Below are 285,888 nucleotides of genomic sequence, written 5' to 3' on the forward strand. Positions count from 1 at the left end.
CTTTATTTCAGAGCAGAAATAAGTCATTTCCTAACAATAAATATAAAAAAATAATAATAAATTAAGGTTCGAAGAAAAATATGCAACAGAACAAAATCATTAATACTGACAGAGTAGAAAATGTCGTCTAAAGGGGTGAGAGGCCGGATGGGCCAGCCCCCAGCCTGGGAGTGTCTGACACAGGCCGTTGTCTGCCCCCAGTCCTAGCCGGGCCCCTGTCGCACACACATTCTCTCCACAAAGTACAAAATATATATTAAAAAAAAAAAAAACCCTCCACACAACCAAGCATCCTGTGAGGGCCCCGAGGAAGCAAGTGTTTGGCCCGTGGGGGCTGAGGATGGGGCCTGGGGGGCTGAGGAAGGCACTAGAGGGACGGGAGAACCGCTGTGGGTCTTGCCCAGCTGACTCCGCTGTTTGTCCTCTTCTCGTGAGGTACCCTGCTCCTGTGACTGCTGCAGGCTGACCGCCCCACCTCCTGAGACGGCGAAGGGGAGGTCAGTTTAGCAATGTCCCACGTGTGTGTCCAAAGGCCTTGGCGGGGCTCCTGCCCCCGGGGATGCTGGGAACACGATGGTGACTGCTAAGTGCTTAGCTGTCTGTCCTTGGTAGATGAAGAGGCCCCCCTGCCCAAGGTCCCTGAGCATCTCCTCAGCTCAGGCCAAGGTATCGTCCAAGACCCCCCAGCAGAGCCCTCAGGGTGGCATCAATAAAGAAGGACTAGAAATAAATAAGGTCCCTGGTGGCCCAGCATGGAGCTGGCAGGAAAGCCAGTCTGTTTCTTCAAGTATTCTTAGCTGAGGGGGTCACGAGGTCTGTCAGGGCTCAGATGGGGATCCCCACTGTGTTCACCTGGTCCTTGAGGCCCAGCAGGCTGTAGGCAATGCGCTTCTGGTGGCCGGGCAGCCGCACCCCGATCCTCTTGATGTCGCTGTGCGGGGGAGGGAGAGAGGGAGAGTGAGGGGCCTGCTCTGGAGAGGTGGGCAGCCACGGCAGGGAGGTGAGGGGAGAGAAGAGGGAGCGGGGAGGGGGCCCTGGGTGCCTGGGGGGCAGAGCTCGTAAGGCAGAGGTCTGATGAGTGGATGCATATCCGGAAAGCCTGCCGACACCGACAAAATTCGGAAAGTGATTGAAGCGCTGAATGCGAGCAGCTTTGTTTTTTTTAAATCAAATCTGCACAAAATCTATGGTAGGTGCTGTTTTTGCCCCCATTTTGCAGACTAGAAAACTGAGGCTCAAAGAGGTGAAGTGACTTGCCCAAAGTGACCCAGGCTAAGAGGTGGGGGAGCTGAATCAAGCCAGCTGTGAACAAAGGCTGCCCTCCCCCACCCTGGGGTCTGTCCCCAGGTAAGGCTCCTCCCCAGGCAGCACTGATGCCATCACCAGATGCCAGGGACCCTCTGGGGGTGTCGCTCAAAGCTCTCTGCCCAAGGTCTCGTCACAGCCATCACCTTGTTTCACCTCCACTCCCTCCAAGTTCTCATAACGGAGGAAGGACTCAGGAGATCCTTGCTGAGGGACCATCAGAGGTTAAAGTTCTGCTGGTCTCTAATGGGAGGGCCTTTCAGGTGACCAGATCCAGTGACTAGGTTACCCTGAGGTAGGGGTTTTCCCTTTAGGGACCTCAATTTCCTCACCTGTAAAATGGGATAACAGTGCCTAACTGGAGAGTGGGAGATCCCGGATACTGGTGGCAGAGGGGTAAGGCGGCATTAGTACCAGACAGAAAGACGCGCCCAGGAGCCCATAGCCCTTCCCTGCCCCTCCTTTCCATGCCCCTCCATCCCCTTGTAAAACCACTTATACTCCAAGAGCCCTGGAGCGGACCTTACTGCTTACTCTGGGAGTTTGCTCCTTCACCATCCTCGTCCACCAGCCCAAACCCATGAAAACACCCAGGTTTTTACGGGCCCTCTCCTGGCTGTAAAGGGAGCTAACTATATGGTGTAAGCTCCTATTTGCAGTTCCGGAGACATGACTTTCAGGTGTGTGGGAGGGCGGCTCAGGGACTGAAGCAGGAAGGCCAGGAGTCAGACATCTGGGAGAACTTCCTAACCCAACACTACAGCGCCATTTCTAACCTATACAGTTGAGGGTGATGGAAAAGAAGCACTGTTTCCCCCATACCTGTAGGTGTCTAAGTGTGGCTCCCAGGTAAGTATTCGGACCAGCAGGGAAGGAGGCACTTACTGAAAAGGCAGGATCCTGGGCCCAACTCCAGACTCACTGACTTTGAAGTTCTGAAGGCGGGGCAGGGAGTCTGCATTTGATCAGATCCCAAAGACCCTGATGTATGGTTTAAGGACCAGTGGGTTATGTTAGCTATAGCAGAGCAACGGTAGGGCCTAGTGCCCCAGGCTCATCCCCTCACTCCCAGCCCCTCCCAAGGTCCAGGATAGGCCTGGTAAACAGTAGGCCCTCAAGGAGTGCCTGCCAAATGAATGAATGAATGCTTTAGTGGCGACTGAGCCATTGCCCAGGCTGCCTGGGGCCCCTCTCCCAGGTTGGTGAAGTTAACCTGACAGGGCGGGAGCTGAGGGTGCTTCTGAGGTCCGTGTAGGAGGAGGAGTCCTGGGCTGGGAGGCAGGAGGCCGAATTCTAGTCCTGGATTCCACCAGAGCCTCGGGTGGGTCCTGTCCTGTCTTTGGGCCACAGTTTCTTTATACGTAAAATAGGAGGCTCTGATTAGATGCTTCTAAGCCACCTGCCCCAGCCCCAGTCTCTTCCAACACAAAGCCCCCCAAACCTTCCCTGCCTCATTTCCTAACTATAAACAGGGACACACACAGGATGAGGCTCCCAGACCGGCCAATGCCTGCGGCCTCTTGCAAGTCTGTTCCTGCCCCCGCCTCAGTTCCCCACTCTGACACCCAAGGCAGTCACTTCCTTGGATCAACTCCCATCACAGGGGTGGGGAAGCACATGCCTGAGGCCACCTTCTTCCTGAGCACTCACAAGGCCAGCCCCGGCCTCAGGGAATTCAAAGGCCACAATCTCCCCGGTGAGCACCGACTGTGCTCTGGCCCTTGGTGCAAGGAGAGTGGAGGGAGAGGTGGCCTGATCTTTCATGCTCTCAGCAAACATCCCATCAGCGCCACGCCTGGGCTGAGGGCACTCGGAGACCAGAAGACCCATCAGCCAGTGTCCCCACGCCCTCTCGGGACGCTGTATCCACAGCCTCGCACACTGGATGGGCCTTTTGTTGGACTGGGTATTTTTCTGGGGTGTAACATCCACTGCTTTCATTAGCTCCTCGAAACACATTTAGAACCACTCACTACTCCAGCTAGAAACTCAAGTGAGTCCAAAATAACACGGTGAATGCTCAAGACGAGAAAAGGTGGCCACTGTGGGACCACAGGGAACCGAGCGGCCAGCCCCCTGGAAGGGGCCAAAGGAAGCAGGGAGGCAAAGGCGGGGGTAAGGGCATTGAAGCCGAAATCCAGACCCCATCCCAGAAGGGCTGAATTCTGAGAGCGGCTCAGAGCCTCGCACTGGGATCCACAGCATGTGTAGACAGAGCTTTCGGGGTGAGAAAGCACTTTGAGACCCCCCTTTCTTTCATTTAATTGAAGTACTGAAGGAGGCAGTGGTGTGAGTCACACAGGCCCCAGATCTGAGCACCAGTGGAGCTGATGGGAGGAGAAGCAGCGTGGAATGACTTCCTGCCTTTATGCAGGCCTTTTCAAAACACAGCACACACACCCTCCACCGATCCAAGACAGCCCCGTCCCTGCTCCTTCCTGCTCGTGGGAAAGGAATTGGCCGAGGAGCACCCCGGGCTATTTCGGGAAGCTTCTACGAACATGTGTTTCCTGTATGCACTTCTCCGTGCCCTCAGCTCTGCTCACCCAGAAGAGAAACTTCACTGTCCTCAGTGGGAGCTCCTGGAGGGGCAAAGGGGGCCGTTCCAGGTTCCCAGGTTGGAGGAGGGAGCCGAGAAACCCTGGTATTTGCCCGCAGGCTATGGGTGGAAAGCAAGGGCATGGAGGAAAAGGGAAGAGTGACATGGGTTAAGCCCTCACTGCGTACCAGGCATATCATCTGTATTGCACCCATGCAATCCCCACAACGGGGAAACAGAAACCAAGGTTCAAAGATGAAACCTAATTTGACCAAAACCACCAGCTAGGGAGTGGCCAGTGTGGGCTCGAACCCAGGTGTGACTGCAGAGCCCAAGCTTTGGACCCTGCAGTTGGCTGGAAACAAAAGATATCCTGGGGCCCGTCTCTTCTCTCCACATTTCCGTGCCGCCCTCTGGTCAGCTCTGTCCCTGCCTGACTTTCATCCCAGCCTTCCCCTGGGGCAGGCCGGGGCCTAGTCTGAGAGGCCTTGAGCAGCAGGTCAGAAGCCCAGTTGAGCAGTTTTCAGAGGCCTTGGAGAATGTTCAGACACAGGCCCAAATCCCAGAACTGTGACCCAGAACTGTGGGACGCCTGGGTCGTCCCTTCCCATGTGATTCCCAAAACCTCTCAGCCCCAAGGCTCATTCCCACCATGACCTTGGACCTTACACAAGCTGGGCTATTGGGAACTAACAGTATTTTTAGAAGCACAAAAAGCTAAGAGGGTAATGTCTTCTCCCTCCTGGGGTGGGAGGAGGTGTCCATGCCAAGTCCATGCCGGGAAGGGTCCCTGATGCTGGAGCTGGGAGGAGAGAAGAGCTCCCATAGGGCAGCCTGACAAAAGGCAGAACACAGGGCCAGGGTAAGGGGTAACTGCCACTTCTTGCCAAGCTGGACCGCAGAGCTGAGAGTCAACCACACGGGGAGAGGTGCCTGGGATGGGCTGGCCTGGTGCCCTCTCTCCTCGGCATCAGCCAGGGAAGTCCAAGGGCTCTGCCCATTTCTTCTCAGCGTCCTGGAGAGGAACGCTGCCCCTAACTGGCTGCGTGACCTCGGGCAACCTACGTAACCTCTCAGCCTCAGTTTTCCTACTTAAATAGGGAAGTAATAATAGCATCTATTCACAAGGCAAATAGGGAATTCAACCAGGTGATGGCTGTGAAGTGAAGCCTTTCTTTTCTCAGCTACAAACTGTGTGACCTGGAGTAAGCCGTGTAACCTCTCTGAGCCTCAGCTTCTCCACTAATGACCTCCATGGTCCCTGAGCTCTGGACCCTGACTGACCAGGGCTGGAATCCCCCAAATGGCCATGGACCCTGGGCTGTACTGTTTCTGACCTGCCCAGTGGGACTACTGACGGGAACCACCTGCCAAGTTATCATGAGGGCTGATTCAAAGCGCTCAGGCATGGAGCTGGCACAGCCCACGATAAATGCTACGGTTATGATCACAATTACTATTATTTTCTCGCTGTGGAAAAAAGATGTAGGAAGAGGACGGAGCCACGAGTAAGCGACCAGAATTGCTGGCTGCCAGCCTGGTTCTGCCCTTCCTGCAAAGCCACCCTCCCCAAAAGAGAAGGAGAGAGAAAGAGAAGAGAGGGGAGCGTTGGGAAGGTAGAGAGAAGAGCAGATGGGTGGTGGAGCCAGAGGCAGCCTGGGGAGGCGGGAGGCGGGAGAGGGCAGGCACGGGCGGGGCCGAGCGCAGACTCACTCGTTGGTCATCTGCACCACCTTCTCGATGGCCGTGTAGCCGGCCGCCAGGAAGTGCTCAGTGTACTGCTGCATCTTGATGGATTCCAGCCACTCGGACACCGTGCGGAAGGGCACACCCTCTGAGCCGCTGGTGCTGGGCAGCCGGATGGACACCCTGCAACAGGAGATACCGGCCCGCGAGTGAGGGGCTGCGGGGTCCAGCCCATGATGCTGCTCCCTAACCCCGGCAATTTGCTCAGCTGCCCTGTGCCTCGGTTCCCTCATCTGGACAACGGGGCAGCCAAGTCAGGTAGGCTTCCGGGAGTCTGCCTGATGTGTCGGGAGCAGTCAGTGTTTAAAGCTCCTGCCACCCCTCTGCTTCTACTGATGGCACCACCACCAGTTACTACAAAATAACCAAATGTTAAGACAGTCAGGTTTTCAGAGTCACAGTCCCAGCCCGGCCACTTGCCAGCACATAAGACACTTAATTGCCCTACGTCTGTTTCCTCATCTACAAAAGGGGGGTGATTACAGGACCCAGCTCCTAAGTTGTTTAAATGAGTTAAAACACGTTAAGCGCTGAGTGCCGCGCTGGCACATTTACTGTATGTGCTGATTGGTTCCGTTAGTGCCACCTGAGCCAACCCGGTCCAGTCTAAGTAAAGCCCACGCGTAACTTCTGAGCCCCTTGCCCACCGCCCCTGGCTGCCCATTACGCTGAAGTGGCTCAGGAGTAAAACCGGGGGCCCCCTGGACAGAGGGTATGGAACCCACCGGGGGTCAAAGTCAGCCAGGGTCTTGAGGGATTCGGGGGCTCGGATGAGCTTGTCCAAGATGCTGACAATGTCGGCGAACTTGGGGCGGCGGGCGCGCTCCTGCTGCCAGCACTGCATCATGAGCTGGTAGATGGCGGAGGGGCAGTCCATGGGCGTGGGAAGCCGGAAGCCATCATTAATGGCCTTCATCACCTGGGGGAGGGGGCGAGCAGGATGGTCGGGGTGCCTTCACAGCCCCCAAACTGCCCCATACACAGGGGCTGCTAGAGGAGAGAAGGGGTGCCCCCGAAACAGCAGGATTGGCCTCCTTCCTTAGGCACGACACACAACCTTCAGCGCTACACAAAGGACAGGTGCTAAGAGGATGTCTCCAGAGGAGGAAGGGTCTCCTGACTTTGTTCCCTCCAGGGTACCCCGGGCAGCAGCCATGCTGTGTGCCCTGCAGCCAGCCTCCCCGCGGTCTCTGGGCGCCTATACACTCTGCTCCCTCACAGGGTACCCCGGGCAGCAGCCATGCTGTGTGCCCTGCAGCCAGCCTCCCCGCGGTCTCTGGGCGCCTATACTCTCTGCTCCCTTCAGCCAGGGCACTCTTCCCCTCTGTGTTCTCACCCGGCTGCTGCTGCTTTATCGTGCCTTAGTCCTAGCTGAGACGTGACCCCCTCTGGGAAGCCTTCTAGGCCTCTAGGCTGCATGAGGCACCAGGCACTTACACACACACACACAGATACACACATGCGTGCACGCACACACTTCCCCCACACCCGCTACTTCTCTCCTCGTCCTTCTGCTGAGTGCAAGCAGGGACTGGGTCTGGAGCTCAGCACAAGGCCTGACACATGGTAGGCCCCCAAGAAACATTCACTGAACGAACCAATGAAGGGGTGTACCAGATGAAGATTAGCCCCCAAAACTCTTCTCTGCCCAGCCCCTGGGGTTCGAGGATGAGTAAAGGGTTTCAGTTCAGATCCGGATGGGGCTGGGCAGGGCGAGGGGGCCTACCTCGTGGTTCGACAGCTCCCAGTAGGGCCGCTCGCCGTACGTCATCACTTCCCACATGACGATGCCATAGCTCCACACGTCGCTGGCGGAGGTGAACTTGCGGTAGGAGATGGCCTCCGGAGCCGTCCAGCGGATCGGGATCTTGCCACCCTGTGGGGATCTGGCCAATCACTATTGTCCCCTAGGCCACCCCCAGGACGATCGCAGTCAGGGCCCTTCCTCCATGCTCCCCAGAGGCGTTCTTGCCTCCTGAGGCCCACGCCCCAGGTGGGCAGGGGACAGGACCCCGGAGCAGAGCGAGGGCTGCTTCACCTCATTGAGGCCCCCATCCCAGGAGACAGCCGCCCCAGCCCTTACACTGGTGGTGTAGGTGGCCTCGGGGTCGTCCTCCAGCACACGGGACAGGCCGAAGTCAGACACCTTGCAGACCAGGTTGCTGTTGACGAGGATGTTGCGGGCAGCCAGGTCGCGGTGGACGTAGTTCATGTTGGCCAGGTACTTCATGCCGGCCGCGATGCCCCGCAGCATGCCCACCAGCTGCAGCACGCTGAACTCGCCATCCTTCTCCTGCCAGAGCACAGGCCCTCAGCTGCCAGCCAGCCAGCCCCGCGCCCACCAGGGCCCCTAAGCGCCAGCCACAGATCCCGCCCCGCCCCGGCCCACGTCCTTACCCGAAGGAACTTGTCCAGAGCCCCGTTCTCCATGTATTCGGCGATGATCATCATGGGCTTGTCTGCAGGGGTGAGCGCAGGTGTGAGGGGATGGCCACAGGTGGAGGGAAGAGGCCCAGGCGGGGCTGGGCACAGCTCTGAACAGAGACCCTATCAGAGGCCCGGGGGGCAGCCCCTCCCCCACCCCCCACGTGGGTCTCCCACAGCCCACTCTGAAGCCGGGCCTCACATTTGGAGACAACGCCCTCCAGGCGGATGATGTTGTGGTGGCTGAACTGGCCCATGATGCTGGCCTCGCTGAGAAAGTCCACCCGCTGCTTCTCTGTGTAGCCGGCTTTCAGCGTCTTGATGGCCACGGGGACCTCCTTCTTGCCCGACACCTTCAGCGTGCCCTTGTACACCTCCCCAAACTCTCCTGCAGGCAGGCGATGTGGGAGACGTCCCAGTCAGGCCGGGCGTCGGCTGCTCCCAACCCGTACCAGGCCCCTCGGCAAGCGCTTAACCTCACCTGCTCCGATCACCTTCTGCCGTGTGACACAGGACGGATGGATCTCGGTGGTGAACTTGAGCACAGCCTGGTTGGGGTCCTCGTATGTGTGTGGGTCCACGTACGTCTTCAGGGGCTTCAGTTGTTCTGGGAGGGGAAGGAAGGGCAGGGTCACAGACAGTTTGGGGAGGGGAGGGGTCCCTACGAGGGGCTGCCTTGGGGGAGGGGGAGGGGGAATAGGCAACAGTCCGGGCACCTCAGGAGCCTCTGGCTCAGCCCTCTGAGCTGCCCAAGGACGCCCGGGGAGTGCTCTGGCTGCCCCCATCTCTACCACAGAGCTGGGGAGGCCCGTAGGGACAGCAGGCCAGGCGTGGAGGCGGCGCTGCATCTCACCTGACTTGGAAAAGTAAACGTCTTCGGAGGACTGGCGCGTCCGCAGGCTCTTCCTCCTGAGAGACCCCATGGGAAACCAAACACGCAGGGAGGTCAGTGCCCGGCCCCAGCCGGGGAGCCTCCTGACCCTGCTCTGGTCCAGGTTGCGGGCTGGTGTGCTCAGCCCTCTGCTCAGTCAGGCAGGGGGAGAGGAAGTGAGCAAGCCGGGCTCACTCCTTGGGATCTACACCCCGTGACGGCCCCTTAAGTGGCTGTAATGAAGGCTCTCCTCATTAGAGCTCCCCAGAGCTTCCTGCCCGCGTGTCCCGAGGAAGTGTGGACGTACTGTCATAATGACCACCATGCCCTGAGCCTCACAGGTGCTGTGCTGAGCCCTTTACAGGTCATTACATCTTTACAGCCCCCCGGGAAGCAGGGACTAGATTCCTATCAGCCCCAGTTTCCATACAGGTGTCCCACCTAAGCCCCCGGGGCGTAGGCTCCAACGAACCTGCGGTGGATGAAGAAGCCAATTCCTGCCAGCACCAGAAGCAAGACCACACCAACGGCCAAACCACCAATCACTGCCATGTTGCTAGATCCTTCCATGGCTGCCAGGGAGAGACCAGCAGATGACAAGGGAGCCCCCCCGCCCCCGCCTTCAAATCATGGTAATACCCCCGGTTGTACTTTAGGGCCCCAAGACACCTGCCAGGTGCCTTTACTAGTGACGGTCCATGAGGATATTTATTCCCATTTCACAGATGGCAAATGAGAGGGCTTCCCCAGGGAATAGAGCAGGTAGTCTCAGGTGTGTGGGACTCTCTCCACGATGCAGGATTTGAACTGGGCCCGCCAATGCCACAGCCCACATCCTTCCTTCTCACAACACTGCCCTGGATACACAGCTGGTTCCCACACCCCCAGCCCTCAATTCTGCCCCCTCCGCAGACTTGGGGCTGACCCACACTGGACTGTCCTAGGCCCTGGCCGACCAGGAAGGGGACACTTCTAAGTTCTTTGATCCATTCCCTCCGCCCACGATGTCCCAGTTGTTTCAGGACTCTGGCCTGGCCCACACCCTGGTCCCTGACTCACACAGCGTCTGGAACTCGTGCACCTTGCTGCCAGCACCCTGGCCCTCCTGCGTCAGCGCCTGCACCTGGACCAGGTAGATGGTGTCCGGAGCCAGGTCATCCAGGGTCACGGAGAAGCCTTCAGTGCGGCGCACGTTGTAGCTGTTGGAGTCCCCCTGTGGGTGTTTGGCGGGTGGAGGGACAGACGGTGAGGGCAGGGCCATCAGCTGAGCCCACCAGGGAGCAGCCCCAGCTTAGCAAGGTGACAAGCTATGTTAGCAACCTCGATGCTCACCTCACAGAGGAGGAAGCTGAGGCTCAGAGAAGTGAAGCGACTCACTCCAGGTCATAACCAGCAAATGCGTGACCCGGGACTCAAACCCAGGTCTGCCTGATCCCCAAGACCTGGCTCCCCACCACCCAAGACTATCTCTTCTGGGGATTCCAGAACACTATGTCTTCTTTCCCACAAATCTCTGCTGGGCTGGCCTGGGAGAGGCAACTCTCAGGAAGATCCCAGACCCCACTTTCCTCATCTGCAGAACAGCGCTTCTTCAGATGACTGTGCTGTGCAGTGAGCGTCTATGTGACCAGCTGGTCCTCTGTTCGAAGCCCAGCGGGGACAGCCCCAACCCTCTGAGAGTTACCTTCTTGCGGTAGGTGACCTCGTACTTCCACACGCGGCTCTGCTGCGGTGGCGGAATGCTCCAAGACACGCTCAGCGAGGTGGTGCTGCGGTCCTCCAGCTTCACCTTGGGGGGCTCTGGGCAGGACGGTGGGGGGAGGGGAGGGGTGTGAAAAGCCACACAGGGGAAGGGGAGTAGTGGGGATGCACCCAGACGCATTCCCATCCACAGCCCAGGCTCCTTAGATCCCGACCTGGGATTCTCAACTCCTAGCTCCAGAGCACAAAGTCCCAGGCTGGGCCCCACCACAGGCTGGCACATCGGGGGTACCCTGTGAGTACTTATGAGTGCATAAATCATAAAACCAAAACAATATCTGACTCTTGCTATAACCTCTTTATGGACCAGGCACTGTTCTAAGAGCCTTATATACAAGAGTTTATTAAATCCTCTCAAAAGCCCTAGAACGCCCATTTTACAGGTGAGGAAACTGGGGCTCAGAGAGGTTAAGTAACCTGCCCACAGTCACAGAGCTTGGAAGTGATTACAGGGACTGTGTCTTTAACCACTTGCTGCTGTCTCTCTCTGAACCCAGCCGAACCCTGAGTGGCCATCCTCATGAAGCCCCACCTGGGCGGGCCCCAAGGGCACAGCTGCCACCCCTGGGCCCTCACCTGTCTGGTTGATGCTGACGCTGGCAGTGAGGAAGCTGCGGCTGGTCACCAGGTCCGAGACGCCGTTGCGGGCCTCTACGGTGAAGGTGTAGTTCATATGGGGCTCCAGGTCGCTGACTGTCACGCTGGTGCGGGTCAGCCCGTGCGGTGGCTCCGAGTAGCGCACGCTGGCCTCGCAGGGACCGCACTCGCCCGACTCGGGCCAGCACTGCTCGCAGGTGACACTGTAGGTGATGTCCTCGCGGCCCCCGTTGTCCTGGGGGGGCGTCCAGCGCAGCTCCACTTTGGCGCCCATGCCCACCGCCGTGAGGTAGTGCGGGGCGGAGGGCGGGCCTGTGCAGAGGGCAGAGGTCAGAGCTCGGATCCAGGTAGGCCTGGACATGTCAATATCACCACGCCCAGCTCTGTCACCCCTCCCTGACCCGCTGTGAGACTCACGCGTGCAGAGCAGTGAAAGTGGGTCCTGCGGGGCTCGGAAATAGCCTTCCTCACACTCGCAGGCGGTGGCCCCCTCGGAGGACGGCAGGGTGTGTGGGGGGCACTCCAGACAGGGGCTCTCGGATGCCTCGGACTTGAAGAATCCCGGCGAGCAGGCTGGCAGGCACAGGGACAGACATCAGCTCAGCCTGTTCTCACCCCGAGCGACTTTTCCCTCCCTGGCCCTGGGACCCCTGGCAAGTCACTAAACCTCTATGGGCCCGTTTTGTCATTGGTAAAATGTCTTGTGATGAGAAAATGCGTGGTAAGCACCTAGCTCGGGCCAGACACCCAGGAAGTGCCTTGCCCTCCCGCTCCAAAGCTTTGCAGCCCTCCCCAGTGGCTCTTGCAAGAAGCGCCATGCCCCTGAGCCTGGCATTCAAGGCCCACATCTCACCTTCCAGCTTCCTAAGAATCCTATCTCACAGCTGGCTCAGCCTTGGACAGAGCACGCTGCCCACCTGGAGATATCCTTTAATCCGTGTGGACCAGCCTGGCAGGTCCCCACCTGGACTGAGAGCTGCCCAGGGCAGTGGCTGCTTCTTCTTCGCCATTTGTGTTTGCTGACTAACAGATTAGACAGGGGCATCAGGATGCTACCTCTGCAGGTGCGCCCCCCGCCCTGGGACCCGACCGCTTTCCTGTGCCGGGGCTGGCTGACCAGGAAGCAGGAAAGGCCAGGCCCCCAGCATTTTCTCCGGACCTGCTTTCAGGGACCCAGTCATTTCCGCCACTCACAAGGGCAGCCAGAAAGCAGCTCTCCCTCCCCCGGTGGCAGGTCCTGTCCTGGCCAAGCCGGGGGAGCTCAGACACCTGATTCCAGAGGCTCCTTCCTCCCACCACTCTATCCTGCCCCTGCCTGCCCCTGCCCCAAGCCCTTTCCTGGTCCCACAGACAGGAAGCTACCCAGACACTGTGCGGGGCTGTCCAGGGACTGGGCATCTGCTGAAGTGGCCGAGATGGGGTGGGGTCACCCAGGGACCTCTTACCCAACCCTACAGTTATCGTTCCCGCCCTCAGCTTACTCTGGAGAGGGTCCTGAGATACCTCCAGCCTCAGTGTCACGTTCATCAGACACTGATCCTCAACTCTGCAGCCCAGTGCATGGACCTCGAGATGAGACAAAGCCCCTGACCTCTGGGAGCTGGAGCACGTGACAATGTCCACCATACAGGGGTGGGCAGCAAGGACCTACTGCACAGCACAGGGGACTCTGCTCGATGTTATGTGGCAGCCTGGATGGGAGGGGAGTCTGGGGGAGAATGGATACACGTATACGTATGGCTGAGTCGCTTTGCTATGTACCTGAAACTATCACAACATTGTTAACAGGCTATACTCCAATATAAAATAAAAAGTTAAAATAAATAAATAAGGGGTGGGCAAAGGGCTAAGTGGGTAGAGACAATCTTGGCTGGAGGTTTGTGGAGTCATAGAGGAGATATTTCAGCTGGGGTTTAGAGGCTGAGTAGGAGTTCAGCAAGGCAGGAATACTGGGAGGAGGAGTTAGGGGAGACAAACAGCAAGGCTGACACAGAAAGTATGAGTGCCTTTGTGGTCCGAAATCAGGGAAGCAGCAGGCAATAAGGCTGAGTGATCTCCAGGGACCAGATTGAGAAAGGCCTTTAAGGCCAGGTCAAGGACTTTATCCTGGGGGCAGTGAGAGCCATCGAAGGTTTGATGTAGAGAATAATGGCACAGTCAGATCTACGTTATCAAGAAAAATCTGTGGGCAGTCTCCCTCCTTTAGCCCTCTATGCGAGCAGAGAGAGGTGGGGAGTCAAGGGTCAGGACTCAAAGGACACCCAGTTCCTAAGGTCTTGGATAGTGACTTCCCGTTAATGACTGCTTGCTGGAGGCCCCAGGGGGACCATCCCAGAAGTCTCTCTCACCTCCTCTGCCTGTCCTGCCACTTCAGAATGTCAGCACAGGCCCTGAAAGAGCTCAGGCACACGCTGTAGGGAAGGGGGCTTGTCCAGGACAGAAGGGACCTGGGACCCGACTCCTGCTCTGTGCAGAGCCTGGAGCCCCAGTTACAAACAGCCACCACTGATTCAGCAGCCGCTGTGTGCAGTTCCTGGGCTACGTACTTGACATTCATTTAGTCCTCACAATAAGTCTGTTATACTAGGCGCTGTTATCATTCATTCCACTTTGGAGGTGAGGAAACTGATGCTCAGAGAGGAAAAAGAACTTGGCCAAAGGTCAACAAGCTCCTAAGACACGAACCCAAAACCCAAACCCAGGATGCCTGACCTCGAACCTCCCTCCTTTCTCACAAACATTTCAGTTTGGAGCAAAGAGAAATCAATACTCTGAAACAAGCCGGAAGAGAGAGGAGAGGAGGTCCGACCTGCTTCAACAGCCAGAAAATCCCCAAACTAATTTCAGAGCAGCTGGGGGGCGGGGCGAGGGGCTGTGCCTCCTCTTAACATACGTCTTCTCATACTGGGCACATTTATGTCCTATGGGGAGAAAAGACTAGAATCAAGCCCGGGGGGTGGGTGGGGGTTTGTTGGGGCCTCCAACACGGCCTCCTTCAAGGAAGGCCCAGAGGTCTTTCAAGTCTCCTATTGTATTTAAGAAATCCACGTGTATTTTGCAGTCCTCCTCATAACTTCTCTGTTACCATACAAAAATAGCTCTCTCCTCCCCCAAATCTTCAAGTAAAAATGAGACTTCAGAAAGCTGGGCTATGTTTATCCTGGGATCTCAATTCCCCCAAATGCCCTGACTTGTCCACCCGAGGGGCTTATACTCTGGGTAAGTGCTGGCTCCAGGTGGTCCAGGCCCCGCGGAGTAGGGGTGCTCAGGGGCCCCTAGAACACTATCGCATCTTCCCGGCTCAGGCTCTCAGGCTGGGGAGGGACCACGAGCCCCCACAAGGTTTTAGCCACCTGCAAAACCCACAATGTCCCCACTCTCCACCACGTGGTTGCTCCCCAGCCCCCAGCCCTATGCCAAGAGGCGGAAGTGGGGGAAGAGGCGGGTTCCATTCTTTGGTCCCAGAGCCCGGGGGTGGCCCAACTGCTGCCAGCAGGAAAGAGGGAATTTGGAGAGATTTCCGCTGCGGATGTGCCAGATATTACAGTGGAGAGGCAGCACCAACAAGGCATGTACTTGCCTGACGAGAATGTGGTGCCCCCTCCTCCAACCACAGAACTTCAAGGGGCCCTGCCAGAGTGTGCCCGTGCTCAGGGGCCCCAGAGTTCGTGTGTCTGACACCAGCAGGCCCCTGTGTCTTCCTGACTTTGCCTGGTTGGATTTCCTGGCGTGCAGGGCAGGCAAGTGGGGACAGGGGTCACACTTTTGGTGTTCACACATTCTCAAACATACTCACATACACAAACTACCCATGGTCCCTTCGCCAACCAGCAAACTCCTATGCATCCTTCAATACCCAGCTTGAGCTCTTCTACACAGCCCTCCCAGACTGCCCAATTTCTGGTCCCCTTCTGACCATTAGGGCATCTATTACTCAATCTTATGTTTACCAAATAGAAATTGAGCGTTTCCTACGTGTCTGGCACAGTGCTGGGTGCTGGGAGACCATGGCAAGATAAACACTGTTTCTGCTCCAGGGGAATTCACAGCCTGGCTTTCATGCTCCATTGGAAATGATTTCTGCACATATTAGGATCCTCTATGAGACTGGCAGCTCGTGGGGAGCAAGAATTATCTGTGTCCTGTGTTCCAGCACAGGGTCTGGCATGCAGTAGGTGCTCAGCTAGTGTTTGCTGACTGGATGGATGAATGAATATGTGAGTAAAGACAAAACCCACGTGCTCATTAAACACGAGCTCTAGGGCCACAGAAATGAGCGGCGTTTCAGTCCCCAGGGAGACCCTGCGGGGACAGTACACCGGGACACCACCTGCCTGGCACCGGAGGCTGACTCTGACACACCTGTGGAGAACTCCTCTGACGCCGGTCGCCTGGCAGGCCCGGGGCCACTCCGAGCAGGGGAACTAACTGGGGCATGGTGGCTGCACCCAGGGCTGCACCCCAGCTTTTCCAGTTCCCGATGCCCGCCCCTCAGATGGCAGCATGGGGTGTGACTCAGGGACATACACCCTCTGGCATGACGCAAATCCAGCCCCTGGCAGAGCCCCTCCCCCAAGGCCCAACAACCTCCCGGGCTGGTGGTGGTGGCAAGGTCACAGGGTCAATCACAGGGTCAAGAGGTCGCAGTGACAATTCCCTGCAGCCAGTCACCTCCCCAAGCCATGCCCAGCTGACGACCACGTGCACCCCCTCAGCCCAAGGATGCGAAGCCTGGACTTTGTCTGGTGCCCTGACGGGCAGCAAACGGCGACCCCGTAAGTTACTGACCCTGCAAATGAGGGGAACTGATAACTCCAGACCCCGGCAGCTTCTCAGTCCCCAGCAGGCCCTGTCGCCCCCATGGAAGCAGTTGCCCCAGTGGCCCAGTTGCTGCTAGCACCTTGCCCTTTTCCCACACACCCTGGGGAATTATCTGTGCGCATTCCTCCACCAAGCTGTGATAAGCACAGCCTCTGCTTCCCGCTGTCTCCCTACCACCAGCCTTTTATCTTCTGTTTGCTTTCCCTGCCTCCTTCCTTCCGTTCTGGGGACTCACTCACCTCAGCGAGGGAGGGAGGGGCCGCCCCATGGAGCTGCCAGCGTCTGAATTTGCCCCCAGTGTGAGCTGAGGGCAGGGTGAGCAGGGCACAGAGGTGGGAGCTGCCACCCCCAACCCCCCCATTCAGGCCAGAGGAAACTCCACAGAAATAAGGCCCGGTGGCACTCCCCAGGGAGGGGACAAGCCCAAGAGTCACAGCGCAGAGTTCCCCACCTGGGGATCAGCCCTGTCCTGACTGCCAACAGCCCCTGCCATGGCTCAGGGACACCCTGCCTAAGGACCACCTCAATCAGCTCCTCCCCTTCAACTCTGGACCCTGGGAGAGGCCTGGGCCACTCAGGATGCCAGCACTAGGACCCAGCTCCTTGCACACATGGTGAGGTCACCCAGTCTGCAGCTTGCCAGAGCAACCCAGGTTCTCAAAAGGAACCACGGCAGAAAGTCACAGGAGGTAGGCTCTGATCGCTAAGTCAGCAAGGCTCCAACCTACCCATTTTACAGGTGGGGAGAATGAGGCCCAGAGGGGACTCACCAAGGTCACACAGCTTGTGGGTAGAAAGATATATGCCAGGGGCACTTGGGGACAGCCCTCCCCATGCCAGGCCCCAGCTCTTTTGGTCACTGTTTCCTCTTTCTGGGCCTCAGTTTCCTCATCTGTAAAATGAGGATAAAGTCCTCAGGTTCTCTGGGTTGTTTGTGAAGACAGAAGGAAACCTCGCTTGGGAAATGCTCAGCATGGGATGAGGTGTCCATGAACTGGGGGACAGAGAAGCTGCAGGAGCAAGGGGCTGGGCCCCTGGAGGGAGCGGCAGCCTCCAAGGAGGGAATTCCTGACCTGCAGCCCCACCTCCAGCTCCGGCCTCCCAGCTGCTGGGCTGAGCCTCCGGCCAAAGCCGCTGGCCACCTGCTCACCTGGCCGGCAGTCCCCACGGCTGAGGCACTATCTGGGGCCCCACAAGCTCAGCTGCCGATGCCAGCACAGGAAGCAGAGACCAACAGGGAGACAAAGCCGCCCCGGGGGAGATGACGGTCAGCCTGAGTGACTCCACTGTCCCCTAGGCAGGCCTGGGGAGGGAGGGCGGGGAGTGGGGGAGCTGGAGGGAAGCTGGCTCATTCCTGACATAGCTCACAAGAGCTCTCTGGGCAGTGTGCCCACCTGTCCGCACAGCACCTGGGAGGTGCCTCTCTTGCGTTGTCCATTTAACTCTTTCTTGAGCTGAGAGCTTCCTGGGGAAAGAACTCAGGAGAAACAAACGCTGGGAATAACCTGGACCAGGTGCTGGGTGACCTTGGCCTGCCCAGCGCCCTCTCTGGGCTTGGTTTGTCATCAATAAAAGCCACAATGGGAGACTCTGGGTCCATGGCCCCGTGAAGGGTGAGGCGGTGTGGGGTGGGGGGGGGCAGGCAGACCCTGCATCTCTCTCCATTTCTCCCTTAACATGCTCAGTAAGAGCCCCTCAACTACCTCACATCCTGCACCAGGACCCACCATCCCGGGGCTGCCCTGAGAGTCTGTCCCAGGGCCAGGAGCTGAGTCAGGGATTCCAAAGGAACTGGTCATTTCCCGCCCCGTTTCCTGACCCATCCTCCAGCTTGGACGCTGCTGCATCACCTAGATTCAATCCTGATGCAACTAAATCTTAGCTCTGTGACTCCAGGCAAGTCTCTTCACCTCTCTGAGCCTCAGTTTCCTGTCTGTTAAGTGGGGCTGATAACAGTCCCTGCCTCTCACGAAAGGTGGTACAGATTCAGCAGGAACAACATAAAGCGCTCGCCGAGCTCATGCCTGCCCTGGAAGAGCACTTTTCTTTTCTTTCTTTTTTTTTTTGAAGAGCACTTTTCTACAGGAATTACTGTTATTATCTCTACTGGCATCCCGGTCAGGGGTGCTGGGGAAGGTCTGGAGGGATAAAGAGTAGCCGGGCCAGGGGTTCCCAACCACACAGAGGGTCCCTAAACCACGTTGAAGGGAATTTTGGGAGAGGGATCCTAAGGAGGAAAAACCAAGGCAACAGGTGGCCGGCAGTGGAGAGGGTCCCACAGGCAAAGTCAAAGATTTCGCTCCTGGAAACCAGTCCTCCCTACCCTGGGGTGGCTCAACTCTTCACAAACAAAGCTTGTGAGGCCCTGACCCCCACTTCCTGGGGAGGGAAGCCTGCCCACCTTCCTGGAGAGAGACACCCCTCCCCAACCTCAACTGTCCACTTATCTCTGCAGGGCCTGAATCACCAGCCTGTGGAAAGTTTTCAGCTGCCCCTCACCCCACACCCCTGCATTCTTGTGTGAGGATGTCATGTGGGAGGAGTCTGCTCAACCCACTGGGCTCCCTCGCAACCCCCCCAGTCATTGTCTGAAACTGGGAGTGTGCACTTGAGGTCACCTAAAGCAGAGGCCGCCTGAAGAGCAGAGGAGAGCTGGGAGGACGACAGGGTGGTGGGAAGGGCCAGAGCAGAGACTACACCACAGACACAGAAAGGCTCTGAGGGGACATCTCATTCAGGGGTTTGCAGACTGTGTTAAGCAGGGTTCTGAGGATTTGTTTTAAGAGGCAAGTGGAGCCCATGAGAAAGGGCTTCAGGCTCCTCCAATACCTGAAACCCTTTCATGGGTTGCAGGATCCATGGCTAAAAACCAAGTATACAGTCTGCTAGTATAGTTGAACTTCTTGTCTTACGGACAAGAAGCCTGAGGCCAGAGATGAAGAGAGATTTATTGAAGGTCACTTAGCCGGCATGTATAGCTGTAGGGCCTAACCCCCCAATTTCTCAACACCCTGCTTATCTCAGCAAAGAAGCTCCCAGAGAGAGGGGATGAGCTGGCCTTCCAAAGGTCAGCCTACATTCCACAAATGCCCTGCCCCACAGCCATTTCCAGAAAAAGTCACCCATTGAAAAAATCCACGTTGCTCTAGAGCTTTCCACTGTCACAGGTCCTGGCCGGGCCAAGCCACAGCCTCCCAGTGTGAGCTCACTAATGCCCAGGCCCTGTTCCCAGAGAGAGTCTGATTTAATTGGCCCCCTCTCTGGGCTCAATCTGTCATCAGTAGAAGCCCCGATGGGAGGATCTGAGTCTATGGCCCTGGGGAGGGTCAGGTGGGGAGGGCAGATCCTGAGTATCCCCCCCACGCAGGGATTTTTCAAAAAGCTCCCCAGGTAACTGTCATGTGTAGCCAGGGGATGCGAATCCTGGGTTCAATTCACTCACCTCCACGTACAAAAGAGGAGCCTGAGACCCAGAGAGGTTAAGCGACTTGCCTAAAGTCACAGGGAGTTAACAGAGATGGTACTAGCTCCTGGGACTGTGCTATGTGCCCACAGTGCCGGTATATAATAGATACTCAAGATATACTTGTGGGATGAATCAAAAATAACAATCACACTTAAAAACGCTTATGTGTCAGACGCTGACCTAAGAACTTTACAAGTATTAAGTCATTTGATTATCATAACAATCCTACAAGATGGGCACTGTGTTCATCTCCATTTTACAGATGAGGAAACCCGGGCACAGAGAGGTTAAGGAACTGGCTTAAAGTCACACAGCTAAATGTAAACCTGGGATTTGAACCCAGGTATTCTTTCCGAGAGTCTTCACTCGTAAATACTGTTTCTCAATGTATTCATTCTCGGTGAATGAGTGAATCCAATCATAAGGCCAGGAAGCCTCCGAGATTTTCACTAACAGAGCCACTGCATGTCTGAGCAGGGACAACCTTACCAAGATCCCCACATCCCAGAGCTGAGACCAGATCCTGGACCACAGCCTCCACCCCAGTACCCCCTTTCTCTGCCACCACAGCACCGTCACTCACCCTGGCAGGCGTCCTCCACCTTCTCGTAGCCTGCTTCGCACAGGCACTGGCCGATGAGCACCAACCACTCGCCATCCACTGCACAGTGCATGCGGGGCTCTTCACCCCCGGGCGGCACCACAGCGTGGTCCAGGCAGGTGCCATCCACGATGGCCAGGGAGGGCGCGTCGGAGCCCGCGATGGTCTCGGGGAAGCGGGCCAGTCCCTTCAGCAGCTTGGGACACTTCTTGTAGTAGACGCGGACAGAGAGCAGTGCCACGCAGGCACCAATGTCCTGAAAGGCCAGGTAGAAGCCCTTGCGGCTGAGCGGCCCCACGGAGCGTTCCTCCACGTTCAGCTTCACGTGGCGTGCTTCGAAGTCGCTGCTGACCGTGATCTCGTCGGGTGCGATAGTGTCGATCTTGGTGAACTGGCGCTTCTGGAAGTTGGTGCCATAGTCCACGTCAGACTCAGCGTAGTAGAGGTTGAAGGTTTCCTTGCAGGAGCTGGCACCCCCAGGGAAGCTATTGCAGTCACGCACGGTGAACTTGAGCTCGATAAAGATGCGCTCGGCCTCACCGCGGTATACCCAGTTGGTACGGAGCCAGTTGTCCTGGTCGCTGGCCACCACGTTGCACACGGAGTACATGTAGATGGGCATGTCGTCCATGATGTTCTGCATGAGGTCCCACTGCACGGGGCCGACAGGTTAGTGTGGGCAGGTGCCTGGGGGAAACTGAGGCCCAGAGGCATCGCCCAGGTGGCAAAGCTGGGCTTCAGGAAGCTGCTCTATAGTTCCTGCTGTCCTCATTCTACAGGGAAGGAAACTGAGGCCCAAGGAAGGGCTTCAAGTCACCGTCACACACTACAAGTGGCTGAGCTGGATCTGACCCCCTGGTGTCCCTGACCCCAGTGTTGCAGTGCTGAACCCGTATACTATACAGTGAGCTGAGGGTGGAGGCTGGGGGTCCCATGTGACCTCAGGCAGATCACTTAAACTCTCTGAGCCTCAAAGTCCCCATTGTACAATGGGGGCAAAAACTACCTCACAGAACTGCTGTGAAGATAAATGACAGAATGTCTGTCGAACGCAGAGCATATTGCCTGGTGTGGGTGACAGTCATACAAGGCAGCTGGTATCATTATCATCCCTATTATTATCATCATTATAATTCACTGTGTCGATGTGTGTGAGTGGCAGGGAAGAGGTTAAGTCAGAATCAATGGATAATCACCCATCACTCCTCAAAACATTGCTCAGCCTCCTCCAGGAAGACTTCCCAGGTTGGGCCAAGATTGGGGCAAGTGCTTCCCCCTGGCTCCCACAGTCTCTGTCACCTTAGCACCTAAGTGGTGACAACTAAACCTGGCTCCCACACGAGATTCTGAGCTCCTTAGGGCAGAGACTGCATCCAGTTCATTTCTGTATCCCCAGGGCCTACCTGAAATGGAGTAGGTACACAGCAAAGTATTTGTTGAATGAATGAGCAAATGAATGAAAAAACCAGAAGGGGCCAAGGAAAAAGACCTGGGCTGCATTTTGTGTCACAGGGGCCTCAGTTTCCCACTCTATATAATGACTGGGCTGCATTAGGTGATCTGTGTTCTCTCCCAGCTGAACATTGCAGGATCTTGGAAATCCACTAGAGTTAAACTCCAGGCCTCCTCGGAGCTAAGGTGACCAGGGACAAGTGCCTGACTCCGCAGATCTGGCCAGCAATAGAAACTGTCCCCAGCTATCCCCCTGGAGACACCGCTCTCCCCAGCTAAGGCCCCAGAACAAATTCAACAAGGGGAAAACTGAGGCCCAGAGGGCAGCAGTATCCTCCCCAAGGCCACACAGTCGTCACAGGCAAAGCCAGGGAGAGGACCCTGGGGTCTGGCCCACCGGCCCAGGTCACAGCAGGGCAGGGCAGAGGGAGGGGAGGGAGTGAACTTGGGTGGGAAGGAGGCAAAACAAACTCAACCCCGAGCAGGAAAGGGAAACAACAGCTGGAGGAGCGGGGAGAGGGCCCAGCAGGAAGGAACCTGATCCGGTTTCCCGGGACTGTGGGGACCTGGGAGCCCACATTCCCTGTCTCTTCCTCACCCCTCACTTCCTGGGCTGGGACCTCAAAGGCAGGGGGAGACTTTAACCCCTTCCCACCCAAGAGGGGAATGAAGGGAGCGAGAGGGGGTCCCTTTTGACCATCAGCCTTCTGGGGCATCCGAGGGTCCTGCTCTGCTACGGCCTTCAGCTGTCTCCCCAGCTCTTTCCACCTCTCGGGTCCCTTCCCCACCTTCCAACCCCAGCCTGCCCAGTTGCTGTGAGAAGCAGGAACCTGAGTTTGAACCCTGGCTGAGCTGTTTGATCTGGGCCAGGCCCCATCCTCCCTGGGTCTCAGCCTCCTCACGCCCACACCCGCACCCTGAAGGCTTACCCCTTTGCCATATGGGTGTGTGAGCCAGCCGAGTTCCCCTTTAGCTGCAGCAAAGTCCAACAGGACGACTGGAAGAGATGAGAGAGGGCGCTGGGTGAGCTTGGGGGTATCTTCAGGGGTCAGGCCGTGGTGGAAAAGGTGAGAGTCCCCCAGGAATCCCAAGAAGCCTTGAAGGCTTCCTCAGCCCTCGGAGAGAGACCCCACCACACAGGGTCACCGTGTCCAAGAGACCCGTCTCTCCAGAAACAGGGAAGCAGAGCTCCGGGCAAGGGATGGGACCTAGTCAAAGTCACAGAGCAGGTTGGGTGAGGCCTCACGTCTCCCAGCCCACGCCGCCCCCTCAGCAGCCCTCAGCTGGGCAGAGCAGGACAGAGCTCGGCCCAGCAGGGGAACAACAGCTGGGTAGAGAGCTGGGGCGAGCAGGGCTATTAAGTGACACCACGCTGCCCCATCTGCTTCCTGAAACAGGGCCCCTCCGCAGCACTTCACATGCACGTGGGCCTTGGAGGCACTCTTGTCTGCTCCTGCCACGTCCCCTCCATACACACACAGCACAAAACACCCTCAGCCCCACCCAGGCCACGTAGCACGTGTCTATGCGGCACACGTATGCACACACATGTCTCATGGCCTCCAAGAGGAGGGAGCTGTTCACAGGTGGGAACAGCTCCAGGGAGGGGAGCAGGATTGGTGGGGGGGTCTGGAAACCGATCTTCCCACCACAAAAGCCACAGAGCAGGCAGGATAAAGCCCTGAACCCATAGGGGCTTTTAGGAGGGACCCAAAGATACACACAGCTGGCGAGGTCCCCTCCCTGGGAAAATCGCTCCCGCTGCCCCCGTCCCTCACACCCTGGCCACTGCCCTGCCAGGGCTGCCTAGGGGACCAGGGATGGAAACCCTTAAAGAGGACTTCCAGGCCCAGAGGGACCAGGTGCCAGGACCACACTATCCCCAGAGAGGCATCTGGAGCCTGAGGGAAGGACATATTGCCAGGGGCTTCCCTAGATCCAGCCCCACCCCCGCTTGGGCACCTCCCACTGGTCCACCCCGGGTTCTGCCAGGCTCAGGGGCTACAGCCAAGACCCAAGACCCCAGTATGGCCCCCTCCTCCATTTCCAAGTAAGGTCCAGGTAGCTGCCAATAGAAGCTACCCTCCCTGGAGGATAACGAGATTGGAGAAACTGAGGCATGGACCCTATACAAGGTCCCTGGATTCCAAGAGTAAAGCCCTAAGGTGGAGGGGGTAAGGGACCAAGTGCTTACTTCCTTTGGAGTCTGGAGCATGAGGAATATGGCCTCAGAAGGTGCATTCCTCAAGGCCTAGGCCTGGAAGAATGACTCTAAGGGTGCAATCCCAGGCAGGCAGAGGTGGGCCTGATTTAGAGAGATGGGGAGGGAGGGGGAGAGGGGCCTGAGGAGAGTCTGAGAAACCCCTTCCTGAGGACAGACTGCCCTGCTTGCCTGGGCTGGAGGCCCCCAGGCCTAGGGATGAAGCACTGCCACCTGACCGCTGCTGACCCGGGCCAAGTCTCTCTAGGAAGGGCCTCACAGCCCAGACAGGGAGAGGAAATCCGATGTGGCACCGGCCCCAAGGCTGAGGGGACAGGGGAGGGTGGCTGGGGGGTGGGTAGGGGCAGGGATTTGTTCGGACATGCCCAAGGCTCAGGCTTGGAAAACTCACTAACCCCACTAGCAAATGGAATGTCCTGGCTACACAGGAAGGAATCTGGGGGCTCCAGCTGGGTGTGTAGGGCGGACAAAGGTGAGTGTCCCTCAAGGTCCTGCACACCCCCCTTCCTTAGAGGCGTGGGAAGCTGCAGTCTGCGCCCCTGGGGAAGGGGGCTCATGGCTCCTAGGCTCTGAAGGGTTAACCTGGCACGGAGGGACCCCCACCACCCCTGCCAGAGCTCGCTCCCCTTCCAGACCCAGGCCTGGCTCTAGAAATATCACAGGGCTCATCAGAGAAGAAAAGAAGCCTTCACACAGGAAGGAGCCCCCTCCCGGGGAAATTCCCTAGAACCAACCACCAGGAACAGGCGCCCAGCCCCAGTCCCTCCACCCTGCCGCACAGGTGCGGTCTCTCCCTGAGCTGCCTCCAGGGTCTGAGGCTCCTGGAAGGGGCAGGGGCCAACAGCCCCTCGGCTGGCCCCCGAAGGCTTCACTGGGAAGCCTGGGCTAAGCAGGGCTCATCCAGGAGCCCCCCCGGTCCCTCCTCCCACCCCCAGGAAAACCTCCTTCTCAGTCTGAAGTTCCATCATAAATGTCATCCTTCTGGGTCCATATTGTTTTAGGGCTCTTTACTCAAAGGCAGTACGACCACCCACTCCCCTAGTGTCACCTCCCTGCTCCCCCCATCCCCCCTGAACCGAGACCAGCTAATTGCTAAAGAAGCAGGGAGGCAGGGGACTGGGGGGCGGGGAGGGGGAAGAATGAAGAAGAAAAAGGGAAGGGGACAGAGAGCACACTGGGCTCTTACGGAATCAAGAAGCCAAGGACTTTCCAGGCCTCCTGAGCGCTCTCCAGCCCACCTCCCAGCTGCAAGTCAGCAAGCCCTGCACCCCTGCCCAGCTATTCTCCCTTCTCAGAAAAACCCAGCACACACCCGGGTGCGGGGGCCCTGGGCTCCGGCAGCCCAAGAAGCTACATGCTCAGACCTAACCCTCCCTGTACAGAGGGCCCCTAGTGAGGGAGGGCTCGGGCCTCCCTGTTTCCCCATTTGTAAAAGGAGGACAGACTCAGTGGCTGTTGAGAATTTAACAGGCTCCATCTGGGTCTCCCAAGGCAGCCTGGCTCCTCCACTCACGGGGAAGGAGAAGGGAAGCGAAAAGCAGCTTCGCTTGAAGAGTTGAAGGGACTCGTGTCTCTGCACCCCCAACCCAGCCCCAGGCAGATCCAGCACATCCAGCCAGCATCCCGGCAGCTGGGCCATCACTCCCCGCCTCCCCACTACAGGCACACCTCCTTAGGGAGTCCTTCACAGGGACTCTTGAAGCCTAAGGAAGAATGTTCCCCTGTCCTTTTCCTCCCCCTCCCCGTTCCATGGGGGGGCACTAGTCTTCTAGGCTGGGGAGGGCTCGGCAGAGGGGCACAAGGACAAGGCTGCAGCACAACAATCGCCCAGTAGCATCCCTCCTGCCTAATCCCCCCACACCCCATGGGCAGCCTTCAAGAAAGGCCTGTAGTGAATCCAGCTGTCTCTCCCATTCTCTCCAACCGCAATCCCCCGGGAAGGGGGAGGACGAAAAGCTGAGGGGGGGGGCGGGTATTGAGGATCACAGAAATCCCTGCCACCCACTCCTCCAGCACATTGGGACAAGAAACCCTGAGTGATTCAGGGACGGGGACAGGATGCCACCCCCGCCTCCACCTTCCAAGAGTTCCAGCTCTGGCCTCTTTGCCACCGAACTTGGAACAGCAAAACCTCCAACCCCAGTTTGGGAGGCGGAAAAGGAAGGCAAGGCTCAAGGAAACTTCTCACCGGGCCAGGGCTTCCTCCGCACTTCCCCCTGGTGGAGCCTGCGGAAACCTCCCTCGGCCCCGGCGAGCGGGCAAAACTCTTTCTCAGACGGAAACTGAAACCGGCCTCGGCTGGATGGACAGGAAGGTCCTCGGCCAAGGGCAAGAGCCCCCATCCTCTCTGCGACCCTAGCCGAGGGGCAACGTCCCCATCCACCACCCGCCCCGCCCAGGGCAAAGTCCGCGGCCCCTCGCGCAGTGCGGCAGCGGGAGCGCTGGGGCGGGGGTGGGTGATGCAGTCCCCACCCCCGGGCGCTCGGACACCCTGGTGGCCCTGGGGTGACGGCTCCACACCTTGGGCGGCCGCGCCCCCACCTGCCGCATTTCCTCGTTCTGAGTCACCCCTTGCTCAGAACGCTTGACTTTGGGACTTCCTGTCCGCTCTCGCGGCCCCGAGCCTTGCCCCCCCGAGCCTGGGAGTGCGGGGAGGGAAGGAGGGAAGGCTGTGCGTGGGCAGATTGGCCCGTAGCTCCCCGCAAGCTCTCCTCCCCGACTGGAGGCATAAGGGGGCGTGGAGAAAATCTCAGGGAGCTGGGGCTTCTGCAGGGGTCTGTCTCCTCGCCTGTCGAAGAGACCCCTCCTCAAAATGAGGGGCCTCCACAGAAACGCCTTCTCCACAAAATCGGCGCAAGCAGGTTAGCGAATTCACCGTGAAGCTGAGCCGGCGGAAAGGCCCCCAAGTAGCCCATTCTCCAAGGGACCCCGAGCCCCCGCCGGGACGCGTTCCTGAAACCGCCACCCTGGCTGCAACCGTGTGGCCGCCCTGAGTCCCCCTTTTCTTTCTTTCTTTCTTTTTTAAAATTCTTATTGGAGTACAGTTGCTTTACAATGTGTTAGTTTCTGCTGTACAGCAAAGTGAGTCGGCTATAGGTTCATATATACCCTCTTTTTTATATTTCCTTCCATTTAGGTCATCACAGAACATTGAGTAGAGTTCCGGGTCCCCTTCTCTGCGGCCTCTGAACCCCGCGCGCCCAGGCCCCAACCTCTTAGTCCCCGGAGCCCCTATAACCCCGGGTGGGGGAGTCCCAAATTCGTCCCGATCGCAGCCAGCAAGTCCTCCCGACCTCAGCACTCCGGGACTGGGCGGCGCCAGGTCAGTTTCCAAAGTTGCGCGCGTCCAGGCGCGCCTGGCTCTGGGAGGAGCTGGGGTCCGGGGGTCCGGCCGCCGCGGCTGGGTCGGGCCGGGTGGCCGTCGGAGCGCACACTCACCTTCCTTGCCCTGCGCCGCGGCAGCCGCGGCCAGCAGGCAGCCCCACAGCAGGGCGAGGCAGGCGCGGGGTGCCAGACGCTCCATGTCGCGCTCCTTGCTCTCAGCCCGGTTCTCCGTGCCCGGCTCCCGCACGCCCGCGCGCAGGCCTCGATGTCCTGCTCCCTCCTGCCGCCTGCGCGTAACTTCTGCCCCGAGCGCTTAATGGAAGTTGAGTGAGAGAACCGGCTCCTGTTCATTCATGTCCCGCGCTGACGTCAGCGAAGCCACACCCTCAGGAATGTCTTTAAAGGGGCCGGGCTGGCACCCAGCGAGAAGGGGAAGTCCCGAGGGGGTTGGAGGGGCTCTTTGGGCCCGCTGGATTCGCTGGCGCCCCCGAGGTCCTTCCAAGTTTGAGCGCCTCCAAGCGCCAGTGCACCCAGGATCTCTGAGCCGGGAATCCTCGGCCCAGACGTGGGGATGGTTTTGCGCTGAGCCATCCCCCACTCTCACCCTTTGCCCTCTGGGACCGAGCTCAACGTTGGCCCGGTGGCCTGAACTGAAATGGCCTGGAGGGTCAAGAAGCAGTTACCTGCTTAGCAGCTTGCCTGGAAAGAGAGCTCCAAAAGAGACCCAGATGCCCCTCTTCCTGGGATTTCTAAACTGTGCACCAAACCGTCGGAGGTCAGGGAGAGCTTCTCTGCTCAGGGGCCTCTAAGAATACAGTAATCTGAGAGCAACCTCATCTAAAAATGAGTCAGACATGCATGATCTCCTTTAATTCTCATCTGGGAGGTAGATGTCATTATCCCCATTTTACAGACGAGTAAACCGAGGCTCCAACAGCTTAAACAATATGCGCAAAGGTCGCACAGCTCAAAGGTAGTAGAGCCAGGATTTGAATCTGGGTAGTCTCTGCTTTAACCACTGCCCATATTGGGAAAGGTTGGGCAAGAGGCTGCTGGGTAGAGCACCCCTATGCCCCAACCCTGGCATGGTAGAATCAGTTGGTCTGTTTTGACACTTTGGAGGACAGGACACCTGCTTCCCACCTGCCCCTTCAAGGGGCCTCTCCCCAACGGTTCCTCAGACATGAGCTCATCTCCCCTCCTGACAGAAGTGGCTGGTGCTAGTGAAACAAAGGGGAAATGTCCTCTCTCCTGCCTGCCTGGCCACCCACGGTTGCCTGTTGCCCAATCGCCATTTGGCCAGTCCAGTCCAGGAGGAGCAGCTGTAGCAAGCCTGGCTTCCTGGGAGGCTACAACCCCCTCTGCCCACCTCCTTCTCTTTCACCCCATCCTCTTCTTGACTCTCCCGGACCTGCTCACCAGACAGCCACACTGACTTACTCTGGTACCCAGGTCCTCCCTGCCAGATGTGGACATCTTGACCCCTCGGCCTTGGCGCCAGCCCTTGGGAAGCGGGTCCAGACATCTCCCTTGGAAGGGGGTGGGAGGGTTAATTACAGGTGTTGGGATAGTATAATTAAAGCCTTTGACCAAGATGATGGGAGGAGAGCCTTGGCCTTCTGAGTGTGTGAGTGTGCAAATGTCCATGAGATTGAGTGTGTGGACGTGTGTGTGTGAGCATGTGTGGACATGAGAGGATCTGTGTGTGACTGTGAGTGTGCCGTACTTGGCAGTGGTCAAGACTGTAGGCTGTACAGTCAGCCTATGAGTTTTCGGGCATTTCACTTCTTGGAGGCTCGGTTTGCTCATCTGGAAGATGTAGAAACCTACTTCAGAGGGTTACTGTGAAGATCAAATTCGATCATGCATGTGAACTGCAGAAGCCAGGATGACGGAACGCGCTTGTTAAACCTCAGCTGTTATTATGGTCACACGTGGTGCAGCCAGAGGAAGCAGCATCCGTAGCGGGTGGGGTGGGCGGTGTGCACAGGGCGCTGCGCATGGCCGGTGAGGGGTGTGTGTGTGTGTGTGTGTGTGTGTGTGTAGTACATGGTATGGATAAGTGTTTTGCATTTTGTGTTGGACCCTCTGGGCTATGGACATTGTGTGGTGAGCGTAAGATTTCCTGTATGTTGTATGTAAGACTTTGTACATGTGTGTTACATACCATTGCAGCCTCTGAATGTTGGACGCGTCACTAGAAGACGCGATCCAAGAGGGCAGGGATGTTTGTGGAAAACAGGCAGCATCTGACACGTAGTGGGTATTCAGCAAACCTCTGCTGAATGTATGAACTGATGAGTGAATGAAGGTGTTGGCAAGTTCGACGTCATGTGAAAGTCGTCGCGTGGCACGTGTGGGTTTGCATGTGTGGCCCCGCAAGGTTGAACCCACATGCTGGGGTGCAGGCAGGCCCTGTTGGCTGTGGGCTGAGTGCCTGCAGGATGTGCCCAGCTGTGGGCTGAGAACCCAGAGCTAAGTGTGGCTCATCTATGACACAGGACATGAGCAGAGGCGTGTGGGAAGCGTGGTGTGTGAGAGGGCAGCAGGGCGTGGAGTGGGGGCAGCTCCTCGGTCTTTAGTCACTCACCTGGTGACAACGCCCTTCCCTCTCTTCCTGTCTCACCCTGAGTCCCTCCCGCTCTGGGTGACTGGATGCTGAGAAGGAAAGTTCTTCGGTGAGTCAGTGAGTCTTATAAAGCGGCACAGAAAAGTGGTATTTATAGTGACATAATAAACCCTAATGGAGATGGAATTACCCCATAAAGGCCCCAAAGAGCCCTCGGGGCCTGAGCAGCAAGTAAGCATTCTGGTACAGGCAGGTGGAGCCTGAGAGAGAGAGTGTGTGTGTATGTGTGTGTGTGTGTGTGTGTGTGTGTGTGTGTGTGTGTGTGTGTGGTTGCACGGACCTCACCTCCTAATCCCCACCTCCAGCCCACCAGCCTGCTCAGGTGCCCACCCTTTGCTAGGACTTGGCTAGGGGCTGGTGGCAACCAGATGACAAAGACAAACACTGAAACAGTCGTTTCACCCAGGACGTGAGCACTGTTACTGTGCCCTGTCGCAGAGGATCAGACTTGCTTGTAAAAGCTGGAAAACAACTAGCGTTCTAGCCCAGGCAGCCTGAATGCGGCACACCCCCTCCCAGGTACCTCTTTCCACTGCCTCTCAAAACACTGAATTCCACAGAACCCAACACGCCGCCCCAGCCCAGATGCCTGGACTTATGCCCTGCTGGAGTCTTCAAGGCCAGTCCAATGAGTACCTCCGCAGTGAGGTCCCCAGGGATCAGGCCCTCCCTTGAGCCTCTGGAGCCCCTGTACCACATGCCCTCCAGGACCCTGGCCTCAGCCAGCTCAACTCTTTCTTGTCTTCGGAGCCTCTGAACTGTCTCTCCACTAGTCTGTAAGCTCCCTGCGGCAAGGAACAAATCCAACACCCCTTTACAATCCTGGCATCAGCTAGAACAGTGCCCCGTACAAGGAGTCACTCAAGAGGTGCTCACAATTGATGGTGACCCTCTAAATCAGTTCTCTCCATTCTCTCAATTCATTTTCTCGAAGGCTTACTATGCGCCAAGCCACCTTTACCTATGCAAACTCATCTAATCCTCCCAGAAGCCCCGGAAGGATTAATATGGTCCCCATTTTTGCAGGTGAAGAAAGTGAGACTCAGAGAGAACTTGCTTGCCTAGAGTCATACAGCCAGGACATGGCACAGAGGTAGAACTAAAAAGTTAAGTGTGTTTCAGTCCAGAGCCTGGTCTAGCTGTGTTTCTTTGAACACACCATGTGTTTTCATGCCTGCATCCCGTTGTCCAAGCTATACCCTCTCCCTGGATGCCCTTTCCACCTTGGCAACTCCTATTCCTTCTTCAAGGCTTACCTTGGAGCAACACAGAAGAGACACTGGAGTCCCCAAATGGAGGCGGGCACCTGGCCTACAGCATGTGCTGAGAGAGATCTGGTGGGTGAATGAATGAGTGATGGGTCCAGTAGACCTGGACTCTGCCATTTAACCACCTGTGTGGCCTTGGGCAAGCCTTATCATCTCAACTGCCACGTCTGTAAAATGGGCATGATAATAATGGTTTCCACCCTCCAGGACTGCTGCTGGGATTAAACGAGATTATATGTTAAACCCTTAGCACGGTGTCTGGTACAGGGTGAGTGAGCGTTACATTTTAGCTACTGTTACCTTTACAATCCGAAGTCACTTCGAAAAGCCAGCTGGGCACTCCTAGGCAAATAAATCATCTCACCCTGGAACAGACCTCAGCTCTCACACTGTGTTATAATTGCTTCCTCGCCTTCCCTCCCCTTAAAGCAGGGGGCTCCTTGAGGGATAGAAGCCCAGTTTTATTCCGTCCTGCCATGCCCCATGGAGACTGGCATACAGTAGGTGCTCAGTAAATGTGCCTAGTACCACGCAGCTTCTAGGACTCCATCTTTTTCAAAGGAACACACTCCCCAGTTGCAACCACAGAGTGGGACTTGAAGTTCAGCTTTTCAGGCAAGGTTTTTGGAGTGAACTTGCCTGAGCAGTAGTGTTACTGAGCTCCCCTTCCCCAGTGAGACGGCCAGGGAAGGAGAACTTAAACGTGGGCTCCCTCATTTGGACAGGGGCAGCGTGGGAGGAAGGCCTCCCATAATTGTAGGGCTTCCCCCATCCCCAGAGTTGGGTCAGAGGCTGTGCCGCTTCCTTTGGGACTTGCTCAAGTTTCCTGGGATCCTTTGAAGTGGGTTCCCTGAAAATCCTGCCTGTGGGGCCTGGATAAGGGACAGAGCCTCTGGGTGGGGTGGGGCCTCAGTTGGGAGGAGGGGCGGGAGTGAGGTGCGTCCCTGATCAGTGTCGCTTGGGTGCCCATCTTATGCCTGCTTTGCACCTGGATTCAGAGCCCCCTTCCTCCTGTGCTTGGCTCCCGGACGACACCCCCCATTCCTCTTGGCCTTCTCTTCCCCATCTGGCCACATCCTCTTCCCCTTCCAAACTGAGCTTAGACCCCCCCCACCCCCCACCCCAGAAGCCTTCTCTGATCCCCGGACCACTGGCCTTTCTCCCTTCTCTGAGTGCCAGTCCTTAACCAGGTGTTTAAAAAAATCAAAGTAGGGACTTGGGTTAAGACTCCACGAACCCAATGCAGGGGGCCCGGGGGCCTGGGTTCGATCCCTGGTCAGGGAACTAGATCCTACGTGCCGCAACTAAGAGCCCACACATGGCAACGAATATCCCGCGTGCTGCAGCTAAGACCCAGTGCAGCCAAGTAAATAAACAAATAAATATTAAGAAAAATAAACTATTAAAAAATCTAAGTAAAAGCAGAGCCCATTTGTTGAGCCCCGATTATGTGCCAGGCCCTGATCTAAGAGCTTTGTAGCACCAGCTCATATATACACACAAGTACCCTGAGAAGCAGGGATTCTACCCCCATTCTACAGAGAACACTGAGTTTCAGAGAAGTCAGAGTCACTTGCTCAAGGTCAGGAGCCTGAGGGGACAAAAGTATCTCCAAAGCCCTTGCTGGGACCACCCCGCCTCCCCTGACCAAGTCATAGCATGGCCACTGAAAGGGAGTCTTAGGAGATCAAGTCCAATCTCTATATTTTACAAAGGAGGAAACTGAGGCCACAGAGGGGAAAGAACTTGCTGGAGGTCACAGAGACTGTGTGAAGACTACAGACCTGGCCTTCTGAGTCCTAGCTCGGTGTAATCACTTCTCTCTTTTTCTGGGGGGGGGGGGGGGGCGGCACAAGAGGCATGTGGGATCTTAGTTCCCCAACCTGGGATGGAGCCCGTGTCCCCTGCAGTGGAAGCGCGGAGTCCTAACCACTGGACCACCAGGGAAGTCCCACTAATCACTTCCCTTGACCTTCAAAGGCTATCAGCTGCAGGGAAGGTACCTCAGCAAGACCTCTGGCATAAGTGAATTTGGATACAGGAATAGGGCAGCCCTGCCTCAGGGCTTTTGCACCTACTTCTCCCTCTGCCTGGATCACTCCCTCCCCCCACTCAGTTTTCAGGGCCGGCTCCCTCACCTCCTTTAGCTGACCGCTCTATTTAAAATAAAACAGCAACACGGGCCCCACCCCTGGACTCCCTACTTCCCTTCCTTGCTGTTTTTCTCCATCTCGCTTACCACCCGCTGCCATGCTCTACATATTATCGTTTATTTGACTATTGTCTGTCTCCCTCCCCCACCCACCTCCATTAGTGTGTCAGCTCCCAGAGGGCTGGGCTGCCGCCTGCCTTCTTCATGGTGTACCTGCCCCGGCAGCCCGGCCTGGAGCTTTGTGGAATCAAGGAGCCCACAGTGTGGTAGCTTCACAGCACAGTGTGGTCTGGGCTAGCTATTTCTGTTCTCTTTCCCTCACTTTCCTCGTGGGTACCTTGGGGGGGAAACAGTGGCTCCCCCACTTAGAGAAGATGGCCCAGGCTACCACCTGGCGCTCAGCCACACCCAGAGGCCCAGGACGCATTCCAGAGACGGGACTAATGGGGGGGTTCCTGCTACTGCAGAAGGTGGGGTGTGTGACCAGGGGCCCCAGTGGAGTTACCTGAGTTCCAGGATCCTCTGCTGTGGCCCTGGGGTGCTCAGACCCGCCAGGTGCTGTTCCTACATTATCTCATTTCACCCTCACAACAGCTCCTGTGAGCGGCGTGTTCCCCATTTCACAGACAAGGAAATTGAGGCGTAGACTTAGACAGACGAAGTGACCTGCTCAAGTCACAAAGGCAGGATCCGAATCCAAGCCCGTCGGGCTCCGTGGCCCCCAGTGCTAACCAAGGGTCCGGAGGTCACTCCTGTCCCTGCTCCCTGCTCTGTGTTCTGAGGGTCCCCCTGCCAACCAGAGTCCCCTGTGCAGATGTGGCGAGGCGGATCCGGCCGTGGCTGGCAAGGGGCTGAGGGTACACTTCTGGCTTTCCACAGCCACCATCTCCTGTGAAGAGCATCACCTCTCGGGCTTCTGTTTTCTCCTTGGTCAACTGGAGATAAAAATAATACAATACCCACCTTGTGGGGGAGCCGTGCAAGTATAAGCAACTCTCTCGGCACAATGCCTGGCACATGGCAAGTCCTCCGCAAATGTCAGCAGTGATCATTTTTATTGTAGACACTGTATTTGGGGGCCCAGGTGCACAGTACCTGCCAGGCACCACCCGCCTGCCTGAGTCCTGTCTGTTTGGCCTCAGGCCTGGTGGAGGCTCAGAGGAGGAAGGGAGGAAGAGTAGGAAAGCTGCTCTGTTTGCTTTCTGAAAACCTCCAAGTCTGACCCCAAGCCCCTTTCCGCCCTGACACCACTGACAAGCACACAAGGCTTCATTCACCGGGAACCCTGCCCTAGGTCCCCTTCCCACCATGCCCTGGATAAACCCAGCAGGACCCTACTAGCCCCTGAGGGAAGGGCAGGGACCTCACACTCCAGGCCTCTATTCTCATGCCCATCACCAGGCATGTGTGCTCACAGGTCTACACACACACTGAGAAGTACTCTGAACACAGCCATGGCCCCAATACTGCATATGTCTGAACACACACACACACACGTCCAGGCACGCATGTCTAGGGGACTCGGTAGGGACAACCTTGGGACAAGACAGGAGCTCCTAACCCACCCCACCCTTGCCCCTGCTTCCTGTCCTGTCTCCCTCCATCTGTCTAGCCGTCTCCATCAACCAGTCCCAGCAGGGCCTTGGTCACTCCTCAGCTATCTTCCCCATCCATCTACCCATCCATCCACGAGTCCATCTGTCTGTCCACCTGTCTGTAGCCAGCCCAGCAGTGAGCATCCATCCTCACCCAGTCCTATGCATCATCTCTGGAACAACCTCCCCAGCAAGACCCTGTCCCCTCTCTCAGCAGGGTCTCTCATCACTCGTCCACCTCCCACCCACCCCTCCCCCACTCCTCATCTGTCTCCCTCATCTGTCAGTCTGTCTGTCCCTCTATCCATCCTTACTTCCTTCCTTCATTCCCCAATGGGCCCAGCCCCTCACAGCCCTCTCTGTGTCCCATCCATCACTTCCCAGACAGCCCTTCCCGGCCAGGTAGTCACCTCCTGGCAGCTCCTGTGTGTCTATCTTTCCATCAGCCCATCCATCCATCCATCTGTCTGCCATCCCATCCATCATGCCCCAGCCAGTTGTCCAAACTTGCCACCACTCACATATTCCCTGGTTGGACCCCCTGAGGTGCTCCCAGCGAGCCCTAGGTAGGGTGTGTGTGTGTGTGTGTACAGACACACACATGCTCACATCAGTAGATAGCTCTGTGACCTCTGACACGCATTGTGTCGAATCCCGTGCTGAGCATGAGGGGGGGACCAGAGACTTGGACACAGCCCTGCCTTGAGAAGCGTGTGTGTGTGTGTGTGTGTGTGTGTGGAAACTGGGAACTTTGGTGGGGACCCGGGGGGGGGCTATTTTACTGTGTATTCTTCCTGTTGCTGTTGACAATTTCACCATATGCATCAGTGACTTATTCAAAAATAAGTACATAATATGAAAAAAAATCCAACCTCTATTCTTACCTCTTGATTCCTTAAGAGGTACCTGACCAGTGCCCCAAAGATTGGGGGCCCAGGCACCCGCCATCCCTGGCGTCCCAGACTGGGGCCACCCATCCATCTCCATCCGAGGGCACTCCCCTTCCTCTCCAGCTTCCGAGAGACAGAGACTCGCTGAGACAGAGGTGGAAGCTGCGGGAGAGCCCGGAAAAGCCCGGAAGGAGCCCGGGCCACGTGGAGAGGAGAGAGCCGGAGAGTAGGCCGGAGAGAGGGAAAGGCGGAGCGAGACAATAGCCGGGGGCCGAGGGGGGCGGGGGTTGGACTCCGGTTCCCTGAGGGGCCGGCGCCCACCTGCCCGGGAGCGAGGCAGTGAATTAAGGGGCCCGGGGCAGGGAGCGGGGGTGGGGCGGGGGGCGGTGCGGCCCAGCATCCCCCACCCCCGCGCCCGTCTCGCACCCCGCCCGCCCGGGCTGCCAGCCCCGCAGGTGCAGCCTTTGAGGGTTGCCGCGTGCGCTTTACTGCCGGCCCGAGCCCATTCCCCGCTGCGAGGAACCGCCTCTGCGCCTCGTAAAGGGGTCGGGGGCCCGGGAGGGGCGGCCCCCGTCGCCATGGAAACAAGGGCGGCCCTGGGGACGGCGACAGGGGACGGAGCATCCGGGCCCACGCGCTCCGGTGCGGTGCGAGCTTTGCTTGTTCTTGCCTTCGAGTCCCAGGCGCTCCTCCTCCCCAAGCCTCATCACCCCAGCCTTTAAAAGTAGCCTAGGGCCTCACTGGTGCTTCACAACGATAATAATTAGTAATAAATCACAGCGAGATTCGCTGAGTTTTTCTCTCTGTGCCAGGCACTAGGTTAGTGCTGTACATCCGTTTCCTTTTGTCCTCACACCAGCCCTGTGCCTGAGGCAAAGGAGAAAACTAAGGCTGGCAGAGGTCTGCTCCAGGTCTCGCAGCCGGAAAACTACCTCCTGGTTCTGGTCTCAGTTTCCCCATCTGTAAAAAGGGAAGGTGGGATGGGGTTCACCAGCTGACCAGCCAAGGGCAGGAACTAGATCACAGACTCGTCTGGGGGTGGTGGGTCTGGAGGGCTGCCTGTAAAATCTTGACTTCGAAGGTCTTTAGAGGGCATGCAGGCTCCGGTTTGTCCCGGTGCCTACGAGACACGCCCACTCTCCGCACGTGCCCCACGTGAGTCGTGCCCCACGTGAGTCCCGCCCCTGTGATCCTGAGTGGGTCTCTCCAGGCCAAGCCCCTGGAGATTCGAGAGAGGTTTGAAGGAACCCCCCAGCTTCGACATTCCGAAGAGACTTAGGTCATCATGAGGGTGACTTGGTATACTGCCTCCCCCCCTCTGACTGGGTGTTGGGGGGAGGGAGGGTAGAGGGGGGTTCCTGCCTCTCCCATTAGACCAAGTGCTCCTAAGGTCCAGTACGCCTCTGCCACTTCCCCAGGTCTGTGGTCACGAGAAATGTGCAGACCCCAGTGGCTGAGTTGGTTGACTATGTCTGTCCATGGCCAAGCACATCCCAGGGGTCTGCCCCAGCCCCTCCCCATGCCCTGAGATCTGGGCTCCACAGGACTGGGTTCCTGGTGAGGAAAGTGCAGGCTCCACCATGGAAACAGACAGCCTCATCGGAGACCCCCAGACCCTTCCCCAGCACAGGCTTGGAAGGGGAGAAAGGGGCCCAGGGGCCGCCTCCCAGGTAGTAATCACCCCAGAATTATCATCCCTTCTGCTTCGTGCCCAGCGCGTAACCAACAGTGAGCCGGTTATTTTCACGCCCATTTTATGAGCGGGTAAACTGAGTTCAAAGAGGGACAGTCACTTGACTAAGGTCGCCCCCTGAAAAGTGGCACCCCTACTCTTTCCCCTCACACCCTGCTGCCTCTGTGTTTGTCTCCCAGCACACCTCATACTGACTTGGAACTGACCGTTGACACATCATCCGTCATCTGCAGTACTGGGTGAGCACCTTGAGGGAAGGAAGGGAACAAGGTCTGGTTTGGTTTTGCTTTGTTTTAAATCTGAGGCCCCAGTGCCCAGCTCAAAGCCTGGAACATAACAGGCTTGTGGATCACACCTGATCATATCTGTTCTCTTCCACATGCCACGTAGGTGCTGCTGCCCCAAGGCAACCCAACTAGGGTTTATTGAGCATCTGCTGTATCCTAGGCACCTTACACATGTCACACTTGGTATAGATCATCTCATGGCATGCACCTCCTGCCCTGTGGCCTCTCAATGACCATTTGCACTTCCCCACTTTACAGACGAGGAAGCCAAGGTTCGGGGCAGTTGACATTTGAAGCCAGATCTATGTGTCTCTCACACACAACCTCCCCCTGGCCAAATGGGCATTAACCCAGGAGAGAGAGCAGGGGGCACTGAGCCTGGGCACCCTGCCTGGGGCATGGCTGACTTAGGGGTCCACCCCAGAGACAGAATGCTGCTGGTGGGGGGTGAGGGTTCCCTCTGCGGTCCTGGAGACCCTGCCGCAGTCCCCCAACTGCTTGTACTTGTGAGAAGGTTCACAAGCAAGGGTGTGTGGGCACACTGCATGTGAGTTGGGGGGGTTCTGAGCAGGGCCGTGTGGGCTCATGTGGGTGCCCACGAGAGTGTGTAAGGACGCGTATGTGCCCACGTCTGTGTGTCCCAGAGTAAGGGAACGGGTGGGGGAGGGAGGTGCCAGGCATGTGAGCTGTTATGATCCACATTTCACAGCTGACGAAACTGAGGCTCAGGGAAGTGAAAGGACTTGCTCAAAAATCATACAACTAGCATGTCTGGCTGCGTGTGCGCACAGATGTGCGTGTCTGTGCCCGGGTGTGTGTGTGTGTGTGTGCCCGCTTGCGGTGGGCAGGGTGAGGTGGGATGAGGAGGGAGGGCTGCCTGCAGCTCCATCCCTGTAATAGAGCGTCCCTGTCTCACCGGGGCCTAGAGGAGCAGCGGTAATAACTGTTTTGCACAGCGGATCCACCTCATGTCACAGCCCGAACCTGTGCCCCGGGGCCAGTCTGGCAGAGACCCGCCCCCCCCCCCCCAGCCTGGGCCTGACCTCAGGCTGATCCCTGGTGCGGGTGGGGGTGTCTCTGGGCCCTGCCCTGACTTCCTCGCCTCCAAATTGGCCTGACCAGGCCCAGCAGGTGAAGGGGTTGGACTCCACGCAGGCCTGCTCGTTCGCAGCCGTGCCCGCCTGCCTCCCTCTGCCCTCAGACTGTGAATCCCCCAGGGGAAGGGCACAATAGGTCCTCCAGCAGTTGGCGGGATGCTTTTCCAGGAACGGCCTGTGTGCCCTCTCCCGAGATGAGGAGCTCCCTGAGGGCAGGGGCTGTGTCTCTTTCATTGGAGGAGAGATATTCCCAGGGCAGGGGCCAAGCCTTCCCCCATCAGACAGGGACCCCCGCAGCCCAGCCCATCAGCTCAGGGCGCACATGTCAGAGGAGGCCCCACAGACACGGCCTCTTTCAGCCCTGGGCCCCCAAATCATTGCCATCTGTTCGAGTCCCCTCCCCCCAAGCCTGAGAGGGGAGACAGGGCAGGGGGCAGCAGGTCCTCAGACCCAGGTTGAGGCCTCGGGCAGTGGGGCATAAACTGGCAGGCAGGCTGGGAATCAGACCCACTGCCCCTCTCCCACCCCACCATGTCTCCTGCCCCCACCCCGGCTCCCACGGACTTTGACCACCCCTTCCTTCTCTTATCAAACGCCACCAAAACCAGCCATGAAACTCCTGGCCTCCTGACCCCACCCCCCCACACGCCCCACCCGTCTGTCCCATCCTGTCTCCCATTGCCCACAACCCGCCGGTTCCGTTCCAAGGGAGACCCGGCGGGGAGCAGAGCTGGCACTGTGAGGCCAACGTCCGAGACGCTTCTACGTCCCGGCCCTTCTTGGCCCAGGCTCTTCCCACCACCACTCTTGTTTCTCCTGGGTGCGCCCCCCCTCTGCCCTCTGGGTGCCAGTGGGGGATGGGGGGAGTGAGGGTGGTGCCCAGGGGCATTGCCCATAAAGATAAAGGGAATCTGAAGGCAGGCACCGCCAGGAGATCAAAGGCTGGCCTGGAGGGTGAGGCCGGCCAGCGGAAGTGACTTGTCCCTAATCAAGAGCAAATAGCACTGAGGAGGACGTGGCGGGCCCCCGCTTTCCCTTCCCCATCAGGGCTTGGAGAGACCCTCGCTGATCCCAGCAGAGACGGGAAACTGAGGCCCCAGAGCGGGAGGGGCTGGTCCAGGGGCACAAGGCCAGGCCTGGGGGAACAGGGGATCCCTCCCGACCACCCTGCACAGTGAGCAAGGCTCTGAGTCACAGGCCTGGCCCTGCCCTTTGCTCACTAAGGACCTGGCTGCCCCTCAGTTTCCCCATATGAAAAATGGAGGATAAGGACAGTGAGTCACTTTTATTAGAGGAGATAAGAGACCTGGCAAAGCAGCCGGCATGGAGCCCAGCATATGGAAGGCGACACTGAAAGCCTAGATGCCCCCACTCGGGTCTGAAGTCCTCACTCTGGACCCTGAGCTCCACTGACCCAACTCCTTTGCAGGGAGCCTCTTAGCTCCCCACGCAGGACCCAGCCCGACTTCCGCCACTAAGGCATCTCCCCCCACCCCCCTCCCCCTGCAAGGGAAGCAGAGCTTCCTCCTCCCCTCCTGCCACCACCTTCCTGGTGATGGGGGTTTGCTGGGAGTGACAGGGCTGCGCGGCCTGCTGACTCAGCGCCTGGAGCTGGGACTTGCTTAACAGCCAGCACAGGCCTCGGGCAAACAGAGCCGCGGGCTGCCACACCCGCACCACAGGAATGCAGCGGCATTCCTGGGGGTGCCTGCAACTGGGGGCAGGTCAGCACCTTGCTCTGCCACCTTGGCACCGGGAGGGAGGAGGGGGCCTCAGACAGAGGCGCAGGGCCTTACAACTGCCCAGGCCCTGGGACCAGCCTGCTGGGATCCCAGCCCACAGCTTGGCATCTGAGACCGGGGGCCAAAGTGAGGTCGCGAGGCTCTGAAATCTTTATGAGCTGTGTGACCTTGGACAAGGCCTCTCTGAGCCTCAGTTTCCTCATCTGTCAAGCGGGGGGGAAATGATTCTGGTGCAACTGCTGTGAGGATGGGATGAAAGAACGCAGGTCCAGGCCTTAGCACAAGCCTGCCTCACCGAAGGATTCAGTGAAGGGGGCCCTCAGGCATCAAGCCCACATCGCCATGACAGAATGAGGAGGTCTTCTGGCTCTGGGGCCCTAGAAGGAGAATGAGGCCCAGAGAGGGATTTTTACCTCCCTGACGTCACACGGCAGGGCAGAACCTCAGGGTCCAACTGCTCCCCTCATCCTCTACACCCACCCAGAGCCCTCACTGTTGAGACCCGCACTCCCTTCTCTCCCGGGTGAGTCTGAGTCCCAGGTCAGTGAGGACCCCCAGGCCCCACTCCTCACACTGGCTGGGGGCAAACCTGGTACAGGAGGCTCTGGGTGGGGAAGCCCTGGGCTTTCATCTCCCCTCGTCCTGGCACTCCGCCCTCGTGGGGTCCCCTGTCCCTCCTCGGCTCTTCTACCAGACTGGGCACAGTCCAGGCGGCACTGCAGCCCTCGTTCCCCAGCGCCCCGCTCAGGCGCTCAGGAGGGGAAGCTTCCCCTAGGAGAGCCCCTCTCTCCTCCCTTCTGCCAGCTGGTGTGTCCTCTCTCTGCCTGCCTTTGCCCTTTTCTCTGTCTCTGGAAGAGGCCACAGGACAAGGGTGTCTTAAGCACAGAGGAAACTTGTTTCATGAAAAAAGCCCTGCGTGGGAGCTGGGTCACCTGGATTTGAAGGCCGGCTCTGCCTCCGACTTGCTGTGTGAACTTGGGCAAGTCCCTTCCCTCTCTGGCCTTCCAGTTCCCATCGTTACCTACACTGCCGCTGGCCATGAGGACTACGTGAGATCAGGGGGTGCCCAGCACATAGTACGGAGTCCCATGTGAGTGTCCCCAGCTCCTCCCCAGCACCCCCCGCCTCTCACTGCCTCCTTTAATCCCCCCAGATCTGCCTGCCTTTGATGCTCCTGTCGGTGGCTGAGCCAGGGTTCTGAATAGGAAGCTGAGAGCTCCCAGGCTGCGGGGAAGCAGGCAGGAGCAGAGCCTGCCAGGCCTGCCCACGGGAGGGGCTGCGGGCCCCTCGCCATTCACCACTAAGCCTGGGTCCGGATGCCTTTGTGCCAAGAACAAAACCCCAGGGATCAGTTGTTCTCAGACCTGCCTCTCTCAGCTCCGGAAGGGACAGGAGCCTGGGCCTGAGGGTGGAGGGTGCCCCCTCCACGGGCCCTGGGATGCCAGGGGGTGGCTCCACACCCCAGAAGCTCCCCACTGTCCCAGGGTGTGGGGCTGTGGGGAGTGAGCAAATCCGGGTTCAAATCCCACACTTTACTCATTAAGAGATTTGGGTAAGCGTGTTAACTCCTCTGAGCCTCGGTTTCGTGATCCATAAAGTGGACGGACGTTATAATGGCTCCAACCTCATGGGGTGTGAGGATTAAATGAGATGCTGCATGTAGCGCTTGGCAGCTTCTGGGGCCCCTTAGGTGCCCTACAAACGCTAGCTGCTCTCAGACTAGCTTCACTCCTGCCTGGGTCCCTGGGGCTTAGGCCAGACCAAACTTTGGGGTCTGAGTGCAAAATATGTGCGTGTGAGATGGAGGGGCTCTGAGCAAGCCTGGCCAGGTGTGCTGGGAGACAAGGCCCCCGACCCACCCCGCCTGCTCTTCCTCGCATAATACCCTCCATGGTCCCCATGGCACACGGGTCACTCCCAGCCAGGTGCCCTCGACCCAGGGCTGCAGGGACCCCTGCTGACCAGGCCCCAAGTTAATGCCGAGCCTGAACCTGTCCCTCCTCCTGGCCACACTGCCCCGCCTGGCCCCCGGACTCAGGCCTCACGGTGGTTGGTTGCTCCCAGCCCGGAATGACCGCGAAGCTCTGGCAGGGGCAGCCCCCTTGGGGGGATATCTGGGAGAAGCCTCAGGGGCCCCGCCTACTCTGGGGTCCCTCCTGGGCCCCTCAGGCCTGAGCGGTGCCAGGGGACGAGGCTCTGTGTCAGAGGTGGCTGAGAGCAGAGCCCCAGGCAGCTATGACTTGAGTTCCCAGGCAGGGGGCCAGGAGGCCCGTGGGTGCGCTCTGCCTAGGGCCTGGGCTCCAGCCAACCGTCAGCAGCAGAGACTGTTGGGTCGGTTTCATTTTAAACAAAAAAGAACTTTGAGTGGAAACATGTGTCTCTTCTTCTCCCCCTCCCCCTCTCTCCCTCTCCTTCTCTCTCCATTTCGTTCTCGAATATTTCTCTTTTGGGGGCCTCCCTTTCTCTGTTTTTCTCTGTCTTGCTCTATTTCACTCTGCCTCCCTGCCTCTGTTTCTGTCTCTGTCTATCTCTGTCTTTCTATCTCTTGACTTCTCTTTCTCCATCTCTTTCAGGGGTCGAGGGTGGTACCAGACTCCCTCCCTTGGGGTGTGGCCCAAGACCCAGCATCCCACCCCTCCCTACAGGTGCAATCCCCAGGGGGTGCCATGGAGGGCTGAGTCCCCTCCCCTGGTGTCTGAGTAGCTGAGGCTCCAGGACCCCAATCCTCCACCCTCCTGCTGTCGGCCCCTCTTCAAACCCCAGCTTCCCCAGCTCTGTCCCTCTTGTCTTGTGTCTGTTTTCTATACCAGGCACCTAGACAATCATTCTGCAGCTTAAAACAAGTTTTCAACCACTGGTCTGGTCCGAACCGCCAATTTTGCTGCCAGAGAGACTGGTGTCAAGGGTGGGGGGCAGGGAGGGACCATGAATTGCCCAAGGCCACACAGGGAATTAAGGGCAAAGCTGGGCAGACCCAGGTCCCCACCCGCAGGCAGCATCATCTACACCTCAGGAAGGGGAGTGTTCCACCCCCAGACTCACCTTCACTCCACTTCTCAGGGCCTGGGGCTTGTAGGAGGGTGGTCACCAGCAAGAGGGAAATTGTAGGCCTTGGCTGGTCACACTTTCCCCCCAGCACAGCCGTGTTCCTGCGCCACTACCTTCCAGCCCCTTCCACCACTCACCAGGTAGCAAAAAAGAGACTGTCCATCCAGGGACCGGGTCCAGGTCCCAGCTCAGCCTCTGAGTCCTTGTGCGACTATGAACATGACCCTTCCCCTCCCTGGCCTCAGTTTCCCCATCTTTGCAGCAGAAGGCTTGTCTTTGCCATAGGTCCCTTTGTGCCCTAATATTTTGTTGTGTTCTCCTATTCTTTACAAAGAATCTTTTAGAACACCTGGCCAGGAATGCAGTCTTCCCTCCCAAAGTGAGAAGGACCCTTCTCAACATGGTCAGCTCCCCTTAGCTGCCAGGCTCACTGCCCCTGGATGCAGGCGCCTTAGATGCCAAAACCAAGAGGAGAGATGCAGAGTGGGGCATGGCACCGTGATCTGGTACCCCATTGTCAAAGGAGGGCTCCCTTGGGTGCCCAGGGTCCTGCCGGCCCTCAGGTAGGGATAGGAGGGGCTGCATGGGTGGCAGAGGGGGATTCCTCCCCCCTCCCATGGTTCGGGAATTAAGCCAGGGTAAAAGGAGGGGATTAGCCAGACTCGGGCAGATGAGCCTGCCTTTCCAGGTTTGGGCAAACTCTGTTGTCACCACTGAGCTGCTCTGCCCACCCCCTTGCTCCACCCGCTTCCGGAAGTGGCCCAAACAGAAGGGCGGGGGGCTTCATGGTCACCTCCACTGGGCAACCCAGGAATCCTTGGGCCGCGAATCAGAAAGGAAGGATAGGCTGCCCAGGAGTCCAGGGGTGGGAAGGGGATGAGGTGCCGGTCTCCCACAGCTGAGGCTCCTGGCTGCCCTCTGGGCCCCCTCAACACGCCCCAGCCAGGGCTGGAAGGTGGGACCTTCCACGGTGCCCCCCTAGACTTGCTGATCTCCCAGCCTCTGGGTTGGAGCGTAGAAACAACCCATTTCATCCTCACGACAGCCCTGCAGGTAGGAGCCATCAGCACCTCCACTTTACAGCCGAGGAAGATGAGGCACGGGAAGGGGAAGAGCCTGGCCTGACGTGCTGGGGCTGTGGCTCCTCTGGCTCAGGGAGAGCGCGTTGTTAACATCTCATGAACTTTGTGAGCCAGCTTTCATTGGTACCTTGAAATAACCGTGAGTGGAAGCATCTACACCGTAGCAATCAGCAAATGAGGCAAACCAGAGCATTTTTTTTCTCCTTTGAGAGGGCCAGTTGGTAAACATTTACCAGCTCACCACTGGCTGGAGGCCACAGCTTTTATAATGTCTCAGGAGGGTCCGAAGCTTAGAAAGTTTGAGAGCTCAGCAAGACTGCTCCCTTGTCTCAAGATCTGTGACAGATCTGAGCCTGTCTGACTCCAAAACCAAAGAAATTCCTTCCTTCCTTCGTGATGCCAAGAGATAGCTTCTCTTTCTACTCCGCCATTATAACTTCCTGTCCAGATCAGCAGACTGTCCTGGCTGTCCCTTGGGGGCAGCGATTAAAGGTACTGCAGGGTTCAAGGTGCCTGGCCAGTATGCCCTGCCCTCTGACACTATGCGATCAATTCCATAAACATTTACCAAGCACCTCCCTTAACCTCCCTGAGCCTGTTTCTTCAGCTGCAGAACGAGGCCTATCCACCTGACAGCATTCATTCATTCATCCATCCATTCATTCAGTTAGTGGCTCCCATGTGCCAGTCAGGTAGTGTCTTGAAAAGATTGGGATCAGCATTCCTGCTCTGAGCCGTGGCTCTGCCGCTGCCTTCCTATGTGACCTTGGGCCTCAGCCTTCCCATCTGTACTTTGACATCGTCTGTAAGGGTTTATTCCAACTCCCCCCGCATTTCAGGGGATGTTGCAGGGTCCCAGGACAGCTGTTGGTGAAGCAGCTGGAAGTGACGGTCATCATGGTAGCTAGCCTGGCTGAGGACACAAAGGCAACAGCGGCTCACGCCCTGGAGACAAAAACACCCATGTCATTCACACCAACAGTGGTCCCTGTTTCTGTCTACTTGGATGGAGAGTTCAGAGAGCAGGGAGCTGTGGGATACTCAGGCAAGACTGCCCGATGGGGCAATAACACAGTAACAGCGAACATTTTTTTTTTTTTTTTTTTTTTGCGGTACGCAGGCCTCTCACTGTTGTGGCCTCTCCTGTTGCGGAGCACAGGCTCCGGATGCGCAGGCTCAGCGGCCATGGCTCACGGGCCCAGCCGCTCCGCGGCATGTGGGATCTTCCCGGACCGGGGCGCGAACCCACGTCCACTGCATCGGCAGGCGGACTCTCAACCACTGCGCCACCAGGGAAGCCCCAAAAGCGAACATTTAATGAGCACTTAGTCTGCGTCAGGGTCTGTGCTAAACACACGCTCTAGATCTCATTTAACCTTTACAGACTTGCAAGATGGGAACTCGTATGACACCCATTCTGCAGGTAAGGAAGCTGAAGCTCAGAGCAGGGAGGTGACCAAGATCACCCATTTATTAAAAAACTATTTAGGGACTTCCCTGGTGGCACAGTGGCTAAGAATCCACCTGCCAATGCAGGGGACATGGGTTCAAGCCCTGCTCCAGGAAGATCCCACATACCAAGGAGCAACTAAGCCCTAGTGCCACAACTATTGAGCCCGTGTGCCACAACTACTGAAACCAGTGTGCCTAGAGCCCGTGCTCCACAACAAGAGAAGCCTGCGCACCTCAACGAAGACTAGCCCCCGCTCGCCGCGACCTCGCATAACAGTGAGGAACTCGCGCGGCCAAAAATAAATAAATTAATTAAAAAAAAAAATTTATCGATAGCTATTTATTGTTTCATAGGGACAGAGTTTCAGTTGGGATGATGACAAAGTTCTGCAGACGAATAGTGGTGATGGTTGCACAGCGATGTGAATATACTTAATGCCACAGAGCTGAATAAAGATGGGTAAGATGGTCAATTTTTCATCATATGTGGTATATTTTAACACAATAAAAAATCAACTAAAAAAGTATTTATGGATCTCCAACTATGTTCCAGGCATTATGCTGTATATCTTGGACACCAGGGAACAAAGCAAATGATAATCTCTGCCCTCGTGGAGCTGACATTCTGTGACAGTGCCGTCCAAGAGAACTTTCTGTGGATGGAGTGATGGCTGGATGGCAGTGTTCTATATCTGCTCTGTGCCATACGGTGGCCACTAAGCCACACGGGGCTCCTGAGAACTGGAATTGTGGCCAATGTCCCCGAGGAACTGGCTTGAATTTTATTTCATCTCAATTAATTTAAATGTAAACAGCCACCTGTGGCTAGTGCCCACTGAACTGGAAGGTACAGTTCTCAAAGGTCAGTCGTAGGACAGGTAAATGGTAGAGCTGGGGTTAGAACCCATGGTTGTCTGTCTAACCTGGCTTTGTCTTCAAGCTTTTCACCACTGTGTGTCAGCAGTGTGGGCCTCCTGCGTCTGAATCACCAGGGAAGCATACTCCGATTCAGATCCCCGGGCTCTCCCTCAGATCCACTGAATCAGAAAGTCAGAGGATGGGGCCCGGGACTCTGCATTTTTGTCGAGGTTCCTGGGTGATTCTGAGGCACAAGAGTTCAGGTTTGAGACCCACCACACTACTTGTTCAAGACTCCCAGCTGGGGAGGGTTTGAATTAGGTCTGACCTGTGCTGGGCCTCCTCAGCCAGGCCTGCCCAACCTGACTGACCCAGTAACTTGTTCTGGCTACCAGCCTGTGATTCCCTGAAGAGCGAAAAGATTTGGCCTTTCCATACTCTCTGCGGAGGAGCTGGGGAGGGCTCCTGAGCTCCCTGTCTCATGCCCCAATCTCTGGGTTCCCCAGTCAGCCAGTTCAAGGCTCGGGCCCTAGCTGGTGGGCAGCAGGAGAGACAGGCTTGGCCCAGCTCCCCAGGGCAAACCAGCTTGGTCAAGTAAGGGGAGGAAGGAAGCAAAGCCAGGCCAGGGGCCAGTGGGGACAGGGGTGAGAGGTGATGCGGGCCTCAGGAATTTGAAAACAAACATTTAGCCAGCAAAGGAAGAGGCTGCTGTTGGTTGCTGAGCTAGGGCGGGCCCAGTTCCCTCCCTCCCGAGGCAGGGGTGAATCCCACCCCTGCTGATCATGGCCCCTGGCTGGAACCAGTGCCTGGGGAATTTCCACTCACCAGCAGGATGGGAAAGTCTTTTGGGGGGTGTGCCCAGACACTGGAGCATCCTGGCTGGAGTGAGGAGAGGAAGCGGCAGAGAGCAGGGTGCTGGCAGTACCCAGGAGGAGGCCCAGCAGCAACAAGTTGCTTCATCAAGCTTTTATTGAGCACCAATGGTATACCAAGAATTCAGAGACTAAAGCACTGCCCTACTAGAGAGGGAAGCAGGCGCAGGGGGAGGATAATACTGAGGGAAGCCCAGGAGCCTCTGCAGAGGAAATCAGAGAAGGCTTCCTGGAGGAGGTGGCACCTGAGCTGAGCCCTGAAGGACACATTTTGCCAGGGCAGAACAGAATCATAATTCTCACCCCTCCTTTTCCCAGAGCTAGCACTCAGTGAATGGATGAGTGAGTGAGTGAGTGGCCAGCAGATATGTGGAATGAATGAATGAACGACCTATGAAATAATGTGAAGTCTGAAGTCTCAAGGTCCAGACTGCAAAATCCAGCTTCCCACCACTCAGCTATGAACTCTCCTCCTAGTCCTGGGGCTGTGCTCCCATTTGGTATCGGGAGACTCTGGAGCCAGCCTGTATGGGTTCAATCCCAACTCAGCCACTTACCATCTGTATGACTTGGGGTAAGTTACTTCTCTGTGCCTCCATGAAATGGAGGTAGTAAGACAGCTTACTTTTGTGAAGACTGAGTTAGTACAGACAAGGAGAGGGCTTAGAACAACGCCAGCAGGTAGCGAGGGCGACATAAGTGTTTGCTAATACTGTTTAGGCATTAGCTTATTCATTAATTCACTCACTCATTCATTCACTGATTCACTCTATTCAATCCACCACTCCCTTCCCACTCCTCCCGCTTCACCGGTCATTTGTTGAGCAGTCCTGGTCCCCAGGCTCTCTCCCCTTCTTTCCCAGACCCCCTTGCGAGTCCTGGATGGTGCCCACCACACTGCTAATTACAGCACAACTTCACTAATTCCTCCCAAACCCCAGAAAAGAAAGAAGACGCTGTCTGGAGCAGGGGTGCCGTGCTACACCAGAACCAGGGTGTGGGCACTAAGCCTACAGCATGGGCTCCTTGGCCGGGGGCCATCACCTGGAGCTGCCCCGGAGAGGACCAGGCCTCCCCTCCGAATCCCCCCACAAGGCAGTCTTGTCTGCTCTCCTCTTGGACAGGCTGGATTCTTCCAAGTCCTGACCTCGCCCAGATGGTGGCCTCTGGCCGTGTCCATTCCCTGCCCACACCTCAGGCTCTGCTGATGCCAGGAACTCAGAGCCGGCTCAGGCGGGAGACTCAGGTGGGAAGCTCGAACCCACTTCACCAGTGAACCATGGAGCATGATTGATGCTGATGGACGTGAGGTGGGCGAGCAGAAGGTTCCACAGCTCCCTTCTCCCCCACAGGCCCTGGGAAAACAGGTCATGCTGGAGGAGAGTCTGTAAAAGCCATTAACTCCCTGAACACCTCTTGCCTGACGGCCCCCTCTGGGCCCCTTCTATCCCTTGAACAGTAAGGTCCAGTGGGGTGACAACCTACATCTCATCAGTGAGGAAACTGAGGCTCAGAGAGGTAAAAGGACTTGCCCGAGGTTACAGAGCCGGTAGGTTTGGTCCTGGAATTCAAACCCAGGTCTCCTGACACCCCCTCCTACTGCAGAGCCAGCAAGTCTGGCATCTGGGAAGTCGGAGAGAGGCTGGTTTGGGGCATGACGTGATGTTTGGGCTAGAGGTTGGGGCAGGAGAGAAGGAGAGCGAGAGAGGCAGGGCTGGTTGCCAGGTAGGAACAATGGTGCAGGGTGGGTAGCGGGAACCCGGCCAGGTCCGGGGATCCTGGGCAGGCCCTGTTGGGCCCTGGAAGCAACAGGTTCATCTCGTAGAGCTGCCAGGGTGATACCAGCCTCAATCCGTTGACTCAGCGATTGCATCGGCCTTTCCCTGGAAACCAGCAGACTCGGCGGGGGTGTCCAGGAGGGAGGCATCTGTTTGGGAAAAGGGGGTGTCCTTCCCTGTGCTCCTCCCCGAGCCCGTCCACATGTCCTCACCTCCAGGTGCACTGACTGCACGCTTGGACCCCAAAACCACCCCCAGCAGCCCGAGTGGCTGTAGGGCCGAATCCAGGGTGCCACTGGGGCCCTGAGTGACCAGTGCCACCAGCCACTACCTCAGCCGAGAAATACAGCCTTCCAGCACATGTCCACCCCTGCCTTCTCAAAGCCTTGCTTCACCCCACCCTGCGGGGGGCAGGTGTAGACAGGCATTGAGGCAAGGTGGATGTGACACCATTTGGTGTCACTCTTCTTTGGCGGGTCACAGCTTGAGGGATATCAAAGTCGGGTTCGAGGCATCTCACTGCCCGCTGGGCACAAGATTTACCTGGGGGGCCAGGAGCACCCCCAGTCCACAGGCAGGAGGAGGGAGGGGCAGGGGGCCCAGCAGGGCCAGTCACAGGCACTTGTCACGCCCTGGAGGGGATAATAGGATTGGGGCGCAGCCGCTGAAACTGCTTCATTCCCACACCCAGGCAGGATGTGGGCAAAGCGGGAGGGCAGAGGCTCCGGGGGAGCCAGGCAGAGGCGCTGAGGCCTGGCTGGGAAGCAGAGAGGGCCTGTGAGCATCTCAGTATCTTCACTCCTCTCTGAGGCTCGGTGGGCTCCTATTCATCCAGGGGTGTGCTGGTGAAGGATTAACAACAAGCTCTGACGTCGGGTGGTGACAGGGATGGGGGGCAGCTGGTTTCAGTAGTGTAAATACGCCCAGCATGGCTCATTTCCAGCACCAGCCTGACATCACTGAACGCAGAGCTGGGAAGGGCTGCTCCTGAGTGCCCGTCTGAGTGAACCGTGGTACGACACTGCCCCATGCTTCCCATCCCCATCTGCCCACCTTGCAGGGCTGCTGTGAGCACCGTGGTGACTGGTGGACATGCATGGGCTTCCTGAGTTGGGAACTGCTGCAGAGCTGGGAGAGGGTGGTTGTTAGAGCAAAGGCCCTGGGTCGGGTGGGTCTGGGTTCAAAGAGGCTCTGCTTCTTATTTGCTGTGTGACCTCACTTCCTCTCTCTGAGCCTCTGTTTCCTCCTTTGAAAGATCTGGAAGGCATACATAGAACCTGTTTGGAAGGTTGTCACAGGGGTTAAGGAGGTAAACAACGTGGATGAAATGACAAACAACATTTAGTACCTGGTGGTGGTGATTTTATTGTCACATTATGCAGCCAAGACTTTGGCATAAAGATTCAGACATCCCAGGGCCAAGTGGGTGGTCTCCAGAGCCTCTGGAGATAAGCATCTTTCAGTCTTAGGAATTCTCCCTTCCCCTTCACTCCACCTTCGGGGCAGTCTCAGAAGGAAGGGGCTCTGAACCCAGCTCAGACATCCGCTGCCCACATACCTGTATTCAATAAGCCTTAAGCACCCCTGAGTGCTCGGCCCATGCTGGGACCCCTGAAGGAGTCAGAGTGCACGGCCCTCAAGGTGCCGACCGTCCAAAGGGAGCATAGAGAAGGTGACATACCCTGTGATGCTGATGCCGTGGATTCCAGGGCTATGGGGGCAAGAAGAGGGCTCCTGACCCAGCCCGGGAGTCAGCGGGGAGCTTCCTGGAGGAGGGTGTCACGACCAACCGCCATCTTGCTTGTCAGACGTTTTCCTCTCAGAACTGAAGTCAGGACTGGGCATGTGCTCCTATTTCCCAAAGGCTGTGCCATCTCTTGCCCCCTGGCCAGCCCGCTGCTCTGTGCTCCTACCCTCCAGCACACAGCTAAGCATCAGGAGGGCTCAAGACCCAAGGATGTGAGAAGTGGGCAGGGCACCACCCTCAGGACCTCTGGGTCCCAGTCCAGGGCTCTGCTGCCCTCTAGTGGCAGGACTGAGAAGTACTCTGCTCCCTCTAGAGCAGCGGTCCTAAACCTTTTTTGGCACCAGGGACCGGTTATGCGGAAGACAGTTTTTCCACAGACGGAGGGGGTGGCGGGTGGCGGGAGATGGTTTCTGGATGATTCAAGCACACTACAGTTATTCTGCACTTTATTTCTATTATTATTACATCGTAATATATAATGAAATAATTATACAACTCACCATAATGCAGAATCAGTGGGAGCCCTGAGCTTGTTTTCCTGCAACTAGATGGTCCCATCTGGGGGTGATGCGATACAGTGACACCCGAAGTGTGTTGCTTATGTCCAGTCTACTAGGTAAGATGCAGCTTAATTGTCACTTGCCACTCACTGATAGGGTGTTTTGTTTTGTTTTTGTTTTTTAAATGTTGAGCCTTCTTTTAATTTATTTATTTTTATTTTTGGCTGTGTTGGGTCTTCGTTTCTGTGCAAGGGCTTTCTCGAGTTGTGGCAAGCGGGGGCCACTCTTCATCGCGGTGCGCGGGCCTCTCACTATCGCGGCCTCTCTTGTTGCGGAGCACAGGCTCCAGATGCGCAGGCTCAGTAGTTGTGGCTCACGGGCCTAGTTGCTCCGCGGCATGTGGGATCTTCCCAGACAAGGGCTCGAACCCGTGTCCCCTGCATTAGCAGGCGGACTCTCAACCACTGCGCCACCAGCGAAGCCCACTGATAGGGCTTTGATATGAGTCTGCAAGCAATTGATTTATTATGGTCTCTGTACAGTCAACCTCTCATCTAATGATAATCTGTATTTGCAGCCGCTCCCCAGCGCTAGCATCACTGCCTCAGCTCCACCTCGGATCATCAGGCGTTAGATTCTCATAAGGAGCGCACAACCTAGATCCCTCGTGTGCACAGTTCATAGTAGGGTTCGCGCTCCTATGAGAATCTAATGCCGCCGCTGATCTGACAGGAGGCGGAGCTCAGGCGGTAACACGAGCGATGCGGAGCGGCTGTAAATACAGATGAAGCTTCGCTCGCTGGCCTGCCACCCACCTCCTGCTGTGTGGCCCAGTTTCTAGGAGGCCACAGACCGGTACTAGTCCATGGCCCAGGGGTTGGGGACTCCTGCTCTAGAGGAAACTAGTTAATGAACAGCAATCACTTTTTTAAAAAAATGATGATGATGATATTCATCATTTTACAATTTGTAAAGTACCTTCTCAGTCAATCATAGGCAGCAGGGGGAGGGTGCAGGATACTGGACTGAAATCATATGGGATTTAAGTCCTGAGTCAGGTTCCAGCTGGTTATGTGACCTTGGACAAGTCATGTCACCACTCTGAGCCTCATTCACTCTGTAGAATGGGTGACAAAAATAGGGTTATTGTGGGAATTCCCCGGCGGTCCAGTGGTTAGGACTCCGCACTCTCACTGCCAAGGACCCGGGTTCACGGGACATGACGAAAAAAAAAAAAAAAAAAATTAGGGTTGTTGTTAGGATGAAATGACCTTATGCTTGGTGCATAATTTGAACTGGAAACAAAACCACCATAATTGTTATCATAATAAAACTTGCCCAGTCTGCCATATATCCTGCATATATCATAATGCTTTTTGTCAAGTCCTTTTTCAAACTGTCACCTCCTTTAATCGGCATTATCATTCCAATTTAACAGGGGAGGGAATTGATCAAAAATGGGAAGTAACTTGCCTAGAGCGTCATGGCTTATAAGTGGTAAAACCGGACTCAAAGCCAGGTCTGCCTGACTCCAGCTCCAGTGCTCACTTCCCCCACACCCTGCTTTGGAAACTCTAAAGCACCTTAAAATTTCCCGAGTCCTTATTGCCTGATTTAAATAAACAAGCACAGCCTCTGCCCGCTTCAGCCTCTTTCTCCACCTTCTCCCACCCACACCAATGCCGGGTGGGCCTAACATCTGACCCCTTCTCTCCTTCCTGACCAGGTCCCTGGCCCTCAAGGCAGCACATGAGCCAAGAGCTTGAGAGTGGCTTCCAAAATTCATCATGTCCGAACTCCGGCACCCCAGCCCAGCAGATGACTGTTCATCCTGTTCTTCATGCTGCTCAGGGGAGGAGATTCCATAACTCCACTTCCTCCACCCGCCCAGGTGTTTGTTACAGTTCCCACAGCTCGGAAGTTCTACTTTATGTCTAACCAGAGTCCTTCCTGCTGCAGTTTCGGCCCATTTCTTTTTGTTCTTCCTCTGAGGAGTGTCAGAAATATAATCTTGGGCGGACACTTGAGGCCCAGAGAGAAGGACCCTGGAATGGGGAAGGATCACTCAGGGACAGGAAGTGAGAGCTGAGCCCAGTTTCAAATCCAGGTCAGGGCAGCAACAGTGGCTGAGCTGGTCTCCTGGTGCCTAGGGCAGCCTCATCCTCAGCCCGAGGACACCTGTGCTCACCCCCTGCCCCACTGCCACCACGTGGCTCCTAGCAGGGGCGTGGTGTGGGAACCGAGGGGCGGAGCAGGTGCGAGGGGACACAGAGACCTCAGGCTCAGGAGTCACGTGGAGCTGGGTTCGAATCCCCTCAAGCCCCTCAACAAACATTTCCTGAGTGTCTCCTCTGTGCCAGACGCTGCATGGAGCACTGTGGCCACAGCCGGGGTCCCTGCCCTGGTGGAGCTCACAGTCCAATGGGGCAGTGACAGTCAACAGGTCAATAGATAACTAAACAAGGAATCCCAGAGTGGCAAGAGGGGAGGTGGGGAGACCACGTATGCCACGGTGATTATGGAAGGGCTCCTGAGGAGGTGGCATTTGAGCCAAGTTCTGAATAACAAGAAGGGGCCAGACCTGAATATCTGAAAGGAGAACATGCCAGAAGGAGTGAGCAGCCAGGGCAAAAGCCCCGAGGTTGGAATGAGCTTGTAGTCTAAAGACCAACTAGAAAGATGGACAGGGCAGTGAGACTGCATGGGATTCTCGTTTCTGGACTCACATGGTGCCTTTCTCTCTCCTTTTTTTTTAAAGGACTTTTTTTTTTTTTTTTTTTTGGCCACACCTCGCAGCATGTGGGATTTTTAGTTCCCTGACCAGGGATCAAACCCACGCCCCCTGCAGTGGAAGTGCGTAATCTTAGCCACTGGACCACCAGGGAAGTCCCCCGTGCCTTTCTCTTTGAGTGTCAGTCTTCTCTGTAAAATGGAATCAACAATACCCACTTAACATGAAGATGGACATACAGGCCTTATCCCAGGGCTTGGTAAGTGGTCAGTAAATGGTACCTGGTATATATATATTTTTTAATAAATTTATTTATTTATTTATTTTTGGCTGCGTTGGATCTTCATTGCTGTGCGAGGGCTTTCTCCAGTTGCGGCAAGCAGGGGCTACTGTTTCGTTGCGGTGTGCAGGCTTCTCATTGCGTGGCCTCTCGTGTTGTGGAGCTCGGGCTCTAGGTGTGCGGGCTTCGGTAGCTGTGGCACGCAGGCTCAGTAGCTGTGGCTCGTGGGCTCTAGAGTGCAGGTTCAGTAATTGTGGCGCACGGGCTTAGTTGCTCCGTGGCACGTGGGATCTTCCCAGACCAGGGCTTGAACCCGTGTGCCCCTGTATTGGCAGGCAGATTCTTAACCACTGCACCACCAGGGAAGCCCGGTACCTGGTATTTTATCATTGCTCTAATAACAGGTTCATGGGTGGCATCCTTCAGGTTTAATTTCAACACCATGCCCCAGCCCCAAACTATCCACACCATGCACACGGGCTGCTCAACCATTCAGTGAGGTGTTGAAGTGTTTTAGGTCTTGTCCAAGTGTACTGCACTTCACAGTTTATAAAGCATTTCCTCCCATCCTTCCATTGCCCTGCAGAGTTAGGTGGCTGTGGAAATCTTTGGAGTCACTGGATGGCAGAGTGTCTGTCTGTCCCGGGCCCACAGCAGGTGCTCAAAGGATTTCAGGTCCGGGTCCTGCCACTCCTGCCTCCATGATAAACTTTCAAATTCCAAAGGCCTTTCTTACCAAACTCCCTTCATCTGCAGAAGGGATCATTTTCCAGCCACATAGATTCCTAATCCTGGGAGGTTCTGAATCACAGCTAAGCTCTGTTGGAATCAGAAGCTGAGCCTCCGTGTAAACCCAGAAAAAATACTGGAGCAAGAATGATCCTTGGACCCTCTCACATGGAAGCAAATCAGGAGCAGGCCAAAGTCAAGGTCAGGTCAAGGACTCGAGCCACTGACTCCTTCTCTCTTCCTGACAGGAAACAGCTTCTCCTCAAGCCGCTGGTTCCCAGAGGAGGGCAAATCCTGGGTATCTCTTCTCTGCTGTGTCCTTGTCCTGCCACCTCCATTTCAGCTTTTCAAGTTGTAGCTTGGGTGACACCACCTCCAGGAAGCCTGACCTGATCCCTTGTAAGAGCTGGCTGCTCCCTTATTTGCCCACCTACAGCCCCAGGGTTCCTCCCACCAGGGTTAAGTTTCTGTTGAAGTTTACTCACAGGTATAAAGTACACAGATCTTGAGTGGTTAGCTGAATGGATTGTCCCCAAATGAACAGCCTGTATAAACAGCGTCATCAGACTCCTCCCCCATAAGTTACTAGTCCTGCCCCAGGGCATCCCCACCCTGACCTCTACCCCTCAATTAGTTTTGCCTGTTTCTGTACTTTATGCAAAAACAATTATCTAAGAAGTCCCCTTTTGCGTCTGGCCGCTCTCTCTCTTTACGCACAGTTGCCGATGGTTTATTCTCATTACCGTTCCAATGTGAACGGTAATACTCATAGCATTCCCATGTGTGACTAGACCAGAATTTATCCATTTCACCATTGATGAGCATTTGGGTAATTTCCAGTATTTTTGCCAGTTAATGAACAGTACTGCTAAGAACATTTTAAATAGTTTGTGTTTTGGGGGGCACGTGTGTACAGATTTCTGTGGGGCATATATGCAAAGAAAGAAGCAAGGGACTTCCCTGGTGGTCCAGTGGGTAAGACTCTGTGCTCCCAATGCAGGGGGCCCAGGTTTGATCCCTGGTCAGGGAACTAGATACCGCATGCCACAACTAAAAAAGATCCCGCACGCTGCAACTTAAAAAAAAAAGATCCCGCACACCGTAACGAAGATCCCACATGCCGCAACTAAGACCTGGCGCAGCCAAAATAAATAAATAAACAAACAAACATATATTTTTTTAAAAAAAAAAACAACAGCAACAACAAAGAAAGAAGTGAAATTACTGGGTCATAGGGTGGGCATGTACTCGGCGTTAGCGGATGCAGCCAAACTGTTTTCCAAAGTAGTTGTGCCAGTTTACACACTGCCAGCAGAGTAGGAGAGTTCCTGCTGCCCCACATCCTGCCCTACTCTCAAAACTGTCTGGTAGCCCCCGCACTGCATCTGTTCACTTGTCTGTCTCACCAATTAGGGTAAGAGGAGGCTGTCCGAGCCCACCTGGCCCACAGGAGACACAAATGAGAGAGAGGAGAATGAAGGGGATTAGAACGAAGCACAGAAGGGGACTTCCCTGGCAGTCCAGTGGTTAGGACTCTGCACTTCCACTACTGGGGGCCCGGGTTCGATCCCTGGTTGGGGAAATAAGATCCCACAAGCCACATGGTGTGGCCAAAAAATAAACTGTAACAAAATTAACTCTAAACAGACTGCAGTAGGGCTTCCCTGGTGGCGCAGTGGTTAAGAATCTGCCTGCTAATGCAGGGGACACGGGTTCAAGCCCTGGTCCGGGAAGATCTCACATGCCGCGGAGCAACTAAGCCCGTGCGCCACAACTACAGAGCCTGCGCTCTAGAGCCCGCGAGCCACAACTACTGAAGCCTGCGTGCCTAGAGCCTGTGCTCCACAACAAGAGAAACCACCACAATGAGAAGCCCGCACACTGCAATGAAGAGTAGCCTCCGCTCGTTACAACTGGAGAAAGCCCGCGCGCAGCAACGAAGACCCAATGCAGCCAAAAATAAATAAATAAAATAAACATATATATATATATATATATATATATATATATATTTTTTTTTTTTTTTTTTTTTTTTGCGGTACGCGGGCCTCTCACTGTTGTGGCCTCTCTCATTGCGGAGCACAGGCTCCAGACGCGCAGGCTCAGCGGCCATGGCTCACGGGCCCAGACGCTCTACGGCATGTGGGATCTTCCCGGAGCGGGGCACAAACCCGTGTCGCCTGCATCAGCAGGCGGACTCTCAACCACTGCGCCACCAGGGAAGCCCAAAATAAATAAAATTTAATAAAATAAATAGACCGCAATAAGTTAAACTATATTAAAAAAAAAAAAAAAGCACAAAGAGGGAGAGAGGGAGAGAGAGGAGGGAGGGAGAGAATGATCAAAGAAAGGTGAATATCTCTGTGCTGTGGGCTCCATGCTGGCTGCCCCGGAGGTAAGCGCCTGCTGGGGCTGAAGCTTGGCTCCTGGTTCACCCTGAAACCTTACTGTGCCCTAAAAATGAACAATTGAATAAGTTTCTTTCTCAGTTCATTTCAGGATAAAGTCTTCTAAACAATACGTTCAGAGTTTGGGAAATATTGGGGGGGGCGAAGAACAGCAGGATCCCCTCCGTCACTGCAGAAGGGGCTTGGCACTGGGCAGGAAACCTTTGAGATGAGCTCCTGGAAGCCCACGGCTTGGACACTGGCTGAGCAGACAGCCTCAGGGGCCAAAACCCCTGCCCCAGACATGCCCACCCATCTCCTGTCCTGCCCAATAGCACCCCCACCTCCCTCCGTCTCCTGCAGCAAGCAGGGGCAGGGCCCTGGGTCCTTGGCCAAGGCCAGATGCCAGGGCACAGCCTACTGGGCAGAGGTACCACTGAGAGAGGGGCTCCCCCAAGATGGCTTGCCTGGATATACTTCCTGAAGTAGACCCCACGGGACCCTGTGCAGCCTGCCTCTCTGCCCGGCAGCACGGCCCCAAAGAGAGCCACCCCCTGCCCCTGCCAGCTCCCAGCAGCCTAGCCCAGACTCCGGTGTCAGCCAGATGTGCCAGGGCAGGTTGAATGAGGAGAGCTTGTTTCCTCTGCTTTGCCGACCTGGTGCCAACCTTGGCTATCTCCGTGCAGATTCAGCACTGGAAGAAGCAGAGAGGCCATTTGGTCTTTACTCAGTGCAGGGAAGTCCCATTCCTGGACTTTCCGAGTTCCTTAAATCCTCAAGAAACAGAGGCCTCACCACCTCACAAGGGCTCCCGTGTTTTGGCTATGCAGCTCTCACAATAAAAGCCACCATTTTTTGCAATTTCTTATGGACCAGGCAGTGTGTCAACCTTACATACTTTATTTCACAGTGGCTCCGTGAAGTAGGTACTATTATCACCATCCCCATTTTGCAGAGGTGGAAACTGAGGTTTAGAGCCATTATGCATCTTGCCTAAAATCACATTTTGTGTGTGTGTGTGTATATATATATATATATATATATATATATATATATATATATTTTCCTACCTCTGTCTGATGAAAGGGCCTAGAAACAGTGACACCTCAATAGCAATGAGCACATCCAGTGCCCAGATCTTAGTTCCTAAACACCACCCTTCAGTAAAAGGAACCATGCTCCTTAGAGAAGTGGCTGATTCTGGTGCTGAGAAAAGGGAAAATACAACATGAACCTGGAGCATCGTGTGCCAGAAAGTAAGGAAATGCTCAAAAAGAAAAAAAAAAGGATGGGGGATATCACAGACACAGGAGCTCATCTGACAGAGTTCCCAATGGCCAAAGCTGGAACAATCTGAACAATAAAATATATAACTTAGTATTGAATTATAACCCAAAGAATAAGATAGATAAAGGCATGGGTCCATGCTGATAGAAATAAATGGGGGGAGGGGGAGGTGGGAGGAGGAAAAATCTTCCTAACAGAAGAATTCAAAAGAATATATGTAGATATAGCTTCCAGGAGGTGGAGTATGGCTTCCCCCCAACTTGAGTGTGGGCTCCACTTGCTTCAAATAACAGACTGTGAAAAGGAGAAAATGGTTACTTCACAGTGGAAAAGGCTGGCAGACACCAAACTCAACCATGTAATCAAGGTTAACACAACCAATAATAAGTCATGGGGACATTATGTGCCTCCTGGGATGATGTGACAAGAAGGGCGCTTCACCTCTGTGGTCTTCTTTCCCCAAACCCACAACTCCTGCCCAGTCACGAGCATCACACAAACCCAAACAGAGGGACAGTCTAACAAAATACTGACCCGAACTCCTCAAAATTGTCAAGGTCATGAAAAACAAGGAAAGACTAAGAAACGGTCACAGACTAGAGGTGTCTAAGGAGATGTGACAACTGCATGCAATGTGGGAACATGGACTGGCTCGTGGAACAAAAATAAGGACATTAGTGGAAAAACTGGTGAGATCGGAAGAAAATCTAGAGTTCAGTTAATAGTCATGTACCAGCGTTGGTTTCTTAGTTTTGACAACTGTTCCATGGTCACGTAAGATGTTACCGTTAGGGGAAACTGCATAAGGAGTATACAGAACTCTGCATAATCCTGCAACGTTTCTGTAAACCTAAAATTATTCCAAAGTAAAAGCTATATTTTAAAAACTCATACGGGGTGGGGGGGGCTTCCTTGGTGGCGCAGTGGTTAAGAATCTGCCTGCCAAGGCAGGGGACACGGGTTCAAGCCCTGGTCCAGGAAGATCCCACATGCCGCGGAGCAACTAAGTCCGTGCGCCACAGCTACTGAGCCTGCGCTCTAGAGCCTGCGAGCCACAACTACTGAGCCCACGTGCCACAACTACTGAAGTCCGTGTGCCTAGAGCCCATGCTCTGCAACAAGAGAAGCCGCCGCAATGAGAAGCCCGCGCACCGCAACGAAGAGTTGCCCCCGCTCACCGCAACTAGAGAAAGCCCACGCGCAGCAACGAAGACCCAACGCAGCCAAAAATTAATTAATTAATTAATTTAAAAAAAATCATACGGGGGACTTCCCCGGCAGTCCAGTGGTTAAGACTCTGCACTCCCAATGTGGCCCAAAAAATAAAAAAATCATACAGGATATAAATGTATGAACCAGCATTCAAATTCAAATATGTCTGTCCCCTTAGCCCATACATTCCACCTTCCCTGCACCATCTCATGTTAGAAAGTCATTCCCAAAGCCTTCTTCATGGGTCTGAGCTTCTTCCCGTCTGCCCATGTTTGCCCTCTCAGACCACCCTAACTCACTTGTTTCCTTTGCCCCATGACCTCCTCTTGAGAGAGGAAGGATGCTCCTATCCCCTCAGGTGTGTACACATCTCCAAGCTCATTATTCCCAGGTCCTTCCACTCTCTTGGGTGACTTGGGTTTCAGTGAATATTGGCCTCCCTAGCACCTACTCCTCCTTTGCAGCAGCCATCAGATGCCACTTGGGGATCCATTGGGGTTCCAGAGAATATAACCTGGTTCCAGAGATAAAGCACATGACTTAGGCTAGGTCTATTAGCACACACCATTCCTCGGCCACCGTGATCAGCCCAGAGGTAGCAATGTGACCCAAGCAGGTCTAAAACATCCCAGGACTTTGACAGGGAATGCTAGGACAAAGACAATTCTCTTCCTCCATTTTGGATGTAAATGAAGAAGCCCCTGGAAGCCTTAGGATGAAGCCAATTATAGGGACAACAGAGTAGAGAAATGGAAAAAGCTGGGTTGTCAGTGACATCAATGAGCCACTGGATCAAGCCTTGCCTGAAGCCCATCCTGCCACTACACTTCTCAGTTGGCTGAGAAATGCTCCCCCCCCAAAAGATATCCACATTCTAATCCCTGGAACCTGTGAATGTTATCTTATAGGACAAAGGCAGGGGAGGGGGGTTCTTTGCAGATGGGATTTAAATTAAGGATTATAGGATGGGGAGATTATCTGGGTGTGCCCCAAATGCAACCACATGTATTCTTTTTTTTTTTTTTAATTAATTTATTTTATTTTTGGCTGTGTTGGGTCTTTGCCGCTGCGCACAGGTTTTCTCCAGTTGCGGCGAGCAGGGGCTACTCTTTGTTGCAGTGACCAGGCTTCTCATTGCAGTGGCTTCTCTTGTTGCCAAGCATGGGCTCTAGGCTCATGGGCTTCAGTAGTTGTGGCTCGCAGGCTCTAGAGCACAGGCTCAGTAGTTGTGGCACACGGGCTTAGCTGCACGTGGGATCTTCCCGGACCAGGGCTCGAAGCCATGTCCCCTGCATTGGCAGGCAGATTCTTAACCACTGTGCCACCAGGGATGCCCCAACCATATGTATTCTTATAGGAGGGAGGCAGAGGGAGATTAGACAGACACACAAAGAAGGCAATGTGACCGCAGAGGCAGAGAGTAGAGTGATGCGGCCACAAGCCATAGAATGCTGGCAGCCACCAGAAGCTGGAAGAGGCCAGGAACAATTCTCCCCTAGAGGACATCTCCTCTACAAGACAGAGCACAGCCCGGCCGACACCCGGATTTTGGCTCAATGATACTGATTTCAGACTTCTGGTCAGAATTGCGATAGAATAAATTTCTGTTGTTTTAAGTCATCTAGTTTGTGATAATTTGTTAAAGAAGCTGTAAGAAAAAAATCCAAGAACTAATATATTCTCTTTAATATTTAAGACTGTTTGAATCTGATATTTTGTTAATTGCGGCCCAAAGCAGTCTAACTGATATAGAGTCCCTCTCTCACCCTCCTCTGGTTAAGAGGTAAACTCTACAGAAGGGCCAATGCCCAGTGGGAGGCAGCCAGAGACCCTCCTGATCTTTAGCTGGGGAAATAGGGCTGGGGTGGAGGCAGCACCAAAAGGCTCACAGACTCCAAGCAAAGGCATTATGGGACTTTATTTACAGACAGGTCACAGCAACCAGGGCCCACACAGGCTCAGGCCAGAAGACTCCAGATATATATACATGTACAGGTCCCAGCACCCAGCAGCACCAGAGCCATTGCCAGCCAGGTCCCTGCCAGAGGGACCAAGAGTCAGGCAGTGTCGAGGGCAGGAAAGGGAGAGGGCCCCAGCCCTTGCCAGATATCAGAGGTCACAAGTTGTGGCCCCCAAGCCAGAGGAAGAAACTACCCTCGTCCCTGAATTGTGGACACTGAGTAGTATGACAGGGGAGAGCCCCTCCTGTGTCCAGCCTGTACTCTCAACGCCAGGTCTCGGAACAGAAGTCCCAGTGCCAGCATCTTGGGGCATGGAGACACTGCAGGCCCCCTCCAGACCTGTCCAGGAGCCGGGCGTGGAGCAGGTGTCCCAGGCCATGGCTGCCCATCACACGGGGGGCTCCCCCAGTTTGCTGGTGGCACTTGTGATCCGCTTATTTTCCCGGAGGTTTCGGAGGCGGGCACTGAGGCTGCTGATCTCTTCCACGTAGGCCTGGGGCACCCACCCTTTCTCACCATCTGCCAGGCGGACCCCCTCCAGCCAGCCTAAGGGCACATAGGCCAGGAGTTGCATCAGTGGCATCGAAGGAACACCTGGGCTAGGTCTGCGAGGAAACACCTAGGCCCTGATACAAGCCTCAGCTGCAGCCCTGGGGCCGAGGTGACATCATCTCAGCATCCCCCAGCTCCAGGAAGGAGCATGCCTCTAGCAGACTTGTAGATGAGCTTCTGACCTGTTTTTCCTGACATCCTCTGAGAAGGGGTTTCCCACTCTCCCTCATCAGTTACTCTCAATCCTAATCTTTGCAAGCAGGAAGTTCCTCCTCTTGTCTAACTTGATTCTTTTTTTTAAAATTTATTTTATTTATTTATTTTTTAAACTTGATTCTTGAATGCTGTGGTTGATCAACACTTGCATAACCTTTTTCCTGTGCAGTCTTAGCTACCTAGCTACTTCCTGCCCACCGAAGCCCCATCAGGGCGGCCTTCCCAGGAGGCCCCTCTCACCATCACTGGTCCGGGTTCTCACTGCCAGGATGTCAGTCTTCTCCAAGGTCAGCTCGTCTGGCTGCAGTGCCTTGTATGTCCTGACACACTGAACCTGGGGGCGGTCTGAGAGCCCAAGGAAGAGTGAGGGAGTCCCCAGGGTAGGATGGGGCAGGGGGAGGCAGGGAGAGGCAGCAGGAGCAAATAAGGGCTGGGAGGGTAGTCTCTACTGCTGCTTTTCCTCTGTCCACCCTGGCCACTCTTTTCTCTGACCCTAAACACAAGTTCTAGGTGAATCCGGTCTCTCCCAGCTTCGATACTGCTTCTGTGCCTGGGCTCTCATCTTCCCAGCTCAATTCAATACTTTGTTCCTGACTTCCTGGTCTAACTGCCCCCAGAAAGCCCCCACAAAAGAGTAATGGTCCCTTTGTATGTCCCCTCATGCTACTCTGGTGTTCCCTCCAGTCCCTCCTTCTCAGCTGAGATTCAAGCCACATCACTCCCCCATTTATAATCCTCCAGGGCTTCCCGCTCCTCTTAGAATAAAATCCAAAGTCCTCCCCACAGCCTACAAAGCCCTACACAGTCTGGTGTGGCCCCCCCCTTGTTAACCTCCTCATCTCCCTCATCTTCCCCTCTCTCTTCGCTCATGAAGCTCAGCCACACTTGTCACCCTGCTGTTCCTCAAACACTCTAGGCTCCCTCCTCCTTCAGGGCCTTTGCACTGGCTGTTCCGCCTTCCAGGAATGATTTTCCCCAGATCTTTTCATGGCTGCCCCTCCCCATCCTTCAGGGGCCTTCCCTGACCACCTCTTTGGAGTGGGAAGTTTACCCTCCAACCCAAACAGGACCTCTAGCTCAAGTCAGAGAATCAGCTCCAGTCCAGGCCCTCAGCCGCTTCTACCACACTAGGTGGGCTGGGAGTATCGGGAAAACCACAGGCCTTGGGGCCAGACCAGCTTATTGGCTGTATGACCTTGCAGGTTACCTAACATTCCTGGGCCTCAGTTTTCTCAGAGAGGAAAAATGAATAGGATTTCTGACTAATGACTAATAGGATCGTCGTGAGGATTAAATAAAATAAAGGCGTATACAAAGCCCCTAGCACCCTGGCGCGTGGAAGGTACTGGGTGGAAAGGAGTCCCCTACCTTCCCCTTCATTAGCTTAGCCTTAACATCCTCTCTCAGAAACCTTCCAAAGCCACCTGGTACCCACTACCCAAGATGCCCTCTGACCGGGCGGCACCCTAGCTTACCAGCCTCATTTCACACCCAGAGAAGCCTCTGGCTCAACAGAGGAGATCCCCCATCCTACCACCCCCACCCCCACGCCCCAGCCACTCTGGTTTCCGTCCTCTTTGCAACTGATGCAACGCTAGAGACAGACCTGGGTTCCAGTCCCAGCTCTGCCACTTACTAGCTGAACTTGGACAAGTCATTTTACCTTTCTGAATCTGTTTTCTAACTTGTAAAATGGGGACGAAGTGGGAGGATGTAAAAGGCTATGTCATCTCCAGGGTGCTACCTGTGCACGTGGAGGTTGGTCTGTCCTATGTCAAGCCTACCCATCCTTCAAGCTTTCACAGAGCTGCCCCTGCCTGCCCCAGGCCAGTTGATCTCTCTTCGCACTAGCCCCGCTGGCGACAGGACACCCGGGGCTGGAGGAAAGGGGAGAGCAATGAGGTACCCAGCCCAGGGAATGTGGCTCCAGTGGGGGTAGGGGGCAGGCTGTTACCTTCCCCCTCACTGATGACCTCCCTGTCCTCCTGGGGGTTAGAGGGGCACATGGCTGAGATCCACCGCTGCTTCTCGCTTCTAGGGAAAGGGGGGTTGAGTTGTCACAATATGCAGAGTGCAGTCTCCCAGGGCCAGGGTGGTGAAACCGGAGGTGGGAGAACTGGGTACGATGTCCAGACCTGGGACCCAGGATCAGGTCTTCTCTACCCCAGGGCCCACCCATGGCCCTGTTCCCAAGCCGGTGCCCACCCAGCTCTGAGCATAAGAACAGAACAGGTGCAGGACACCCTGGATGCCAGCTCTGCCCATGTCCAGCCTTACGCCACCATCCTGAAGCCAGAGATAAAGGCCTTGTGCCTGCCGGGGGGTCCCCTCCCCACACCCAAGCCCACTCACTCTGTCCGGGCCCTCAGCAGGAACTGGTGCTTCGTGTGCTGCCCATGGAGGAGTTGAAGGAGGAACACATGGCCAGGGACGCCCTGGAGCTTCAGGCTCAGGTCCTTCACCTGCAGCTCAGCCATCCTGGCGTGTACAAAGACGGCGAATTTCCCCAGCCTGCAGGACCAGAGGAGGCGAGGTCAGCCTGGCCCCCACCCTCAGGACGAGGTGAGTTCTGATGGCAAGAGAGGAGAAGGGGTCACCTGTCCCTCTAGGACCCTCCTCAAAGAAACCTGGCTGCACAGGGCACCGCTGCCCTGGCAGCCAGAAAAGTCCCTAAAAGGAACGGGGGCTCCATTCGTGCTGGCTCACTGACAGAGGTGGAAGGTGATGGAGACCAGTCCCTGGCCCCCAGGCACACTTTCCACTTCTCTCTGAACCTCTTCCTGGAGGCTCTGCTCCAAAGAACCAACTGGGCAGCTCCCATGATGAGATCTATGGACTGTTTTCGTGTCTGACTCTCTAACTGGTAGAGAAGCTGAACTTTGTCTCGTTTGCCGCTGTATCCCAGCGCCCAACACTGCCAGGCCCACTGTTTGGGCCTGATAAACCCTTGTGGGAAGGATGCGTGGGTGGGTGGGTCAAGGATGTTCCATAAATTCCTTCATCTCAACCCATCTAAACAAAACCAGTATCTCCTACCCCAAACCAGGTCCCTTCACTGTTCCCCATTCCAGTGAAAGACGCCACCAAGTTGCCCAAAAGGAGACTCAGTCCTCATTCTCACCTCTTTCCTCCCTCTCCCCCGACACCCAACCAGTAGCTGTGTCCTATCTGTCTATCTCCTTATTGTCCCCAGAATCCAGTTATCCCCAAGCCCATTACCACTTCTGGAGCATCTACTCTCATTTGGGCAGTTACAAGAGCTTCTGCTCTCTGCCCTTCCAGCCCATTCTCCAAATTGGCCAGGAGTAAATATCACGCCTCTGCTTAACTCCCCATGTTCCCTACTGCCTTCAGAAAGTCTAGCCTCCCTGCCATGACTTTCAACATCCCAACTTCCTTCTCCTGCCCTTCCCCTCTATAAATCCAGCCATACTAGGTTTCATCGTCTCCCAAACATACCCTGCTCTTGTACCCTTCTGTGACTTGGCTATATCCCCCCAAATTCCTCTACCTGAAAAACTCCTACTTATCCTTCAAAACCCAACTCAGATGTTCCTTCCTCTGTGAAACTTTACTGATTCTCACCCCACACCAGGGGATACTACAATATACTACCCCCTTCCATCAAAACCCTGAACAGGTGGTTATCAGGATGTATTTTCACTGGTCTGAGAGCTCCTACACACTTTGGAGGGCCCAGTATAGAATAGGGATTCAGTGATGCTTCATTGAATGAATGAGTAAATCAGCAATGAACTCTTTTCATGGCATAGGATGTCTATCCTTTTCATGGCATAAGATGTCCCATCCAGCCTTAAGGCTTACTTCATTCCAGAAGTCTCTCCCTCATCCCAAACTTATAATAATCAAGGCTAATACTGAGTGAATGTTCATTATGTAGCAGGCACTCTGCTAAACTCTTCACATGTTATCACATTGAATCTCCCTTCTATTTTACATATGGAAGACAGGATAGTACAATAGTTAAGAGCCTGCGATCTGGCATCAGACAGACCTGGCCTCCTCCTGGCTCCTGCACTTACTAGCTCCATGATCTTGAGAAAAACAAGGGAGACTACTTCTCAGGAAGATGACTAGAGGATTGAAGGGAACAATCCACATAGCATGCCTGGAACAGAATACACGCTCAGTAAATGTTGATTATTATCATTATGACTCAGGGGAGACTGGGACTCTAGGGTTGTGCTTTTAATCTCTGCTCCAATTAGCTTAAGCTCAGAGCAGCTTCAAAGTTCTTGGCACACAGTTCAGCCCTTGATTCTCAGGTCCAGAAGACGGACTTGCCCTAGCTCTGCCTTTCCTAGGGGAACCTCCAAGGCTCAGGGAGCCCTGGGAGCACAGCCTGTCAGATGGACTGACTGTGAGCCCATTGGCGGGGAAGAAGAGAGCTCCACGCTCATCTACACCCACCCCCGCCCCGACTCACTCCTTCCTCCGGGAGAGCAGCAGGCAGTCGTTGAAGAGGTGCAGGTAGACCGCCTTGCTGGATAGCTTCAGCTTGGCAGGGGGTGCTGCGGGCAGCGGGGCCAGCTCCACCAGCTCCCCATGCCGAACCAGCCAGCGGGCCTGCGAGATCAGCGGGAAGATCTGGGAGGATAGAGGAGGCAAGCGGGAGCCCAGGTCAGGCCGGGGGCGGCGGGGCAGAGAGCACAGGGCAAGGGATGGGAGGGCTGGACAGTGATGAACTGGCTTGCAGCCCCCAGGGAAGGAGGAGACAGGGCTGCCCCTTCGCGTGCCCCATCCTATCGGCTGAGGTCACGCACCTTGCCCTCAAAGTGGATCTTCTTGCTCAGATGGATGAGCTCCTCCGTCCTCTTCATGGACTGCACACTGGCATTGCACTCTTGCACCAGCTGGGGAGACCAGAGGTGGGTCACCTGCAGCGCCCCCTACCCCGGCTCCCAGAGCCCAGCCTCAGGCTCCCACCTGGGGACCAGAGACTCTGAAGGCTGGGGCTCCTTTAGAGGCACACAGGGATTCCGGGGAGGCCCTTGGAAGCCAGACATCCCCGGCCCTGCCGAGCTCACCTCCTTGAGTGCATTGAAGGCCTTGGTGGCCATGTCTTCGTCTTCTGAACCCTGTGCTGTCCGTTTCAGGATGTTCTGGAGGGCGGGGTCAGCACAGTGAGGCAGGCTGTGACCTCTCCCAGTGACCCTGCCCAGCTGTGGGGGCCTGGAAGGGGCTGCGGAGGGCACAGCAGCATCTCCCCCACCCAGCCCTCCCCACAGCCTGGTGCCCTCTAGGTACCTCCACCAGCATCTTGAGGCGGGTGATCCTCTGAAACGGCAGGATGAGGAAGGAGGTGAGGGGCAGACGCTGGCACACGGGAGACTCCTCCAGGCGAGCCAGGATGCTGGGGAACTTGGGGTTCTCCAGGCTGGAAAATGGGGAGAGGGGAGGGTCTGCGATCACAGGTGACCCTGAACTCCTGGATCCACGACTCCAGCCACCCCATCTGTCCTTGAGGTGCGTTCTCAGGAGAGAGCCCTTCTCAGGTACCCCTCCCCTCCCAGGTCACCCTCCCTCACCCAGTCCTCTGCGCCTACTGCTGCCTGAGACTCCCCTATCCTCCCCCACCTCCCCTTTCAGAGCCCCCAGCCCTACAGCAGCCGCTGGTAGGTGCGCTCCTGATAGGCCTGGTTGGTGACATAGGGCAGGTAGACGCGGCGGAAGGCCGGACAGTGGTGCAACACAATATCGCACACGCTGAAGCGCAGGACATCGGCCTCCAACCGCTGCTCCAGGTCCTGTAGGAACCTGAAAGGTCAGAGAGGGGTCAGGGCCAGCACCAGGATGAGACCCCAGATATGGGAGCCCAGGCTCGGTCCCTGACTCCCGGCGAGGCCAGACCAGTCCCTCACCTCTCGCTGGTGCTCTTGACCTCGGGCAGTTTGGAGAACAGCCACTGCTTGTCCTGCACCCCCAGACACTCACTCAGCTCGGCCGAGCCTAAGAAGTGGCCCACGGCCACCGACAGGCTGTGGATGTATGAGGCCTCGGACGTAATCAGCTCAAATTTGGCCTGAGTGAGGGCGGACGCAGGATTGAAAAGGCGGAACCAGCCCACGCTGAATGCGACCGTTTCGCCCACCACGCACACCCCAAGTCCTGGACACCACCTCCTTAGACGTAGCTGCACTCGCGTGTCGCCTCCCCTTCTCTAGCCTCACCCAGGATCTGGCGCCAGATGGGGTTCGGAGACACGCCTCCTGCTTCTTGCGATTGTCCAAACCCTACTGCAGCCCTGGTTTGCGCCCCTAGCTCCGCCCATCCAGCCGGGCCCTAGTCTTCTGATGGCCCTGCCCCTCCCTGGTGCGCCCTCCCATTAGCCCCGCCCTCCCGCCGACCCCGCCCCTGCTCTTCTCGCTAGGTCCTGCGCGCACCTTGCGTTTTGCGCTCTGCATGGCTCCCCCATCCCAGTCCCCGCTTTCAGTGTTCCCTGTCATAAGGCCCAGCCAGATTCCGCCCTTCCTCTGGCCCTGCCCTATCCTAGGCCTTGCCCCGTTGACACCGCCCCTCCATCGAGCTTCCCCACTCGTCTTTGACTCCAGGGCTCCTGCGTCCTCGCTTGCATCCAGCCTCACCTTGTCGTGTTCTAGACCCATCTTCCCCATTGACAGCCCCTCTTTTGTGGCCCCTCTTTCCCCGCTGGATCCCATGCCCACCTCCTGCAGTTTGTAGTCCCGCTGGCCGGGTACCCCTGCCGCCCGCGTCGCCGCAGAGTCCGCGGACCACCTACTCCTGACCCCGCCCCTTATGTTGCCCCGGCCTCTTTGGGCCCCAGGACCGCCTCCCACGGCTGGCAGTCCCGCCGGCCCCGCCCGCCGGGTCCCGGCGCCCACCTCCTGCAGTTTACAGTCGCGCAGGCTCAGAGTAGCCAGGACGCCGCTGCCGCGCACGTCGGGGATGTCTTGCCACAGCGAGAAGGTGGAGCCTCGCGCCGAGCGCTGCGCCCGGAAGGAGCTGCTCGGGGAGAGGTTGGCGCGCGGCGGCCCGGGCCCCTCCTCCGCGCCCTCGGCCTCGTCCCCCGGACCCTCCTCCTCGCGCTGCTGCCGCCGCAGTTCGCGGGCGCTGGCCACGTCGCTATATTCCTGGTAGAGGACCGCTGGGCGGGGAGAGGGGCGGGGGAGGGCCGTGGGGCGCCCGCCAGCCCTGCCCGGCTCTTCCCAGGCTCCCCCGAGGGCCCGCCTCGCTTAACCAGCCTTTCCGATGGTTCGGATAGCGGGACTCAGTGAATTCATTAATTCACTCACGCATTCCACGAACACTACTTGAGCACCAATTGCGTGCTAGCCCCTGTGCTGGATACTGAGAGTTCAATTCTCTCCCTCTCACAAGAGCCCTACCTCTCAACTCTCCAAACCCCAGTTTCCCAGTACACCAAAGCCCCCAGACCCTTCCTCGGTGACCCCTCCCACGTACAGTTAAGGAGGAACCGTGACTGGCGCCGCTCGCTGGCGCTTCTGGAACCCGGAGCCGGCTCTTCCTGCGCATCTAGCCTAAGAAAGGGAGTGTCAGGGCCCTTCTTCACCTGTACCCCGCCTCGGACCCAAGGCCGCAGTGGGAGGTGGTACCTGGGCTCGGGCCAGCTGCCGTGGCCCCCGCTCAGGTCAACAAGAGCCGGCATCGCCATAGCGTCCACCCGCATCTCTACAGTGCGTGACTCTCTTCCAGACGCTTTCCCTGGAGGGGGCAAGAGCTGAGGGAGGGTGGCCCCAAGAATGGCGCTGGGCACCGGGGCACCACCACACTCCAGTTGACCAGGCCCCAGTCTCAGGTATCCAGTGAGCATGAGCTGTGCCCCACCCCGCGTCTGGCTCTTGGGCTGTTCTTAGGGCCCAGGGGAGGAGGCTGTACCTTCCCGGGCAGCAGCTCCAGGGCCTGACCCTGGGGTCAGTGCCCTGGCTGCCGAATTCCGTCCCAGGCGCAGGGAAGAGTGCAACCGGGTCATCAGCTCAGAGGCTGAGAAGCGCCTCCGCTCAGGCCCCTCGAGGCCCACTCGGGTGGGCCCAGGCAGCTCCAGCGGCCTAGGCTCTGCTGTGCTCAGGGCCTGTTCTGTCGCCTGGCTTGGCTCTAGGAAGACAGCATGGGCCTCAGGGCTGCCAAGGGCCTCTTCTTGCTGGTACACCCGCATCTTGCGCCCTGCAGGGGGAGGTGGGGTGAGAGAGAATAGGCTGGCATCCACTGGGGTCTCTCCTCTCCTCCCTGCCACCGCTCTGTGGCCCTGAGCATCAGCGGGATGTGCCTATGAGAAAGGCCAATGTTTTTGCCGGGTACTTTCCCCAGGGTAATGGGATCAACGAGGGGCAGAGAGGAAGCAAAGTGCCTGACTGCAGTCGGCAACGGGTGGGCAAAGGACCAGGGAGGCCAGGCCAGCCACTCACTGTGTAGCCTCAGACAAGTCACTTGCCTCCCCTGAGCCCCAGTTCCCTTATCACTAAAATCTATCACTTGTCCCACCTATTTGGGGAATTTGGGGGCTTACGGGTCCTAAAGGAGCCACCCAACCTCTTCCCCGTCCTCCCCACCAGGCCACCACCCCCCCACCCTGAGTGACTCACAGGCTGACTTCTTCTCCGAGCCGTGGCTGGCCCGGCGCTGTGGCTGTAGGTGCTGGGAACTCCAGGGTCCCTCCAGAGCTGGGGACTGGGCACTAGGACAGTGTGGCCAGCTGCCAGCCCTGCTGGGCCGCATTCCCCCACCGGTAGAGATCTCGGTGTCTGGGCCTCCTGGGGATGGTGGCCATAGCAGCCCTTGGAGAGGAGCAGGGGTCCCCAGAGACCAGCGGCTGCCAGGTGCCTGCAGCTCCTCTGGAGCGACGGGGAAGAGATCCAGACACACAGGGCTCGGGGGCTGCAGGGTGGGCAACTCCGCAAAGGACAGACTCTCCTGCTGGCACACAGCTACTGGGCAGTGGGCGGTGCCAGGTGGCCCAGCCAGATGGGACTGGAGGGCGGGAGGTGGCCCACAGTCCATTCCTCCTTTGCTCTGCCACCCACCTGGGCCTGCAGGGGAGAAGGCATCAGAGCGAGACACAGGACAGCAGGGCTGGCCAGTAAGCACCATGTCCTGGAGACCTGGACAAAGCCTTGTGTACACACATCTGTACAAGCACACACACACCTTATTATATAGTAATAGCTAATGCTTACTTGGCACGTACTGAATGACAGGCCAAGTACTTTACACATCTTATTTCATTTAATCCTCACAACAACCCCGAGTTGATACTATTATTAGCCCCTTTTTATAGGTGACGGAAGTGAGGCACAGAAGTTGTTATTTGGTAAATAATGGAGCCAGGATTCAAACCCAGGCAGTCTAGCTTCTGAGTCTGTGCTTTTAAGCACCTTGCACATTTCCTAACTTTCATTGACATGCAATCAGACATACAGATACACACATTGTCACACAAACCCATGTCTGTTCCATGTACATCCACACACGTTTTCTTCCAAGTGTACACATTGACATACATACTTTCACAGATATACTCAGACATTTCTAATTCGCAGGCTCACACATTCACACACATTTTTATACAAGTACATATATTCACTCAGACTTTCACAAACACATGATGACCCATCAGATATTTCCATATCCACTCAAGTTTTCTCACACTCCTGTTCCATTCACACTCACACACCATGATGCAGATACAAACACACAGGCCCAGAAATCCTTGCTTTGGTGTTACCCAACCTCCCCTCCCGCGCCCAGAGTTGTAGCCTTTAGCGCTGAGTGGTGCCCACACCCATGCCAAGCTGGCTGGGAGGGTCACACACGGGCAGGCGGGCCACCACGCAGATCAGACTGGGCCCTCCCAAGAGACGGGCAGGGAAGTGCCCCAGCCCCTCAGCTTGGGGTGAGGGAGGGGTTCTTCCCTACCCCAGCTCCCCGCCCCAGGATCGGGCCAGGCTGAATGGGTCCTCTCTGGGCAGGACGTCATCCCGAGGGAGGCTGCCGGAGCCTCAGGACAGGTCTACTGATCAAGGGGTCTGAGCCCCCCAGCCCTTGCCCCGTGGCCCTTTGCTGGCTGCCCTCCTGCAGCCCCTCACCTCTCCAGCCAAGGCCCACTGCTGATGTCGCTCGGTTGCTCCGGCAGGGGAAGCCCTCTCTCTGCCCAGCTGGCTGGGGGAGATCCCACCCAGACAGAGAGTTTGATTCATCAAACCCTGTGGTAAGGCAAGCGGGTAGGGAGGGAGGGAACAGGCAGCGGGCTGGGCGGGGGCCTACCCTAGCCTGGCCTCGCTGTGGGCAGGCTGGGCAGCGAGGACCCCCCCAGAGGCCCCTTCAGGCCAAAGGGGCAGTGCCCAGCCTCGCAGGGCCAGGAGACCCAGGAGACAGAGACTGAGAGACCGAGGGACTGAGACCTGGAAAACTGAGACCCTTTAGACAGCAACCCAGAAACCAAGACCCCAAAGCACTCAAAACCAGAAAACCACAGACGCTGAGACATTCAGGGACCCAGAGATGGAGACACAGAGACAGAGACACTGAAAATTTCAGACAGACCAGATATTCAGAGACAGATGTGAAGCCCGGAAAAACTCGGGGAGACACATGGGCAAATGTTTCATGCCCCGCAGGATTGCCAGTCTCGTGCGGAAGCCAGAAATGAAAACAGTTACAATCCAGGTTGGCAAGAGCCAACCCAGAGGAACCGTCAGATTAGGGTGCTGGGCTCTGCTCAACCCGGGCATTCCAGGAAGGCATCCTGGAGGAAGTGAGAGTGAACTGTTCTGGCTGAAATACCCAAGGACCCAGGTCCACAGAGATAGGGAGAAAGCCTCGGCATGAGAGAAACAGTGACAGTGTCAGTGACCCTGGGAGAGAGGGAAAGAGGGGAGGACCCAGTGGAGGACAGCTGGATCTGTGACTGGGTCCCACTCTCTGCAGTCCCTCAACCTGCTTCCCCCTGCTTTCTCATCCCCTGCCTGGAGTACAGGTAGGGTGGCTGCTCCTGAGGGACAGTTACTCCTCCAGACCCTCCCCACAGGGAGCAAGTCTCTTCTTATCTGGTAAATGGGACAGTCATGCTTCAAAACGCAAATAGGAGAATTAAGAATAATGCAGGGGGCGCTTCCCTGGTGGTGCAGTGGTTGAGAGTCTGCCTGCCAACGCGGGGGACACAGGTTCATGCCCCGGTCCAGGAAGATCCCACATGCCGTGGAGCGGCTGGGCCCGTGAGCCACGGCCGCTGAGCCTGCGCGTCCGGAGCCTGTGCTCCGCAACGGGAGAGGCCACAACAGTGAGAGGCCCGCGTACCGCAAAAAAAAAAAAAAAAAAGAATAATGCAGGGGTACTTCCCTGGCAGTCCAATGGTTAAGACTCCTCGCTCCCACACAGGGGACCACTGCCCACCAGACAGGTCTCTTTCTCTGCTGGAATCAGAAGTCCTTAACACAGAAGTCCCACTTGCTTCTGTGGGTACACATGTGCAAGAATACACACTCTGCTCCCTTGTATTCTGGGTGATTCTCTCCACTTGGGTTCTGGAAGCCCCTAGAGGGCAGGGAGGAACCCCCTGCCCTTGTCAGTTGCAGGGATAAATGAGCAAAACATGGAACCCTTGGGGCAGGAGCACCCCCAATTTTTTTTTTTTTTTTTCAGTACGCGGGCCTCTCACTGTTGTGGCCTCTCCCGTTGCGGAGCACAGGCTCTGGACGCGCAGGCTCAGCGGCCATGGCTCACGGGCCCAGCCGCTCCGCGGCATGTGGGATCTTCCCGGACCGGGGCACGAACCTGTGTCCCCCGCATCGGCAGGCAGACTCTCAACCACTGCGCCACCAGGGAAGCCCGCACCCCCAATTTTTTTAAAAATTTCTTTTTTTGGCCATGCCACGTGGCATGCGAGATCTTAGTTCCCTGACCAGGGATCGAACCTGTGCCCCCTGCCGTGGAAGCTCAGAGTCCTAACCACTGGACCACCAGGGGATTCCAAGGAGCACTCCCTACTAAAGCCTCAGAGGAGAAGGCTGGGTAAATGGAGGGGGGCGTGTAAGGCTTCCTCAGGGGCCACAAGGCTGGAGGCAGGTCCCTAGGGAGGAAGTCAGGAGTGGGTCAGCCTCCACCTCCGTCCAGGCCAAGGGACAATGAGAATGACCCATCTAGCCAGGATGCCAGCCCTGTGGCCTTCCATGGATGTTGTCCACTCAGCCTCAATGCTGGGGACCAAGGAGGGGCAGAACTATGTCCATAGTGTTTATAGCTTATCTCTGCTAGAAGAAAAAAAAACCTCAGGAAGAGACTGGCCCCAGGTAACAGAGGGCCATTACCTGCCCAAGACATTGTCACAGGATACTCTAGTGCCCACTAGGCAAGGGTCATTCTGGAACCCACAGGGGAAAACCCCTGCCAGCGTTCAAGGCCCTGCATTGACACTGGCCTTAGGCAAATCATAGCCTGGGCCTGGGCCTGAGTGTGCCCATCTGTAGAGCAGCCCCTAGGGCCCCTCTCAGCCACCCCATCTAGGAAACTGGTCATTGTGAGTATCTCTGCAGGCTGAGAAGGGTGGGCAGGGCCAGAAAGGGTCCTATCCAGTGGGCACTGCTAATCACATGGACAATGGGCCCACTTGGTAAGGCTGGCAGGGAAGGGTCCCTGGACACTACTATGGTCCGGAGAAAGCATCTCTGACCTCCTGTGTCCAGCTTTTCCCTTCCCCCTCCCTGGTGCCCCCTGCCCTGCTGCCTGAGGAGTAGGGCCCTGCCAGGGCCCCTCTTCTCCTTAAGGAACAAGGCCAAGTGGGAGGTCATGACTGGAAAGGGAATCCAGGCCAAGCAGGCTGTGGAGCCCCAAGAGGCCTTAAGTGTGTGGGAGCCAGGATCAGAGGCCAGGCAGGCTGCACAAAGGACTCACTTGGGAAGACTGGCGGGAGGAGGATGGGGTTGCTGGCAGCCAGGTGGGGCCCTACCTCAGCCAGGGAGCTCCGTCCAGCCTCCAGCACGGTCCAGGGCTCCAGGACACCCTGGGAGCTCTGGGGATGCAGCCGGGTCCTCAGGGGGCGATGTCAGCATGGCCCCTGAGCCAGGCAATGCAAGCTCCCGGGTATTGTGTGGGGCAGGGAGAAGGGGAGGCAAGGGCGGAGGGAACCTCGCGGGCGGGCAGGCGGCTGTCTCAACGTGCCTGCTCCCCGCCCCCCTTTCCCAGAACCGGTTTGGCCAGTCTGAGGTACAAGAGGGGGGCTGGAACAATGGGAGTCCTATGCCCAGGAGAGACTCTGAAGGACCCCAGACCGACATCCTAAAGATGGGGGAGGCACTGCTTTTCCTCCCAGGGGACAGACAGGTCACCCCTCTTCTGGAGCTTCCCAAATGTGAGATGTGCTCGGGGGGCTTCTTGGGGCTGGGGAGCATCCTGGGAGTTTTGCAGAGAAACTCCCAAGCCTTGGTCTCCTCAGGGATCCTGAGAACTCTGCAGTGTGTTGATCCTCTCTGAGCCTGCTACAGCATCTATAAAGGGATCACTCATCTCTATGGTTGGGAGACGGAAATCGTGAAAGCCAGTGACGTGACACACCTGGCACCATCCTGGCCATCCTCCCAGCATCGCAGCTCCTCAAGAATGATCTATCCTCCCCTGCTACCTGTAATGACCCACCCTCACCATCTCCAACAGCCTCCTCCACCAGACTTCCCAGACTCTAGTCCACACTGAATGAGCCCTCAAAAAACCAATTCAATGTCCCGAATGGATAAAGAAAATGTGGCACATATATACAATGGAATATTACTCAGCCATAAAAAGAAACAAAATTGAGTTATTTGTAGTGAGGTGGATGGACTTAGAGTCTGTCATACAGAGTGAAGTAAGTCAGAAAGAGAAAAATAAATACCGTATGCTAACACATATATATGGAATCTTAAAAAAAAAAAAAAAGAGGTTCTGAAAAACCTAGGGGCAGGTCAGGAATAAAGACACAGATGTAGAGAATGGACTTGAGGACACGGGAAGGGGGAAGGGTAAACTGGGACGAAGTGAGAGCGGCATGGACATATATACACTACCAAATGTAAAATTGCTAGTGGGAAGCAGCCGCATAGCACAGGGAGATCAGCTCTGTGCTTTGTGACCACTTAGAGGGGTGAGATAGGGAGGGTGGGAGGGAGACGCAAGAGGGCGGGGATAGGGGAATATATGTATACATATAGCTGATTCACTTTGTGATACAGCAGAAACTAATACACCATTGTAATGCAATTATACTCCAATAAAGATGTTAAAAAAAAAATTCAAATAGCCCAGTGGTATGCAATCTTCGCATGCCTTCTTTTTTTTTTTTGGCCACGCGGTGAGGCTTGTGGAATCTTAGTTCCCCCACCAGCAATCGAACCCCCCCGCACTGGCAGTGAAAGCTGCCGGAGTCCTAATGGACCACAGGGAATCCCCTTCACATGCCATTTATTTGAGCAATTGGTAATTGCCAGACACTTAATATGAAGATGTATACAAATACTAATACTCACGTTGCTTAACTATTGTACACTCACTGTGTTCCAGGCACTGTTCTGAGCACTTCACATAAACAATCATTTACTATCCACCACAACCCAGATAGATAGTTACTGCTCCTACTTACCAGATGAGGACATGAGACTTGTACACGTTAAGTACATTATCCCATTTAAATCTCTCATCAGTTCTATGAAGTCCCTATCTTACAAATGATGAAATTGAACTTGCCCAAGGTCACACAGCAAATAAAAGTCAGAATTCATATTCAGACCCAGGTCTGTGACTCCACCACCAATCTGTGCCCTTAACTACTGCCCAGTACTGCCTCACCAGGCTTTGGGGAGGATCTGGTGAAGAGTGTGTGGAAGTCCATTGGGAGGTGTCTCAGCTGACCTAACTACAGACACTTTCATTACTATTGACACACTACAGGTCTTGATGAGCATACAGGGCAGCAGGTCCACGCCCAGACCCTAATGAGCTCTCCCTTACCAACTGCTGACCATTCAGTTCAGAAAGGTTAGGTCCCTTCACTCCTTCATATCCACTTCGCCCCCCAGAGCACAGTCACATAATGAGGAGACACTGCACAGAGCGGTTGGGGACCAGATGTCCATGGAGAGGTGGCACGCTGGGGCGCAGAGAGGATTATTGTCAGCGTTGCACATAGAGCAGGACACTGGAAACATGAAGAGGGAGGCAATGCAGGACTAGGGGTCTTCAGAGAACCCCAGCCCTCTCAGCCCAACTCCAGGGCCGACCTTGGGGCCGCTGGCCAAGGTACTGCCCAGACCCCTAGCTGGAAGCAGAGGACCCCAAAGGAGGGAGGATCCTGGGGGAACTAGGGTCTTGGAAGGGCAGTCTCTCCTCACTCGACCCTACGTCCTGGGCTCTGGGAACAGCGCCCTTGTTGCAGTGGACGGAAAGCAAGGCTAGGTCAGGCTGAGCAGGAGGGCCCTCCAGAGCAGAAGCGACAGTGGTGGAAACAGTGTAAAAGAAGGGGCGTGGCGTGCGCGGAGCTGGATGAAGAGGGCGGCCAGGCGAAAATTTGAGGACAATCGGCCAATCCTCCCCCTGGGCGAGGCCAAACAAGAGGGCGGGGCAAGAAAGCAGAGCATAGGCCTGGGGGCAGGCAGAGGGGCGTGGTCAGAGGGTGGGGCCAGGGTCCGTGGGCGGTGCTAACCGAAAGTAGCGCCTCCCTGTCGTCCTCCAGCGCCTGCTTGGCCAGGTAACGCTCGCGCTTTATCTTGGTAGCCAGGGCGGCTGGCACGTCGGGCACGAGCCAGGCGATGAGGCCCAGGAAGAACACCACGTGCTGGGGAGAAGGAGGGGCCAAAGAGAAGGACTGCTTTAGCAATCTTAATCTGCCGAGCGTTTACTAAGTGCAAGGCACTATTCTGAGGGTTTCCGGGTATTCGTTCAGTTAATCCTCACAACTCTAGGAGGTGAGTAAATTACTTCCCCTGTTTTACCTGTAAAGAAACCGAAGCATAAAGAGGTCCTCATTTGCCCAAAGACACAGAGGTATAATTCGAACCCCTTAACACTAGGGACCCTGTTAGAATCAGAGCTAGAGAAAGAGGATCTTGAGCAAAGCTGGAAGGAGCTCCAGGGCTGTTGCCAAGAGACAATAATAGTAGTAGTCGTGACATTAATTCACTGAGCACCCACTATGCTGTGCAAGTACTTGCCACTGAATCTTCATAGCGATCCTATGAAGTAGATCCTATTCTGTAACATACCCCGTTTACAGCCAGTCAGCCGCACAGCCTGAACTTGGACCCGGGTCTGTCCGACGCACAGACATTTTTGAGCCTACCTCGAAGGCGATGATGAAGCCCAGACGCACAGCCAGCAGCTTCCAGTAGAAGAGGGTGAGATTCCTCTGAGCGTCGCGAAAACCCTTGTACCTGGGTTGAGGAGGGCGCGGGGTCCCGCGAGGTTCTCGACTCCGCGACCGCACTCCCACCCCTCCCCACCCTAGAGCCTGGCCCTGCCAGGTTAGCAGTACCCTCAGCCAGCTCTGCCCTCTAGCCCGCCCCCTAGACTCAGCTTCCTGCCCTCCCAGTTAGGCCCCGCCCCACCCCTCCCACAAGCTCACTGCCCCGCCTCCAGATTCAGCACCCCGCCCCCAGCCAGGCCCAGCGGGTCCGCAGACTCAGGACCCCGCCCCTCCCAAGCAGGCCCCGCCCCTCCCAAGCAGGCCCCGCCCCACCGCGTTCAGCCCCGGCCGGTGGTTCTCCCACCTGCAGGGCGTGTGGTTGCCCTAGGCAAGGTAAGCAGGGGGTGCGGGCGCCAGCATGAAGTTGACGTAGCCGCACAGCTGGCTGTGGTGTTACTGGTACAGGAGACGTGGCAGGAAGTCCGAGGTGAAGGCCATGAGGAAAGCCTGCAAGGGGGCTTCACAGGAAGGCCGTCCCGCCTTTCAGGGCCCAGTCTCCTAACTCATCCCCGCCCAGGTCCGGCCCCACTCCCGCAGGCAGGAGCCTGTGCCCGAGGATCCTAGCCTTCTGCCCCTATTTCCCAGTCTCTCACCCTGATTTCCACCCTCAGCCCCCATTTCCCTATTCCCGAGCCTCCTCCCAGTCTCTGATCTTCATTTCCCCCTCTGACCCTGTATTTCCCTCCTTACCCCCCTCTCCTCACATTCACGATGACAGAAAGGTAGGCAATGGCTTCAAGCAGGAGCAGCCGGGTCCGCTCAGCCACCAGCCGCCAGTACTCGCACAGAACTTCTGGGTGTCCGGTCGGATCTCCACCCAGTTGTTGAGCAGAGCAAATAGGGGTGCCGGTGGGAAGGCTGCCACGAAGATGGTGATGAACCTAGACTGCAGCACTGGAGTTGGGGAGTGTCAGGCCTGGGGTCACCTCCCCTGCTGGGCCAGGCCCCCAGGAACCCTGCTGGGCCACTGCTCACCCATCTCCAGGTATTCATCACACTGGCCCTTGAACTCAATGAGCTCACAGTCCTCTTCCCAGCGCCGCTGCTCCTGCCTGATCTGGGTGTCCTGCAGCCCGGCCAGGTGTCTCTTCTGCTGCCAGGTCTTCAGCTTCCTGGGACAAGACAATGCCATTTCTATCCTCCCACTCCCTTAAAGATAGGCACCATGATTATTTACACTTTACAGAGGAGGAAATGGAGACTCAGAGACCTGGCCCAAGGCTCCCCAAGTTGTAAATGGTGCAACCAGAGCTCAAGTCCTGTTTGTTAGACTCCAGAGTCCAGGGCTCTTAAACTCTGTGCTTCCTACATGGCCATTCTCAGTCTCTGAAAGCCCTTCCCCAATCTAAAATGCTAATAGAAAGCCCTCCTCTTTCCTGTTCAGCATATCATTTAATCCACTCAACTCTCTTGGAGAGGTATTATTGTCCCCATTGTACAAGTGAGCAAACTGAGGCTTAGAGAGAAGCAAAGCCAGAGCTTACAGGAGGCAGAACTGGGACTTATGTTCCAAGGTCCTGACCCCCATGGTGGGGGGCGGTTTCTGCTTTGCTCTCATAAAGGCCCCCTGCCCCAGCCTGACTAGGCCCAACCCCCAGATCATCCCCTGCGCTCACAGCACAACGAACTCCTGCACGTTGCTGACCAGCTGTTTGCCCACTGTGATGATGAAGAGCTGTTGAGCAAGCTCGAGAAGTCAGCCTCCAGGCTCGCTGTGATTGGCAGACACACAGCACCTTACTCAGGGCTTAGGGGCTGGCCCCCTACTCCTTGGAGGCCCCAGAGGCAGATCCTGCCCTGCCAGACCTGAGGGTGTGATGCCCCCCCCCACCGTCCCTCAAGAGCTGGCTCTCTAAGGATACTCACGTCCTCGTTCCACATGCCAAGCAGCCTGCCATGCTCACCAGGGTATCCCACAAACCTGTAGACCCACCGCATCTGTTGGCAATGTGCCCACCCCTTCTGGAGCCAGGCCACAGCTAAACTCCATGCTGAGGCTGACCTCTCTCCCTGCCCACCCACTGAGAGATAACTCTGGTGACCGGGCTGCTGGGAGGCCTTGTCCCACCGCCCCCAACTAGGCTATGTTCCCAAGGCCTGTTGGGACCATGGCCCATATCTACTGCTCAACCCATGAGAAGTCAATTGGGTATTTCTGGCCCAGGAAGAGGGAGTCATGCTGCTGGTGGGGGGAGGGGTGGTTCTTTTGGTGATTCTCCCTCCCATTCCTGCCAAATGACAATGGCAATTACACAGTAACACCACCTCCTGGGAGTCTAGCCCTTGAGGACTCCTGACCCATCCTTGTTAAAAACTGGAAGCTCCTACAGGGAAGGCCCAGCTCTGGTTCATTTCTGTGTCCCCAGCATCCAGTCCAGACTGCTCAGTGGAAAGGCGACCACAAAGATGGTGATGAAGCCAAATGTCAGCAATGGGAGGTTGAGTGAATGAATGAATGCAGGTGTTCGAGTTTCACATTTACCCAGTGATGCACTGGAATATTAGAGTTGAGAAAATTGAAGCCCAGGGATTTCCTTGGGGCAGCGGTTCAGACTTCATGCTCCCAATGCAGAGGGCCCAGGTTCGATCCCTGGTCAGGGAACTAGATCCCACGTGCATGCCACAACTAAGAGTTCGCATGCTACAACTAAGGAGCCTGCCTGCCGCAACTAAGACCCAGCACAACCAAAATAAATAAATAAATAGATATTTTTTTTTAAAAATTGAAGTCCAGGGAAATCAAGGACCAACTTCAAGGTCAAGACCTTGGTAGAGACAAATCTAGAGGCTCAAGGATGCTGCCACTCTGCTGGCAAATCATCTGAGAGTCGACAGCCTTGGTGGGGGTGAGTGGAGGAGTCCTCACCTGCCTTTGAAGAATGCCACAAAGAAGGGAGAGGAGTAGATGGACTCCCCTGGCGGTCCAGTGGTTAAGGCTCTGCACTCCCAATGCAGAGGACATGGGTTCTATCCCTGGTTGGGGAAGATCCAGCATGCTGTGTGGCGTGGCCAAGAAAAACAAAAAAAGAAAGGAGAGGAGTAGAAATTGACAAACTGGAAGATGAAGACTTTAAAAATGAAGGCATCTTCATGGAGGGTCTGGGCTCTGTGCATCTCTGGGAAAAAGGCAGAGCTGGTCAGAGTTTTATTGAGTGTAAGGGGGCAGGCCCAGCCCATTGGGTCAGCTCATATGCTTCTGTCCCCAATCCACCTTCCCCTAAGGCCAACCATGCCCCCCTGGCCACCTTCATCTGAGGTTGGCTGAGCAGGCTGGGGACACCAAGGTGGGAGCTGCAGGCTCTGAGATGCAGGGAGCCCTGCCTCAGGGCTCACAGTTCCCAAGTGATGCCAGGACACCCCTGCGATCTCCTGCCCTTACTCATCCCACCTGGTGAGTTGCTCAGCCAGTGAGGTGTAGATCTGGCCCAGGAGGAGGATCAGTACCAGGTAGGGCACAGTGCTGCCGATGTTGGCAACATTACCAGCCGAGGCAGGGTGATGGCCATCACCTTGAGCCCAGCCACGTGGAGAGGCAGAAGGAACTTGAGGATGCCCCCGTTGTGCCCAGAGTCTGGAACAGTGGTCCCACCCTCCATTGCTCCAAGGGGCACTCACTTGGGTCATGAGCAGAGTTGGCCGTGTGGAACATTGCAATGCTGACGATGCCACAGTAAATGATGACAGACACCAGGAAAATCATCACCACACAGAGCTGGGGGCCAGCAGGGAGAGCTGTCAGAGCTGGAAGGCAGGTCCGCCAGGGCACCAGCGCATCCTGGAGGGCACAGTCCTTCCAGAGCAAGGGCCCGATGCCCCCTCACCATGATGAGGATGGCTGCAGAGCTGGTAAGTAGGCGGGGAAGATGGGTGTGGGGTGGGAAGTAGGGCTCCTTCAGGCCTGTCACTGGGTTCTGGGCCATCTGTGGGGCCAGGGCAGCAAACTCTGGATGTGGGCACTCCTATCAGAGGGGGCAACAGAAATGTACATCCCAGGGCCCAAGGGTCTGGGTGTCATGACCCTGGGGTGGGGGAAGCCTCCTGCCTTTTCCTGTTTGCACAGGGAGGTCTGGAAATGCAGGAATGAGGTCTGATTCATTTTTGTTTCTGCAGGGCCTTTTTTCCCTAAGGCCTGGCTAAGAGCCTGTGGATGGATGGATGGATGGATGGATGGGTGGATGGGTGGGTGAGTAGACAGAGAAGTAAACAACAAATGGATGCACATGTAGGAGAGGGCTGGATAGTCTGAAGGACGGGTGGCAGTAGGTGGACAGGTGGGTGGGCAAACTAGACAGGCAAATCTCTGTAAGTGAATGCACAAATGTGTGGGTAGATGGGCAGATGGATGTATGTATGGATGGATGTCTCGGTGGAGGAGGACATGAAGGTGTGGTTGGATGGATGTTGGACATGAGGATGGATGGGTAGATGGACGGATGTGTGGATGAATAGATAATGTATTAGTTATTCAATAACTATTAACCGACCACATACACTCTGCAGTAGATACTGGATATGACATGATGAACAAACTGGACAAAATCTAAGTCCTAACAGAGTTTACAGTGTAGCTGGGGAGACAGACATTAGATAAATGAACACAAATATGTACTTGTGAATAACTCATATGAAGGAAAACTGGTCTTCAGGGATGGTCACTCAGAGGAAATGACATTTTAGCTAGGACCTAAAAGACAAACAGGTGCTAAGTAATGGGAAAATGAAGGGGAAGCACGGCAGGGGTTGGGGAGGAGACTGTGTGCAGAGGCAGGGCCACTCTTTGAGTCACATGAGTTGTATAATTCACTGCTCTAAGAGGTGCCGGGGGCTTCCCTGGTGGTGCAGTGGTTGAGAATCTGCCTGCTAATGCAGGGGACACGGGTTCGAGCCCTGGTCTGGGAGGGTCCCACATGTCGCAGAGCAACTAGACCCGTGAGCCACAACTACTGAGCCTGCGTGTCTGGAGTCTGTGCTCTGCAACAAGAGAGGCCACGATAGTGAGAGGCCCGCGCACCGCGATGAAGAGTGGCCCCCTCTTGCTGCAACTAGAGAAAGCTCTCACACAGAAACGAAGACCCAACACAGCCAAAAATAAATAAATTAATAAACTCCTACCCCCAACATCTTCTTAAAAAAAAATAAATAAAAGAGGTGCCATTCACAATGACTTTGTTACTTCAGTTTTTCCTTCCTACTTTTTCAGTCCTCCAGAACCTGTTTAACCAATCAATACCTCATATTAAATCCTCTCTGTTGAAATAACTAGTCTCGTTTCTATCTTCTTGTCAACCCTAACTGTTGGATGGATTACATTATGGATATCTGGACAGATGGATAGGTGGAGAGATAGATTTGTGATTCACAGATTCACCCATCAAATGTTTAATGAGCACTTTCTATATGCTAGGGACTGTTCTGGGCCCTAGGGAGACAGCAACATCACACACAAGGTCTTTGGAGCTCACATTCTAGTGGCAGAGGACAGACAAAAAACAATAAACAAGAAAATGTAGTGATAAATGCTGTGATGAGATTAAAACAGTGATAGGGAGCCTCTTCAAGCTGGGTGATCAAGGAAGGCCTCTTTATTTTTATTTATTTATTTATTTTGGCCACCCCCTCGCAGCTTGTGGGGTTTTAGTTCCCCGACCAGGGATTGAACCCAGGCCCTTGGCAGTGAGAGTGCAGAGTCCTAACCACTGGCCATCAGGGAATTCCCAAGAAAGTCCTCTTTAAAAGGGTGACATTTAAGTCAAGATATGAATGACAAAAAGTAGGCCATATAAAGTCTGGAAGAAGATTCTAGCAGAGAACAGCCAGTGCCAAGGCTCTGGGGTGGAAATAACCCTGTCCTATTCAAGAAACAGCAGGGAGCCAGTGGAGGCAGTGGAGGAGAACTAGACAGAAGCCAGATCACACAGGGTTGTGGGCTGCTGTGAGGGGCTTAGATAGTTTTCCAAGTGCATATGAGAACCCACTAGAACGCTTTGAGTAGGATAATTCAGGATGTGATTCGTATCTTCAAAAGATTGCCCCAGGGGCTTCCCTGGTGGTGCAGTTGTTGAGAGTCCGCCTGCCGATGCAGGGGACACGGGTTTGTGCCCCGGTCCAGGAAGATCCCACATGCCGCGGAGCGGCTGGGCCTGTGAGCCATGGCCGCTGAGCCTGAGCGTCCGGAGCCTGTGCTCCGCAACGGGAGAGGCAACAATAGTGAGAGGCCCGCGTACAGAAAAAAAAAAGATCGCCCTGGCAGCTGGGAATGGATTGAATGGGGGCAAACATAAGAGCAGAGAGATATATTGGGAGGCTACTGCAGGGGTTCAGGTAAGAGAGAATTGTGGTTTGGACTGGGGCTAGGGTGTGGGGAAAGTGAGGGTGGCAGTGGAGACAGAGAAAAGCAAACAGATTCAGGATCAATGATTAGATGTTTGGATGGACAGGTGGATGGCTAGATGGGTAGGTGAGTGGAATGCTTCTCTCCTTCTTCCCTGTTTCAGGAAGAGTTTCTCTTTGAGCCTCTAAATGCCTCTAGTATTAAACTTCACCAAACCTTATATCATCCTGATGTCAGGGGAGGGTGGGAAAGTGACCCAGGAAAATTGTAGGGAAGAGTCAGATCTGGATCCTGGGGTGCTGGACTCCAGAGTCCAAGCTGTTTCCAGCATGCCTTATGGCCTCTGAGAACTGCAGGAAGCAGAGTTCTGGGCCTGGAGGGCTGAGCTGGGCGTCACCTCCTCTTCCTGGAAGTCACTGCAGTCCCAGTGGTGGCCCAAGGTGGTACTCCTGTGCTTCCAGTGCTCCAGGAAGGTCGTGGCCCAGAAGCACATGAAGATGCTAAAGAACACAGTTCCCAGATGGTCAAAGAGATAGCCCAGCTGCAAAGGAGGGAGAGAGGGCACACTGCCTTCCCAGCAGCTGGCCCAAGGTGCTGGGTCCCAAACACCTACCCATTCCCTTGCTCTCTTCCCTGGCTCACCTTGGCCACGGGGCAGATCTCAGAAATATTCCATGTGGCACAAGTATCACAGAGTGAGCACATGAGGAAGGAACTCCTGCTCACACAGATCTCCTCCCTATGAGCAAAGGGTACCCCATCCTGGGAGGGTCTATCCTCAACCAGCCAGCTGACCCAGCCCATGCAGCTCATCCCCCCAGCACTCCCAGTCATCACGCTGGTACATTTGTGCCCATGGTAACTAGGCCAGAGGTAAAGACCAGGGTACCCACAAAAGCAGCAACCAGGCTGTGTAGGTGACAGAATGTGGGGGGACGGAATGCTCATGAGCCTCCATCTCTGTACTCAACCCCAGCTCCCAGCCCTCACCCCCAACACCGGATGCACCAACCAGGCAAAGTAGATAGCTGCCTTGTCCCCAAAGTCCTCCTGTATGCGGTGCAGGGGCTGGTACTTTTGCCAGCACCCCCAGCAGGCCCAGTATGAATAGAGCAATTGTCGAGGGTTGAGGTCTGCACCAGGCACCTGGTACTCGGGCAGATCACAGGGGCCCTAGGGAGAGGAAAGGCGGGAGGGCTGCAGGGAAGTCCCAGAATTTTCTCCTGATGCCCCTGCAGTGGAAGAAAGCTGGGTTTGTGTCATCTCTACCTCACGCAGTGGGAAGGCTGCAGTGTAGACTCCCTCGGTCAGCAGACGGGCCATGACCATCTCTGCACGTTTCTCTTTCCCATAGATTGTTCGGGCCAGGATCTCTGCCACCTGTCAGAAAGAATTCTGGCATCAACTCCGCCCCCATAAGGTCCCAGCTGGACCCTCCCCAGGCAGTTGTCTCACCACTTGGTGCCTCTGGGTGCTGGAGAAGTAGGAGTCATGGGAAGCCCTGCCCAGGAATCTGTGAGCAGAGCAGAGGTCAGAAGCTGAACCCTCCGCCGAATGCGAGACCTAACACGATGGGAGGGCAGTCTCTAGGCTGGGGACACAGGGATAAAACGTGCCAGCTGGACTTCCCTGGTGGCACAGTGGTTAAGAATCCACCTGCCAAATGCACGGGACACGGGTTGGATCCCTGGCCGGGGAAGATCCCACGTGCCATGGAGCAACTAAGCCCGTGCGCCACAACTACTGAGCCTGCGCTCTAGAGCCCGCGAGCCACATCTACTGAGCCCGCGAGCCACAACTACTGAAGCCCGCGCGCCTAGAGCCCGTGCTCCGCAACAAAAGAAGCCACCGCAACGAGAAGCCCGCGCACCGCGACGGAGAGTAGCCCCCGCTGGCGGCTGCTAGAGAAAGCCCGCGTGCAGCAACGAATACCCAACGCAGCCAAAAATAAATAAAATAAATTTATTTTTTAAAAATGTGCCAGCTGCTAAATCCAGAGAGCCCTTCTCCCCACAAAGCTCAGCCTGGGCTGGGTGTTTTGCAGCCAGGTGAGCATCTGAGGGGCATTGAACGCGTGGGAATCAGGGACGGGGAGCCGCTCGGGCACGGCCTGAACCCCAGGCTGCGGAAGGGACAAGCCTGAGACCTAAAGTGAGTTAAGCAGGAGTTGCCTCACTGGCAAAGCAAGGAGGAGCAAGGGAGCCTCGATTTGGCTAAGCCTGCGGCTGGCGCCCCTCCCCTCTGCGGGAGGCCCCGCCCACCCGAGACAAGTCCATCTTGGAGCGGCGGAAAGTCCAGTGGCTTATTGGGCACGTGTTGCTGCAGAGGTTGCAGCAGGCGAAGGCGCCGCAGTAGCTCCCCCCACCTCCCCCGTCCGAGTCCGGGTTACGTCGGGCCTGCAGGACTAGGGCAGGGTCACAGGTACCTGGGAAGACTCCGCCCCCGGGCTGACCTCGCCCCGGCTCGTCCCTCCCACCTACAGCGGCACACGCTGGCTCAGTTCCTCTGCCAGCAGCTCCCAGGGCGCACAGCTTGGCGAAGTACACGGCGAGGGCGCGGCGCTTGGCAAGACACTACTCCTTGGGGGGCCGGGGTCTCCGGATGGGCCAGAGCCTGGAGCCCCTCCTCTCATGATCCCGCCTGGGAGTGACAGTTCCCGTTCTGCGCGCGCGGGCCCTTGGCCACCTTCAAAAGCGCTTTGATTTGCGTTTCCTCGTTTGAAATTAAAACGAGGGGGGAACTAGCACCCTCATTTTACAAACGTGGAGACAGACGCAGACGCTGAGTAGGCCGGAGTCATACAGTAGTGGTCGCTGGTTCCCATTTATTGAGCACCTCCAATGAGCAGGCCATGGGCTGAGCGCTTTGCACGCTCGCCAGTTTAATCATCACAGCCCCTCTATGGGGCTGACGCTACGGTAAAGCCCATTTTACAGATGTACTGAAGTCGCTTGCGCAGGTCACAGGGCTCGTTAGGGAAGCCCGCGCTCGGCCTCGGGGACTGAGCCCGCGCAGCCCGTCCCCGCCGCGCTCACCTCCTCCAGGAGCAGCCCGGCTGCGCGCAGGTTCCTCTGGAACTTACCGCGCCAGCTCCGCTCCAGGAGTCGCTGTCACCACGCCCGCCGCGGGGGTCGCAGCTTCTCCTCCTTCACGAGCAGGAAGTCTGTCCCATCGCGGGGGCAGAAGGGCAGTTAGGAACGGTCTGCCCCACCCTACCCCACTTCCACCCTGGGTGGGGAGTTGGGGGCTGGGTTTATCAGTCCCACTAAAGCCCAAATTAAAGGAAATAGTTCGTGGGACTTCCCTAGCGGTCAGTGGTTGACTCCGCGCTCCCAATGAGGGGGCGCGTGTTCGATACCGCGTGTCGCAACTAAAGGTCCCGCAGGAGACAACGAAGGTCCGCGTGTCACAACTAAGACCCGGCACAGCCAAATAAATAAATTAAAAAAAAAAAAAAAAAAAAGGAAAGTTCGCGCCACAGCAAGAGCGACTGGGCTTAGCTCAAAGGAGGAACTGCCCATTGCAAGAAAAGGACTAGAGATGCCACAGGATTCTTCGCGGAGGTAAGACCTCTCTTTCCTCCCTGTAAGAGAGGGACTGTGGGTGGGCTACTCTGGGTGCCTGAGTGAAGCGGTGAAGTGGGGGTAAGAGGCCTGTCTGGCCCCAGTCTCACCGATTTCGGTTTTCCAGTCGCGGAAAATGTTGCTTCCGGAGTCTGGGACACAAATGCTGCCGCGGGACGCGCAGAGACGGTCGTCCTCCGGTCCTTGTCCTCGGCACCATCGCCGTCCTGGGCGCAACAGGACCGGAGTGCGGGTGAGAGGACCCCGGCGCAGGTGCAGGTGCCAGGAACTTCTCCACCAGCCCAGCTGGGCCACCCCTCCTTCCGCCCACCCGCCCGCCCACCGCTGGCTAAATATAAAGCGCAACAATGGAGGCGCTGTCGGCGCGATCTGCGACCCTTCTCCCTCTTCTCCACTCGCTCTCAGCCCCAGAAACACCACCACTACCATAAGTAACAACAGCGACAAAGTCAGTAGCCAACATTTGCTGGGCCCTTAATTCAGTGCCTGGCCCAGTGCTAAATATTTTACACGCATTTACTTGTTACAACTCAGAAGAAGTGAGCGGGTGCTCTTGTTATCTCCATTTTACAGATGACACAAAGGAATTACAGTGACCAATCCAAGGTCACAGCTCTTTACCTCCCTTCTGGACCACGGTCCCAAGCCTCAGTCGGTCCCCTTTGCTCCCAGGAAACACCCCTTCTTTCTAGAATAGAGTTGAACACCAACTCTCCCCACTTCACCTCGCCCCCACTGGCCCAGCCTCTAGGTCTGAGGTCACAGGGAGGGAGGGGCCCCCCACCCCCTTACTCCCAGCTTGGGCCTCTGGGGATTTGCCTCCACACAGCTCTGACTTGTCTTGGGCCCTGAGCCCCATGCCACCCTCTGGGCACTGCTCCCCCAAGTCTGTTTCATGGCACGGGGTAGAGGCCGGGGGTGGTGTCATGGCTGGCACCAGGCTGCCCTGGGAGTAAGGAGATCCAGGGCAGCACTAGGGAGTCCCACCCCCATTCCAGACTCACCCAAGGCTCTGGAGGCCTGCCCAGCAGCCTTTGCAGATCTGGCTCCTGCATCTCCTTCCTCATCCTGGGAGCAGGCAACTTGCCTGGGGTTCTCCTTGTTGTCCACAAGGCCGGGCTTGGCTGGTGGCTGGCAGCAGGCAGGAGCTTCACTTACCAGCTCACTGTGGCCTGGGAAGGATGGGGGAAGGAGAAAAAGGGGAGAGGGAGGAGGGAGCCAGGCACCAGTACCGTATTTCCCTTCCTACAGGCAGCCCCAGGCTTCTGGTTGGAAAAGCAAGACCAGGTGGGATCATGTGAGGGGCTGCACCCAGAAGACACCATTGGGGGATGAGGGGAAGGGACAGTCCAGGGGAGAGGGGTACGGAAGGCTAAGGGCATCAGGGCTGCTCCATGGCTCTGCAACCTTGGAGAAATGCCTGACCCTCTCTGGCCTCAGCCTCCCTATCTTAGTCCATTGGACGGCTATAACAAAATACCACAAACCGGGTAGCTCATGAACAACAGAAATTTATTTCGCATGGCTCTGGAGGCTGGGAGTCCAAGATCATCATCACAGCCCAGTTCTGGAGAGCGCCCTCTTCCTTGTTCACAGCCAGCACTTTTTCTCTGTGTCCTCAGATGGTGGAAGGGGCTAGGGAGCTCTGTGGGGTCTCTCTTATTAGAGCACTAATCCCATTAATGAGGGCTCTGTCCTCATGACCGAATCCGCTCCCAAAGGCCCCTAACACCATCACACTTTGGACTAGGTTTTCAGTGTATGCATCTTGGAGGGACACAACCATTCGGTCCATAGCACTCCCCCTCTGTAGGAAAGGGGCTTGGGGAGGGAAGAAGAGGGGTCTGGGATGTCCTGACAAACAGCACCAGGGCTGGGCTGCAGCACATACACACCCCCACCCCTGGAGAAGCCAGTCCCTCCTCCCTCCAGCTTCTCTCTAGAGCCCTGAAGTCTGTGGGCTCCAGGGCCCGGAGGAGCAAACATGGCTACCCTCTTCCCAAGGATCTCCTCTAAGTCAGGGCTCACCCCTGAAGCAGCCTGGGGGCACAGTCACCACCCCTTCCCTCCAGGTAGCCTCAGGGCCCACAAAGGGAGCAGCAGGGTATTTGCCTTTGAGCTGTTGTAAGGCTTAACCTAACGGTGGAATTTCTGGCACCAAAATGGGCAGAAGGCAACTCCCCGACTTCTGGTGGCCTCCGGACAGGCCACAGAATGGCCTCTGTCTCCAAGGTCCTGAGAGAGGAACTTTATCTGGAGTCTGGACCCTCTCCTGTGCAGGACCTACCACGTGATTGGTGGTGTCCAGTGGAAAACTATTGAAAAATTATTAAGGATTTCAAGATGGCAACAGCAGAGCGTTAAACCAGGTGTGGGCCCCCCAGTGCAGAGCCCTGTGGACTGCTCAGGTGCCAGGCCCACAAAGCCGGCCTGAGTCCGTGTGTGTGTGTGTGTGTGTGTGTGTGTGCGCCCACATTCTCTTCTCATTCGCTCTCCACGACCCTGCCCAGAGTCCACTTTGCGGGGACAGCCACCAGCTATTAGGAGAATTATGGCTCTGCAGCTCCCTCCTCCCCCTGCTTCCAGTTCTCTGCACTTGCACTTCGGTGGAGGCCTCTAAGGGGGTAGCCTACGAAATACTAAAGTGGCACTGGGCCTGGGCTCTGAGGGGCTGAGAAGGCAGCGCTGGGACGGCAGGTGGCCGGCTCCAAGTCTTAGCACCGTTGTGGTCCCCACTTTGTTGTTACTCAGGGAGAAGGGAATTGTTTACCTCTTGGTTTGGGATGAAAGTGTGTGAGGGGTCGATTCTCTGACTGGAGCAGTGCTAACCAGTGCCAACCAGTGCCCTGCTCTGCTGTGGGGAGGATCTAGGTTACTTCTCCAGAGCAGCCTCTGGCTCTTGGCTGAGCTGGTGCCCAAGAAGGATGCTGAAGCTTTAAGGCCTGAGATAACTGGCTGGGATGTGGGGTAGCTGGTGCCCACAACACACACGGGTATCCATAGCTGGAAGGCCACATTCCAGCCCAGAGGCCACCTTTGCTGGGTCCTGCCTTGCTCTGCCTGGTGGGTGAGGTCTACTGGAGCTAAGACCAGAGGGAAATGGGCCAAAGCAGAGCTGAAGGCAATAGTGGGACACCGCGGCGCGGGAGCAGGAGTCGGCCGGTGGGCTGTGCAGGCTGTGAGGCCTGGGTCCTGCCCAGCAACATTCCTCCTCTGGGACATGGGCTAAGCTCAGGTCTCAGCTCTGAACCTGAGTTGGGGGTAAGAGGTGCTAAAATCCATGTTTTAGGCCCCGGAAAGGTTGACAAACCTACAGGCAGTGCACAGGGTGGACAGACTGACAAGCAGTGCCATGCAGGCCATCAGTAAGCGTAGGAGCGTAAGCCAGGGAGAGCATGCAGGAGCCTCCTGTGTGTGCCAGGAGGGAGAAGGGGGGCAGCATTTTAGGGCGAGTACTGCTGTGTGTGGGCACATGATCATGCGTGTGAGTGTGGAGTGTTCAGAGTTGCTTTCTCGAGAGGGGACTCTGAGGGTCGGCTGGCTGACCTGGGCATCTAGGGCCCTTCCAGCTGGGTCAGACTCAGGCCGGCTTTCTGCCCAGGGGTCCATCTGTGGGACTGGAGAGGGTGTCACCGGGGAGGGAAAGAAAGTATAAAGGCCAGCTTTGTAGGCATCTGCGGGCACCTGGCCCAGTCCCTGCCCAGTGATACTTTCTGGTTCCCCCAGGCTGGCAGGGCACCTGTCCTAAGCATAGCTTCATGGTCAAAAAAAGGAATTCCAGGGCTTCCCTGGTGGCACAGTGGTTGAGAGTCCGCCTGCCGATGCAGGGGACACGGGTTCGTGCCCCGGTCCGGGAAGATCCCACATGCCGCGGAACGGCTGGGCCCGTGAGCCATGGCCACTGAGCCTGCGTGTCCGGAGCCTGTGCTCTGCAACGGGAGAGGCCACAACAGTGAGAGGCCCGCGTACCGCAAAAAAAAAAAAAAAAAAAAAAAAAAAGGAATTCCAGAGTGAGGTGCTTGCCTCCTGGACACACAGGTGGACTACATTTCCCAACTTTCCCCGCTGCTCTGTGTGACCATGTGACTAGGTGCTGGCCAATGGAATGTGGGCAGAAATGAGGCACACTGTCCTAGGCCAGGTCCATAGAAACCTGCTGGGGGACCTTCCACCTGCACTCATCCCATCTGCTGACTAGATGTTGATGCCCCAGGACAAACTGGGAAGAATCTCATTGAAGATGTCAGAGCCTGGGCCTCTGAATCAGTGTATAGAGCAGAGCCTCCACACCCACCTTCACCTCCACCTGAGGTGAGACGTAGAAAGAAAAAAACTTCTATTAAGTTAAGCCACTGAGAGTTCAGGGTTTACCTGGTACAGCAGATGGTGTTACTTCAACTAACATGTACAGGCTCTGACTGAAGTCACTTGAGGTCCAGGGCCCAGCTGAGGCACCCCCTCTCCCCAGTCACACTCCATGGTTGCTGCAGAAGGGGGAAGGGCAGGGGGAGGCTGGGAAGATGCTTGAGCCCTCAGGCCTTGCACATACAGTTCCTCCGTTTCCAGAAACCCAGACTCCTAGGGCAGAGGGAGGAGGCCAGTGGACAGCCAGATGCCCTCAGATGGCTGCCCTACCGAGCCTTGTGCCCCACTTCACTGCCAAGAATTCCACAAGGAAAGTGCTCTGGGGCCGGGAGCCTTCTCGGGCCACCATTCTCCCTGACTAGGACCCTCTGGCCAGTCCTCGGGATGAGATCAATATTCCTGTCCCAGCCTTGGGCCCTGGGTCCTGCTCTGGGTCACCTGAGGGTGGGGAGTGCCCACTCATCATGCCACCACCCCTCAGCTGGGGGGTTCCTCTGGGGGGTTGGGGAGCAGGCCAGCTGCCACCTGGTCCTGGTGCCACAACTGCTCTGCCAGGCCGTTGAGCACATGGGCAATGTCGGCCAGCCCAGCCCGCCCATCCAGCGTGCGTCCATCTGCCAGCCGTCGCCCTGGCACACTCTTCACCCGCAGGAGGGGCAGCTCCCAGGCCTGCCGGAAGGCTGTGAGGTCACGCTCAGGCACATCCGTGTGCATATACTGGTCAAATCTGGAGGACAGTCAAGGAGCCTGTCCGGGCACCTCTGCTTACCACTCCATCAAACCCAGCCTTCTCCCTCCTCCCTTGCCCCCAACACCCAGAGTCTGGGGGAGGCCCTGTTGCAGCCTTTAAGATAAAGCCCATGGGGCTGGACCCCATAGCTGGGCAGAGGCAGGCTGCCTGACACCCTTGCTCCGTGCCTTGCCAAGTGTGGCCTCTGACAGTCCTAGGGGCCGCCCAAAGGATACTTGGAGCCGATGACCATCCTGACCACACCAGGGGCCTCGCCCGCTACTCGGGCCAGCTGTCCAGGGAGGTCTTCAAAGGAGGCACGGTCGGTGAAGGAGAAGAGGAAGAGGAAAGCATCTGTTTTCTCCTGGCAAGCCTGGGGATAGAGAGGCTGATTAGCGGCTCAGGCGAGGCTTGTAACCAGAACCTATCGGCTGCAGGGCCCTGAGAAGTCTCAGCACCTCCTTTCACAGACTGGGAAACTGCGGCCCAGAGCAGGGAGTGGCTGGTCCCAGGGCAGAGGTCTCCCAGCCCGGGCAGCATCCTCAGTCCATTCACGCCCACTTCCGGCTCCTGCAGACCAGGCAGGCCAGGCTCAGATGCCTGTACTCAGAAGCCCACCTCGGGCAACCAGCCCCTCCTGGACCCACCCAGGCCCACCTTCCTGCTCACCGGCAGCATGTGATCAAACTTTCTGAGCGCAGACTCCCCGCAGTCCCAGAACTCAAAGCGGAACATGACAACACGGTCGCTGGCCTGCAGCTTGGCCGGCCAAAATACCACGGTGGTCTGGATGCCTGGGGAGGCGGGGGTCGGTCACTCAGCATGGGGGAGGCGGAGGTGGAGAGGAGTAGGGGGCCCAGAAGGAACAGGAAGAGGAGATATGTCCCTACCTTAATGGGTCCTCAGTCTGATGGGGAAGGCATAGTCCCTGACGTGGGAGAATTCTCAGTCCGACTGGGGAAACTGCCCTGCCCCGGAGGAGCCTCCAGTCTACCAGGGAGAGGCAGCCCTAGCCCTAGCCATGACCAAGTAGTTTCCTCTTGTGCACTGGGGAAGCCAAAGGTCCCGGAATACTCTCAGATATTGCAACATGACGGTCAATCAGCATCCGGTGGAAGGAAACAAGAAAGGAAGATCGGTGTTTTCTGAGCACCTACCCTGTGTCAGCTCAGTGCTAGGCATGTTACCACCACTATCGCTAGTACCAACCCCACCACAACCCCAAGGGGTTGGTACTATTATCCCTTTTGGACAAAGGAGCGAATGTAGGCTCAGAGAGGTGAAGTGACTTTCCAAGGTTGCAGAGTAAATGGTAAGGCTGGTTACAAATCCCAGCTTATGTGATCCAGGGCCAGTCTTTTCTCCACCCCAAGGAAGGCCTCCTGAGGAGGGACTCACCAGTGGTCTCGTGGTGCACCACAGGCACCTCCAGGCCAGCCAGCTTGGCCACCAGCGCTGTCTTGCCCACACCACTCTTCCCAGACACAAAGATCTTGTAGCGGGCGGTGTCAATGGCCACAGGCGGGGAAAGCACTGGTCGCTCGAGCAGCCCTGGGGCAAGGAGGGATCCAGGTGGGGTCAGGGAGTCAATGTGCACTTGCCCGTCATACCTTGGGTGTACAACCTCATCTCTCAGGGCTTCTTCAGTGCCAACCAACCATTCCCTATACAGTGCTCATGACAGAGGCCTGGGATACAAGCAGCATCCCCGGAGGAGAAGCTCTGCTGGGAACACCTGTGCTCTGTGAACTGGGCCAGTGCCTACTCCAAATAACACCATTTTTCAAAAAAGTTTGATGCATGAGATGATTTTTATTATTTTATTTTATTTTTTGCCGCACCACACGGCTTGCGGGATCTTAGTTCCCCAACCAGGGATCGAACCCAGGACCCGGCAGTGAAAGCACTGAGTCCTAACCACTGGACAACCAGGGAATTCCCTGAGATGGTTTTTATTAATACTATCACATATCCTAGATTTCCCACAGGTAAAAGAAAGGTTTTTCCTAATTCTCTCCTCAGTGAAGAAATACCAGCAGAAGTATTCTTAATTAATATAAACTCCTTAGAACCAATACAGTGAGATATTTATGGATGTTTGTTTATTTATTCTTTTTTTTTTTGATCCCACCTTGCAGCGTGTGGGATCTTAGTTCCCTGACCAGGGACTGAACCCAGGCCCACAGAAGTGAAAGCGCCAAGTCCTAACCACTGGACCGCCCTGAATGTTTTTGATTTAAAGCTTGCAAAATATAAAGTCTAAACTATGATCCGTCCATAGGTGTAGGACCTGAAAGTCCTAAATTGTGGGCTGCCTGTCACTCTCTGGTCTTAAGCCTTCTGATGTTTTGTCTCTCCTGGGCAGAGCTGGACTCCTGCAGCCGATGCCAGGCCCCTCTGCTGGCCTGTCAGCTGACCTTGCCTGGGTGAGTTAGCTTCATCCTGGGGAACATGAGTGTCTTATCCTGGAGACAGCAGGATATGGAAGAGGCTTGTCTCTACTCACTAGGGGATCTTGGACAAGTCTGCAACGTGCTGTTGAGAAGGTTAAATTGGAGTCCATTGTATAAAGTGCCCAGCAGAGGGCCTGCCACCAGCTGAGGCCTCAATCAACAGCCTCTCTGGTGACAGTGGTTCCTGGCAGGGTTTTGGCTGTTTCCATGGCTCTGATGACAGAATTAACGCTAAGGAGGTTTGGGGGTGGGGACCCCAGGATAGGGCTTCTGGGGTCCCCAAGGTTGAGGAGTGCAGTGGAGAAGGCCCTCACTGCCCTGCTTCTCTGCTCCACGCCCCCCACCACAGGGGACACTGTTCTCCCCAGGGAGTGGCAGGTGACAGGCTGGGGGAGGGGGGCACTTACCAAACACCCGCCGGCGGTTCTTGCGCAGGATACAGGCCAGGTACTCCTTGCCCTCAGCGCTCTCGTGCCAGTCTGGGACAATCACTGAGCCTGGGGCAGGTAGTCTGGCCATGGCTGGGCAACCTGACGGGGAGGGGAGATGGCAGAATGCTGAGAGTAGGGGATGGGAGAGGGTAACTGTTCTAAGCTGTACCTGTGAGGCCTCTTAACCTGCCCTCAGACTCTCCCCTGGAGCCCCAGCTCCCTCCTTGGAGGATGGAGCAACTATGGAGCCCCACCCTTTTCATTATTACGACTAACATTTTTGGAATCCAAGCTCCCTTTCAACATCCTGAGGTGTTACACACCCCCGTCCCCCTCTTATCACCCAGAAGGTGCAAAACCATAGTCCTTTCTCCTCCGTATTGCTCCCTGGGGGACAGCCATCCCATTATTGCCCCAGAGGGCATTTACACAGTCCCTAGCTCCCTTGTCACCTCCGGGGGGTGGGGGAGTCACACAGACCTGCTTCTCCTCTGCCTCCTGGATCCTGACTCCCAAGCCCACCCAGCCGTCACCATCAGCAGTCCCCGCGGGCGAACGGGCCCGGGTGGAGACCGCCCCTTTAAAAGCCCGCCCAGCGCTCCCGCCGCCCAGCCCGCCGAGCCAGCTTCCGCCCTGCTTGCATCCGGCTTCGGCTCAAACCGCCAGCCCAGGCGCCGGTGCTTGAGGCGCATGTGCGGAGGCTGTTGTCATGGAGACGCGGGGGGCGGGGTTAGGCTGCCGGGTTCCACGTAGGTCCTATGTGTGCAGCCAACCCGGCTCAGAGACACCCTGGACAGGGACTTGCCCTCTGGGCCGTGGATCCTCTTCACTTTGCTCAGTCCCAGCCCCAGTCTTTCCTCCAAAACTTGATCAAATCCCCCTTCTCCAGGAGCCTTCCCTGCCTCTTTGCTCCTGTTTCCTCTCCCATGAAGTGGAGGTAAAATACTACTACCTCCTAGGGTTCTTTACAACACTGCCTGGTCCGTAGCAGTGCTCAATAAGTTTACTTATTATTGTTGTTATTTACTCCTGCTCGGCAGGAACTCGATATGAATTAAACACCACTGGCTTCACAGATGGGGAAAAGGCTGCTGAGAGATGTCAACGGACTTGCTCAAGGTCTTAAAAATGAGTCAGAGGCTCTCCATCACTCATTTATTGATTGATTGATGTCACTCATTCAACAAATAATAACTGAGTGCCTATTGTATGCCTGGCCTCTTCCAGCTGCTGGGAATACAATGGCAACAAGAAGTCCCTGCCCTCCTGGAGCTGATGTTTCAGAACTGAGGCCATGAGCCCTTCTCCACTGTTCCAACACTGGGCACCAGGCCTGTTACCCTGAAGACTTCCAACACTGGGCATCAGGCCTGTTACCCAGAAGATGGGTGCTCAGTAAATGCCCATTAGTTGGACAGGACGCAAAGTGGGTCATTACTGACAGGTTGTCTATTACACTTTCTTTTTTGGCTGCGTTGCTGCACGCAGGGTTTCTCTAGTTGCGGTGAGCGGGGGCTACTCTTTGTTGCAGTGCACAGGCTTCTCATTGCGGCGGCTTCTCTTGTTGCGGAGCACAGGCTCTAGGCACGCGCGCTCAGTAGTTGTGGCTCGTGGGCTCTAGAGCGCAGGCTCCGTGGTTGTGGCGCACGGTCTCAGTTGCTCTGCGGCAGGTGGGATCTTCCCGGACCAGGGCTCGAACCCATGTCCCCTGCATTGGCAGGCGGATTCTTAAGCACTCTGCCACCAGGGAAGTCCTCTATAAGTTAACTTTTATTGAAGGCCAACTAAGATCCAGACAGTGGGGGCTTTACAGAGGTTAGCTTGTTTACTTCTATAAACAAACTTGTGGAGTAAATATTATTATCCTTCTTTTCTTTTACAGATGAGGAAACTCAGAGACAACGGGATTGTCTGAAGTCACGCCATACACGTGGTCAGTGGGAAAACTAGGCTCAGAACCTAGGGTTCCTGGACTCTGAAGGATGTCTCTGTTCTGCCAGATTGGGTCTTGTGTTTTTAAAACTTTGACCCCAGCCATTAGGAGGGCCATTCCTAGTAAAGCTGAAAGCAGCCAGAGGGCCATGAACCCACAAATCATTGAGGTCCATTATGAGGCCCCAAGGGGGTAGAGGGGACAGGGCACTTGCCCGCAACTTGCTTGCACTGCAGCTAGGCAGAAATACAACAAATTAATAACCATTCCTACAGGATTCTGCAGCTTGAAACCATTGCCTGTACTCCCAGGTCACTCAGTTCCCCTTCCTGCAGTTCCTAGCACATCTGCCAGAGGTGGGGTTAATCACAGCTGTGTGGAGTTCACACCGTGGACCCTGAGTGCCTCAGTCACAGGCCTCAGATCTGATTTATCTCTGGGTTTCCAGACTTCACACCCAGCCCTGCCCGGGCTTGGCTTGTGGAGGGCTCAGGGAGAGTGTGAGGAAAGGGGGCAACTCGACAGAGTGAGCTTACTAGTTAACCTGGAGGCCAGATAAGATGTGAAGTCCTCTTGGGCACAGAGAGGGAGGCTGGCGGTCAGAGGAGCGAGTGGCCGGAGGGTTGGGGGGATCAGTCTTCACTGCCCTCAGGAGCTCCCGGAGAAGACACTTCAGTGAGCGTCAGTAGCCTGTTCAAAACATGGATTCTCGGGCCCCGACCCCCAGGGATTCTGCTTCAGGGGGTCGGATGGGTCTGTGAGCCTGAGCATCTAACAAGAGCACTGGGCAGCTCAGAAGCTGGGCTCTGCATCAGTCGGCTTGGGGACCACAGACGGGGTGCTGTAAACAACAGAAAGTGTCTTCTCACAGTTCTGGCAGCTGGAAGTCCAAAACCAAGGTGCCAGCAGGGTTGGTTCCTGGTGAAGACTTTCTTCCTGGTTTGCAGCCAGCTGTGGCCTCACAAGGCCTTTTCTCTGTTCACACGCACCCTTGGTGTCTCCTCCTCTTTTCATAAGGACACCAGTAATATTGGGTTAAGGCCTCACACTTATGACCTCATTTAACCTTAATTACCTCCTTAAAGGCCCCACCTCCAAATAAGTCGCATTGGGGGCTAAGGCTTTAACATGTGGTGGGGGTGACACAGTTCAGTCTGAAACAAGGCCCAAAGGCCTCACTGAACATGGTCACCACTGCTCGGGACAGGAAGCCAGTCGGGGGTTGCACCCTGGGAGTGGGGTAGTTGGAATTGTGTGTCAGAAGGATGCTGTGAACATGGCCCAGTGAGTTCCTCTCTCCTGTGCCTCTTTGACCACTAAATTGTGTGTCCCCATAAGGATCTCCTCTTTGGGTCTCAAGTGAAACGGGTGGGCCATCTATCTAAAGGCCCTTCTAGTGTAGAACCTTCAGACTAATCCACTCGTTTTTTCATGGTTTGGTCTTCTCCCCAGATGCAGCACCTCCTGGACAAGGCTCCATGAGGCCTCCAAAGGAAGATCTTCAAGGCAGGGACGCAGGTGGCTCAGGCGGGCAGACACACACAGAAACCTGAGGACCTGGAGGGCAGGGCTGGGGGTGGGTGGGACGCCCAGGGAGTGAAAGTGGAGAAGGGACACCATCAGCTTCATGTTTCCATCTCTTGCTCGGATGCTATAGCTGCTTCCTTCAGGGCTTCCCTGCTTGCCCTCGGGTACGCCACACAGGCACCAGAGTGATCTTTTTGCAACATAAATCCACTACTATCACACCCATGATTACAGTCTTCCAGTAGTTTTCACTGCGCTCAGAGTAAAATCCAGACTCCATGCCTTCCAGGCCTTCCATGACTGGCCCCTGACTACCTCTCACTTTCATTTCAACTGCCACCCTCTTCCCCTGGCCTACTGCACTCCAGCGACTCTGGCCTTTTCCTGTTCCCACTTGGGGCCTCTGCGTTGCACCCCACCCCGGGAGCCCCCTGCACCACCCCAGTGCCTCACACGGATGACTGCTCCCTGGCTCAGGTCTCCTGCACAGAAGCCTTCCTCCTCTACACTCAAGGATATGCCCGCACACCCCTGGCTCACTTTCACATCGTCCTTTCTTGATCCTGAAATTTTAAAACGTATTGTCTGTCTCCCTCACCTAGGACATAAGCTAGGATAGGGGCCTTGTCTTTTTGTTCTGTTATATGCCTGTATTAATTTCCTAGAGCTGCAGTAACAAAGTACCACAGACTGAGTGGCTTAAACAACAGAAATGTATTTTCTCAGTGCTGGAGGTTAAATATCTGTGATCAAGGTGCTGGCAGGGTCAGTTCCTTGGCGCGGTGGTCCCCAACCATTCTGGCACCAGGGACCTGTTTTTTGGAAGACAATTTTTCCACAGACGGTGGGAGGAGGGGATGGCTTCGGGATGATTCAAGCGCATTAGGTTTATCGTGCACTTTATTTCTATTATTATTATGTTGTAATATATAATGGAATAATTATACCACTCACCATAATGCTGACAGCAGGTGGAGCTCAGGCGGAAATGCGAGCGATGGGGAGCGGCTGTAAGTACAGATGAAGCTTCGCTCGCCCGCCCGCCACTCACCTCCTGCTGTGTGGCCCGGTTCCTAACAGGCCATGGACCACTACCAGTCCGTGGCCTTGGGGTTGGGGACCCCTGCGTTGGAGGGCTGAGAGGGAAGGATCCATTCCAGGCCCCTCTCTCTGGCTTGTTGGTGACCATCTTCTCCCAGGGTCTTCACGTTGCCTTCCCTCCGTGTTAAGTCCCTGTCCAATTTCCTCTTCTTATAATGACACCAGTCCTACTGGTTTAGGGCCCACCCTTAATGATCTCACTTTACTTTAATCACCTCCGTAAAGACCTTATCTCCAGGGCTTCCCTGGCAGCCCAGTGGTTAAGACTCTGCCCTTTTACTGCAGGGGGTGCAGGTTTGATCCCTGGTTGGGGGACTAAGATCCTGCAGGCCGTGTGGCCAAAAAAAAAAAGAACTTATTTCTAAATATCACATTCTGAGGCACTGGCGCTTAGAACTTCAACATATGAACTTTTTCCAGGGTGGGGGAGACATAATTCAGCCCATAATAATCCCTATTGCTTAGAATATGTCTGGAATATAGTAAAAAATTAATAAAAATGTGTTGACCGATTGCCTGGCTATGGCTACAACATGAAGAATGGCTTGAAGGACCAGTTAGGAAGCAGGGCAAACATGTCAGGCACGAGTGGGTGAGGACATGTATTTGTCAAATATTTATGAGCACTCTGGGTGCCAGGCCAGACACTGGGAAGACAACAGTGAAAGAGATGCAAGCCTTGCCCTTGTGTATTCCACATTCTGACACAGACTGGTAAGCAGGGCAGTAGGGTAGAGAGGATTCTAGTCGGCAGATTGAAAATGTCCAGATTACCTTTATTTTATATTCTTTTTGCGGTATGCGGGCCTCTCACTGCTGTGGCCTCTCCCGTTGCGGAGCACAGGCTCCGGACGCGCAGGCTCAGTGGCCGTGGCTCACGGGCCCAGCCGCTCCACGGCACGTGGGATCTTCCCGGACCGGGGCACGAACCCGCGTCCCCTGCATCGGCAGGCGGACTCTCAACCACTGCGCCACCAGGGAAGCCCCAGATTACCTTTAAATACAGGATTTGGGGCTGGAGCTGCCAAATCATCCCCAGGGAGTTCTTTTTAGGCTGGGATGTGACAGGTTTGTGCTTGGTGGCAAGGCTGGTGTCCTTGACCTGGACAGCCTCGGGTCAATCCCCTGCTTAAAACCCTCTAACAGCCTCCCACTGCACCTGCTGTCCACACCCCTCCCTCACCATGGCCTACAAGGCCCACCTGTGCACTCTGCCCCTACTCGACACTCCAGCCACACTGGCCTTGCTTCTCCTCCTTGAACTTGTCAAGTTCACACCAACCTCAGGGCCTTTCTTCCTGTTGTTCTCTCTGCATGGAATGCTCTTCCCCCCATCTTCGCATGGCTACTGTTTCTTACATTCACGTCTCAGCTGAAATGTCACCTCAGAAAGGACACTCTGATGAGCCCAAGCCCATCACATTCTGTCACATCCCATTTTTATCTTCTTCATAGTATTCATCTGGAATAATCTTGCTTAGTTGTTTACACATTTGTCTGTCCCTTCTCCTGCCCCTCCACTGACATGTAAGTTCCACAGGGCAGGGGCAGGGCCTGGAAGTGCCCCTTACAGTGGGTACCATATATCTGCTTAATGCAGGAATCCACACTGGCCAGACACCTCCTTCTCCACCTCCAGATCCAGCTGGCCACCAGAGGCTGATTCTTCTCCCTTTATGTTTCTAATCTCTCGTCGTTGCCACTGTCTGGGTTCGGGCGCCCATTCCTGGGCTCTGCCTCTCGTCCCCCATCTCCAATTCATTCTCCAGTTCTGTCCACTCCAGTCACACTGACCTCGAGGCTCTGGAGGGGCCAGTCACACCCGGGTCTCTGTGCCTTCGCACAGGCTGCTCCCTCTACTGGAAGACCCTTTTCTTTCCTTCCTCCAGCACTTGCCAGAATCCCTCTCATCCTTGGTTCTTGTGGATCCCAGGCACTTCATCTGACTCCTCTCCTTCTATTTGGAGCGAGTACAAGTTTTTACCTCCACTGACTCAGACATTTAAGAAATAGAGCTTTGTTTCCTCGGACTCAATTTAATCTGTTTCTGCTATGCAGACATTTTAATCCAGCAATTTCCTGGCAAACTTAAGTTCAGTGATTCCCCATACAGCTTAAACAGTCTTCACAAGGCTGTTCCTTTTCATCCCCCCCCTCCTCTGGCCCTGGGGCTCGTGTTCAGTGGGGTGGCGGGGAGGCATGGTGGAGTGCGGGTGGGGCACACAGCCTGCAGACGTCATCCCTCCTGGGCCTTTGTGGGCCTCCTGCTCCAGAGAAAACTCTCCTCTGTACCTCTGCCATGGCCTCGTCCATGCTGGCCTCTGCTAGAGGTGTTCTCTCCTCCCACTGTGGATCCTGGTCATGAGCTTCTGTCCCTGCTACATCTGAGGGGGATGACCTCTGGTCACTCTGCATTGTCCTCAGCCCTGAACACCGGCTCCTCTGGACATGCCAGACTCCCCACAGCTTCTCTCACCCTTCCTGGAGCACAGGGAGTCTGTCTTCCCAGTCTGAGGCCTGTAGGTCTGCATATTCTGCATTACTGCCTGCCAGAGGCCAGGCCTGGGCCCCCCCGAGCTGGGATCTCCCAGAACGGCTCGGTCCTCATCTGCCCTCTGCCTCAGTTTAGCAGGGTGAGGCCAGGACAAGAACAATTTCCTAGTTCTCCGGCTTCTTCTCAACTGTCCTGCCCCCTGCTGGCTGTGTTGTTCTACTGACTTCACCTTCTTCTCATCTTTTGGTATGACATAACTGGACTGTCTTTTGGCCTCAGAAGCTCAGGATTTGTATGTAGTCTTTGTCCAGCCAAGGTGACACTCCCTGGTGTGTGATGAGGTTGTGAACTCCTCCAGGGGCAGGCCTCTTTTTGCTTTATCTGTGCCCAGTGCCTCAGGGGTCAGTCCACGTTCAGGAAACATGTGCTGAGAATGAGTGATCCCCAGGGCAGTCCTGGGCCCTCCCGGCCTTGCCGATGAGCGGGCAGCAGCCCAGGTCCCAGGGCCCCAGAGCAGGAGCTTTCTTCTTCCTCCCAGGCTTCTGTCTGACAAGGCCTGGCCCTCAGCGCTCCTTCTCTTCCCTGCAGTGGGTGGGCGGACAGGCTCCCTGGTAGGGGCATGGCACACTCCGCCAGGCCTCTCAGGCATTTAAAACTTCAGCTCAGTTTTGTGCATACTGACAGGGCCCGGGCCCAGAGCCCAACCCCATGGGGAAAACACTGGCTTTCCCACAGCCGGGGGCTGGAGCAGAGAGGGCAGGCCAGCCAGCTTCGAGATGGTGCTCAGAGGTGTGGCAGAGGCCAGAGAAGGGGTCCTCCCCAGGCTTTACCAACAGAGGTGGAGGAGAAATGGGCAATTTTCTCCTCTAGCCCATTTAGTTTCCTTCTCAAGACTGCTTCTGATAGTGTCAAGGACTTGAAGCCTTTCACAGGGTGCCCCCAGGTGGTCTTTTGAGGAATCACACCCAGGCCATAGACTAGCAATTATTGCTGGCTCCAGCTGAACTGCTAACCTGTGAAGCCAGCGGCATCATAACCGTTTTAGCCGAGGCTCAGAGAAGTGGGATGACTTGCCCCAGCTCAAAGAGACAGGAACAGCTTTTGAACCAAGGTCTTTCCTGGTCCAAAGTCTGTGCCTATGTCCCTGTCCTGCAGCCTCTCTGGGAAGTTCTAAGTCCACAGAACCACGTCTCAAGAATTAAAAGGGCATATGGAGGTCCCTTGGTCTCATTATTGATCTGATGCATAAATCATCTGTCATCACCTCCCACACAATTTACCAGTCTCTGCTTGAATACTTCCATCAATAGTGAAATCATTACCTCATAAAGAATCCACAATAAAATAAAAAAAAAAAAGAATCCACAAGAATGCTGGACTGCTTTTGTCAATGGTATATTGTAGGGAGAAAGGGATAGTTACGGCCATTGAGAGCAGAAGGCAGACTTTAGCTGGAGATGCTCCCCTCTTCCCGGAAGAGGTAAGAAGGGTAAACCCCAGTCACCTGTGGTGACACTACAAGCAGACCAGCCCACAGGATTTCAAGGTGATGCCTCCTGTACTACCTGGACCTGAGGATACTCACAGCCTGGTCTTTCCCAGGTTCCCCGGATGAGGGTGACGTGAGGCAGTCTCAGGCTGAGAAGCCAGCTCAGGGTAGTAATAGCACGTGTAAGGCCTTTGTCTCCTTGTTGGAGTCAGTGATTCCTGCACTGCTTCCCCACAGGGCCAGCTGGAGAAGAGCTGTAGAGATGCGGGAAGCAGGACAGTGTGGCATTGCCCTATCGCTGGCTGGGTGCTGTGATTCAGACCCAAATGTACACAGGCCTCTGGCCCTTTAGTGCCCAGGGAAGTGGCCGGGGAGTACTGTGCTGGGACTGCACGGGACTGCTGGCTGCCAACTCCTGCAAGGCCTGGGGTTGAGTCATGGCTCTTCTCTGCGCTGTGTTCTCCTTGACATTAAGGTTTCTCCTCAAATTGGCAAGTTCCCTCCTCTCTGCTCCACACATCCTCTGACGTGGGGTCAATCACACTGCTATCTTCACGCTCTGACGCTTCCAGAGCAGGAACCTGCTCGTCAGTAGTTAGGAGCATGGCCCCTGGCACAGATGGACTGAGTTAGGAAGCTGTCAGGGAGCCTTATGGGACTGACCTATCCTGAAGGCTGGGCATGTGGGGTCTTCCCGGACCACCAATCACAACTAGCACCCTACCCACCGAACATCACCTCCTCTACAACATCCCACAGTCCAACTATCCAGGCAATACTTGAATTCCTCCAGTGATGCCACACTGGTTCCTCTCATTTACGTAGAGCTCTGACGGTACAAAGTTCTTCCCAATGAGCCTTCCCTAGAGCTTCTACCTACTGGACCTTGTTTAGCCCAATAGAGCCATAAGGAGCAAGCCCAACCCTTCTGCAAGGGCAACTGTGGAAGCATTTGAAACAATCCTTCTATCCCTACCACCACCAAATCAGTACCTCCCAGCACATGGGCCCTCTGTACCCAAGACCCTTCCTCACACCATGGTCTAGTTTGCTATATGCCTCAAAGTACAGTAAACATAACAGAGAGTATCAGACCACACGTTGTTAGAAATGGAAAAGTTTCATCTTGCAGCTTGGGAAACACAACTGTGCAGACAGGATGAGACCTGCAGGCTTACAGCACCTGAGCCTGGGATAAGGTTAACATTCAGTACGCACTGAATGAAAAGAACGGTGCTTGGCGCAAAGACCCAGCGTTATGAGAAACTGGCACATACTCAGCAAGTGGCTTCAGGGCTGTAGCCCCCCCCCTCCTAGGCTCCCACATGGGTGGGCAGACTCATGTCATCAGCCCCCAAATGATACTAAGTGTGCCTTTTCTTTTTTTTTTTTTATTGCCTACATGAAAACTGGTGTCCTTCTCTTCCTTTATCCTTTAAATGTAGGAGACACAGGAAATTGACCTAAATCTGATGGAATCTGACTTCTTTTGAATGTTTTTTTAAAAATATTAATATATCTATTGCACAAGAAACACCTGTGGTTACTACAGAATATACGTAAGCAAAAAAAACTAAAATTAGCTATAATTCTACCACTTAGAAATAAGTCTGAAGTGGGTCTCTTGTAGACAGCACATATATGGATCTTGTTTTTGTATCCATTCAGCAAGACTGTGTCTTTTGGTTGGGGCATTTAATCCATTCACGCTTAAGGTAATTATCGATATGTATGTTCCTATTACCATTTTCTTAATTGTTTTGGGTTTGTTTTTGTAGATCCTTTTCTTGTGTTTCCCACTTAGAGAAGTTCCTTTAGTATTTGTTGTAGAGCTGGTTCGGTGGTGCTGAATTCTCTTAGCTTTTGCTTGTATGTAAAGCTTTTGATTTCTCCACCGAATCTGAATGAAATCCTTGCGGGGTAGAGTAATCTTGGTTGTAGGTTCTTCCCTTTCATCACTTTAAGTATATCATGCCACTCCCTTCTGGCTTGTAGAGTTTCTGATGAGAAATCAGCTGTTAACCTTATGGGAGTTCCCTCATATGTTATTTTTTGTTTTTCCCTTGCTGCTTTCAATAATTTTTCTTTGTCTTTTAATTTTTGTCAATTTGATTACTATGTGTCTCAGCGTGTTCCTCCTTGGGTTTATCCTGTATGGGGCTCGCTGTGCTTCCTGGACTTGGGTGGCTATTTCCTTTCCCATGTTAGGGAAGTTTTCGACTATATATAATCTCTTCAAATATTTTCTCTGGTTCTTTCTCTCTCTCTTCTCCTTCTGGGACCCCTATAATGCAAACGTCTTTGCGTTTAATGTTGTCCCAGAGGTCTCTTAGGCTGTCTTCATTTCTTTTCATCCTTTTTTCTTTACTCTGTTCCGCAGCAGTGAATTCCACCATTCTGTCTTCCAGGTCACTTATCCGTTCTTCTGCCTCAGTTATTCTGCTATTGATTCCTTCCAGTGTAGTTTTCATTTCAGTTATTGTATTGTTCATCTCTGTTTGTTCTTGAATTCTTCTAGGTCTTTGTTAAACATTTCTTGCACCTTCTCGAACTTTGCCTCCGTTGTTTTCCCGGAGGTCCTGGATCATCTTCACTATCATTATTCTGAATTCTTTTTCTGGAAGGTTGCCTATCTCCACTTCATTTAGTTGTTTTTCTGGGGTTTTATCTTGTTCCTTCATCTGGTACATAGCCCTCTGCCTTTCCATCTTGTCTTTCTGTGAATGTGGTTTTTGTTCCACAGGCTGCAGGACTGTAGTTCTTCTTGCTTCTGCGCTCTGCCCTCTGGTGGATGAGGCTATCTAAGAGGCTTGATGGGAGGGACTCCTAAGTGTGCCTTTGAATCCAGGCAGAATCCTTCACGAGCTAGAGGCTGAATTCAACTGGCAAACCAAAGAATAAAGTCCACAGGGAGACGAAACTACCGAGACCATTCTGACCTGATTGATGGCAGCAGCTGCTACGTACTGCTCTCGAGGCAAAAGCCTCAGAGGTTCTCACGGTGACATGTAAAAGACGACTCAGACAACTGTAGACATGCATAATCTTTAGTATGGCCATGCTCCTAACAATTTACACACATTGCCCAGCACTTTCATTCAAGATCACGTATTTTCTTCAAGGGCTAATTATAAATAACAGCCACCATTTATTAAGCATTTATTATGTGCCAGGCACTGTGCTGGTGCTCTTCATATACAACTTTAATTAATCCTCATGATCCTATAAAATAGAAACTATATTTATAGATAGGAAACTTGTATCCAAGATTAAGTAGTAAATAGCGGAAGGCAGAATTAGCCACAGGCCTATAGGGCTCAGGCCTGTGTTCTGAACCCCCATTTGCTATGCTGTTTCAAGACCCGGAGGCCCTGTGTCCTCATCTTTGCTTAGGAGGCCAGTGATGGCGTAGATGTCATCCTGGTCCCTGGGCCTCTGCTCCAAGCTCATCACCTCTCTTGGGTCTCCAATGCAGGGTGGTACTGAGGCTCTGAAACACTGAGTCCTTCAAGCATGATGGAGAGAGCTGCTTTATTAAATGACGTCCTCAGGGACGGGCAACCTCCTAGAGGAGGAGAATCTTTCCAACTACCTTGCTTCCAACTTCAATCTCCAATCGCTTTTTGTCACAGCTTGCTTTCTTTCATACTAATAAAACAGTTAAGACAATTCTATCCATTTTGTTTTATTTGTTAAACTGCTAAAAAGTCATTGGGGAAAACATAAACAAAAAATAAAATCGACAAAGATTTAAATATCAATGAAATCAAATCCACTTTTCATTCCTACACTGTTGTGTGCCTAAAATGATCGTCTCAGGGTAAGCCACCCAGGACCCCTGAGCTGTATGGGAAACATCACTCACAGCACCAGCTTCGTCAGGGCACAACAGGTGTGCACTGACATGAACCCTGGTTGGTGGGAAGGGAGCAGAGCGAGGAGACAGACAGTACAGTGGAGCCAATGCCTAAGGGTTGCTTTCATTTGACAGTGAACATGGTGGAGGGAGCCACTTACTGGTGACCATGCAGAACATGCCTTCTGCAGTTCATGGGGAGGCTGCATGGGGTACAGGCTTTGAAGTTCGGCTTCCTTGCCCCTGGGTGTGTTCAGATCCTCCCCACTGACTTGTGCGCTGGTAAGAGACCACAGATAATGCAAAGCAGAGCACATCACCATACCAGGATCACTAAAAGGACAAGGACAGACAGACAAACCAACCAGGAATGTCACTCTGAAGAAGCAAAGCAGAAGGAAATCCAGAAAAATAAAGTGAAAGGAAAAGGAAGCATCCCTTTGTTCTCCATCAGCTGGTGCCTTTCTGTCCTCCAAAGTCAAGACTTCAGTTGCTTTCCTTTCTTCTTCCTCTTCTTCTATTTTAAAGAGTTTGGACGCAGTTCCTAGGATAGTTCGTGGTTTCAGCTCTTGATAGAAAACTCAAACATTAAAATGAAATCAATCTCTAGAGGGCTGGGAGGAGAGTAAGCCCAGTATTGCCTTACAACTAAAATTTAAGCTTGTTTTGATACCAAATGTGTGCTTCCAAATGTATGGTGGGTGCGGTGGGTGGGTGGGTGGTGGTTTGTGGAACCCACCACCGAAGTGGAGCAGCAGGGCAGAAACATGAGCGAAAACACAGAACTCTCTGTTGCACAGCCTGCAAAAGGAGAAAACAGGAAGCTCTGTTCAAGAGGACGGGAAGAGACCAAAATTCTCACGACGTCAATGAGGTGGCCAGTGGAGTCAATGTGACACGGGGGCTCTCAAAGGCACACTTGCAGGAATGGAAGGGGGTTAAAGCTTCAAGTAGAAACAAGATGTATTTTAAATACTTAAATATGGATAAATATTTACTTTAGGTGCTCCTGAGGGTTTAAAAAAATATTTTGCCTCATTTTCCTCCGTGACTTTTAAGACAAAGTCAGCATCATGTCAAAACCAGAGTTGTGGTTAAATCTGATCTGACTGAAGCATCCATGGCGCCGTGGAAATGGTCACCTCAGCTGAGATGCCTGAAGTTCCACTGCATGGGGCGGCCTCACAAGGGCTGGAGGAGACAGTCACCTTGACTATGTTGCATCACTCCCCCAAGATACACGACCACAACGCCCAGGAGCCACCAGGACCCACACCACCAGGTGCGGAAGAGGCAGATTCTTCTTCAAGAGCTGTAAACAGACAGTCTGGTTCCAAGTGGCGTGGGTAATACTGGGATGCCATGGAGTTCTGAGGAGCCAGGTTACTTTCTAAGAGAATCATCATCTCTGTTGCCTGCCTACTTGCGGAAAGTAGAAGGAACCAACAAGTTAACAGCTGGCTTAGGAAGGCCACAGGACAACAGGAAAGATTACAAAGTTGAGACTCTGAACTTGCAGGCTTCCAAATACTTTATATTTAAGTAGGAACTGAGTTTGGAGGCACTGTCCATGCACAAATGCAATGTCATAAACAACGTTCAGCAGTAGCAGTAATGCCAAAATTGCTGATCTTCTAGGCTAGCTTTCTCTTGTGAATAAGGACCCCCACACGATCAAACAGTCTTTGCCAAAGAAGGACTGGCAACAGGCCCAGTGCAGAGAGTCTGGAAAGCTAAGTGCTGAGCTCTGAGCAGTTGGACACCACAGTAAGTAGGCACATGGTAGTTTCCTCATCTAAGGGAGCACATAGAGCAGTTTCTGGAACACATACCCCTCCCCATGAGCTGGCCCTTTCCTGGGCTTGGCACCAGGGGCGCTTTCCCACCAAGACCACATTGTAAAGCTAATGGCTAGGGGAAAGGATTTAACATGACATTAACAGGAGAAAACAGACTTATCAGACAGACTGCTAAGAGCTGGCTGAGAGCCAGGACCCAGGGCCAGCTGTAGCAGGCTTGCGCTTGGGAAATGCTAACAAGAAAAAGGGGAGTGTGGGGATGAGAAATGCCGTGTTTTGAAATTTAAACCCTAAAGGCAAAATAAAAATCCTCTTTCTACTGATGAGAAATCACCAAAAAAATCCACATTTAAGTGGTGCCAATGTCTCCTATGTCCAGGCCATGGTTTAGAGACTGGTGACTTGTAATTTCCTGTGTCAACCAAAGAAAATGCTCTGGTTGGTTATACCTTATCTCAGAAATGACATGAAAGTAAAAACCCAAGCCTTGTTTGGGTGACAGGTAAACATGACAACGACAAAGAAGGAGCTGCTCCCAAGGTCAGCCACGCATCAAAGAGGCCAAGCACACGATATTTAACCCAATCACCAGTCAACAGCCAGGCAGAAAAATGCATGTCACAAACAAGGGCAAAAGTCATTTCTAGAAGGAACTGTTATTGGGATTCTCTCCCAAGATCCATTTCCACGTTCCATAAACATGGATGGGCGTGTCCAGCGTGCTTGGGAAATAAAAAGAAGCCCGTAAGGTAAAACAGTATCTTTTGATGCTTCAAGGATTTCTCATGATACTGGCATCTCAGAATTCCCTACTGGTCCCCTAGTGACACCAGAAAAAGGATTCCAGAAATACTTCTAAGAGATTTCTCTGGGCACCCAAGCTTAATAAAAGAAAGTGCGAAAGGTTTTAGGGCTTAAAAAATCCACATATTAAAGAAAAAGAGGGAGGGAGGGAGGGAGGGAGGGAGGGAGGGAGGGAGGGAGGAGGGAAGAAAAGCAGCCTATAAATAGCAAAGGCAGCCTCTGAGGATCAGGTTTTAAGGGAAAGAAAAAGAGAACAAATGTGGTGTTTGGCAACTGCAACGAAATATGACTGTCAGAAAATTCCACAATCAAGACACCAGAATGTTTTCTGAAACATGGAGAGAGCAAAAACCAAGGGACACTAGGTGCTTCTGCATAAACTTTGTTTCACGATGATCCCGGCACACAAACGTGGAACAAAATCCCTTGTTGGGTAACTTTCCTCAGTCACAAAGAGCAGAATAGGGCCAGGCATAGGGCATTACTGCAAAGAGAAGTTTTCACAGGTCCTCTGCGGGCGGGGCGGGGCGGGGAGCAGAACAGTTTTCTACAGGTTATTTTACCCTGCCAGCCCCTGAAGCATGGGAATCTGAAACCTCTAGTCGTGCATCTTACACATGCCCTTTCTTTTTCTAACTCTAAGAAGGCCAAATAAGATTTACAGGTGGCTCTGCAGTTTCTTCAGGAAGGTTCTGGTATTAATCTATTCCCTAAATTCTTGGTCTAGTTGTCAGCAAGGTAGAAACAGGCAGCACAGCCTCTGCTAAAACACAGCAACAATTTTATCCGAAACAGGACGGACCTCTCTCCCTCTTTGTAAACAGAGTTGGCTATATAATATATATTTATATAATTCTTTTCTTAATGGAGATTTGATTCCAGCCTGGAGTGAGTGAGGTTGGGAATTGGGGTTTGGTTTATGAGAGTAATTTTGTCCCTTGTTTTCTCAATTCTCAGTCCAAATGCTTGCACGCTGGAAAATTCCAAATTAAAAGCCACAGGAAGGGAAAGGGTTTCAGAACATATTATCTCTTTGCCCGCACAAAGTACAAGGCGTTTGTTTTTGGATAGTACTTCACATTCTGCTTCTTGTCCATGAGTCCTCCAAATATGATGAGTTCACCCCTGCCTTGTGCCACCGTATGCAGGCTGGTTTCGGGAGGTCCAACCACAGAACTGCTATTAAATACTTTCCATTTGACTCGCCCCTTCTCCTTGGTGTCTTTAATGTCCAGCACGTACATCTGCATGGGCTTGCAGTTCATACTCTGGTACAAGGGTTTGCCAACATTTAGGGACTGTGGAGGGTGGTGGCCCAGGCGCCGGGCAATGGGAGGTAAGGAATGTCCATCTCCTTGGGCAGGCCCTGGGCGGGAAACGGGCACTGTTTCTCCACTGCTCAGGTTCTGGCTCCCAGGGGAGCCTGGAGAAGATCCCAGAGGAGGACTTAGTGCTGCGGAGGCTGGGGGGCCTTTGGACGACATTGCTTTGATGGCTTCTAGGCTCCGACGCAGGGCACCTGGGGAAACTGCTCCTGCAAGGGCGCTGGCCACGTGCGGTGGGGTATGCACACCATTTGTCTGTTCAGGAGGGTGTCTCAAACTTCCCCCAACTGTTCTGTTGTCCACAACATCCATGTGACTGCTACTGGAAGCAGGTTTCGGATCCCAGTTCAGATCCATTGATCCCAATCTTAGATCTTTCTGATCTGGTAGTGACCCTCGTCGGGGGGCCAAAGAAAGTCCCATTTTTAGGTCATATCCTTCAGTGGTAGATGGAGTGCTAGGAGATATAGCCTGTACAGGACTGTCCAAGGAAGAGCCACCTACAGCTGCTGATCCTGGAGATAAATTCCCACCATTGAGGATGGGAGAGCCATCGCCTCTGGCTGGGGAAAGGCTTCCTTCTCGGGAACTTGAGGGGGTCTGTCTTTGCGCTCTGGGCCTCAGTGTTCCCCAGCGGCCGTTAACACAGGGAGCTTCATCCATACTCCTTACCGGAGACTGAGAGCGGTATTCTCGAGGTTCGGGAACTAGGGCTGGAGGAGTGGCACTGATAGGTGATGGGCGAGAGTTCAAACTGGGGCTGAGTGGGGCTCGCCCACTAGGAGCCTGGCTGAAGACCACCACGCACTGCCCTACCTGGAAGACAAAAAACCTGTGCTCAGTTCTGATCACTCATTTAACCATCAAACATTTTATCATGAGCATCTGGGATGTGCCACGTGTTTTGTAGGTACCTGAGATGTAGAGGTGAAAAGATTGCAGTCTGCCCTCTAGGCTAGATGTGGGGATAGGTGGGAACAATTTGTTGCTACAGGGAGACATGTGCTACCATTTGAATTATCTCTACAGAATAGGGGTAGAGTGGAGGAAGGAATCAAGTATTTGTTTGGGGGACCCTGGGGCAAGTTTTAGAGACAAAGAGATGCTTAAAGCTGGGGCTTAAAGGATAAGTGAGGCCCATGTTAAGTTTTTCCATCTAGTGGCTCATGTATGTGAGAAATACCCAAAAAGCTATGGTCAATGTCCACCTCTTTTGTGACATCAAGGGGTTTTCAATTTCCATACAAAGTTGCTTGGAAATCTCATGAGTTAATTTGGCTTTAGAGTTTAGGATCTTTCCTTCTGCTGGCCTGTCAGTTCCCTACTTACTCGGCAAGCTGGATGGCACCACAGTTCTGGGGCCCCATGGTCTTCATTTTCCACCTTGAGTGGTTGCCAGGCCCAGGGACCTGAGTGCATGTGCAACAACCAAGCATCCTTGAACAGCTGTAAGAGAAGCACCAACAACAGGACTCAGGTGTGGTACATGTCACAAAACACATACACACACAGAGCTGGAATCTCAAAGTTGTGCTGTCTGTCATAGAGTGTGTGAATTCTTCAGAAAGAATAGCAAAATCTCTAGCTATTCATTCATTCATATATTACCGCTGGCCTGGCACGTGAAATTGTACTTGTGACCCCATGAATCAATTTTAAGTGGTTTTGAATTTTGCCTGTGGTTTTATGTGTGTGTGTGTACACTGATGAAAGGGTAGATAATACATACCCAGCATGTCTGAATCTGCATTCTTTTTTTTGGCGGTACGCGGGCCTCTCCCATCGCGGAGCGCAGGCTCAGTGGCCATGGCCCACGGGCCCAGCCGCTCCACGGCATGTGGGATCTTCCCGGACCGGGGCACGAACCCGTGTCCCCTGCATCGGCAGGCGGACTCTCTATCACTGTGCCACCAGGGAAGCCCTGAATCTGCATTCTTAAATAAATTCCATGTGAACTCTGGCCATTATCCACCTGCTTTTCTGTCCCACCCCTCCTTGAAAAAATGACAGCAGCAAACCTTATAGCCCAAAGACTAAGTGGGAGTTAGGAAGACTTTAGATATGAATATTCAATAGACGAATGTCTCTGATGAAAAGCCTCCCTCCGCAAAAAGAGAGTGGAGAAGAAGGCCAGAAAATACAAAGGCTACGTACCCAAAGTGGAAAAGGTATTTTCTAAATAAAAATGCTACAGAAATGGCCTTGTACACTTTTACAAGATGAGACAGGGGAAGCAAGTTTTGAATACTTAGCAGCATGTGCATGGGAACGCCATACCAGCAATACTCACAGCGTTGGGACCGCCACACCCTCCAAGGATTAAAATAGTTGCATCATCTATGACAATCTGGGGAGATGAAGAAATTTAAAATAAACCTACAAAGACATAGGCATCTGACCTCCTATACTTCAGTGGTAAATGAAAATAGTCTACTCAGCTCCCAAATGAGAGTCTTCTATTTACCATAAGATCTCCATTACCCAAACCACGTCAGTTCTGATCCTTGTAAACAAATTGCTGACGATTCACCTGAATGGATTCTTTGTTGATCAAACATTATTAACATGAGAGTGCCAACCACATAAAATGCAGGGTTCTCTTGAAAAATAAAAAAGCAAAGTAAACGCTTTCAGGAGAGGCATAATATAAAGCCAACAAAAATAATGATAACCCATTAGAAGTTGAAAAATAAATACCAGCAAGAAAGAATGATAAATTCTCTTTGGCTTATGTATGTTGGCATCTTACCTGCCTCCCTCCTCCCTCTCCTGTCCTAACTGTAAGATGCTACAGTGTTTGCTGAATAGTTATTTTAATTTCTGAGCACCTGAGATTGGCCACCTCGAGGATGAGGACTAGGGCCAGAGATGTTCGGCTTGGACCACGCCCACTGCTCGAGGTCAAGGACCCAGACGTCGTTGCTCCTGTAAGACAAGGACAAAAGAATGAAGCAGTTGGGAGCTCTCAGGGACCACAAGAACTGATATAAATGAAGTTACATTCATAAGGATGCCCCCCAAGAGTGTCATGCTCATAGCTAGCACTCAACTATATTTTTCTTCCCCTCCTTTCCCTGGAAAGGAGAGCTTCAAACCTTTGCTCTTTCCATTGACCCATAAGGCCTCATTTGAGTCATGTCTGTAGCCAAACAATAATACCTAAAGTTAGAGTTAATTAATTGGTGATAGCAGGAAATAGATACCAGTCATGATATAGTCTTTCAAAGGCAAAACCCACAAGGAAGAGAAAAAAATTATTCAAAAGGCAGTTCTATCATTGTCCAGGAGATAAAGATTTATTGACTTTGGCTACAAAAGGTAATTTCACCATGGCTAATGAAAGCTGCAGTTTTATCAAGGACAAATTGGCATCTCCAACCCTCAAGGGACCAGTATGGCAAGGACAGACTCCTAAATGGCAGTCTCTATTTTATGGTCCCCTCTCTACGGTCATTTATTCACACATAGAAACACAGGAGTAAGAACTCCAATACCGTAAGCCCTAAACCCTCTCATCTGCAGGGTAGAGCTCACATTGTCTCCTCCATACCGTTTTAAAATAAGAAGATGGAAAGTACCCTGAGGGGGAACAGGGTTGGATCTGGAATGGTTTTACTGCTGACAGCTCATCAACTTCCATTTCAAAGCACAGACGAAACAACCGCTACTGCTGCTAACGCCAAAGCAGACACACAGTGATTCAGACAGACTCTGCTCTGGGCCTGGCCTGGGCTGCCAGTTGTGGCCAGAGGTGGAGGGCAGTGGGCAGGGAGAACCACCTCACAGGAGATGTCAGGCCTGACAGTTTTCTTGCTCCTACCCATTCCCTCAATCCATCCTATTTGGAGAGTGAACCATTTCCACCTGTCCTGTCAATCTACCTCTCTCCTTCTCTAAAGCTGGGCCATAAAGGAGAAGAAGGAAAAGTACTCTGCTTCTTGGAGGGTGGCCTTCTGTAGGCACAGGTAGAAACAGACAAGGTGGAGGCCCCATCAGAACTTGATCCCACTGAATTGAACCACATATCAAGCAAAACAGAGATTCTACATAGCCCTGATTCTATGGAGCAAGTTTTTCAACTTATTGGTCTATGACTAGAATCAAAAAATGGAATACTAGGGGGTGAGATAATTATTGGATTAATTAGAACCATGCTCAGGAATACTGACCCTGACTAGTTTACTTTTCTGACCTAGTTTACTTTTCCAGGAGTATTTACGTTCAGGTTGATAGCGAGCAAACCAAATATACTTACATTTGCCGGGATCCTAGGGAGCCACCAAAGACAATCATTTTATCGTCTATCACACAAGAAGAATGCCCAGCCATGGGAGGTGGGCCATGGGTTGTCACAATGCAGTTCCACCTAATATAAAAAGACAGGAGGAAGCCAAGAAGTCAGCCCCTCTGCTTCTGGTCTTATGTGTTTAAGGTGGAAAACAGAAAGCAGGCATCCATTTAAAATGACAATCCTATCACCTTCAGTAGAGAAACTGTTAGGATAATATATGGAGGATGCCACAAGGTATTTATGCCTTTTCTACGAATCTGCTAGCGTTACGTACACTTTCAGCTTCTCATTGTGTATGGCTTGGAGGTAGAGTGATGAGAAAGCAATGACAAGGGATTCCATTATGGTTCCTTAGCTGCTTCGGCCTAGTTTGCTGAAGGAACACCACCTGCTATTTCTTCCTAGAGGCCTGATCTGATCGGTAGCAGCTGCCAAGAGCCCTGTACTAAGCAGTCCATTACAAGGAACAGAGGTTACTGTCATTTAAAAAAGACAAGTTTGTAAAACAACTGGAAGTCAGTCTTGGGGACAAAGCAGGGAGTAAAGAATCATCTGGATCCACAGCACTCCTGGGGAATCAGTAGCCAAAGCTGAAGAGCTCTCTATTCTTCAACTGTCTCATCATTTTTCTTGGAAGAGGAATAAATGTCTTCTACATTTTCTCTTTGGAATAAGCGTTCTTAACTTCAAGTTTTAAGGGGGTCCTGTAAACCCTCTGAAACTGTAGGCCAAATCTGCATATGTAAAAATTTTGTTTTTCTGGGAAAAGAGTCCAAAGCTTTCATCAAATTCTCAAAGAGATTCCTGGACACACAAAAAAAGATAAGGAATCCAAACATTTTAAATCTTCTACTCCAGATTGAAAGGATCTTATCTTTGTGGCTTACCAGTTTTTAGAGGGTGAGTAAGTATGTATTTCATCAAAGAACCTCTCTGGTTGGTGTAGGGGGTAAGGGCTTGGCCGTGTCCAACCACCAAACAGCACCAGCAGGTCCTTGTATACAACCAGAGTCGCGCCAGCTTTGGGGGAAGGATAGGACCCTGGGAGAAGTCAATAACAGCATGGTTAGGATTCAGGGCCTCACAAAAAACCATAAGTAGGCTGTCTATAGATCACCTTTTCCTGGAAGAGTGGCAAAACAGGAACCAATACTACAAAGCCATAAGGAAGAGGAGGAGACAAAACTGGGTTTGCAGGTCTGAGAGAAAACCATCCCCAATTTATACGTCTTTTATAACTGAAGTAAAGAAACCTGAATTACAGGAAAGTTACTTAGTCTCTCTCAGGCTTAGTTTGCTCACCTGAAATTAGGGATGAGAGTATATCTCATAAGGTTGTTTTGAGTATTAAATAGTATATTCAAAGCACCTAGCACAGTGCTGGGCACATAGCAGGTACTCAATAAATGTTGACTCTCCTGTCCGTCCCTTCAATAAGCTTAACAGAGATCACAAACGAAAGCATGTAAAGGATCCGGGGAGGAGTATATATAGAGGCTAGATACAACTTAAAAATAACTGCTGCTAACAAACATAGGTTAAAAAAAAAAAAAAAAAAAAAAGGAGGCAGAATGCAGTTCTCCTTTGTCCTATAAGTCAAATGTTAACATAGTGACCTTTGGGCCCCTAGCTATGGGCCTCACTAGCACAATGGAAGCGGACTTTCAAGGCTTGATATGAAAGCATTCCAATGAAACTGCAGCCAAGAGTGGCTACTAAGGCCCTCCAGGCTGGACCTCTGAGCTATGATTTCAAATTTCAAAACAATAGAAATCTGGCTTATGCTGGAAAACTTTACGGCTAACAAATGTCCCACAGAAGCATCATTTTTCAGAGCTTCTTGTCTTTGAAACAATAACGATTTCTCCCTATCTCTTACTCTACCTGCCACCTTTAGTTTGCTTAAGACCAAAGTAATTTGTCTCATCCAGTATTGACTAATACTGGAATATTAAAAAGAATTTTTGTTGTTGTTAAAGCTATAGGATCTATTTTTCAAAGGAAATCTTAAGCAGAAAGAATCCCAGCAGTATATTAACATGATAGCTGTGAGGTGCTCCAATTTAAGTGAATAACTCGGCCTCACCCTTCAGCAAGAGGTACGGGAACACAGTTTGAAAAGCCCTGCTCAGTCTGCTTTAATGGTGTCGATTACACAGTCCTGAGGTTGAGAAGGTGGAGAAGAGGACTGTCTTCCCTGGGATGCAACTTAAGAGTAACAACATGAGGAAAGTCCCTGGCGGTTTAGCGGTTAGGACTCTGTGCTCTCATTGCTGAGGGCCTGGGTTTAACTCTTGGTCAGGGAACTAAGATCCCACAAGCCTCATGGTGTGGTTAAAAAAAAAAAAAAAAAAGTAACAACATGATTTACTAGGAAGGTACCGGCACTCAGAATATGGAGTGAGCATCAGATATTTTGAATACTTTTCTAATAGAACACACATCAATCCAGACCAGGATCTGACCACAGAAACAAGTCTTCTCTAGGAATGGTTCTTGCTGAGACACTAGGTGAAGTATTCCATGAGTCAGTTCTTGCTATCCTCATATCTCACAGGAATCACGACTAAGGGGGCTACTCATGATATGTTGTCTTTCATACAATCTCATGATTTCTGGTTAAAAACTTTTGCCCTCCTAGGAGGAAGCCTCCTAGCCCAACTAGAAAGCCTAACTAATACAACAGTCTAGTTAAAATGCTAGTGTTACCCCCAAATGATTTAATTTGTGAAATACCAAACAAAGCTTCAAGTTCTTGCCCCTACTTTGGAACTCCTAAGTACTGTGAAAAAGTTGGAAAAAGCTAATAAAATATGTAACAGACTTCAGCAGAGTAGTAGCTTAAAAACTTTCCAGACTAAAATTTGGATTTGAATTTGAGATACTGGAAATCCCAGCCTTTAAATTGAGTGTATAAAGTGAAGAAGCAGAGAATTCCCTGGTGGTCCAGTGGTTAGGATTCTGTGCTTTCACTGCCGAGGGCCCAGGTTCTATCCCTGCTTGTTGAAATAAGAACTAAGATCCCGCAAGCTGCAAGGCGCACCCTCCCCCCACAGAAAAGTGAAGCAGCATACCAAGGTTCCCCCAATAAGCAAAACATGGAAACAAACAAAAATAGGATTTTTAACTTAAAATGAGCAGTTTGTATCAAAAAAGTTTAAGTGCATATGCTCTGAATCAGAAATTCCATTTCTAGCGATTAATCTAACAAGATAGCTGGGCAAATGAAAAAAGAAAAGATACAAGGATGCTTATTTGCAGTGTCTAAATAGATCAAGGAATATCCATATAAAAGAGTGGTTGGGAAAATTAAATGACTTAAATCACATAATGCATTTAGGACAGTGCCTGGTATTGTTATTATCATTGCTAAAGCAAATTAATACGACGTTAATACCAGGTCAATTGGCCACAGACATCTGATGGTACTGCTTTCTACATGGCACAAAGTTTATGAGAACAGAACTGAACTGGTGGACATATTTAACTACTACAATATGATTAGAGTATTCCTGGCAGAGTAACTATTTGGCTCAAGAAGTACAATAGAAATGAAATTGTAACTGATGCTACATGATATGAAAAGGAGGTCATCTCAAGTCCCAGAAGGGTAACTCAAATATACTTAATTATGATTTGGAAACAAAAACCAATGGTTAACATGATAAGACTAGTTAGGGTTTGCTCTTTCATGTGTACTATGTATTTCCTATAATATCTTTTGAAATAAATAACCAATACTTCATGAGGCAAGGCAAACCAATGTTTACCACTGCTGGGTGTAAAGATATTACAAATGTAGTATAAGAATACATACCTCTTAAGGGGAAAAACTAGTCATAGAATCAAAAAGAGTGTTTGTAAAACATAACAATATGTAAAATCAAACCCAAGTAAAGACTATACTTTAGACCTGCATGCCCAACACAGTCACCATTCAGCCACATGTGCTAGTGACTACTGAATTGGAAAGTACAGATACACAACATTTCCAGCATTACAGAGACAGTACTACTTTAGACAAACGATATTAACTTTATAAATTCTATGCCTATGTTCACAGGGTATGGGGAAGGTGGTAGGGGTGGATGGGTGACCTGACTGACTTTTAAGAGAAATTACAATTACTGCTACTTAAAACTATTACTGGGACTTCCCTGGTGGTGCAGTAGTTAAGAATTTGCCTGCCAATGCAAGGGACACGGGTTTGAGCCCTGGTCCGGGAAGCTGCCACATGCCGCAGAGCAACTAAGCCCGTGTGCCACAACTACCGAGCCCATGTGCCACAACTACTGAAGCCTGTGTGCCACAACTACTGAAGCCCGTGCGCCTAGAGCCCATGCTCTGCAACAAGAGAAGCCACTGCAATGAGAAACCCGTACACCACAACAAAGAGTAGCCCACACTCGCTGCAACTAGAGAAAGCCTGTGTGCAGCAACAAAGACCCAACGCAGACAAAAATAAAATTAATTAATAAAAAATAAAGTTAAAAGACTTTAAAAAACCTATTACTACTGCTACTAATGATAATGACGAATGTTTACTGAGCATTTATTATATGCTAAGCACATTTCTAAGTACTCTGCATGTATTAAGTAATTTAATCCTTCCAAAACTCTAGTTTTACCTCCATTTTATGTTTTTTTTTGTTTTTGGCCATACCACACAACATGTGGGATCTTAGTTCCCAGACCAGGGATCAAACCCGTGCCCACTGCAGTGGAGGTGTGGAGTCTTAACCACTGGACCACCAAAGAAGTTCCTTTATTTCCATTTTACAGATGAGAATACCGAGGCATAGCTTACACTCATTCTCTAGATTGTTCTTCATGCACACAGATACAATCCTTCTGAGTAGTTACCACAGACAAGTCAGGCACCTCAAAAGGTCTGAGTGTTTCAAAGCTGAAAAAGTTCTTTCCTAAATCTTTTTTTTTAAGTTCCTTTGTATTAAAAAATTTTTTTTAATTGAAATATAGTTGATTTACAACCTAAATCTTTCTTTCCGGGCCTCTCACTGCTGTGGCCTCTCCATTGCGGAGCACAGGCTCCGGACGCGCAGGCTCAGTGGCCATGGCTCACGGGCCCAGCCGCTCCGTGGCATGTGGGATCTTCCTGGACCAGGGCATGAACCCACGTCCCCTGCATCGGCAGGCGGACTCTCAACCACTGCGCCACCAGGGAAGCCCTACAACCTAAATCTTAATTAATTAAAGCCACAGACCTAGAAGAGACAGATAAGTAAATTGAACAGAAGGCTATTCTTAGGATCTCTTTACCACAAGGCTCTGGGTCACACTCTACCTCTAATATAGACAGGACCCTTTATTTGTTCTCCAGGCTCTCCAAAGAAAGTAAACTGGGACCAGTGACAATGATAAATCAATCCTTAAGGATTATCTTAAATAAGGGCTTCCTGAAATGACTTCTCAAATATCTTGACCTTTAAGAAAGCCAAAAAATTTCCCTCTACTTCTTATCCAAAGAAGTAGGAGAATCCTCTCATCCAAAATTTCCAAGGTCTGTTTTGTCACATATGGAAGCTTTAATTTCAGCATCATACTATCTTGACAGCTATATAGAGTCATACTGAAAAGTTAAATAGTGCTTCTCCACCTCAATTTATAAGGAAAGTGGGGGGAAAGTTACCCTACAGGAACAAATGAAGCAGGGGGGAGGGAGGGCACAGAATTCAACATACAACCTCTGTACAGTTGGTGCAGCAACAAGAGGTCAAAGACACTGGTGTGTCAAATTTTCTGTGACCCAATCATGCACGTAATGCTTACATTATTTGTTGCAAATTGGATACTTTAAAATTCCTGTTACTTGAAGAAATCAATATTGTAGAGCCTTTGCCAAGAGCCCCTAATTTTATCATTTTTTAAATTTACGTATTTCCTATTTTGAATTTGTTTAAAGCAAAGGGTCTTCAATTCCCCTCCCAATTATCTTAATGCAAGGTCCACAAATGAAATGAATTAAATTTATGGTGAGATCAGAGACTGCAGAGGTCAATGAATTTTGGCAACTTCTATATCTTAAAGAATAAACAGTCTATTTATCCGAGTTCTGGAAAGCAAACAATATCTTTACCAGAATTCTCAGAAAAACAAGAAAACTCATTTTCAAATTACATACCTTTATTTGCTGTTTTAAAGTTCCAAGAAAAGCAAGCTATGTAAAGAGTAGTATTTACAAACTTTATTAAACTTTATTAAAAAACAAACAAACAAACAAAATGACCATACGTTATTGGGCAAGGAAAGTAACTTTTATATGGACTATGCCTAGATAAAATATCAGGTCCTAAACTTTGAAGAACTGCACCTATGTGCAAGCAATTCATTCCATAGCTAGAATGACGTCACATGGTTGTTTAACACACCCACCTATGACATTAGAGAGGGGATGAGTCACTGGAAATCTTGTACAGTACAGGGCAGTCTGACAACAGAAGACCTTCCACAGTTAAAAGGCCCATTATCATCATGGTGACATATGATAAAATAAATATCCTTCCTTCAAGAAAACTTATAAATGGATTAGGACCTTTCTCGGCCTGCCTTCAAAATATGAGGTCACTGGGGCTCTAGACAGTCTAAGTATCATTGTAACACAGAAGTGGAGTTAGAAAGGGTGTCACTCCCAAGTCGGTTCTCATCAAGCACCACAGGACCCAATATGCCCACGTCAGACTTGGACAGACATGTTACTTAAGCTCGTTCCTCTCAGAGCTGATGGCTATCCTCACCGGCTTCTTTCCCCAAACACTAAAGGCTTCTAATCACACAGGAGATATGATCAATGGAGCAAGTTTCAAAACAAGGCACAAGCCAAAAAGGCATCTGTGGGAAACTGGATAATCAGATAGGCACCCTATACACAGAACAAACATTCCCTAAAATCACTAATTGGCTCCATGTTTCCCAATATTCCTATGAAATCAGAAGAAATTTTCACATATGAAAGACAGTGGTAGAAATACAAGGCATTCTCGTTGACTTTTGCAAAGACGATGGTGAAACAGCGAAGCGATGCCAAATTCTGGTTTGGTTTCTATGCCACTTTCCCACAACTGCGGTGTCTACTCACGTAGACCCTAGCACTAGAAGAGAAGTGCGATTGTTTGATACAAGATAAAACAAGCACCCATTCTAATTGGGGGTGCCTGTATTTTATGCGTGACTAAAAAGCTACTTTTACTTCTCCATACTGTGAGCATTATTTATTAATATTATTGGTTTACTATTCAGATGTTATAGTTACCATTCCCCTCGAGCTGTAGTTCTCAAACTTCAGTTGTATCAGAAGTAGCTGAAGGACTTGTTACAACACAGGTTGCTGGGACCCATTTCTGAGTTTCCTATGTAGTAGGTATGGGGTAGGGTCCATGAAGTTGCATTTCTAACAAGTTCCCAGGTGATGCTGATGTTTGGGGACTAGACTTTGAGAACCATGTTGCAGAGAGTTAAATAATCCTTGGGTGAACCTGTTAGAAAATGCTCGAAGATGACATTAAAAGGGCATGTGGTCAGCCTTTTGACTTTTTCCCCAGTTTATATGATTTTCCTTAACACTGAATCTATCCAGACTTCTTCTGTACATACACTCTGTTTATGACTATATGAACATGGGTCCAAAGTGGGTTTTCCCTGACAAGTGCTTTGATTAAATGGGTGTTGAGGGGCTTCCCTGGTGGCGCAGTGGTTGAGAGTCCGCCTGCCGATGCAGGGGACGCGGGTTCGTGCCCCAGTCTGGGAAGATCCCACATGCTGTGGAGCCGCTGAGCCTGTGAGCCATGGCCACTGAGCCTGCGCGTCCAGAGCCTGTGCTCCGCAACGGGAGAGGCCACAACAGTGAGAGGCCCGCATACCACAAAAAAAAAAAAAAAAAAAAAGGGGGGGGGTGCTGAAAGGAACTACTTTAACATTTTCAATACACAAATATTTCCTTGGTCATCCTCGTCTACATGTTACTGAACCTACACTCTTCAAAATAAATAAATAGAAAAAAATTGTTCCACCTACTGCTTTCAGACAAGTCACTTTAAGACTTATTTACAGCAACATAAGTGACTTGCTAATAGTTCTCCATGACTCTGAAAATAGAAAGATCTAATACTAGGAATTAGGTACTTATAAGAGGTAAAGTTTGAAAACAAGAAAACTATGAGCATGAAAAATTTTACCAAGGGGGACTCACTAGCATGCCAATTAATCCAGAAGAAAAGTACTGGAAAAAAAATCTCCACTTCGCTCACGGAATTACAGAACGCTTTGCAGTGTGATTTGCTTTTTTAAAAAGGGGCTCTAACTTGCTTCTTAACTGGAAGTCAAAAACTTTTCCCTGGATGCTTTCAAATAATTACTATTTTGTAGTAATGATGCCAAAGGGGACATTAAAGAATGAATAATGGGACTGAGGTTTCAGGGCATACTCTCCATCTCATATTAACAACTCCTCACTCACACTCACTTTCTCAGGGTAGGTCCAATGAAAGGCATTCACTCGCAGCTCCAAATGAGGTACACTCGTCCATCCCACACAAAACTGGCCTTGAGGGCAAAATAAGACCAGATAGACCAGATTAACCAACAACCCTACCTCACAGTTTCTCGTCTGTGGTAGTGAGGAGCCTGAGTTGGTGTGTGTGTGGGGGGGGGGGGTGGGGGAGGGAGTAGGGGGAGATGAATTTTGCTGATAGGACCCAAGCTGGGTCTTGGGAAGTGGACCAAGCCCTTGGTGTGAGAGAGCTGTCATTATGGTAGTGTGTGAAGTGACTGACCTTGGTAGCACGACTCACAGGTCAAGAGAAGGATAATTTGGAGAGGTATTTCCCAGAACACCACATTAGCATCTGAAATCAGAGAACCTACAGGGCACAAGAATGTAGGCTGGCACTTATAACTTAGGAGGGAAGAGACCCTTTAAAGAAAAACTACTGGAGTTATAATTTAACTGCTTACATCTCTAAACTGGTTTGATTTTATAGGTAATACTTTGTAATCAGAACAAGAAAAGCATGTTTCATGGTTTTATGACTTGAGGAAGGGGGAGACAAAAGGAAAACTGAGAAGAACACAATCCATGAGTATAAAGTCTGTCTTGGGCACTCTAAACACCTTGAAGACTAATAACTGTTCAGAATGGTCTCCAAAGTATGCAGCCAGGACCACAGAGGTTCCATCTGGAACAGGTATCAGTTTCTCTTCAGCTAATGAAAATGTTTCCAATTTAACTTCAATGTGGCCAATAATAATTATGTTGAGTCTCCTCAATTATTTACATGCCCAGGGAAGATACAAAACTATAATGCCTGTTTTAAAGAACAAAGGTAGGAGATAAATATAAAGTTACTCTTTGGCAAAGTCACTACAGAACCCCTGAACTCCTGCTTTCCAAGACTTGATTCTAGCCAACTGTGCTCTTTAATTCTAAAATAGGGACTTAAGTTAGTCACCAAGGACATGGTACTGGATGCAAGAGAACTAAGTTCTTCTAGACATGGCTTTCTTCAGGATCAGCACATTCCTTCCCATGCTGGGCTGAAGACCCTCCTAGGGGAGGGAGGGGTGGATGGAGAGGGACATCCTTTATCTAACCTCAATCTGAGCATTTAGTACAGTACTGAAATTATCCATTTAGAATCTCCCAATAAGATTATATTATTATATTATCCTAGAGAACAGCAACTATTTCTCATGAAAATGTTTGCAGAACTGAACCCCTCCAAGGAAGCCGAATGGTTATGGATCCCTTGTGGGCTGGGATAAGACCTGGCTCCAGTTAACCACAACCTACCCTGGAGGTATCAGTGTGCCTTTCAGCAGGGGAAAGACCAAACACTTCTTTAGGTGTTCCCCTCACACTCCAATTTTTTTTTTTCCTTGTCCTATTTTTTTCCTCAGTTGCAACATGGTCAGAAAGTTACTGATTGATATCAAAACAACTCACTAATATTAGACAAAGCTTGTCTGGATCTCAGGCTTCAGGGCACACATTTTCAGTATTACAATTACACCCACATCTTTAAAAACATCACTCCCTGGGTAATTTACAGAACATCCAAAACAAGAGGAACTTTTATAATAGGCATGAGAAACTTTTAGATCCTGTATAACTATACAGGCCATAGGCATGAACAAAAAGAAATTCCCGGTTGGCACTGTTTTCACTTCTAAACAAACCCACATGAAAGACCACTTGATAAATAAGGCAGCACTTATCAGTTAAAAACCAACAACATGAAAACCAGTAACAGTTCCTTGTTACCATTTTAAGTAGTCTTTTGATTCAATTTCTGGGGAAGGAGATGAGGTCCAGAGTCTGAGTTTAATCTGGTAATTTGTTAATTGCAGTTCTCAGGGTTGGGGGTAGGGGTGGGGTGCCCTTTTAAGTGGTTCTGTTTAGAAGTCAAAACAATGTTGCTAGTCATAAAGTTTCTGGCCTGGTAACAAAACAGGAAAATCCTAGTCAGGCAGGAGAGAGATAAACTGAAATATGGTATAACCTTATTTATTCTCTTCCTTAGAGGACTAAAGTTCACCCAGATTTGTGCTATGCAAGTTTCCCCACTCTTCTCTCCACCAGGAGAGAATGTGTACCCACCTTAGAAAAGCATGTATTCTGGAAAAATCCCAGGATCTGAACTTTATAAATAAACAGAAAGGATTCCTTCCTTTCCTAGGGGAACCCACTGGCTCTGCTCTCATTCACATCTCCCGAGACCACCACAGATCCAGGCTGTTCCAGGATTGCATAGGGCTAGAGGAGACAAGGAGAAATCACCAACTCATGAAGAAGATTAACCAGGAACGGGTCCATGAAGCAGGAAAGAGCTCACTCAACAAAGAATTTAAAGGAGTCACTTAACATCCTATGCCTTCCTCAAAGCGATTAGCACTATGGTGTCTGGGTCCTGGGTGCCTTCCTACTATGAAAACAAAAAAATGGAGATGGAGATTCAAATATGTCAGAGTTATTTTAAGCAAAATCACACAATCTTAATAAAAACAACTAGTCTTGGGCTTCCCTGGTGGCGCAGCAGTTAAGAATCCGCCTGCCAGTGCAGGGGACACGGGTTCGTTTCCTGGTCCAGGAAGATCCCACATGCCACGGAGCAACTAAGCCCACGTGCCGCAACTTCTGAGCCTGCGCTCTAGAGCCCGTGAGCCTCAACTACCGAAGCCCACATGTCTAAAGCCTGTGCTCCACAACAAGAGAAGCCACCGAGATGAGAAGCCCGTGCACCACAACGAAGACCCAACTCAGCCAAAAATAAATAAAGAAATTTCAAAACAAAATGAAACAACTAGTCTTAAAAATAAATTGTACCAGGGAATCCTGTGGCAGTCCAATGGTTAGGACTTGGCGCTTTCACTGCCAGGGCCGGGGTTCGATCCCTGGTTGGGGAACTAAGATCCCGCAAGCTAAACGGCGGGGCCAAAAAAAAAAAAAGGTAACAAATTATGAACAGAATCCTATTTCATTAGTTTACTACTTTTCTCCTCATAAGTCATATTTCTTTTAAAAACCTATCCATCCATATAAGTCCTGGCTCTATATACATTTTATAACTTATTTAAACACCTCCATCTACTTTCTTGCACCACCAGTTATTTTCCTCTTAGTTCTTTATATTTTCTTTGTATTGATTTGTTTATTGTCTTATAGATCTTGCTGCTTGTTCATATCTATATCTGCAGTACTTAGAACAGCACTGGGCATAAATACTCAATAAATAAAGGCATGAAAATGAACAAACAAAGGAATGAATGCACTTTTCAAGCTTTGGGAACTCGAGGATAACTTATGACCACTCTCTACACTCCTCAGCTAGGACTTCAGTATATATATAAAGGTGTATTGTATATAATCTGAACAAAAACTATGAAATGTAGGTATTACCATGTCTACCTTATAGGTGAGGCAAATGAAATGTTAAACAACCTGTCTAAGGTCATCCAGTTACTAAGCAACCTTAGCCTGAAGAGATCAGATGCAAACCTGTGTTTGCTCAGCACAAAAACCATGCTCTTAATGGTACTACCACCAACTAGCCTTCTTCCTCCCATCACTTTAGGTTATGAGGCCCTAATAATGAGTGTACCTTTAATTACTAGCTGAGTGGTCTTTTCTCTTCAAACCTCTAAAATACTTAGTTATATCAACATATCCTCCTACTTAGAGCAAGACTAAGTGAGGAGAGAACTCTCTGGGTACTTAGTGTGTCTAGAATATTCTTTTATTTATTTATTTATTTTTGTCTGCGTTGGGTCTTCGTTGCTGCACGCGGGCTTTTCTCTAGTTGAGGCGGGCGGGGGCTACTCTTCGTTGTGCACAGGCTTCTCATTGCAGTGGCTTCTCTTGTTGCACAGCACGGGCTCTAGGCATGTGGGCTTCAGTAGTTGTGGTGCACGGGCTCAGTAGTTGTGGCTCGTGAGCTCTAGAGCTCAGGCTCAGTAGTTGTGGTGCTCAGGCTTAGCTGCTCCGTGGCATGTGGGATCCTCCTGGACCAGGGCTCAAACCCGTGTCCCCTGCATTGGCAAGCGGGTTCTTAACCACTGCGCCACCAGGGAAGCCCCCTAGAATATTCTTTAAAGTTGACAAGTAGGTCTTAAGTAAGAAATGAGTGCATATGTCCACAAACAAATTTATGTAAGAATGTTGTCTGCAGCTATATTCAAAGTGGAAATAACCCAAGTATCCATCAACAGGAGAATGGGTTCAAAAAAAAGTGGTATATTCACGTTATGGAATACTGACAGCAATGAAAAGGAATAAACCACTGATAGATGCAACCACATGGATGAATCTTAAAAAAAAAAACCAAGATGAATCTCAAAAAAATCTCTTGGAAGTCAGAATAGTGGTTACCTCTGTGTGGAGTGGTACTGACAGGAAAGGGGCACAGGGAGCTTTCTGAAGTTATAGCAGTATTTTGTATCTTGATCTAGGTGATCATCACATGGCCGTATACATATGTAAAAAAGTCTTTGAGTTATACACTTAAGATTTGTTCATTTCCCTATATGTAAACTGTCTTAATAAATTTATTGTTAAGAAAGAAAAAGTGGCTAATGCCAAAGCTAATGTTAAAGCATGCTACACTGTTGTCACATGGCATCACCCACTACTTTCACCAGTAAACAGAAATACCAGCAATCCATTGTCAGAATTAAAATTCATTATGTGAGGTCTTTAAGAACACATTCCTCATTTAATATCTAACCACTCTATAACTCATATATACATATAAATCAAATAGCAACAAACATTTTAAGACTGGGCAATGGGATTTCACAAAGCTTACTAAAATGGGAAGAGAAAGCAAGAAAGGAACACAGTGTAAAAGCCAACAAACCACATATAAAATCCATAGCCCACAGTCACTTTCAAGAGAACTACAGAAAAGAGAAAATAATCAGGGGTACTACTTGTTTGACAAGTAGTCAATTAAAGTATAGTTCAAGAGTTCATCTCCCAAAGAAGAGATGAGAGGTAGCTTCTGAGCTTTGAAAGGATAAAGTAGTTTCCCAGAATTCAGGCTGATATTTTTAAGTTAATAAATGACCAAACACAACTCTCAGCTGGGAAGAGCACCCTGTAGATTCTTTACAAAATCTCCTCAAGGTTAAGAGAGTTGGAAAACTTGAGAAACTGGCCTGATCCTGGATTGTAAACAGCCAAACAACATGCACTGGACACGAGGTGGTACACTGTAGTGCTGAGTGTACTAGAAACCAACAGGGTCATTCATGGGGAAGGAGAAGTCAGAAATAACACAAGGACAATACCTTTTGTGTTCCCCCATACAGGACTAGCTTTCTAAAACTTCATTCAGGACACAACATTAATAAATCATACAAAATGAAGTTTACTGTGGTCATAAAACATGAAGTGCTCTTGCCCGGGGTAGGGAATTATGTGTATACCTAACAATAAACAGAAACACTAGATGGTCTGAGAGTTTTACTGACAAGGAATCCAAGAGCAACCAAAAATTGCCTGTCAAGATAGTAGGCAGACATGAACACACGTGTAGATATGAAAGCTCAGAATTCTAAAGAAAGTCACTGCTTATATTCTCAATGACACTCTGAACTTCTATCTAAAATAAGAAAAAAGATTAGAAGGTTTTAAGAAAGGACAGGAAAGGCTCATGAGTTGGACCAAATGAATAAAGTTAAAGGATATAGAATTTCCAGCATGGAAGAGATAAACTAAGGACAGATTTTAATACATTTTGGTAATCAATACATCTGGTAGTCAAGAAAAGATCTGTAGGTAAGAACGAATTGGGACTTCTCCTTTACGAAGAAAATATTAAAACAATGAGATCAATGATTTGTTTTTATGACAGAAGAGAAGCTTGAAGTGTATTTGAAAGGCATGCAACCGTGTCCTCTTGCTACACAGTCTGATATTTACCAGTTGATAAGCATCCATTTCTCCCCCTTCTCCATAGACAGGTATTCTCAGAACACATTTACATATAATGGTGATTTTTTTAAAAAATAATGTATAAAGTGTTTAGATGCAAAGCAACGTTAAAAAGCAGAATCTAATGCCTATAAGTACACTAATACATTTTATTCTAAAAAATTCCACATCCAGCTATTTCACTGTCAGCATTGACATTTGGGACCTAAGGCAAGGGAAGGACTGGGTGATCTTTTCCTGAACACATTTTTCTGTCAGCTGTTTTGGTTATATCTGGTGCCAGGTATCAGTCCCAGACTTCCTTCTTTCCAGGTGATATTACCACAGGCTCAGGAAAGGGCAGTAGAAAACCTAAGAGTAAGCTTTTCCACTAGACACAGAACAGAAAGCTTCATCAATGGATCCAAGAACCCTATGAGTATCATTTTTAAGGTATCATTTACACAGAAGAGAAACAGTGACACTCTGGGCAGTTATTTCTGGATAGTTCCAGCACTTCTCAGCTTCTGAGGATATTCTGGCCTTCCTATAAACATCTGATATGACTAATACTCTTTCTTTTTCCTGCCCCTGACTCCAAAAGTAGACTTTCTGCAGGATTACTCAGTGATTTTGTAAGATGTGATTTTCTCTTGGGGAAGGGTCCTAAGGAAACAAAATTATTTCCAACAGAGCTTCTGACTCTGGATAGCTGGAAGGATCTTGATTGGGTTAAGTCATAATAAAAGAGAGATTCTGTCTTCAGTATCCTCCTGCTTCCCACCAAAAAATTTAAAAAGGCAAATCGTGTTGATATTTTAAAATTCTCTAAGCTGCGAAAAGGCTTCTTTGCTGATATACCCTCTGCTCATCATTCTTTCCTGACTCTGATGATAGACATAATGGCCAGACAGCTTAGTTATTCTCCCTCGAATTGAATATCAAGGACCAAGGGCAACTATAAATAAAGAAAAGAGAATCACAGGAAAATAAACAAACTTTAAAAAAGAATTTTAAAAGGAGGGGGAAAAAAAGAATAATTATTATAGTGGAGAAATCTAATAAACACTATCTCAGCCAGGTGATAAGGCTGACATCAACAGTGATAAATCATGGTGATAGCATTTACCCTTGATGGGATGGGATGAAAAGGGCACTATACCACTATGGTCTTCTTCCCCCAAATCCATAACTCTAGTCTAACCATAAGAAAAACATCAGACAAACCACAACTGAATGATAGTCCACAAAATACCCCTAAAACTGTCAAGATCAACAAACGAGGAAGTCTGGGAAACTGTCATAGCCAAGAGGAACCTAAGGAGACTTGAAGACTAAATGTAATGTGTCCTGGATGAGATCTTGGAACAGAAAAAGGACATCAGAATAAAAAAATAAGGAAATGTGAATAAAGTATGGACTTCAGTTAATAATAATGTATCGGGCTTCCCTGGTGGCGCAGTGGTTGAGAGTCCGCCTGCCGATGCAGGGGACATGGGTTCATGCCCCGGTCCAGGAAGATCCCACATGCTGCGGAGCGGCTGTGCCCGTGGGCCATGGCCGCTGAGCCTGCGCGTCCGGAGCCTGTTGCTCCGCAACGGGAGAGGTCACAACAGTGAGAGGCCCGCGTACCACAAACAAACAAAAACAAAAAACAAAAACAAACAAACAAAAAAATAATGTATCAATATTGGTTCATTAATTGTCATAAATGTACTATTATGACTAGATGTTAACAACACAGAAAACTGGTTGTGGGAACTCTGTTCTATTCTAAAATTTAAAAGTCCATTTAAAAAGTAAAATTGATAATGTGAAACTAGCAAACTATAGAATAAAATAAAACTACTCACAGCATGTCATAGTAGAAAAAAACACAGACTCTAGAGACAAAATCTTGCGTTTCAATCACTGCTCCGTCACTTATTGGCTGTGTGATCTTAGGTAAATTATTAGGTGATTCTCTGAGCTTCAGTTTCCTCACCTGCAAAATGGGGATAATAGTAGTGCCAACCTAGTTGGGTTGGTTTGAAAGTTAGGTAGTATGTATGAAGAGTCTGGGGCAACCAACACCCAAAACCTTTCTCCATAATCATTTCCTCAGAAAGTAGGCTATTCCTAACTAGGGTAACAGGTAGCTAGTTCTACAAAGAAGCAGCTAAGAGAGCACAGAGAGGCCATTCTTAACAACAGTTAGGGAGTCCAGTTTGGCACACACCCACCTAATAGACTGTGACAACAAAGTAAGGTCACAGTTTGTACAGTAAGAAAGCAAGAAGATTTCACAGCAATCCAGGGTTTCCAAATTTAGCTAGGTTTAGAATCCACTGGGACATTTTCTTTTTTAAAATGCAGCTCTGCCACTCTATCCCCAATCCCTTGAGAACAGGCGAGTGACTGTTATGAGGCTGAGGAATCTATATTTTTAGTAAGTTTCCCAGGTGATTTGCTGTGTAGTTTTAGGAACAGTGGTCTTGTCTCTTCCTCTTTATACAGTGAAGGAAATTGAGGCCCAGAAAATGCAGACGTGATTAACTTCAAAAGCAAGTAGCTCAGAAGTAGCAAGGCCAAGATCAGAACAGGCATCTAGTACGTGTGTCTCAGACCTTGATATGTTTTTCTAAAACAAAGGGCCTGAACCACCACCCATCATTTGGAACTCCACGTGTGACTAAAAGGGAAGAAACTAGAAAGGGGAAAAAAAAATCCTTGGGAAAGAAGATTCTATGGGGAGAATGTGGTAGGAAAATCAACTGTGCTCCAGGACTAGAGTTGACAGGCTAAGCTTTAAATCTTTACCTGACATTTATAGGCTCTCCCAAATTTTACAGACTCTCATAACTATAGAGAGTTTTAAAACTGAAATGTGTTCCCCTTTTGTAAATGGGTGTGAGCTAATGTTTAATAAGTTTAAAAAATCACAACAACAGTCCAATATTAAACGTAAATATTTCTACTTGAAAATTTCTACCTGGATTTAAAGTAACCAAAAAAGGCTGTGACTTAACGACATTATATATTAAACAGATGCCAAAATTGGCTTGGTTTGAATAAAGGGTATTTTAGAAAGAGTGGTTCAGACAGTAGTCTTTTGAAGCACCTGTCCTAAGAACTGCTCATTTGCTTTGGGAATTGAACACAGGCTGAGTCAAACAAAACTAAGAGTGAAGGTGTTACCTTAGTACAATACCGGAAGTCGAAACATTCAACTTCCTAGAACCGCCTGGCAAAGGCTACAATGAATATAATTGTACATTCATAACCACCAGCCAAGATTTCCAAGGGCTTCTGTTCTGTTCCATTCTTAATTATTTTATCTGAGTGATGAAGCAATCAGTAGAGAACTTCCACCAGTTCCCACATCTACCCATCCACCAGCATCCGTAATCTGATATTCCTTCTTGTTCCTTCGGATAAAGGGTCAGTGTTCCTATCCACAGTCAAGCCCTCCACCTGTATAGTAGATTCTGCCTTTGTCACTGTGTGAAGACACTGTCCTAGCAATTAATTCTTCCTCTTTATCCAAACCAATTCCTCCCTCTAGAAGATCATTCCCATCAGCAAATAAACATGTTATATCTGTCATCTTAAAAAAAGAAAAAAACTCTCAATTCTACATTCATCTCTACTTAGCACCTCACTCCCCTGCTCTCCTTTATAGTAACACTCTTTTTTAAAAATTAATGTATTGTTCATACTTACTATCTCTAACTCCTCTCTTCCCATTCTCTTAGAACCATTCCAAGTAGGCTTCGGCCTTACCTCTCACTGAAAATACTCCATTAAATTCAGTCAGTTCTCAGTCACATGACGTGACCTCTTAGCTGCATACGACATGGTTGACTATTTCCTCCTCTTCTGGAAACATGTGCAAGTATGGTAGCTTCCAAGATGCCACATTCCCCTGGTTTTCTCATGCCACTGCCCCCACCCCCCCAACCTTGCTCTTTTTCTAATGTTTTGCCGTTTCCCTCTCCTCCCTGATTTCCAGATGGTGGAGTCTCCCAGACTTAGCCTCTCTATCTTCACTCACTCCCTTGGCAATCTCATCCAGTCTCACGGCTTTAAATGCATCTACATGACTCTCATTTGGCTATCGACACAAAAATCTCTAGCCTGCGTTTCTCCCCTGAACTCCAGGCACATACCTTTTTCTACCTGGATGTCCTAATGTCCATTTCAAACTTAACATGCTTCAAACTGAATCTCTCATCTCTCCTGCACTTTGCCAACCCTGGCCACCCACAGTCTTACTCATCTCAGTGAATGGCAACTCTATTCCTTCAAGTGCCTAGGCTAAAAATCCTTACAGCCATCCTTGACTCCTCTCTTTCACACTCCATATCCAAACTGTGGGCTCTATCCAATGCATTCAATTTTTATCTTTCTGCTAACACCCTAGTCCAAATCACCATCATTTCTTGCTTAGACTATTGCTACCATTTCTTAACTGATCTCCTCGCTTCTACACTTGCCATCTGACAGTCTTCTCAGCAACCTAAATCATCAGCCATCTCACTCAAAGAATATGACAAAGTCCACGAAGTCCTTATAACAGCCAGAAAGCCTTATATGTAGGACACCCTCTCCTCCATTATTTGTCCAACCTCTCCTAGTACAGTCTCCTTTGTTCACTCTGTTCCAGCCACACAGGATTCGCATTATCCCTTGACTGTCCCAAGCACACTCTCACCTCTGAACCCTTGCACTGATTATTCTTTAGAATGTTGTTTCCTTAGATATCCACATGGTTCACTTCTTGTACCCATCAAGTCTTTGTTCTAATGTCACCTTCTCCATGAGGTCTACCGTGATCTCCCTAGTTATAATCTCCCCTATTCCTCATCCCCTTTACTATGCTATAGCTTTGCTTCAATAGCATTAATCTTCTTCTAATATATTATATTAGGTACTTGTCATTTTATTTTATTTTAAAAATCTATTTAGGGCTTCCCTGGTGGCGCAGTGGTTGGGAGTCTGCCTGCCGATGCAGGGGACATGGGTTCGTGCCCCAGTCCGGGAAGATCCCACATGCCGCGGAGCGGCTAGGCCTGTGAGCCATGGCCGCTGAGCCTGCACGTCCGGAGCCTGTGCTCCGCAACGGGAGAGGCCACAACAGTGATAGGCCCGTGTACTGCAAAAAAAAAAAAAAAAAATCTATTTATTTTTGGCTGCGTTGGGTCTTGGTTGCTACACGTGGGCTTTCTGTAGTTTCGGCAAGCAGGGGCTACTCTTCTTTGTGGTGCGAGGGCTTCTCATTGCAGTGGCTTCTCTTGTTGCAGAGCATGGGCTCTAGGCGCACGGGCTTCAGCAGTTGGGGCACACGGGCTCCAGTAGTTGTGGCACATGGGCTTAGTTGTTCTGCAGCATGTGGGATCCTCCTGGACCAGGGCACGAACCCGTGTCCCCTGCGTTGGCAGGTGGATTCTTAACCACTGCGCCACCAGGGAAGCCCTGTACTTGTCATTTTAAATATGTCTTCCCTCACTTGAATTTAATCTCCAGTAGGATTTTTTGTCTGTTTTATTCAGTCATGTATCCCCAGCATCTAAAACAATACCAGGCACAGAGTAGGCAATCCATAAATATTTGCTGAATGAACAAGTGAAGGATAAAAGAAGAATTAACTAAGCAAAAGGACTGTACTGCCATTTAAGGAAAGTCAAGCCCTCTATTTTAAATGCCAAACTCCTCATAACAACTAATTACTTGATACCACCACTTAAATGTTTAAAGAGGTAAAAAAAAAAAAAAACCTCTTCCAAATGTTTCTTCTCCATTTCAGCAAATGGCCCCACTACCTACCTAAGTGAACAAACCTGAAACATAAGTTAGCCTTGATTGACCCTCTCACACCCCCATATCCAATCCATCAAGAGGTCCCATCATTTTTAACACAAAAATTCAGCTCAAATTCATTCACTTCTCTTTATCTCCACTGTTAGGACTCTAGTCCAAGCCATCACAGTCTCTCACCTGTACTATTCTGATAGCCTCCTACCTGTTCTCTCTGCTTTATTTTCTTGCCTTCTTTAATCCATTTCCTAAATAGCAGCAAAAGTGTTCCTAAAAATGTAAACAGGATCATAATATTCCTTTGCTTAAAATCTCAAAATCTCAGACTATGGTCTGTGAATGATTTGGCTTCCATCTACACCTCAACTCCATCTGTGCCACTCTACCCCTTGCTCATTATGCTACATCCACAAAGCTCTGTTTTCAGTTCCTCCAATATGTCCTCTTCTTTGTATATGCCATTATCACTTCCTTCCCTGCTGCATCTTTCATATCTCAGCAAAAAAGGTCATCTTCTGTTTAAAGTAGATCTCCCCCTCTTATTCTGTATCTCACTCCTCATTTCCTTCATAACTGTTTTTCTTTTCTTCCCTGTTACAGTATAAGCTCCATGAGGGTAGGGGTCACCTACCCTCATGTAAAAGGGAGGAGGCGGTAACTCACGTAACTCCGAAATGTCAGAGAAGTACTGTAGGTCTCTCTCAACTGTTAAGAGCTGTCATTCCAGCACTCATCACCACCATACTCCCTCCAGATGCTCCCTCCTTCTATCATTTCAAAAGGAATGCAAGACAAGGTTTCATTGGCAAATCACATTAATTCCAACTGCTATGGACTGAATTCTGTCCTCCCAAAATTCATATGTTGAAGTCCTAATCTCAGTGTGATGGCATATGGAGAACGGGAGCTTTGGGAGATAATTAGGTTTAGATACTCTTATAAAAAGAGGAAGAGATACCAGAACTCACTCTTTGCCATGTAAGGACACAGCAAGCTCACTAGCTCTCTGAAAGCCAGGAATAGAGCCTTTACCAGCACCCTGATCTCAGACTCCTAGCCTCCAGAATTGTGAGAAATAAGTTTCTGTTGTTAAATCCCCCCAGACTTTGGTATTTTGTTATGGCAGCCTGTGCTAAGACACCAACCAAAATGAGATGCTCCAGTCTCATCTGTAATAAAACCAAATACACATGTAAAAAGATACCTGATACAGTAGCATTCTTTATCAAGATTCTGCTCTTAACCCAAACTGTTCCACTGTTTTTTGATGCTCTTTTCCAAAGAGCTACACTTTTGAAGACTGAGCACTGTTAAAACTATCACCCTAGGCTTCCCTGGTGGCGCAGTGGTTGAGAGTGCGCCTGCCGATGCAGGGGACACGGGTTTGTGCCTCGGTCCGGGAAGATCCCACATGCCGCGGAGCAGCTGGGCCTGTGAGCCATGGCCACTGAGCCTGCACGTCCGGTGCCTGTGCTCCGCAACAGGAGAGGCCACAACAGTGAGAGGCCCGTGTACCAAAAAACAAAAAAAACTATCACCCTAGATACCCATCACTTGCAAATGCTAGAAGACGTCACATCTGGTACCAAAGGGTGGGGGTAGCACCCTCCCCTCAGCTACCATCTAACTTAGCCACCACCATGCACAGAAATGGGTGAGTCAGGCACACCAAGACATACCAACAACTGTGTTTTATTCAGAAAGACTCACTGATGTTTCAGTTAGGAAGTAATTTTGGTTGCGACTCATGACAGCGTATAGAAACATTTCCCCAGACAATCTTCCCATGGGATTTCTGCCTAAATGAGAATCTCATAGGACTCTTTATTAAATTAGTGGGGTTTTTTTTTTTTTAAAGTAGACATTCAAGAAGCTCAGTTTCCACCCCTCTAAAACTAGGCTCTAATTGTAGATTAGAGGGAAGCAGAAACTAGATTCTTTGAGACATTTTGTTAGAAAATTACTTTTAAACATTCAGGAGCTAATATATTTTATAAAAGGGAACAGTCTAACATTGTTTCTTTTTTTTTAATGGCGATTTTTTTCTTTATTGAGAAACTTAAGACTTGGGTAACATGTATTTTTTAAAAATTCAGATCCCTGGGACTTCCCTGGTGGTGCAGTGGTTAAGAAGCCATCTTGCAGTGCAGGGGACGCTGTTTCGATCCCTGGTGGGGGAACTAAGATCCCACATGCCGCAGGCCTACTAAGCCCGTGCCGCAACTACAGAGACTGTGCACTCACTCTGGAGCCTGCGCAACCACAACTAGAGAGAAGCCTGCGCGCCACAACTATAGAGAAGCCTGTGCACCACAACGAAGATACTGCACCGCAATGAAAAGATCCCACGTGCTGCAACTAAGACCCGACCCAGCTAATAAATAAATAAATAATAAAAAAAATTTAGATCCGTTGTAGAATCTGAATTACAAAGTCAGTTATTTCTCTGATACTTCTACCTTGGGGATTTCAAAGCATTGCCTTTAAACTTAGTAGTTAACAACAACAACAACAAAACATCCCATATCTATCTTATAGGGAGAAATAAGGAAAAATAGCCAACAGGCTATGAAGGTCCAGAGCTCCACATCTACAAGAAAGAGCAACACCCATGCCAAAGGCATAAAGCTTAGTTACGAAACAGAGAAAGGCAGTATTTGTATTTTGTGAGTGGAACATCAAGGCTACTCTGAAATGGGGCCTGGACAACAAGTACAATGGCAGTAGGATGTTTAAGCCAATAAGACCCTCTGCATTTTAGAATCTGTGATTCTAGATTTTAATCAATATTGCATTAAGTACAATAAAGGACAAAGTGCTAGAAAAGGAAATGCTCCAAAGTACAAAATTCTGAAGGCTCTAAAATAATACTAATCTTCAAAAAATTTTAATGATGAACATCTCTTTATCTTTCCAATAATTTAAAAGAATTTCATCTGTACAAAACCCAGCCCCACTTGTGACTATCCACTGTCAGTATGCTCCTCCCTCCTATATTTGCCTATTGCAGAGGAAAGAAACAGAACTTAGAGCTTTGGGGAAGCAAAATGTAGCTTCTTCTCATGAAATGATTTTAAGCCCCTGGCCTAGACATTCACAGCAGTCATTACAGAAATAAAGGAAACATAAACCAGCTTTCCCAACCCATTTAAAAACAGAATCTTCTGCTCCTCCTCCATATTTCTCCCAGAAAGATATGGTAACTTGTTCATAGTTACATGGAGAATTGGTGATTTTGCCAGGAAATGAAACTCATGTCTCCTCACTCTTAGTCCAGTGACCTTTCTAATACACCATGTTGTCTTCCGTTTAGTAATCAAAGTAAATCAAGACCTAAATAAGTATGGAATCTGCCCAAGGGATACCCAAGTCTCCTTAGTCCTAGAGTGAATTCCAACCTTGAAAAGCCAATGAAGAATGTTTGGGAAGAGCTTGCCAACAAATCTAGAAGAATACTTTATACTCAGTGGACTCTATTTCTCCATCACACCAGCCCCTCCAATCTCATAACTGTGCCTTTTCAAACTGTCCCGCCTCATGAGTGCAAAAACAATTTGTGTGTGTGTGTGTATGTGTGTGTGTGTGTGTGTTTCTTCCCCAAGAAAGATTAGGTCAAAAGAGAAAATAATCTAGTTTCTTTCTGCCAGAATTGTGGCATAGTGGGACTGTGCAGGAATGTACCTACTGTGGAATCTTCCCACACTCCTGAGCTGTTAAAAGTAACCAGCAGAGGCATGTTCCATACACTCCCCAAATACCTGAGCTGGCAACAACAAGATATTCAGAGATCTTAGCCCTGGGACAATAGCTCCTGTCAGTCAACTACAGTTCTCACGACTGTGCTTCTTCTGCTCTTACTTCAACTTCATACCAAAGAACATATCACACCTGTACAAGTACTTCAGAAAACCACACAAATGAATTCACACAGTAGTGTAGCAATTTTGGCAGGGTACCAATACTAATGATAAAGTATAATTCAACAAAAAATTCAAAGACCTTACACAAGCATATTACTCTTAGCATTTACAAGCAGATTTGACAAAGGATCTGGGGCCCCAGTAATCTGTTCTTGAGACCAACACCTAAAGGATCAGGTAGAGTTTCCACACAAAGGGGGTTACCTGATAAGGAAGCAAAGATCAGCATTTTCTCTCTTACCTGAAGCCAAAGGTCGGATCCACTCTTTGCTATTTAGGTCAAGTCTCCAGAGGTCATTGAAGGCAGCATTGCAGCTGCTTTGGGTACAGCCTCCAAACACATACATAGACTGATTAGCATCATAATAGCACGCACCTAGAAAGAAAACAATAAATGAATAACTGACATCTAATTCTGAAGCCACTCTAAACCTTAACTATAGCCCATATCTTTCAAAGATCAATTACTTCACACATTCCGCAGTTGTTCCCAGGTATCAACCTTTCTATAACCAGCCTCCTGTCTTCAGGTTGATCAATATCACAGTAACCTTTAAAATACGGACCAGAGAAAAGCTATGGAAATGTTATGTTATTTCCGAGCACACTAAGCAAACTGACAATGATATCATTAAATAAGACAATATAATTCTAGCAAGAGAACACAAGAATTCAGACTAAGGGTGTTCAATGAGTGAAATTTCAGCACAGCTGCATAATTAATCTAAATCTGCATTATTATCATCTAGGGCTAGGAGAAGATAGTCAGCGCTAACAGAAGTACTCTGTCCTCCCATTCCTCTCCACCTGTCCTCCTCTTATTGCTTTTGCTTTCAAATGAAACATGAGGCACAAAACAATAACAAGACTTTATATGAAAGAGGATGACAGAAAACAATTTTAAGAACCTGCTGGATGTATAAATAAATAAATAAAATTTAAAATTTCAAAAGAAAAGAAAACAATTTCAATCAATGCCATAAAGTAACCACACATACAGAACCAATGTAGCTCAGCGATCTCAAAGTAGTATGGTCCCCAAACAACTGAGAGAAAAAACATGAAAGTCATTAAGCTCCTAGGTGTGCATCCAAAAGCCACCAAGGCCGACTGGTTGGTGCTGAATAGAAAACCAATGCAGTAGGTAACAGTTAAAAAGCACCAAGGTCTCCAAGAAAAGCCTTTTTAATTAGGTGACTATATACACCTCACCAATGGGCACTATTCTGAAGAAAAGAGTCAATGACTGTGAGAGGGGCTGTTCCCGTAAAACCAGAAAGACCAGAGCCAGAGTCTAGACAAGAGACATGAAAGCTAAGCGCTGCCACCTTGCTTCTCATTGGAAAGTTCATTTAGCCTCTGTCCTTTGGAAAAGATGACCATGCGCTCCTTCTAGTCCTGCATTTACCATCTTGTATTTCAGGAAAAGGGCCGAGCAAAACTTCATTCATTTCATGCATACCACTGGGAAAAACAGACCTCTCAATGTGAAACTAGGCTAAAACAGTTAAGCGTCACATAAAAGAAAGGGTAAAGGGAAAAGAAATTCAGAGATTCAACCCACTAGTGCATGGCTTCAGTGATCATCCAGTTTATCTGTAGGTCTTGTTCAGTTTAGCACACCACCGTTTCACCACCGTTTCTAAGATCTCTTCTGAACTCTGGCACCACTTATTCAAGTTCAGAAAAAGGGAAACACCACTGCTATAATTACCTCTGTGATATATATTAGCTCTGGGAATAACCCTCCTTTTTTATTTTTTCTTAACTCAGCCCACTTGATATGCCTTTAAGGACTCTCTAAGAAAGCCAAGTCCAAAAATTGGATGAGTTAAGATAATAAAAGCAATGTGTTCAGTCACACCCAGTAATCTCAGCCAGTGGAAGGAGTAAATCCAAAACATCTGGGACTTTACTGGGGGCACAGTGGTTAAGAATCCTCCTGCCAATGCAGGGGACACGGGTTTGATCCCTGGTCCAGGAAGTTCACACATGCGGCAGAGCAACTAAGCCCATGCGCCACAACAACTGAGCCTGAGTTCTAGAACCCCTGAGCCACAACTACTGAAACCGTGTGCCTAGAGCCCGTGCTCTGCAACAAGAAAAGCCACCGTAATGAGAAGCCTGCACACCGCAATGAAGAGTAGTCACTGCTCGCCACAACTAGAGAAAGCCGGCGCACAGCAACAAAGACCCAAAGCAGCCAAAAAAAAAAAAAAAAAAAAAAAAAAAAATCTGACCTCTGATGCTGTGCAATAACAGAGCTACAGACTTTTCAAATTAACAAAGAAATTAAAGAAACTAGAGATGTGAAGAAATGAAATACCATTTAATCATCAACAGGCTCACATCTGCAAAATACTTAATTACTCCCAGAACTCAAACATGCTACAATGGTATATGAAGGTTTAAATGATCTTACACTTGCCACTGACTTTCTTCCTTTTTTTTTTTTTTTTGGCGGGATCTTAGTTCCCTGACCAGGGATCGAACTCGGGCCCCCACAGTGAAAGCACCGAGTCCTAACTACTGGACTGCCAGGTAATTCCCCCATCCCCTTTTTTATTCCTACTGACTTTCTTTGCCTTTAAAAATAACTTCTAATCCATATCTAAATCAGTTTTTTAATTAACATCCCAATAAGAAAGTCTATTAAGAAGTAAAATCCTGGGAATTCCCTGGCAGTCCAGTGGTTAGGACTCTGTGCTTTCACTGCCAGGGCCCAAGTTCAATCATGCAAGCAGCGTGGCCCAAAGGAAAAAGAAGAAAAAAAAAATAAGAAGTAAAACCCTATGTAAGTCCACTGCTCATGTTTCAGGTTTGTTGAGAACTGCAAATAACAAAGGATCAAGTTAGATGACATTAAACAAACAAAAAGGATAATTACTGAAGCCACACTTTAATCTCCACTAAAGGGGGCAAGCTTCAGGTATCCTGGTCTTCTCATACATACCTTTTTGAACTAGCTACTCCAACAAACTGGGGCAATTTTGAATTGAACTGACTGGTGCCTGGCATAAAAGAACATTCTCTTCCACCTGATAATCCATAACCCCAGAACAGAAATTAGCAATGTCCTCTGGCTTCTGAAACCTTAACTGATCTTCGTTATACCAATGTTTAATAAGACAAATCCATGATTTCATAACTAAAAGAGTCAGTAGCTCATTTATGTCCCACTATTCCTCAAAGATCAACTCTTGGCAGCTGCTTCCTTCATGCAGCAAAAAAGCACAGCGCCTTTATTTTTCAAAGAGGTAGCAAACATTCTTCTTCTCTATTTGGACTGAAAACCTAGCCAGCAGCTGGGCCCCATGAGGTCCTTACCACGTGTATTTTAATGCTATACTAAAATAAGGCAATTGGCATTTTCCTGCTTCTCTTTGAGCAAACAAAGGTTTCTGGAAGAGGAAGGTACAGCCCAAACCCTATGCAAAGCTAACGGGACTGAAACGACAAGTTTCACACACTGTAGTTTCAATATCCAGCAGTCATTATCAACAAAGCTTGGAGAGGAAGGGAGTCAATTTAGGCAGCTATGTTTAGAACTCAGATATAATGGGAATGAGAAACAGCCATCAATAATACACTCAAATATTTTAAGCATCCTACTGAACTCTGTTTGCCTCTTTTTATTTAAGATGCGTACATGTTGGTCTGGGTGGGGGTTGGGGACCCAAGTTCAATGAGCCTTTCAGAAAAAATTAAGAATTTAAGCAAATACCACTGCTCAAGTAAATACTTCCTTTTACCAAAGTTCTCCACCCAAACAGAACATTCTCCTTTCAGAACATCTAGACCACTGGAATGTGCTATACAAAAGTTACCATTTGTAGTATGGTACGATGGCTCTGCTAAGAAATAACATTGAGAACGTGATTATTCCAACTGCTAGATCTCTTCAAGCTTTCTGAAATGTGCTTGACTGCTCCACGAAAAACTATTGCAAGTCACATACCTCAAGTTAAAATCTAATAATCCCTACTCGAAGACAAGCCAAATATGCACAATTACACTCACGACAAGCAAAGAGTTCCACAGTGTTCCGAATACTTTTCCTACTATATTATAATCCTCTGAAGTTCAAGGTCTTCCAGTTGTTTCGTATTTTCCATGGTGCCTGGTAGTCACTAGATTAATGTTCACTGAACTCTAATTTTTGCACTTTCAGAGGTTAAATTCTCTTGTTCCCTCATTGTCTCCAGGGAAAGGTCCTGAGGCATTTATCCCATGCTTAGAGACTATGCTGTCATGTGTCTCACATCTACAAGCCAGGACATACTTGAAGGCCTGTAATTAAGTAACTATGGAATAAGAAAGGTTGGTTATCCAGTCTGGGCCTGCTGGCTATTGCAGGAGCAAGATTAGCAAGTGTATGGAATGACCTGACCATATTTGGAGCCTAAACACTAAGAGGTTTTTCAAAACATAATGCTAGGGATTCAACAGACTCCTATGTCAATCTGAAAGGGACATTCTACCTTAATCAAGGATTGCATGATTGGCCATGAACACACTCATCAAATAACCAGGAGAACTGGCTTCATTTTACTTTCCCTGCGTTTTTTTGTCCCAGACTTTTACCTAAGAAAGAAGCTCTATCGCTCATATCATTGTTACACAATTCCACAGAATAGATGTCAACTATGAACCTGGTGTTATGAAAGGTGCACAGATGTCTAAGACATGGAGCCTGACTGTCCTCAAGTAGACAACAATCTTGTGGAGGAGACATCATCATCGTCCTACAATTTTGCAGGTTAAAATATATTTTTACAAGTGTTTCCTCAATTAAATTTCCTAGCAACTCTGTGGCACAAACAGAATTTATCATACGCATTTTACAGATGAGGAAATTGTGGGTTAGAGGAGCCAAGGAATTTGCTTCCCAAGTCTAAAGTTCTTCCTTTGCATGTAGCCTCTCTTACACAGATAATTATGGTAAAAGACAGATGGTAAAACATTAAGAAGAAGGTATGAAGAGTGTATTAAATGAGTATAAGCAGAAAAAGAGAAGAGCTTAATCTCCATGGTGGGGAATTTGAGAGTAGTGTGAAAGACGGTGGCTTTTGGCTTTGTCTCCAAGATGGGTTTTAGAGGTCAGGACATTTTCAATCAATTAACATGGGGCGAACAAGTCTAGGGGCGAAAGAGGAATGGGAGGGGAAGGGAAAATGAAATCAGGGCATCCAAACAAAGCCATGAGGTAGGGAAGTTGAAGACAAACAAGGAATCTCGTGTGGGCAGAGCCTGGCTGTGTAAGGATGCAGCAGTGAGTCAGGCTGAAAAGGCAGGCTTGGTGAATGCCAGGTGGGGTGGAAACTTCTACATGCAGTGCAAAAAGGCTCAGGCTTTTTGGCAGAGGAGTGAAAAGGCTGGTTTTATGGTTCAGATTTGCAGTTTTTCCCGACAGGAGCTCCTGTCATTTTGAGCAAGTCAATTCTTTGTGTGCAGGATCATCCCATTCACTGCACGACATTTAGCAACCCAAGTAGGTCCTTGCCTACTAACTGCTTGTAGTACTTTCCAGTCAAGACAATAAACAATGGCCTTACACATTTCCAGATGCCCTAGGAGGTGGCACTGTCTCCAGTTTTGGAGATGGCTGCCAAGTGTCTACACCAGGTTCAGATGAAGAGAGAAGAAAGGCAAGAAGATTATATAGAAAAGACTTAGGGGGACTTCCCTGGTGGTCCAGTGGTTAAAACTCCACGCTTCCACTGCAGGGGGTGCGGGTTCGATCCTCGGTTGGGGAACTAAGATCCCGCATGCCACGGCCAAAAAAAAAAAAAGAAAGAAAGAAAAGAGGAAAGATGGAATGATTAAGTGTGAGTAATGGGGGGCGTGGTAAAAGGAAAGATATGAGAGAGATTGCAGAGACAGAACAGAATCAACAAGATTTGACTTTTGTTGTTGAGGGAGGGAGAAGAAGTGAGGATTAATCCAAGATTTCAAGCTTGTATAATTGAGAGAATGATAATGCCATTAACTAAATTAAAGAGAGGAGAAAATTGGGGGGAAACTACTGAATTCTACTTTTGGCTCACTAAATATGAAACATCTGTGAATCTCTGTGGCAGTATGAGCAAAGAACTGGAAATGTGGATCTCAAGCTCCACGTGAGTTAGGCATAAGGAATAAAATAGAGCTAAAGGGAGAAATACAGAGATGGGAGTTGAAGGAGCTAAGGAAAAAAATTAAAGGAATGCCTTGTTTTCAACCTATTCTGAAAACTGCCCATTCCCCGTAATAACCCTCTTCAGTTTGCCAGCTAGATAGCATGGGGAGACTGATGGAAGAAAACAATAAAAGAGACAGACCGAAAGAGACAACGGAAGACAATGAGAAACCTTTTCTTGGATATCAAGTAAGGAAATGAAAATACCAAGTAAGGAAATGAAAAAAAAATTTAAGCAAAAACAAGTATCAAAACCCCCCAACCCCTGAGCTTCTGTGAGCTTACTCATGGTACTATTCCTTTCTATTTCCCCTTCAAAAAACTGCCTCTATTTTGTGGTAATACTCTTTTTCGAAAGCTAGTTAACTGAAAAATATTTTTTCCCCTCTCTTATCAGAAAGCCAAACTGTTGCTATGATAATTATTCACCCCTATTTCCTATTCTAGTTTCAATTTTACCCTGATTCATTTGATTTCCCTCTTAGGGTTCTAAAACTATTTGTTTCCAAACACCATCCTAAAAAAAGTCCTGTCTTTAGAAACCTCGTCTTTGCTTCTCATTCCAATCATCTGTAGGTAACTGAAGTTACCCCTCCCTCAACAATAAATACTGGACCTAATATGGATCCTCCTGTAATTTCATTAAATGTTCTCAGCAAGGACTCATGTATAGTTTATGGCAGTCATGATCAAAGGGTGGTCTGTGGACTCCTGAAAACATTTGAGACTCTTTCAAAACTACTTTTATAATAATAATAAGTACTAGTAGTAGTAGTAGTTGTAGAAGTAGTAATTTATTGTTTTTTTTCACTGTGTTGACATGTGCACTAATGGTGCCAAAGCAATGCTGGGGAAAACTGCTGCAGCCTGTGCATGACTCAAGGTAAGGGAACTCAACTACTCTAGTGTCACTGTGCTCTTCACTACCACACACTCACAGATTAAAACAAATGAAGCCAGTTCTGACTTCACAGATCCCCCAGAGAGTCTCATAGATGCCTTCCTCCCCCAAAGTCCAGGAATCACACTTCGAGCTCTACTGCTACAGGGGATTTACAACAGCACAAAAATAGCTCCCTGAGAGAACTGAAAACACAGCAAATAGTTTGACCCATTCCTTTGATCTATTTAGATACAATTCAAAGACAATGATGAGTTATCATTATTTACAGAACTCTCCTCTGGATATGAGAGTACAGCATATGGTCTGCGGCAGTCAACCACCAAGAGGCCTCCAAGGATCCTCACTTCCTGGTATTACACCCTTGGTCAATCCCTGTGTGATTTATAGGATAGAACAGAAAAGATAGTATTCACTTCAGAGCTTAGGGTGTAAAAGATACCCTGGCTGCTGTCTTAGTGTCTGTCTCTGTTTCTCAGATCACTCATTTTGTGGAAAGTCAGCTGGCAAGTTGTGAGCAGCTCTATGGATAGGTCCATGTAGTAAGGGACTGAGTCTCCTATCAACAGTTACTGAGTGAGCTTGGAAGCAGATTCACCGGGCCCCAGTCAGGCCCTCAGGTGACTGTAGCCCCAGCTGACAGACTGATGGCAACCTCACGAGAGACCCTGAGCCACAACCTCCCAGCTAAGCCACTACCAAATTCTTGACCCTCAGGAACACTGTGAGATAATGTTATTTTAAGCTGCTAAGTCTGCAGGTAATTTTTACGCAACATGGATAACCAATAACTCTCCTTCCCCTCAAGAGTTCAAAATATGGCTTAAAAAAAAAAAAAAGACACAAACATACAAGTTAACAATGAAAGACAATGTGAGTTAAGTGCCAAATTAGTATTCCAGACATAAGCTCAGAACAGGAAAAATTTTTCTGTGGGCTAGAGAGTTGAGAAAAGGTTTCCCAAAGGAGCTAGAACTTCAACTGAGTTTTCAAGGAGAAGCAGGCTTCAGCTAAGTGGATGGGAATACTCTAGAGAGGAAGAATCAAGTACAGCAAAGTGACAACTTGAAAGAGAAGAGCTCTTGGGAAAAGTTGGGAGATGAAGTGGTAATTTAGAAATAAGTCAACTTAAAGAGGGTTTTAAATATAAGACTAAGTTTTTATCTTGTAGGCACTGGATGGACACTGAAGCTTTCTGTTTTTCTTTTTTTAAAATTAATTTATTTTTGGCTGCGTTGGGTCCTCGTTGCTGCACGTGGCCTTTCTCTAGTTGTGGCGAGCGGGGGCTACTCTTCGTTACAGTGCGTGGGCTTCTCATTGCAGTGGCTCCTCCTGTTGCAGAGCTTGGGCTGTGGGCGTGCGGGCTTCAGTAGTTGTGGCACACGGGCTCAGCAGCTGTGGCTCGCAGGCTCTAGAACACAGTCTCAGTACCTGTGGCGCACAGGCTTAGTTGCTCCGCAGCATGTGGGATCTTCCCGGACCAGGGATCAAACTCATGTCCCCCGCATTGGCAGGCGGATTCTTAACCACTGCGCCACCAGGGAAGTCCTGAAGGTTTCTGAATACAGAAGTAATATAACTAAAGCAGCAATTCTGAGAACTTTCTAAGCGGCTTTCTTCTCCTGTCAATGAACTTTCTTTATGTAAAATCATTAATAAATACAGCTTTTGTGGCCTAAGATAGATCACATCTCAGTCTCACTTTGATGGAGGGATATAAATCACTAATAGAATAAAATGGTATCGGGAATTCCCTGGTGGCCCTGTGGTTAGGACTCGGTGCTCTCATTGCCAGGGCCTGGGTTGAACCCCTGGTGGGGGAGCTAAGATCCTGCAAGGCGTGGGGTGCAGCTGGAAAAAAAAAAAAAAAAAAGAACAAAATGGCATCTACAAAAATCAATTAAAATGGAGAGTTAATTCTAGAAAAAGTTGGGGCTTCCCTGGTGGCGCAGTGGTTAAGAATCCGCTTGCCAATGCTGGGGACACGGGTTCAAGCCCTGGCTCGGGAAGATCCCACATGCTGCAGAGCAACTAAGCCCATGCACCACGACTACTAAGCCTGCACTCTAGAGCCCTTGAGCCACAACTGCTGAGCCGACGTACCACAACTACTGAAGCCTGTGTGCCTAGAGGCTGTGCTCCGCAACAAGAGAAGCCCGCGCACCACAACGAAGACCCAACGCAGCCAAAAATAAATAAATAAAATAAATTAATTTTTTTAAAAAATCCTAAAAAAAAAAATTCTAGAAGTCAAAAACTCTAAATTGTCTATTTGCCAAAACATTTTATTTATAATTTTACTACTTAAATTTGTATTTTATAAACAATATCCTTCATGTTCAAAATTTTTGTGTGACCCTAGTCAAATTCAGTGTTTGCTGAACATACACTACGTTAAGATAAAGAGTTATTGCAAAAATTAGTGCTAAGCTCTGGCTACTCCCTAAGTAGGATCCCAGAAAAACCCTCATGTATGCCTTTCCTTTGTTTGCCTCTTACATGATGTCAAATGTTTAAAAACCTAAGCATAACACCTCGACCTCTTTGCAGTAGAGACAGTACAAAAATCCAATGAAAAAGCAGAATACAAAATTATATCACAGTGCCTACAATATATTTAGGCTCATGCTCTTCCCTAATTCTGATTGTAAAATTAATATAAACCCTTATTTAACATTTTCTTCATTAAGAAGTCAGACAAAATACAAGCCTCCAAAGTAGCTTTTGGAAACACGACCACAGGCAGGATGGGATCTGCTTTCACAGTAAATACTTACTGTGTGAGAACCGCTGAGTGATTGGGGTTCCAGGATAAGGGTAAGTCCGACTCTCCCACTGAATGTTTCCTTCCTGGACAGCCTTTATGAAACCATGATAACACTGGTGGGCTACACCTAAAGACAAAAATAACAAAAGCTTCAGCCTGGACTCTTCACTTGTAAATCAAATTATTAAAACTGCATCTATTAATTGTCTTATCACTTTTATAAGACATAAGTTTCTTTGAGGAACTCCAAATTTCTTTGATTTTTTCATTCAAAGACAGAAAACAGAATCACAGAATTTCAAAACTGGAAGATCTAATCCTGTCATTTTACCAAGGTTAAGTGACTCCCTCAAGGTTACAAAATCAGCTCACACTTAAAATCTGCTCCCCTTTACATCATATCATGAGGCAACACATCAAAATAATTGGTGCTACTTACTCCAAAGCAAAGGGGCTGGGAGATAATTTAGTTTTATGAGAAAAAGCGTGGTAGAACAGTCTCCGGAATATAACAGCTGTTCAGTAAATATCTATGGTTAGACCATGGCAACCAAGTATTCTCCATCTTAAACAAGGAGTAATAATAAGCGTACAGTGGATTATGAAATGATGAATTTATAACAAAGGAAAGCTGTTTTTTTTAAAAAAAAAAATCAGAGTTTTTACTATAATGCTGGATACATGTCATTATATATATATGTCCAAACTCACAGAATGTACACCCTATGTAAACTACAGACTTTGAGTGACAAAGATGTATCAATGTATGATCGTCAATTTTAAGAAATGTACCCCTCTGGTGAGGGATGTTGAAAGTAGGGGAGGCTGTGCATGTCTGGGGACAGGGGTATACGGGAAACCTACAAACCTGCTCAGTTTTGCTGTGAACTTAAAACCACTCTAAAAAAGTAAAGTCTATTTTTTAAAAAGTGAGAGCTTTATACTTCTGGAACAATCTGCATTCCCAACACATGAAATTACTTTCTTATTTCAAAGAGAAACATTTTGAATGAAGAGTACAACCAATTATATATATGTATATATATATATATAAATTTTAAAATAAATTTATTTATTTATTTTTGGCTGTGTTAGGTCTTCATTGTTGCATGTGGGCTTTCTCTAGTTGTGGTGAGCACGGGCTACTCTTCGTTGCGGTGCAAGGGCTCTAGGCGCGTGGGCTTCAGTAATTGTGGCACGTGGGCTCAGTAGTTGTGGCTCGTGGGCTCTAGAGCGCAGGCTCAGTAGTTGTGGTACATGGACTTAGTTGCTCTGCGCTATGTGGGATCTTCCCAGACCAGGGATCGAACCCGTGTCCCCTGCATTGGCAGGCAGATTCTTAACCACTGCGCCACCAGGGAAGCCCCAATTATTTATATTTTGAAAGAGTGTATCATTCTTGAATTTATGCCACCTTAGTGGATCCTTAAACAGGATCACAGAACATATTTTCTAATGATGATCATTATCCCTTGGTTGAACTCACAGTTAAGAAATGGAATATTAAAAAGACACGGCCATTTTTTGGTTCTGAAGAAGCTGGGGGCAGGAGAGGAATAAAGATACATATGTACAGAATGGACTTGAGGACACGGGGAGTGGGAAGGGTAACCTGGGATGAAGTGAGAGAGTGGCATGGACATATATACACTACCAAATGTAAAATAGATAGCTATTTTACATTATATTCTCCATAGCAAATGGAGATCAGCTCAGTGCTTTGTGACCAACTAGAGGGGTGGGATAGGGAGGGTGGGAGGGAGACACAAGATGGAGGAGATATGGGGATATATGTATATGTATAGCTGATTCACTTTCTTATAAAGCAGAAACTAACACTCCATTGTAAAGCAATTATACCCCAATAAAGATGTTTAAAAAAAGACATGCCCGTTTTTAATGTGTGACCATACTGCCAACTACGCACTGGTGAAGTAATACAGATTCGCAAATGTTGAAATGAGGTAAGGCAGTAATGAATAAAAGACAGACACATAATGATTGAGGGGAAAAAAAGCTGTCTTGGCAGTGACTTCCCCCAGAAGATCTAAGAATGCGAGTATTAGGTTAAGGCTCTTCTCTCTTAAAGAAAGATCAAAATGATAAGAATGCCAAATAAAACCTAAGAATAAATTCATATATTTGATTAGATCACCACCCCTTGTCTGTGATTCTCCACCTCTATTTTAGAGGTAAAACCATCTATTTCCACAGTGTAAGGAGCCAATCTCTCCTGCAGAGTCCATTAACCCTGCAAACAGAAGCAGGCTGTGCATACCAGTATTACCAGTCGTGAGCGGATGAGCACAGGGCCCAGCAAGCAGTTTCAACACAGCTGGTCCTTATTAGCTCTCTAGGTTGGACTTTGGACAAATGACAGGGACCCTAATCCTCAGAGCATCACTCTGATTTGAGGAAAAGATTTTGAGACTGATTCTGATCTAGAGGTTTTTCTCTCTCATATCTCTGGCTGCCTTGTTCCCAACAGGAAAGAAAAAATTGATACGACCCTTGCTTTGATCAAAGATTATTCAACTGGCTCGGTCATCTTCATTCAAAAAATGGGCCCTTTCCACCTAAAATGGAATGAAACCAAATAACTGCTATTAGTTAAAACTACAGTACAACTAGTAACCTCAACATTTAGCCAAAGTTGAAATCTTGATTAGAAAATGGAGGGGGAAAAAAAAAGAGAAACTCATTTAAAAAGTAAAAGACATACATAGGGCCTGTTGTGTTTAGAGATAAAATCAAGCAGTAAATGCTTTCATAATCCCACATCTGCCACAGTTAGCTACTTTAAGCTATTCATAGTTCGCTATGAGGATTGTAAAACAGTTATAATAGTCCTGACAATAATAAGAGTTATATGAAGGTTAACTATTACTGTCAATCGATATCCATCCCATCTCTACCTGTTCAAGAACAATACAACATACCAGATCAACTCCAAGAATACGCAGAAAAAGAATCCTCATTTTAAACCTGGAAATTGGATTAAATACTATAGTATTCAAGCTGTTCATAAAATTAGGCAGGATAAAGAGAAAAGAAAAATGTACAATGCTAATCGTCTAACACTAAATTTTAGAACCACAATAAATTTAAGGGAGAAAAGAGAAAATGAAATTGGGAGGTAAAAATAAATCATTCAAACAAATTTTAAGTAAATAAATAAAACTTTCCACTTTCCACAGTACCTTTAATAAGTCGGTACCACTGTTTGCAGACAAGGGCTGCAGTTTTGTGTTCCTGGTATGGTGAGAGAAAGGACAGGATATACTCCAAAACCTCTTCCGGCAGCTCAGACATGGACCTATTATGTCTAGTCTCCTCAACCTCCAATATTGGGCGGGGCTCCTCATCTTGCTCCATTGTCCCTTCCAGCACAGTCTCTTCTTGGTCCACAGCCATGAAGCTATCATCTTCACTGTCCGAGGAGCTGGCCATGACATTCCACTTGACAGCTACAGCGGGAAAGAAACAAACATCAGTATACACTGCCTGAAGTTCTGAAATAACTCAGGCAAGGCATCCAAGCTGTTCATGATTTCTTTTAGATGCTCAATCTGAAATCTGTCCTTTAGCACTTTCCCACACCAGTTGTGAGCCACCTTAATTTATCAAGTACAGCTCAAATACCAAGGCCATCCCAAATATCTAATAAATCCCTAAAGGCTTCTGATGGTATTTTTTTCTCTCCACTGAAAACCAGAGTGACAGCCGAGTTCTGGTATAACCATAAAACCAAAAAACTTGTTCTCAACAACTCCTCTAACTCAAGGATCTGACTGGCAGACAGCAAAGGGAACAGCAACTAGCTTCCCTTGGCCAGTAATATGATTCAAGACCTCAAACTTAGAAGAAAAAACTAACTGTGGGTCCTAAAAGAGTAAAAAGAACATTGTGAGGATATGGGAATAAGAAATGACAGGTTTTTTTAGCTTTTATACAAGGTAATTCACTTAAGAGGACAATAAATATTTCAATAACAGGCTTAACTAGCTATAATACCAAACACAAGGCAATATTTATATTAGAAAACATAACAGATCCAAGGAGTGAAAAACTGGAAATAATACAAATGCCCACCACCAACAGAACAGGTAGATTGTGGTACATTCACACAACAGAATACTATACAGCAAGGAACCACAGATACACACATGGGTGACTCTCTTAAACAGAATACTGAGCAAAGAAGACAAAACAGTACATACTACATAACCATGCTTATATCAAGTTCAAAACTAGGCAAAATTAATTTATGTTGTTGCAAGTGAGGATAGCGGTTACCAAAGGTAACAACTGGGAGGCTCCTGGGGTAGTGGTAAAGCTTCCTGATTGGTGATGGTTACACAGATGTGTTCAGTTTGTGACAAATTCACCCAGGTCAATACTTAACACACTTCTCTAAAGTTTACCAAAATAAGCCACTATTAACAGTTACCTCTAGTGGAGGTTAATTAATTTTTAAAAAAGTATTATGGGTATTTTTAAATGTCTTTGTGCTACCTGTATTCCCTGAATTTTCTAGGAAGAGCACAAGTTAAAACACACACAGAGGGACTTCCCTGGTGGCACAGTGGTTAGGAATCTGCCTGCCAATGCAGGGGACATGGGTTCGACCCCTGGTCCAGGAAGATCCCACATGCCGCAGAGCAACTAAGCCCGTGCACCACAGCTACTGAGCCTGCGCTCTAGAGCCTATGAGCCACAACTACTGAGCCCGCGTCTAGAGCCCATGCTCTGCAACAAGAGAAGCCACCGCAATGAGAAGCCTGCGCACCACAATGAAGAGTAGCCCCTGCTCACTGCATCTAGAGAAAGCCGCATACAGCAACAAAGACCCAGCACAGCCATAAATAAATAAATAAATAAAATAAATAAACAAACAAATAAATAAATAAATAAAACATACACAGAGGCAGGTAATTCATTTATACCACACCAGTGATGTTTCATGCAAATCCTGAGGTAAAAACAGTACAATGTTCAGGAAATAGGGTGATTTATGTAAGAAGTGTGTCACAGGTTAGATTCTAGAGGAAGCAGATGCTAAAATAAAATTAGGAATGAAAAAGGTTTAATGGGGAGAACTTTTATGAGAAGAAAAGAATAGGATTTAGCAGGAGGAGCCATCAGACCATGAGGCAGATCTGACAGAGCCTGTCCAACAGAGAGCTCGGGAGCAAGGACGGCCAGCAGAGGACTCCAGTGCTGGGCAAGAAGGTGAGGCTCTTAGATCACTGCTCTGCTCACCACCACTGCCTGCCCTGAGAGGAGCATGACCTTGTTTCCAATGCTGTGGCAGACCCTGAAAGGACTAACAGCTTTCTTTTGCTACACTCCTTACAAATGGGCAGCAAGTCATTTCTTGAAGGGGCATCTGAGTTCATTTTATAATTTGTTAATACATCTATTCCCTTGACCATACACACCTATCCTGATCATTCACTACGCCATCCACCTTACAAATTTCCAGCATTCCCTCCAGCACTAACGAGAAGGATAAGAAGTAACAGGAAGAGAAGAGTGACCCTGAAATATACTTTGGGGCCTAGAGAAAGATCTGAAATGTTCCAAAAGGTGAGGGGCGGGGGTGCGAGGAGAGCAAAGAAAAGAAACCTCCAACCTCATCTCTACCGCTCCTGTAATTCACATACTAATTATGTACAGCATCTTAAAAACTGGAAGAATGATCACATTAAGAAAAACATGAGTCAAAACTCAAGAAATTGCTCCCAACATAATTTATCCACAAAATTAGCTCATGATACTGCAATGTATCCTAGCAAAGTGGCTGCTAGAATCTTGATGATGATGAACAACGGGTGGCTAATTAGAAGTAGGGGAGGGACGTCCCTGGTGGCACAGTGGTTAAGAACCTGCCTGCCAATGCAGGGGACACAGGTTCGAGCCCTGGTCCGGGAAGATCCCACATGCCACGGAGCAACTAAGCCCGTGCGCCACAACTACTAAGTCTGCGCTCTAGAGCCTGTGAGCCACAACTACTGAGCCCACGTGCCATAACTACTGAAGCCCACACACTCTAGGGCCTGCGTGCCACAACTACTGAGCCTGCGTGCTGCAACTACTGAAGCCTGTGTGCCTAGAGCCCGTGCTCTGCAATAAGAGAATCCATCGCAATGAGAAGCCCATGCACCGCAACGAAGAGTAGCCTCCGCTCGCCGCAACTAAAGAAAGCCCACATGCAGCAACGAAGACCCAACGCAGCCAAAAAAGAAAGGTAGGGGAGTAGCCTAAATCCCCCTTGCTGGGGGAGAGTGGTGGCGGCAGAGGGAGGGCAGCAGCAATTCCCTCCATTCCTCAAAAGTAGAGAAGTATTGTGATAGGTTCACTATAAACTGTGTTAAATAAAAAATCCTTAGCCACATCTGCCCTATTTTCAGTGAACTGTTTTTCCACATGCTTAACTTGCTAGAGGAAGGCCTTTCCATTTCTAGCCCTAACTCCTACCCTAAAGAGAACAGTTACATATCAAAATGACTATACTACCCAAGGCAATCTACAGATTCAATGCAATCCCTATCAAATTACCAATGGCATTTTTCACAGAACTAGAACAAAAAATCTTAAATTTTGTATGGAGAAACAAAAGACCCTGAATAACCAAAGCAATCCTGAGAAAGAAAAATGGAGCTGGAGAAATCAGGCTCCCTGACTTCAGACTATACCACAAAGCTACAGTCATCAAAACAGTATGGTCGGGGCTTCCCTGGTGGCGTAGTGGTTGAGAGTCCGCCTGCCGATGCAGGAGACACGGGTTCGTGCCCCGGTCTGGGAAGATCCCACATGCCGCGGAGCGGCTGGGCCCGTGAGCCATGGCCGCTGAGCCTGCGCGTCCGTAGCCTGCGCGCCACAACGGGAGAGGCCACAACAGTGAGAGGCCCGCATACCGCCAAAAAAAAAAAAAAAAAAACAGTATGGTGCTGGCACAAAAACAGAAATACAGATCAATGGAACAGGATAGAAAGCCCAGAAATAAACCCACACATCTATGGTCAATTAATCAACGACAAAAGAGGCAAGACTATACAAGGGAGGAAAGACAGTCTCTTCAATAAATGGTGCTGGGAAAACTGGACAGCTATATGTAAAAATATGAAATTAGAACATTCTTTAACACCATACATAAAAATAAACTCAAAATGGATTAAAGACCTAAATATAAGATGGGATACTATAAAACTCTTAGAGGAAAACACAGGCAGAACACTCTTTGACATAAACTGCAGCAATATCTCTTTTGAGCCATCTCCTAGAATAATGGAAATAAAAACAAAAATAAACAAATGGGACCTAATTAAACTCAAAAGCTTTTGCACAGCAAAGATAACCATAAACAAAACGAAAAGACAACCCACAGAATGGGAGAAAATATTTGCAAACTACACAACGGACAAGAGATTAGTCTCTCTCCAAAATTTACAAACAGCTCATGAGGCTCAATAGCAAAAAAACAAACAACCCAATCAAAATAAGGGCAAAAGACCTAAATAGACATTTCTTCAAAGAAGACATACAGATGGCCAAGAGGCACATGAAAAGATGCGCAACATCTCTAATTATCAGAGAAATGCAAATCAAAACAGTGAGATAACACTTCACACCAGTCAGAATGGCCATTATTAAGAAAAAAATCTATAGGGAATTCCCTGGTGGTCCAGTGGTTAGAACTCTGTGCTTTCACTGTCCAGGGCCCGGGTTCAATCCCTGGTCAGGGAACTAAGTTCCTGCAAGCTGCACGGCACAGTCAAACAAACATACCTACAAATAATAAATGCTGAAGAGGGTGTGGAGAAAAGTGAACCCTCCTACACTGCTGGTGGGAATGTAAATTGGTACAGCCTATGGAGAACAGTATGGAGGTTCCTTAAAAAACTAAAAATAGAGCTACCATATGATCCAGCAATCCCACTCCTGGGCATATATCCAGAGAAAAACATGGTTCGAAAGGATACATGCACCCCAGTGTTCACTGCAGCACTGTTTACAATAGCCAAGACATGGAAACAACCTAAATGTCCATCAACAGATGAATGGATAAAGAAGATGTGGTACACATATACAATGGAATATTACTCAGCCATTAAAAGGAATGAAATTATGCCATTTGCAGCAACATGGATGGACCTGGAGATTATCATACTAAGTGAAGTAGGTCAGACAGAGAAAGACAAATATCATATGATATCGCTTGCATGTGCAATCTTAAAAATAATGATACAAATGAACTTATTTACAAAACAGAAACAGACTCACAGACTTAGGAGAATGAATTTATGGTTACGGGGAGGAGGGGGGGAGATGGGATAGATTGGGAGTTTGGGACTGACATGTACACACGGCTATATTTAAAACAGATAACCAACAAGGACCTACTGTCAGGGAACTCTGCTCAATATTCTGTAATAACCTAAACGGGAAAAGAATTTGAAAAAGAATAGACACATTTATATATATTACTGAATCACTATGCTGTACACCTGAAACTAACACAACATTGTTAATCAAATATACTCCAATATAAAATTTCTAAAAATCTTTTTTTAAAAAAGAGTACAGAAAACAATAAAAATAATTAGAATTTTTCTGGCCCCTCTCCCACAAAAGTGCCTTTTTCTACTGGAAAAAATATCACTTCCCACAATCCTTCTTACTCTTTCCCATGCAAGTTATCATTTTTCATCTCCCATTGACCATATTCCTTTATTTATTGACTTTCTCATATATTTAACCCTCATTCAGCCCTGAAATTCACCAAGGAAAAGAGTCCAAAGAAACAGATTCCTTGAGTTCGGCTGCATCTTTCACATTTGAATTAAATATAGCATGTGAAATACAACTGCTCCCTTACACATCTTGACAGATTGTGAGCTGAGGGTCTGCTTCTGAACAAACTGAATCAATGAAGGCTGCAAAAGGTTATTTATATTACTATTTTTTCCCAAGCAAAATAAATCTGTTTGGCTCAATAAAACAACTTCTTACTCTCTTTCCAAACCTTCTCAAGGTACAATTAGCAAGCTTAAATAAAGGGACTCACACTTTTGTAATTCCAAGTTTTAAGCAATTCTCATCGTTCAACCATTTCACTGCCCATAAAAGCAGCAAACCTCATGCCCCCGAGGGCACGTTTGCTGACTTGGCTTTGAGCACAGATGCCAATGAGAAAACACAGGTATGGGTTCAGATGCAAATCCTCTGTAATTACGTGCCCTGCACCAATTTGCACAACCCTTCATTTTCATGTCCATGGTTAGGTAATGAAATCATCACTCATACTCCCAGAGGATATAGAGACACTTTGAAACAGTTTTTCATTTTTTCATGCCAAAAGGTGTACACTGGCCTGAGAGTCTGCTGCCAGACTCCTGAGCCGTACCCAATGACCCTTTGCTGGGTCAAAAGGGATGGTACTGAAGAGAAACCATTTATTTGGTCCAGCTGTATCTTTTCTTTTGAAAAACTACTACACTATATCCAACTAAATACAAACCAATATTTTAAACCCAAATATTTTGCCCTTCTGGAGTTTAAATTAAGGTTAAGACTTTGAGACTGGGAGATCTGGCTACTGCTTCTAGCAATAATGATCTGTTACCCAGGCTAAGTCACACAGTTAAAACAGGAAAATCTCTCTATCCCTAATAAATGAAAGTTCCCCGCCTACTTCATAAAGATTCTGTAAAGCCAGCAGATGGCAACAAACTCCTCTGAACTTATTGGAGGAAACAGATTAACTTGTGAAGGGTTAAAATCGATTCAAAGAAATTCAAGATGGGAATGAAACTACTTTGTTATCCATGTAACAATCACTGCCTAGTACAATATTTGACCAATTGTACCTTTGATTTCTACACAACTAGACATCTGACAATCCTCTTGGAGTAAACACATTTTCTTTTCTTAAGAAAATCAGAATACACTTCACTTACCTGAAAGGAAATCGAACATTTAAAATACAATCAAGCTTATTCTTCACAATTTCAAAAGGTTAAAAAATGCAATTAAGGGAAAACCTTAATGATGATGGTAAAAAAGAGCACTGAGACTTAACTAAAGAATGCATAGCTGGATTGAATGGAAAGCACCCACAGTCATCCATCAGCATGAGGGCCTCTCAAGCTTCAGGGGCAAAGTAGCAACCCTGCACAGACATCATTATGAACTCATGAAGTTACCCACCCCAGCCACACTAATGGGAGCTAAGTATTTTTTTAAAAATATTTATTTATTTATTTGGTTGTGCTGGGTCTTAGTTGTGGCAGGTGGGCTCCTTAGTTGCAGCACGTGGGCTCCTTAGTTGCGGATCACAGGCTCCTTAGTTGTGGCCCGCGAGCACATGAGCTCCTTAGTTGTGGCATGCAAACTCTTAGTTATGGCATGCACATGGGATCTAGTTCCCTGACCAGGGATCGAACCCGGGACTCCTGCATTAGAAGCGTGGAGTCTTATCCACTGCACCACCAGGGAAGTCCCGTGAGCTAAGTATTAAATACTAGCCTTGAAAACAGAAAATACTGTTGAATGAAGATTTACAGACCACAATATGATCCAATCTAAGATGATAATAAGTCTTCTTCATATTAATATACCACCATTATTATTATCATTGTACTAGGTCAAATGAAAAAGTTACAAGAAGTGAAAAAATGGTAAAATATAAATTTCTACCTTACTTCATGCACTCAATAAACACCAATGGAACATTTGCTATATGTGAAAATACTGTGCTTAGATCTCATGGGAGTTATAAAAAGAAGATATGCCACTGTTTCCTCTCAAAGAGATTCACCCAGTAAGAGCCAAAGACAAAGAATACCAGCACAGGACAGACTGTGGTACCAATCAAGAAGCTCTAGCAGTTCAGGAAAGGAAGAGATGCCTTCCAACTAGTATGAGAAGGAAGTAATACAGAAGCAAGCATTTTGGCTTTGAAGAATAGGTAGCATCCCAGAGAATGAAATGGGGGAAGGTGGAAAGAGGAAAGATTTTCAAGTTACTGTCTCCTGTACGATACTCTTTGCCACTTACAGAATTACTTTTAGGCCAAAAGGGCAAAAAACTGGGCTTCCCTGGTGGCACAGTGGTTAAGAATCCACCTGCCAACGCAGGGTCACGGGTTCGAGTCCTGATCTGGGAAGATCCCACATGCCACGGAGCAACTAAGCCCATGCAACATAACTACTGAGCCCATGTGTCACAACTACTGAAGCCCATGTGCCTAGAGCCCATGCTCCACAACAAGAGAAGCCACCGCAATGAGAAGCCTGTGCACTGCAACAAAGAGTAGCCCCTGCTCGCTGCAACTAGAGAAAGCCCGCGCAGCGACGAAGACCCAACACAGCCAAAAATAAAATAAATTTAAAAAGAATGATAAAAAAAATTTTTTTTAAAAAGAGCAAAAACTTTTTTACGCAATGGGCATTTTACCACATGTACAAACTACTTAATATTTTGTCTACATTAACAGAAGCTCATAATCTGGAAACTCCTTAGTTCCTGACAGTCAATGTTTTGATATAAAAAAAGTCTAGAAATAGAATAATTTGGCATAACTACTGTTGCTATTAGCAAACTGTGAGCTATTTTGACAAGTAAATTCGGAGAGCTGTTTCTAGAAAGCATTCCAAATTTAATAACAGATATCAGCTGCAGTGAGGTTTGTTCTTTTTAAATGGTTAACTCATCTCTGTGTTATCCAAATAAGAGTCCCTTTAATGAAACAGAAAAATAAAGTATTTTCCCAAACTACCCAACAGTATACTTTCTTGTCATTCTTTGCAATGGCTGATGTTAAATGAAAGCATTTTATGACTGTTACAGAATAGTAGCAGAAATGTACAGTTCTCAGGGCCATTCCCCATATTCATATGTAGCAGCCAAAGGATTTTACTAAGTATAAACGGCTGAGAAAAATATACTGGTTTCAATCATCAATGAAGATGTTCTAGGTTCTGAAAATTCCATATGGAGAACCATATACTCTAGGTTCAGCAAAATGTTTCATGTGGTACAAAATGAAAAAAGTATAACAAAACTTTAACACTCAAATTTATATTTCATGAGAGCTTGAATTTTTAAATTTTAAGAGAAGACAGTAATAATATACAAAGTATAGCGTAATTCTAATTGTAGTAATTTAACTGTAGGACTTCCCTGGTGGCGCAGTGGTTAAGAATCCGCCTGCCAATGCAGCGGACACGGGTTCGAGCCCTGGTCCGGGAAGATCCCACATGCTGCGGAGCAACTAAGCCCGTGTGCCACAACTACTGAGCCTATGCTCTAGAGTCTGAGAGCCACGACTACTGAGCCCGCGTGCCACAACCACTGAAGCCCGCACACCTAGAGCCCATGCTCCGCAACAAGGGAAGCCACCTCAATGAGAAGCCTGCGCACCACAATGAAGACTAGCCCCCGCTCGCCGCAACTAGAGAAAGCCTGCGCACAGCAACGAAGACCCAATGCAGCCAAAAATAAACAAATAAATTTATAAAAAATAATAATAATTTAACTGTAACAGTGATTTTAAATAAAAGGCTTTCATTTGAAGTGTAGTACAAATCAGAGGAGAGTTAGAGAAAAGGTGCATTAAAAGGTGCAATTTTCTAGGCTTGGAAATTATTTTCCTCTTGAAAATAATTATTTAGGAAAGTAAGAAAATGCAAAAGAGGCCAATAACCATACTGTAACAGTAGTAAACTGTGTTAACTCAAAATTGACTGCACCAGGCTGCAGAAACGCTCAAAGCACACCTACCTCTCCCTCTGTGCTTCCACAATACTAAGTACCTGTCTTCATACTAGCAATTACTATACTGTTGTCTGTCTGCCTCCTCCTCTCCCCTTAAGGCACAAAAGAAAATAATTCTATTTCTTGTATTCATATACACACTCAGCAAAAGGCTGCTCAATGAATAAGCAAACAAAGCTTTATGAATTCATTTTAGAGTCAACAAAAGCTAAATGTTCATTTCTAGATATTCTGATTGAAAAAAACAAACTTCGTATCAAAAATTTAAATGAAAAATAATAAAATCACAGATTTCAGATGGTTAAAGACAAATAAAACTAGAGGGTAAAAATGGGGCATAAGGGACTTCCCTGGCAGCCCAGTGGTTAAGACTCCATGCTTCCACTGCAGCGGGCACGGGTTTGATCCCTGGTCAGGGAACTAAGATCCTGTAAGCTGCGTGGTGCAACGAAAAAAATTTTTTTAAATTAAAAATAAATAAAATGTATAGTACTTAAGCAAATCATTACTATTTTTAAAAAATATTTATTTATTTATTTGGTTGCACCGGGTCTTAGTTGCGGCACATGGGCTTCTCAGTTGTAGCTCGCGGGCTCCTTCTTTGCAGCACATGGGCTCCCCAGTTGCGGCATGTGAACTCTTAGTTGTAGCATGCATGTGGGATCTAGTTCCCTGACCAGGAATGGAACCCGGGCCCCCTGCATGGGGAGCGCAGAGTATTAACCACTGCGCCACCAGGGAAGTCCCAAGTCATTACTATTTTTAAGATGTTCTGATTTTTCTGCCATTATGTACCCTCATTCTGAAAACAAGGGAGGAGTATGCAAAACCACTGCATATCAGGATTCTCTTAGCTTTTTGAGGAAAGGTTCTATCACAATGGTTCCCAGACCTCTGAATTTCACAGACCAGCAAGTTTTTTTGAACTGACATAGGGTCGACAACTTTTTATTTTCCCAAATAAGGCAGGAAAAAAAAAAAAAACTACCTACCCACACCCACAAATCCTACCATCTAATATCGTCATAGTTTTATAAAAGGACGTTTAAAAACCTGAACAAGTTGGATTGGAAGATCATAATCTCTGATAAAGGCTTTTCCTTCCAAGAAAGGAAACCTTATAAACACACGCATGCACAAACCCTCAAGACAATATGAACCTGAACCAATTTTGGGGGGACTACTATTTCACTACTATGTCAGGCTATTTCATTTTACTACTTATTTACTTTGTGAAAAAAAATCCCACAATTTAAACAAGTTATACAGTCTGAAATTTTTTAAAGGCTAATTTAAATTAAAACTCCCAGCATGCTGGGAAACCTTTTCCAAATGCTAGAAAAAGAGAGACAATGATGGCTACTGGCAAGAATGCATGAAAGATGAATGTAACCTGATTTCTTTTAAAAATAGCTTAGCTGCTCTTTTGTTTCATTGGCTGGTGAATTCATAACGTTTTTTTACTCAAGTGTTTCCCCCACTAAATTTTTAAGGTCTGTATTTTTAACAAGACAACTGTAGCACCTTTTTTTCTTTTAAACTGCAATGGAATATATCAAATTTTATTACTGTTATTAGGGATACTACAGTCAAACCATAGAGTTTCAAAACTTCCCATAGAAACTAAAGTTTAAAACATAAGATGCTATTTTACGACACATTAAAAGAAAAAAGAGAAAGGAAAAAAAGGAACAAGTCCAAACCTCATTCCAAAATGATCTAAGTTAGAAAACTCTTCAAAATCCAGAGGAAAGTCTTTTTCCAGAGGAAAACAAAAGTCTCCCCTGAGTTAAGGATAGTTAAAGCAATCATCACTTCATGGTTTCAGTTTTAAGAAGGGCTAACATCTTTCTAGTTCAGTCATCCACTGCAGATCTATTTCAATGGAAGGAAGAAAGTTTTTTTAAGTTTTATTATTATTATTATTTTTGGCCACACCGTGCAACTTGAAGGATCTTAGTTCCCTGACCAGGGATCAAACCCATGGCCCCTGCAGTGGAAGTGCAGCGTCCTAACCACTGGACCGCCAGGGAATTCCCAGAAGGAATAATTTTTAAAAAATCAAATTCATTTTACTTTGCATAATCAGCTCTGTATCATTAAATGAATATTTTCCCCATAATTAAAAAACAGCAATTGATTTTAAGTTTCTTTTAAGTATATCAACATATACAAGTATTTCTACTATTGCACAGAACTTCTTGTATAGCTGATCCTTGAACAAGGCGGGAATTAGGGGCGTCTACCCTCCTCCACTCAGTTGAAATCTGCGTGTAACTATTGGGTTGGCCAAAAAGTTCCTTCAGTTTTTAAGTAAAAATAAAAGACACATTTTTCATTTTCACCAAGAACTTTACTGAACAATGTAATCACCATTTTGTTCCACTACCTTCTGCCATTTTTCAGGCAACTTCATAATTCCATCTTCCCAAAACTTTTTATCTTTTTGAGCAAAGAACTGTTCCAGGTGTCTTTTACAGTCTTCCAGGGAATTGAAATTTTTCCCATTAAGAGAATTTTGTAAAGATTGAAATAAATGGAAATCTAAAGGTACAATGTCTGGTGAATACGGTGGATGAATCAGAACTTCCCAGCCAAGCTGTAATAGTTTTTGCCTGGTCATCAAAGAAACATGCAGTCTTGCATTATCCTGATGGAAGATAAATGCATTTTCTGTTGACTAATTCCAGACGCTCTTCAACAACTGCTGCTTTTGGTTGGTCTAACTGGGAGCAGTACTTGTTGGAATTAATCATTTTTCAGGAAACAGCTCATAATAGAGGACTTCCTTCCAATCCCACCATATACACAGCATCACCTTCTTTGTTTTTTGGGTTTTTTAAAATAAATTTATTTATTTTTGGCTGCATTGGGTCTTCATTGTTGCATGCGGGCTTTCTCTAGTTGCAGCAAGCGGGGGCCTCCCTTTGTTGCGGAGCATGGGCTCTAGGTGCGTGGGCTTCAATAGTTGTGGCTTGTGGGCTCTAGAGCGCAGGCTCAGTAGTTGTGGTGCACGGATCTTCCCAGACCAGGGCTTGAACCTGTGTCCCCTGCATTGGCAGGTGGATTCTTAACCATTGTGCCACCAAGGAAGTCCCAACATCACCTTCTTTGGATGAAGACCAGCCTTTGGTGTGCTTGGTGGAAGTTCATTTCACTTGCCCCATGATCTCTTCTGTTCCACATTATTGTACAGTATCCACTTTTCATCGCCTGTCACAATTTGTTTTAAAAACAGAATGTTTTCGTCACGTTTAAGTAGAGAATCGCATGCGGATATATGGTCAAGAAGGTTTTCTTCACCTAACTTATACGGAACCCAAACATCAAAGCAATCAACATAACCAAGCTAGTGCAAATGATTTTCAACACTTGATTTGGATATTTTGAGCCTGTCGGCTATCTCCTGCGTGCTATAACGTTGACTGTTCTCAATTAATGTCTCGATTTGATTGCTATCAACTTCAACAGGTCTACCCAACGGTGGAGCATCGCCCAGCGAGAAATCTCCAGCATGAAACTTCACAAACCACTTTTGACGCGTTCCATCAGTCACAGCACCTTCTCCATACACTGCACAAATCTTTTTGTGAGTTTCAGTTGCGTTTTTACCTTTCTTGAGATAACAAATGCCGAAAATGTTGCTTTTTTTCTTCCATCTTCAATATTAAAATGGCTACACAAAAATTCACCACTTTTGATGGGGTTTTTTTTAAGTGCATGCTGGTATGACAGCTGCCACGATACAATCTAACAAAATTTTTTTTTTTTTTTTTTTTTTTTAACAAAATTGTTTTTAATCAAGTTAGAAACAACTAAGTGCTACTAGAGCCATCTTACGGAAACGCCCAACGCAGTTTCTGGCCAACCCAATAACAGCCCTCCTTATACACGTTTCCTCCATATTCACCCCCAGATGGTATACTACTGCAGTATTTACTACTGGAAAAAGAAAATCCCTGTATAAGTGGTCCCTTGCAGTTCACACCTGTTGCTCAAGGGTCAACTATATAAGCATTTCCTTCTTCATAAGAAGGAAAATTGCAGTAATGTATTGGATTTGGTGGCATTGACTTGCCGTTTGACTCAGCAAGTTAATTTTCAGGCATCTTTCCAACACAAACATCTATACATGTGCACTAGTGGAGGTTTGCTGCATCTTCTCTGTAATGACAAAAACTTGCAACTACCTAGAAGTCCATTAATAGGACTTCTCTGGTGGTCCAGTGGTTAAGATGTAGCTCCTCCACTGCAGGCGGCACGGGTTTGATCTCTGGTCGGGGAAGTTCTGCATGCTGCGCGGTGCGGCCAAAGAGCAAAATAAAAGTCTATTAATGGAAGAATGGCTATGTAAATTACGCTATATCTAAGCTACAGAATTTAAAGCACTAGTTTTTTAAAATGTGGGTATGCCAGCATATATTGGCATGAAAAGATCTCCAAAAACTGAAAAATAATATGATTAATATAATACCACTTATGTTAAATAATAAATCAATGGCTGCCCATCAGAATCGTCTGAGAACTATTAAAATTCAGATTCCTGGGGCTTCCCTGGTGGCACAGTGGTTGAGAGTCTGCCTGCCGATGCAGGGGACACGGGTTCGTGCCCCGGTCCGGGAAGATCCCACATGCCTCAAAGTGGCTGAGCCTGCGCGTCTGGAGCCTGTGCTCCGCAACGGGAGAGGCCACAACAGTGAGAGGCCCACGTACAGCAAAAAAAAAAAAAAAAAAAAAAAAAAAAAATTCAGATTCCTAAGCCCATTCAAGCCAATCTAATGAAAATCTCTGGGGGGTTGGATCCCAGGCATTTTTATTTTTAAGAGAGCACCTGAACAGCTCTTTCACAGCCAGTTCAACGACAACAACAAAGGAACAAATCAAAATTGTATATCCACATAGGTATCTATATCTATATCTATATGCATAGAAAAATGATCTAGAAAGACACACATCAAAGTTAGGAGCAGCACCTCTGAGGAGGGAAAGAAGGAGGCTTTGCCTTTTTAAAATTAATTTTTAACAGCCAAATATTGATACATCATACAGACAAAACCATAGAGAGGTACAGCCACAGTGGGAAACAGTATGACAATTTCTCAAAAAATCAGTCAGAATTACCATATGATCCAGCAACTTCACTCCTGGGTATATACCCAAAAGAACTGAAAGCAGGGACTCAAACAGGTATCTGTATACCCATGTTCATAGCAGTGCTGTTCACAACAGCAAAAAGGTAGAAACAACTCAAATGTCTATCAGTGGATAACGGATAAACAAAATGTAGTATACACACGTAACAGAATATTATTTAGCCTTAAACAGGAAGGAAATTCTGACACATGCTACAAGGAGAAGCCTGAAGACATTATGCTAAGTGAAACAAGCCAGACATGAAAGGATAAGTACCACATGATTCCGATTATGTGAGGTACCTAGAGCACTCAAGTTATACAGCAAAGTAGAATGGTGGTTGCCAGGGGAGCTAGAGGGTGGGGAGAACAGGGAATAATTGTTCAATGTGTATGGAGTTTCAGTCAGGGAAGATAAAAACATTCTGGGATGAATAATGGTGATGGTTGCACAATAATGTGAATGTACTCAATGCCACTTAACTGTACAGTTAAAAATGATTAAAATGGTAAACTTCATGTTATGTAAATTTACCACAATTTTTTAAAACTGCATAGGACTTTCCTGGTGGTGCAGTGGTTAAGAATCCTCCTGCCAATGCAGGGGAAACGGGATCGAACCCTAGTCTGGGAAGATCCCACATGCGGTGGAGCAACTAAGCCTGTGCGCCACAACTACTGAGCCCACATGCCACAACTACTGAAGCCCGCGCACCTAGAGCCCACGCTCTGCAACAAGAGAAGCCACCGCAATGAGTAGCCCCCGCTCACCACAGCTAGAGAAAGCCCGCACGCAGCAACCAAGACCCAATGTAGCCAAAAATAAATAAATAATTTTTTTAAAAATTTAAAAAATAGAATTTTAAACAAAAAAATACATATATATTCCTAACCAATACACTGCTAAGTTGTTAAACGTAGCTGCAGTTCATTTTCACTGCAGTGTAAAACCTTGCTGTATGAATCAGTCATAATTTATCCTTGTTGAATGAAATCAGTTCTTTCCAATGTTTTGCTCTTATGAAATAATGAGCATTTTCTAACTTCTCTAGAATACTGGCTTTCAAATTTTGACAGCAACCACAATAAGAAAATACACTTTACCTCGTAAATCAGTCTACCCACACATACACAGATACATAGCTAGGAATAAGTTTCACAAAATAACACCCTTACAGTAAAGTACACTGATATTTTCTATTGTATTTACCAGTTAAGAAAATGGTTGGTCAAATGCCACTAAATTGTCTTCATTCTAATGGGCTGCAAGCCACAGGCTGAAAAACAACGCTCTAGAGTACATGTTTAGGAGTGAAATTGCTGGGTGTAGGTTATACATCTTTACTAGATAACGTCAAACTGTCTTTCAAAGTGACTGTTCCAATTTACACTCCCACCTGCAGTGTATGCAACAAGTGATTTTAATTTGACTTGATTTTAAAATCATAAAGGGGCTTTAAAAGTCTATCAAGGGCTTCCCTGGTGGCGCAGTGGTTGAGAGTCCGCCTGCCGATGCAGGGGACACGGGTTCGTGCCCCGGTCCGGGAAGATCCCACATGCCGCGGAGCGGCTGGGCACGTGAGCCGTGGCCGCTGAGCCTGTGCGTCCGAAGCCTGTGCTCCGCAACGGGAAAGGCCACAACAGTGAGAGGCCCGCGTACCACAAAAAAACAAAAACAAAACAAAACAAAAAGTCTATCAAATGCTTTTGCTCAATTATTAAAATATCATGTTTCCTGTTAGTCTATTGCTGAAATAAGTTATATTAATTGATTTTTTAAAAATATATATTTATTTGGCTGTGTTGGATCTTAGTTGCGGCACGCCGGGCCTTAGTTGTAACATGTGGGATTAGTTGAGGCATGCAGGATTCTAATTCCCTGATCAGGGATTGGAACCCGGGCCTCCTGCATTGGGAACGCAGAGTCTTGATTAACCATAGGACCATCACTGGACCACCCTACTAATTGATTTTCTAATGTTAAAACAAGCTTGCATTCCTCAGATAAACTGAATTAGGCCACAGTTTATTATATGTTTTACAATGCTAGATTCATTCTGCTAATGTTTAGTTTAGGATTTTTGCGTCTATGTTCATGAGAAACACAACATATAATTTCTTTCTTGTACTGTCCATTCCTGGTTTTGGAATCAAAATCATGCTAGTTTCATAAACTGATTTGGGGACTCTTCCTTTCCCCCCATTCTCTGGAAGAGTTTACATAAAACTGGAATTATCTGTTCCTTGAATATTTGGCAGAAATTGCTTGCAAGTCTATATAGGCCTGCAGTTTTCTTTTTTTTAAAGGAAGTTTATTTATTTATTAATTATTTTTTGGCTGCGTTGAGTCTTTGTTGCTGCACGTGGGTTTTCTCTAGTTGCAGCAAGCGGGGCTTTCTCTTCATTGCGGTGCGCAGGCTTCTCATTGCGGTGGCTTCTCTTGTTGCGGAGCACTGGTTCTAGGCATGTAGGCTTCAGTAGTTGTGGCTCACGGGCTCAGTAGTTGTGACTCGTGGGCTCTAGAGTGCAGGCTCAGTAGTTGTGGCACACGGGCTTAGTTGCTCCGCAGCATGTGGGATCTCCCCGGACCAGGGCTCGAACCTGTGTCCCCCGCGTTGGCAGGCGGATTCTTTATTTTTATTTATTTTTGGCTGCATTGGGTCCTTATTGCTGTGCGTGAGCTTTCTCTAGTTGTGGCGAGCGGGGGCTACTCTTCGTTGTGGTGCACGGGCTTCTCATTGCGGTGGCTTCTCTTGTTGTGGTTGTGGCGCGGTGGCTTCTCTTGTTGTGGTTGTGGCTCATGGGCTCTAGAGCGCAGGCTCAGTAGTTGTAGCCCACGGGCTTAGTTGCTCCGCGGCATGCGGGATCTTCCCGGACCACGGCTCAAACCCGTGTCCCCTATATTGGCAGGCGGATTCTTAACCACTGCGCCACCAAGGAAGTCCCTGGAGTTTTCTTTGTGAGACCTTTCTGTCCACTGATTCCATTTCTTTTGTAATAGGACTATTTGAGTTAGTCTCACTAGCCAAAATCAACTATAGCTTTTATTACCATACAATTTAAACTTAGACTAGTGACAAAACATAGAGGTGAGCTATACTGATGTCATCTAAGCAATGGGTAAATGCCCTTGAACAAGTTTTATCTGTTCTGAAAACTTTCAATTTATGTTGAGCCAACTAACCTCTTCTAATCTCCAACAGACGTCACCAAAAAGTCTGTTCACTTACACAGCCCCCATGTCTATAACCTGCTTCTTCTCCACTAGATTCCTTTCTTCCCCACTACATTGTACACTCCTTGAGAGCAGAGACTAAGTCACATTCATCTTTGTACATCCAGCACATTAGTAGTTACCTTACCAATATAAATACTTTTTTAATGAATGAAGGTCACAAGGTCCCTTACTGAAGAGCTTAATGTTAGTGACTCACTTCTGGGTTGCCAAGTATACTCCTGAAGCGTTTAGTGTTGAAGAACTCTTATCAGACCATTCTTTCACATGACCCTCCTTGTGACCAAAAGCACATCTACTAAGACAGTTTGCCTTAGTTGGTAGTACGATATAAAACAGGTTTTTCTTGGGGCTTCCCTGGTGGCGCAGTGGTTGAGGGTCCGCCTGCTGATGCAGGGGACGCGAGTTCATGCCCTGGTCCGGGAAGGTCCCGCGTGCCGCGGAGCGGCTGGGCCCGTGGGCCACGGCTGCTGGACCTGCACGTCCGGGGCCTGTGCTCCGCGGCGGGTGGGGCCACAGCGGTGAGAGGCCCGAGTACCACAAAAAAAAAAAAAAAAAAGTTTTTCTTCACTGATGAAGCTACTGAAATAAAAGTAAATCTTGAACTACTTGCTGCACCTGAACTCCCTGCTAACCAAATGAGTCAACTAAGTATAAAACTGTAAAATGAACAACAGGGATGACACTTCAAAATGATCAGGGGGAAAACGCCAGGATGTTATTCTATGACAGATTACAAATAACTGCCATCATTCAATCACAGATTCTAAGACACGTGGAATTTTTGAAGACATACTAATCCTTTATGGAAATCTGCATGTTGCCAAGGGCCTAGCTGAAAAAAACAAACAAATAAGCAAGCCCCCACTCCCTCGCCCCAAACTGCCAACTTTTAATAGTGCTAAGTCCCAAAAGAAAAACATTAAAGGGAGGCCACAAAGAATGATAAGCATTAGAATCATAGCACTGGGACTTCCCTGGTGGTCCAATAGTTGAGAGTCCTCGCTTCTACTGCAGGGGACGCAGGTTCGATCCCTGGTCAGGGAACTAAGATTCCGTGTGCCGCACAGTGGAGCCAAAAAAAAAAAGCATCATAGCACTTTAGAAGTGGGACTTAAAAGTTTTGGCCAAACCATTTTTAAAAGCATTTTAGAATTCAAGTAAAACTTACTATCCCAATCCACATTTGTCAAAACCCACAGAACTTTACAGCACAGAGTCTTAATATATGCAAATTCTTAAAAAACTTATTAGGAAGGAGTGAGACTATGACTAAAGAATCTAACTGTATTACAAATATATAAAACAGTCATGAGTGGATGAAAAGTTGCTGACCACATGAGTGGCATCTGTAACACTAAATGCAAAAGGAACTGCATGTAAGCACTAGACTCTACTTGAACTCGTTTCCCACAGAAACACAGTTAATTCTAATATAGCTATATATGTATAATGAAGCTGAACAATTAGTAGATGAATGGTGGATGGCAGGAGCCAAGCTTCTCACTGTGCTGGAGTGGGAATTTACAGACAAGTGAGGGAAGGAGTGTAGAATGATCATGTGATAACAGATCAGAGTAGAGATACAATATAATATAGATGGTTACATATAGAAATATTTATAGATTTATATATATACAGGGGTTAGTATACATACATATATATCCTTGCACTGTCAGCTGAGAGGGCCTAGAAGCAACAACACCCCCAGTAGCAATAAGTATATCTAGCACCCAGATCCTGATTTTTTTTTTTTTGGGGGGGGGGGGGCTGCATTGTGTCTTTGTTGCTGCCCGCGAGCTTTCTCTAGTTGTGGCGAACGGGGGCTACTCTTTATTGCGGTGCACGGGCTTCTTATTGTGGTTGCTTATCTTGTTGCAGAGCAGGGGTTCTAGGCGTGTGGGCTTCAGTAGTTGTGGCACATGGGCTCAGTAGTTGTGGCTCACGGGCTCTAGAGCGCAAGCTCAGTAGTTGTGGCACATGCGCTTAGTTGCTCCAAGGCGTGTGGGATCTTCCTGGACCAGGGCTTGAACCCGTGTCCCCTGCATTGTCAGGTGGGTTCTTAACTACTGCACCACCAGGGAAGTCCCCTGATCTTGATTTCTAATACCATTTTCCAATAAAAGGAACAACGGCTGCTTGGTGAAATGGCAGAACTAGGACTAGGACAGGAACTATACACGATGAGCCTGAATAATTTTGTAGTGCCAGAAAGCAAGGATGTGATTCAAAAACAAAACATGTATGGCATTATATCAAAAGAACATAAGAGACAAATGAAAGAACTCCTGATGGCCAAAGATGAAACAATTTGAGCACAAAATAAATATCCATGAGTTCATACTAATATAAATGATTGAAAAGGGGGCGGAAAAAAAAAGAGGGGAGAGAAATCTCCCTTGCAAATTTCCAAATGATTCATGTAGATTCTCCCCCTTCCAGTAGGTGTGGCTTAATTTCCCTCATCTTCCTAATTTGTCTCCACCTAGGTAAAATTCTTATGTGCATACAATGTAGCTTGATACTAAGCTAGTTTTACAGTGGATAGGAAATAATTTTTCTTTTTTTTTCTTCAGCTAAGACAACAAAAGAGATGATTTATTGTACATGTGTTATATTCAACCACACTGAGAACAGAACTAGTCCAGAATGTCACAGGTCCAGGATAAAGGACCAAAGGGGACTGATTTGGTATGAGCAAGAAGGGCCTCTCAAATGTGGTGGAGGCAATCAGATGGCAACGGATGCTTTGGATCCACTGAGACAAGTTCTAGATGTTAGGCATGCAATCCAACAATTTGCACCAGTGTCCCTGGCCTCTGGTTTTCCTTGTTTCTGCTCCTGTGGCTTCCACGCTGCACTAGCTAGCGGTTTATCTGGACCTCTGACTCAACTTTCTTCTTTTGTGCCTATTCACTTCTTCCTCCACTTGACCCTCAGAGCGCCAAAATTTCTAAGAAGATGGCACTAAGGCCAAGAGAGCTAGAAAATAATTTCAACCAGAAGACTGCTGCATAACTTCATTCTTTATACCTTGGGCAAATAAAACTTTCATGTATATCTATGCCAGGAAATTCACAATGGGGAAATGAAGGTTAAAAATGAAGAAATGAAAAACAACCAGTACTTTCCATTACAAGGCATCAAGATGGCACCCAAGACCTCACTTCTAACTGTCATATGACTGCCAATTTGTTTACCCCACAAGCGTTCTTTTACATTTGCACACCCAGAACTAGACTGCTAGTTTAAGTAGCTGACTTAAGAATTAAGTAAGTAAATCACAGAACCCTTGCTTACAAACTATTCTTCCCTTTGCTGAAGTGAGCTATCAACATTTATTAATATATATTCAGCTTCTGTGCAAATAACTCAAAATATAGATAGTAAAAGAGCTGTATGACAAAAGCATATCAATATTAAGGAGGCAAGGCCTCAATTGACCCCTTTGAGAGGATTTTCCGAAGCTCAATTTTGATCACATTACTAAACAAACTCTTAAGATCTTCTATTCATTTCCTTTGGGAATAGTCCTGAAATGATAAAAACATAAAATACTGATGAGGAACTCTTATTACCATCTGTTCTGGACTGAATGTTTGTGTGTCCCCCCTCAAATTCATATGCTAAAGTCCTAACCCTCAATGTAATGGTTACTTGGAGATGGAGCATCTGGGAGATAATTAGGGTTAGGTGAAGTCATGAGGGTAGGGCCATTATAATGGGATTAGTGCCCTTATAAGAAGAGACACCAAAGAGCTTGCTCACTCTCTTTCCCCGAAGCAGTCGTGTGAGCGTACAAGAAGATGGCAGCTACCTACAAACAAAAAGAAGAAGCCTCAGAATGACAACTGCTTTGCCAGCACCTTGATCTTCGACTTGCCAGTCTTCAGAACTGTGAGAAATAAATTTCTGTTGTTTAAGCCAACTATCCTATGGTATTTTGTTACGGCAGCCTGAGCTAAGACACCTTCCCTCTAAAACACCCCATAACGAAAATGTCAACAGAAGTACGTAGGAAGTAATAAATAAACTAACATTTTCAAGGACTTCGAGGGGGGACTGCCCTGGCAGTCCAGTGATTAAGACTATGTACTTCCACTGCAGGGGGCGTGGGTTCGATCCCTGGTGGGGCAACTAAGATCCCACACGCCTCCCCGCAGCCAAAAAAAAGAAAAGAAAAGAAATCAGGCAAACCCATTAAGAAATAAATAAATAAAGGACTTAGAGGAAATACATAGTATCAGTCACTGGTTATATCTCCTCATTTTTAATATTTAGTCACTTCTGATGCAGCATATATTTTCCTTAGAAAAGATCCACTGATTTGGGAATGCCTTTGCTTCCCCCCCCCAAGTTACTGATAAATTGATTGATTCTGGGATAATAAGCAGATATAGGGAGGGGGAAGGAAACAAATGATATCAAAATGTCACTGCCATCTTCAGTAAATTTAACCTCACATACAGAGAGCTCTGCTTATACTTAAAAATGATATTGCATTTATAGGTTAAAACTTTAAAATTTCTCCAACATAGCAGGAAAGCAGATTGCTATTATTACTATTGAATGAAGGAAGATCAAATACATGTATTTCTCTCCAAAAAGAGAACACTTATGGAATAGATAAAAAGATTTAATGGAAGAAATTCTGATAGAATGTCACCTGGACAGAAAGTAAATAGTTATCCTCCTGAACCCTGGAAAATATATCTTATTTGGTTTAATTCTTCCCATCAGAAATATGAACATTTTAATAAAATGAATGAAATTACCAGGTAATATAAAATAAATATACTAGTCATTTTGAGCTACTTGTTCCTGAAATAACCTAAACTCTTTTCCCATCTCTGGTCTTTGCTCTTGCTGGCCACCTCTCTCTCTTCCTTAAATCCCTTCTCCTACTTGCCAGTATGGCAAATTCCTATTCATTATTTGAGTTCTTTCTTTTGGAGGGGATTCTCCCATCCCCTCCAGCCAATTAAGTATGCTTCTGGCCTTCTATTCATTTTGTACAATATCTTCATTATCTTAGAGTTGTATAAATATTTGTTGAGTTAGGTGGCCTATAAGACCTAAGCAACATTAGATAAATAATACAGATGGTTTCTACTTTTCACCACTTCACAAGTTACAACTCTGCTCATTAATAACTTGTCTAATTAAAACCCATATTTCACGTATTGTTGTTGCAGTTTCCGATAAAGTCCAGACAAAGGCAAGAGCACAAAAGGCAATCAAGATGCAACATGCGGGGCTTCCCTGGTGGCGCGGTGGTTGCGGGCCCGCCTGCCGATGCAGGGGACGCGGGTTCGTGCCCCGGTCCGGGAGGATCCCACGTGCCGCGGAGCGACTGGGCCCGTGGGCCATGGCCGCTGGGCCTGCGCGTCCGGAGCCTGTGCTCCGCAGCGGTAGAGGCCACGACAGTGAGAGGCCCGCATACCGCAAAAAAAAAAAAAAAAAAAAAAAAAGATGCAACATGCACAGCCAGAACTTTGCTTTTAGGCAGACAATATGCCGTAAGATACAGCGTCCAGGAACAAGTGAAAATTGCCAATGCCACCTGCCCTTTTATATGTGTTGTATCATATTGTATTCAGATGGATACTGTGATGGCTGAAAATCTTTAATACTCTAATCCAAATTTAAGAGTCCACATTTAAAAGGGTGGAGTCAGGGAAACTAATTTCTATCTTTGAGTTCCTTTAAATTTGCTATCTCAGGGAAGCTGATTCTGCATACTGTATCAATTGTCTGGTTTAAAAAAAAAAAGAAATGTCAAAATGCAGTATTTTGTACGATTTTTACAAAAATAAGTGAAGACTGTGCAAAATACAAATGTATTCAAAGAAAGCTTATAATATTAAATTCCAGGTAGAAAGAAATATGTGATGGTGAGATCTTGTCCTTGGAGCCAAAGGTCAACTGAATGGGCTATCCTAAACAGCTGCCTTTAAATATTCTTTTTTTAAAAATTTCATAGAAATATAGTTGATTTACAATGTTTTGTTAGTTTCTAAATATTCTTTAAAAGAAGCCCATAGGGCTTCCTTGGTGGCGCAGTGGTTGGGAGTCCGCCTGCCGATGCAGGGGACACGGGTTCGTGCCCTGGTCGGGGAAGATCCCACATGCCGCGGAGCGGCTGGGCCCTTGAGCCATGGCCTCTCAGCCTGCCCGTCCGGAGCCTGTGCTCCGCAACGGGAGAGGCCGCAACAGTGAGAGGCCCGCGTACCGCAAAAAAAAAAAGCCCATAAATAATAACATACTATAAAACGAAATGCCCCTAATTTCACTGCTTCACATTTACTATTCCAGATCAGTTTACAAATTCTAAAATCAAACTGACATACATTTGTAGAATTCCCACCCACACAATAACATTACCATACAAAAGAAAGATAACACCTGGTTTGTGAGGAGTTATGTACTTCCCTGTTACTTCTTTTAAGCTGCAAACCATAGTCAAAACTTCAGACAGGAGAAATGTTAAATGGAGAGTACATGAAGATGAACCAAACAGACAAACAGGTATGCAGAAACATTCAACTTCTTTTATTCTTGTACAATGAAATTCTCTGGACGAAAGTAAACACCCATTAAATGGAGTTTCAGAAAGGAAAACAGTGATCTTGAGAAATTAACAAGAAGAAAATATTTGAAAAAATAAAATTACTTAATTGTATAACAAGTTGGTGGCATAATACCACTGAGAGAGAAATTAGTTCAAGTAGCTTTAAAAAGCAGTGTTTCTTACTGCCTATCTTTTGTGCGTTATATTTTAAGTACCAAAAAAATTCACGAAAAAAATAAAGCTGTATTCAGTAGTCTTACTTGTAGTAACATAACAATATTGTCATTATTTTTTTTAAACTACTACAGGTGCAGTGTAAAGCAAATAAATAATTACGTTTACTCCATTAAAAAACAAAACAAAAACCCAACATAAAAGGGATACAAGTATAAAATTAAGGAGATAAATAGGGGCTTTCCTGGTGGCGCAGTGGTTAAGAATCCGCCTGCCAATGCAGGGGACACGGGTTCGAGCCCTGGTCCGGGAAGAGCCCACATGCCGCAGACCAACTAAGCCCGTGCACCACAACTACTGAGCCTGCGCTCTAGAGCCCGCGAGCCACAACTACTGAGCCCGCGCTCCTAGAGCCCATGCTCTGCAACAAGAGATGCCACCGCAATGAGAAGCCTGCACACCACAACAAAGAGTAGCCCCCACTCGCCACAACTACAGAAAAGCCTGTGCCCAGCAATGAAGACCCAATGCAGCCAAAAATAAAAATTAATTAATAATTTAAAAATCACTTAAAAAAAAAAGAAATGGCCATTTCTACAATTGGGGCAGGAAACGTACAAGATGAGCCTGGAATATCTTCTTGTGCCCAAAAGCAAAGAGGCTATTAAAGACTAAAGCAGTCATGTCAAAAGGTCATAGGACCCAACTTGAAGGCACTCCCAAGGGCCTAAGAGGAAACAATCTGAGCATAAAAAACACAAAAACCTAAGAAAACTATTATGGAGTCAAATGTATCCAATATATAAAAACTTGTAAGTTCAAAATGATACCAAAGAAAATTTACCGGTCACTAGGAGAGGCTGCTAAGGGACTAATTCATGATTACTAAAACTTTATTAATAAAGGGAAAGAATCCAGTCCTCTTCCTGCCTTTCCTATACTAACCAACAGAGTAACCAAATAGCTAATATGGGAAAGAACTTTGTGAGAAATTCTATTTAGACGAAGAAGGAATGACTGAATAAGAAAATTATCATTTTGCAAATTCTAATAATTTATAATCAACAAAGGGTGCTAAAAGCATTATATAAAAGACTGATGGAAAACACTCTAATAGATAGATCAGGCTGATATCTGAACCTAGAGCTCAATCTGTGAGACCAACAGAAATTACACCTCATGAGGAATACAATGGGAAGTATGCAGAACTGCCTGTGAAGCTTTATTGCTCTAAAATTTTAACTTAATCATGCCTTTAGATCAAGCTAAAAAAAAGACTGATTGCCCAGGCCTTCTGCCTAAAGGCAATTTTTGGACCTAAATGAAGTGAGGGGGAACCAAAAGAGCCCATCAACTTCTCTGAGTTGAGGAGACAGATAACACAGTCCAGGGAGGCTGAAGAGGCTGGAACTTGTGGGGGCAGAATTCCAGAGAGGAAGGAAGCCATACAGAAAAAGAACTCCAGAAATGGTCAGTGACCTCTTGAATCTTTGCTTAGTATTGGGCAACACATACATAGTGAAACTCCACAAAGTCAGGCAAAGAATTACAAGAAAGTTGTAAGATGATCAATTCCCACAGCTCACAAGCAGGAAGACATTCAAGTTCCATCAAGTCAGACTGGAGAGTTTTCGGTGATCACCTAGGATATTCAGTGCAGACCCCAGAGAGTTCACCTTAATATAGAGCTAAACTGTCCCTAAATTGAGGACTACTGTAGATCCACCTTAGCAAGACTTAAAAACAGACCTCAAAAAGATGAAACTGATCAGCAGGCAACTTACCTGTCTGCCAAAACACTGTTTAAAGAAAGACAACAGGGCTTCCCTGGTGGCGCAGTGGTTGAATGTCTGCCTGCCGATACAGGGGACACGGGTTCGTGCCCCGGTCCGGGAGGATCTCAGGTGCCGCGGAGCAGCTGGGCCCGTAAGCCAGGGCCACTGGGCCTGCCCGTCCGGAGCCTGTGCTCCGCAACGGGAGAGGCCACAACAGTGAGAGGCCCGCGTACCGCAAAAAAAAAAAAAAAAAAAAAAAGACAACAAAGGCTTCCCTGGTGGCGCAGTGGTTGAGAGTCCACCTGCCAATGCAGGGGACACGGGTTCGTGCCCCGGTTCGGGAAGATTCCACATGCCGCGGAGCAACTAAGCCCATGCACAACCACTGAGCCTGCGTGCCGCAACTACTGAGCCCACCCACTACAACTACTGAAGCCTGCGTGCCTAAAGCCTGTGCTCTGCAACAAGAGAAGCCAACACAATGAGAAGCCCCCGCACCACAACAAAGAGCAGCCCCCGCTCGCTGCAACTAGAGAAAGCCCACATGCAGCAACGAAGACCCAACACAGCCAAAAATAAATAAATAAAATAAATTTATATATAAAAAGAAGAAAGACAACAAAAGCCAGATACCCAAACCAAGACCCTGAAATGGCAGATGGAACCTAGAAGACAAGGACATTAAAAGAGCTATAAAAAGTACCACTATTATGCTCAAGGAATTAAAGAGAACTAAAATAGAAAGAGAGAGAAGACATTTAAAAGGAAAAAAAAAACTTTCAGAGATTAAAAATACAATATACAACAAGAAAGTGTCACTGTAGGTAATTAACAGCAGATCAGAGCATGAAGAAGGAAAGAATCCATTGAAACTTAAGACACAGCAACACAAACTATCCAAAATGAAACACACAGAGAAAAAAAAGACTGAAAAAATTTAACACAACTTCAGTAACCCTTGTGGCAGTATCAGACTGTCTAACACACATGTAATTAGAGTCCTGGTAGAAAAAAGGAGCCAGGTAAAGATTTTTTTTAAAAAGGTGAAAAAATTTCCAACTTTGATGAAAACTATAAACCCAGAGTAAACTATAAACCCAGAGTTCCAAGAATCTAAACAAACCAGGTAGAATAAAAACACATACATAATGACAAAACCACACCAAAACATATCATAATCAAATTGCTGAAAACCACTGATAGGGAATGCCTGTCAGAAACTACAAAAGCCATAAGTGAATGGAATGACATCTTCAAAGTGCTGAAAGAAAAAGAAACCAACTTGGAATTCTATATACATGATAATATCCTAAAAGTAAAATAAAAATATTTTCAGACAAGCAAGGTAGAAAAAATATAACACTAGTACACCTGCATGACAAGAAATGTTAAAGGAAGTCCTGCAGATGGAAGGATGATATCAGCTAGAAATTTGGATATACATATACTAAGAAATGAAGAACACAGGAAATGATAGATATATGGGTAAATATAAGAGACTTCTTTTCTCATTTAAAAAATTTCCCTAAAAGGTACCTAACTGTTTAAAGCAAAAATACTGTATTGCGAGGTTTACAACACATAGAAATAAAATGTATGACAACAATAGCACAAAGAATGGGGAAAAAAGAAAGTACAAGGTCTTACATGTGAAGAGGTATAACATCATACCCCTGTATAACAGACTGTAGATAAAAGTAAAATGCATATTGTAGACTGTGATAAGTTTAATATCTATATTGTAAACCCCAGAACCACACACGCACCCAGAAGTACAGCCAATAAGCCAATAGTGGAGATAAAATGGAACACTAAAAAATACTCAATTACTTAATACAAGGTAGGAAAAGACAAAAAGGAACAAAGCACAGATGGTACAAAGAGAAAACAAATAGCAAGATGGTATCAATAGATAAAAACTCTTAACTATATTGAAATAAACTAAGCATATGGTCTAAACACTCCAATCAAAAGATAGAGACTGGGCTTCCCCGGTGGCGCAGTGGTTGAGAGTCCGCCTGCCGATGCAGGGGACGCGGGTTCGTGCCCCGGTCCCTGAGAATCCCACATGCCGCTGAGTGGCTGGGCCCGTGAGTCATGGCCACTGAGCCTCTGTGTCCAGAGCCTGTACTCCGCAACGGGAGAGGCCACAACAGTGAGAGGCCCGTGTACCAAAAAAAAAAAAAAAAAAGACAGAGACTATCAGACTGGCTAAAAAAGTAAAGCCTAATACAAGCTGTCCACAAGAAATGTACTTTTTTGTTTTTTGGACACGCCGAGAGGCTTGCAGGATCTTAGTTCCCCGACGAGGGGGGTTAAACCCGGGCCCTCAGCAGTGAAAGCACCAAGTCCTAACCACTGGATGGCCAGGGAATTCCCTGAAATGCACCTTAAATAGAAAGGTGGAGAGAGTCTAAATGTCAAAGGATGGGAAAGATATAAGGGAAATTTCAAGCGTTAGAAAGCTACAATGTCTATATTAACACTTGACACTGTAGACTTCAAAACAAGGAATATTACTAGGAAAAAAAAGAGGGACATTTCACAATGATAAAGGCGTCAATTCATGCAGAAGAAAAAGCAATCCTAAATGTGTACTCTCTCAATAAGAACTGCAAAATTCATGAACAAATCACCTTCAAGACCCCAAAATCAGCTAAAGATGAATATCTAGGTATTTATTAGTGACATAATAGGATATCTTGACTTTGCTTTAAAATACTCCACCACCCCCCTGCCCAAAAGTGGGGAGATAAATAAGACAGTTAAAAATGTTGGTAATTTTTGAAGCTGAGTGATGAGTACACAGAGATTCACCATATTATCCTCTGTATTCATGCATGTATTTGAAATTTTCCATTATATAAAGTTAAAAAAGGAAAAAAGAAAAAGAGTTTACTGAACTAATTAAACTGCTACACGAATTAAAAGGATACTACTGGGAATTCCCTGGTGGTCCAGTGGTTAGGGCTCTGAGCTTCCACTTCAGGGGGCACGGGTTCCATCCCTAGACGGGGAAGTTCCATATGCCACGCGGTACGGCCAGGAAAAAAAAAGCAGTATTTTAGACTTTATTTTAAAAGCCTTAGTTTCCTTGTCTATAAAATGTGGGTAATAATAATACCTATCTCATAGAGGCTTTGTGAAAATTAAATGCTTTAACACACGTAAACTCTCGGAAAAGTGTAAGGCATATAGTAAATATTCCTTGCATTTTGTTTTACATTCTATTTGCAGAAGTTAATGGTTAAAGTATCAATATTAATAGAACATTTTAAACAAGCCAGTAGTGAAGATACATTTGTTTTACCATATATACCAATTTTATACCAGAAGACATGCTTATTAAAGTTTCCTTTGAGAAAAGCAGTTGTATATTCTGAAACAATAAATTGAACAAATCAATGTTTTTAATAAGCACAAAGATGTAAACATATTTAGCTTTATTTCAAGCTGGTTAGCAAAATAGTGTGCCCTATATTGTTACACAATGAGGCAAAAATTATTCAAAGAAAAATATGCACTTTACAATCACTTATACCAGCAGTTCTAAGCCTAGCAAAGAAATTTCCACTGGAAAGCAGTACCACATACTACAGGTCCAAAGGGAGATAAAATAGTCTTTCATGATCAGTTTCACTTGATTTGGGTTTCCAGTGAGCATAATCCTTTAGTCAGAGAACATTGGAAATGTCTTTACACACACAAGGCATACACAGAGAAATAATACTATATATGTATATATTTTATACCTTAATGACAAGTAATCATCCCACAATTACAAATCTCACACTGTTATCCTTAAAATTTCCTGAAACTATTTTTCATCATGTATATCTTTTTTTTTTTTTTTTTTTTTTTTTTTGCGGTATGCGGGCCTCTCACTGTTGTGGCCTCTCCCGTTGCAGAGCACAGACACCAGACGCGCAGGCTCAGCGACCATGGCTCATGGGCCCAGCCACTCCGCGGCATGTGGAATCTTCCCAGACTGGGGCACGAACCCATGTCCCTTGCATCGGCAGGCGGACTCTCAACCACTGCGCCACCAGGGAAGCCCTCATCATGTAAAAAGTATCTATGTCTTGACTTCCAAATGATTTTATAAGCTCTAGTTTCATTTTGATAGAAGAGTTTGTTACTGTTACTTTGTACAAATAATATTCCTATTCCTGCCTTCTGAGTGGAACAGAACACTGTATATAAATAAATATTTTCTTTCACATTTCAAATAATTTTCTAATTATGATCCTCTACAGAGAATTAGTATAGAAACTATATTTACTGATAAAGTAACTAAACCTATGCAATTTACTTACACTAATGCTCATCAGCTTATATTACACTAGTAGAGAAAAACATTCCTCTCTCTCATTTCCCTCCATAGTTGACTTCTAGACTAAAGTATTCCAATTTAGGAAGCCTAACAACTTTAAAGAAAACTTTCCTTTAAAATCAGCTTACCCACAAGTTGGTTATACCAATTTTTGTAAAATGCAGAAGTACTTAAGGGAAGCCTATGATTATATTTCTAAGTATTTATTTTAATTTTATAGAGAAAAGGCTTTTTAACTAAAACAGCCGATTAGCATAATTAATTACCTTCGTTATTACTTCCTATTTACATAGTGTTATGGCCAGAACAAGAAGCTATCTGTAAACTTAAAAGAACTGAAGGAAAAAATTAATTTTCAGAATTCGAACAAAACAATTGCACCAAATTCTACAAATGTTTGCTGCCTACCAGAACCTAATTTAGAAAAAAATGCAAAATCTCACACATATATATAGGTGCAGGGGGTGAAATCACACACACATATATAGGTGCAGGGGGTGAGGAGGGAGGAGAAAGAGCATTGAAGATTTAGATGTTACACAAGAATTTTACTATTAATAACATTCACTTGCAGTGATACTGATATCAAATTTGTAATAACTGAGATGTAGTCATTTATATGCAGACATGGAATCATCGAGACTCTTCTATTTATTCTACGTCTATATTCTGAACTAAGTTTGCAAAGCTTTCCCAGTCAGAATAGACACTGGCAGTTTTGTACACTGCTGAGCCCCCTCTGCTGGTTTGGCAACAGTGGTTGTCCAAAAACTACTTGAAGTAATAATGGATACACTTTTTCATTAAATTAACTTAAAAAGTTAATATATTGAAATAAATATATTCATTAAATATACATTTCATAAAATACATATTTTCAGGACTTCCCTGGTGGCGCAGTGGTTAAGAATCCGTCTGCCAATGCAGGGAACACTGGTTCGAGCCCTGGTCTGGGAAGATCCCACATGCTGCGGAGCAGCTAAGCCCGTGCACCAAAACTACTGAGCCTGCGCTCTGGAGCCCGCGAGCCACTACTGAAGCCCGCGCACATAGAGCCCGTGCTCTGCAACAAGAGAAACCACCACAATGAGAAGCCCGCACACCGCAACGAAGAGTAGACCCGCTCGCCGCAACTAGAGAAAGCCCACACGCAGCAACAAAGACCCAACGCAGCCAAAAATAAAATAATCTAAAAAAAACACATACTTTCAGTTTAAAGCAAGTTACATTACCTTTAGACCTCAAATGTAAGGGAAGTCGTTAGTAAAAAAAAAAAAAACTTACATATGTTAGTAAAAACGACATGCTCCACCCACTCACTTTTCACATTCACAAAAATTACTTTATAAAACAGAATGTAGGGCTTCCCTGGTGGCGCAGTGGTTGAGAGTCTGCCTGCCGATGCGGGGGGCACGGGTTCGTGCCCCGGTCCGAGAAGATCCCACATGCCGCTGAGCGGCTGGGCCCGTGAGCCATGGCCGCTGAGCCTGCGCGTCCGGAGCCTGTGCTCCGCAACGGGAGAGGCCACAGCTGTGAAAGGCCCGCGTACCGCAAAAAAAAACAGAATGTAATTTGTGCAATATTGCTCATTTTTTTTTTTTTAATATTGCTCATTTTAAACTTAAAACCGACTGTCATTTATATTAAACTTGCATAACAATACATTCACTATATACTACAGTATTATGAATACATGAATATATAGTAAAATATACAAACATGCATGGGAATGATAAATACCTAATTCATTATGCTTATTTTAGAGAGAGATAAAGACAATTGGGATTGGAAGGGGAATACATAGGGTTTCAACTACTGTCTTACATTTTCCTTAAAAAAAAAAAAAAAAAAAAATTCTGGGGCTTCCCTGGTGGCCCAGTAGTTAAGAATCCACTTGCCAATGCAGGGGACACGGGTTCGAGCCCTGGTCCGGGAAGATACCACATGCCTTGGGGGAACTAAGCCCGTGAGCCACAACCCCTGAGCCTGCGCACCATACCTACTGAAGCCCGCATGCCTAGAGCCCACGCTCCGCAACAAGAGAAGCCACCACAATAAGCCCAAGCACCGCAACAAAGAGTAGCCCCTGCTCACGGCAACTAGAGAAAGTCTACGCGCAGCAACAGAGACCCAACGTAGCCAAAAATAAATAAATAAAATTAAATTCTGAAGCACATATGGGAAAAGGAAACTTGATAAAGCTAGTTGAAAAGTTAAAAAAATTTATTGCCCCAAAACTATTTTTCTGTATAATATGGTATAAAATGTAAAACATTATATGTCTTTTTTCAAAGAAACAAGGAAAATGAAGTATTTTTTAAAATTTTATTGAGGTATGGTTGATGTATACTATATAAGTTTCAGATGTACAACATAGTGATTCACACTTTTTAAAGGTTATACTCCATTTATAGTTATTATAAAATACTGCCTATATTTCCTGTACAATATATCCTTGTAGATTATTTATTTTATACATAGTAGTTTGTACTGCTTAATCCCTTACCTCTATCTTGTCCCTTTCCCCTTCTCCCCTCTCTCTCCCCGCTGGGAACCACTAGGTTGTTCTCAATATCTGAGTCTGGTTTTTCGTTATATTCACTAGTTTGCTTTATTTTTTTAGATTCCACATATAAGTGATATACAGTATTTGTCTTTCTCTCTCTGACTTATTTCACTAAGCAGAATACCCTCCAAGTACATCCATATTGTTACAAATGGCAACATTTCATTCCTTTTATATGGCTGAGTAGTATTCCATTGTGCATATATACCACATATGAAGTATCATTCTTGAATCAACCTACCAGGTACTTCAAATTAAATAAGTTAAATATTATAGTGAAATTAAATAAACAGAATCAATTTTCTATGTGGGAAAGATGAAAACTTGTTAGGAAAGAGGTTTGATTTAAAAAGCAGTAAGGGGCTTCCCTGGTGGCGCAGTGGTTGAGAGTCCTCCTGCCAATGCAGGGGACGCGGGTTCGTGCCCCGGTCCGGGAAGATCCCACATGCCGCGGATCGGCTGGGCCCGTGAGCCATGGCCGCTGGGCCTGCGCGTCCGGAGCCTGCGCTCCGCAACGGGAGAGGCCACAGCAGCAAGAAGCCCACGTACCGCAAAAAAAAAAAAAAAAAAAAAAGCAGTAAGAATAAAGAAAGGTATTATTATTACGTAAAAAATGTGGGCCTTCCCTGGTGGCACAGTGGTTAAGAATCCGCCTGTTAATTCAGGGGACACAGGTTCGATCCCTGGTCTGAGAAGATCCCACATGCTGTAGAGCAACTAAGCCCATGTGCCACAGATACTGAGCCTGCACTCTAGAGCCAGTGAGCCACAACTACTGAAGCCTGTGCGCCCTAGAGCCCATGTGCCACAACTACTGAGCCCATGTGCCACAATTAATGAAGCCCACATGCTCTAGAGCCCACGTGACGCAACTACTGAGTCCGTGTGCTGCAACTACTAAAGCCCATGTGCCTAAAGCCCGTGCTCCGCAACAAGAGAAGCCACCGTAACGAGAAGCCCGCGCACCGCAACGAAGAGTAGCCCCCACTCGCTTCAACTAGAGAAAGCCTGCACACAGCAACAAAGACCCAATGCAGCCAAAAATAAATAAATTTTTAAAAAATTTTTTTAAAAATGTGAATACACTGAACGCCGCTATACACTTAAAAACGGCTAAAATGGTTAATTTTATGTTATGTATATTTTACCAGAATAAAAAAGAAGTGTATTATGAGCTAGGCCAATTTAGATTGAAGGAAGACCATATATATTTTTTTAAATTATTTATTTATTTTTGGCTGCACTAGGTCTTTGTTGCTGCACGCAGGCTTTCTCTAGTTGTGGTGAGCAGGGGCTACTCTTAGTTGCGGCGTGTGGTGTTCTCATTGCGGTGGCTTCTCTTGTTGCGGAGCATGGGCTCTAGGTGTGCACACTTCACTAGTTGTGGCTCGCGGGCTCTAGAACACAGGCTCAGTAGCTGTGGCGCACAGGCTTTGTTGCTCCGTGGCTTGTGGGATCTTTCCCAACCAGGGATCGAACCCGTGTCCCCTACAATGGCAGGCGGATTCTTAACCACTGCACCACCAGGGAAGTCCCGACAATATTTTATTTATAGGTAAAAACTAAGGACAAAAGTTCCAAGTGGGAATTTCTGCTGATAACAGCAGAAATCCAAAGCTGAAAGCACAGCTGACTGGCACACTAATGTAGTTCTATCTCAATCAGTTATGGATCAAAAAATATAAAAAATGGCAAAGAGAAAAAAGGAAACAAGATTACATTGTCATCACTCCCATGGACAAAATAAAAACAGCAAAACTTCAAATTCATTTTAAAGAAATTTCTGAAATTTTCCAACTTCATCTTAGCACTATTTTGATTCCTCAAATTCAGTTTACTTCTTGATGACTATATATGTTTCCCTTGGTGTCTACTATCTCTCTGTCCCCTCATTTTGAGGTGCCTTTCTCCTTTGATACCCCAAATGTTGAGGTGGACCCCAAAATTCCATTTTTGCCTTCTTTGCCCTGCTACATTTTCTCCTTAGAGGATCACATGGTTTCAAATATGACTACTAAGAGTGTGACTCGCTAGACTGTGAGATCCTTGAGGATACAGACTGATGTGTCCATGTTCTATGCCTGGTATAAGGCAAATTCAATGAAACATTTGTTCAAAAAAATGGATGGATGGACAGACGGATGGACAAATTAATCACTCCAAAATTCTAGGCCTGATATTCCTGAACTACCTCTCTGCATCTTCTTATTTTCAATTGCCTTCTAGACAGCTGACACCAAATTCCTATTGAACATTTTCCCAGCTACCCGCTTATCTTCCTTCCTTCCATTTACCTGACTCAAAACCTAGAGGTCCCTTTTATTTTTCCTTTTCTCTTTCCTCTCACATCTAATTAGTTGACAGATCTCTCTCATATTATCCCTTCCTTCCAATTACCTCACTGTTACTCTAAAGGCAGTATCATCTCTTAACTAAACTACTGCAATGAAGAGAATTAGCTGGTTTTCCCACTGCTTACTCCTTCCTTCCCCAATCTATCCTTTATTTCGATTCAGGATTGATCTTCATGGTGCAAATCTAGATCATTGAGTCCTCAGTGCCAATTCTTTAATATTCAAGGTCTTTAACGTTGCATTATTTTGTGTTTATTTTTATTGTAGTAAAATACACATAAAACTTAACATTCTAATCATTTTAAAGTATACATTTCAATGGCATTATCCATCTCCAGAACTTTTTCATCATCACAAATGGAAACTCCATACCCATTAAATACTACCTCCCGGGCTTCCCTGGTGGCACAGTGGTTAAGAATCCACCTGCTAATGCAGGGGACACGGGTTCGAGCCCTGTCCGGGAAGATCCCACATGCTGCGGAGCAACTAAGCCCATGAGCCACAACTACTGAGCCCGCGTGCCACAACTACTGAAGCCCACGCGCCTAGAGCCTGTGCTCCACAACAAGAGAAGCCACCACAATGAGAAGCCCGCGCACCGCAAGGAAGAGTAGCTCCCACTTGAGGCAACTGGAGAAAGCCCACGTGCAGCAACGAGGACCCAATGCAGCCAAAAATAAATAAAAATTTTTTTAAAAGACCCTATTTCCAAATAAAGTCACATTTAAAAAAAAAAATACTGGGCTTCCCTGGTGGCACAGTGGTTGAGAGTCCGTCTGCCAATGCAGGGGACACGGGTTCGTGCCCCGGTCCGGAAGATCCGCGGCTGGGCCCGTGAGCCATGGCCACTGAGCCTGCGCGTCTGGAGCCTGTGCTCCGCAACGGGAGAGGCCACAACAGTGAGAGGCCCTCGTACCGCAAAAAACAAAAACAAAAACTAATTCCCCTCAGCTCCCGGTAACTACTATTCTATTCTGTCTCTTTGAATTGCACTACTCTCTAGGTATCTCATGTAAGTGGAATCATAAAACATTTGTCCTTCTGTGACTGGTTTATTTTACTTATTAACATAACATCTTCTAGCTTCATCCATGTTGTAGCATGTGTCAGAATTTCACTCCTTTTGAAGGCTGAATAATATTTCATTGTATGTATATACCACATGTTATTCCATTCCATCCCTTCATCAATTGATGGACATTTGCTGTTTTCACCTTTTGACTACTGTGAATATGTTACTATGAACACTGATATACAAATATCTGTTTCAGTTCTTGCTCTCAATTCTTTTGGATAGACACCTAGAAATGGAACTGCTAGATCATACGGTAACTCTTTAATTTTTTTTTTTTTTAATTTTTGGCTGCGTTGGGTTTTTGTGGCTGCGCGCAGGCTTTCTCTAGTTGTGGCAAGCAGGGGCTACTCTTCGTTGCAGTGCGTGGGCTTCTCATTGCAGTGGCTTCTCTTGTTGCAGAGCATGGGCTCTAGGCACACAGGCTTCAGTAGTTGTGGCTCGCGGGCTCTAGAACGCAGACTCAGTAGTTGTGGTGCACGGGCCCAGCTGTTCCAAGGCATGTGGGATCTTCCCAGACCAACGTTCGAACCCGTGTCCCCTGCATTAGCAGGTGGATTGCTAACCGCTGCGCCACCAGGGAAGTCCCTTGTTTAATACTTTGAAGAACTGTCTTCCACAGCTGGTATATCATTTTAAAGTCAACACAATCTGGGTCTAAGCTCTCTTTCTGTGTATCTCTCCCTACTGCAATCTAGTCCTCTATCATTCAGCCAAACTGAATCTCAGCAAAGCCTCTTCCTTCCTACCTCCAAAATCCTTTTTCCTTGCTGCTCTCTGTTTGGGAAACAGTTTCCTAAGTGCAAATCTACCCATCCTTCGAGGCTAGCTCAAGCACCACCTACTGTGGAAAACATTCCCTGATTTCTCCAACTAGAAGGAATTTCTTTTTATGAATTCCCTTTGTATTTCCCTCTCACTTTCTACCATATATAATAATCAGGTACACATCTTTCTCAGCAAGTATGTCTAATTCATATATATATATATATATACTGCCTTCAGCAACTAGTAGACAATGGGTAAATGAATAGAATGGATCAATGACAACGGAATAAAGATAAATTTTAAGATAAAAATAATTCAAAATTTCCGATCAAGTTGAGGACTGTCAAGGAAAACTAAACCATACCAGTTAAAATCTTTTTTAAAGTGTTATCTATCAACATTTTATTTATTTTTTTAACATCTTTATTGGGGTATAATTGCTTTACAATGGTGTGTTAGTTTCTGCTTTATAACAAAGTGAATCAGTTATACATATACATATGTTCCCATATGTCTTCCCTCTTGCGTCTCCTTCCCTCCCACTCTCCCTATCCCACCTTTCCAGGCTGTCACAAAGCACCGAGCTAATATCCCTGTGCCATGCGGCTGCTTCCCACTAGCTATCTACCTTACTACGTTTGTTAGTGTGTGTATGTCCATGACTCTCTCTCGCCCTGTCAAAGCTCACCCTTCCCCCTCCCCATATCCTCAAGTCCGTTCTCCAGTAGGTCTGCGTCTTTATTCCTGTCTTACCCCTAGGTTCTTCATGACATTTTTTTTTCTTAAATTCCATATATATGTGTTAGCATACGGTATTTGTCTTTTTCTTTCTGACTTACTTCACTCTGTATGACAGACTCTACGTCTATCCATCTCATTACAAATAGCTCAATTTCGTTTCTTTTTAAGGCTGAGTAATATTTTAAATGCATAGGCCAGATGACTCAGACATTCTAGTTCTAGAAATATGTCTGAAGTAAACGTTGGCACAACTGCAAAAAAGGTGTTCCATGCAGCACTGTTTTAACAGCAAATTTAAAAATTAAATAGAAACAAGCCAAGTGTCCATTCACAGGGGAGTAGACAAACATATTATGACACAACCATCATCTTAAGTAGCTGTTAAAAGGAGGTGGACAAACTCTACAACATATTACAAAATTTAAGAAGCCATTTCTGCCTAAAAATGCAGAAGTGAATTTTTTTTGAATCCACAGAGAAAATTTCATTTCAAACTGTCAAAAGTAGTTATCTGTGGTAGTTTGTAAAAAAGGATTCACTTATGTGAATTGATTACAACAAACATCTATTCTGTAATTTGTAAAAATGTCTCCCAAATTTTCAGTAAATTCAACTTGGTTCTGATTTTTAAATGTAAAAATACATATTTAAAAATAGAACGGGGGGGCTTCCCTGGTGGCGCAGTGGTTGGGAATCCGCCTGCCAATGCAGGGGACACGGGTATAAGCCCTGGTTTGGGAGGATCCCACATGCTGCGGAGCAGCTAGGCCCATGCGCCACAACTGCTGAACCTGCGCTCTAGAGCCTGCACACCTAGAGCCGGTGCTCCAAGACGAGAGACGCCACCGCAATGAGAGGCCCGTGCACGGCAATGAAGAGTAGCCCCTGCTCACCGCAACTAAAAAGAAAGCCCACACGCAGCAACAAGGACCCAACGCAGCCAAAAATAAAAAATAAAAATGAAAAAAAAAAGTAGAATAGGGATTCCCTGGTGGTCTGGTGATTAAGAATCCGCCTTCCAATGCAGGGGACACGAGTTCAATCCCTGGTCAGGGAACTAAGATCCCACATGCTGCAGGGCAACTAAGCCTGCGTGCCAAAACTACTGAGCCCACACACCACAACTAGAGAGAAGCCTGTGTGCTGCAACAAACAGCCCACATGCCACAACTAAGACCCAAAGCAGCCAAAAATAAATAAATAAAAATAAATAAAAGTAGGCTATTCTACAGTGTAATTTTATTTTATTAAAATATTTATCTATCTATCTATCTATCTGGCTGTACCAGGTCTTAGCTGCAGCATGCGGGATCTTCACTGCCACATGCCAGATCATGCAGGATCTAGTTCCCTGACCAGGGATCAAACCCGGGCTCCCTGCATTGGCAGCCCAGAGTCTTAGCCACTGGACCACCAGGGAAGTCCCCTCTACAGTCTAATTTTAAAACAAAAGACACCCAGGAGAGTGTATAATATTCCTGCCAAAAATAAATATAACAAAACTAGCAATTTTTTAATATTTAGAAACAAAGTGCACAGTAGTTTAGATATTACAGCTATGTATCTTTAAGTAGAGGAGAAGAAAACAAACTGTATAAATGGGTGTTTTCCAAAGAAAACTAAGCATTAAGGTTTTTGTTTTTAATTGAGGTACAGTTGATGTACAATATCATATAAGTTTCAGGTATACAACACAGTGATTCACAATTTTTAAAGGTTATTATAAAATATTAGCTATATTCTCTGTGTTATACAATATACCCTTGTAGCTTATATATTTTATACACAGTAGAATGTACTTCTTAATCCTCTACCCCTATCTTGACCCTTGCCCCTCCCCTCTCCCACTGTTAACCACTAGTTTGTTCTCTATGAGTCTGTTTCTTTTTCGTTATATTCACTAGTTTGCTGTATTTTTTAGACTCCACATATAAGTGATATACAGTATTTGTCTTTCTCTGTCTGACTTATTTCACTAAGCGTAATGCCCTCCAAGTCCATCCACGTTGTCACAAATGGCAACACTGCATTCGTTTTTACGGCTGAGCGGTATTACAGTGTGTGTGTGTGTACCACATCTTCTTTATCCACTCATCCACTGATGAACACTTAGGTTGCTTTCATATCCTGGCTGTCATAAATAATGCTGCTATAAACACTGAGGTGCATATATCTTTTTGAATTAATGTTTCTGTTTTCTTTAAAAAAAATCAAGGTTTAATACTACAGCTAAAATTATTCAAAACTTGCCAGAATTTTTTTGCGCTCTACTACTTTAAAAAGAAAATCTATACAATAAATGGATACATCTCTAATACTGACCAGAAGACGACAACAAAAAAATACACGAAGTATGATTCCATTTATGTAAAGTTGACAAACAGGCAAAACTAAACTACTGTTTAGATACACAGGTGATAAAACTATCAAGAAAAGCAAGGAAAGTATCATGAGACAAAACAGTAGTTACTTCTAAGACAGGAAATGGTTGTAATCAAAAAGGGCTACACTGGAAGTACCTATGAGGCACTGGCAATATTCCATCACTTGACCTGGATGGCGGTGACACAGATGTTTGCTTATAATTATTCTTTACACTGCACATATTTTATGCACTCTTCTGAATTTCTCACTATAAAAAAATCTACCTAAACCTAACTTTTAATAGTATTTAATAATAATACGTAAACACTTCTGCAGGTGAACTTTTATTCTGAACACGTGCTCACATATTTGATCTAAAATAGCTTTAGCTAATAGCGCACAGCAAAACCAACCTGCCAAAGGTAAAAAGAACAACGAAATCATTAGGAACTCAGACAAAAAGAAAATCTCTTAAGGTTCCAATGCTTCTCAAATTTTAATGAGCAACTCAAACTACAGATTCAGATTCAGTAGGCCTGGAGTGGGACCTGACATTCTGCACTCTAACCCTGGTGATGCCAACGTTGCCAGTCCATGGACTCTGAGTACCAACTTCTTAAGAAATCATTAAAAGGCAGCTGGTGTGAAGACTAGCTGAGAGGAAAGGGAATCAACAGGTATTAAGAGTTTGTGCCAAGTGCCTTATCTCATTTAACCCTACCTCAATTCTATAAGGGACATATTATCAGTTATGTTTTACAGATGAAGATTATGAGACCCAGATAAATTCATTTGCCCACAATTAGCCAGCTTTGTAAAAAGAAAAGGAACCAGAACTGGAACCCAATATGTTCTGAAGTCTCTCGGAAGGAATTCACTACATGTGAGCAAATGAGAAGCATGGTGAAAACAGTGTTTCAGGAAGCAGAATTCAAAGCACTCTACAACTGTACAGTATTCCCATCAAATCTCTCAATTTGCATATAGAACCAGCAACCTCACTGACACAAAAATATTCTGCAAAGAACACAGTACATTTTGACAAGATGCTGTAAGAGAATGGAAATTTTCATTTCTACTTATATTTCTTCTGGTGGTGGTCAGAGAAAAGGAATTCATGAAGGGTAAATAATGTCCTGACTACTCCCTATCCTCAGGAAACCTAAAGGACAATGGCATATGCACATGAAGTAAATCTTGTTTCACAAGCTTGATCATTAAAAAAAAAAAAAAAAATCACCGAGTAGGTACACTTCCTAGAGACTGTTTCAGAAAACAGGGATGGGCCCAGGAATATTAATTTTTTTAACAAGCACTTGAACAGATTCAAGTTTAGAAAACCCTCAGTAGTACTTCTAAAACTTAACCTTACGTTCTCGTTTATAATTTTCCTATGCTTTACATACTTTACTGAGCAATAGGTTTAAAATATGGCTAATAAAACTCTCAGAAAAATATAAAATATTATAGCAGGAGATCTTAGAGATTATGGAGCAATTTAACCCTTATTCTACAAATGAGGAAACTGAAGTCCGAAAACTTAGGTGACTTCCTTAAGGTCATGTATTTAGTGGCAAAACAGAACCTGTTATCAGCTCAATGCTCTTTCTAACACACATACCAAAATCTATTTTTTTTTTTTTTTTTTTTTTTTGCAGTGCGCGGGCCTCTCACTGTCGTGGCCTCTCCCGTTGCAGAGCACAGGCTCCGGACGCGCAGGCTCAGTGGCCATGGCTCACGGGCCCAGCCGCTCCGCGGCATGTGGGATCTTCCCGGACCGGGGCACGAACCCGTGTCCCCTGCATCGGCAGGCGGACTCTCAACCACTGCGCCACCAGGGAAGCCCCAAAATCTATTTTAAAGTAGGGTGTTTTTTCTTTTTTGGCCACGCCACATGGCTTGTGGGATCTTAGTTCCCCAACCAGGGACTGAACCCAGGCCCTCGGCAGTGAAAGTGCCTAGTCCTAACTACTGGACCGCAAGGGAATTCCCACCAAAATCTATTTTTAAAAGATCAGCAGTAAAGCATTACTTACTGATTACCATCAAAAAGTGACTAGTTGAACAAATCTGGCACATCCACACAATGACGCTGTGAATATGATTAGGGATTACCTCTGTTCCAATAAGGCATCATCTCTAGGATATATTAAGTGAAAAGAAATGCTGAACAGTGTACATAATATGGCAATCTTTTGTGTAAGAACGGATAAAAAAGAATATATGTAGATATTTGTTTATTTTTGCAAAAAGAAACACTGTAAGGATAAACCAGAAACTAATAAAAATTAGGAAGAGGATGATCCAAGCACCAGCCATGTGGCATATCTTGGCAATTCCCCCTCTTGGTCCCAGATCTGAAAGTGGCAGCAGTGCCTGAGGTCGTGGGTGACCCCCTCTCCATTTTCTTTAAAAGGTTTGATAATACCATCTATCCCTTTTGTTTCCAACTCTTGAGGTAATAGTTTCGCCCCAGTTACTTTATTTATTTTTTAATATTTATTTATTTACTTGATTGTGTTGGGTCTTAGTTGTGGCATGCAGGATCTTTGTTGCAGCGGGCAGAATCTTTAGTTGCAGCATGCAAACTCTTAGTTGTGGCATGCTTGTGGGATCTAGTTCCCTGACCAGGGATTGAATCTGGGCCCCCTGCATTGGGAGCACGGAATCTTAGCCACTGGACCACCAGGGAAGTTCCAATTTCACCCTAGTTATTAATCTCTAAGTCACCCTGCCCTACTCTTTTTTGCTCTCTCAGTCTTGCAACCTACATTAAATCTCCTATATTTGAACTATCTAGTATGTTTTCCATTTTCTTGACTGGATGTTGACAGAATGTTCTAAGGGTAAAAAAAGAATGACAAATAAATTTTAAATTTACCTCAGTAATTTTGTTAGTAACAACATGAAGACTATATCTATATATATGTATATGTATATATATGTGTATATATATACGTGTGTATATATATATATATATATATATATATTTTTTTTTTTTTTTGCGGTACGCGGGCCTCTCACTGTTGTGGCCTCTCCCGTTGCGGAGCACAGGCTCCAGACGTGCAGGCCCAGCGGCCACGGCCCACGGGCCCAGCCGCTCCGCGGCACATGGGATCCTCCCGGACCGGGGCACAAACCCGCGTCCCCTGCATCGGCAGGCGTACTCCCAACCACTGCACCACCAGGGAAGCCCTGAAGACTATATTTTTAAAAGTTACGTATGGGACTTCCCTGGTAGTCCAGTGATTAAGACTCCACGCTCCCAATGCATGGGGGCCGAGGTTCAATGCCTGGTCAGGGAACTAGATCCCGCACTTTGCAACTGAGATCCCGTGCGCAGCAACGAAGATCCCGCATGCTGCAACAAAGACCCGACACAGCCAAATAAATAAATAAATTTTTTTAAAATAAAAATAAGAGTTATGTATACTGTAGTATAGAACAAATAAACGTGAACAGTACTAAAAAAATAAGATTTTCGGTTTAAGGAAAGAGAGACAAATATAAAATCTAAAGAAAAGAACCCTGTAAGGATTCAAATTAAATTGGAAATATCAATATGAAGTTTTGATTTCTAAAAAACGTATTTTCTATCTCTGCCCATTGAAAGGACCTAGAAATAATGAAGACACAGTAAGCAATGAGCATTCGTAGCACTCAGATCTTGGTTTCTAATGGCATTCTCTGTAAAAGTAACTAGGTCTTCCTAGAAAAATGACTGATTTCGGGTCAAGAACAGAGAGAGTACAAGGTGCACCTGGAAAATCTTGCAAGAGAAAACAACCGAAACACCAAAGGGCACACGGGGCACATCAAAAGGACACAACACTAGCTTGAAGACACTCATACTGGTGAAAGTTCTGCGTTAAAGAGACTAATGGGGCTTCCCTGGTGGCGCAGTGGTTGAGACTCTGCCTGCCGATGCAGGGGACGCGGGTTCGTGCCCCGGTCCGGGAAGATCCCACGTGCAGCGGAGCGGCTGGGCCCGTGAGCCATGGCCACTGAGCCTGTGCGTCCGGAGCCTGTGCTCCGCAACCGGAGAGGCCACAACAGTGAGAGGCCCACATACCACAAAAAAAAAAAAAAAAAAAGAGACTAATGGCTGTAACTAACTGTAAAATAATGAATAAATAAAAATTCACGTGCCTACAATGATACAGAAAATAGAAAAGAAACTCATTTGCTACCACTGAGGTGACCAGTTCTTCACCAAGAAAATTTACAATGGAAAGCAAGGAATTAAACAAAACACCCTGCCTTATTAGGAGAGACTTTTAGTAGTTAATTCTCAGTTGATTCTCATTTATTAGCCAGCTAATAAATGTGGAAGGAATACAACAATAACAATCATCCTTTTGCAACCTCCAATGAAACAACTGATTAAGGCAAGGCTCTCTGACGGACGTTAAAACCAACAGGTGAAAGATGGAATAGAGTAATTGTGTTGTATTAATTTGCTACCCACAGATTACTTGATCCATGTAAAGGGAAACCTTTACAATGGAAAGATCTAGGACTTGCACATTAACCAAGTGTTCAAATTCAGCATCATTACAATGGCAAAAGCTGACATCAAGTGCGATACAACTTGAATACACAGTATCACAAAGGATTGCAAATTGTCAATTGTCTTAAAAGGTGATAAAGGAAGGAATTAATTGACAGAAGGAAATAGTAAGACAACTCATGAATGTGGAAGAGTCTACCAGAGACCCAGGCTGGTCTCTTCAAAAAGTCAGTGTCATTGAGCAAAAGAAAAAAAAAAAAAACAAATGGGGAGAAGGGGAGGAGGCTATTTTAGATTATGAAGCAAAAACTAAACAACAGCCAAATGCAATTTGAGAGTCCCAACTAGATCCTGGTTCGTACTTTAGACCTTTGCGCTAGCTGTTCCTTATGTCCCCAAAACTTAGCATTAAACATTCTGCCTTGTGTCTTTCAGCCTGAATATCACCTTCTCACTGAGGCTTTCTCTAAACCAATCTCAGTCTTCCCTTTTAGCTAACTCTCTTTAATTTTCTTTGAAGTATTTATTACTGTCTGAAGTTTTGTTCATTCATTAACTGCTTTCTTCATTCTCGAATGTAAGATCCTAGAAATCAGAGCCCTTGCCTATTTTGTCCACTGTAACCCTAATATCTTGAACCATGCCTAGCACACAGCATTTAATAAATGTTTTTTGAATGAACGGACCAATGAACAAAAAGGCAAAAAAGACTCAACAGACACTTAGGATCACGCAACGCCTCAGAAAGCTCACGAAGAACGTCAGCCCATAAGAATAAACCCATACACTGAATGAATATTTGAGTGCCTAATATGTAAGTACTAAATGTGCATAGAAGACACCAAAAATATTACATGTGAATTATACTGCATGATATATCCCTTTTAAGTATTTGGCAGGAATTCATTAGCACAGTAATTTTCTTTTTGGATATTAACTTTAACCTAATTGTGCAGGGGCAAGAGTGGTTAAGTGGTGGAGCATACAGGAGATACTCTACAGAGCTGGATAGAGTAGTTAATGAAAAATATGCCTCCTACCTAGGAAAATGAATATTCCAGTTATAAAAATGAACATAATATACATGAGAGGCAGTGAGACTAGTCTGGCTTGAACAGACTGCATGATGGGTATCATGTAAAATAAGGCTGGAAAGGTACAATGAGGGCCAAATGGAGAGCTTCAAAGATCAGTAAGGGAGTAGGCAATAATGAGTTACCATAGGTTCCCGATCAGAGGGGAAATATTCGGATCGCAGTCCCTTAAGATTGGTCTGTTGTAAATACTGTCACTTCAATCTTAACCATTTCCAAAAATTACCTAGAAGAAAAACTCAAGTAACAGCAAATACTTCTTATGCAGTGTTCACCATGTGTTAGACACTTAGTTAAATATTGCACACGTATGTCATGCAGCAGGAATTGTAACTCCCATTTTGAAGATGAGGGAGGCTGAGATCATACAACTAGTAAGTAGCAGAGCCCTGGCAACAAGACTAGTTAAGAACTACAGCAGTACTTCAGTCTGCCCTCAGCTCATAAAAGCCTGGTCTAGAGTCATGTCAGCAAGTGTAACGAGGAGCAGGGAAACCTAAGGGATACTGAGGAAGATAATACAGATCTACATGGCAGGATACAAAAGACTTTTTTTAAAAAAAGGGTATTAACAAATGACTCCCAGTTTCATGGTCTATCAGACCAGAATAAACGTATTCTATCTACAGAGATGGGAATATTAAGAAGGGAACTTGGTTAGTAAAGGTTTTTATGTTAAGGGAGGTAAGAGGTGAAACAATGGACTCAGTTGTGAACACGTGGACAGCTGAGTTAGAGGATATGCTCTATAAAGTCCCTGGAAAACCAAGAGGCATAAAAGAAAGATCACATCTAGATGGATTTAAGAGACATAAGGGCAGTGATATCAAATGAAGACATGAAAAAGCCCAGTTCTCCAATCAAATACAGAAAGGGAAGCAAGGGAGAAACCAGAAAACATGTATTCCTGCTACAGGTATGTCTGCATACAGGACAAGTATGCCATTGGACTATGCTATGAGGAAGCTAGGAGGCAAGTTCCCCTTGTCCCAGTTTTAATGTTCCATAAAACAATGTAATAATAATGTGTAAGCTTTAAGTGTTTACTATATGCTAGGCAATGTGCTGAGAAAGTTCACACGTATTCCCGCATTTAATTGTCCCAAAACGTGGGCATCATCCTCATTTTATAGATGAAAAAACTGAGGCTTAGAGAACCTAAGGTGCATACCCAAGGAAAGTAGCAGAACTAGGGTAGGGGCCTGGGTCTACCTGGGGTCAAAGCCTATGATCTTAATTACTATATTGAAATAAATAATTATCAAGCCAGCCCACAGAGCACATGTAAACCATTAAGCTTCCTCTGTGTGTGTGTGTTAATATATACCTTGACATAAAAACTGCCATTTTCACCATTTTCAAATATGCAGTTCAGTGGCATCAAGTACATTCACATTGTTGTGCAACCGTCACCACCATCCGTCTTCAGAACTTTGATCCCAAACTAAAACTCCATATCCATTAAAGGTAACTCCCCTTTCCCTCCTCTCCTCAGCCCCTGGCAACTACCATTCCACTTTCTCTCTCTATGAATTAGACTATTTTAGGTACCTCATACAAGTGTAATCATACAATATTTGTTCTTTTGTGGCTTATTTCACCTACCATAATGTCTTCAAGATTCGTTACCATTAAGTTACTTATAAGTTAAATAAAATGTGAAATTCTAACGCACACATCATTATGCAGCTCTATGGGGAATTATATTCCAAAATTCCATTATGATTTATGAAGCACACTTGGAAGAGAGAACTGCATTTACTGGGGGGAAGAAAAAAAAGGTGGGGGGACATAAGGAAGACAGACAAATCAAAATTTGAAGGACCCACAGGAAAGTAAAACTTCAGATTCAGTAATAAGGAAGACAGCAGCTTGCTTGCTTTTGACTAGACTGAAGGATCTATCTAAGTATCTCAAAGCAAAAGCTAAGAAAGCAGTCCTGCAGAACAGACTGCAAACATAACACTGCTGGAACAACCAAGAAAAGACAAGACACTGTCGCTTTTTGGCAAAACACAGCAAGACTACTAAGCAAAAAAGCTTTAAAAATAAATACTGAAACAGAAGGATAAATTCCATTTTCCCTTGATTTGCATCTGAAAAACCAGCAGATGGGAGAGGCAACATTTAGTAAAACTGTATTGATCAATTTATAATTAACATCAATCTTTCTCCAAACAATGCACCAAGAGGTTCATTCTGGAAAAAAATTTCTTGTTCTCTAGATAGTAACATGAATCAAACATTTAAAATGAGAATAATAAAGGAAACACAAATTTGGAAGAGTATGCCATACCAGTGAATTCCTTAAAATAGCTGAAATAAAAGTATCCTAAACGTTAAATATTCTAAGGGAATATTAGTAGCTAAAACTGGAACTTGCTTGCCTTTATAGAAATTAAATGAACTGGGACTTCCCTGGTGGTGCAGGGGTTAAGAATCCGTCTGACAATGCAGGGCACACGGGTTCGAGCCCTGGTCCGGGAAGATCCCACATGCCGTGGAGCAACCAAGCCCATGTGCCACAACTACTGAGCCTGCCCTCTAGAGCCCGCGAGCCACAACTACTGAGCCCCCGTGCCACAACTACTGAAGCCCACTCGCCTAGAGCCCGTGCTCCGCAACAAAGAGAAGCCCGCACACCACAACGAAGAGTAGCCCCTGCTCACCGCAACTAGAGAAAGCCGGGGCGCAGCAACGAAGACCCAACACAGCCAGGAAAAAAAGAAAGAAAGAAATTAAATGAACTACCTGAAATCTATGTATTACTAGGAGACAAGAGAAAATATGTTACTATTTAAGCTAAGTTACTGTCCAGAGTAGTAAAATTTTACAAGTAACTATTGCTTTATATAATATCTGTACATTTATCAGATTTATATATATAAACAAGCATCAAAGTACCACAAGATACTTCCACCTTTGAAGCAAAACAGAACAGCAACACTAGAAAAAATTAAATCAAAAGCCTAGGAGAAAACTTTAGAAATTAAAAAGTAGAAACTTAATAAAGGAAGAATCAGAATTCAAAGCAAATTTGCTTTCCAATACATGCATGAGTAAGTAAGCACAAAATTAAGCTATGCATGAGTACCACTAATTTTACAAGATATTTAGAAGAATGTCACAAGAAACAATTTAAAAAATAAGCTGTAGTGTTATGAGCTTCATACTGGGCAATTTTTAAATGACTTGTCTGTAGGTCGTATCTTTCTACACGTGACAAACTGCCACAATACAGAAGAATGAACAAACACATCACCTTCACTTCCTTGTCAACCACCACCTTAAAGCACTCATGTTCCGTTAAGATACAGATGGTATGTGTTCAATACTGCACCGCTTACAGATTCCACTCAATCCAAAAATCCATAAAATTTCTGCAGTGTAGGTGACAACATGCTAAATTAATCATCAAATACCACAGCACTAAGATGAGGAACTTGCACTGAACAGAAGTTTAATATCAGACATGCTAAGCTGCCTCAATCTACATAAATAGATTCTACGAAACAGTTTAGTATACTTCTGGCTCAACCTGTCAGCTTCACCTCAAAAGGAGAAGGACCTTCTTGTCTTATGTATTATTGGGAGACCGGAGACAGTACTAATAATCACTTACAGTCAACATTCTAAGGGACTGACAACTAAACATTTATCAACTGAATGTGATCAAATTCAAATCATACAGTACTTCTTGTGCCAGTTTACACAACAAAAATAAAAGCATCACCACCACTCTAGAGCTGTCTCCACTTAGTAATCGGAGATGTTTTAAAATGCAGCTGCAATGTTTGTGTTTATTGCCTGTGCGTATGACTCACTCTCAAAAAGGTTCTCCCAAGACTCTGGTGGATTTTTGAGAATGCAGAAACCATAACTGGGGCATACTGTGTGGGAAGTGTCATGACAATGAATGAATAAAAGAGGAAAAGAACTTGTGACAGAAAATGTTTAAGTTTTTATAAAAAGCAGGTTGCTCACAAAAGGCATATTTTTCTGCAGAATAACAGGAAAGGTTGGGGAAAGACATCCTGGCTCTGAGAAGCCTTCCTTGACTCCCTTGGTTGCATTCAGCGCATTTCTTACACAATATATTTAACTAGTTTCTCAGTCTGGCTCCCCGACCAGACTGCAGGCAACTTGAGACCAAAAGCTGTTAGAATCATCAGTACCTACTTCCCAAAATGTCCAACACACAGAGGGCTCTCAATAGGTATTTTCATAAAACTGGTTACTGAATAATCAATCTTACATTCACCTTCTATTTTACAAAGCACTTTCACAAACATTACTCTTTTGCTTCACACTAACCATCCTGTGAAGTGGGAAGGGCAATATTTAAACAAATGGCTTCTAGTTTTATATAGACTAAAACAACCCTGAAATCACAAAGATAATCACATATTTGTTCATCTTTGAGATAACTTCTCCTTGGGACCTCAATATTCTTGTAAAGCCTAGAGGTTTTGCTAGCATTTTCACAATGGGTAGCAATTACACAGCTCTGAGTCCTACAGAAGGGTTTTAACTATATAAAGCGGTGTTAGAGAAGGCTCTTCTAGAAATCAGACATTGAAGAAGCATCCTAAGCTATTTTTCCTGATCCTCTTTCTTTGTGACTCTGAGAAGGCAAGAAATTGCAAAAGGCAAAATGCTGGAGAGTGAATGATGTCATGGATGTCATGAAGGTGCATCAATATCCGATGATGATTTAGCACAACAATGCAACACATTATGCCAAGAAGGATAATGTCAAACCACCAGGATGTTTCACTGCATTAATTTCATGACTCTTTATTAGCAAACTGAAATGGAGAGTGGCTCTCCAATTGTCTAAAACGGAGAAGTTGTTGGTTTAGGTTTATGTCCTTAGCAAAGGCACTAAGAAAATGTACAAATCTCTATGGAAAAGGCTTTAAGAAAAGAAAAAGATGGTCAAAAAATTAGCTACTATTAAACTAAACAGCTGTCATTTTAACAATTAAAAGCTTTTTGAAACAGACAAAACACCCATGGGTCAATGTAGATAAAGTAATATATTCATACTGGGCTTGTCAAAAGCAAACAGTTACAGGATATAAAATGACAACATACAACAGAAAGGAAACCAATCAGATTATACACATGAATACGCTCAAAATTAGGGATCTGAAACAGAGCACCACTATTCACTGTAAAAGCTACAGACTGAATCTTAAATGCTCAATACTAAACGACGCTATTTCCTCTCAAATTTTCCTTGTCCCTTTAAATCCATGACGTCATCATTCTTAAACACAAATTTAAGTGATAAAAGGTATGTGGTGTGCCCAAGCCAATGCTATCTCCTCAACAATTCCCCGTAGCACAACTGCAACTGAAGCCTTCATTCCTCAAGGAAGAGACCACAAGGCTTCAAACCGGCTTCCCTACTTGAAAGAACCAAAGTCTCCAAATTAGCATTTGAACAACAAAAGTTGTTCTCACAAAGGGTAAGTATAGCACAATGTCCCTGCCCGCAAGCGAGCACTGATGGTGTGTCTGAATCCTCACGCTGGGCAGTAGGAATCCCACCACAGAAAAGTCCAAAGACTTTGGCAATTGAGAAATGAAGCTTTTATTTTCCTAATAAAATTCCGGAGATGAACAGACAAAAGCAATTGGGTATTCCGAATCTTAACAATCCAAAGGTTTCAAAGGATCGAGAGGACTTCATTAGCCCCGAAGTTACTTTCCAGACACTATCAAGATCTTACGACTGTTTTTTTCTTCGTTTACAAATTGGTTCCCACCCTCCACGGTTCCCTTTGCACCAATTCTCACCAGAAGCCTTCCACGGTCACAACGTGGGCTGCTGTCTCAATCAAGGAGATCCGCAGTTCCTACCTCACTGGGGGAACACTCAGAAAACTAAGGGGTAGGAAAGGCTGCTTGTGTTTCATTTTTTAAGCCAATTCCAAAATCTTCCTTTTGCAGCTTCAGAGATGCTGGCCCCTCGCCGCAGCCCCAATTTTGGAGGGCACCGAACTCCGGCTCCTCTCAAAAGGCGTTAAAGATTTGGGGGTGGGGTGGAAGATAATTTGACACCCCAAACCCATCCTTACCCTAGTCACACACCCTTTCGTGGCTCCGGTGAGGGAACGAAAACCGCCGTGCTAGAGGGGAGAGGCCGGGTTCGCCCCCATCCCAAGGGCTGCCTGGAAAGGGGTTCTCCTCCGCCCTGCCTAACCCGGGGAGGTCGAGAATGACTACAGCAAGGCCCCCAGGCCAGCCGGCACCGACCCCCGCGCGGGGTGCAGGGCCTGCGCCGGACCCGTGGCATAAAGGGCATAAGCCGCCAGCTCCCCGCCGCGGCCCCGGGAGAGGAAGAGGCCTCACCTGGCCCAGCCAGCGCCACGCTCTCGGGTACGCTCCGCTGGCGAAGAAGGTGAGGGAGCCGGGGATAGGATCTGAGCAGAGGCGCTCCGCCCCAGGCCGCGCTTGCCGCACTCGGGATTCCTCACAGCTGGCGGGACCCCCAGCCGCTCCGAGCCGCCATCTTCCTCTACTCTAACGCCGCAGCCGCCTCCGCCGCCGTCACCGCCGCCGCCGCCGCTCCTGCTGCTCTGGCCGGGAGAAGACCGCACGGAGCGCGCATGCGCCGGGGACCGGCACACAGGACACACGCGCGCGCACACACGTCAGTGCGGCGGGACCGCGGCAGGCGGCCTATGGGGGGCGCCATGTTGGGAAGGTACACGCCGCGGCCCGCCGCCCCCACCCCCCAACCCCCTGGTTCCCGGAGATTCTCCGAGGTTGGAACGCCGCCTGGGGGAGCCAAGCTGGAGTGAGGAAACCTCGCGCTTTCGCGCCCGCTTTCTTCGGGTGCCTACAAACGGCATTAGAACTGCACTCACCCTCCTCTGCACTGCTAGGAACAACTGCTCAGTTGTCCCAACGGCTTTAGTCTATGATAGATGTTAGACCGGGAATTAATTCATGTGTACCCCGAGGGCCCGATGAGCACAAGCGCTCTTGATGTCAACTTAAGGAGAGAAACTCAGTGCCTTGGTTATGCAACCGAAGCCTCCCATAATTGTGTACCAACCATTGTGTGACTTGTTACTAGCTCCATGTTTCAGATGAGGAAACTGAGGCACGGAATATATCAGTTATTTTCCCAAAGCCACATATCTGGGGAGTTGGGGTGGGAAGGTAGGATTTGAACTCAGGCGCTTCTGGTTCCCAAGCTCTTGTACTTTACAGTATCACTATCACTGGTTCCAGCAAAATCCCCCTTCCAAGGGAGGAGTCTGGTGTGTAGGTGAGAACCTCCGTGAATTACCTGCACAGCGTGTGGTCTATGGAAATCCCAGAGATACAGAGCCCAAGGGCTTCAGTCTTCATCCCTTGCACTTAAAAATGAAGCAACCTTGAGCTGCCAGCCCACCACCCTGGGTAAAGTGGACCTTCTGGGACATCTCTTAGGACATAGGGCTGGGCCAGAACCCAGGTCTGCTCTCAAGTTGGGAAGGCAAGATGCTATTGAACTTGGGTCAATCTCACACTAGAAAGCACTAGATCAGTGTTCCACAAACTTGAATAATGAAAAGACCCCTGGGTAAACACTCATGGAATCCCAGTATGAGAAACACTGATTTAAGAAACTCAAGTCTTTCAGTTAGGAAATATCACTGCAAAAGAGAAACTTGGCAATTATAAATATAAATAAATATTAAAATTGTATCATTAAAAATTCCAAGCTTAAAAATTGTCATAGAACTTGTGAACCCCACCACCCCGACCCCCAAGTACCCTGTAGACTCAATGTTAGAAACACTGGACCAGCTTTTGAGCACTTCCTTTTAAAAATGTAGGCAACCACCTTTTGGCTCTCTGAACAGTACCATGGAGGTCAGCAAGAACAAGCACCTTATGAATAGCAGCAAAAAGGGTACCAAGAAGAAAGTGGTTGATCTGTTTTCTAAGAAAGATTGGTATGTTGTAAAAGCACCAGCTATGTTCAATATAAGAAATATTGGAAAAACACTAGTCATAAGAACTCGGGGGGGACTTCCCTGGCGGTCCAGTGGTTAAGACTTTGCCTTCCAATGCAGGGGGTGTGGGTTTGATCCCTGGTTGGGGAGCTAAGATCCCACGTGCCTCATGGCCAAAAAAACCCCATAAAACAGAAGCAATATTGTAACAAATTCAATAAAGACTTTAAAAATAGTACGCATCAAAAAAAATCTTAAAAAAAAAAAAAACCTCTGGGAACCAAAATCCCATCTGATGGCCTCAGGGGTTGTTGTTTTTGAAGTGAGCCTTCCTGATCTGCAGAATGATGAAGCTGCATTAAAAAAATTAAAGCTGATTATTGAAGATGTTCAGGGGAAAACCTGCTTAATTTCCATGGCATGGATCATACCTGTGACAAAATGACCTCCATGGTCAGAAAAACAGCAGACCGTGATTGAAACTCATGTTGATGTCAAGACTACCAATGGTTATTTGCTTGTCTATTCTCTCTTGGCTTTACTAAAAAAATGCAACAATCAAATTCAGAAGACCTCTTACGCTCAGCACCAACGGGTCTGACAAATCCAGAAGATGATGCAGACAAATGACTAGAAAGAAATTGTCAATAAGTTGATTCCAGACAGCATTGGAAAAGACATGAGGCTCACCAGTCTAATTATCCACTCCATGATGTCTTTGTTAGAAAAGTAAAAATGCAGATATATATATATATGTATAATAGAATCACTTTGCTGTACACCTGAAACACAACATTGTAAATCAACTATTTCAATAAAAAAATTTTAATAAAAATAAATAGACAATAAAGTAAAAATGCTGAAGAAGTTCAAGTTTGAATTGGGAAAACTCATGGAGTTTCATGATGAAGGTAGTAGTTCTGGAAAAGCTACTGGGGGTGAGGTAGGTACTAAAGTTGAATGAGCCAACTGATATGAGTCATGAGTCCAAGAATCTGTTTAAAATTCAGACTCTTAACAGTGACAAAAATAAAATCTTACTTGTATAAAAAAATGCAGGTTGCAGTGCTCACTTTAGACACTGACTCAGGCTTCTTCTAAAGCTCCCCAGGGATTCTGATGTCCAGTTAGGTTTGGAACTGCTAGATTATGTTAGAACAGGTTCAAATACAGAAACCACTCCACCCTGAATCTCCTAGCTCAAGGACGGCACGGATTTTTGTCTGTTTTGGTCAATGCTTTATCACATAATTATAGAGACTGGCACCCTGTAGGGACTCGCTAAATATTTGTTAAATGAATGAAAGAATGAATGAACTGGGAATTTGAAAACTAAGAGGGCAGTCAGTCAAATATTTAGTGAGCACCTAATATGTGCCAAGCCATGTGGTATGTACAGCAATGTACTTTTAAATAAAACAACAAAGTCCCTACCCTCATGGAGAGCCCAACGGTTTACTGGGAGAGACAGACAATAAACAAATAAATAAGCCAATATAAAATTATCAATTGTGATAAGCACAAAAGTATTATTATTAAAGCAAAGTCTTTAATAATAATCACAGTTGATGTATATTGTATACTCTCATTATGTACCAAATACTGCTAAGTAAGTGCCATTGTTGAGCTTATTTTACAGATGATGAACCTGAAGCACCCAGGGATTAAGTGACTCAACTCATGGTCATGGGTAGGGTTTGAACCCAGGTGGTCTCGCCTCAAAGCCTTTGCTATTGAACTCTACACAATGTTGCTTCTGACAAACAAGAGGACATAAGATTGAGGTCAGTTTATATACGGCCTGGAATATCAGGAAGAAAACTGGGTATTACCTCCTAGGTCATGGAGATTTGGGGGCAAGGAGGATATATGATGAAATGGTGTTTTAGAACAATCTGTCTGCAGTGTGAAGACAGATTGGGACATGACTGGAGGTACGGGGACAAGATATAAGGCTAGGATGAGAAGAATGGCTCTGGTCTCTCTCATAAGTATCATCCAGAGTCCATCCCCACAATCCATTACTGAAATTCATTTCTTATGCTCTTACTTATTTAGAATAAATAATATATGTACATAAAACAAAATTCAGAAGGTACAAAAGGACATATAATAATATAATATTAAGTCCATCCTACCAGTCCCCCCAGCTACCTGGTAAACCTTGCCTCTCCACCAAAGTGACCACTGTTACAAGTCCCTTGTATCTTTCCAGAGATGCATATACAAATACACACATACACATATAAATAGATAAGCCTACAAACAGCAGCCAACTATACACACTGCTCTGGATCTTGCTTTTTGTTTAAACTTAACTATAGTTCTTCGAGATCATTTAATGTCAGTTTATTTAGAACCATCTAAGTTAACAATTCATTCTATTCCTTTGCATGGCTGGACCATACAGTTTTAAAATGAATCCTCTAGTGATGGACATTTGTTTCCAGTCTTTTGTGATTATAAACAAAGCAGCAATGAATAGCCTCATAATTTTATTTGCATATGAGCCAATGTATCTACAGGGAAATTTCCTAGAAATGCAATTGCTGGCTCAACAGGCATGTACATTTTAAACATTGGTAGGTTGCCATTTATTTAACTGTCTACATAGCCCCACCTTGGAAATCAGATGGAAAGTTTTCTCATTATGGGCTTTGCTCTTACATTCCTATCACATACCAGAGTGTTTCTCGTGATAGATCAAAGGTACCTGCAGTTCTGAGTGCAAATCACTAAGCCCCAAACATGAAGGGTATAACAAACATATTTCACAAGAAAGAGAAGCTCATGCTTTAGGGTCTCTGCCAGTGCCTGTTTATGCCACTGCCTCAACTTTTGGGGCTCTCCCCCTGGAGGAAGAAACTTCCACCACTTCCTCAATTTTAGACCTTACTTGGTTCCATCCCCTCATTTTACAGATGAGGAAGGGACTTGCCCAGGAGGTCTATGTGATTAACTAGGGCTGGCCTCTTGATTATCCATTTGGTGGAAGAAAAGCTATTTCCTTTGCAAAGGAAACGAGCTCAAACGAGCTCCAAGATATCTATCTTTCTGGTCTCTTAGTAGATTCAGTCTTAAGAATGCCCAACATGGGACTTCCCTGGTGGTGAAGTGGTTAAGAGTCCACCTGCCAATGCAGGGGACACAGGTTCAATCCCTGGTCTGGGAAGATCCCACATGCCGTGGAGCACCTAAGCCCGTGTGCCACGACTACTGAGCCTGTGCTCTAGAGCCCACGAGCCACAACTACTGAGCCCGCGTGCCACAGCTACTGAAGCCCACGTGCGTAGAACCCGTGCTCCGCACCAAGAGAAGCCACCACAGTGAGAAGCCTGCACATCACAATGAGGAGTAGACCCCGCTTGCCATAGCTAGAGAAAGCCCACGAGCAGCAACGAAGACCCAACGGAGCCAAAAATAAATTAATTAAAAAAAAGATAATTGGAGAATATTAGAAACAATTAAAAAAAAATGCCCAGCAAATTCCTTTGTTAAGTAAGGCTCATTGCCAAATGTAACACAATTGTAAGAAACTGTCTCCCTCTGCTGGTAACATACTGCAACTACAAAGCCTAAAACGACTTCATTACTTGCAATTAGGGAAAACTAGACGTAGGTGATGACTGATTGATGGTCTCATCCACCTTTCTGCTGCCAAGGCTCAGTTAGGATAATTTACTTAAAAGAATGAGTTCACAGGAGGATGTATTCAAAGTAAATATAGTTCCAGAGAGTGAACAAGACAAAATCTTTTTTTTAAATTTATTTATTTTTGGCTGCATTGGGTCTTTCTTGCTGCGTGCGGGCTTTCTCTAGTTGCGGTGAGCGTGGTCAGTGCAACGGGCTTCTCATTGCAGTGGCTTCTCTTGTTGCAGAGCATGGGCTCTAGGCACGCGGGCTTCAGTAGTTGTAGCATGCAGCCTCAGTAGTTATGGTTCACGAGCTCTGGGGAACAGGCTCAAATTCTTAACCACTGCGCCACCAGGGAAGCCCAAGACAAAATTTTTCATCTTTGAAGTTGGTCAGGCCGTTAACGGTATTAGTGATATTTTAGAATAGAGTATTTGAGCTGCTAGTGGAATAGCCATGTGAAGTGCCAATAAGAAGCCTAGCTATATGAATCGGGAACACCAGGTCAATTCAGGGCCGTAAATCAACTTTGGGAGTCACCAACGGTGGGTGGCTTACACCATGAGCATCTAGGTAAAAACAGTGGACTGAGGACAGACCCAGAGATGACTGATATTCCAGAGACAGGAAGTCATGAAACCAGAAAATTAGTAAGCATGTTACTTTAAATAAAGACTAGTCAGAGTTAATACATGACTGCAATTTATAATAATCATTAGGAATACAAATGGCAACATTTCTCAACAGGAAATTGTCACTTTAGAAAGATTAATGGTGGACTTCCCTGGTGGTGCAGTGCTTAATAATCCGCCTACCAAAGCAGGGGACACGGGTTCGAGCCCTGGTCCAGGAAGATCCCACATGCCGCGGAGCAACTAAGCCCGTGCACCACAACAACTGAGCCTGCACTCTAGAGCACGTGCACCACAACTATTGAAGCCCACATGCCTAGAACCCATGCTCCGCAACAAGAGAAGCCACTGCAATGAGAAGCCCGCGAACCAAAATGAAGAGTAGCCCCTGCTCGCCGCAACCAGAGAGAGCCTGCACGAAGCAAGGAAGACCCAACGCAGCCAAAAATAAATTTATTTAAAAAAAAGAAAGATTAATGGCATGCTAATAACACAAGAAGAAACCCATTCAAAAAACCCATTCTAAGTCAGATAACTTGATTATAGTACCAAATGCAACACTACTGAATGATATGGTTTTAATACTGAGAGGCCTACAGGAACATGTCAGTGAGAATAAAATCACAAGGTATTTGCTTTTCCTCCTGCTTTTGTGTTTTGGGGAAAAAAGGATAACTAGAGAAGTGAGAATTATAAGTCTTCTTAAGGCAGGCAAGACACCTCCATATTGATAATAGCTAATTTTTAGAACTCTTACTATGGGTTAAGCATTTTCCTAAGCTTTTTAGCATAGTAACTCATTTAATCCTTACAATCTACCTTTGAAGGAGCTATTATTATTATCTTTTTTTAACACTTGGGGAAACTGAAACTGAGGCACAGAAATCCTAAGCAACTTCCATAAGATCACACAGCATGTTAAAGTTGGAAGTGTCCAGGGCTTCCCTGGTGGCGCAGGGGTTGAGAGTCCGCCTGCCGATGCAGGGGATGCGGGTTCGTGCCCCGGTCCAGCAAGATCCCACATGCTGCGGAGCAGCTGGGCCCGTGAGCCATGGCCGCTGAGCATGCCTGTCCAGAGCCTGTGCTCCGCAACGGGAGAGGCCACAGCAGTGAGAGGCCCGCGTACCGCAAAAAAAAAAAAAAAGTTGGAAGTATCCAAAGTTGAACTTTAAAGTCCAGGGTCTCCAATTCTATAATGAAGAAAAAAAAAAAAAGAGCATTGTTTAGGAAGACACATAAAGTAACTTTCGAAGTTAATGTACGTATCTGTCATTAAAGTCTCAGGAGAACTTCAGCAGTTCTGGTCATCCAGCTCAGGTGCAATTTTATCAACTAATGTTGATAAAACAACTAATGTTTTCACCTCAAGCTAGAGGATATAAACTAGTGTTAATAGATGCTTGGAATACTGCTTTATGAGCAGGAAATACTGTAACCATTTTCACTCTACCAGATAGAAATAATAAAATGATTTATGCATCAGCGGATATTTTTCATCCTTTTGTTACCAAGCAAGCGCTCACTGTCTAACACACATAGAAGCAAATACTATGGCACCAGCTTTTGAGAAAAGAAAGCATTTTATTGTGAGTCAACCGACAGGAGGCAGGGCTCAAATCTGTCTCCCTGTCCAGTGTTCAGGGCAAAATGTAAGTTAGGAGAATTTCACAAGCTTATTGGCTAGTGTTGACAGTCAGAAGCTGATTGGAATCAAGCTATTTGGGCAGCTGGAAGCTGGATTTTTCTTATTGAAGAACTTCTTGCTTGGTAAAGGGCTCCAGTGGCAACATGTCTATTGTTTGAGTTCTGCAGACTGAAGATTCTTGGTTCTGGGGTCATCCTGGAGACATGGGTTCCTGTCTTGCACATGGGAGTGCTGTCTCTGTAAAATAACTCAAGGTTTGATTAGTCAACAACCTATTTAAGGAGACAAAACCAGGATAAGCAGGTCAATGTTTTATGTGCTGTTTTAGTGCCCCCCTTTTACTTTGTACATTCCTCAATCTTAAGGGAAATAGGGTGATGACCGCTCTAGCTGCTTCCTGCTGAGAAGGGGCATAGATTTTTATAAGAGGAATGAAATTGTTTTTGCACTTGATTGTAAATATTCACGAGTCCCACTTTGAAAGCTTAAGTCTTGGGCAATCAACATGTGAGTGGGGGAGGCCTTTTTAAATATATGAGATAGACAATAAGTAAAAAGTTTGGTGAGTAAAAAGATTAACCCCATGATACACAGAACTATGATTCCTAATTTTAACAGTCCTCCAAAAACAGGCCTTATTCTTTGGGAACCAGTGAAAACATGTTATTTTTAACATTCTTAGTGACTGAATTTGGATTTATATCAGCCTGGTCCAGATTTCTGGGTGGAGCTGTCTACTTTCGAGATGGCCTCATCTTCTCTTCCTGACCAGGTGGAGACTTAGCTGTCCTGTTTCGATTTGAAAAGTAACTTAAGTTCAGTTAAGTGTAATTAGGGGCTGAGAAATCAGTAGTGGGTTTCCTGGCCCCTCTGGTGTTAGGAAGGTTGGGTCCTCCTACTTCCTCCTGTCCATGGAGAGCGTGCCCTGTTTGGGAACTGTAAAGGGGACAAGGGGGGTGCTGGTTAGAAGTGGGTACTATTTTTACTCTGGAGGGGTGTATCCAAGGTTTAACTCCTTTTAGCTCTACTGAAGAATGTGTAACCAGAAGGACTTCATAGGCTCCAATCCACTTGGGTTGCAGTTGATCCTCAGGGCAGTCATTTTTCCAAGTTTGAGGAGGACCCAATTCCCTGGGCTTATGCAGTGCACAGGAATGTCTGCAGGAAATGTTAATTGGCTAGAGGCATATTTATATACAGAAAATAAGATAGCACCAAGGGACTGTACACATTTTATAGTATCTAAATCTTTTACAGCGAGATCACTTTCAAGACAGCAATAATACTTAGTCTTAAGGAAGGGTCTCCCATTAACATTTCATAAGGGCTCAAGTGGCGCTTGCTTCTAGGGGCTACTCTTACCCTCAGCAGGACAACTGTTAAGACATTATCTCAAGTGAAGTTGGTTTCTTGACATACTTCGGTGATTGTCTCTTTTAAGGTATGATTCATCATTTCAGTCATAAGGGTTCCATGAAGCATGTAACTTCTATTGTAGTCCGAGGGCCCCAGATACCCCTTGAGTTACCTTGGCTATGAAAGCTCCTCCACTGTCACTCTGAATGGAAAGAGGCAACCCAAAATGAGGGCTAATTTCTTTTAGTAAGGCCTTTTTGCCTAGGAAGATTTCTCTCTCCAGCACAGAAAAGCTTTGACCCGTCCTGTGAAGGTGTCCACAAATACCAGCAAATATCTATGATGTCCCAATGGCTCTTGGCATAACAGTAAAGTCTATTTGCCAGGCATCTCTTGGTTCTGTCCCTCGGGTTTGCACCCCTTTGAATATTGGACGTGGCCCGGCTTTAGGATTGTTTTTGGTGCAAATCAGGCAATTTTGTATTACCTTTTGGATGGTCCTTTTAATTTATGGACTAACAATAAACTTTTGTAGCCAATGATACGTTGCATCCTTCCCGTAATGGGTTCCTTGATGTAGATGAGTAATAATTCTTTCCATTAAATGTTGGGGCATAAGCACTAATCCCTGTTCATTATATATCCAGCCTTCTTTGTTTGTTTGGTACTGATCACCATCTATGTCTCAAGAGTCAGCGTGAAATCCCCATTCATCATCTCTCTCTAGACCCATTTCTGAATACTGAGGCTTAAACAGGGACAGGTCCACACTTTGAATGAGTGCTACGGTGTTTGGCTCTGGTCGCCTGTTTTGCTACGTGTTCAGCCAAATTATTTCCTTTAGCTATACAGCTATCAGTCTTTTGGTGCGGGCAATGTACTATGGCTACTTCTTCCGGCATTAAAAACAGAGTTTAATAAGGCCAGTATCTCCTCTGGATGTTTAATTTTTTTCTTTCCTGATGTTAGTTGACCTCTTTTTCCACATGGCCCCATGTGCATGCATGACAGAGAAGGCATACTTAGAAGCAGTATAAATGGTTACCTTTTTCTTAGCTCCAAGATGCAGGGCTCTCCCGAGGGCTACGAGCTCTGCCTTCTGGACAGACGTACCTGGAGGGAAAGCTTCTGCTTCTACGACCTCCTGATGAGTTGCCACTGCATATCCAGCTTTTCGGAGTCCGCGATCCATGAGGCTGTTCCCGACTGCAAACATTTCCATATCTGGATTCGCTAAAGGCTGATCAGTCAGGTCAGGTCTGCTAGAATACTCTTCTTCAATTTTTCGTATACAATCGTGAACAGGTTCTTCTGGGGAGCAGAGTGGCTGGGTTTAAAGCAGATACTTCTTTTAATGTTGCCTTTGGGTTGTCAAATAGTGTGGCCTGGTATTTGCCCAGTCTCCCCAAAGTAAGCCAATATCGGCCCTTTGGTTCAAGTAAAAGTTGCACACGATGTGGGTGGGGTGTGCACAGTGGTAGGACAACCCAGGGTAAATTTTTCAGCTTCTTGTAAAAGGTCACAGGTTGCAGCCACAGCCCGGAGGCAAACTGGCCATCCTTGAGTTACAACATCCAATTGTCTGGAAAAGTAAGCTACTGGCCTTCTGGCAGTATTTAAATTTTGAGTTAGCACTCCAAGACCCATGCTCTGTCTTTCATGCACAAAAAGATCAAATAACTTTCTAATGTCTGGGAGACCAAGCGCTGGGGCTGTTGAAATTTTCTCCTTGATGGTACGGAATGACTCATGGCATGGAATGACTCATGGCATTTTGCAGTCCACCTTAATGGCTCATTGGCATTTCTTTTGAGAGACTCATACAGAGGTTTGACTATAAGTCCAAGATTAGGAATCCAAATACAACAAAACCCAGCCATCCCTAAGAATCTTCTCAATTGCTTTCTGGTGGTGGGTGCTTCCCTTTGATCTGGCAAGTTTCCTTCTCCTTTTGATAACTCAATTCCTAGATATTTTACAGCTGGTTGAGAAATTTGTGCCTTTCCCTTGGAGATTTTATATCCCCGGTCTGCCAAAAAGTTTAAAGTGAAGACTGTATTTTGGTCTGAAGCTTCCTTAGTTATACTAGCGCTTAGTAAGTACATCATCTACATACTGGAGTAAGATTCCTTCATTTAATTGGAGATCCTTTAAGTCCTTGGCTAAGGCCTCCACAAAGATGGTGGGGGCATTTTTAAATCCTTGTGGAAGTACAGTCCAGGATTACTGCTGTTTTATATTAGTCTCTGGATCATTCCACTCAAAGGCAAACAGTTCCTAGGACTCAGGACTTAGGGGTATGCAATAAAAGGCATCTTTTAAGTTCAGAACTGTAAACCAGCAAAAGTCTCCAGATAAAGTTGTAAGCAAAGTATAAGGATTTGGCATCACCGAATGTACATCCTCTACAATTTGGTTGATAGCTCTCAAATCCTGTACAAAACGATAATCTCCAGTCCCAGGTTTTTGTACTGGCAGGATGGGAATGTTATACGGGGATTGACAAGGTCGGATTAATTGGCATTTAAGAAAAGTGTTTATCAGAGGCTTTATACCTTCCTTTGGGTGCCTCTTTAAAGGGTACTGCTTTAACTTTGGAGCCTGGGCACCTGGAGGGAGTTTTACTACTACTGGGTCAGCCGTCTTGGCTCTTCCTGGTGTCCTGTCAGCCCAAACTTCTGCTCTTACCTTTTGAAGAATTTCTTCAGGGACATCTCGTTGAGGCTTGTCTCCCAATTGTAATGGCGCAGCTTGGAGGGCGCAGTCTTGACCTGGGAGTACTTTGGTGTCTACTTTTTCTGCTGAGAAACCCACTTGGTCATTTAAATTTGTTAGTACCTCTTGCCCTGATGAGGGACTATGACATCCAGGCACATACACAAAGCTGTACTTTACATGTGTTTTCTCTACATGACATTCAAGCCATTGTAGAAAAGGTTTCTGAGAGACTTCCCCAGATACACCAGTAATGGATGTTATCTTGGGGGAGAGGGGGGGCCCTGTCTGTTTTGGGGACACTCCCTTTTCCAGTGCCCTTCCTGTTTACAAAAGGCACACTGTTGTGGCCCAAGAGATGGATGGCCTTTCCGGCTGGGTTTTGGAGGTCCCCAGGGTCTTACCCGTGGTCGTTTGTTCTCTCCTGCAGACGTCCTGCTGGGTTTTGACTGGTTACAGCTGAGCAGAGCAACCTGCCTCACGATGCATTACTCGATGCATTGCTCCTGCTTTTCCCAAATTTTGTATCGGCCTTTGAACACTTCAAAAGCAATCTGGACCAACTGAGACGTTGGTGTCCATGATCCCCCTTCCAGTCGTTCTACTTTTTTTCTTATATCTGGGGCACTCTGACCAATAAAGTTTAAATTGACCAGTCCCATGTCATCTGGGTGTTCTGGATCAATATCAGTATATTTTCGGAAGGCCTCATAAAGCCTTTCAAGGAAGGTGAATGGGCCCTCCTCAGGTCCTGGCTGTACATTCCGGACCCTCTTGAAGCTGTTTGCCCCTTTTTGCAGTCCAGTTATTAAACAATCTTTATAATGATTCAGCCTTGCTTGATCCCCTGGGTCACTGGGATCCCATTCTGGTTCAGTTCCAGGGATGGCCTGCTTTGCTGGAGTTCTGACTGGATTATTTGGTTTTAATTCATGAAGCCTTTCAGCTTCCTGGAAGGCCTTCTCTAATATCATGCTGCGTTCCTCTGGACTGAGTAGGATACACATGAGGGTCTGTTATGTCAGCCCAGTTAGGATGAAAAACAGCAAAAATATATGTAAAGAGATTCTCCATATTCCTAGGATCATCTTGATAAGATGGCATCTTAGCTTTATAATTAAGTAAATCTATGACTGATAAACGATGATGCATGATTCCAAGTGCTCTGGATTGGCCTTGGTCATCCAAGCCTGCTGGGACGACCTGCCTTAACGGAAATTGTCCCGCCTACAGTCGAGTGTTCCCTGGGCCAAACTGAATACCCTGGAGGGTACAGGGAGGGTAGACCATTCCTTTGTGACCATCTGCTAAGGGCGAGTACAGAGCCGGACCAGCAGCCCTAGGAGGACTGGTAAAAGCCTTGGCACTGCCTGCAGGAAGATCCCCTTCAGGATTCGCGTGAACAAGAGGTGCTGAGGGAGGGGCTACCGAATGAAGTGCCCACAGTCCGGCTACTGCAAAAGGTGCAGACGGAGGGACTAGATCGTCATTAGACTTTGACTCAGGTAAAACAGGCTTTTTGTGAGGTTCTTCCCTCTGACCCATCATTTTATCAATAAATGCCTTATGCATATTTCTCCTCTTATATAAAGACATAAATGAATCTACATATGGGATTTCGTCCCATTTTTTCTCTCTCTTACAAAACGAGTCTAACTGTATAATAGTATTATAGTTCAAAGACCCATTTGTGGGCCATTTTTCCCCTGACTCCAGTAGATATTTGGGCCAGGCAGTGTTACAAAAGAAAATCATTTTCTTTTTTTTTCATACCTCTTTCATCATTAGAGGTAAACATTGACCAACTTCAAAGAACACTTTTCAAGGGAGTGCCGTCTGGTACGCTGTTATCATTCCGCATCTTGCAAGTATTTTTTTCTCAGGATGACCACAGCAAAATGACATAAAACAGATTCAATAAAGTTTTTCTGTGGTCATCCAATAGTTAACCCTATTAGTCAATTCCTAACAAACAAAACAGTCAGACATAGACCAAGAAATCCAAAGGCCTGGGAGTCTAACCGGATCTTTTGGGTACCTCGGTGGTTATAACTTTTTTTTTGGCCGCGCTGTGCGACTTGTGGGATCTCAGTTCCCAGACAACGGATTGAACCTTTCATACTGTCTCCCTTAGAGTGGGACTCTAACCCACAATCCTGATTAGACATTTATTGTCTAATAATTGTTATTAGACAATTTAGGCACAAGCGCGTTTTAATGAGGTTACTCACCCAAAAGATCCAGGAGCTGTTTCTTTCCCCAAAAGTGAAAGTAGCGCGGAGGAGCCTGGAGCGCAGCTGCTGCGGGAAGCAGGAACCCGACAGCCGAGCCTCTAGACAAATCGGGTCTAGGTGGCCACTCAGGGTCGGTGACGAGGGCCTACACCCAGCCGGGGGCTACAGTGCCTCAGCCAGGCGATCACAGGAGCTTAGTTCGTTTGCGATCGCCAGAAATTCTCACCGAGCAAGGGCTCACTGCCTGGCGCGCACAGAAGCCAATACTATGGCACCAGCTTTTGAGAAAAGAAAAAGCTTTATTGCGAGGTCGACCGGCAAGGAGACAGGAGGTAGGGCTCAAATCTGTCTCCCCCAGCCAGGGTTTGGGGCAAAATTTAAGAGGTTAGGGACATTTCAAACTTGGCACAAGCTGATTGGCTAGTTTTCAAAGCAGTCCATATATGGTAAACAAGGTACTATGGCAGATGGAAGCCGGATTTTCCTTACTGAAGGACTTCTTGCTTCAGCTGGTTAAGGGGTCCGATGGCAACATTTCTATTGTTTGAGTTCCCCAGACTGAAGATTCTTGGTTCCGGGGTCATCCTGGAAACGTGGGTTCCGGCCTTGCACATGCGCAGTAATGTCTCTATAAAAAACCCTCAAGATTTGATTAACCAATAACCTATTTAAGGAGTCAAAACCAGTTTAAGCTGGTCATTGTTTTATCTCCTGTTTCACTTTGTTGAGGTATAAAAATGTTTTCAGAATTTTGAAAAAGCATAATATGCAGTTTATGAAAACTACGACTTAAAAAAAAAGTAATTGTTTGCCCTTAGAAAAGATGGTTCCAGGGACTCCCACTGAGAGAGAGAGAGAGAGAAAGGGCGGGGGAGGGGGACGGGGAGGGGGAGGGGGAGGGGGAGAGGGAGAGAGAAAAATCACGTTGCCCTTAAGAAAAATGGCAACTTTCTGATTTCTCTGCCCTCTCCCAAGATGGCTTCCTGGATGATCTTGGGCCTTGGACTGAAGCCTCTTCCGGGCTTGGAACGGGGCGGGGTTCATTGAGCAAAGCCTTGCGCGCTGGCGCCCGCGACCGAGACGCGACTCAGGGCGCAGGCGCGGATGGGGGTGGGGGGAGGAGGGAAAGCGGCGAGTAAGATGGAAGATGAGGAGGTCGCTGAGAGCTGGGAGGAGGCGGCAGACAGCGGGGTAAGGAGGAGCCGCCGCCCCGGGGCTGGGCCGGGCGGGACCTAGCGTGAGGGCACCCTCCGGGGAGCGGGTCTGGGGATGGTTCTCCCTGAGGAAGGGCCCCGCACGCCGGACCGGGGGCGAAGGAGAGGCCCCCGGCCCCTGAGCGCCGTGAAGGCCTCTTAAAGGGGCCGCGTTCCATTTCTCCCTCCACTTTTGCCCGGTGCGCCTCCTTCCACCCACCACCCCCTTAGCGACGTGCACGTCACCCGGGGCGCCACACCCGCCCCCCAGGGCCTGTTTTTCATGCGCCTGCTAACCCGCCCTAAGTTCCTTTGATCCTTCCTTTCCCAGTCGGCCCTCCCCTCGCCCAAAGCACCATTTTAAAGTTCTTGTGCTTTGAAGAGGAACTACACACCATGTGGGGAGGGGGTGCGCGGACCTGGGGCGGCAAGCCCGGCTCCGCAGAAGAGCAAGAGGAGGAAATTGAGTCATTTCTGGACCCCTCAACTCTGCTAAAATCCCCCACTGCTTTGCGCCATACGCCACGGTGGGCGAGTCTGGGGTTTTTTTCCTCTTTCAATTTTACTCTGAGAGCCCGCGGCAGGCTCGTCTCCCGGGGACCTCGCCGTAACAACCGAAAGCCCAGCGGGCAGCCTCTCTCCCCGAGGCCCACCCAACGATCTGAGCACCGGGGAAAGGGTCTCGAAGTGTGATCGCCGGGGTCGAGGGGGGAGGGGTGCGATATGTGAAGTAGGCGCATTCCTGGGAGAGGAGGGGGAAAATGGACCGTTCGACTTCGGTTTTTGGAGTTTCGTTTACCTCCATAAGCTATAGGAAATTAGTTTTTCTTAAGCCGAATAGCCAGTTCCACTAGGTTCGTGTTTAATTTGGTCTTTTCAGAGTATGTGGTTCTATGATGACCCTTGTGAAGGTGGGGAGATGTCTTTTTGTCCTCCCCGTGTTCGTGTCTGTTCAGTGCTGGCTCGAGTGACATCCACCGTGAAGGTTTCTGTGTCGGAAGTAGGGCGTGGAGAGCCGAGTGTACCGGGGTAGAACAACGAGCTGGGTTTTTTTCCCCCAAGCGCACTTTAAGGGTGCTTGTCAGCGCTTGAAGAGGTCGAGAAACGGATCCCTTAACATTTCCTTAATGTTGAAACTTTGGCGTTGAAGTTTTTCCCGGTGGTGGTTCAGCGTTTCTCTCAAGGTCTTTGTTTCCCACTTAGCATAATTGAGGATTTGAAGAATTAATTCGTTCAGAAGGTATTCGGTACAGCTCTTATGTGCCGACCATCTTTCTTGGATTTTGACTTGAGTAAGGAGAGCAATCGAAAGATTTTATAGGGAGCAACAGGTGTCAGCTAGGTATTATTCATTCAGCAGACATTTGGGAGTGTCTGCTCTGTGCTAGACAGCGTGCTTAGCAGTGACTTTGTGCCAGAGAATTTAGTCTCCGGTAGGGGCGTTTATTGTCTACCACGAATGTGAGTGAATCATTCAGAACCCCTCATGCTGCTCCCTGCAAAAAAGCTTGGCCTACAGTTTGAATATGACTCAAATGATAAGTGTCTTGAGCATCTTGTCCTTTCTTTGTTTTTCCTCGCATGTCTCAAAGGGACATGAGTTTCTCATGTTAAGGAATAAGAAAATAAACAAAAATGAAGGTAGGGTTCAGAAATTGAGGATTGCTTTAGTTTTTCAGAACTGGTAAGCTGCTTAGAGATCAGCTAGCACACTCCTGCATTTTATAGCTGAATAAACACCAGAGATGTAAGATTTAACTTAGATCTTTCTGGTGCTCGTCCAGTATTTGTACTGTACTTTACTAAAACCCTTTATAAGTGCCAGGTACAGAAATAGAACCCAAACCTTGTTTCATTGACATCATGAGCAGTACTGCCAAAATGCAAGTTCCCTTATATAGCTTTTATTTAATTGACTAACCCGTAGCGGTATTACCTTCCTTTAGTAAATAAGGAAACTGGGGTTTAGGAAGTAACCTCTCTTGCTCAAGGCACACATATAGTAATTGGGAAGCTGGGATTTTGACCTGACTCCAAAGCTGGATTCTTTAGCATTTTGCTGTCTCCCGCTTGGGGACCTATGGAAAATTTGGGAGTTGGGCATTAACTTTCATTTTTAATATGTTTGTTTTGGGCTTATATTTGAAGGTTCTCTTGAATTTGATTCCCTTTGCGAATTTCACAAAGGGTCTTGTAAATGTGCATTTTAGAAGGAGGGGATGAAGCAGTGTCCATATCACTGGGAAACCAACTAACTATACAGCGTCTTTCAGACGTACCCGGTTGCATATGTAAAAGTCTTAGCTTCAGGTTACCCTGTCTCTCAACTGATATATGGTAATGAGTGTTAAATTACACATACACAACCCCTTGCAAAAAAATGAAACACCAGGATGGCAAGACTAGCAAATGGGGTCGACTAATTCTAAAAGTGAGCATTTAAACTTTATATAATTTAGAGGTAGTTCTAATCCTTGAAAGCAGAGGCTTTTGGTGATCCCTTTCCTCCAATACCACAAAAGAATTTTGCCATCATGCTAGAATTTTTTTCTTATTTGTCAGTACATGTGAGGTCATTGTCTCCTTTGTATTTTCAGAACGCTCAATATCAAGTTCTGTTGTGTCCTTCAGGGGAAGACTGACTTTGAGAAGCACCTCAAATATTCTGTAAACACACTGCTTTTTGCTTTTAGTTAATATGGTGTATCTGATATAAAATTGTCCCTTTACCTGTGCTCCCAAGGAGTTACATCCTCAAAAAAAGGACAATTCAAAAAATGTAACTTACATTCTGTTGAGGAAATGCTTCTTTAAAAATATGCTGCCTTTGGGAGAAATGAAAATGTAGAATTGAGTTAATGTTGATTCAAACTCTAAATTGCATCCTTGTCTTAAGCACATGTCAAGGGACAAATAGAGTACAGTAGTTTGTAATCCTTACTCCCCCCCGAAATCAGATCAGCAGTTTGCTCAAGTTGAAAAGGCGAAAAGGGCTCACGTGCCCAGGGCACAGCAAAGTAAGGTGTTTGCAGCAGAGTAAGGATTTTATTGCAAGGTGCCAAGCAAGGAAGTGGGAGACAAGTCTCGGATCCACTCCAACTTGGTCTTTTAGTTAAGAGTTGGTTTTTTGTTTTGTTTCTGTTTTTGTTGTTTTTTGTTTTGGGGTTTTTTTTGGCTGAGCCGCACGGCCTGTGGGATCTTAGTTCCCTGACCAGGGATTGAACCCGTCCTCTCAACTTCAGAGCATGGAGCCCTAACCACTGAACCTCCAGGGAATTCCTTAGTTAGGAGTTTTTAAAGGGGAAAGAGAGGGGAAGCTGGTGGTTAATCATGCTCTTGTGACATTTCTTAATCATAGTTCCAGGAGCCAGGCTGTCTGTGGTCTATGTGCCTCCTGCCCGGTGGTCTGTGACCTGGTGGTCTGGACGTGGAGCCTGCAAAGGTCATCTTGTTCTGAAAACAACTTGGACTTGTGCATCAGTGATGTTATCAGAGGTTACAGTCTTCAGATATCTGGTACTGGTTAATTATTACTGTGCAAGCATGGGGTAGAATTTAGAGGAGGAAAAAGAAAAGGGAGAAGGGAAAAAGTTTAAAATCAGAGCTTTCTTAAAAGCTGGTTAATGGACTCAGGCTCAAATTTCTGATAGTTTGAAGCTTTATATTCACTTGTTGTTTAGACACACAAAAAAGATATGACCTAGTCCATCTTGTTGGTAATGAGCTAACCCAGTCCTAGGGGAAGACAGATGGTACATAAATGGAATTGGACTGGTATTTATTATAAAGAGTTGGCAGCCTTTCTAATTTCCTTGCATCTCAAAAGTTGCGTTTTATTCTTTTTCGCAAGGACAAGTCATGTAGCTAATTGGAAAGAAATGCATCTTGCGTAAGTTAAAGGATACTGGTCTTCTGGATTAAGAATTTAAATTATGTTTACTTTCTACCCTCATTGAGCTAGTCATCTAAACATTAGCCCTTCAGCAGTACTGCATGGTATATAAGTCTCTAGTAAGGTGCCAGTAAACATGGAATACCTGCTGTATTCCAGGTACTAGGCACAGCACAGTCTCGTGGAGGAGTCAAGTGGGGCAGCACTTTCTTTGGAAGAGGCACAGACAGGGTACCGTGGCTGGGATCAGAGACAGTCTTGTAGAGAAGGTGATAAGATTTGAAGGACCAGTTGAATTAAGCAGTAGTAGGTCTGAGAGGGGAGGGGCAGGTAGAATGTAGGACAAATACACACATAGGCAAGGAAGCAGTGAGAGAAGAGTATGCAGCATTGGGAGAGCTACAAGTATTTCCTTCTGGCTGGAGGGTAGGGTGTTGGCAGGACTGAGTGGAAAGAGATGAGGCCCGAGAGGTATGTGGAGAGGTATGCAGGGGCCAGATCAGGAAGAGCCTCCTTGTACTTGGTTCTGGGGAGCTTGGACTTTGTTCTGAAAGCAGAAAGGAGCTTTGGAGGCTTTTTTTTTTTTTTTTTTTTAGCAGAGTAGTGACATAGTTTTTAATTTAAGAGATAAGAGCTTTGATTTGCTTATCTTTCTTTAGAGAAGAGGCCATTCTCCCTGAAGTGTGGCTGCCACCTCACTTTGGGGTCTTCAGTGCTACCTGTAATTGCTGTCATCACAGAAGGTGTACAGTGGCTGTGGATAGTGGGCAAATACTAGCTATTTTGGGTCTACCTGGTGCTGATTTCCTTATGTCTGTCCTTACAGTAAAGAAGATATTTAAGATTTGTGCTATCAGCACAAATCTAGGTGTACTATGCCCAAATGAACCATTTCTAAGCTGTTTCTGGTCCTTTTGGAAAGACTGAGTTCTAGGCACTGATGTCTTCAAAAAGGACTTTCTATAAAGCAGTTAGTTTAGACATGATTGGGCTGAGCAGTCTGTCCCTGGGACTCTGGAGAAAGCTTTTCAGTTGTAACTGCTCAGCTCTTTTCTTTGAGGCTGCATGGGGGTCTTGTTCCCAGCATGCTCTGGGTGTACAAGAGAACTGCCATGGTGCTGTGGGTTGGAATTCGGAAAGTCGCTTTTCCTTCTACAACAGGACAGAATTGTGTGTCTTTCTAAAGCTTTTGGTAAAATCCTCCAAGAGAAAAGGCACTGTTGTCTAGATCTGGTGACTCAAAAGTATTCTTGGGGCCAGCCCTTTCTTTCCAGTTTCTCCCTTTACACTGTAGTAGGCCTCCCACAGTTAATGTCAGTTTCTGGCTGTATCAGTTAGCTAGCCTTCACAAGGTGGAGTCGGTTCTTTCCTGCACACTTTCCATGGAAATAGAAATTTTTTCCTGTCATGACAACTACTGACTTGTTGGTTTCCTAGGAGAAGATTGAGTTTAGCTACTTTTATCTGTGGCCAAAATACAGAATGAAATGTGTTTTTTTTAAGTGGTAGCTATAGAGATTTCTCTTCCCAAGGGTTTTTTAAACTATGCTAGCCTCCGCCAAGCATCCTTCTCCTTAACATCCAGCTCAGCTCTATGCAAGATAAAGGTTAAAACCAGCCATCACAGAAATTAGCAACAAATCCTAACAGTGGTCTGTGTGTACATAAAGAGTCTTATCCCTGAGGGTAAGAGATTTTAAAATGTCCCTCACAGTAAGTTATCCACTCCCCACATCCAAAACTCTTTTCCTTATAAAATGAACACAGGAAATAGTCATTCCTTTCTAAAAGAAATAATAAATATGTACAGTTAAAATTGCATTCTTTGGGACTTCCCTGGAGGTCCAGTGGTTGACTCCATGCTTCCAACACAGAGGATGTGGGTTTGATCCCTGTTTGAGGAACTATTATCCTGCATGCCGTGTGGCGTGGCCAAAAAAAGATTAAAAAAAAAAGTTGCATTCTTCAGGGCTGTGATCCTTAGATGAGATTGTACAGGACAGTTATGACTCGAGTCTGGAAAGGTCAGGACTGTCGTTACTCTTTATAGACGTTGAGAGCCAAATTACCAGCCCTTCTTGGCTTATAAAAGCATTTGCGACCCTTCAGCTGTCAGTTGTGTTTCTGCTACCTAGTTGCACATCTCGGTGGTGAATGAATGAACACTGCCTATAAACCTGTGAACTCCCAAATCCCACTGGCCTTTCTGAAAGGGCTTCTTAGACAGCATCTTGAGAGCTCGTTACTGGGCAGGTGGAGTGCCTTTTTACGTTCATCATCCCATTCTGTTTCAGTGACCTAGTGAAGTGTAGGTACTATTATTCCTAGTGTCCAGGAGAGGAAATCACATGGTCGGTCTCAGCCGAGGCTTTTGGCATCCTGAGCCTACACTTAGGGATCTTTTTGGACAGTTTGTTTACCTTTGCTTCTTGGCAGATATTTAACTAGTTAAGTGCTTTAGGGTGCTTAGTTGCTAGTTCCTTTGAAGTATTGTATTGTTTTGCCTGGGATTGACCTCCTGCTTCTGGATGACCAGCTAATAAATTTTGTGTATCTGAGAAACTTGAACTCGGTGCTCAAGAGTCAGAAGGACAATGCTGCTGTTAGCTGTTAATGCTAAGAACAGTGACTGCAAGTGATTGAAATCTTTCTTTTAATCTTTTTTTTTTTTTTTTTTTCTGGCCGCACTACGCAGCTTGCAGGATCTTAGTTCCTGAACCACGTATTGAACCCAGGCCCTTGGCAGTGAAAGTGTGGTATCCTAACCACTGGACTGCCAGGGAATTCCCTGAAATCTTGATTATAAATGGGAAATAACTTTTTAACGTCTAGCCAAGCAGAGAGAGAGAGAATGTAAATAATTTTTGCTCAGATCTCTTGAGAAGATTGAACATCTCTGCTATCTTAGGATCCCTTTATCTGTACTTCACATTGCCAGCCCTCGGGTATTCGACCTATAGACTTTTTTGGGGTGCACGTTGTTTTTTAAATATTGAATCTGAATGTCTTTACCTGCGTCTTGATTCCTCTCAGTCTCCTCTCTTCCATAGTCCCCACCGCATGTTACCTACCTTCGTATTTTGTTACCTGTTGTGTTTTGTCCTTCCTGCTTTATTGATTGACTTGGCCCTGGAGGCATTGTTTGCTGACCCTCCTGAGTGCGTGATTCTAACTAGCCTTTGGTGAAGGCACCCTTGGGTGTTTGAATAAAACCTGGTGTTGGGGGGTGGTAATAGTGACTTTGCTCCGTCTCCCAGTCTGTATGCCTAATGTTTCCTTTGGGAGAGGAGACTTGCTGTCTTCATTCTAAAAGGTAGCAAGAAAGAATAGGTTGCCTCTGCCAGTCAATGATGCACTTCCACCATCCATGGCAGAAGTCAGAAGTCTAGGCTAAGGGTTCAAGTGCCATGTCTGATTTTGGGGCAAGTCACTACCTACTGTCAATGAAAAAAGTAATCAATAGTCAGTCTAAGTAAGAAATGGAAAATTTTATTCTAGCCAACCTGACGATTATAACCCGGAGACAGTCTCTCAGAGAGCTCTGAGAACAGTTCCGAAGAGGTAAAGGGAGAGGCCAGTAGATGTGTGATTTTGGTGAAGGGGTGCATGTACTTCAAGCACACATCTTGGTAGAAGGTTACTGCTATTTACGAGGAACAGGTAATCTCAGTTAATGGTTTTAGTGCTTTCTAAGTATGGGAAGATGTGAGAAACTGGGTCCATAAAATCTTCTGAAAATATCTGAGGGCCATTTCTGCCAGTTTTCCCAGAGCACAAAATGCCTCATCCTGGTCGTCACCCTGAATTCTTTTCAGGTGTATTGTTAGGTCAGTGACTGCAGTGGCTAATGGCCTGATTCTTGTAGAACTGGATGGTGGGCAACATTCTTTATTGTACAGTCCCTTCCCTTTCGGTCTTAATTTTAACCAAGGTTTGGGAGACATTTCCTGACCAATTTGCCCCATGGCGCTAGGAATGCTCATTCCCAGGTCAGGTGAGGATTTTGTTGATAGGCCACTTAATGTGCTATTACTCGACTAGGCCCTGTTAACAGTAGCCAAAAGCTTCTGGACCACCTGACTTACTAGTCTGTTATGGTCCAGGAAATGGTTCCCTCTTGTTGCTTCTTCCTGTATGTAGGGTTAGACTATTACAGTCATTGATCTTACAGAACTGGTCAAGTGACCTAGTCGTCATTAATTTTATTGGAGGCTCAGTCATACATTTAGCAGTGCAAAAAATTATAATCTGGTAAAACAGGTAGAATACAAGTAATAGAGCTAGTAACGTTAATAAGGTCATAAGTAAGTATTTAAGCTGAGAACTTGCATTAGGTGCAACCCAGTATCTCCCAGGTTGTCTGACCAGTCTGTTCTGCACCAATCACTGTGTTTAAGCAAACTGATATTTTGGCATTGTACGTAAAGTTCACCAAAGATGTCTGCATGTACAAGGCAAGTGGTAGGTCATTCTGACTCCTTACAGGATTGAGAAAGGAACGTTATCTACTAAGGAGGTGCGTAGCCGACACCAGAAGAAAAGTGGATCTTTACCGTTGAGCAGGTATTTCTGCCACTGGGAGGGTGTGGTTAATGCATAATACAGGTGCACAGTGCACACTAGAGGGGGAGGGAGGGGGCCCAAACGGGCAGAGGAATCTTTTGTGTTTAAATTTTTCCTGTTTTGTCTTAAAATAATTTTTATTTCGTCACTACCTTTCAGCTTCATTTTCCTCATTTGTAAAGTCAGATTAATAAAATCTGCCTCGCCTGGTGATGAGAGGTAAATAAAGCATTGAGTAAATAAAGCATCATTCAAAGACAATGCTGGAGCAGAGCATGTTGTTGCTCTGAGTGTGAGGGCTGCTCTCCAGCCATTGACAGCGTGGCCTCTGTCCCATTAAGAGTGCAACAGGACTGGCTGAGGGGTCTCTTTCTTGGCGCCCCAGAGGACTAATTTGTATGTTGGTTACTCTAAGAGTTGTATTGCTTAGTGTTGTATGAAAAGGGAAAGGAGAAAGCAATAATAAACATGGAGAAAGGGGACCCCCATTAGACTCTGCTTCCTGTTTTATTTCAGGGGTTGGGCTCACCACCGCTACTCCCACCCCTGCCTGTTCCACTCCTTTAAGGTAAGGGACTGTGTGGATTCCCTCCCCCATGGAGACCCTCTGAAGGGGCACTCGAAGCAGAATAATACATCGTCTCAAGATGGCAAGTTACAGAGTTTCTGAGGGATACATCTGAATTGCTAGGCCTGTTCTGGAAATTTGTTCCTTTGGGGCACTTCTTAGATTTAAGATCTGGACTTTGGAATTGAGCTCTGCTGTATTCCTTCCTCAGGAACTGTGCGCTTGCACTCACCTGGCTTGGGGTGCACAGGCAGGCAGGCAGGTTGGTGATCCCTGTCAGTCTTTTTTTTTTTTTTTTCTTCTGTACACCGGCCTCTCACTGTTGTGGCCTCTCCTGTTGCGGAGCGCAGGCTCAGTGGCCATGGCTCACGGGCCCAGCCGCTCTGCGGCAAGTGGGATCCTCCCGGCCCGGAGCACGAACCCGCGTCCCCTGCATGGGCAGGCGGACTCTCAACCACTGCGCCACCGGGGGAGCCCTCCCTGTCAGTCTTTATTCTACTTCTTAGTTCTTGCAGCCACACACCAGCCACACTCCTGAACCGTTTTGCTTCCTCCTTTTGAGGTTTAGGGTTCAGTTCTCTTACTTACTAGTTGTGTAGCCTTTGGCAAGTCAGTTAACCTCTGAGCGTGCAGCAGGGGTGCTGTACATCGCTTGAGTTGTGGTGAGGATTAGGGTGGTGAAGGAAGGACCTGGTGCCTTCCTTACGCATATCTGTGGCAAGTGTTTGGAGAGTGTGCTCCCACCACCACTACTGTGAAGTGCTTAAGGCAGCCTTAGATTTTATTTGGAACATGGAGAGTGTCACTGCCTTTGGATCCGGGTAGACCCAGTTCATATTCTGGCTCCACCCCATAGTAGCTGTGGAACCATGGTCAGGTTACATAACCGCCTCTGAATTGGTTTGTAAATCATTTGTAAAATGGGGCTATATTGCTAAAATCTTGTTTCATAGGATTGCTCCTTGATTTATGTGTTGGGTACTGTTTTAGGCACTCCGGACAACTGTAGTGAATGAAGTTTCTACTCTCATAAAGTTTACTTTCTAGTGCAGAAAGATGGACAATAAATAATATTTTATATACACACACAATGAAGAAAAATAAAACAAATAAAGGAGCATAGAAAGTGACTGGCAGGAGGACCTTTTTTGTTTTTTATTATTTATTTTTATTTTTATTTTTTTAAAATTTGGCTGTGCTGTGTGGCTTGCGGGATCTTAGTTCCCAAACCAGGGATTGAAACCGGACCCTCGGCAGTGAAAGTGTGGAGTCCTAACCACTGGACCACCAGGGAATTCCCCAGGAGTACCTTTTCTTAAAAACAGTCAGAGAAGGCCTCTCAAATAAAGATAGACTGAGAGAGCAAGCCATGTAGAAGCTGCAGAAGTACATTGCAGGCAGAGGGAACGCAAGTGCAAAGGCTCTAAGGCTGAATTGTGCTTATTTTATCTAGTAGGAATGGATGAAAGAGAAAGTGGCAAGAGATGAGGCCAGAGGTAGCAGGGAGCCAGATCCAGTAGAGAATAGGAGGCCGTGGTGGAGATCGCCTTGAAATAGGAAGCCATGTGAGGGTGTTAAACAAAAGTTAACTTGGTTTTTAAAAAGGTAGTTTTGGCTGCTGTGTGTAAAATAAACTTCAGGGGCAAGAAGGGAAGCACAGAGACTAATTAGGACACTGTTACAACTGACCATTCAGGGGCTGTTGGTAATTTGGACCAGGGTGGTCACAGAAGCAGAAGTGTTGAGAAAATTCAGGGTACATTTTGAAAATAGAACCAACAAGATTTGCTGATGTGGGTGTGAAGGAGGCATCGAGATGAGTGCAGAGTCTTTGGCCTGATCCCTAGAAGACTGGAATTGCTGAAATGGGGTGGGTAAAGGGAATGTGGGAGGAGCAGGTTTGGGTGATTGGGTAAAATCAAGAGTTGGGTTTTGGACACAAAAGGTTGAGATACCCTTTGAAATCCAAGTGGGAATGTCAAGTTGGCAGTTGTGTATCAATGGTTTTAAAGCTGTGGAACTAGATGAGATCACTTAATAAGCCAGCTTGGATACAGAAGGGGCAAACTCTTCAACCTCAAGGGATCAGGAGAGGAAGAGGAACCTATCTTGTTATAGGAGAAATCAAATATGGAATGTGAGAGGGAACTACCAGGAGAGTAGTGTCTGGAGACTGAATAAAGAAAATGCTTTATGCATTCTAAATATAAAAGCTTACTTCAGTTAATTAATGGACTTCCCTGGTGGCACAGTGGCTAAGAATCTGCCTGCCAATGCAGGGGACATGGGTTCGGATGCTGGTCCAGGAAGATCCCACATGCCGCGGAGCAACTAAGCCCGTGTGCCACAACGACTGAGCCTGTGCTCTAGAGCCCGTGAGCCACAACTAGTGAGTCCGTGTGCTGCAACTACTGAAGCCCGTGTGCCTAGAGCCCGTGCTCCGCAACAAGAGAAGCCACCGAAATGAGAAGCCCGCACACTGCAACGAAGAGTAGCCCCCACTCGCCACAACCAGAGAAAACCTGTGTGCAGCAACGAAGACCCAACGCAGCTAAGTGAAGATTTGGAATTTACCAGTGATTTTGGCCAATGACTGCATGTCTTTGGCAACTTCGACAAGAACAGTTTCAGTGGGACAGTGGAGCTTAGAGAGCTGGATTGAAGTGAGGTGGTGAATGTTATCCAGAGCAGGACCTGAGCCAAACATGGGGTGCTGGATGAGTGCTAGTTGCTGTTATGCCGACATGACAGATAGGACCCACCAAAGTAGGTCTTGCACATCAATACACACCATGCCTCTTGGGTCCTTAAGACACTCAGTCACTAGTTGCCGACAGATGAAATGTACAACAGAGGCACATCTTATTCTAGGGTTAGATCTAAAGCAGTGTTGTCCAACAGAAGTATCATGCAAGCCACATAGGTAATATAAAATTTTTCTAGAAGCCACATTTGAAAAGTATAAAGAAACAAGTGAGGTTAATTTTAATATTTTTAATTTAATCCAGTATATACAAAGTAGTATCATGTCAACATATAAATATTGAAAATATATTAATGAGCTATTTTACACTTTTTTTTTTTGTACTAAGTCTGGGAAGTCTGCTGTGTATTTGGAACTTAAAGCACGTCTCAGTTTGGACTGGCCACATGTCACGTGCTTACCAGCCACACGTGGCGGTCACCACTGCACTGAGTGGTATAGCTGGATCTAGTGCAGAAGAGAGTGTGCCCAAAGGATTCCCTCTTCCTGGGCAGGCGCAGAGAGGTCCAGAAAGCTGTAGCGAACTTGGAAAAGAAAGCAGGAAGTGGTGGTTCCTTACGAGCAAGTACGAATTGTTTGGTCTTTACAGTGTACCACCCCAAAGCCTTTTGTGGTTTTCTGGTGTGCCTAAGTTCTTCCACTTCATATCATGCTGGCCCTAGGAGTTACAACTAATTTTATGCAGTAGTTTTTTTGTTTTTGTTTTTTTTTGTGGTACGCGGGCCTCTCACTGTTGTGGCCTCTCCCGTTGCGGAGCGCAGGCTCAGCGGCCGTGGCTCACGGGCCCAGCAGCTCCGCGGCATGTGGGATCTTCCCAGACCGGGGCATGAACCCGTGTCCCCTGCATCGGCAGGCAGACTCTCAACCACTGCGCCACCAGGGAAGCCCATGCAGTAGCTTTTTGAGTAGTGTTGATACCAGATATGTTTTGTTTTTTTGTTTTTCTGGAGGGTTTTTTTGGCTGCTTTGGGTCTTCGTTGCTGCACGCGGGCTTTCTCTAGTTGTGGTGAGCGGGGGCTACTCTTTGTTGCGGTGCGCGGGCTTCTCTTGTTGCAGAGCACAGGCTCTAGGCACACGGGCTTCAGTAGTTGTGGCACGTGGGCTCAGTAGTTGTGGCTTGAAGGCTGTACAGGTCAGGCTCAGTAGTTGTGGCTCATGGGCTTAGTTGCTCCATGGCATGTGGGATCTTCCTGGACCAGGACTTGAACCCATGTACCCTACATTGGCAGGTGGGTTCTTAACCACTGTGCCACCGGGGAAGTCCCCAAATAATAAGAACCATTGCTGACTGCAGCTAAAGTAATCTCAGATGGTTTTTCAAACCTAGATTTTTTTAAAAGAGAGATGGGTCCATTATCAAATACCTTTCTAGATTTGAATATCTCCATTTAAGAAGTATCTTATTTGGGGTTCATTTTTTCTTTCCCTGTATTCATGTTTTCATTCTTTCTCCCCAACTTTATTATGCCCCTTCTCTTCTCCTTGAAACTCTAGTCCTTTAAGTTTCTGCAGCTTTCCCTGACTTCTCATGGCAGGCTCATCCCGCCTTCATTTCTCTTTCCAAAACACTGTTGATACAACCAACGTGGCAACTGTGGTTTATCTGTCTTCTCCCACCTGGCTAGTCTCTCCTCATCAGCGGGGATTGCCTTACTCATCTCTGGGTTTCCAGCTTCTAGCACATCTACTTTATAGTAGGTTTTCCATAAATGCTTGTCTCCAGCTTTTTTTATCACTGTAAAGCAAAAGGAAAATGGCCTTGAGATACATTAACAAAGCGTAGACTTCCTTAGGGAGGGAGCTTTAGAACTATATCCTGTGCCCTACAGTGGCCCATGTAATTAAAGTGGAATGTTTTCCTTGCTGTGGGAGTAACAGAGGAAGGAGGAATGTTTTGCGGGAAATGGAACCTTCAAACAGACTAACCTGCGTCTGTATTAAAAAGGCAGCTGATGGCCTAGCTGTGCCCCCACAGGTCTTCTTTGTGTCTCAACTTCTGATTTCTGCCTTTTGCTTTTTCTGAATTACCCAATCATGTTTGCTCAGGAGTTGAGTTGATTTTCTGAACTTGACAGTAATCCTGAAGCATCCCTGTAAAATCAAACCTGGGGTGGTACGACCTTGGGTGCTTCCCTCCCTGGAGCTAGTCGGGGGAGGTAGAATAAGCAGAAGCATTGGAGACGGCCAGCCCCACTGGGGCAGGACAGTGTCACTGCCATGCCACTGATGTAGAGAAACAAGGCGGGGATGAAGCACGGAGTTACACATGTCGATATGAAGGTTGTTTGGAAGAGTCTGTATGGATTGCACATCTGGACTTGAAATGACCAGTGGTGCACTTTAAAAGTTACAGAGACCTTCTTATCCGGTTTTAGACCAGATTTTGCTGGTTTTCCCCATGAATTCTTTTTGCTTTATTCCTGAATGAAATTGAGGCCCTCGTGGAAGGAGCCAGAATTCCATCCTTGTGTGTGGTATGGAGACACAGGCACCTTTCTGGGGAGACTGCTCTCCAGGAGGCCCTGACACAGGCAGTCTTTTAGCCAGGGGAATGGGCGCTGATGTCCTGCCCAAAACTTAAAGACATTAGGCCCCGCTTGGGCACTTCCTGCTATGGTGGGAGTTCGGGAGCCAGAACGTACTTGGAAGGTGGTCTCACCATCAACTCCTTGACAGCGTCTTCTCTTTGCTTTTCATCAGGACCGGTCAGGCTCTGGTTCTGAGAGAAACACTTGTACTTTCAGGACTCCTATCTCTTCAGAACCCCCCAGTGGCCTGCTTGTAGATATGTGCTCCCCAATTTGGGATAGCTGGACAAGACCAGATGAGCCTGTGGGGCATAGTGGTTCACAGGGAGCCCAAGACCAGTTATTAATTCCTTGAATCTGAGAGGAAAATCAGAAAAGATCCTCTTCTGAAATGGAAACTGACAAAGAGAGGCAAATTGCCCCAGAAAAGTCACTTAAATAGTAACTGTTGCTGATAAAAAGATGTTATTTCCTAACTCAGAGCCAAGACCTCTTAGACCTCCATTCAATACAAGATTACTTGGATTCTTTGGAGTTGTGCTGGCTGCATTGGCGACCAGAGGATTTGGGTTATCAGCGAGAGGGGTGCTGTGGTGGAGCGGGACACCGTGCGGTGGGGGCCCTGGGGAGCTGGTAGCCGGAGGTCAGGCTCGGGAAAGGACAGGACACCTCCTCCCACCCCCCCTAGTGTAACAGATCAGGATTGGGGTTTGTTCACTCTGTCTCCTGCGAGTGTGGCTAGTATGGGTCAGCTTCACCATCCCTAGGTGAGCTGATAAAGTCTGTTTTTTGGGACAGTGAGCTGTAATGGTGCTGTACTTGCTGTACTTTGCACCAAGGCCCAGAATAACCTATCAGTTTCTCTCTTCTGCCTTTTTTTCCCTCACCTCTTAACCTTCTCACTTTTCTTTTTTCCTTTCTCATGCGCCTCTTAGTGTTACAGGAGTGAGGCTCTCACTGTAGTCTGCCTGTCCTTGCGCATACATCCTGGTCCTCTTGGTTGCCTCTGCTACTTTTGAAGGTTGTGGCTGGGTCACGGCTTAGGCTGTTTGAGGCATCTCCTCCCCTCCCATGCTTCCACTCCCAGCTCTCTGCTGGAGGTTCACGTGAGCATAACCATCGCAAGACTGAGGTCCTCGGCAGCCAGTGAAGCTGTGCTGCTTCCCTGAGTGAGCTGAATTTGCAGATGTTGATGTCTTGTGTCGCTCACCCGGTGGCTGTGGCTGTGGCCTCCCCTCTGCCTCCCATGAGGACGAGCCCGTCCAGAACCACCTTGATCCCCACTGTGGCTCTTCATGACCTCCTGCCCCCATGCTTGCTTTCTTTATGGTTTCACTTGTTCTCTCAGACCAAGAAGCATGTACCTCATCTTTGTAGAGGGGTAGCTCCACAGGAGAAGTGATACCTGTGCTTGGTAACAAGAGATCTTTTGTTTAGAATTTTGACCCAAAGAGAGGTGGCCACCCCACTTAGCAGAGAGCATCATCTTCTAGAGTCTCTTCAATGCTACTTGACAAACAAAGAGCTTTTCTGGAAGGAGAAGCCATAGGAAATCAAACTTTCTTAACACCTCCCCTCTGATTGCTTATCCCCTAAAACTTGCCTTGTGTCCCGGTGACGCTTTCTCACTCAGAGCTGAGTTATAAAGTGATGAGCTTATGGGTTTCTTTCACTAACACAGAAGTCCTTGGTCCTCTAACACAAGAGCCTTGACCTTGGGCCGGGCCTCTGTGCATCCTTTTAAAACGAGAAGGTGCCCTTAGATAACTAGATTCTTTGTTGGGGCCCACATCTAGATGCTTCCTCACACATTCTGAGGCCTGTTTAATTCCTTTGGGCTATTGCATCTCTGGAGGAGACAAGCATTCTCCTTGTAGTGCACCCTGTAGGAAAGTTTCCACTTGGTCCAGCTCTTCAGAGCATGAGTCTGAGAGCAGATTGATTGCAAAGCCTTGTCCAAGGAGAGAATGGACTGACTCATGGTATCTGGACAGACTCCAGAGTGAGATGCAGTGCCCTCTCTAGCTGCTGGCAGAGCACCCCTCTCCTGCTTGGACGGCGCTGAGCATGCTGGTGTACAGCTGGCCATCTGGAGGTGGCCAGGATCCGCTTTCCACCAGAGCTGTTGGGTTCATATCTTGTCCTCTCATCTGATGGAAGAATTCTTCAACTCTGATAAACCATCCTGTCTGACGCGATGGAAATTGATGGGAGTATTAAGTTATTGGAGTGCCAGAGAGCAGTGTAGGATTCGGGGGCTATATGGAAGAGGGGATCAATATCTAATGACTCTAGCAGCATTTCCAAGGGTTTGAGCACTCCTGGGGGTGTGGCAGCACGGGACAAGGCCTCCAGAGGCCGTAGTTCTAGGGCTGCCTCCATGATGTACACCTTGTGACCTTGGCTAAGTTCCTTAACCTCCCTGAGCAGCTTGCCTTCATCTGACAGAGACGGATACAAGCTACTTTGTTTATCAAACAGTTGGTGTGCCAGAAAATGAGTGTTTGAGAGTGTATTGACAGCCATTAAGCATTATAGTCTGTATGCCCTCTTGAAAGGCTTCTTTCCACCCGAGCTGTATTTGCTGGACTTGGGCAGATTCCCCGTCTTCCCTAAGGCCCTAGAGAAAGAAGGAAGCAGTTTGCCTTCCTGAGAGGAAACCCGGATGCGACCTCTCAAATTCAGCCACTGTAAGGTGTATTTTTCCACAGTGTTTTAAAAAATCAGCTACCGTGTTAGGCCTATTTGCCTCTTGTCTTATTTGGCCCTTAAGGAGATATGAAAGCCAGAGTTCATATAATGACGTTTAAACATTTAGAGCTTTCCCATAAAAATCTCCTAAAATAGCAGCCCTGGCCGTGTCCTCCAGGGCTTGGCTGCCTGTCTGTAGGGGGAACGAGTGTTCTTTGGTGCCTCACAGCCCCGCACCCCCTCACTGTGCTGCCTGCTTATGGAGTTTGGTTACTTGCCCGCCTGTGGAGGCATTTGATTTTGACTGTTTGAAGACACCTGAATCCCACAGATGTGAAACCTTGCATTTATGATGGAGAAACTTGAATAGGAAGTCTCATCTTCAGATTGGAGCAGAATGATAGTGTGGAATTTTAAAACTGCATGTTATTTGTGAAAAGCCCATAAAAGGTAGTGGGCATTAGACTAATGTGAGACATAGTATTTACTCAGGCAGTAACGCTGTTATTAATCCAAAAATTTAGAAGAATTACATTACTGACTGTGCTGTGGCATAGATTCTCTTTGAGTGCGTGTCTGTCTGTTCACAGAAAACATCTAGGCCATTCTCTTACCCTCCGTGCACCATTTCTATTCAGTCATTTAACGGCCATCGGGTGCCAACTTGTGTTCCATGCTTGAGTGAGAGGTTTTTGTTCTGTGGCTTCCTACCCCCTCCAGAGAGTTGATGGTGCCCTCAGAATACAGTTTGTTGTGCTTGCCTACATATACTTTGGGCCTTTCATAAAAACAAAAAATTTCAAACACAACTCAGCATCAGTCGTAATGAGCGTCAGTGTCAGACTCGATTTAAATTCAGCTTCATACGGTTAGGCTAGCTTCATCTTGCTTACAGGAAACTAAAATAAGGACATGGAGAGACAAGAAGTAAGAGAGGAAAACATTTCAGGGGATACTAACCAAAAAGAAACTGGTATAGCTTTATTAATGTGAAATAATAGATTTTAAGGTAAAGAAGATTACTCCACAATGATAAACTTTAATGTACTAGAAGGAATAATTCTTGATTCTTTCTGTAGTCCATAGATCAAACAAATCAGTAAGAATGTAGAAGATTTGAATAATATGGTTAACCAGCTTGAACTGCACAAGAAATACAGAGCATTTGTGAAAACTAGCTACACGCTGAGCTCTGAGGTGGAACTCAGCAAATTTCAAAAACTTTTTACTAAGGTAGTCATTCTTAACATTTTGCAAGCAACAGACTCCTTTGAAAATCCCATCCATCTTATAAGTCAGGGTTTCTCAGCCTTGTCACTGTTGACATTTGGGACTAGATAATTCTTTGCTGTGGGGCTATTCTGTGCATTGCAGGATTTTAGTGGCATCTGTGGATTCAACCCACTAGATGCCAGTAGCAGCTCCCTTCCAGTAATGACAACTAAAAATGTCTCCAGATGTTGCCACACGTACTGGTGGACAAAGTCACCCCTGGTTGAGAACCACTGTTAGAGATCTACTCTCCAGAGAAATACATAATTTTGCATAATCCAGTAGCTGGATGGTCTTGCCCTTGCAGGTTGGTGGAACGTTTTTTAAGAAAAAGCAGTGGGACAGCCAAGGAACCTGGAGGTTTGGGCTGTGCTCTGTGCACAGCTTCCCTGTCCCATGCATGGAGGCTTGTACACGAGGCTGTGGAGGAGTTCCTGGTGCTGAGTGCCTGAGGACTCTGACTTCCATCCAGTTCCACAGATGTTAGGCTTCTGTTTTGTTCTAGGCCTTTTGCTAGGTGCTACTCACAGTTCAAGTCCATACGAGTAAGAAAAATGGATCATAAAATATGTGACACATATGATCATGAAGGAATGTGAAAGGGAGGGCTTATGTCTGAGGAGCAGGTGATTAACTGTATGGGGTCAAAGACGACTTCAGAAAGAAGAGGTGGGCATTCAAGCTGGGCGTTGCAGGATAAGTGGGAGTTTGCAAGGAGGCGGAGATTGCAGGCAGGCGGATCAGCACGCTGGGTTCTGGGGGTTGCCACAGTTCGGTTTTGCTGTGGTGTAGCACAGGAACAGAAGCTAAGGGAATGTGTGGGCGAGGCATGCTTAGGAGCTTGGACTGCATCTGGCAAGCAGTTGAAGTGTTTTAAGTGGGGAAGTGACACAGTCAGACTTAGGTTTGGAAAGTTGATACGACTGGCTCTGTGAAGGACTGATTGGTGACCAGGAGACTAGTTGGAGGCCATGCAAAGAACCCAGCTGAATGATGAGGTCTAGAACTCTCACCGCAGCCACGGGGATGGAGGGAGATGAACCTGCAGGGAGTCAGAGCCCCAAATCCCGGAGTCTCATAAAGGGAGGGCTGTATCCGTTACTTCAAAGGACACAGTAATGTCCCTGATCAGAAAGGACAGTGCCCTTAGCTCTGAAAATAAAGACGTAAGTTTTTATTTGAGAGAGATTTTTTTCCACTTTTTATATACATTTTTTTCCTCTAGGAAATAGACAGACGGTTGGAAAAAAAACTGAAGATCACACAAAAGGAGAGGTAAGGCTGCTGTCTGGTCTGAGGGCTCATGCTCTCTGCCGTGAGAGCTGGGCAGTCAGTGGTGTTCTCCAGCTGGCCGTTAGATACAGGCAGGTCAGGCTCCTGGGCAGCGAACCCTTCCCTTAGGGACACGGTGGCTTGCGGCTTTGGCAGTGAGGCTGGAGTGTTGCACCTGCCTCCTGCCTTAGTGGGCACCCTGTGTGAGGTGGGGGGTGACAAGTCAGAAGGCTTCGGCTTGAGGCCTGACTCTGAAGTTTGGAGCAAGTTGTTTCCCTTTCTGGACATCACTTTCTCTCTCTGTGACACGAGGAGGTTGGACAGATGATTTCCCTGGGCCCTCCGTGACTTGGTGGCTTGGGGCATTACGAGGGTATCCTAGAAGAAAAGATTCTTGGGAATCCTTCAAGACCTTGAAGGATAGCTTTTTTCCCCCACCCAGGCAGCAGAGGAAGTGGGTTTCCGAAGCAGGTGAAAGTTGACTTCAGCAGTCTGTCTTTGCCCTGGTAACCCGTCAGCTTCCTGCAGGGACAGGCAGCAGGGAGGGCGGGGTGGCCTCTCTGGACTTGCTTGATGAGCTGCATAGTCATCCCCAGGGAACTGGGGGTGCCCTGCCCGCCTGCTGACTTTCCTGGCTCCCTGCCTCTGTGATCCGAGTGCTGGCTCCTTGTCTGTCTGCTCATCTCAGCAACGACACTAGCGCCTGGTTACAGTCCCCTGGCCATGCTGTCCTGTCCCACCCAAGACTTGTTCCAGCCCCCCTGGCAGCAGCCCTCCAGTATCTACTCCTCCTGACAACCAAGGCTCTGAAAACAGGCCCCTGAGCGCTATTTGGTTCTGAAGAGAAGCTAGTTGACTGCTCTGGGGAGGGTCTCTGTGGCTGTTGAGGGGTGGCTGTTCCTGCCTGGATCCCTTGTTCTCCTGTGGCTTTTGTTTCTTCCCCTTCCTGTGTCGTTTTCCTCCTCCCCTTGTGGACACATTGCCCGATGTGCACATCTACCAGCCTTGGACAGTGCTTTTCCTTTGAGCACTGCCAAGCACTGTTTCCAGGGTCATCCTTGACCCCAGCCCCGCCGCGTCCAGCAGACCAGAGAGCCCTGGTGAGGGAGGGGTCTCTGCTCAGAAACTCTTCTGAAGAGGCCATCCAGTGTCTGGAGTAGCTTGTCTCTGGGAGGCACAGGACACTCACCAGAGGCTGAGGCAGTTTGGTAAATCCTGTCTTGATGCCAGGCAGGGACGGCGGAGCTGGAGTGTTTGGTCTGAGCGCATGTTGTGGGACCTTGACTGGGAGTGAACACTTTGCTGATCCCCAAGCTAAGGGGCTCCCACCGCACTGGCCTGTTACACGCTGGTCTGTGTAGGGAAGCTGGGGTTTTAACTGAGGCCATTGGATTCTGGACAAGAGGTGTTTTGCCGCAGGGGCCCGACAGTGGTTGATGTGACTTTGACGAACACGGGGATAGAAGTCCGAGAATGAGCTGGCGTTCCTGCCCCCCTTGCCTGGGGTTCGGTCTGAGGAGCAGACCTGTGGGCTGTGTGAGCTTAATAGGCAAGGTTGCTCTTTCGAGAAACCCTTCTTGAAGAGTGAGAATTTTGATGTCTGGTCAGAGGCCAGAGAATAACGAATAGAATTAGGAGGGGGAGGGAGAGAAAAGTGGTGAGGGGTGGGTGTGGGACATGGATGGGGCCTCTGTAGTCAAGGGTAGGACTTGTGAAGCTGTGTTTGCTCTTTGTCAGCAGGAAATCCAAATCTCCTCCCAAAGTGCCCATTGTGATTCAGGACGATAGCCTTCCCACGGGGCCCCCTCCACAGATTCGCATCCTCAAGAGGCCCACCAGCAACGGTGTGGTCAGCAGCCCCAACTCCACCAGCAGGCCAGCCCTTCCCGTCAAGTCCCTAGCACAGCGGGAGGCAGAGTACGCGGAGGCCCGGAAGCGGATCCTGGGCAGTGCCAGCCCCGAGGAGGAGCAAGAGAAACCCATCCTCGACCGGTGAGTGTAGCTGGCAGGGGTGACCTGCCAGCCAGACTTGACCACTCCACCAGGCCACCTTGAGGAGGAGGAGGAGAGTGGGCTGGCTGCCTGCAGAGTAGTGAAAAGCAGGCAGAATCATGGCTGGAACCATCGTGGCTGCAGCTGCCCACCCAGGCTGGTAGGGCTGGTTTGTTGTCTGCACTGGCTCCGGGACTGCTCTGAAAGCTTTGCTGGCATGCTGCCTCTGCAGGCGCCAGGGGCCAGTGTGGCATACAGGGTAAAGGCATGGACTTTGAGTCAAAATCAGCCAGTCTGAGCCCATCTCTGCCACTTAACTTCTTTTTTTTTTTTAATATAAATTTATTTATTTATTCATTTATTGGCTGCGTTGGGTCTTCATTGCCGCCCGCGGGCTTTCTCTAGTTGTGGTGAGTGGGGGCCACTCTTAATTGCAGTGCGTGGGCTTCTCATCGCAGCGGCTTCTCTTTGTTGCAGAGCACGGACTCTAGGCATGTGGCTTGAGGGCTCTACAGCGCAGGCTCAGTAGTTGTGGCGCACGGGCTTAGTTGCTCCGCGGCACGTGGGATCTTCCCGGACCAGGGCTCGAACCTGTGTCCCCTGCATTGACAGGTGGATTCTTAACCACTGCGCTACAGAGGGAAAGTCCCCCTTTGCCACTTAACTTCTGCTTAACTTAGACCTACTTAACCCCTCTGTGCCTAGTCTGAAAAATGGGATAATGATCGTACCTGCCTCGTCCATTTGTTGTGCAGTTAAATAAGTGGTGGGTTCTGGATGTTATCTTTTGGGTCTTATAATGGCCCACTGTGATGTTTCTGTGAATTTTCTAAAGTCTTTTCTATTCCTGGCATTTTTTTTCTTTGCAGTCCTAGAGGTTGTATTATGTAAGTTTGTCACCTCCTGGTAAAGCAGTATTTGTTGAAACAGCCTCTTTCTAACTTTGAGACGACTCCTTGGATGGTGTATTCTGGGACTTGAAGTGCTAATCTGTACCTTATTTCTACGCCTTCATTATTTTGATGGACTTCTGTTATCTCTCCTGTAAGCCTTCATTTGGCAAAGTAGAAAAAGTTCATTTTCTTTTAGTTTTCCACAGTAATATGAGTCAACCATTAATCCCATGATTTGGCGAGAAGCAGGAGAGCAGCAGTGGCGGGAGCCAGGTCACTCTGATGAGCTCTTGGTTAGAGGTCTTTACCTTGGCCCGACCTCTGGGGAGTCTGTGCCATGAAGTTCTGTGGAAGATATGCTATCCATGGTCACTGCCTCTGTACAGGATGGGCCCTTGAGCACTTCCTCTGCCTCCGGTGAATGATGGCGAACCAGCCTGTGGGGAAGAGTGCTGCAGGCGCTAGAGGTGAACATGGACCGTCCACCCCACCTGCTCCCAGGGGCTTCCCAGCTTGGAGCTGCACCGAGTCCGCTTGCCAGAGAAGCAGGCTCAGAGAGCCAGAGTTGGCTAATAGCCGCTGTGACTTCTGCCCCAGCTGCAGAATTGGTTGATTTTAAGATTTGGGGGCCTCTTTTATACCCTTTTTCAGGCCTCACTCTGATCTTCTTCCCTTCAGGCCAACCAGGATCTCCCAGCCTGAAGACAGCAGGCAGCCTAACAATGTGATCAGACAGCCTTTGGGTCCTGATGGATCACAAGGCTTCAAACAGCGCAGATAAACGCGGGCAGGGAAGGATGCCGCCGCCACCGCCGTCACCACCTCCTGGGTCGTCCGCTGCGGGTCGCATTGCCGTGGCAGACAGCTGGACTTGAGCAGAGGGAACGACCTGACTTACTTGCACTGTGACCCCCTTTGCTCCGCCCACTGTGACCTTGAACCCCATGCACTGTGACCTCCCTTTCCCCCCCTTCCCACTGTGATTGGCACTTCTACAAGGGCTGTCCCAAGTCCATGGAAAGGGAAAGGGTGGGGGTTAGAGGAGGGTTGGGGGGACCCACCAAGGACTCAGAGTAGAGTCAGACAGTGCCACTTGGCCGCTTGGGGTGAAGCCAGTGCCAGCAATAACAGTTTATCATGCTCATTAATTTGGGATTTCAAAACACAAATGAGAACTCCCGTCCACCCACCCTCAAGTGCATGTCTTCATCACTTAAAAGCAAGTTCCATTTGAAGATATCCTTTCTTTTTTTTTTTCTTTCCTATTTTTGTTTGTTTATACAAATATTTGATTTGCAAAAAAAAGTACATGGGAGGGGTTTTAGCAGTTTAATGAATTTTTAATTGAGAAAGGGTAGTTTGGTAGTCTACTTAAAAATGTTTCTGGTCAATCCACTAGAAACATTAACCAATAGGATTTTGGTGAGCTTCGCTTCTGTATTCCTACTGCCGCCAAGAAAAGGGGCAGGGCTCTGCAGCCCAGGACAGATGAGCACCCCATGCCTATACCTCCCTCCCCCCAACTAAGTACCAGAGCATCTGGGCCCTACCTGGAGACTGGGCCAGCTCTGTAGGCTCAGAGAGCCTGGGGAGGGTGCCAACCCCTCACCTTTAATATTTTGGGAGATAGGGAAAGTGAACAGACTTTTCCCTTCTAAAACCCCTCAGGGTGGTTCCCTACCAGCTGGGCTTACTACTTCTAGAAGAGGGCAGGGAGTGAGGCTGCACTCCCGGGCTTTAGGAGTGAAGCTGCAAGCCTTGCTCAGTATTTTGCTGTCAGCACAAGGAAAGCCAGGAGAGAGTCTGACTCCAGGACTCGGAGCCTCCTGCCTAGTGTGGTCAGAAGGTAGGTGGGTCTTCCCACTCCAGCAAGGCTTAGAACTCTCAAGGGTCTGTGGAGCACCATCTCTGTTGATGGCATCAGCTCGGTAACTCTACCCGGTACATTTCCCTTGTGAAATCACTACCTTGGGAGCAGACCATTCTGAATAACGTTTAGGGGAAGACAAGCTGTGCATTGCAAAGATTGGTAATGACAGACGGGTTCCCCATAGGCCTAGGTTACCCTCGACCCTTTTTTCCAGAGCAAGGGCCTGGAATGAAGGCAGTTTCCCCTCGGTCTTTGGAGCCTGGAGATTTGCTTTGGCTCTTTGAGGTGGAAGAGGCTTAGGGGGCCCAGCCCAGAGCAGCTGTGTGTGTACAATCTGGTCCCTCTCAGGCTGTCCGATCTCCTCCGTTGCACTTCGCCTTATATCCCTTAGCCAGCCAGACGGCCTCCTTGCTCAGCAGATGAGTTTTGGAGTGGTTGGTGTGACGTTTGTGATTAGGGCAGCTCGCGGTGGCCAAGGTGGCAAGCTAGGTCTTGCAGGCTCGCTCCACCTTTGGTTTGCTGGCTCTCAGCCTTGCCCTGTGGGGATGTCAGCCGGGCCCAGCAAGCCTTGGCCCACTACATCTTCCCATTAGGAGGAAAGGTCAGCTGTCGGTTAAGTCAGTAACTAGTCCATAGCACGGGCTTATAACTGCGTGAAGCCAGGATATTGTCCGTGAGCAGAGGTGGAACAAAGCTTCAGTCAGTAAGAACCCGCAGAACATTGAATGGTGCCCACACTGCTGTTCTGAGGGGAAGTGACCTCCAGGAGTGGGCAAGGGAGAAGGTTGCTGCTGTCTTTACAGTTCCACTGCCCTGACCAAGTTTCCGCATTCTAAACGGATAGTGTCCATCCCTCATGTAATAGTGGTTTCTGGCCCAAGATGAGACTGTCCTTTTCAGTTGGAGAAGGTACAGAGGTAGGCCAGGTGGGAAGGCCAGAAGTGCTGATTGCTCAGCTGTCGGGACCACCTGTTCTTGCTGCCCTCCTCTAGTGGGAGCCAAGGGGAGGCTGGCTGATGGGTGTCTGTGGATCAAGGATGTAGTAGGGACTGATGCTCCCACCTCCCTGCGGCCAAAGATGGGGCTCTGCCCGCTGTGTGCCTGCCACCACCCACCAGCGGTCATGTCCTGGCTTCCCAGATGGAGAGGTGACAGGCAACATTTTAAAGAGAAAGAAATGAAAACAGGAAACTATTGTGTTGGGGGGAGGTGGGAGGGGAGATGAGAGAACGGTTTGGATTTTGTGTGTGTGTTTGTGGTTGTTTCGGGGTTTTTTTGGGGGGGGGTAGTTGTCTGTAACTTTCCTTAAGTGCTTTTTTTTTTTTTTTTTCTTTTTAATTTTTTAAAAGTAAGCTGCAGGCTTTGGCTTGGAAAACCCCAGGGGAGTTGGGGGCAGAAACCTGAGGCTGCTGCCCCTTTATCTGCCTTCATGGTACTGTCCCCTTCCCCCAGCTCCTCCCTGACTCCGTGAGCCAGGCCTCAGACCTTCCAGCTAACTGCTTCCCATGAGCCACTACTCTGATGTCAGCCTATAACCAAAGGAGCTGGGGGTCTGGGCCTGGTGACCAACCCTTCTCCGCCCACTCAGTCAGGGTGCTCCCCACCTGCAGGCAGGAGGCAACACCCTATCTGCTACCATCAGCCCCTTCCAGAGCCCACTGCCTCACCCCACCCTGTCTAGCCCAGCCGTACCCTGCTCTGCCCTATCTGGGGATGCTCTGCTCAGGGATGGGCCAGCAGGGCTGCCCCAGCCTCCCTGGTAGGCAGAGACTCTGGAAACCTCTGGGGTCCTGTTTTCGGCCATGTGATCCCAGGGGTGCATATGGGCCCCTTGGGTATCTGAACAGAAGGGCATGGGAGGGAGGGCCGCACCCCTGCAGTCCTGCTCTGCTGGTCTAGCGGGTAGCTGCCCACCCTACCCCACCCCGCACTGCGGGCTCCTGAGTTGGCAGATTAAGCATTTTATAAATTGTATTTTAAATACATGTTTTAAACTTGTCAGAACCTTGTCCTCATTTCAGTTTCTGGCCTCCTAACCTCTTGCTGTGGCTGCTTGTTTAACCACTGGGAAGCTATCTCTGCTCAGTCCTAGGGAGGGGTTCTCGCTTTGAGTAATAGGACTGGGGTGGTGTATGGATTGGGGCCACGGACCCACATGCTTAGGCTCCAAGGGAAGGGCACCCCTGGGTCCTGGCCCTCTGTTGGTGAGAGCATGGCTGAGGCGCCTCCTGCCCTTCCACAGGGTCTGTCCGTTTTAGGGGCCAGGGTCTTTCCCAGGTACTTCCCTTATGTTCACCATTCCCTTCAAGCAAGTGGGAAAGAGAATTCCTGCCCTCATGGGACTCCTAGTCCAAGGCGTGGAGACACCCATCTGAGAATAGTCCCAGCTCTGTGCTTTGAGAGTGCACAGGAGGTCAAGACTTTGAACCCAGGGCCACCTCTAGCAGGACTCCTGACTCTCGGCGGTGTTTTGAGGCGAGTCTTGCTTCAGGGGCTCCGAAGCCTGAGGGAGGCTGAGGCCCTCCGCTCTGAGAGCCGAGTGGAAGGGTGAAAACCTGGGGCCTTCCCTGGCACCAGGCACAGAGGCTGAGGTTCTTCTTGTTTATTGGCTTACCAGGCCACAAAAGCAAAATCCAGCAGCAGTCCCTGCCTGATGACCCGTCCGTCTGCAGGCCCTGATTGCTCAGCTGCCCAGAGTCAGGACTCCGCAGGGTCAGTGGGTTCGAGCCGGCACAGAACTGAGCCACTTTCGACTGTCAGAGCTGGGTTCCCTAGGGAGAGAGGTGGAAGAGAAGGGTGGGAGGAAGTGAGCCACCCCATGTGCCCAAGGGGAGAGGAGTCCTTCCCAGGGAGGTGATGGGGCCAGCAGTCGGGCTCAGAGGCCTGATTCCAAGTCCAGTGTTCTTTTATCCCAGGATGCCTGGAAGAGGACTGCTGCAGGGGAAGCTTCCCTCCACCCAGCTGCTAAGCCTGTTTCCTACTACTCCTAACATGGAATCAGACTCAGGCAAAGGACTTAAACCCCCTGCATGAGAAAGGCAGGTAGTGCTACCGAGTCCCGGGCACAGAAAGGCGTAAGTACCCTGACTTAGGAACAATCTACCTGGGACACAGACTCTCAAAGGTTAGTTTCTTCCCCCTTCCATCCTTTCCCCTTTTTCCTCCCTGGAACAACAGTCTCTGAGGCATCTCTTGGAAGGATGGATTTCCCTTGGGTTAGGCCAGGGACTTCATAAGGAAGGAGGTGGATGGGCCTGGGCTGCAGTCCCTGCCCTCTGGGTACCCACCTGCTTCCTTGAGATCTAGTCTGGAAGAAGAGGCTACGGGTGTCAGGGCCCAGGCTGGTGGGAGTACACAGCTCCAGCATGTAGTGGCTGCCCTGCTTCCGGCGGACCGTATTGTCCAGCCTCGGGCAGAGCGGGATGCAAGGCACCTGGGCATAGGGGCTTTGCAGGTTGGCAACTGGCAAAGGTGGCAGAGACAGGAGAGGGGAATGTTTCAGAGCACGTCCAGTGCTGGGAGGCAGGCAGACCCATGTGAAATCCCAGCTTTGCCACGTAACGACCTGGGTGGGTTTGGGCAAGTAACTTAACCTCTCTGAGCTTCTGCATAAGCTGGAGCTGGTGGTGGTATCCGCCTCAGAGTTGATGATGAGGATTAAGGGATAATATATGCAAAGCACTCAGCTAAATGCTGAGAACAGTGTAAGGGCTAATACCTGCTTAAAAAGGAGCACATGTCTTTGGGATGAGTCCTGGCAGAGTCTGATAGGCACACTCTAAAGACTCTAGAAAGCTTCTAGCCCATCACTTGGCACACAGTAGAAGTCTACTATTACGGGAAGGTAACCTTGCCCAGAGAAAAGAGCACAGGTTTTAGAGTCAGACCTGGGTATAATCTCCCCTTTCTGACACATGCTAGCTGTGGGACCTTGGGCAAGTTGCTTAAACTTCAGTTTTCTCATCGTGAATACGTGGGGTAAGTATGTGATTATGAGGATTAAATTCTAGCGTGTCTGCAAAGGGCTTAGCATAGTGAGTGACCCCAGAGGGTGCTCAATAAATGATGAGGTGGGATTGCTAAGCACTCTTCCTTCTCAGTCCAGGCTCTTGGGACCAACCTGTGCTCAGGGCTAAGGCTCAGGGGAAAGGGTGTGCGGAAGGCTGGAGATGGGTGGTGATTATCAGCCAGCTGGCTGATGGCACACAGTTAAGCCCGAAGTGGGAAACCATGTCTCAGCTCCTGGGCCTGGCTGTGTGGCACCCAGGGCCCTCACCATAGTTCTGCTGCTTCAGCTGGCTCAGGATCCTGAGGGCTCTTCGTTCTGGGACTTCCAAGGTGTCTGCCTGCTGCGGGTTGTAGGGAAGCTTCTTCTGGGACTGCAGCCGGCCAATGGCCGGTTCCATCTCTCGGGCCTTACAGGTGCCTTCCTTCAGCTTCTTCTGGTAATAGCTGGGGAGGCAGTGCCGCCCAGCTCAGCCCAGCCGTGTTTAATTCACCCTCCTCCTCCCTCACTCTTTCTGAGCCCCTGTTCTGTCAGGCCAGCTCGGGAGCAGGGCCACAAGAGATCTGGGTTTTAGTCCTGGCTCAACCATTAACTTCCTGTAACTGTGGGCGAGTCACTGCTCTGCTCTGGGTCTCGGTCACCCCTATAAAGTGGGGGGAAATGGTTATCTCTGCCAGTCATTGGAAGTCACTTGATTTCTCTAAGCAGATCAGTCAGCGCTTTTTATAGGGTTAAAAGCAAAGATTAAATAACAAGACCCATTAAGCATTCAGCAAATTGACTCAAGGAAAGAGCTTGGTAAATGTTGCCCATGATTTCTATCACTGGTATTTTTACTTAGATGTGCAAGTGCTTTGTAAGCCAGCTGTGCACTTAACTCCTCCTCATCTTCCAGATCGCAGTTTAAAGGCCATCTCTTCCAGAAAGTCCTCTCTCCTCCAATAGACGGGTTAGGCTCCCACTATAGGCCCCCTGACAACTTGTACTTAACCCTATCACAGCGCACTTAATACTCTTAACTCATCATTACTTGCCTTTTCCCCACTAGACTGCAGCACTGTTCATTCATTCATTCAAATATTTATTAAGTGTTTACTGTATGCTGGCCACTCACCTAAATGCTTGGGAAAGAGCAGTGCAGGAGATATTCATATAAGGTCCTTGTGTCATCTCTCAGCCCCACCTCTTAGTCCAGCCACTGTCACAGCAACCACTTCTACGTGGGCCTCAACCAGCTCTGCACAGGGACAACCTGGCCCAGTCTCACCTCAGATCTTACCTCTTGCTGCTTGCTCCAGAGCCTCTCTGACACATATGCGCCCCAGAAGTGCAGGGGAGTTAAACACCTGTGTGGGGCACCCTTGACAAAGGAACCAGCAGCTGAGGTATACAGGCTCCTGTCTGTTCCCCTGATGGTTCTGAGCCACCATTCATAGTCTCCTCAGAAGATCCTGGGGATGGCTGACTCAGTAGCACATCATTGTATTGGCTCCTCCTCCTCCTGTGTTCATGTCCCTTCCCTCACTTCTGCTCCCTGGTATCACTTTTTAAATCAACTACCTAGGCACACATCTAGTGGGAGAGTCGGACCATGAACAAGTAAATAAATTATGGTACCATGTGGGGAGTGATGGGTGTTCTGAGAGAAAGTAAAAGCTGAGTAGGAGGTAGTGATGAGCTGTTTTGTCCATAGTAGTCAGTGAAAGTCTCGAGGTGGTGGCATTTGAGCAAAATGAGGGGAGGAAGCAAGCTGAGTGGATATCGGGAAGAAGCCTCTTTCAGGCAGAGGGAATGGCTTGTGAAAAGGCCAGGAGGTGCGAAAGAGCTTGGTGAGCTCTAAGAAGAGAGGTGCTAGAGCTTGTGTGTGAGGGAGAAGGGGGTAGAAATGGGCAGCAAGATGGGAGGGCCAGACTACCTGAGACTTTGTAGGCAGTGTTGAAGGCTAGGCATGCTACTCAGAGTGTTAGGAAGCCCTTAGGGCTTAAGCAGGTGGTTCTGCTAGGACCTCTGCCTATCCCTGAAGCCTGGAATTTTGGGTTTTAATGAGCTTCACACAGAGAAAATAGAAAATGAATACCAGAGCCCTCAAATGGAGATTGGATCTAGACCCCTGTGTAAAATTAGAACCTGAAAAGACAGCATGCTGAGTAAAAAGATGGACTAGGAAATAACTTCACCCCACAGGGGCCAACAGGACATGAGCAGAGTGTGTGCAACTTTCTCAGTCACAATTTTAAAGGAAATTGCTTGCTCTCTACTTCCTCTCCTTCCCCTTCTTGTGGGCTTGAATTTAGATGTGTTGCTGGTAAATTGGCTTAGGATTGACCTAGGGAATGGTGGAAGAATAAGTGGGAAAGAAACTGGGTGCTTGAGCAACCTTGCCTTCCTGCCTGCTTCCTCCAAGCCATCAATATGAGAGAAATAAACTATACTGTTTGAACTGTAGTACATTGGGGTCTATTCCTTAATGAATACACTAATCTAGAATTCTGTACCTAGCTAAATTATTCAGTAAGTGTGATGGTAGAATAAACACTTTTGTAGACATACAAAATCTCAAAACTCATGCCTCCCATTCATCCTTTCTCAAGAAGGTACTGGAGGGCATGTTCTTCCAAAATGAGGGCATAAACCAAAAAAAAAAGGAAGATATACATACAGAAAATAAGAGATCTAACACAGGAGAAAGACAAAAGTTAAAGGAAGATGGTGAAGGGAGATCCCACAATGGCAGTGCAACTGTCATAGAGGACAACCAGTTTAGATTGGATCACTATAGCTTAAAAGACAGAAATTTCAAGGGCTGGCATTCCCATATCTGTCGCTGAATTACTGCCTTTCTAACCCCAAAAAGCTACTGGTGAAACATGCTCCCGTTATTATTTTTTTTAAGCAAATCAAACCAAGAAAGAGTAAGCAAATCAAGGAAAAGTAAGACATGTGATCCAGTAGACAGAATTCCAATCAGAGGGAAGGACGAAAGAATTCCTAGGATGACAACAGACTCCCAAGATGACGGCTCTGCAGCATGCCTAAGAAGAAATTAATCCAAAAATGAGAAAAATGGAATTATTTAGAAAATGCCTCCAAGAAAAAGAAGCTCTAGGAAGGTACAAGAATTGTCAGTGAGTACAAAGAAAAAAAAAAAAGGCAATTGTCAACTTTTAGGAAATGAAAAAATAAGAAAGGAAATGAAATCATTATATAAAAAATGCTCAGCTATGAATAACTGTGTAGCCATAATATTAGAAACCCCAAATATTTAGTAAAAAAATGATAATATATTTGAATGGGGAAGGAGGAGCTGAGGGGATAGTTGTATCAGACAGCTAAATTCTTACCATAACAAGAAGTCAGTAGATACAAGTCTAAAAATCATTAACTAAAATATTGTAGTACATCCATATTATGTAGAAGTAACTGCCAGAAATATTCAAGAAAGAAAGCCTGGAGAGGGTGTGGAGAAAAGGGAACCCCGCTACGTTATTGGTGGGAATGTAAATTGGCACAAACCACTATGAAAGACAGTATGGAGGTTCTTTTAAAAACTAAAAATAGAGTTACCATATGATCTAGCAATCCCACTCCTGGGCATATATCTGGAAAAGCTGAAAATTCTAATTCAAAAAGATACGTGCACTCCAATGTTCATAGCAGAACTATTTACAATAGCCAAGACATGGAAGCAACCCAAATGTCCATCAACAGATGACTGGATAAAGATGATAAAACATAAAATGGAATAAAAAAAGAATGAAATAATGCCTTTTGCAGCAACATGGATGGACGTAGAGATTATCATACTAAGTGAAGTCAGAGAAAAGGCAAATATCATATGATATCACCTGTATGTGGAAAATAAAAAAATGATATAAATGAACTTATTTACAAAACAGAAATAAACTCACAGACATAGAAAACAAACTAATTGGTACCAAAGGGGTAAGTGGGGGGGTGATAAATTAGGACTTTGGGTTAAAATATACACACTACTATATAGAAAATAGATAAACAACAAGGACCTACTGTATAGCACAGGGAAATATATTCAATATCTTGTAATAACCTATAATGGAAAAGAACCTGAAAAAGAACATATGTATATATGTAACTGAATCACTTTGCTGTACACCTGAAGCATTGTAAATCAACTGTACTTCAATTAAACAAAACAAAAGAGCCTCCCCACAAAGAAAATAAGGTCCAAGCGGCTTCACTGTAAGTTCTGTCAAACCTTTAGAGGAGACTGAATACCAAGATTTCATGCACTCTTTCAGGACATGAGAACACGTAACTCATTTTATGATGCCAGCATTATACTAACAGGAACACTAGATATCACCCAAAAAGCAAGTTAACGACCAATATCTCCTTTGAACATAGGTGCCAAAATTCTTAACAAAATAGCAGGTTGAATCCAGTAATATATTAAAAGGATAATACATTACAACTAAGTGGAGTTCTTCCAGAGAATGCAGTTAGTTTACATTGAGAAATCAGTTTAATCTACTATATTAACAGAATGTAAGAGAAAAACCTTATAATCATCTTAAGATGCAGAAAAAGAATTTGACAAAATTCAACTCCCATTCATAATAAAAACTCTCAGCAAACTAGAAATAGAAAGGCACTTCCTCAACATGATAGAAGTATCTACGAAAATCCTACAGCTAAAATCAAGCTTAATGGCGAAAGATTGATTGCTTCCCCCATGATCAGGAGCGAGGCAGAAATGTTTGCTGTCATCACTTTTGTTTTACTTAAGGTCTTAGCCAGTGCAATAAAACAAGCAAAAGGAATAAATGCTAATGGATTGGAAAGGAAGAAGTAAAGCTGTCTTTATTCACAGATGACATCATTGTGTGTGTAAAAATCTTAAGAAATCTATTATAAAAAGCTACCAGCACTAATAAGTGAATTTAGCAAGGTCATAGGATACAGGATCAATATACAACAATAAACTATACTTCTATAATACCAGCAATGAGCAATAGGAAAATGGAAACATCTACAACAGTATAAAATATGAAATACTTATGGATATATATATATATATATATTTTTTTTAAACTTCTTAACCATGAACTTTCATGCTTTGCAGAGGTCTAAACTCTCAGCACCTTATCACTACTTATGGATATATTCAACAAAATATGTAAAAGATCTATATCTTGAAAACTACAAAATCCTGCTGAAATTAGAGACCTAAATAAGTGAAGAGTTATATATACCACGTTCATGGACTGAAAGACTTGTTATTATTAAGATGTCATTTCTCCCAAAATGAACATATAGATTCAATGCAATCCCAACAAAATACCAGCAGGCTCTTTTATAGAGATTGACAAACTGATTCTAAAATTTATATAGAAATGCAAAGGACCTAGAATAGAACAGGATCTAGAACTCTTTGAAAAAGAACAAGTTGGAGGACTTACTCTACCTGATCTGAATACTTAACTATAAAGCTGTAGTAATCAAGACCTATGTGGTATTTGCAGAAATATAGACACAGGAAGAGAATAAAGAATCCAGAGGTAAACCCAAGTGTATATGGTTAATTAATTTGGCGGGGGGACTTTCTATTTATAGTGTATTTTTTTTCTTAACTAAGGTTTTTTTGATAGAGTTTTTAGATTCACAGAAAATTGAGTGGAAAGTACAGACAGTTCCCGTTTACCCGCTGCCCTTCCCCCACACACACACCCACAGACTCCCCCATGATCAACATCCCCCACCAGAGTGGTACATTTGTTACAACTGATGAACTTACACTGACGTATCATTATTACCATAAGGCCATAGTTTACCTTAGGATTCGCTCATAGTGTTGTACATTGTATGAGTTGTGACAAATGTGAAATGACATGTATCTACCATTATGGTAATACAGAATAGTTCCATTGCTCTAAAAATCTGTGCTCCACTGCCCTCCCTCTCCCCTCACTCCAGTAAGCACTGATCTTTTTACTGTCTCCATTGTTTTGTCTTTTCCAGAATGTCACATAGTTGGAACTGTAAAGTATGTAGCCTTTTCGGATCAGTTTTTTTCACGTAGCAATATGCATTTAAGTTTCCTCTGTCTTTTCATGGTTTGATGGCTCTTATTAGTGCTGAATATTCCACTATGTAGGTGTAGCACAGTTAATTTTGTGTGGACAAGGTTTTCAATTCTTTTGGGTAAATATCAAGGAGCACAATTGCTGGGTCATATTGTAAGAGTTTGTTAAGTTTTGTAAGAAACCATCAAACTGGAACTTCCCTGATGGTACAGTGGTTAAGAATCCGCCTGCCAGTGCAGGGGACACGGGTTCGATCCCTGGTCCGGGAAGATCCCACATGCCGCAGAGCAACTAAGCCTGTGCACCACAACTACTGAGCCTGTGCTCTGCCTGCATGCCACAACTGCTGAAACCCACGCACCTAGAGCCCAAGCTCCACAACAAGAGAAGCCACCACAATGAGAAGCCCGCACACCACAACTAGAGAAAGCCCATGCGCAGCAACGAAGACCCAAAGACGAAGACCCAATGCAGACAAAAATAAATTAATTAATGAATTTAAAAAAAAACCCACCAAACCGTCTTCCAAAGTGGCTGTACCATTTTGCATTCCCACCAGAAATGAAACGAGTTCCTTTTTTTAAATAGATTGATTTATTTTTTTAATTTATTTATTTTTGCTGCATTGGGTCTTGCATGTTTATGTATGTATATGTGTGTGTATATATATATATATATATATATATATATATAAATAATATGTAAGTAATGTTTTTCTACTGCAGATGGTATTGATAAAAATTAACTTGTAAGAGAGCTGTATTTAATTGGCTTAAAGAAAGGGGAAAAAAAGCTTATGTAAATTAAGACTAGTCAAAGCATATGTTATCTCTACCAGATGTTTAACATTATAATGCTATGAATTCAACCTAAGAACAAAATGCACAATTAAAGTGCACTGTTTGATGTATGTCAACCATGACAGTAAATTAAAAGTAAAAAAGAATGGAGAGAGCCATACGTTTAACTTTCTAGGTTCTTTGTGATTTCTTTTTTTCTTTTTAAATTTTGTCTGCGCTGTGCAGCTTGTGGGATGGTTCCTGGACCAGGAATTGAACCCAGGCCTACCACAGTGAAAGCGCCAAATCCTAACCACTAGGCCACCAGGGAACTCTGTGATTTCTGATACTTGCCTGATTTGTCCACAAAGAAACTAATATATATATACACACACTAATATGTATATTAGTACATATTAGACCTGAATCACTTTGCTGTACACCTGAAACTAACACAGCATTGTAAATCAACTACACTTCAATAACAAAAAAAATTTTTACAAATTAGTCTTACTTTGATTATCTGATAAAAATGGAACTGATTGTGGAGAGAAAAATTCTGTGTTTCAATAAAAGCTGTAACACACCTTTGTAGGTTGTTGAACAGTTCACTTTGAGCTTTTTGTCTTCTTTATAAACTGGCTCCTGCCACTTGTATTCACAAAGTGAATCAACATTTCTAGTTTCCCTCCACCCTCCTGACCTGGAAACTAGGACTGCCCTTTTCCCAATGCCCTGCAAGCTAAAGCAACTTAATATAAACATCAATAAGAAAAAATCACTGCAACAGATCATATATAACAACCCTGTATGCCTGCTGCTGTTAGTTCACGGGAACACCCAGTGCCGTCACCAAAGACATTCAAACTGCAAGCCAGAAAATTCATCAGAGAGCCACCAGATAGCCTCACTCCACCTTTTTTTTTTTTCTTTTTTGGCCACTGTGTGGCATGCAGGATCCGAGTTCCCCAACCAGGGATCGAACCCGTTCCCCCTGCAGTGGAAGCGCAGAGTTTCAACCACTGGACTGCCAGGGAAGTCCCTCCACCATCTGAAGATGCTTTGAGACTGACATGTAAGAATCTCACAATTAACTGCCCTCTGGTCTCAAAAACTGAGTTTACAATTTATTCTAACCATTAACCTCTGTTTCTCTTTTTCCAAAGAAATGCCCCTCATTAAATGCTTGCTAGCAGCTCACCATATAAAGGCCTAAGTTAGGCGGGTGCCCTACTCCTACCTATACCATTGCCTCCTAAAGTGAGCTCCGACTGTCACTGAACTGACCTGTTCTCAGGACTCAGAGACGGATCCAGGGAAATACAGGATCATGTGCTTAGATTTGTTCTTTTCTGCTTGTTCCGATCTGTGTTTTCCTCCCCCTTTAACAGATCTCTTTGCAACTTCTAACCCGACTTTTTCTCCACGGCCACCAACTCAGCTTTTAATAGATGAAACTTCTAGGGAAGTGCCAGATGGAGGGAATGAAGGAGTTTAGGACATGCCATCCCAATATGTGCCACTTCAGCATGTTGATTATTTTGAGTTAAAGGCACTTGAAAAACAGTAGATGCAAGAAGCGTCCACTGACTTTTTCTTTCTAAAAGCAGGAGACAAAATTCCCAGGTGAAAGCTGCCCTCCCTGAACCAGGAGGAAGAAACATTCTTATCACAAGAGAGGAAGAGGGAATTTCGCGGCGGTCCAGTGGTTAGGACTCCGTGCTTTCACTGCCGAGGGCCAGTGTATACGTGTGGTGCGGCCAAAGGAAAAAAAAAAGAGTCCAGGCCAAGAGAACTCTGTACAAACAGACATGGTTAAAATAACTCTTTATCTTCCTAATTCTGCATATATATATATATTATATATATATATGTATATATATATATATTTTTTTAGACTGTGCTGGGTCTTCGTTGCTGCGCACGGGCTTTCTCTAGTTGCAGCGAGCGGGGGCTACGCCTCGTTGCAGTGCGCGGGCTTCTTCTTGTGGTGGCTTCTCTTGTTGCACAGCACAGGCTCTGGGCACGCGGGCTTCAGTAGTTGTGGCACACAGGCTCAGTAGTTGTGGCTCGTGGGCTCTAGAGTGCAGGCTCAGTAGTTGCGGTGCACGGGCTTAGTTGCTCTGCAGCATGTGGGATCTTCCAGACCAGGGCTCGAACCCGTGTCCCCTGCATTGGCAGGCGGATTCTTAACCACTGCGTCACCAGGGAAGCCCCTGCCCATATATTTTAATTACTCTTCTACAGTTGCTGCTCTTTTCATCCTTGTATGCAAGCCCCTCGGGCTTGTCAGTTCTTTGGGTCTTCATTATTCTTTTCAGGGCTCCCATGTGCGTGTAAGTTAAACTTGTATGCTTTTCTCCTGTTAGTCTGTCTTACATCAGTCCCAGCTGGGAGCTCTAAGAGGGTAAAGGAAAATTTTACCTCCCCTACACACTAAATGTCATTTTTTACTTGAAAAAAGGACAAACTGTGGTTATGCAGCCTTGCGTATTTTGGCAGATATTTTCTCGAAAATGGATGAAGTTAGCCCATCCTTTCAAGGAAAACAGCTGACAGCGTTTGTTACCTATGACAAAATTAAAGCTTTCAAGTAAAAAATTAGAATTTGGGAAAGCAAATCCATTATCATGGGACTTCCTTGGTGGCCCAGTGGTTAAGACTCCGAGCTTCCCATGCAGGGGGCCCGGGTTCGATCCCTGGTCAGGGAACTTAGATTCCCACGTACTGCAACTAAGCCCAAGTGCTCTAGAGCCCACACACTGCAACGAGAGAGCCCGCGCACCGCCACGAAGAGCCTGAGTGCCCACGTGCCACAATGAAGGCCCAGTGCAGCCAAAATAATATAAATAATAAATAAATTTTTTAAAAATCCATTATAATAAGCATGTGTCATATGCATGTTCATACACAGAATAGTTTATAACAGTCAAATGAGTGAACTGAACTGTAGCCTCACACAACACTTCTAATATTTAAAAACTTTTTTTTTTTTTAAAGCAAGGATGACTTTATTTTATTTATTTTTGGCCATGCCATGTGGTTTGTGGAATCTTAGTTCCCCAACCAAGGACCCAACTTGGGCCCCAGCAGTGAGAGCGCCGAGTCCTAACCACTGGACCGTCAGGGAATTCCCTAAAGACTTGTCTGACATTAGGGGTGATATTAATAATTATACATATAATATGTAGAATAACTACAATGAAATGTGTCAACATTTAGAAGATACGCAATATGTTCTAAATGAACAATGCATGTTACAAAAGCCATTCATGGGAAAAGATCCATTTAAACTACAAAAACAATAGATTTTTTATTTAAAAGAGTACAACGAGGGTACTTCCCTGGCGGTGCAGTGAATAGGACTCCGTGCTCCCAATATAGGGGGTCCAGGTTTGATCCCTGGTCAGGGAACTAGATCCCACATGCATGCTGCAACTAAGAGTTCGCCTGCCACAACTAAGGAGCCCTGGAGCTGCAACTGAGGAGCCTGCCGGCCGCAACTAACACCCCACACAACCAAAAAAATATTTTTTTAAAAAAAGAGTACAACGAACAGTTCACAGATATGGCATCAGATTCCATATTGCAACCAACTTTTAAGACACTACTGCTCGTCAAGTTTGGTGTACTATCAAAGAAAACTACCTCCATGATATATGGGATATTAAATGAAAAGGCTATTAAAATACTTTTTCCAATTACATATTTGTGTGAGGCCAGATTTCTTCATATACTTCAACCAAAACAACAGATTGCAACAGATTGAATGCAGAAGCATATAGGAAAATCCAGCCAACTTCTTTTATGCCAGACACTGAAGAGATTCTCAATATTGTAAAGCAATGCCATTCTTCTCATTAACTTTCTTGTTTGTTTGTTTTGGAAAATATCATTATTTTTTCATTTAAAATGTTTTTTTTCTATTAACATGTAATGGGGTTATCTTTGTTAAATAAATTAATATTTTTTAGATCTCTCTGTTTTAAGTTCATATATAGAAAATATTGACAGTTTCCTAGACCAAAAAGTTTTAAAACTGCTGCTCTTGAGAAACGCTTTCCCAGGTATCCTGGAAACATATACAAAATTTTAACACTGTTTCTACCATGGCTGGAAACTGAACATAGACCTATTGTCCACCTGCAGAACAAATACATATATTGTGATGTAGTCGTACCAGATAATAGTATGTAGCAGTGAAAATGATAAATGATCTACAGCTATGCGTAAGAACATGGATGAGTCACAAATACCTAACACTGAGAAGAAAAAGTAACAGAGGACTTATAGTATGAGTCCACTCCGATAGAGGTAAAAAAATATGGAAAGCTAAACAATAAAGTATTCAGGAATACAAACAAGTGTGAGTCAAAATTTAAAAGTGCCTCTGCAGGGCTTCCCTGGTGGTGCAGTGGTTAAGAATCCGCCTGCCCATGCAGGGGACACGGGTTCGAGCCCTGGTCCGGGAAGATCCCACATGCCATGGAGCAATGAAGCCCACGCGCCACAACTACTGAGCCTGTGCTCTAGGGCCTGTGTGCCACAACTACTGAGGCCACGTGCCATAGCTACTGAAGCCCGTGTGCCTAGAGCCCATGCTCCGCAACAAGAGAAGCCACTGCAGTGAGAAGCCCGCACACAGCAACGAAGAGGAGCTCCCGTTCGCCACAGCTAGAGAAAGCCCGCGCGCAGCAACAAAGACCCAACGCAGCCAAAATAAGTAAATAAAATTTTTTTTTTTTTAAAAGTGCCACTGCATATCCACCAGACTGACTGAAACTAGCAAGACTGACAGTAGAGATTTGCACAAGATGTGGAGAAACTGGAACTCGTACATTGTTGATGTGAGTGTAAAATGGTAGAATCACTTAGATAAAAAAGTCTGGCAGTTCCTTGTAAGTAAAATACACCTATCCTGTGACCCAGCAATTCCATTTCTGGGTACTTACCCAAGTAACAAAATATATGTCCACACAAAGACTTGTACAAAAATGTTAATAGCAGCTTTATTCATTATAACCCAAAACTGAAAACAGCTCAGAAATCTACCCATGAAAGGATGGATGAATGAACTGTGGTATATTCATCCAATGGGATACAGTAATAAGGAGGAGTGAACTGTTGCTGCCCACAGCAACATGGATGAATCTCAAAAGCGTTATGCTGAGTGAAAGAAGCTAGATACTAATGACTAAATACGGTTTGTTTCCATTTATATGAAGTTGTCAGGCAAAACCACTCTAGTGGAAAAAAAAATTAGAAGAGTGATTGCCTCTGGATGGGGGGGGGGGGCGGTTCAGGGACCAACTGGTAAGGGTCATGAGGGCACTTTCTGGAATGATGGTAAAGTTCTGTATATCTTGAAAGGGGTTCAGGTTGCTGGGGTGTGGGCATGTGTTGAGACTCATTCAATGATACACTTAAGATCTGTGCATTTCACTGAATGTACATTATACCTCACAATATGCGGGGGCGGGGGGGAAGCTCTATACAAATATTGATCATTAGCTAATGCCATGTATGCTGAAGTATTTAGAGGGAAATAACTATCATTTACTTTGAAATGAATAAAAAATAATACAGATCGATGAACAGATGGATAGAAGCATGGCAAAAGTATGGCAAAATGGCAACAGTAGAATCTAGGTGGTTGGTATATAAATGTTCACTGTAAAATTCTTTTAACTTTGCCGTATGTATGAAATTTTCAATGAACGATAAGGGAAAAAATAAGCAGTGAAATTTTAAAACAAAAAGCAAAGGAATAAGGGTTGGTTCTTGTTAGGGAGAAAGTACTTTGTGATTGGGGTAGGGCACACACAGGCTTCAAGATTACTGGAATTTATATATATATATATATATATATATTTTTTTTTTTTTTTTTTTTTTTTTTTCTGGTACGCAGGCCTCTCACCGCTGTGGCCTCTCCTGTTGCGGAGCACAGGCTCCGGACGCGCAGGCTCGGCGGCCATGGCTCACGGGCCCAGCCGCTTCGCAGCATGTGGGATCCTCCCAGACTGGGGCACGAACCCGTGTCCCCTGAATCGGCAGGCGGACTCTCAACCACTGCGCCACCAGGGAAGCCCTGTTTTTAAACTGGAGAAATTGATACCTGGCAATTTGTTTTATTGCTTTTAAAATCATACATTTGTCATCTTCAGACTTATGTGTTTAGTGATTTATAGATGCCGGGAGGAAGAAAGATCTCTTGTCTTTGGGGTTTGCTAAGTTGGTATTAGTGGAACAGCCTACAATCATTCCCCCTCCTCCGGCCCCTGCCGACAAAGCCTGTTCTGTGGCAGGAAAAAGTGATCCAACTTTCTGAGCAATAGGGACAAGCTTCTGTGTGCTGCAAGAGAGACCAGGTGGGCCATTCTGCCTTGACCCTCTGCTTCTAGCCCTCGAATGTTCGTGTTGTTTTTGTACACAGCCGTCTCTTCCTTAGGTGAACCACTAACCACCCACCAGCCCACTCTGGCAACACGGGGAGGCTTCCACCTCGTGTTCTTTAGCCCTAGACAGGCCCTATCGCATTCCCTTTCTGGGACTGCTGTATGAGTACTGCAAGAAGGTATTCTTCTTGCTGCTGAGGTTGCAAAACAAGGAAGGTATGAGTAGAGTAGAGGCTGCCGGTTGCCATCCTTCCCACTGTGGGAAGAGCCTCGCTGAGCTTGGAGCTAATGCAGAGATGAGCGGGAGAGATAAAGCCTGAATGGTATCATCTGGTCTCCTAGATCCAGCCATTCCTGAGGCCCTGAGCAGTGATGTGAGCCAATACATTCCCCTGTTGTGTAAGCCAGTTTTATGTGGGTTTCACTGGCAACTAAGAGTCCTAATTATCAAAAGTCCTCAGCTGCCAAAACGCTAGGTGCCATTTCCATGTCCACAACCCTCCACTCCCAGTAGCCAGTCCTACTCACCTGGTGATCTCCTCTAAGGCTGCCTCAGGTAATGCCAGCATCTCCACCAGCAGGGACAGGATCTCAAAGAGCAGAGTGCGGGGGTTTGGGGGAGCCATGTCCGTCAGGCCTTCTCTTCTGGGGACGTGGGTTGGTGGCTGCCGTTACCACTTAACAGCCCTGGATGCCTAACAGCCCCAGCAGCCACCTGGCCCCTCCCCCCAGCTCTGAGTGCCCTGGGCTCACCCCTGCTTCACCCACAGAGCAGAAGAAGCTCTTGGTGTCTGTCATCACGGCCAAGAAGTCTTTGAAGTTCACGTGGCCGTCTCCTGTGGAGGCCAGAAGAATACAGTGTGGCCAGGGGCCTTTCAGAGCAGGCTCGGGCATTGCGACCCAGGCACGGTTATTAGCATTTACTCATTGGGTTTGATTATAAAAGTAACGCATATTCAATGCAGAGAGCATGGTGCACACAGGAAAGTAGAAGGTGAAAATTAAAATCTCCTGGGTTAGAAGCTCCCAGAAGTTCCTGGAAGCAGCAGACTGGGTTCATGTCATAGGTGTACCACTTACTATCTTTGTGACCTTGGCAAAGTCTCTTAACCCCACTAAGCCCTAGTTTTCTCATCTATAGGGTGAGGATGACCTTAACACCTTTCTCATGGGAGAGAAATTGAGGCAACGTGCTCAGAATAGGGCCATGCATATAATACACGCTCATTAAACGTCAGCAACTCTTACTACAGTGTGCTAGTCTCTGCATGAGGACATATTTGTACCTACAGTTTTCCCACTTTGGCCTTCAAAGTCCTGCTAGACCTGCCCGTTACCTGTCTCCAGCCTTACCTGGTACCAAACTCCCCAGCGCTAACCTGCTTTCCCTCCAGGGGCCACATTCTTCCCTGTTGCGGGCCTTTGCGCACGCTGCTTCCTCTTCCTAGACTTCTCTCCACCACCCTCCAACTCTTTTTGTTTGTTTGTTTGCTTGTTTTTGTTTGTTTGTTGTGGCCCTGCAGGATCTTAGTTCCCCAACCAGGGATTGAACCCGGGCCCCGGCAGTGAAAACGCAGAGTGAAAAACGCGGAGTCCTAACCACCGGACTGCCAAGGAATTCCCTCCAACTCTCTCACTTAATGCTCCCCCTTGACCATCACTTCCTTACGGAGTTCAGACCAGTGCAGGTCAGACCCCCTGTTGGACACTGTCATAGAACCCTTGTACTTGAACCACACACTCATAAGATCTGGGATTTAACTGAAGCTCTGGGAGACAGGAACGGGCTGTTTTGTTCAGCACTGTGTCTTCAGGGCTTCAGACAGAGAGGTGCTTGGCAAATGTTCTCTGAACTACTGGACAAATTGATGAGTGGTCTCTAATTCTTAAAGCCACCCTTGAGGGGGGGTGGGGGGGGGTCGCCTAACACTCTTATCCCCATGTCACAGATGAGGCCTGAGGCATAGACAAAAGTAGGCTGTTGCCTGGGGTCATGTAGGGTCCGAGCTGAGGTCAATTCTTAACTTGTCTCTGAGGATTCACACTCAGGCAGTGATGGAGGAGGCAGAGCTGACACTCAGAGGTCAGGAGCCCAGGCCCCCTACAGCTCCACTGTGTTCCCTGCATCTGGCCAACCAAACCACATGTGATACTTCTCACCCTGTGCCCTATTCCTTTTGTCCAGGTTATTTCTGCCACCAGCAATGCCCTTCTTCCTTCCCCTCTCCCTGCCTAACTCCTGCTTCATCTTTCACAATTTGGCTCAGGCATCACCTCCTCCAGGAAGCCTTCCTTCCTGATCCCTTCCTCCAAGCCACCTTAAGCGCTGCTTCCTTTGGCAGCTCTTCCTTCTGTGTCATTGGCCGTGTGAGCACCTCGAGGGCAGGTCTCACAGGTCTTACACGTGTCTTTATTCCCAGTGCACAGCACAGGAGTGGACATACTTGGGCAGTTAATACATATTTAGTGAATGAATAGTACCAGCAGTTAATGTCTCCCGGATACATGCTCTGCACCAAGTGCTGTGCTCCGTGCTTTGCCTGGATTATCTCATTTAATTATTTTAACAGCCCAGTGAGATGGGTATTGCTGTAAGCCCCCTTTTACGGGTGGGGAAACTGAGACTTGGTGAACTTCAGTGATTTGTCCAAGGTCATACAGCTGGTAAAATGAGTGACCGAGTCATGGAGGAATGTCCAATGAAGCACACATAAAGCGCTGGAAGGATTGATCTCAGAGATCACCTACACCTTAGGAAATAAGTCTTGGTCATCTCTGGGTCCCCAGAACCTGGCACTGAGTAGGTACCCAGGGAGCCCTAACTTTGGGGCCAGGACCAGCTACATCATTTGTGGGGCCCAGATCAAAATGAAAATGCAGAATAGGGCCCCTCTTTCAAAAATTATCAAGACTTTCTAGACTGTAACAGCAGAGCATTAAACCAAAGTCAGGACCCTGTAAGCGCAGAGCCCTGTGTGACTGCACAGGTCTCATGTGGCCCATGAACCTGACCCTGCCTGGGGTTCAGGATGAAGCCTCCCCCAACTCACCATCGATATCAGCACGCCTCAGGGTATCCTCCACCTGGGCCGGCATCAGGGACATGCCCACGAGGAGCAGGATGTTCTCCAGGCTCTGTGCATCCACCTCGCCATGACCACTGAAGATCTCAAAGTAGCTGCGGAAGGCTGGGGTGGGCAGTGGCATTATGTTTCCACCATTCATCCCATCCGCTCCAACCACCCCCTGTCCAGCCTTCTTTATCACCATGGCTGGGTAGAGGGACAAACTTAACGAAGAGTGAAAGTGGAGGGGTGTGGGCCCATCGACTCACTTCACTCTCTAGTACAAGGTCAGACCAAGGGCTCAGCTGGTGTGGCAAAAGCTCAGCTAGTTAGCTGCCTTCACCTTGCACCAGAACGTGCCCACTTTAGGGCACCCCTGCTATGTGCCAGGCAGTGTGCTAAGCTCTTTATAGCCATGTTCTCATTTAATTCTTACAACAGCCTGGTAAGAGCAGAATGCTTATTCCCTTGTAAAGATGGGGAAACTGAGGCTCAGAGTTTAGAGGACCAGATAGATCTTGCTGACTCTGAGTCTGTGCCTTGGCCTTGGGGCTCTGCAGTTACTTATCTGGATAGACATAGCCTCTAAGACAGCTTCGTTTGTCTGGACCGGAGCAGAGGACCAGGAAAATTGCTGAGAAAGTCCCAGAACAGCACCACTTGATAGAAAAGTCGTGTCCTGGTCATAACACGTGTGGTGTCTGGTTTCACAGCCCACAGCAAAATCCAGGTTAGAATCAACAGACCTAGTGATAAGACTGGCTCTGCCATTTACTAAGAAGCTGGGTTGCTGTTACGAGCTAAATTGTGCCTGCCGCCTAAACTCATGTGTTGAAACCCTAATACCACCCCACCCCCATACCTTAGAATGTGATGATGTTTGGAGATAGGGCCTTTAAAGAGGTGATTAAGTTAAAATGAGGCCACTGGGGTGGCCCCTAGTCCAACCTAACTGGTGTCCTTAAGAGAAGAGGAAACTTGGGCACACAAGAGACACCGGGGATGTGTGTGCACAGAGGAAAGACCATGTGAGGACACAGGGAGAAGGCAGACGTCTGCAAGCCAAGGAGAGAGGCCTCAGAAGAAACCAGACATACCAACACCCTGATCTTGGACTTCTAGCCTCCAGAACGATGAGAAAATAAATGTTAGGCCACTCAGTTTGCGGTACTTCATTATGGCAGCCTGAGCAAGCTAATATAGTTGCCGTGGGCAAGTCACTGTGCTTCTCTGAGCCTCAATTTTCTTATCTGTAAGATGGACAGAACAACAGTACACCCTCCCAGAGAGGTGGTATTAATTCATTGCTTGGCACGTCGTAGACTAAGTCTCTGATGAACAGAACTGAAATGTGGGGAAGAGGTAGGGCTGGGATTAGGCTTGGACTAAGTGGTGAGCTGCCACAGGCAGGCACGCTGAAAAAGGAAAACTGAACAGCTCTCAAAAGTGGTAAGATCATCCCGAATGCAGGGTGGTTTGGACCATCAGAGCAGGTAGCCAGCTCTTTCCTCACCAGGCAGGGCTGAGCCTTGGGGAGAATGCTGAGTCTCTAAGCCAAAGTGGCACATTGTCCGTGAACTCAGCTCAAGAAGATGGGGCAGTGGCGCTGGACCTAGAAAAGCCCCTCTAAAAATGACTAGAGACTTTTAATGCTAAAAGGAGTGAACTTCAAAGATGGGGTCCTAGGGAGCCAGAGAGTGGACTCAGGGAAGGCAGAAGAAGGGGCCGCTCTGGCCCTGCCTGGGGCCCAGACTGGGGAAGAGCGGAGGGTGGAAGGAGGGCACACACCTCCTCATCCAGGGCAAGAGCCAGGTGTGGCTGGGTTGGCAGTGGATGTGGACGGCCGATTAGGCCACTTCCAGAGCCCAGAGGAAGCAGCAATCACTCCTCAAAGCGCAGGTAAGTGGAGTCACGGGGCCCAACCCCCAGGACGATGGGGAGCAAAGGGCACAGTGCCTCGCCCAGGGTGCATGTTCAGAACTTTTAAATTTTTTGGTGGAGGTGGGATGCAGTGGAAAATGGGGGCCTGTGTGTAACTGAGCAGGACCCTATGGGGCCTTCCTGGGACAGACCCCACACACACACCTCCCATGTCCTCTGCCTGCCTCTTCTTGTTTGTAGAAAAACTTTAGCCTCCTAGGCTTTCCCCAAGTTCCAAAAAATGGATTTAATCAGAGAAGTGAGAAAATGCAGAAAGAAAGGAAAACAGTCAAACAAGACAAACTAATAATAGTTCAGACATTAAACAAAGTCAAGGACATTGAGTTCCTCCTCAAGGGCTATAGATAATATACTGAGCCATGTCCTTTGAGCTGTTTTGCAGATCCTGAAACCCCCACCAGGTGGGAGAAGTTTACTGTATGCTGACCATGAGCACGTAGACCCGAGACCGGTTGAAACCAGGCTGATAACGTCAACTCTCGATTACCTCACCACCAACCGATCAGAAGAATGTCCGTGAGCTGATCACACACCCCACAACCCTGTCTCTCACCCTCTCTTTAAACACCTTTCCCTGAAAGCCATCAGGGAGTTTAGGCCTGGACTCCTTGCTTGGAGCCTGCAATAAACGCTGCCCTTTCCTTCACCACAACCCGGTGTCAGTAGGTTGACTTTACTGCGCGTGGGCAAGCAGACCCCAGTTTGGTTCAGTAACATGTCCAGGGCGGGTGGTCTTGTTAAATGGTGAGGGATGGTCTCGGACAGGTGGAGGCTCTACAGCCCTGCGTCCCATCCAGGTGGCCTCTGCAGGGGACCAGTAGCATGGGCTTGGGTTGGGGTAGGCACAAACGTCTCCAGAAGCGAAAGAGCTTTGCAGGGCTTGCACCATTCATTCAGACAGGTGGCCCTGGAACAGAGAAGAGAACTGGACCCCAAGTGAGAGGACCCAGCGGGATTGTGCTCCCCGACTCAGTGGTGTGTGAGAGTTTGGGTCAGCCTCCTACCCCACTAGCCAAGTGCAGGGCTGGGGTAGGTACCAGGGCAGCCCCATGAGCAGCAACCCTGTCCCCCACCCCAGGCTTATAAAGCCAAGAACTGAGGGTTCTGCCTGCCCCGCAAGGGGCTCCCCTGGCCAGGCCCACCCTCACCTTCCTCTTGCTTCAGTGTGAGGTGCTCTTGCGACCTCTCCTCCCAGATCTGACACACCTTCAAGAGGCAGTGTTCTTCCAGCTCCTGCCTGCAGAGGACAGAGCCCAGGCAAAGGGCACACATTCAGCCACCCACCCCGGCCCTGCACCAAAAGCTAGGGGCGGGTGATGGGGAGCTGAGGCAGAGGGAGTCATGGGAGGAACCCCAGGGGAGGCTTTAAGAGGTCAGGAGAGTCTACGAGTGACCCAGAGGAGGAGCAAGGCAGAGGTATGGAGAGTCTAAAGGGGGTTAGAGAGAAAAAGGGGCCTAGATATGAAAGATCAAGAGCTGGGAAAGACAGGAGACAGAAGTGAGGGGAAATGGAGGGGGGACACATGGGAGGGAACAGACAGGTGCAGTGACAGGGACAAGACTCTGGAAGAGAGTAGCCAGGGGCCCTGGGACCAGGCCCTGATCCCAGACACCCTTTCTGGGGTGGCTCCTACCGTGCCTTGGGGTAGTTCAGGCTCCTCTCCCCACTGTGGTGCAAAAGTTCTGTCCTTCTCCAGCCCAGGTCTGATGCAGGGACCAGCAGGACTGTGATACGCACTGAAGCTGGGGCTCCCATGGGGGCAGGAAGTGGCCCAGGGGCTGGCGGTCGGGCCCAGCATGGGGCCATGGCAGGAGCTGAGGCAGGAGTCTGAGGCAGGGTCAGAGGCAGGGTTGGGGCTGAGTTGCCAACCGGGGCAGAGACGGGCACGGGGGCCAGGGTCCTGGGGGACTTCCGGCTTGGCAGCGCACGGGCCTTGGTGACCCTCCAATGCGTGGCCTTCTCCTCTTCCACCTCCAACAAGCACTTCATGAAGCCCGGCCGGGGGTTGCCAAGGTCCTGGGCCCCCGTGGCCCCCCCGGGATCCTGAGGCTGCTTCTGGGTACGGTCCATCTCCCTCCCCTCTCCGATGTCCCTCGCCTCCTGGGGACAGGACCAGGGAGGGGATTTGGGAGGCCTCCGGCCAGCCAGATTGTCCCACAAAACTTCTCCCAGCCACCCACTCTGCAGCGGATCCTCACCCTGCCCCTCCCTCTCTGGGCCCCTGGGGAGGCCCACCTCTCTCCTGCAACCTACTAGGCTCCCACCCCATGTCCTCCCCCACCCCTGACCTGGGCTCTGCCCCATCCTGGCTCTCTGAGCTGTGGTCTTGAGCGAGTTACTCCCCATCTCACCACTTGTTTATTTGCTTCACTGCAATCAACACAATTTGCAATGGCCCTGTCCGTGCCTGTTGTTTGCCTGCCTGACCAGAAGTAAGTTTCCAGAGGGCAGGACCTCGTCTGCCTCTTTTATCCATATTGACTCAGCAGCCAGCTTGTGGTAGGCACTCGATAAATTCCCACTCATTCATTCAGCAAATGCAGCACCTCCTGCATCCGTCCCATTAGAGGGATGAGCTGTCCCCTGCCCACCTCCAACCAGGCCACGCCACGCAGGCTCCAGCCCAGCCCTTTCTCCGGTTCAAAGATGTAGCTCTCAAAAAAAAAAAAAAAAAAAAAAAAAAAAAGATGTAGCTCTCACCACACACCCGCTCTTCCTAAAGTATCAGCACTACCCCTCCGCCAGGTTATTCCCATCAGCATGAAAACATGCTGTAATATCTTCCCTCTTTAAAAGAAAAAACTCTCCCGACAGTACAAAGCCTTCCAACTACCATCCCAGTTCTCTGCTCTTCCTTTAGAGCAAAATTCCTTGAAAGATTTGGCTGTACTCCACCTCCACTTTCCTCCTATCTCCAGTCCGGCTTCTGCCACCACGCCCCAACCAGACCCTTGCAAGGCGGTGGTCAGATCTCTGCCCTCCTCAGAGCCTACCACTGAGTGGTGATAGACCCAGATGACCACTCCATCGCTCTGGAAATGCCTTCTTCTCCAGACTCCCACTCTCTCACCAGCTGGCTCCCTCCCTGAGTATTCGGCAGCCTCCTTCGCTGGCTATTCCTTGCTCTTGCTCCATTTTTAAAAAATTAATTTATTTATTAATTTTTGGCTGCGTTGGGTCTTCGTCGCTGCATGTGGGCTTTGTCTAGTTGCGGCGAGCGGGGGCTACTCTTCGTTGCCATGCACAGCCTTCTCATTGCGGTGGCTTCTCTTATTGCGGAGCACAGGCTCTAGACGCACGGGCTTCAGTAGTTGTGGCGCATGGGCTTCAGTAGTCGTGGCTCGCGGGCTCTAGGGCACAGGCTCAGTAGTTGTGGTGCACGGGCTTAGTTACTCCGCAGCATGTGGGATCTTCCCGAACCAGGGCTTGAGCCTGTGTCCCCTGCATTGGTAGGCAGATTCTTAACCACTGCACCACCAGGGGAGTCCCTCCATTTCTAAATGTGGTAGAGACCCAGTGACTTGTCCTCAGATGCCTTCCTGCTCTATATTCACTCTCCTAGATGTTATCTCCATTTTGTTCACATTTACATCTCCCATCCTGACTTCTCTGTCCTTCCCAACTCCAGACGTCCTCCTGGCATTTCTTCTTGGGTGTCTAGGACATGACCAAAGCAGAACCTTAGGTTCTTCCTGTCTGCTCCTTCCCCAGTGTCACCACCTTGGTTAATGACACCACTTGTTGCTCAGGCCCCAAACCTAAAGCCTCTTTTTTTAAAATGAAGTATGGTTGATTTACAATATTATATTAGTTTCAAGTGTACAACATAGTGGTTCAATATTTTTGTAGATTATACTCCCTGAAGGCTCTTTTGATTCCTCTTTTTCCAACCTACCATTCCACCAGGCAGACGATGACTGTATATTTACAGGTTGCTCAGTCAAATCAAAGAACCGGGAAGTGGCAGAGTTGGCAGAGGTGGGGATGGCTGGGAGGGGGATGGGAGCCTCCCAGGTGTTCAGGGAAGCTTTGGGTTGTGTGCTGTGACTGACAGCAAATGGGTGGAAGAAATCCGTGCTGATGTGGAAAAAGCCATGACCTGGGGTGAATCCAAGGACTCTAGAGTGTAAGAGCATCCTTGACCCCCACCCAAGATGCACACACATGCACGTGTGCAAACACACACATGCACATACATGTGCACACTCATGCAAACACACAGGCACACGCTCACACCTTCCCCAGTTTGACTCCAAATACTGTCCCATTTCTGCCTCTGCCCCCTTCATCCTCCTGATCCCCAGCCCACCCTGTCCCCATCCCCACTGTGGCTCTACTTACAGGTGAAGGAACAGGCCCCAGTGCTGCCTGGATCTCCACAGCCTTGTCCCTAAACAAGGGAGGAACTCCCAGGTGAGGGAGGGGCTCGGCTCAAGGCTTGCCCCTTGCACACTCCTTCTCTCAGCTCCCAGGACACTCAGGTCCACCGCCCCAGCTTAGTTCCCCTGGCCTTCTAATCCCAGACGGGCTCCTCATGCCCTCACATCCCCTGTGGGGACGTGGCTCTTGAAGAATAAGCCCGTGGAACAAAGAATTCTGGTATTAGAGCTACTATACAGATGGGGAAACGGAGGCCCAGCGGGGCATGACTTGACCAAGTTCTACATCATATCAGGAGCTGTCAGGACTAGAATTCTCCTCCCCTGTAGCTTAGCAGAAGAGCAGTCTTGTTGGGGTCAGGGAGTGGGGTGGGGGGCCATCAGAGGATGCCTTACCTTTCTTTGGGTGTGTTAGGTCTTGGCATAGATGGTGGGGAAGAGTGGGCCGTCTTTTCCTCCAGAGTTGCCGTGGGCATTAGGGACATTGCCTCCTGGGGACTGTCTTCATGTCCCCCTGAGTCAGGCTCTGGCAGAGCGCCCTGTGGCCTGATGGGTGGGGTGTCCACTTCCTTGGGGGGGCTTGTCCCCCAGTTGCTGTCCACAGCTGTCCAAGGTGCAACAAGGCTCTGTTGGCTGCACTATGTCTGACTCATTGGCGGCCAGGTGACCTGGGAAGGGCTGACACTCTGGGTCCTGCCAATGACAAGGACATCAAGATGGTGAGTCCCATCCTGGCTCTCAGTTGACCCTCAACACTCACCCAGAGACCAGCTGTCAAACCCTTACTCAAGCAAGCACTGCAAGCATTATCGTACTGAGTTCTCCCAGCACCCCTAGAAGGTTGCCCACTTTCCATCATTTTGAGGGGTGAGGCATTGAGGCCCAGAGGAGGCAGGACCTGCCCAAAGTCATATCCAGGCTTCTCTGTGCAGGTAGAATGGGAGCCTGCAGAAAGTGAGATGATCCTCTTTAAATGGGATTTCCCAAGGGAAGTTTCAAAGAACCAGAGTCCTTCACGGCACTCCCTACAAAGGGGATTTTTACACTAACTGATTTCAAGACTTTAGTAAGTTGCTATAACCAAGACAGTGTGGTGTTGGAATAAGGATAGACAAATAGATGAATGAAACAAAGTAGAGAGACTCACACATACGTGGTCAAGTGATTTTCGACAAAGGTGCACGCTTAGCTGAGAAAGGATAGTCTTCAACCAACGGTGCTGGGATGGCTGGACAGCCATATGCAAAAAATGAGCTCAATCCGGTGCTGGGATGGCTGGACAGCCATATGCAAAAAATGAGCTCAATCCGGTGCTGGGATGGCTGGACAGCCATATGCAAAAAATGAGCTCAATCCGGTGCTGGGATGGCTGGACAGCCATATGCAAAAAATGAACCTCAATCCATCACTCAGACCATATGCAAAATATTAAGTCAAGGTGGATCATAAACCTAAATGTTAAACCTAAAACAATAAAACTTCTCAAAGAAAACATCGGAGAAAATCCTATGTGACTTCAGGTTGAGTAAAGATTTCTAAGAAATAATACCAAAAGCTGATCAATTAGACTTCATCAAAATTAAGAACTTCTGTTCTTTGAAAGTCACTGTTAAGAGAATGGAAAAGACAGCTCCCAGACTGGGAGAAAACATTTACAAATTAACATATATTATAAAGGACTTGTATTCAGAATATATAAGAACTCTCAAAACTCAAGAATAAAAAAACAACCCAGTTTTGTAAAAAAAGGTCAGAAAGTGAAATGACAATCCATAGAATGGAAGAAAAAATTTGTAAATCGTAGATCTGATAACAGTCTCGTATCCAGAATATATGAAGCGCTCTTACAACTCAACAATAAATTGACTAATTCAATTAAAATGATGGGCAAAGTATTTGAATAGGCATTTCTCCAAAGATATACAAATGGCCCATAAGTGCATGAAAAGATGCTTGACATGATTAGTCATTAGGAACATGAAAATAAAGACCACAGTGAGATTCAACTATACACCTATTAGAATGCTTAGAATTAAAAACTGACCATACCAAGTTTTGGGGAGGATGTGGAACAAGTGGGACTCTCATACATTGCTCATGGGAATGTAAAATGGCACAACCACCTTGGAGAAAAGTGGCAGTTTCTTAATAAGTTAAACATACAAATACTATATGGCCCATTCTACTCCTAAGCATTTATTTGCCCAAGAGAAATGAAAGTACATGTACATATAGACATGAATGTTTCTGAAAGTCTTATTTGTAGTAGTCAAAAAGTTGAAACAAACCAAATGTCTATCAATAGATGAAAGAATGAAGAAACTGGTTTTTGTTTCTTTCCACTGTACAGCAAAGTGATTCAGTTATACATATATAAACATTCCTTTTCGTATTTTTTTCCTATACGGTTTATCACAAGATACTGAATATAGTTCCCTGTGCTATATAGTAGGACAAGAAATTGTGACATATCCCTACAATGGAATATTACTCAGCAATAAAAAGAATAAAGCATTCATCCACACATTAACATAGCTGACTCTCAAAATAATCATGATAATTTAAAGAAGCCAGACTAAAAGAGTGGATACTGTATGCTTCTATTTATGGAAAATTTTGGGAAATACAAACAAATTTATAGCGACAGAATGCAGATCAGTGGTTGCCTGAGGCTGGGGGTGAATGGGAAGAGAGATGACAAAGGGGCACAGAAAATTTTGGGGGGTGATAGATGTGTTTGTTTTCTTGATTGTGGTGACGGTTTCGTGGGTACACACGTGTCCAAAACATCAAATTGTATACTTGAAGTACGTGCAAGTGTATGTCAATTATACCTCACTGAAGCTGTTTGTTTTTTTTAAAAAAAACTTAAATCTTAAAATAAAAATAAATTAAAAGATATTTTACATTCAAATAAGTTTGGAAAAGGCACCATACTCTAACCACATCTTGCAGGGTCCCATAGTGCTCAGCAACTAAGAAACAGATGCTAGAATATCCTAGCATTAAAAAAAAAAAAAAATTGAGGGCTTCCCTGGTGGCGCAGTGGTTGAGAGTCCGCCTGCCGATGCAGGGGACACGGGTTCGTGCCCCGGTCCGGGAAGATCCCACATGCCGCGGAGCGGCTAGGCCCGTGAGCCACGGCCACTGAGCCTGCGCGTCCGGAGCCTGTGCTCCGCAACGGGAGAGGCCACAGCAGTGAGAGGCCCGCGTACCGCAAAAAAAAAAAAAAAATTGAGCTTTGTTTTTGTTTTTTTATAGTGAAAACTTTTATATTGAGAATTGGCCAGCTGGACTCAGTATAGATGATCCCAATTTTGTTGGCAGCATCTAAAGCATCATAGTCAGAAGCCAGTCAAACATGTGCCTCCTTCTCTCCATCAGGCCTGATCAGGGTGTGGACCTTAGCCACGTCAATGTCATAGAGCTTCTTCACAGTCTGTTTAAACTGGTGCTTGTTGGCCTTGACGTCTGCAGTGAACACCAGTGTGTTGTTGTCTTCTATTTTCCTTTCTTTTGTTTTCTTTTTATTTATTTATTTTTGGCTGCGTTGGGTCTTCGTTGCTACGCGCAGGCTTTCTCTACTTGTGGTGGGCAGGGCCTACTCTTCGTTGCAGCGCGCGGGCTTTTCACTGCGGTGGCTTCTCTTGTAGCAGAGCTCGGGCTCTAGGCGCACGGGCTTCAGTAGTTGTGGCACACAGGCTTAGTTGCTCCACAGCACGTGGGACCAGGGCTCGACCCCGTGTCCCCTGCATTGGCAGGCGGATTCTTAACCACTCCGCCACTCCGACAAGGAAGGGAAGTCCCTTGTCGTCTTCTATTTCCTTCATGTCTGACTCGGTGGTGAGGGGAACTTGATGGTGGCACAGCGGTCAAGCTTGTTTCTCCTAGGGGGCTCTTCTGAGGATATTTGGGCTGCCTCCTGAGCCGCAGTGTTTTGGGCCATCGGAAGGTGAGTGACGTCCGGATCTTCTTTTGTGTGTGTGTGTGGCTATGGACGCCTTTCCACACTGCTTTCTTGGCCTTCAAAGTCTTTGCTTTAGCTTTGGCTTCAGGAGGGGCAGGGGCTTCCTTCTTTGCCTTCGGCGCCATCTTCGTGAAAAGCTGTCTGAGCTTTGTTGAAACCAGCATGTCCCGATTTTAATTTTACACAGAACCCCCCATGGTCTCCTCCAACAATTCCCTGCTCCCTCGCCTCCCCTGTGGGTCAGTCATTCCATACCCTCCTGCCCAGGTCTCCATGGACATTACCTGGCGGCTCTCGGGGAACTGACCCTCCACAGTTCCTAGGTTCTGATGGCTCCCCTGTTGGTCCTCGGTCTCCTTCCATGAGCTCTGCTGCTGCAGCCTTTCCTGTGCTGCAGGGACCTGGAGGGCAGCACCTCCAGCTCACTTCCTGGCGTGGCCTGATCCTGGCCTGCTTGCAGCTCCCCGGGCCCTTCCTGGGGGGGCCAAAGATGACTGCTTCATCCTGGGGAGAACAGACAAAGGGACACCTCAGCTCCCAAACTGGGGCACAGTTTTACATTCTTATATTTCTTCGTAGTTCCCAGAGCACCCGCACAGGGCTCGGCACACCATAGGTACATAACTTAATGCCTAGGAGAAAGAATAAAGGACTAATGTGAATTCCCCCAATCACAGACACTTTGAGGTCAATGTTTAAGAGAGTTAGGATTTAATATTTTATTATTACTTATTGCTTTTTAGAAAAAAAAAAAAAGAAAGATCAGGGAGAACTGAGATTCAGAGAGGTCGGAAGACTTAAGGCTCGGGTCATTAAGCTGAAGTTGACAGGTCCGGATTTGAATCTGCACCTATCTGATCTCACTTTAATATTCCGGAGTATTTCCTGCAGGCTTCTTCCTAAGGATATACATACATATTTTTAATGGGGATTAATTTAAATACCATCTTCAATTATTACATAATTTTACCTAGTTATATTGCGAATACAATTTTGCAATCTTTTTTCAATTAACAGTATAATCTAAATTTTTTCCATGCCAAAAATCTCTCATAAGCATGCTTTTTAATGAAAGTATAAAATTCTCTCTCTCTCTCTCTCTTTTTTTCACTTTTTGGCCACACTGTGTGGCATGTGGGATCTTAGTTCCCTGACCAGGGATTGAACCTGCGCCCCCTTCAGTGGAAGCGTGGAGTCTTAACCGCTGGACCGCCAGGGAAGTCCCCTAAAATTCTCTATTTTATAGAAAATCATAATTTACTTAACCATCCCCCTATTGTGAGCATTTAGTGCACACTGGCATTTCCAATTTTTTAGCATTTAAAATAATGTGGAAATCTTTGTGCATAAAACTTTACCTGAATATGCACTTATTTCCTAGATATTTCTAGAAATAGATGAGGGTAAAGACAGTTTTAAAGCAGTTTAAACAAATTGCCAAGTTGTGTAAGCAGATGTGTGGAAATGGTTTCTATTTCTGCCAGCACGGTGCGCAGCGCCTGTCTCAGGGGTGCTGACACCTGGCTTGGATTGATTCCCCTAACTTATCGTGTAGAAGAGATTATTTAGAGGTTTTTGGTTATCATCAAATTTAAATGATAAGCTGACCAGTCTCCCAAGTCTTTCACTTTGCCTCTCTCTGGCTCTCTCTCCATTTTCTCTTTTTTTTTTTTTTTTTTTTTTTGCGGTACGCGGACCTCTCACTGTTGTGGCCTCTCCCGTTGCGGAGCACAGGCTCCGGACGCGCAGGCTCTGCGGCCATGGCTCACGGGCCCAGCCGCTCCGCGGTACGTGGGATCCTCCCAGACCGGGGCACGAACCCGCGTCCCCTGCATCGGCAGGCGGACTCTCAACCACTGCGCCACCAGGGAAACCCCTCCATTTTCTCTTTTTAAAAAGAATATATTCTCACTGTAGGCAAGCTTAAAGATATATACAATATTTAGAAAGTAATAACAATAATTCCACCTAAATGTGTGTTTCTGTGTCTCTCAGCCTCTCTTTTGTTCATTCTTCTATGAATTCAGTGAATACGTATTTATTATGCATCTGCTACAGGCAGAGTCCCCGGCATGAGGGATGTGAGGTTAAACGAGACATAAATACCCCTTGAACAAGACACATCACAGAAGTTTGTGGTCTAGTGGGGGAGCTCAGACAAAAGGTCAACATGAATAATTATTTAGTGTGATTCGTGCTATGAAAGAGAAGTACAGGGGCTGTGACTGGGTGGAACCACCTTAGCCTGGAAGTTGTCCCTCCTCTCCCCCACTACCAGGTGAGTCACAGGGGATTCTCTCCTGGAGCTGCTCTCTGGGAAGCCCCCGGTTCACCTTGGCCCTGCCGGAGGCATCTGCTCCTGGGTGCTGAGCTCTGGAGACCCCTCCTCTGATGCCTCTCTGTGTCTGGGCCCGTCCTCTGGCTCTCCTGGTTCTGATGAGGGTTGCTTCCCACTGTCTATCCCTTCAGCATCTGTAAACACAACCTAGAACGAAGATGCCCATGGCACTGGCTCAAGTGTTGGCCCATTCTGGAGGGATTCTCCCACTCTCTGGCATCGTCCTGGCCTCAGGGACAGGGAGATCCCGTGCCTAACTGGGGAAGACATTGGAGAGAGGCAAGGAGGAGACAAGGGGCAGGAGAAGGGAGGCTCGGTCAGCACCGATGGCTCCAGCACGAACCTGGAGTCCAGAGTAGTACCTGGGTCAAGGGGATGCCACTGAGGACAACTTGACAGAGTGCCCTGGGGGACTTCCAGACCCTTACAAGTTCCAAGAGAGGCTTCCACAATTTCTGCTACTTCAGAGCTCAGGCTCTGGAACTGGGTTTTGATGCCCATCACTCTCTAGTTGGGTCAGTGACTTAGAGGCAGCTCCAAGCCTCACCTGAGTCAGCAAACTCCAGGCAACCTGGTTCAATCAGTTGATAATACAAGTTTTCACTGTGAGCAAACACTAAGGGCATCTACCACGGGGCAGGGCCTGTGTCAGGTGCCTCCGGGACTTAACCCAGTTAATCCTCGACATGACACACATGAGCCCATGAGGCTCAAAGGGCTGCAGTGACATGCCCAAGGTCATACAGCTGGTTTAGTGGTGCCACTGAGACCCCCTGACTATGCGCATTGGAAAAATAAATGGGCAGGTAAAGGAAGCCCTGAATGTTTACCCCAGCCTCCTTCCGAGACCCCCATTTCAGGCCCTCTCTGGGGGCCTAGGAGAAGCCATGATTTATAACAGAGGCTACAGGGAGAGGGTGATACTTAATCCAAGGGAGTGTTGACTATTTTTATGGTGACATTTTTGGCTCTGGGGACACAGAAAGGAAGATCTTCTCTGTGCTCTTCAATTCATGCCACTTGGCATTTAAAAAAAATTTTTTTTTTTGATGGAAAGAGGCCAAGAGGAGCAATGAGAGCTTAGGTTGCAGGCTAGGGGATGAGGAGGGTCATGGATGGAAGCTTTGAGCAGCTGTCAGGGCAATAAAGGATATAAGGGACAGGGAGGCTAAAGGCCATGGAAGTAAGTAGGCAACTCTTGTTTTGCTCACCCAGCCAGCATCTCGTTTGATAACAAAGCCAACATTCTTTTATGGGAAACCTCCTGTCTCCATTCGGCCCACGCGGCTCAGCGGAGCAAGCTGAGTACCACCTCCGGTTCCATTATACCAAGAGATCCAGGCCACTCTGCCCTGCCATGGTGACTGGTTCAGGGATAAACATATGACTACAACCTGGGCCAATGACACTGATAACTGGAGACTTTCTTCAACTATTGCAAAGAGGCTCTCCTCCTGTTAGGAATGCTAAGCCAGAGGATGTAAGATGGGAAGATTTAAGCCTGGAGTGGCCAGGGCAATTCTTGCCATTTTGCAGAGAGAGCCTGCCTGGGAATGCCACAGAGGAAGGCAGAGCCGAGAGACACTCACTGAGCACCTTGATCCAGCCATACCTGAAGTCTACAGGTAGATTTGTCAGTTACGCAGGCTGATGTGTTCTCATTCCTGCCTAATCCAGTTTGAATTGAGTTTTGTGCCACTTGTAATAGAGGCTTAATTAAAGCAGTTGGGGAGGGAAGGAAACCTGGGCAGGGGAAAGGAAAGGTGGCTTTTGGGAGTAGAGATGCAGGTCCCTACCTGGCTGACTTCTGATATGGTGGGCTCAACACCAGCCCTGTTGCTGGCAGTCCTCAGGCCAGGACTTGGCTGGGCCTCTGGAGCCTTGATTCTACACTCCACGTACATCTGGGTGTTTCTGTTGTCCATTGTGCCAGGGCCAACGAGGGTACCAAGTGAGGAGCATCAAATGCTGTGTTCCCAGAAAAGAAATCCAATCAAAGTTCCACCAAGCCCATTACCTAACTGCCTCTTCAGCAGCCCACGTGGAGTCTGTCATGCAGAGGGCCTGGCTCAGGGGAAGAGGTAGGACCAGGCCTGGCACAGGAGAGGCATGCAGCAAGACCAGAGAGCTAGCCACATGCGTTACCCACATATTTTCCCCAATTCCCACGATAACTCTGGGGAAAAGGAGGCTCTGGGAAACAAAGTGACTTGCCCGAGGTCCAACACCAAATAGGTCACAGAGCCGGAATCAAACCATGGCCTATTGGGTCGCAAAACCCACACACTTTTCCCTACAGCAGCATTTCCTAACATGTGTTCTTGGGGATATTGGTCCCATGAGGTACGCCACAAAAAAAAAAGGGTTCTGAGGCCAAATGTGTCTGGAAAGTGCTGAGTTAAAATGAAATAGGCTCTTTCCTGCAGGATTTCTCAGAGCCCTTAATATCCTAAGATGCATTTTAAGGAGAGCCCAAGAGGGAATTCCCTGGCGGTCCGGTGGTTAGGACTCCGCGATTCCACTGCATGGGGGCGCGGGTTCAATCCCTGGTCGGGGAAGTAAGATCCCACATGCTGCATGGCGCAGCCAAAAACAGAACAAAACAAAAATAAAGAGAGCCCAAGAGTGTCACGGCTGCTGCTGCTATAGAGGAAAATCCCGTTCTTCTTGGAGCTAAGGAATAGGAGTGGGGAACGTCTGTCTCGGGGTCCCTAAAGTCACCAATGGCAATAGGTAGTTCACCAAAGCACCCTGACCCTGCCCTGGACACATCCCTTTCTAAAGCCTTTCTTAGGGTCTCTTTTTTTTATATATATAAATTCATTTATTTATTTTTGGCTGTGTTGGGTCTTCGCTGCTGCATGCAGGCTTTCTCTAGTTGTGGTGAACGGGGGCTACTCTTCGTTGCAGTGCGCGGGCTTCTAATTGTGGTTGCTTGACTTGTTGCAGAGCAGGGGCTCTAAGCGCACAGGCTTCAGTAGTTGCAGCACGCGGGCTCAGTAGTTGTGGCTCACGGGTTCTAGAGCACAGGTTCAATTTGCTCCACGGCATGTGGGATCTTCCTGGACCAGGGATCGAACCTGTGTCCCCTGCATTGGCAGGCGGATTCTCAACCACTGAGCTACCAGGGAAGCCCATAAGGTCTCTACTTTTGCTTCTCCTATCCAACCTCCTATTTGGCCATATCCTACACAAACATTCTGTTTTAATCTGGGCAGACTCCTGCAATCCTAACCCTGCAGATCCCCCAGACTCTCTGCTCGTTTCCCATTTCTCTCTTTCTCCAGCACCTCCCACCTCATCCTTCAAGCTCCCACCTCTTCTCCAAGCTTCCAACCACCTTAGCCCTCTCTCCGGCCTCTGAATTCCTTTGAGGCAACATCAACACCCTTTCTACGGAGACGCCACGGACCTCTCTTCACTGTTAACTGGTTTCTAAGGGTAAACCCTACCCCCTCAGTGAAACCTTGAGGATCTTGTTGTTGCTTCTTCCACTTTAAATCATGACAGGCCGGCCACCATCCATGGAGGAACCTTCTATTTGCTGGGCACGTTTGCCAACGGTATTCTAAACACCCTGTCCTTGAGGTCAGTGGGTTCAGCCCTGTTTTAAAGATACAGAAACTGAGGCTCAGGGTAGCCCAGAGTCTTGTCCAATGCCACACAGCAAATCTGCAGAAGAACCGGCTTCAAACCCAGGCCTGTGTGACTCCCAAGACTGCTTATCTCACCATATTATCTTGCCTCCAAAGAAGCTTAATTCATTCCCTCACTCACCCATGCAATCACCAGTTGTTTAACAGACATGTGACATCAGGCCTTGGGGATACACTGGGGGTCTGGTGGCTCTCACAGTTTATAAGGGGCACAGCGGAGGTACCCTTAACAGCTGCTGACCCGAATCCCCTCTCCCTTCTCCTTTCCTCCCAACCTTGCCTACCCTCCAGTCCTACCCTCTGGCCCTGTATCCCAAAATGCAAACAAGGCTCCGCTCCCAGGTGACCCCCACTCCAGGTGCAGCTCCAGCCTCCCAAAGGACCTAGGCTCTCACCTGGCACAGAGAGGTCAGCTCTGTGACCGAGCCCCTCTCTCTTTCCTTGGAGTTCCTCCCTTCTCTCCCATTAGGGCTCCCTAAGCCTTCCCCTTTCCTCTGAGCCTTCCTGCCCCAGGGGTAGATGACCCACCTGGGGGAAACCTGCCCCCCTCCCAGACCCCTCAAACACGCCCCCCCATCGTCTCCACCTCAGAAAGCGCAGTCTCAACCTCAGAATTCTCAGGTCCCAGTATTCCACAAGCTGGAGTTTTAAGGGGGCAGAGGCTCCAGAGGGGATCCAGCCCCCTCTCCATCCCCATCTGGAGCTTATAACCTCTGTGAGAATCTAGATGAGAAGGGGAAGCCCCAACCCTAGCAGAAAGGCATGGGATCTGAGGATAGAATTGAGGGGGGTGGGTGGCCAATATAGACCCTGTCCCCTTTCCAGGGCACTTTCTTCCTCACAACTTCATTGAGATTTAATTCACGTATTGTACCACTCATCCACTTAAAGTAAACAATTCAATGGCTTTTAGTATATTCACAGAATTGGACTCCTCACTCCAATTTTAGAATATTTTCATCACCCCCAAAAGAAGCCCCACACCCCTTAGCCATCACCTCAGTCCTCCCACCCGCCCCTAGCCGTAGGCAACCACTAATCTTTCTGTCCCTATAGACTTGCCTATTCTGGACATTTCATTTAAATGGAATCATACAATATGTGGTCCTTGGTGACTGGCTTTTACGGGGCAGATGTTTTCAAGGTTCATCTGTGTTGTAGCTTGTATCAACCCTTCATTCTTTTTATGGCCAATATACTACTTTTTTTTTTTTTTTGGCCGCACCGTGCACCTTGCGGGGTCTCAGTTCCCCAACCAGGGATTAAACCTAGCCATGGCAGTGAAAGCCCAGAATTCAAACCACTAGGCCAGCAGGGAATTCCCCATTTTGTACATCCATTCATCAGTTGATAAACATTTGGGTTGTTTCCACTTTTTTGGATTATGAATAATGCTGTTGTGAACATTTGTGTACAAATTTTTGTGTGAAGATATATTTTCATTTCTCTTGGGTGTATACCTAGGAATGGAATTGCTGGGTTATATGGTAACTCTGTGTTTAGTCCCCTGAGTAATTGCCATACTGTTTTCTGAAGTGGCTGCATCATTTTACATTCCCACCAGCAATGTATGGGATTTTTCCACATCCTCACCAACACTTACTATGTCTTTTTTTTTTTTAATTCTAGTCATTCTAGTGGGTGTGGGAATAAGGTGGTATCTCACTGTGGTTTTGATTAGCATTTCCCTGATGGCTAATGATGTTGGGCATCTTTTCATGTGCTTATTGGCTATTTGTGTATATTTTTTGGAAAAATGTCTATTCAGGTTCATTGTCCATTTATAAATTGTGTCATTTGTCTTTTTATTATTGAATGGTAAGAACTCTTTGTATATTCTAGATGCAAGTCTCTTTTCAGATATGTAATTTGCAAAATTTTTCTCACATTATGTGAATTGTACTTTCACTTTTTTGTCCTTTGAAGCACAAAGCTTTTAATTTTGTTAAAGTCCCATTTACCTATTTTTCTCTTTTGTTGCTTGTGCTTTTAGTGTCATATCTAAGAATCTATTAGATTCTTTTTATTATAACATAAATCCAAGGTCATAAAGATTTTTC

The 285,888-nt window shown here is 48.0% G+C and overlaps 7 protein-coding genes and 2 pseudogenes across 7 annotated transcripts; 2 read left to right on the forward strand and 7 right to left on the reverse strand.

Annotated features, from left to right (window-relative positions):
• Positions 1–825: 825 nt before the first annotated feature.
• EPHA2 (EPH receptor A2) lies at positions 826–27,327 on the reverse strand. The gene is made up of 17 exons (XM_065879274.1): positions 27,243–27,327; positions 22,513–22,580; positions 20,114–20,783; positions 11,661–11,816; positions 11,223–11,555; positions 10,570–10,685; positions 9,945–10,098; positions 9,358–9,457; positions 8,868–8,923; positions 8,496–8,621; positions 8,217–8,402; positions 7,988–8,049; positions 7,674–7,883; positions 7,317–7,466; positions 6,316–6,509; positions 5,558–5,713; positions 826–931 (listed from the first exon to the last, which is right to left on the reverse strand). Exons 1-17 carry the CDS (start codon positions 27,325–27,327, stop codon positions 826–828), a joined length of 2,928 nt encoding a protein of 975 aa, XP_065735346.1.
• A 35,012-nt stretch (positions 27,328–62,339) lies between these two features.
• Positions 62,340–72,193, reverse strand: ARHGEF19 (Rho guanine nucleotide exchange factor 19). The gene is made up of 15 exons (XM_065882940.1): positions 71,756–72,193; positions 71,052–71,336; positions 70,769–70,877; positions 70,617–70,693; positions 70,037–70,299; positions 69,056–69,216; positions 68,799–68,951; positions 68,442–68,571; positions 68,222–68,296; positions 67,958–68,047; positions 67,621–67,781; positions 65,526–65,684; positions 65,128–65,207; positions 63,414–63,518; positions 62,340–62,951 (listed from the first exon to the last, which is right to left on the reverse strand). The coding sequence occupies exons 1-15, from the start codon at positions 72,168–72,170 to the stop codon at positions 62,794–62,796; spliced, it is 2,421 nt and encodes an 806-aa protein (XP_065739012.1). The 5' UTR covers positions 72,171–72,193; the 3' UTR covers positions 62,340–62,793.
• Positions 72,194–75,523: 3,330 nt separating this feature from the next.
• LOC136119608 (anoctamin-7-like) lies at positions 75,524–90,578 on the reverse strand. The gene is given in 19 exon segments (XM_065873070.1): positions 75,524–75,528; positions 76,059–76,176; positions 78,838–78,969; positions 79,474–79,647; positions 79,945–80,043; positions 80,301–80,383; positions 80,386–80,490; positions 80,572–80,708; positions 82,985–83,056; positions 83,208–83,308; positions 83,418–83,555; positions 86,325–86,468; positions 86,918–87,100; positions 87,197–87,307; positions 87,383–87,440; positions 87,952–88,049; positions 88,189–88,500; positions 89,601–89,717; positions 90,516–90,578. Coding segments are annotated over 19 exon segments (2,250 nt in total).
• Positions 90,579–94,353: 3,775 nt separating this feature from the next.
• Positions 94,354–97,578, reverse strand: CPLANE2 (ciliogenesis and planar polarity effector complex subunit 2). The gene is made up of 5 exons (XM_065873085.1): positions 97,467–97,578; positions 96,005–96,157; positions 95,276–95,400; positions 94,843–94,979; positions 94,354–94,603 (listed from the first exon to the last, which is right to left on the reverse strand). The coding sequence occupies exons 1-5, from the start codon at positions 97,576–97,578 to the stop codon at positions 94,354–94,356; spliced, it is 777 nt and encodes a 258-aa protein (XP_065729157.1).
• Positions 97,579–113,257: 15,679 nt separating this feature from the next.
• On the reverse strand, positions 113,258–208,115 carry FBXO42 (F-box protein 42). The gene is made up of 10 exons (XM_065885947.1): positions 207,929–208,115; positions 155,297–155,563; positions 152,107–152,223; positions 142,492–142,626; positions 118,997–119,150; positions 118,074–118,184; positions 116,647–116,743; positions 116,109–116,165; positions 115,148–115,264; positions 113,258–114,634 (listed from the first exon to the last, which is right to left on the reverse strand). The coding sequence occupies exons 2-10, from the start codon at positions 155,544–155,546 to the stop codon at positions 113,519–113,521; spliced, it is 2,154 nt and encodes a 717-aa protein (XP_065742019.1). The 5' UTR covers positions 155,547–155,563; positions 207,929–208,115; the 3' UTR covers positions 113,258–113,518.
• Positions 208,116–209,437: 1,322 nt separating this feature from the next.
• On the forward strand, positions 209,438–210,529 carry LOC136127378 (small ribosomal subunit protein eS1-like; annotated as a pseudogene).
• A 12,346-nt stretch (positions 210,530–222,875) lies between these two features.
• On the forward strand, positions 222,876–247,038 carry SZRD1 (SUZ RNA binding domain containing 1). Its single transcript, XM_065891764.1, has 3 exons — positions 222,876–222,932; positions 244,222–244,476; positions 246,048–247,038. The coding sequence occupies exons 1-3, from the start codon at positions 222,889–222,891 to the stop codon at positions 246,148–246,150; spliced, it is 402 nt and encodes a 133-aa protein (XP_065747836.1). The 5' UTR covers positions 222,876–222,888; the 3' UTR covers positions 246,151–247,038.
• A 2,914-nt stretch (positions 247,039–249,952) lies between these two features.
• SPATA21 (spermatogenesis associated 21) lies at positions 249,953–272,043 on the reverse strand. Its single transcript, XM_065873194.1, has 9 exons — positions 272,035–272,043; positions 271,122–271,588; positions 270,636–270,724; positions 267,532–267,669; positions 265,246–265,317; positions 265,010–265,121; positions 251,516–251,691; positions 250,527–250,701; positions 249,953–250,010 (listed from the first exon to the last, which is right to left on the reverse strand). Exons 1-9 carry the CDS (start codon positions 272,041–272,043, stop codon positions 249,953–249,955), a joined length of 1,296 nt encoding a protein of 431 aa, XP_065729266.1.
• Positions 272,044–274,259: 2,216 nt separating this feature from the next.
• LOC136119934 (spermatogenesis-associated protein 21-like) lies at positions 274,260–282,097 on the reverse strand (annotated as a pseudogene).
• Positions 282,098–285,888: the final 3,791 nt, after the last annotated feature.

Source organism: Phocoena phocoena, chromosome 1, assembly GCF_963924675.1.
Source record: "Phocoena phocoena chromosome 1, mPhoPho1.1, whole genome shotgun sequence".
Lineage (NCBI taxonomy): Eukaryota > Metazoa > Chordata > Mammalia > Artiodactyla > Phocoenidae > Phocoena > Phocoena phocoena.

What these genes read in the sequence shown, in the direction of transcription:
- EPHA2 (XM_065879274.1), bottom strand. Translation starts at nt 27,327, where the DNA reads ATGGAGCGTCTGGCACCCCGCGCCTGCCTCGCCCTGCTGTGGGGCTGC. An exon ending in GGAGGGCGTTGTCTCCAAAT is followed by an intron (nt 8,050 to 8,216) that starts GTGAGGCCCGGC and finishes TCACCCCTGCAG; the next exon opens with ACAAGCCCATGATGATCATC. An exon ending in CTCTGGACAAGTTCCTTCGG is followed by an intron (nt 7,884 to 7,987) that starts GTAAGGACGTGG and finishes GTGCTCTGGCAG; the next exon opens with GAGAAGGATGGCGAGTTCAG.
- ARHGEF19 (XM_065882940.1), bottom strand. Translation starts at nt 72,170, where the DNA reads ATGGACTGTGGGCCACCTCCCGCCCTCCAGTCCCATCTGGCTGGGCCA. An exon ending in GTCACGGTTCCTCCTTAACT is followed by an intron (nt 70,300 to 70,616) that starts GTACGTGGGAGG and finishes CTCCCCGCCCAG; the next exon opens with CGGTCCTCTACCAGGAATAT. An exon ending in CCTTCAATGCACTCAAGGAG is followed by an intron (nt 68,048 to 68,221) that starts GTGAGCTCGGCA and finishes TGGTCTCCCCAG; the next exon opens with CTGGTGCAAGAGTGCAATGC.
- CPLANE2 (XM_065873085.1), bottom strand. Translation starts at nt 97,578, where the DNA reads ATGGCCAGACTACCTGCCCCAGGCTCAGTGATTGTCCCAGACTGGCAC. An exon ending in AGTTTGATCACATGCTGCCG is followed by an intron (nt 94,980 to 95,275) that starts GTGAGCAGGAAG and finishes CTCTATCCCCAG; the next exon opens with GCTTGCCAGGAGAAAACAGA. An exon ending in AGGATGGTCATCGGCTCCAA is followed by an intron (nt 94,604 to 94,842) that starts GTATCCTTTGGG and finishes ACTGTCCTCCAG; the next exon opens with ATTTGACCAGTATATGCACA.
- FBXO42 (XM_065885947.1), bottom strand. Translation starts at nt 155,546, where the DNA reads ATGGCCAGCTCCTCGGACAGTGAAGATGATAGCTTCATGGCTGTGGAC. An exon ending in TACTCACCCTCTAAAAACTG is followed by an intron (nt 118,185 to 118,996) that starts GTAAGCCACAAA and finishes TTTTTATATTAG; the next exon opens with GTGGAACTGCATTGTGACAA. An exon ending in GGTGCCATCCAGCTTGCCGA is followed by an intron (nt 114,635 to 115,147) that starts GTAAGTAGGGAA and finishes TTTGTCTTCCAG; the next exon opens with GTAGGGCAGTGCGTGGTGGT.
- SZRD1 (XM_065891764.1), top strand. Translation starts at nt 222,889, where the DNA reads ATGAGGAGGTCGCTGAGAGCTGGGAGGAGGCGGCAGACAGCGGG. An exon ending in AGGAGGCGGCAGACAGCGGG is followed by an intron (nt 222,933 to 244,221) that starts GTAAGGAGGAGC and finishes GCTCTTTGTCAG; the next exon opens with CAGGAAATCCAAATCTCCTC. An exon ending in GAGAAACCCATCCTCGACCG is followed by an intron (nt 244,477 to 246,047) that starts GTGAGTGTAGCT and finishes TCTTCCCTTCAG; the next exon opens with GCCAACCAGGATCTCCCAGC.
- SPATA21 (XM_065873194.1), bottom strand. An exon ending in CTGAACTACCCCAAGGCACG is followed by an intron (nt 270,725 to 271,121) that starts GTAGGAGCCACC and finishes TGTCCTCTGCAG; the next exon opens with GCAGGAGCTGGAAGAACACT. An exon ending in GCTGAAGCAGCAGAACTATG is followed by an intron (nt 250,702 to 251,515) that starts GTGAGGGCCCTG and finishes CACCTTTGCCAG; the next exon opens with TTGCCAACCTGCAAAGCCCC.